We start from the raw sequence: 288358 nt of genomic DNA, 5'->3' as shown, positions 1-288358 counted from the left end.
CTATATTTAATCAGAGTGGGCTTCAGATTCATGTTTATGCTTTCAAATAAGTAGTCATGTATGGATGTGAGAGTTGGACTATAAAGAGCTGAGCACCAAAGAATTGATGCTTTTGAACTGTGGTGCTGGAGAAGACTCTTGAGAGTCCCTTGGACTGCAAGGAGATCCAACCAGTCCATCCTAAAAGAAATCAGTTCTGAATATTCTTTGGAAGGACTGATGCTGAAGCTGAAACTCCAATACTTTGGCCACCTGAAGCGAAGAACTGACTCATTTGAAAAGACCCTGATGCTAGAAAAGATTGAGGGCAGGAGGAGAAGGGGACGACAGAGGATGAGATGATTGGATGGCATCACCCACTCAATGGACATGAGTTTGAGTAAACTCTGGGAGTTGGTGATGGACAGGGAGGCCTGGCATGCTGCAGTCATACAGTTGCAAAGAGTCGGACACGACTGAGTGACTGAACTGAACTGATTCTTTACATACCTACCATGTCTTGGGCTCTCCCAAAGTCAGGTATGAACCAATTAATTATTTCTTCGCAAAGAGTCGGACATGACTGAGCGACTGAACTAAACTGAACTGAACCCTTTTATCTTTTCTTTCTTACAAGAATTCAAGAGTTCACTTTCTTTTTACCTTAATAAGTATCAGGCCGAGGGCAGGCCACACATAACAGATTATAACTAGGAAAGCACACCTCCATAATCATCCTGTGACAAATTATTCCATCAATATTTGGAGGCAAGTCTTTTCGTAGACAACTTCTCTCCTCAGCCATTTGTCTTACATCTTTTTATCTTATCACGTCTCTGCAAATCTGCTACAGTGAGCAATGAGAACATTTCTCTGGGTGTATGCTTTAAAGACACAGTCAGTATTTTCTTTCTATTATTATTAAGGAAAAGAGTTAACATTGTCTGTTACATTTTTAGTGCTTGTCACAAGCTTGTAGATACTAACAACAAGATTTTAAAAAGCTTTGAGCTATCTGGATAATTGTTTACCTCATGTAAGAATTGCATGGCAATGTATTAAATTACTTTATGACTGAAGCCTTGCTGAGTAGCTAAGAACATCAGCCATGCATATTCAATAAGAAATGGGAACCTTTGAGAGAAGTCCTAGCTGAATACCAACCAACTGAGCATCTATTGATCTGAGTGTTTTTCTACTTTTAATTAGAAATTGACTTTTGCAGTCATTTTACATTACTAACAGATTAAAACAAGTGGGAGATTTAGAGTATTTCGACGTTTACCTAAAAACCTGATATTATGTGTTGTTTCTACAAATCCAATATTACGTGGGGGATTGATGTAGTTATCTGGATAATTTAAAAACTCGTGATATGCTATTAAGGGGAAAGGATGGGAAGTAGGGAATGGAGACTCAAATTATCCATTAAAAAAATCATTGTCTCTCCATTTACCACCATTAGTTCCCAAATGAAATGCCTCATTTAGGAGACAAGAAGTTCCAAAGCAAAAAAAAAATTTCAATGCAATTATATCTAATTGTTTTTCAAAGCACTTGCAAAACAATTATTCACATCAGTAAAAAAGTGGGGAACTCTGTCAATGGCATCACAAGTAAAACTTTGTCTGAATTATTTAGGGTTTTCACACAATGTCAGCGCTGCCCGAATGCAAGCTCAAATGTGAAGCAACAAAGTCTTGGACGCGTTTGCAAAGCCAGTGAAGCAGCTTCCCTCCCCTTCTCCCTCCATTGTGATCATGGTGGGTAGAAGAGATACAGAGAAGTTAAGGCAACAAGACAATCTGAATTGGTTTGAAAGTGGCAGCGAAGTTAGGATCACTGATACCATCCATAAACTTTATTTTAGCCATGCCATTCACATTTACTAAAGCTTTCGCCCTAAAAGAAACCTGATAGATAGAAGCCAGAAATCCAAGTACAAACCTGTCTTTCTACCCTCCTATTTAGCTGCCTTCCCAGCAGCCTGGCTCCCTGGGACAAGAGGATGAAGTCCACACACTAGACAACAGACCAGTCTAAAACCAGGGTACTGCCTCACATGTATGTAAATCGCTCTCTTTAGGGGAGCCATGTATCAAGCTTTCTTTTGACAATTTAACATGAAAATTTGTGTCACACTGCTCAGTCCCTGAGTTCACACTCCTTGAACAGGTTGAATGAAGTAAAATAAACCTGCCATCTGTTCCTGACACTTGTTTAATTTTGGAGGGAATCTAAAATTTGACTAACTCTGTAAGAGAAGCTGAGAAAACGTAAACAAAGCCTCTTAATTTAAAATTGACTAAATGCGTGTTTTTCTCAGTTCCAGACAATCTGCTGTCTTCCAGCTGTGCTTGCTCAACTCTGCCTCATTCTGGGAGCCCTGGTGTCACCACAGTGAATAGGATGGGTTCAGTGGAGATGAGACTGCACCAAGCCAGCTTCGCCCACAGCATACCAATGAGTGCCCCGGGAAGGCATTAATAATGCAGAGCACACTAGGGTAGCCAGCCCGGCAAGGCCCTGTACGCACATCAACGGAGGCAGCCGGGACTCACACGACTGAATGTGTCTGCACAGGCTGACTGTCTGCAAGGCTGCCTGGTCTCCTAATCGCCAGTCTCCTTTCCCGTCACCCTCAAGGGCTTCATGAATAAAGATGAAGGACAAACACTTTCTGCCTCTCTGTAGTACCTCAGCAGGTGCACACTTAATAAACTTCCTTATCTCTTTGGGTACGAATGACCTCAGACATTCTGCAAACCCAAAACTGTCATTATTTTTTCTCCTTTTGTCCACAAAAGATATGCCTGAGCCACAGAGCAGAAGAAAATGCATGGGTGACAACAGTGAAAACAACAACAACAACAAAATCTCCAAGAGACGCATAATGTCCACACAGAAAATATCCACCCACAGTCACAAATGTGCCTCACTCCTTAGCAACCCACCTGCTCTACCCACCAAAGAAAAATCAACGAATTCAGTTTGTGTCTGTTAGCACATGAAAAGGAGCCCCGAATATTTCTAAGAAAGATTTCTGAACATCTTTGGAAAGAGAAATTGGGATTGTATTAATTTGGTCATCTGAACAGATAAGATCCGATGCATGCATGCTCAGTCATGTCTGACTCTGTGAGACTCTAGGGACTGTAGCCCATCAGGCTCCTCTGTCCATGGGATTTCCCAGGCAAGAATACTGGAGTGGGTTGCCATTTCTTCCTCCAGGGGATCTTCCCCACCCAGGGATCAAACCTGCATCTCCTGTACTGCAGACAGATTTTTTTTACTGCTGAGCCAGCCGGGAAGCCCCATCTGAACAGATAGCCAGCCTCAAACTCTAAAGCTGATGCAACAGCTACAGACTTTACATGTAGCCATCATGGAAAGCACAAAGGGGAAGAGTTGGTAGTACAAAGTGCTTTCACATTGTGGTTTACAATCAGATTACAACCTTTAACTGACCCATGGTAATATAAAGACACAGATGCATAGGCAACTCAGCCAGAAATTAAATACATTTTCAAAGTTACAATTGTCTACAAGTGACTTTGTTCTTATACATGGCAGCTTCTTTCATTCCACAGCGAGAGGCACATGATAGGTGTTTACTGGATGCTTTGAATGAATGGGTGGCAACAGTGTTAAATTGTGGATCTTGCCACTGGTCTCTCTTGCTTCCCTAAGCATTCAACGCCTCTTCCAACATGCAGTTGGTATCCTTATACGAACACACACACACACCTACATTGCGGTAAAATACTAAAAAGGACTAAGCATGAAAATCAGGGAAGTATGAACTAAGCTAGAACAAGGTGAGGATAACAATGAAAAAGCACTGTGTATAGGTCGTAACAGTCTGTTGAGTTACTTCCAAACTTCCTGAGAACCAAAAGAAAGAGAAAATCTGCCTGGTAACATACACGTTTGTGTCACCAGAAAGGATAAAAGATCTCAATTTCTTAGAAGAAGTCATATTCTAAGTTAGCATCAGTACTAAAACAATATGCTCATGTGCAAAACCCTGTTCTGCTATTACAAAAACATGCTAGTTTGGGGGGCAGGAGGTACAAGGAGCCAGATCCACTCAGGCCTCAGGCCTTTGTAGTCATTGTCTGCTCTTCAGAATGCTTTCCCCCTGTCAGTCACACAGCTCAGCCCCTCACTGCCTCAGGTCTTAACCTCAAGTGTCACAGTCTCAGTGAGGCCCCAACAGCTCTGCCTAAAATTGCAACTACCTCCTCCTCCCCAGCCCTGCCGTTCTCCGGTTTATTTTTCTACATAGTTTTTTAACATACCATAAAATATATCCATTTTGTTTATTGCCTTTAACTTCAGGCCCATAACCAACTAGAATATGAGTTTCATGGAACCAGATTTTCCTCTGCTTTGTTCACTACTGTATCCCAGGGCCTATAACAGTATCTGGCAAATTTACTGAATGAATGAATAAGTGGACAAATTCTCAACAATGTTATTATGACATGCTACAGTTTCCCATGGTGAAGTGATTCCAGTGGACAAGATAATTTAGTCCTATTATATGGGCATCTATCCCTGTGGCTTGATTCAGGGTCAGATAATTAAACCACCCACAGAGGCTCTTAACCATAGAAACAGACTCCTTTTATCATACTCCTTTGAGCCTCTCAAGAAAGAAATAGACCTTCTAATGCAATGTTCTCTGATAGAAATATAAGGTTAGCCACAGATATCATGTTAACTTTTTAAAAGCCACATTTAAAAAGTGAAATTGATTTCAATAAAGTGTTTTGCATACCCAAATTATTGTTTCAATACATAGTCAGTACAAAATATTTTCATACCACCCAGTTTGCAGTAATTTGTTACAGCAAGCCACAGGAAACTAATATAATGACAAAGAAATAAAAAAGAAATGAAAGAAGGAGCATTGCTACTGACCTTGCAAAAATTAAAAATATTACAAGGAAAATATTATAAATAACCTGATGCCACAAATCCAAAAACTTAGATGAATCTCACAAATTCCTAAAAAGACATAAATTATTAAACTGACTCAATACAATAGAAAATCCAAGGAGACTTATAACAAAAGAATAAGTTAATAATTAAAAATCGTCTCATACTGGGAATTCATGTTAAAACATAACATAAAACATAATTCCTCTTTTTCTCTCCTTTCCTTGTTTTATTTTCTTTAAGACAGCATCTTCTAACATTATGATCCATACACAAACTCATTTCCTCCATTTGGAGAGACTAACAGACAGTCAATATAGAAGTGAGTTGGAAAGTTTAAAGTACTATACAAGGGCTTCCCTGGTGATTCCATGGTAAAGAGTCTACCTGCCAATGCAGGGGACATGGGTTCAATCCCTGATCCAGGAAGATCCCACATACAGCGGAGCAACTAAGCCTGTGCACCATAAGTACTGAAGCCCACTCACCCTAGAGCCTGTGCTACCCAACAAGAGAAGCCACTGCAATGAGAAGGCCACGCACTGCAACTAGAGAGCAGCCCCACTCTCCACAGCTAGAGAGCAGCCCCGCTCCCCACAGCTAGAGAGCAGCCCCGCTCCCCACAGCTAGAGAGCAGCCCCGCTCCCCACAGCTAGAGAGCAGCCCCGCTCCCCACAGCTAGAGAGCAGCCCCACTCTCCACAACTAGGAGAGCAGCCCCACTCTCCACAGCTAGAGAGCAGCCCCACTCTCCACAACCAGAGAAATGCCTGCACAGCAGTGAAGACCTGGCACAGCCAAAAAAGTAGATAAAATGATTTTTTTAAATATATTAAGTACTATAAAATGTTAACCACTAATAGTAATTTTAAAAATTCCATACACCCTCATTTGACGAGAAATACATAGTTAAGGGAAACATACCAGACCCCAAAACAGAGTACCTTGTATTCCCCTCCCACGAATTAGGAGCACCCGTGACCTTTCTGTAGCATTGGCCTGAGATGTGAGACGGGGGATGCAAAGCTTCTTAAAGGGGTGGATTCTGTAGAAATGTCACAGAATGCCATCCCCAGGCAGGAGGGATATCTGAGGCACCTCACTTCCGGCAGCACAGTATTAAGGTGAGCAATGAAGCGCAAAATGAAACCAGAAATGGCTCCTTGTGTATTGTCTTGTCTCTTACCAGCCTTTAAAACTGTCATCTCCTCAGCTAACGAGTGAGGACTGAAACCCGAATCTGGCAAGAGCCTCATTCTTACTTCTCACGGACCTGTACTGGGGTCAGACTTAGGACCTGGTTTTCTTCCAGGCCTGAAAAAGCATAGCATTTGCCAGTCATCCGGAAGAGATGAACAATGAACATTAAGGAAAAGCTCCAACTCTCAAAATAGATTTTTTCCACAAAGGGCACTCATAGAATATTTACCTCAAAGTCTTCAAAATCCAGAACACCTGGAATGTCGCAGGGAGCCCTAACGAAGCAGTGGACCTCAGAGGACCTCACAGCTCTGTGCGTTTTGGGGACTAGAGCTCCTGCTGCCCCAGGAACACCCATGCTGGCTGATAACCAACATCCCACTGATCTTCTGACAGGATGGATGTTAAAATGCCAATTGCACCATGAAGACTTTAAGGTTCACAGACATTTGCAGCTTAATGTTAATGAGTGCCAGAGCCTTTTGTGGGCATGAGATAGCTTTTCAAGGAGGAAAAATATACATTGAATCAAAAAGTGGTGGATGTCAGCCACTTTACAATTTTACCTAGGTCAGGCCTGAAGCTGTGGCTACTGATTCAGCTGATTGAAAACTACCACTTCATAAAAATGGAACCGTTTTACTAACAAAAGCCTTCTATTTTATCTCCAACAGGAATGGCATTGTGGTTTAGAATGTGACTATCTGGACAGGAGGGAATGAAATACATCAATTTATTTGAAAATCATCCTTGGAGGAAAAAGAACTTGTGAGACTTTAGTGTTTCATCAAAAGGAAAGAAACTGTAATTCCTTGAAACACTGAGCAGATAAAACAAAATTAGAAAAACCTAGAAAGATCCATTTATTTCCTTAATTGAAGCAGAAGTACTGTCTTCCACAATCCGAAAAAATTGCAGGAGACAATGACATAGTCTGAGGTACACAAAGTAGTTCTCTGAGCAGGGAAAAAAAAAAAAGAAGCCATTAGGTTGGCCAAGAAGTTAACATGAGTTTTTAATGAAAATGAGCTAATTTTTTACCAAAGCTGAGAGCCACTAGTGAGTGTCTAGCTGCACTCCTCTTCTGAACAGGGCTTGATCTGGAAGCGGCTGTGTTGGGCTGCCCAGCACGTTGCAGAGCACTGGCTAGCCCAAGCCTGGCAGGAGTCTTGGTGATGATAGAGCCACAGTTCAGATCAGTCGCTCAGTCACATCTGACTCCTTATGACCCCATGGACTTCAGCACCCTAGGCCTCCCTGTCCATCACCATCTCCCAGAACTTGCTCAAACTCATGTCCATGGAGTCAGTGATACCATCCAACCATCTCATCCTCTGTTGTCCCCTTCTCCTTCTGCCGTCAATCTTTCCCAGCATCAGGGTCTTTTCAAATGAGTCAGTTCTTTGTATCAGGTGGCCAAAATGTGGTCCATTGGAGAAAGGAATAGTATGACACTGAAAGATGAACTCCCCAGGTTGGCAGGTGCCCAACATGCTACGGGAGATCAGTGGAGAAATAACTCCAGAAAGAATGAAGAGACAGAACCAAAGCAAAAACAACACCCAGCTGTGGGTATGACTGGTGATGGAAGTAAAGTTCGATGCCATAAAGAGCAATACTGCATAGGAACCTGGAATGTTAGGTCCATGAATCAGGGCAAATTGAAAGTGGTCAAATAGGAGATGGCAAGAGTGAACCTCAATATTCTAGGAATCAGCAAACTAAAATGGACTGGAATTGGTGGATTTAACTCAGATGACCATTATATCTACTACTGTGGGTAGGAATCCCTTAGAAGAAATGGAGTAGCCATCATAGTCAACAAAAGAGTCTAAAATGCAGTACTCGGATACAGTCTCAAAAACAACAGAATGATCTCTGTTAATTTCCAAGGCAAACCATTTAATATCCCAGTAATCCAAGTCTATGTCCAGACAAGTAATGCTGAAGAAGCTGAAGTTGAATGGTTCTATGAAGACCTACAAGACCTTCTAGAACTAACATGCAAAAAAAGATGTCCTTTTCATTATAGGCGACTGGAATGCAAAAGTAGGAAGTCAAGAAACAACACCTGGAGTAACAGGCAAATTTGGCCTTGGAGTACAGAATGAAGCAGGGCAAAGGCTAATAGAATTCTGCCAAGAGAACACACTGGTCATAGCAAACACCCTCTTCCAACAACACAAGAGAAGACTCTACACATGGAAAGAGTCACAGCACTAGAAAATAAAGCTAAAGCCTAAAGTTGTACCCACATGACAGGGGAAACATGAGCCTTGAGGACTCACACCTTGGAAGGCCACTTCTTAAGAAAACAAATATGACACAGAGTTCTTAGCAGCCTCAAGAAGCACAGAAGATGCCTGGGTCTGTAGCTCCCTCAGTTAAGGTGTCAGTGGAGACTTACCAAAGCCAGAATGGCCATGTGAGTTTTACATGACTGTTCAGGGCGCTCCCATACCCAGTATGAAGTAAAGTAAGCCTCCCATCCTCGGCACAGCAGACTGAGCCCTCAGAATCGGCAAGCTGGACTCCACCTCAGGACAAGTGGCCAAACAAGTGTCCAGGGGTTGTCATTCAAATAAAGCTTCTCAGCTCACAGGATCAAATTCTGTGTGGACTTTTCACTTTCAAGATCATAGCTTGTTTCCCTAAATGATATGTTTGGTACCTGCTATCTTGGGTTAAATTTCCCAAATCTGATCAGGCCGATTCCAATCAGGAGAGTCATAAGCTCCTTTTTAACTCTATTGTGAATTACTATAGAAAATGTCATGATTTAGGCTTTAGGAGTTAAGTATTCAAATGTTTTAAAGTATAGCTTTTTACATGGTAATTCCTTTCATCTCCTAGAATTATTGCTAAAAATATTGAATGACCTGAAGTTGTTAAGTTTGGTAGTGCTATCAACCACAATGTTTCCATCTTATAATTATTAGGATACTGCTGGTATTTCTGAGGCTGCAGTCCCACTCTGCTTATCCTATTGACTGCTTTTGTATGTGTTCCAGTTAGTGTGAACTCCTGTGTCTTCACATCCCCTCTCCCTGCCCATTACCCCAGCAAGGAGATCTTATCTGAGTTCCCACAAGTTTCATACATGTTTCTCAATGAACTTGTTTCTGAGTCAAATTTTTCTTCCCCTTTTTCTTTCTCTGCTACTCAATTCCATCAATGCTGTTGAATTACAAATTTGAAGCTTTAAAAAAATAATAATAAAATGGAAATTACATAGTCTACAGTAAATATTTCACTCCCCCCAACCATTACTTGAGGAGTAGGTCAGCTGAAAAATATGCTTTTGCCATCCATAAGGGGTCCCTTCTGCATATGTTATAATTTAGTTTACATCTGGCTTTCAACTCATACCTGCAATTCCACATGAAACTCCTGAACAGACAAATGAATGGTTTTATGAAATAAACAGGAACAAAAATAACCTAGCAAATCTTCAGGCATCCAACAGAATCCCCAAATATATAACTTTACTTCAGTGACAACTGTAGCCAAATATTAAATAAAGAATTAAAACACTAAGTACTAAAAAAAAGGTGCTCTAATTTGTTAGAGCTCATGTCCATAGAACATATATGAATCTTCAGGTGTCCTCTTAGCTTCCTGAGACTCCTAGATTCACAGATCTGGAATTTAAAAGCAGCTGGAGCTCACTGGCACCTCTGGCTTTATGTTCCTGAATCTACCTAATTCCCATGACTCTAAGAAGACAACTGCTCAAGGTGGGACCAAATGCCCTGTGTGATTCCTACAGCCAAATGCAGTTGTTTTCAGACAGGACTTTCAGAAGCGAAATGCCCAGTACAGTGGAGACGTATCTAACTCTTCTAAAATGTTAGATTCAGAATTTTAGTACCAGAGTGAAAGAAAAACCGTGTGTGCAACTGTCAGCCTATCAACTCTTAACAAATAAAAAGATTCCACTCATCTAAACCCTACTTTGATCTAATGACGGATAACTTGAACTGATGGTTCCTGTACATATCAAAATAGCATCTGTCTATCCTGGCAAGAAGATGAATTGCGTCTGTGTGTCCTCTTATAGAGCTAAAACTAATTATCAGGGTCTTAAAATCCTTTTGATGGATTAAGAGTTCCTGGTGAGCACAGTTAAACAAACCATTAGGTTGAGAACAAAATTTTTTTCACACTGCAATGATCTGCCAATGAGCTGACTGTTGCCACATTAATCAGTTAGGAATTTGAACAATAGAAAATCTGAACTATTTTTTTGTTTGTTTTCTTTTCCTTTTTTGAATTGAGATTATTTTTATAAATAACAAAACACATAGATTTTTAGGTGTATATTTGATAAGTTTTAATAAAAGTATATATCTGTGTAGGCATAGTGCTGGTTAAGATATAAAATACTTCCACCACCACAAAAAGTTCCCAGTGCTCATTCCAGTGAATCTCACCATCACCACGCAGAGGTAACCCTGGTTTAAACTAGAATAGTAATAGAAATTACTATTATTAATGTTAATTTGGTAATAGAAATTAATTAGCAATATAAATTACTATTACCATAGATCAGTCCTTCTAATTCTAGAGCGTCGTGTAAATGGAATCATACAGTATGTACTATTTTGCATCTGGCTTCTTTCACTCAGTGTTTTCGAAGTTCATCCATGTCTGTATTTTGTTGGTTATTATGTGAATATATCAGAGTTTGTTTTCTACCCTCCTGGTAATGGACAACTGAGCTGTTTCCAGTTTGAGGCTATGAAAAATAAGCTGCTCTGAACATATTGGTATAACTGCTTTGGTAAACATACGATTTATTTCTCCTAAGTAAGTACCTAGAAGCAGGCTTGCTGAGTTGTAGAGTAGTTACAGGATTTAACATTAAAAGCAATTGCTGAGCCTCTTTTTACATGAAAACTTCTACCTCCTCCAATTTCTTCCACTGATGACTACATGCCAGACCTCAACCACAGGCCCATTCTAATGTATAATTTAAGATGTTTTGCTTCTTTCTTGCTTTCTGCTCTAGCAAGTAACTTTGATTGTCATTGGGAAGACAGCTTTAAGAACTCAATACCAGCCACTGCCAGTAAAATTTTAAAAATAAACAACAAATAAAGAAAATATACGTATATGTATATATATAACTGAGTCACTTTGCTGTACACCAGAAACTCGCATAGCATTATAAATCAACTATACTTCAATAAAATAATTTTTTAAAAAAAGAATGCTCAAAAGATGAATTAGCTGCCTAGACCAGGTCTTCAGAGTCTCTGCCAAGAAGGAATGTTATCCTTTTTGTTACAAGGGCAGCATTCCTTGATTAGCCTCTGAGCTTAGACAGCTAGAAACATCTTTTTTTAAATACCACTTGGTTTAAGCAGTGAAATCACTGCTAAAAGAGATGGTATTATGTAAATCAATATTAAAATTAACTGCATGTTACTACAGTAATCTTGAACAGGTCTTTGCCTTTGTTTCTGCTTTGGAGCCTTGGGGTTCCCCAAATCCTCTTGGGTGGCATTCACCAGCACTAGGGGGAGGAAAGCAGTTGTTCGCATTTGCAGATGCAGTTTGGGCATGATCAGCAGCCGTGCTCTTCACAGGATTAAGATGCATCCTTTGGATTATATCAAAAAACAAGAAAACAAAAGGCACTGCTTGAAAATAATGATTTAGCACAGAACACATTTTGCTTTAGTCAAAGCTTTTTTTTTTCCTAAGGAAAAAGTGTGTGGGTTTATCTCTTGAAAATGCCAGCATGGCTGTGAACACTGGGGAAATTAAAAGACTGAATAGAATGGATTTCTTAGGAAAAATCAGTGTGAGTATGCAGAGGGTTGCATGGCTTATTTATGAAGTTGTGTGCTAGGGGAGGATTATCGGCCTCAGAGTTACCTATTACTTTGTTGCAGTGGATTTTAAATATAGAGGCTTTCTTGCATTGCGCAAAGCCAAGTTCAAATGGAATCTAAAACTAATAACTTTGGCAACTTTGGTTATGACATAGAAATCAGAAAATCAGAGGTATAAATACCATCTCTACCATCATCCCTTGCCCAGAAAAAGGAACAGCTTTGAAGAACATTCTGTAGCCTTTTGACATAGCACCAATTATTCTTTCTTAGAAACAGAGGTCAGTAGAATGTTAATGAAGGTGTCTAGAGTAATGAATGCTGCCTAATAAGGCTGACAGTCAGGACATCCCCATTTACCACTGTGGCCAAAAAGGACCAAGACTGAGATGCCTTTGTCATGTGAGGAAGAGATTCATAATCTGGAATTGCATGTTACACAAAGAGAACCACCAACAGGATTGTGAATGCAGATTCCAACACAGCGGCTGGATGCTTTGAGGTTACATGCTGCCAGTTAATAGCACTATTCTGCATCAATAATTTTTTTTGTTTTTAAGTTGAAAAGTGTTTTGTAGCTATTGGTCAATTTTCAGAATATTCTGAAAATAAAAATGCTGAGTCAATCCTTTTATTCTCAGATTTTATCTCAGAAGAAGATGACTAGGAATAAAAAAGTTACACAAAGAATAGACAAGCATTAGTCCCCAAGATTGCCTCTTCCCAGTCCTGACCAAGCTTAGTACTTTAATTAAAAATATGAGTCTCTACAAAGAGTCTATGAAATGCTTTTGATAGTTCTTCAAAATTAACATTATCCAATGAGCGCCCATGTTGAACAACAATATGGAACGTGGAACATTAAAAATACGATGGGCTTTGTCCTATTGTGGCCCCCACAGTTACTTCTGTGTATGGAGCATGACATTACTATTTCCCCCGAAGGTAGCACTTGAAATGTGAGTGTCTTTGAAAGCAAACATTTTGCCTCTTGGCAATAATCCAACTGGACTAAATATTAATTAAAATTTTGTCCTAAATGCATGGGCTACTTGCTATTAGAAAATACTAACTAGGGAGAAGTTTGCAATTTCCACCAAAGAAAATGAATGGCCCAACATTCCAAAGACACCACAGTCATATTTGTTTTCTTGCAAGAATCATAGTTCCAACCTAGCACTCTTACAAGCACTGTCATGAGTGACAGACAGAAATACAAAGTGTAACATGACTCATCCTACAACCAGACTCAGTATGAAGAGAGTCTGTGCTAGGGGAGACAGATGTGCTAGTCTCAGCCAAGCGGTTTGGCTCCTGTGACATGACAATTTCTTCATAAGGGAGTTTTACCTAAAAGGCATCAGGATGGCTCTCCAATGAGATTTACCAACAAGTGGCTCCTCTGCATGACTCCTTGAGTGGTACTCTCACTCACCTTGGGTCCTGGCTCCTTTCATTTCTCATTCATGTAATAGAAATCCTGCCTCCTCTGGGATGACCATGTATTTCCTGAAAGGGGATCATCTGACCAGAATCAGATCATTAGGCTTCTCCTGAAACCACACTTAATCCCTGGTTTTCATAATAGACAGGAAACAGAAGAACTACTCACTTGTGACAGGTTCATTGGTTAAAAGAAATCTGGTTTTTTGCTAATCTTCATGTTTAAAAAGTCTAAAAACAACACACTGATCTTCACAGAAAACTAATACAAGAAATAAAAAACCAAAGTCAAGAGTAGTTCAGAATCATTTGTTTTAACAGGCTTTTACTTAAGTTCCGTCCCAATTTAAGAGCCACATCAGCTTAGCTACTGTCATTCAGGACTTTCTGACAATCTGATTGGACAAGCCTCTATCTTCTTTGGGGTGAACAATTTGTCCTGGATTTCCTGGGACTTTTCTGAATTTTACACTTACTGAAAGCTCCACATCCCCAAAACTTTCTTAGTCCTGGGAAAACTTGTGTGGTTGGTCTCATTTATTTTAATAGCTAACAGCCTGGAATCTCATTCTGGAATCTCTTTTAAGATCTAACAAATCTTATTAAGATGAAGCTTCTTTTAGTATCTTTCCTACAAGTTCATGCTGTACTTCTAGAAGATGTAGAGCAATAGGTGTACTAGTTTCCTGGGGCTACCATAACAGATTACCACAAACTAGGTGCCTTGAAACTATGGGAGTATATTATCCCACAGTTCTGGAAGAGGTCAGAAGTTCTAAATCTTCCCTCCAAAGACCAGAAGGAACAAACCTTTCTTGTGTTTTCTAGCTTCTGGTGCTGGCCAGCAATCCTTGGTATTCCTCAGCTTATGGCAGCATAACTCCAGTTTCTGCCTCTGTCTTCCCATGGTCATCTTTCATGTGTATCTGTGTCTCTTTGTGTCTCTCCTCTTCTAATCATTCATATTGGATTTAGGGCCCTAATCCAGTGTGACCTCATTTTAAATTAACTAATATCTGCAGGATGGATAAAGAAGATGTGGTACATATATATAACGGAATTCTCTGCAGCCGTAAAAAAGAATGAAATAAGGCCATCTGCAGCAACATGGATGGGCCTAGAGCTTATTATACTAAATGAAGGAAGTCAGAAAGAGAAAGACAAATACCACATGATGTCACCACATGTGGATTCAAAAGTATGGCACAAATGAAATTATCTATGAAACAGCAGCAGACTCGCAGACATAAAGAACAAACTCGTGGTTGCCATGGGGGAGGGGAAGTAGAGGAGGGATGCATTGGGAGTTTGGGATTAGCAGATGTAACTATAACATATGGAGAAGGAAATGGCAACCCACTCCAGTACTCTTGCCTGGAAAATCCCATGAACAGAGGAGCCTGGTAGGCTACAGTCCATGGGTTGCAAAGAGTCGGACACGACTGAGCGACTTCATTTCACTCACTTCACTCACTTCATACTTTATCATCAGAGAAGGAAATGGCAACCCACTCCAGTATTCTTGCCTGGAGAATCCCCTGGACAAAGGAGCCTAGCGGGCCACAGCCCATGGGGTCACAGAGAGTCGGACACGACTGAAGTGACTAAGCACTATAATATATAGAATAGGTAAACAACAAGGTCTTACTATATAGAATAGGGAACTAGATTTAATATCCTATGATAAACCATAATGGAAAAGAATATGAAAAAGAAGAACCACTTTGCTATACAGCAGAAATTAACACAATATTGTAAATCAACTAAATTCATTAAAACATAAATATATACATATATGTGTGTGAGTATACATACACACACACACACACATTTATGTGGACTTCTCTAGTGGCTCAGCAGTGAAGAATCTGCCTGCCAGTGCAGGAGACACAGGTTCAATCTCTGGGTCAGGAAGAACTCCTGGAGAAGGAATTAGCAACCAAGTATTCTTGCCTGGGAAACCTCTTGTATAAAGGGGCCTGGAGGGCTACTGTCCACAGGGTTGCCAAAGAGCTGGACACAACTTGGCGACTAAACAACCTCAAAAACAACAACTAATGTGTGTGTGTGTGTGTGTGTGTGTATAAACCAATTAGATTTGTAAAGACCCTTTTTCTGAATAAGACTGTATTCACAAATAGAAGGGCTTCCCTTGTGGCTCAGCTGGTAAAGAATCCGTTTGCAATGTGGGAGACCTGGGTTCAATCCCTGGGTTGGGAAGACCCCCTGGAGAAGGAAGGCTACCCACTCCAGTATTCTGGCCTAGAGAATTGCATGGACTGCATAGTCCATAGGGTTGCAAAGAGTTGGACACAACTGAGTGAATTTCATTTTCACTTTCACAAATAAAAACCAGGAATTAGGACATCAACAAATTTTTTTTTCAGTCTCTTTTATTCTGCTTTTTTTAAAAAGTCATATTCCATTTGAGTCTTAAGCATGTAAGCAGGTACCATGGAATGTAAACAAGTAAGGAAACAGATGGACATCACTAGATGGTCAATACCAAAATCAGATCGGTTATATTCTTTGCAGCCAAAGATGGAGAAGCTCTATACAGTCAGCAAAAACAAGACCAGGAGCGAACTGTGGCTCAGATCATGAACTCCTTATCACCAAATTCAGACTCAAATTGAAGAAAGTAGGGAAAACCGCTAGACCATTCAGGTATGACCTAAATCAAATCCCTTATGACTATACAATGGAAGTGAGAAATAGATTTAAGGGTCTAGATCTGATAGATAGAGTGCCTGATGAACTATGGAATGAGGTTCGTGACATTGTACAGGAGACAGAGATCAAGACCATCCCTGTGGAAAAGAAATGCAAAAAAGCAAAATGGCTGTCTGAGGAGGCCTTACAAATACCTCTGAATAGAAGAGAAGCGAAAAGCAAAGGAGAAAAGGAAAGATATAAGCATTTGAATGCAGAGTTCCAAAGAATAGCAAGAAGAGATAAGAAAGCCTTCCTCAGTGATCAATGCAAAGAAATAGAAGAAAACAACAGAATGGGAAAGACTAGAGATCTCTTCAAGAAAATTAGAGATACCAAGGGAACATTTCATGCAAAGATGGGCTCGATAAAGGACAGACATGGTATGGACCTAACAGAAGCAGAAGATATTAAGAAGAGGTGGCAAGAATACACAGAAGAACTGTACAAAAACGATCTTCATGACCCAGATAATCATGATGATGTGATCACTAATCTAGAGCCAGACATCTTGGAATGTGAAGTCAAGTGAGCCTTAGAAAGCATCAATACGAACAAAGCTAGTGGAGGTGATGGAATTCCAGTAGAGCTGTTTCAAATCCTGAAAGATCATGCTGTGAAAGTGCTTCACTCAACATGCCAGCAAATTTGGAAAACTCAGCAGTGGCCTCAGGACTGGAAAAGGTCAGTTTTCATTCCAATCCAAAAGAAAGGCAATGCAAAAGAACGCTCAAACTACCGCACAATTGCACTCGTCTCACACGCTAGTAAAGTAATGCTCAAAATTCTCCAAGCCAGGCTTCAGCAATATGTGAACCGTGAACTCCCTGATGTTCAAGCTGGATTTAGAAAAGGCAGAAGAACCAGAGATCAAATTGCCAACATCTGCTGGATCATGGAAAAAGCAAGAGAGTTCTAGAAAAACATGTATTTCTGCTTTATTGACTAGGCCAAAGCCTTTGACTGTGTGGATCACAATCAACTGTGGACAATTCTGAAAGAGATGGGAATACCAGACCACCTGACCTACCTCTTGAGAAACCTGTATGCAGGTCAGGAAGCAACAGTTAGAACTGGACATGGAACAACAGACTGGTTCCAAATAGGAAAAGGAGTACGTCAAGGCTGTATATTGTCACCCTGCTTATATAACTTCTATGCAGAGTACATCATGAGAAATGCTGGACTGGAAGAAACACAAGCTGGAATCAAGATTGCCGGGAGAAATATCAATAACCTCAGATATGCAGATGACACCACCCTTATGGCAGAAAGTGAAGAGGAACTAAAAAGCCTCTTGATGAAAGTGAAAGAGGAGAGTGAAAAAGTTGGCTTAAAGGTCAACATTCAGAAAACGAAGATCATGGCATCTGGTCCCATCACTTCATGGCAAATAGATGGGGAAACAGTGGAAACAGTGTCAGACTTTATTTTTTGGGGCTCCAAAATCATTGCAGATGGTGACTGCAGCCATGAAATTAAAAGACGCTTACTCCTTGGAAGAAAAGTTATGACCAACCTAGATAGCATATTCAAAAGCAGAGACTACTCTGCCAACTAAGGTCCATCTAGTTAAGGCTATGGTTTTTCCAGTGGTCATGTATGGATGTGAGAGTTGGACTGTGAAGAAGGCTGAGCGCTGAAGAATTGATGCTTTTGAACTGTGGTGTTGGAGAAGACTCTTGAGAGTCCCTTGGACTGCAAGGAGATCCAACCAGTCCATTCTGAAGGAGATCAGCCCTGGGGTTTCTTTGGAAGGAATGATGCTAAAGCTGAAGCTCCAGTAGTTTGGCCACCTCATGCAAAGAGTTGACTCGTTGGAAAAGACTCTGATGCTGGGAGGGATTGGGGGCAGGAGGAGAAGGGGATGACAGAGGATGAGATGGCTGGATGGCATCACTGACTCAATGGACTTGAGTCTGAGTGAACACCGGGAGATGGTGATGGACAGGGAGGCCTGGCGTGCTGCGATTCATGGGGTCGCAAAGAGTCGGACACGACTGAGCAACTGAAGTGAACTGAACTGAAGGAAACAGAAATATATTGAGTGAATCATATGTGAAACAATGCTGTGACTTGTACAAATGAAATTGCTGCTTTGGCTACACAAAAGAATTAACACTAAAATGTTTAAAAAGAGACAACATAGGAATAAGCTATTTTAATAAAGCAAAACCAAATTTTTTTTAATTTATTTATTTCAATTGGAGGCTAATTACTTTACAATATTGTGGTGGTTTTTGCCATACATTGACATGTATCAGGCATAGGTATACATCTATTCCCCATCCTGAACCCCCCTCCTACCTCCCTCCCCATCCCATCCCTCAGGGTCATCCCAGTGCACCAGCCCTTAGCATCCTGTCTCATGCATTGAACCTGGACTGGCAATCTGTTTCACATATGATAATATACATGTTTCAATGCTATTTTCTCAAATCATCCCATCCTCGCCTTCTCCCACAGATTCCAAATGACTGTTCTATACATCTGTGTCTCTTTTGCTGTCTCACATATAGGGTCATTGTTACCATCTTTCTAAATTCCATATATACGTGTTAATATACTGTATTGGTGTTCTTTCTGACTTCATAGCCATTAGTTCTAAAAATAAAATTAGACTTTTCCAACCCTTAACATCTGCATTTAATAATATCTTCTAACCAAAATACAGATGCTAAAACAGCAAATTACAATATATCTTATACAGCATACAATATGTTTCACTGTTCACACTTACTTTAACTCTAGTTGGTCGTTATGTACTCAATGCATAAACATCACTTCAAATAACATTTTTACAATTAACAAAAAATGTGACAAGGCTGTCTTAAAATGGCTCTGTTATAAATTATATAGAGTATACAGAATTACAAAGTCAAGTATTTTTTATGAAAATATACACTTCTCCCTGAAACTAACACAAGCTTCAACATTTTAAAGAAATAATACTGCTGCTGCTGCTAAGTCACTTCAGTCGTATCCGACTCTGTGCGACCCCACAGACGGCAGGCAGCCCGGCAGGCAGCCCACCAGTCTCCCCCGTCCCTGGGATTCTCCAGGCAAGAACACTGGAGTGGGTTGCCATTTCCTTCTTCAATGCAGGAAAGTGAAAAGTGAAAGTGAAGTCGCTCAGTCGTGTCTGACTCTTAGCGACCCCATGGACTGCAGCCTACCAGTCTCCTCTGTCCATGGGATTTTCCAGGCAAGAGTACTGGAGTGGGGTAAGAAATAATACAATTATTAAAAATATTTGCAAAATTATTTTTTCATGTATAAAATTCCACCATATTTACTTTGGTCTAGAATACAAGTCCACTTAAAAAATATCCACATGGAAGGGCTGGGAGACATCATTACATGCAATCATTTTATACTTGGAGTTACTTCAAATCAAAATGACTGAAATACGTAGTAATTCTTGATTCATAATCCTGATTGAGACAAAACAAATTGGTAGATCACAGGATTGCTTATTCAATTTCTAATTATCAATTCAAAAATGTGTTTCATAAGCCCTTTGTGACATCTCTTTAACAAAACCCAAATAAACAGTTCAGGTGTACATAGATACAATATGGCAGAAAGTGAAGAAGAACCAGAGAGCCTCTTGATGAAAGTGAAAGAGGAGAGTGAAAAAGTTGGCTTAAAGCTCAACATTCAGAAGATGAAGATCATGGCATCTGGTCCATTACTTCATGGCAAATAGATGGGGAAACAGTGGAAACAGTGTCAGACTTTATTTTGGGGGGCTCAAAAATCACTGCAGATGGTGACTGCAGCCATGAAATTAAAAGACACTTACTCCTTGGAAGGAAAGTTATGACCAACCTAGATAGTATATTCAAAAGCAGAGACATTACTTTACCAACAAAGGTCCATCTAGTCAAGACTATGACTTTTCCAGTAGTCATGTATGGATGTTGAGTTGGACTACAAAGAAAGCTGAGCACCAAAAAATTGATGCTTTTCAGCTGTGGTGTTGGCGAAGACTCTTGAGAATCCCTTGGACTGCAAGGAGATCCAATCAGTCCATCCTAAAGGAAATTAGTCCTGGGTGTTCATTGGAAGGACTGATGTTGAAGCTGAAACTCCAATACTTTGGCCACCTGATGTGAAGAGCTGACTCATTTGAAAAGACCCTGATGCTGGGAAAGATTGAAGGCAGGAGGAGAAGGGGATGACAGAGGATGAGATGGTTGGATGGCATCACTGACTCAATGGGCATGAGTTTGGGTAGATTCCGGGAGCTGGTGATGGACAGGGAGGCCTGGCATGCTGCAGTTCATGGGGTCGCAATGAATCAGACACAACTGAGCGACTGAACTGAACTGAACTCATTTGCGTTTTCACCTTTTCCTCTATTACATAATACTATTGGTAAGTGAAAGCAGATGAACAAAATATAAATGCAAATATGTTATTGGGTTATTTAACAGCAAAATACTACAGTATAAAAAGATTAGCTTTGATTATGTCCTTTTTGGGTGTTTGGATGCTTTCTGGTCCACCCCAATCCATAAGAAGTCTTCTTTGTGGAGACATCACAACACCTGAAGAGAAAACCTGGAGTCCTTTGAGTCATTTCTTCACAATGGTAACCTTGCAGCCTTGGGTAACCTTGGATTTCCAGCTGTCAAATCCCGTGAACACGAATGGCTGCAGGTCATCCTTGAACTGGGTTCTGGATTTTGCTCATACTGGTAACCTAGTGATCAAATGGGTAAGAATGTTTTCTCTCTCCCTCCTATTCTGGCAGTTTAAAAGTTAAAAGAATCATGAGTTCCAGCTTCCCAGGAACCTAGTCCACATGATGGAATATCCTATAGTATGGTTAGATTTTGAGGGCAGCATTGATAGTGTGGGTCAGTGTTAAAGAACATTAAACCTGGAAGTGGGTTTTTAGCAAGGGGCTGAAAGTGGCTCAGTTGTGTCCAACTCTTTGCAACTCCATGGACTGTATAGGCCATAATACTGGAGTGGGTAGCCTTTCCCTTCTCCAGGGGATCTTCCCAACCCAGGGATCAAACCCAGGTCTCTTACACTGCAGGCAGATTCCTTACCAGCTGAGCCGCCAGGGAAGCCCAAGAATACTGGAGTGGGTAGCATATCCCTTCTCCAGTGGATCTTCCCAACCCAGAAATCGAGCCAGGGTCTCAGATGTCTGCAAACATGAAGACAAGGCATCTGGCTTGTGGATATATTCTATACATTTTTGAGGCATATAAGTCATGATGGAACCTTGTCACTCCACATTCTGTCTCCCCACCCTCAAAAGACAAAGCTCCCTTTGAGACAAGGAAGTCATCATTTCCTCTACCCACTCAAGTCATTATTGGGGCTGGGGGTGAGTATTTCTGTTGTCCTTTATTTTTTAAATAGTATATGCTTATGGGCTGCATGATTTCCAAGAAGGCTAACAGTTGTAGGGATTAGGCTTTCTTTCACTTTCGAGTCCCTGGGAATTCACCACCATACACGTGCCTTGCACTTAATTTCCAAGACACTCCTTCAGTGGCATAGAAGGTGCCAGGTTTTACCTGAACCCTTGAGAATGGTTAAATCTATCTGGAAAGACCTCCATGTCCATGGCTTTATGATGGATGGACATCAACAAATCTTTTAAGGAAATATAATTTAATCCACAATAGCAGGTCACCCCATCTTTATGATTCTAGAAGTTCTCAACTCTGAACGCACATTAGAATCACTTAAGGGAATGTTAAACACACACATATATATACACACACGCATACTCCAATGCTCCTTCCATTCTCCTCATTATAAATTAGAGTACCTATAGGAAGCCTGGGCATTAGTAAACTTTAAAGTAATTCTCATATGCATCCACTGCCCACAACACTTCATAACCCTGGAGAATAACTACTAAAGTGACATTAAGTATGACCTCCTCTCTCTGAAATATATCCCTTCCAAACCAGCGTACACTAATTTTAAGTGGTACCTCGAACTCTTATGTTTCTCTCAGTAAATTTTAAACCAAAAGTAAAATTGTCTATTTTAATAACATCAAGAAAGCACCCAACAATTTATCTCAGCCAAGAGATAAAGTATCTGGCAATTTAATCTCCCAAATTCAACATTTTTTAATGTTAAGTGAACCTAGATACATATGTGACTCTTTTTTTACTGACACAAATATCTTAGAGCAAAAGAGACAATTGTTCATTTCAGAGACACTGATAAATATTTCTGATCAGAGAAAACTGTGACCTGTCCAAGATGAGGGTCAACCAAGAACATAAAATTTTTTCAAAAAACGACTTGGGAGAAATTCTTGGTTTCAGATAAATGAGATTTTTTTCCTATGTACTTTCTTATATCTTTGTGGTTTTTTCCCTCCCCATTTAAACAAACTGGAATTAAGAAGCCACCTCTTGCTATCTGTTTGCCCACTCTCACCGCCAGTTTTTTTTTTTTTTCTAATTTACAAGAAACAACATTTTCTGAAGATTACTCATGCTGAGATGACCAGCAGTGAGCCTATTGAGATCCTATAGGATGCTAAATGAGTTAAAAGGACCAAGGAGGAATGAAATGAGTGTTCTTAATTTAAGCAGGTCAAAGCTACTGCATTGCACACTCATCTGACTTTTTTCTCTTCTCTGAATACTCACATGCCTGCAATGCATTTAAGGCACTTTTCTTTCCTGCCTGATCTGTAAGGGGAAAGACTCCCTTCTCCTTCCCAAGATGTCAGGCTTCGTTGTTATTGATGGCTACAAACCTGCAATTACTTGATGAAGCTAATGGGTAAAAGCACTTAAAAGGCTATGCTTTGTGGTTCCAGTGTCATAGTTGATGTAAAACAAACCAGACCCAACACAGCCTGACAAGCTTTCAGCCTGTTATTATTGGGGGCTTATTTAAATTACAGATTTTATTAAATTTATAATTTAGCCATTGTACTTAGCATGCTTTCCTTTGAAAACTAACCCCAAAGTGAAAGTGAAAGTCACTCAGTTGTGTCCGACTCTTTGCAACTTCATGGATTATACAGTCCATGGAATTCTTCAAGCCAGAATACTGGAGTGGGTAGCCTTTTCCTTCTCCAAGGAATCTTCCCAATCCAGGGATCAAACCCAGGTCTTCCACATAGTAGGAGGATTCTTTGCCAGCTGAGCCACAAAGGAAGCCCAAAAGAGACACTTAAAAATTTCCTACCTCCAAGCTGTAAAATGAGAAAAATGTCAAGTGGCTTGGATGGTCAGAGGGAGGGGTTGGAATGTACTTAAAATTAGTTCGGTTCAGTTCAATTGCTCAGTTGTGTCCAACTCTTTGTGACCCCATGGACTTCAGCATGCCAGGGCTCCCTGTCCATCACCAACTCCTGGAGCCTACTCAAACTCATATCCATTGTGTTGATGATGCCATCCAACCATCTCATCCTCTGTCGTCCCCTTCTCCTCCCACCTTCAATCTTTCCCAGCAGCAGGGTCTTTTCCAATGAGTGTGTTCTTCACATCAGGTGGCCAAAGTATTGGAGCTTCAGCTTCAGCATCAGTCCTTCCAATGAATATTCAGGACTAATTTCCTTTAGGATTGACTGGTTTGATCTCCTGGCAGTCCAAGAGACTCTCAAGAGTCTTCTCCAACACCACAGTTTGTTAGAACAGTAAACTTAAGTACAAATGGAATTTCACAGCTAACTACTTTTTACTGCTTTGTCAATGGATATAACATACATATTCACCCTTTTCTTTTTTAACTCCCCTATTAATTCTGCCATTGCATCGGAAAAAGAGCAGTATAAAAAAAAAAAAAAGTCCCCCATGTCATCTTCCCTTACTTATCCCTTCTTGATCAGATAAGCTCTTAACAAAGCATGAAGTGATTGCATTAAATTTTAATGTTTTAGCTCAGGAGTAAGGATACCACTTCAGATGTCTTCCTTTGAGAAAGAGCAGTATCACCTTGAAAGGCCAGCAACATATAAATATTCCTAGGACAAGTTAGTTATGTTTTAGACCATTGAAAATGGGCACCATAAAGTGATAACCGATGTCACATGCACAGAGATATTTTATTGCAACAAATGTGAAGGCATCTTGCGAGAAAACTAACTCCAACATAGGTGTAGTGCAGAATGAATTTGTTTATTCATCTATTCACACAATAGTCACTGAGCACTGACCCAGGGCCAAACATGGCACAGAGTACTAGGAACACACAAACAGGGCCTCAGTGTTGAGCAGGAAAGATGAGTATGCACACAATAATTACAAAAGACTCTGGTAAGTTCCTGTAAGAAGACTCTTCTTTGCTCAAAAATCCCAGAGACACAAGACACTATAGCTCTGCCCAGTTGGGAAGTGGCAGGGAGGTTATAAAGGACTTGAAACAGGAGATGGTTTTGATATGGATATTTAAGAATGAATTATACAGAATTAATTGGCCAGGGAAGGACATGCCAAGGAAAAGCCACATGCAAAAGTATAGGCCCAGGAAAGGGGAAAGTGCAAAGTGTAGCACTGAATGGCTGTGGTGCTTCTAGAGAGAAGTAAGAAAGCAAGCAAGAGATGATGTAGGTAGAACCATGAAGGTTATGAGTCAAGCTAAGTGGTCTGAGCTTCATCTTTTGAGCCAGACGGCATAATCTGGTGGCTCCCAGACTTTCATTCATTCTTTTTTTTTTTTTAATCCACACACTGTTTGTTTTTGAAAACACTGAACTAATATTTAAAATTGAGGAATTTCTGCATTCCCCCAAAAATAAAATATCTGAAGCTTTTTTTTAATATAGAACTTCTGGTGACAATAAGCCTGTATTCCCACATGGATTTAATCAGCTGGATATGAGTAGCTGAACAGCTTCCCTGCACAGGGCCTTCACTTTTCAGTTTGCCACAGTCTCTGAAATTCCCCTGAGTCTTTCTAGTACCAGGATGAGTCTCAGCTGCCTTTTATCATTGAACTTGACCTTGTTTTCCTCGCAATAGAGAGAAATGTTTCTCTGAACCCACGTGTCTATCACAGACAGGAAAACAAGAAATCTGGAGGAGACACACAACAGTCTACTTTGTCCGTTCACAGTACCTGCCTAGCTTCCAAAGTTATCAACTTAGATTGGCAAGCCCTCCCCTAAACAGAAAGAATCAACATGATAATAAGATGGTATAATAATAATACTTTGTAATACTAGCAATGGTAAGGGAGAAGGTAATGGCACTCCACTCCAGTACTCTTGCCTGGAAAATCCCATGGATGGAGGAGCCTGGAAGGCTGCAGTCCATGGGATTTCAAAGAGTCGGACACGACTGAGCGACTTCACTTTCACTTTTCACTTTCATGCATTGGAGAAGGAAATGGCAACCCACTCCAGTGTTCTTGCCTGGAGAATCCCAGGGACAGAGGAGCCTTGTGGGCTGCCATCTCTGGGGTCGCACAGAGTTGGACACGACTGAAGCAACTTAGCAGCAGCAGCAGCAATGATAATAAGTTGTAGGGTTTGGAATGGCTTAGAAGTATTATTAACTGCTGTTTGTGTAGAGGACTCAGGATACCTGAATTGTATCTTGGATTCTCTCCCCTGAGATGTTCTTGATGGAAATAAACTCCACGAGACAAGAGAACATGACCCATTTGATTAATATGAGGGAAACTTGTGTTCCTCATTCTACTGCAGAGATTTTCATTAAACTGGGCTAAAGCACATGGTTTAGACTTAACACAGGCAAGCCTTTCCTGGTCTCTTCTAGAAAGGCAGAGCTCAAGTGATACTGACAGCCTGACAGAGTCTTCAGAGGAAAAGAAAGAGTAAGGTGGACATGCCCAAAGAGGGAAGGCAGCTTCCTGCTCAGCTCACCACCCTGCACAGGACACAGGACCAGAGAGCATAATGGCAGGCATGGTCCTAGCTGTTGATAATGTGAGCCAACCCATGTGCAGGAATTTGAGCAGTCCTCTGCCAGATCCTTCATAAAGGCTTCCCTGGTTATAGTGTAAACAAGATGGTTTGGGAAGGGTGACAAGAACATCAGTGAGTAAGCAAAAGCAAATGTTTATGCAGAAAATGGCACCCAGCATCAAGGTGAAATGGAAATAATGTGTGTTTAACAAATGATGTAAATATAACAGCGGGACCCCAAACCCAGTGCCATCTCCCCATTACACCTCCTCTGCAGTGCAGGGGCTACCTCAGCTCAATGCCAGTGCCCAGACTATAAAACAGAAATGCTAACCAGACAAGGCAAAATGGTTCCCTGTGAGGATTATCACTCCTTAGTGAAACCAGACTTGGTAGAGGTCCCAGGGAGCCCACCGGGAGGTGAGACCCTGGGCAAGACACAGTTTAAGGACAAGAAACACACACTGTTGTTGGGGAAAGTTCTGTACTGCCTCTCGGTCATGACAGGGACGAGAGGCAGGCCCACCTTCAGGAGCTGACTGCAGCCCACACAGAGAATCAGTTAACAGAGGCCAGACTGCTCGTGTGCCCTGAGGGAGGGGAGACTCTAGTCAAACTCAATATGGAGTTTGAATCTGGCACAATTTCCCTGAAACAGGTGGCCAGAGGAGAACAAACACAATTGCCCCAGGGCCACTGGGGATGGCAGTGACAAGACTTACCTACGCAAATCCCCATCACAGTAAGGAGACTGCTCAGCCATCAGCAGCAGAAAATCCCGCTTTTTGGTGGCCTGAACAGTGATAGTTTATTTGCCTCACATCACAGGAAGTCCAGCACAGGCGGTCCTGGGACGATTCAGTGGCTGGATCAAGCTGCCAGGAACGCCAGCTCTCTGTTTTCCCTTCTCTGCCCTCCAGTCCTTGGCTTTATATTCATGCTTGTCACTTCCTAGTTGCCAGCAAGAGATTCTGGCTCCCACCTCATCATGGGGCTCAGGTTTACATTCAAAGCAGGAGGGAGTCTACAGAGGAGGGAGAATGGAACAGCTTCTCAAACACAAGCAGAGACAAGAAGAGGCACCTCCAGCACAGGCTCTCATCCTCCCAGATACTCAGTGACTAGATTTCTATTCATGCATTTCTGACAACAGCCAGTATCCTAATAATTGTTGCTATTTAGTCATTTCAGTCATGCCTGACCCTTTGTGACCCCATGGTCTATAGCCTGCCAGGCTCCTCTGTCCATGGGATTCTTCAGGCAAGAATACTGGTGTGGGTTCCAATTTCCTTCTCCAGGAGATCTTCCCGTCCCAGGGATTGAACCCATGACTTCTGCATTGGCAGGTGGATACTTTACCAGAGAAAACCATCCTTATAATAAATGTGACTAATTTTCTTTTATCTTGATTATATTGGCTCAAGTTTACTTCCGTCACTCGTGAAAAGAACAGTCTGATTGAATGTATTTATGAGGTCAGCTTCACCTTAGTCATACAAATATCTCAGAGTTTATGTGGCCTTTCAACTTTATGTTGGAGATCTGTTTCTAAACATTATGTTTAATGGCTTATGCAGTAATAATAGGGATGGCAGCCACTATTTATTGAGCACATGAAACACTGCAGGTACTGTTCGAGGCATTTTATGCTCATTCTTAACATCCTCACATCCTGACAAGTGTCCTTGTACATAAAGGTATTGACACTCAGAGAAGTAACTTTCCTGAGCCTGTTCAGCTAGTAATGATCCAAGGATAGACTGACCCCTCTGTCTCCAGAGCTCAGTCCACTCGGATACAGTTTTCTGAAGTTATGATCTGAGGGTTTTCTGGATTAAATTCACACTGGGTATTGCTAAATATTCAAACTTCTGAGTCCTTTTTTTTAAAAAGACTGATTTAAACTCTCTGGGGTTGGGGCTAGAGGTTGGAATTCAGGAATCTACAGTTTAGACAAGTTTCTTGCCTAACTCTTCTCCAGGGTGTTAATTCGAAACCATAGGAGCATCCCAGTGAAATCTGGAACTGGCTTCCATACACAGAGGGCAGGGAGATACCATGAAAAGAGACCCTAGACCACTCCAGGTTGGTAGGTGGCAGTTTTAATAAGCAAAGGAACACATACGCAAGGTTTGTCTTGGGTGGCCACAAGACAAGTATTCTGTATCTTTCTCTCCTTTTTAAAAACTGAAATGTAGTTGATGTACAATATTATAAAAGTTACAGGTGAACAATACAGTGATTCACAATTTTTTTAATTTATAGTTTTTATATATAAATTTTATATATTTTTTAAAAATTTTAAATTAAAAATTTTAAACTTTATATATAAATTTTTTCTATTTATAGTTGTTATAAAATACTGGCTATATCCCCTGTGTTGTGCAATATATCCTTGTTGCTTATTTTGTACATAATTGCTTGTACCTCTTAATCCCCTACCTCTTGCCTCTACTGACTTCCCTTTCCCTGTAGGTAACCACTAGTTTGTTCTCTATATCTGTGAATCAGCTTCTTTTTTGTTATATTCACTAGTTTGTTATATTGTTAAGATTCCATATATAAGTGATATCATATAGTATTTGTATTTTTCTGATGTATTTCACTTAGCATAATGCCTTCCGTGTTGCTGCAAATGGCAGAATTTCATGCTTTTTATGGTTTTGTAGTATTCCATTGTCTGCCTGATAAGGCAGGAGATGTGAGTTCAATCCCTGGGTTGGGAAGATACACCAGAGAAGGAAATGGCCACCCACTCCAGTATTCTCACCTGGAAAACCCCACGGACAGAGGAGCCTGGCAGGCTACTGTCCATGGAATCACAAGAGTCAGACAGGACTTAGCAACTGAGCACACACAGTGTTCCACTGTGTATACTGATACATACACCTCATCATTTTATCCATTCATCTGTTGATGGACCCTTGGGTTACTTCCATGTTTGGCCATTGTAAAGAACACTGTTATAAATATTGGAGTACACTTATCTTTTGAACTAGCATTTTTGTTTCTTTCAGATATATATCCAGGAGTAGAATTTCTAGGTCATGTGGTAGTTTTAATTTTAGCTTTTTGAGAAACCTCTGGACTGTTTTCCACAGTGGCTATACCAATGTACATTCCCACCAACAGTGCACGAGGGTTCCCTTCCTCTATATCCTCCCCAACATTTGTTATTTATATTCTTTTTGATGAGCCATTCTGACCGATGTGAGGTGAAATCTCATTGTGGTTTTGATTTGCATTTCCCTGATGATTATCAATGTTGAGCATCTTTTAATGTGCCTGTTGGCCACCCACATTTCCCCTTTGGAAAAAATGTCTATTCAGTTTTTCTGAATATTTTTTAATCAGAAAATGTTTCTTTTTGTTTTTTTGATGCTGAGTTCTATGAACCATTTATATATGTTGGATATTAACCCCTCATCAGTCATATTATTTGCAAATATTTTCTCCGATTCAGTAGGTTGTCTTCATTTTGTTGATAGCTTCCTTTGCAGTGCAAAAGCTTCTAAGTTTAATTAGGTCCCATTTGCTTATTTCTGTTTTTATCTCCTTTGCTTTAGGAGACAGAATCTTAGAAGAATGTATAGAGGCCTTAACTGAGTTTAGTCATGTATACCATGTATACCATCCAGATGGTCTCAGTATCACATTACTCTCTGAAGGGTGCATCCCTGCAATGACCCCAGCTATGAAAATGGTGGGCAGAACATATATTCCAAGAAGGAGGGAGTGAGAAGTCTCCAATTGCCTGGGTCCAGCTCACAGATCAACCAACAGGCAGTCAGGCCCTCCTGATGGAGGACCAAAGCATGCTAGAGCCTGGCAGGCACAGCTTCTCCTCCCGGAAGTTGTCCTGTGTTTAGTATGGTTAGCTCATCTGTGGCTAATGCTGAGGGCATTTTTTACTACAGTCAGTAGTAGTGTAAGGACAAAAATCTTTCTAATAAATGAGGCCTAATTCTTCCTGTAGAAAATAATAGAAGAGACTCTCCTACCTCCTTTTTTTAGAACAGTGACTTTGGAAAATTTATCATCAGTAAGTATTTTCTCCTTCCCTGGTGGCTCAGATGGTAAAAGCATCTGCCTGCAATGCGGGAGACCTGGGTTCGATCCCTGGGTTAGGAAGATCCCCTGGATAAAAAATGGCAACCCACTCCAGTACTCTTGCCTGGAAAATTCCATGGATGGAGGAGCCTGGTGGCTACAGTCCATGAGGTTGCAAAGAGTCAGGCAAGACTGAGTGACTTCACTTTCACTTTCTCCTTCTGAGATGTTTATAAATCCTTCTGAAAATGAGATAAGCCATCTGTCAGCTCCAGGACCCAGAAATGTCTTTCTCATAGGACCTGGGAGCCATCCCTTTGAAAGGCAAATATCTAGGGAGGTAGCACCCCTCCCTCCCAGTTTCTGTGGGAAGGTCTGAGCCTAACCTCATTGGGGCAGGGGGAGGGGGCAGAGAAGGGGGGCTTCTCCAATTTGCAAAGGTACTTTCTGTCATAAAGACATGAGGCCTGTTTCCTTCTGGATCAAGCCAAGACGCTAACACAGACGGTTGCCCCAGTTACCAGATAAAGTTGGGATGAACTATTTGTTACAACTGGCTCCATCAAATCCTCTTCCTTGATGACTAACTATTGTCTGTCTCAGAACATGTATGGAGTGGGTAGCATCTGCTGGGTTATGTAAGAACTGGAATGCCTTCCTGTCTTTGCAGTCTCTTAGTGGACTACCTGGTATATACATCACATCGTGGCTTAAGCTTATTCAATAATAAAAGTGTTTTATTTCTCTGCTACTTTTGTGAAGGGGTTTTTTGGGCCGAGAGATTTGTTTTTAATTATATTGACTACCTGACCTGCCTCTTGAGAAATCTGTATGCAGGTCAGGAAGCAATAGTTAGAATTGGACATGGAACAATAGACTGGTTCCAAATAGGAAAAGGAGTACGTCAAGGCTGTATATTGTCACCCTGCTTATTTAACTTATATGCAGAGTACATCATGAGAAAAACTGGGCTGGATGAAGCATAAGATTCAAGATTGGAATCAAAATTGCTGGGAGAAATATCAATAACCTCAGATATGCAGATGACACCACCCTTATGGCAGAAAGTGAAGAAGAACTAAAGAGCCTCTTGATGAAAGTGAAAGAGGAGAGTGAAAAAGTTGGCTAAAAGCTCAACATTCAGAAAACTAAGATCATGGCATCCAGTCTCATCACTTCATGGCAAATAGATGGAGAAACAATGGAAACAACAGAGATTTTATTTTTTTGTCTCCAAAATCACAGCAGATGGTGACTGCAGCCATGAAATGAAAAGACGCTTAATCCTTGGAAGAAGAGTTATGACCAACCTAGACAGCATATTAAAAAGCAGAGACATTACTTTGCCAACAAAGGTCCATCTAGTCAAGACTATGGTTTTTCCAGTAGTCATGTATGGATGTGAGAGTTGGACTATAAAGAAAGCTGAGCGCCGAAGAATTGATGCTTTTGAACTGTGGTGTTGGAGAAGACTCTTGAGAGTCCCTTGGGCTGCAAGGAGATCCAATCAGTCCATCCTAAAGGAAATCAGTCCTGGATGTTCATTGGAACGACTGATGTTGAAGCTGCAATTCCAATACTTTGGCCACCTGATGTGAAGAGCTGATTCCTTTGAAAAGACCCTGATGCTGGGAAAGATTGAGGGCAGGAGGAGAAGGGGATGATAGAGGATAAGATGGTTGGATGGCATCACCAACTCAATGGACATGGGTTTGGGTAGACTCCAGAAATTGGTGATGGACAGGAAGGCCTGCTGTACTGCAGTCCACGGGATTACAAAGAGTCAGACATGACTGAGCAACTGAACTGAACAGTACTAAACAGCAGCAATATTCTTACTCGACAAGATAAAAGAAAAATTATTTTGATTCTTCCTAAATCAACTCAATAGAATATATTCCTGAGAAAATGTTATTATTCATGACCATATTAAGAGTAAAGGTAACAAGCTCAAACACAAGAGGCATGGGTTATATTAAGCCTCATATCATACTTGCTGCATGTTCTCCCTTACAATGAAGGTAAATACCCACCAAAATACCACCTCAGACCACTTCGTCGTCTATGAACTGGGATGGCACAGCAACAAAACCACATGGCAATCTTAAGGCACTTCCTCACAGAAGGTTCCTGTGAAAGTGATTATCTGTGAAAAGGTCAAGTTAAAACAATTCTGGAAACCATACTTGTAAAACCTCAAATCGGGAAATAACATACAATAGAAATAAGATAATAGAGTCTAGAAAGGTTGAAGAAGTGAAGTGAAGTCAAGTCAAATCACTCAGTCGTGTCCGACTCTTTGCGACCCCATGGACTGTAGCCCACCAGGCTCCTCTGTCCACGGGATTCTCCAGGCAAGAATACTGGAGTCGGTTGCCATTTTCTTCTCCACTAGAAAGGTTAAAACTGACAATATCCACCCACAACATCCTTTCCCGCAAAGCTCCCAGGGCAGACTTTCCTATAAACACTGAACAGGCCAAAAGTCCCAGTATCATCATCTCAGGCGGTGGGTCAGGGCTGACAAACCTACCCAACAAGGAACTAGGGGATGCGGAGTCAGGGACACACAGGTTCCTGTGGGAAATAAGTCCATTCCATCAAGGATATAAACACTGGCTTTTTCTGGAATTACTGAAAGATGATTTCTTCCTTCTGCCATTCTAGGGTTTTCACCTGCAGGGCAGATAAGGGAAAACTTAAAGGAATCAAAAGAAATGGGAATCAAGAAGCTACTAGGCAATGGGACAGGATAGAAAACCCAGAAATATGCCCATGCACCTATAGCCAATTAATCCATGACAACGCAGGCAAGACTACATGATGCTGGGAAGACAGTCTCTTCAATAAATGGCATTGGGAAAACTGGACTGTCACATGTAAAAGAATGAAATGAGATCATCAACTAACTCCACACACACAAAAAAAACTCAAAATGGATTAAAGACCTAAATGTTACATCAGACACTATAAAACTCTTAGAGGAAAACATAGGCAGAATACTCTCAGACGTAAATCACAGCAAAATCTTTTTTAATCCATCTCCCAGAATAACGGATATAAAAGCAGAAATAAACAAATGGGACCTACTTAAATTCAAAAGCTTTTGCAAAGCAGAGGAAACAATAAACAAAGCAAAAAGACAACCCACAGATTGGGAGGAAATATTTGCAAATGATATGACTGATTAAGATATTAAACACCAAAATTTATAAACAGCTTATGACACTTAATAGCATCAAAATAAACAACCCACTCAAAAAATGGGCAGAAGACCTGATAGACAATTCTCTAAAGGGGATATACAGATGGCCAATAGGCACATGAAAAAATGTTCAAAATCTCTAGATATTAGAGAAATGCAAATCAAAACTACAATGAGATATCATCTCATACCAATCATAATGGCTATCATTAAAAAATCCACAAACAAATTCTGGAGAAGGTGTGGAGAGAAGGGAACCCTCCTGCTCTGTTGGTGGGAATGTAAATTGATACAGCCACTATGAAGAACAGTATGGACATTCCTTAAAAAACTAAAAATAGAGCTACCATATGACCCTGCAATCCCACTCCTGGGCATATATCCAGAGAATAACGTGGCACCAAAGGATACATGCATCTGAATGTTCAGCACAGCACTGTTCACAATGTCAAGACATGGAAACAACCTAAATGTCCATTGACAGAGGAATGGATAAAGATGTGTGTGTGGGTGTGTGGGTGTGGGTGTGGGTGTGTGTGGGTGTGTATTACTCAGCCATTAAAGAGTATGAAATAAGGCCATTTTCAGCAACATGGATGGACCTAGAGAGTGTCATACCAATTGAAGTAAGTCAGACAGAGAAAGAGAAATATCATTTGACATCTCTTATATGTGGAATTTAAAAAGAAATGATAAAAATGAACTTACTTACAAAACAGAAAGAGACTCACAGACTTAGAAAACAAACTCATGGTTGCTGGGGGGAAGGGATAGTTAAGAACTTCAGGAAGGTCATGTACATGCTGTTATATTTAAAATGGATAACCAACAAAACCTATTGTGTAGCATATGGAACTCCACTCAGTATTATATGCCATGCGGGATGGGACGGGGGTTTGGGGGAGCACACCATGAATGTGTTTCTATCCTGAGCAGAAGTGTGTCTCAGTTACATGTATATGGATACATGTATTATATGTATGGATACATGTATTATATGTATGGATACATGTATTATATGTATGACTGAGTCCCTTTACTGTTCACCTGAAACTATCACAACATTGTTAGTTAGCTATACCCCAATATAAAATGGTTTTGGTTTTAAAGAAAATAAAGAATAAAATTTTTTTTAAAGAAAAGAAAGAAAGGTACTAGGGTTTTATGTTTGCAGTTTTGTTTTTGTCTTTTTTGCCTTTTGGTCATTTTGTTTCAATTATTCTCCTCGTGGTAAGTTTAAAATTTTTACATTTATAAGCAAATTATGAAGGAAGGAAGAAAACAGCGCCAACCTCATTTTTTCATTTAAAATTACCTGCAGCCAAAAGTAGTGCTTAAGTTCCATGTTTCTTAGTGTTTTCTATTCAATGTGTAAAAGATATAACAATAATCAAAGCTCCTTTACTAAAAAGCCTGAATTTGTGTTTTCACTCAATTGCGAGTTAAACATAAATCCTGAAAGAAAACTTCACCTATGGTTTTAAACACAGGAATGGACCACTTGCCTGGGGAATTCTCCCCAATCCTTCTTTTATTTCTAGTAGAACACTGTAAGTCTGGGTCTTTGTCATCGAGGGTAAGGCTGACAGCTCACCGTAGATTTCCATTTAGATGAACGTGCTTCTATCCTGAGAAGAAGTGTACTGCCCCAGCTTCATTAACGTTTCTGGCTAGTCCTCAACAGCTCACAACTGACTAAGAGAAAAGCACAGTCAAACTGTCCAGCCCCCGCTCAGGACAACATCAGTAGTGGGGCCACTCTGGACATTTGGAATATAATTGCAAACTTCAGTCAGAAGCCAGTAGAAAATAGACCAGTTAGGAAAATAAAGAACTTGTTACACAGAACTCCTTCAGCTGAGTTCAACGTGGCTGCCCCCAAAGCAGGAGGGAGAAATTACTGTGAAAGGGGTCAAGATTAACACTCCTTCCTAAGTCATGAGAAGGCTTTTCTCATCCTGAATGCATGGCCAACCTCCACTCTGGAAAGGTAATGTAAATACCAATTTAAGCTTTTATAACTGTCAAACAGCCAAGCATGAGCAGCACACAGCAGATGGCAGCTCTCGCCTACACTGATGCAAGTGTGGTCCTGGTGAAGAGGTGGCCCTAGGAAGGACATGGTGACAAACTGTGTGTTCAGTACCCCCACTCTGTCTTACTCCCACCTCCTCACAACTACCTCCAGCTTTCAATTCCCCAAATATGAGGACAAACCAACTGGTCATAATTTTAATTTATTGCTACTGGGGAGGAAACATGCTAGAATATTAACATGCTAGAACATTAACATAAGATGAGGCTGAAATTAAAAGTTAGTGTGGAGACACTATACTTACTGAAGGAGTCTTTGGGCCTAGAAAAGAAAACAATGGTCTCAGTGGCCCTTGCTGAATCATCTAACTTGGGAGAAAACAAAACCGAACTTTAGGTCCTGCCCTGATGCTCCAGGCTAGTTGTATCCACCTGGGACTTATTACCCCCTGCCCAGAAACCTCCCACCCCCTACATCTGCCAGGGACTTATCACCCCCTGCTCAGGGGACATATCACCCCCTGCCCAAAAACCTCCCACCCTCTGTTCAACAACAAATGCCATCTCAACTAAAGGATACCCAAAACGTCCCGCCTGACTAAAGTTTCCCTTATCGCTTCCACAAACCTCCTTTTAAATATGAAGCCTCCCTGATCCCTCTCGTGCCCAGCCTGGTTGTTAGGCCTACTGTTGCCCTTCCTTGCCTGAATAAAGGTAACCTACCTCCGTTGAGGTCATCTCTCCTTCTTTTCTGCCTCGGCCCGAACTAAACCTTACACTTACCTGCTGCCAATGATGAAACCTGTGTTTCCTTTCTGCTGGGTAGAGGATATTAACTAAATTCTTTCATCAGACATTATCTCTGAATCTCTAATGTTGAGGGTTTAGAGATTTGCTTTGCTTTTTATTTTAAACACAAAGAGCATCTGTTGGCTGAAATAATCGCCTATTACTGACACCTCATTTTCCCTTCTATTATCAGCCCAAAAAGTTTTGTGTGGCTGCCACAGGCAGAAAGCCTCTGCTGTTTACTCTGCAGCCATCAAAAGGTTTTGGAACTGAGCTCAGAGGGAGGCTGGGAAATGAGGTAAGCCTGCTGGTCTCCACACAGGAGTGCACTGGAGGAGGAAGCACCCCTGAAGACAGGCATTGCAACATGAGAACATTTCCCCACTTACCAGGTGGGGTTCCTGGTTCCTGCTGTGCTTGGGATCACAGTGGGAATAAAGCTGGAAGAATTGGGCTCTGAAGTACTTCCCAACAGCCCATTCCCTGTGGCTTCTAATGGCAAAAATGACAGGAAAAATAAACTGTGGGCACACATGTCTAAGCAATGTGTATTTATCTTTCTGGCTAATAAAACCTTGATTTTGATTGGGGTGGAAATATGTCCTCATCCCATGGAATGAATTTTGATTGTAAATCAGTCATGACCACCCACTGTCCATTTTCCCAGACATTCTTGGGCCGAAGAGAATGTGTCTCAGTCATGGTAATGAGTTGTCAGGGGCCTTTGGGGAAAGCTTCACTTTTCTAGTGAGTGAGAAAAATGTGTTTGGCACTACCGTTTTCTCCCCCTTTTTTTCTTGCCTTGAACACAGATACGGCATCATAAGCTTGAACATTCTGCTACCATGAAAAAAAGAGGCCAAGAGAATCTTCGACATGCCAGCTCTAACACTGAGTCACTGAGCTAACAATGCCACCTTGTTACATGGGGGAAATGTGTCAATAGTCTGGATTTCCGTTGTTCACAGAAATAATTTCTGAGTTAAAAATATCTGCTCATCTTCTATGGCTTTGAGAATAGAGCAGTTTCTCTTGAAGAAAGCCAGTCCTTAAATTGTCTTCTTGTTTATTTGGGATTTTTCTTATAATCCATTATTTTTTCAGTTTTATAATACATCAGGTCCACAAGAACTTGTCCTCGTGAAAGACCAATCCATAAAGAGATGACAATGGTGTTTTACCCTCACAACTCAAAACAAGAGAAATTACATTGATCTACCTGCCTGGGTCCCCACTGGTCACACACAGAAAAATGGTTTTCACAACTGGTTAAAATTATGGTGTAGCAGGAGGCTCAGGTGCAAAAGGAAAAGTTGTTCTCCATAAAAACAGACTCAGAAAGATGCCAATAAGGAGGTGGATCTTAAAATCACAGTGTCACAACAGTAAAGTTTGTGCAAGAGTAGTCTCTCATAGAGGGAAGAAAAATTTGCCAAACTAAATGAAAGGCTGATATCTTTCAACAACTGAAATTGAGGAAAGACGGGCAGTCCTCCAGGGCCCAATGATCATTCACAGGCAAACGAGCTGCTCATCTGGTTACAAGCAGTCTTGCCTCAATCATACACAACTATCAAGCGGCCACCCAGATTCCACGGTCTGTCTGAGAGAGAGGCACCAGAAGAGTTAGACACTGTGTGCTCTAAAGAACATTGCCAGAGCACAGTAAGTGCTCAATAAATATTTGATCAATGTATACCACATTTTCTGACTTAAAAATAAAAGAGAAAGCCCCTGCAAAGTAACACTGGCCACACTGAAACTTATATAGAAGAAACAAATGAGCAGGTAGAAATGCCAATTCACATAAACCATGGTGAAATATCCTGGTTTCTGAACAAACTCCCAGCGGAGGGCTAACAGAGAGTCCACTTACTTTGTAAATCCAAGTGTCCTGGGCTGAAAGACTTACATCCCAGCAGAGAGAACTTTCCTCTGAGAGCACCAAATGACTTCCAGTAATCATTAGAGACTCCTTATAAGATCTAAGTGGATAAAGTCATTCATATTAAAATAGAACACTTCTTTTAAAAAATTTAAAAAGAGAGAGGGAGATTGTGAATTCCCCAAATGATGGTTGAGTTTGATGGGTGAGATAGTAGGTCAGATTCTGTCCCTGGGGGAAGCTGACAACAACAAAAGAGCTAAGACCTATTGCATGTTCACAATGTTTGGCATAGGTTAGTTCATTCAATCTTCAAAATGACCTTAGGCAGTTAATAAGCATTATTGTTGCTCATTGTATAGTTAGGAAACCAAGACTTAGCAAGATTAAGTTACTTTCTTAAAATCACACAGCTATAAAGGGGTTGGGGTTCAGATTCAGCCCAGACAGTCTAATTTCAGAGTCTATACTAATACTCCCTTAAAAGTATCCCTATTTTCCTATAAAATGCTAGGTCCTTCATGCAGACTAAGGTATAGTTGGACTCCCAGGCCAGGGAGTGCCACTAGGCTTGGTCTGTGCTCAAGACAGAGAAGTAACCTCACTACAAGCCCAAGAAACAGTCCAAAAAGAGGGCTTCTTAGGGCCCCCCAGCTCTTTCTCTGTAACCTTCCTCTCTCCACAATGTACACTCCACAGACTTTAATAATGCTGTTTAAGGAAGCACATTTATCTTACCATGTGTTTCCCTTGGTCTTTTTAGACTCTTTGGTATTTTTAATTCATTAGGAACTCTTTTGTCTATGAAAGACTCACTTCCAAGCTCTGTCACCAACTGACTATACAACCTGTACAGCAAGTCAATCATAGTTGAAATTACCTTGTTTCCCAATTTGCTTGCTTATTTTTGTCTCTTCTCTCTAGAATGTTAAATTCTATGAGAACAAGGATCATTTCAATCTTGGCCTAACATGGTACCTGACACACAAACATTGCTTAATTTATATTTGGTAAATGAATGAATAAATGAAGAAAGCCACAGAAAACAAAGCAGTTGTATATTATGTCTGCCAATTCAGAGTCGCACAGATAATTGAATTCTTTTTCTTCTTCATTATTGTTATTACCATAGAAACAGCTGTAGATTATTAAGTTGCCTATTAATTGCCAACACTACTGGGCATTTTAAATACATTATCCCATTTAATCTTCACAAGTAATATTACTCTTCCTGCTTTACAGATGAGGAAACTGGGGCTTAGAGAAACTAAGTTGTTTGCCAAAGGTTTCCAATCACCCTTGAGACAGGGCTTAGATTTCTTAACATGGTTTACAACCTCATCTTTTTTCTTAGCTCAAACTTCAAACTGATGCTACATTCTCTGTCAGTTAGAACTGTAGCATATGGTAGCTTACCATATTTATTTTTTCATCTAAGAAGTCCAGGTAGGAAATGCAGGGCTATCACAATAACTCTATGATATCAGCTCCTTCTGTTTTTCTTTTTCATGGTATTCCAATATGCTGTGTTGTTACTTCAGGATCATAAATGGTAGATGCTCTTGCAAGCATTTGATCAGCATTCAGAGGAAGGAGGAGAAACGGCAGAAGTCCATGGCAACAAAGTTTTCCTCCTTAATCCTAAAAACAAAAACTTTCCAGATTTTCCCCAACAAACTGGGCTAAGACCTTTTACCACATAGTCATCATTAGCTGTAAGAGAGGCTTCTATGAGAGAAGATGGGAAAGGAAATAGAAGACAGAAATGGCTCTCAGGTCAGCTAATCAGCACTGTCTGCCATCCAACCATCCAGACCTACTTCAGATGCACAGCATGTCAATACTCACTGTTGTTTCCAGATCTTTGTATCTGTTCTTCCTGCTCTGCTATTCAGCTCAGTGCAAATGTTTCCTTTTTTTTTTTTTTTTTTAATCCTTCCTGATTTGGAACTTCCCACCACCAAGAGTGGGTAAATGGTTCCTATTGGCACCTTGGACTGACCTGCCCTTTTTCTCGTCTGTATTCTCTTCTAGACTGAACTCTTTGAGAGTGCCACATCTTCTTTCTTGCCATATCCCTGGCATCCATCACAATGTCTGACTCAATAAACCTTTACTGAATGAGTAAAGTGATGAAGCAAGGCATCAAATTCCAGTCATTTCAGTTCCAAAGTCCATGCTCTGTTCACTAGATAACATTGACTCCTAGGATTAAACAACCTTTCAAAAATCCATTCAAGAGACTTCCCTGGTGGTCCAGTGGTTGGGAATTCACCTTGCAATTCAGGTGATTCTGGTTCAATCTCTGGTTGAGAAACTAAGACCTCACATGCCACAGAGCAAGTAAGCCTGTGTGCCACAACTACTGAGCCCATGCACCACAAGGAAAGCTCCTACATGATACATCAAGATCCTGCATGCCCCAGCTAAGACTGGACACAGCCAAATACATAAATAAATCCATTGAAAGTTCTCCAACCTTCACCTCCAGAGACACCATGGAGTTTTATTCTCAACATCATCATTATCATATTTCCCACATGCTGTTTAATAGAAGACCCAGAAACATTTAAAGTCACCAAGAGTTGAGCAGGAGGAAACCAGAATGTTAAAAATAGCCCAGTGAGGTGTCTAGTGCCCAGTACCAAAGAAAATTGAAAGCTGAATATAAATAATGAAAAACAGTTCAGAATTCAAGCAGGATGCTCTGGTCTACTCAACTGTAGCTTTAGCACTAACTGGCATTTGCTTTTCATATTTCCATGTGTGTTTAGTAATTACAGACCATAACTCATGTTCTGTGATTTAAACAAAAAAAATTGAATTCCAAATGCATTGTGATGACTCAGAGGTAATTGTTCATTTAGATGAAATGTACACCCAACAAACAGAGCTTTCAAGGCAGACAAGGTCCCTCAGAGGTGGCTAAGGAAATGTTATGCTTATCCTATGTAGTGTTATTAGAAAGAAAGGAAACTTCTTGCCATCTGCTGGCAAGACACCGTTCCTCTACCTATTCCTCTGGACCTTAATGAGGGGCAAACCAGCAATACCGCTGTCGCAGCCACCACAGGTACAGAAATCACTATCTTTCCCTGAGAGTACAGTCTGTTTTCTTTTGTCTTTTTAATTTTGTCACGATAGGTCACTTCCTCTTTTTGTTTTAATACTTCCCCTCACCCAACACATATATCTCATACATGTTAACACATAAACCTCATACATGTTAACTCAACACATATACCTCATACATGTTAAATGGGTCATCCACTTTTCCGTCTCAGCATACTGCTAATGAAAAGAAATCTAAATAACACTGGCAATCTAAAATATATTCACAAATGTTTTGACATGCCTCCTTCCAAAGAGTATAGCGTATTTCCCTTCCCTTTGAATGTGGGCTATACTTAGGGACCCACTTCTGACAAGTAGAATACAAAGGAAATGGCAGTAGAAGAATGGAAGGCCAGGTCTCAAAAGGCACTGCCCCTCCTCCTCCTCTGTCATCTTTCTTTCTTACTTACTTCCTTTCTCTTTTCCTTCCTTTCAGCTTTTCTTTCTCTGTCTCCTTTTTCTCTTATCACTCACTCTGGGAGAAGGTCCATGAGACACTCAAGAAACCTTGTAGAGAGACCCATGCAAACAAGGAAGTGCGGTCATATATGTGAGCTTGGAAGCAGATCTTCCAGCCTCAGCCAAGCCTCAAATGCCTGCAACCTTGTGAGGGACCATGAGCCAGCATCATCCCAGCTGCTTACAAATTTCTGATCACAGAAACTGAGAAATTAAAAATGCTTGCTAAGTCACTAATTTATTACAAAGGAATAGATGACTGAAACAGCTACAGTAAAAAAATATTTTGTACAATTAATATATACAAATAGCCCTTCCTCCCGATATGATTTTCATTTTTACATATTATCTTCTGTTTGCATATTATCTTCTATTGACTAAAAAATATTCACAGTCTGAAAATAGAGTTATTTTATTTGGTGGGAAATTTTTAGGACTTCAAGCCTGAGATACAGCATCTCAGGTAGCCCTAAGAGATTGCTCCAAGGAGGCGGAAGGGGGAATAAGGATATATACAAGCTTATAACAAAGGAAGGCAGGCAGTCTGAACATCAAAGATTACTATTAATTAAGGAAAATCAGATATGTCAAGTTAAGGAATTCAGCACTCTTCCAGTCCATGGGGTCTCAAAGAGTCAGACATGACTGAGTGACAAACACTTCCACTTTATGTATGGGAAGATGCAGGAGTCTGGGAATATTAAAGTCATCCCTTGCATGTGATCTCAGCTATCTGGGGCCAGCAACCTGATTTTTTTATTTCTCACATCCCCCTGATCTACTCAGCAATCACCTGGGATGGGGGTAGGCACATCTGCTGGATCACAGGCTTTCTTTTCCTTTTCGGTAGCCCTCATTCACACTTGGAGGCCCAAAGTTGCTGATGGCTGTTACATCCTTGTTTATTGATACAGCAGTAGGTATTCCATTTGATGGGCTTCCCAGGTGGCACTCCTGGTAAAATACCCACCTGCCAACGCAGGAGATGTAAGAGATGAGGGCTCGATTCCTGGGTCAGGAAGATCCCCTGGAGAAGGAAATGATAACACACTCCAGTATTTTTGCCTGAAGAATCCCATGGACAGAGGAGCCTGGCAGGCTACAATCCATAGGTCACAAAGAGTCGGACACAACTGAAGCGACTTAGCACAACACAGCATTCCATTTCACATTTCCATATGGAAATGCTTTATATAATTACCATAATGCAAATACAATTCTGACTTTTGCCATTTTCTCATATTTGGTCAGAAACATTTCCCTAGGAATTATCTTCAAAGTTACCATTTTAATATTTGATTAATATTTGATCATAGTTTATTAAACCATTTCCATGTATTGCACATTTCAGTTGTTTCCAGTTTTTCCTTCTAGAGCTTTTATTGCAGTGAATATCTTTGAATATACAGCTTCTTGCTTTTCTTGATTTATTTGGTCAAAATAAACTTTTTATATTTGAATTACAATAAAAAGATTGTGACCATCTTTGTGGCTATCATTACATATTGTCATATGTATTTTTTCAAAAAGATATATCAATTCCTCAGCAATGAACAGATATATCGGCTATACTACAATCATGATTGTATTATAATCTTTTAAAGTTTTGCTGGGAGGTACAATATTGCATTGCAAGTTTGCTTTCAGTTGAATTTCTTTGATTTCTAATGAGGTTGTAGGAGTTTTTTGCATATTTAATTATCACTTGTTTCCCCTCTTGTGAATTATCTCCTCCTGTATTTTATGCTTATTCTAGTCTTAATGAATATACTTTCTTATAAATTTGAATATAAAATTACAGATTACAAATATTCAGTTCAGTTTAGTCGCTCAGCTGGGTCCAACTCTTTGCAACCCCATGGACCGCGGCACGTCAGGCCTTCCTGTCCATCAACTCCCAGAGTTTACTCAAACTCATGTCCATTTAGTCGGTGATACCATCCAACCATCTCATCCTCTGTTATCCCCTTCTCCTCCTGACTTCAATCTTTCCCAGCATCAGGGTCTTTTCAAATGAGTCAGCTCTTCACATCAGGTGGCCAAAGTATTGGAATTGCAGCTTCAACATCAATCCTTCCAATGAACACTCAGGACTGATTTCCTTTAGGATGGACTGGTTGGATCTCCTTGCAGTCCAAGGGACTCTCAAGAGTCTTCTCTAACACCACAGTTCCAAAGCATCAATTCCTCGGTGCTCAGCTTTCTTTAGAGTCCAACTCTCACATCCATACATGACCACAGGAAAAACCATAGTCTTGACTAGACAGACCTTTGTTGGCGAAGTAATGTCTCTGCTTTTTAATATGCTGTCTAGGTTGGTCATAACTCTCCTTCCAAGGAGTAACCGTTTTATTTCATGGCTGCAGTCACCATCTGCAGTGAGTTTGGAACCCCCCCAAAATAAAGTCTGTCACCGTTTCCACTGTTTCCCCATCTATTTCCCATGAAGTGATGGGACCAGATGCCATGATCTTTGTTTTCTGAATGTTGAGCTTTAAGCCAACTTTTTCACTCTCCTCTTTCACTTTCTTAAGAGGCTCTTTAGTTCCTCTTCATTGTCTGCCATAAGAGTGGTGTCATCTGCATGTCTGAGGTTATCAGTATTTCTCCCAGCAGTCTTGATTCCAGCTTGTGCTTCAACCAGCCCACCATTTCTCATGATGTACTCTGCATAGAAGTTAAATAAGCAGGGTGACAATATACAGCCTTGATGTACTCCTTTTCCTATTTGGAACCAGTCTGTTGTTCCATGTCCAGTTCTAACTGTTGCTTCCTGACCTGCATACAGATTTCTAAAGGGGCAGGTCAGGTGGTCTGGTATTCCCATCTCTTTCAGAATTTTCCAGTTTATTGTGGTCCACACAGTCAAAGGCTTTGGCGTAGTCAATAAAGCAGAAATAGATGTTTTTCTGGAACTCTCTTGCTTTTTTGATGATCCAGCGGATGTTGGCAATTTGATCTCTGGTTCTTCTGCCTTTTCTAAAGCCAGCTTGAACATCTGGAAGTTCACAGATTGAACAGATGGTATTGTTGAATCCTGGCTTGGAGAATTTTGAGCATTACTTTACTAGCATGTGAGATGAGTGCAATTGTGCAGTAGTTTGAGCATTCTTTGGCATTGCCTTTCTTAGGGAGAAATATTAACCTTTTGCAAAAATATTTTATTAAAATGCTTTTCCAGCCACTTGTCTAGTTTTATTAGCTTTCTCATTATACAAAAATTCATAATTTTTTACATTCAAATATATCAATACTTTTATTTCTTCTATTACACTCTACTGCTCAAAAGCTAAGACAGTTCACATTTTTCCTCTGATATGAGCTTCTATTTTCTTCTAGTTTCTCTAGAACTTATGTAGAGGTGTTTTGTTTTGTTTCTTATATTTACCTCAAATCCATCTGGAGTTTGTTTGGGTATATACTGTAAATATAGATTTTTAAAAAATTGTTCTTTAGCTTATTCATGTTTAAATTAAAAATAGTTCACAGGAGATTCGCTTTAACTTTTTTACAACATTTCTAGGGCTCACTGGAGATCACTGAGTGTCCCTCCACAAATAAAATGGCAAAGGTAACAGATCTGGAACAGGTGGTAGATGCTACTGATTGAAATCTCTTCCTTTTCTTTCCTGATAACCACAGCAGAGACAAGTGCTTCTAGGGTTCCTGGGCTCTTCCCCAGCTCCAGGCGGTTAGTCATGACTGGCCAATGACAGAAGAAGACATTTCCATCAAAGTAGTTACCTGCATATGATGCCTGAAACATGTCGGTCCCTTTGTGATCACAAGAAGACAGATTAGAGAGAAAATACTAGGTAGGGATGGTGAAGCCTTGGGTTCTAGATGATGCTGAGCCACAGAATTAATCAAGTCCAGAACCATCCTCCCTAAGAACATGTTCTATGAGAGAATACACATTCCTACTTTTAAGTCACTTTTAGATGTCTTCTCTGTTATTTTCAGCTGAAGGCATTCTAAGTTTTAAAACCTCAAAGAGTCGGACACGACTGAGCGACTGAACTGAACTGAACTGATATTTTTCTCCTTGCTCACTTATTTCTCTCATACCACTTAGAAAATGTGGTTCAAGCTTAAGAAACTGATTTCTGAATTGTGAAAGTGTTCAATAGCCAGTGCACGTCTAGGAGAGGGTATTCCATGAACCTCCCTCAGTCTTCACCACACCAAGAGTTTACATAACTGTTTCTCTTCCACGTCCCAAATGCCTTTGTGCTCAGGATACTTATTTTCTTTCTCAGATACAAGTAGAGAACACTAGGGCCTTACAACCTCCAATTCAAAAGGATGAGTTAAAATGAATGACAAGTGGCATTTGCTACTGCCATTGAATGCAAATCTCTCGACATCTGTTTTTCTCCAACAATACATTGAAAACTGAGCACTTTGACAAGATTTTGATAGTAAGAGCACTAAACTGCCATATTCTACAGATCCTGTCACAAATGAACAATGGTTGCTCCTATTAATAACCGTCTGAATGATTGCAAATATCCAAACAACTTGAAGTTAAATAATAAGTTAAAATAAATTTGATGGTCTATATAAGTGGTTTTCATAGATTCTATGAGCTCCATGGGCTTCCCTGATAGTTCAGATGGTAAAGAATCTGCCTGCAATGCAGAAGACCTGGGTTTGATCTCTGGGTTGGAAAGATCCCCTGGAGGAGGGCATGGCAACCCACTCCAGTATTCTTGCCTGGAGAATCCCATGGACAGAGGAGGGTGGCAGGCTACAGTCCATAGGGTCATAAAGAGTCAGAAACGACTGAGTGACTAAGCACATGAGCTCCATAGAATGCTAAGGGTTCTGCAGAAATATCTCAGATGAGGATAGGAGGAATTGAGAAATCAGAGCTTGGTTCTGGCACCCTCTTCAAGTGTAAAGCTCTGCTTTTTTATCTGTATTACATACAGATTGGTCTTGTACAGAATATTCCACTTGGAGAAAAGATTTCTTTTTTAAATTTTGAAATACTAGTAACACTTGATGTTTGGAGCAATCCAGATGTTTGCAATCAGGCAAAAAACAATCAGATCATTTAGAAAAAGACCGGAAGAGACAGATCCTATCTCTATCTTCTTTTTATTTTTATTCTTGCTATTTTCAGCCAAATGATTTAATCAACACATAGGTATATTTCCCAAATGAGAACTGAAAAAGATGAGGCTTTCAGTATTGGATCCGTATTGTGTATCTGATCATCTCGACAAATGTTAGAGGGGCGGGCAGTAAGGGGAAGAAGGCAGGTTCTCATTGTTCCATTACAATATGATAACCTGACAGCACAAATTACTGGCATAGCTGTAGCATATTGGCATACACAGTCTATTTCTATTGATTCTTAAACTTAAAGAGTCCATGACCTCATCCAAAGTATGCTTTTTAATAATTCACTTCATTTAAGGGTCCATTAAAATGTCAGAACTGTCATAAAGCTTGTAAACACTTAGTTACCTCTAATGTCTTCAAAATAAAGATGCATTATTGATGAAATCTTGGTTTACAATCATTTTGCTTCCATTTGGCAAAGCCAATATAACACATGCTTTCTCCATATCCCATCACATGCTCCTCCCTCTTTAACTGCAACACTTTGTTCCTAGGTCTCCCATAGTTCTTTGAAAAAGAGCTCTTTGGCATACTTTCTTATTCTAAGCTAGGAAAATTGACTTATGGGCTAATTTGTTTCAAAAAAGATACCAGCATATTGGTCTGATTATAAAGTTGGCTGGATAAGCCACCAACCAGAGTATGCAAAAGTGAGAGGAAACTAGACAGTGTGAAATTTACTGCTAGCTGAAATGCTGATTTCTTTGAATATGCAAGGCTTTCTCCTGGAGAAATTTCTGGGAGAGTGTAAGCAGGAACCCTTGGTTTTATACACCTTCTCAATGGAACATGAGCACAAAGAACAGCATTAATTTGAGTATAAATCAAACAAGAAAAAGAAAAATACATTTTCTAAAATATAGGGATTCTCCCTAAAAATGTTTGCCAAATAAAATGCAAGATGCCTAGTTAAATAACAAATAATTTTTAGTGAAAATATGCCTTAAATATTGTGTGGGATATACTTATAATAAAAATTATTTGTCATTTATCTGAAATTCAAATTCAACTTGGTGTCTTGGACTTTTATTTGCTAAATCTGGCAGTCCTACCTTCTAAGGCAAATCTTAAGCTTCACCTAACATTAAAAACACTGATAGTCCTAGCTTAATAGTTTTAATCCTGGCTATATGTTAGAATTATCTGTGATTTCCTGAGCCCACCCTTTAGAGCAGCTAAATCAAAGTCTCTGGAGTGTGGAGTGGTGGGCCACAAACATTCTTTCAAGCTTCCCAAAGGTTCTAATGGGAAATCAGGTTTCAGAACCACTATGCTAGAGGATTTTACTCACTTCAGTGTAAAATCTCAGAGAGGAACATCAGATATGTCTTGGGTCTAGTGGTAGGGATATACATGTCTTTTTAAAAGCATATTCAATATTTTAATGTAACTTTATATTTGAAAAAATAAAGTCAATATTTTATCGACTCTTGGCAACCCTATGGACTGCAACCCACTAGGCTCCTCTGTCCATTGGATTCTCCAGGCAAGAATACTGGAGTGGGTAGCCTTTCCCTTCTCCAGAGGATCTTTCTGACCCAGGGACTGAACCCAAGTCTCCTGCATTGCAGGCAGCTTCTTTACCAGCTGCGCCACCAGGGAAGCTCTTTATATCATAAACTACTCCCCAAATTAAGAATAAAAGACTGATTTAGCCCTGGAGAGCTAAGGGACAATGAAGTACAGGGCTCGAGACCTGAGGCAGGTCCTAGATGAGTGGAGTGGCTGGGACAGAGAACAAGTGGCAGACAGGATTTGAAGGATGCACAGGTACCCCAGGTCAGAGGCTACCACAGACCAGAGCTCAAGAGGGTGAACAAGGAGTAGAAGCAGAGCCCAGGAGTTTACAAAGAGTCAACAGTCAGACCAGATGACGCACAACTGATCTTGTAGCCCTGCCGATTGTAGCACCTGGGGAGATGGGGGCATCAGTCCCAACACCTGGTAGACCCAAGACTCACAGCTGACACAGGGGTGAGCATTTGGCTAGAACAGGGGAAAGAGGTACAGAGAAGGGCGTCTGCTGAAGTCTTTTATCTCAGTCCAGGTGATCTGCACCTGCTGTGATCCAAAATGAGTTTTGCACTTAGAAGACACAGCTTTTTGTCCTGTGTACTTTAAGTAAGTTGAGTGACACCTCTCAATTCCAAAGGTCTTTTCTGAGAAACAGGGAGCCCATAACCTTTGCAGGCACTTGTAGGTAGCATTTTAAATCATAAGATTTATGTCAAAGTAGAATGTGGTCTACAGGTGTCTTCATGGAAGCCTGTCACTTTCTTGGTAACCATCTCTACCACCACGGGCCCCATGGCCTCCATGTGCAGGCCTCCCCTACTCCTCCTCAAGGTTCATTGCACTCTCACTCGTGTAGATGCCTTGTTTACAGGACAGCGGAGATCCAGTGCCTGTGTTGAAACCCAGCAGGGTGGATCCTCAATGAATGCCTTAATTGGACCAAGAAATCCAAACAGATGTTTCTACCTCTGAAACAATTCTTGGTATTCCAATCACTGAATATTTTCATTTTCTCCTCTATTTATATCAGTTTAAGCCTTGTATTTATTAGTTGTGTGACTTTGAACAAATGATTTAACTACTCAAAGCCTCAGTGTGCCAATCCTGTAAAATGAGAGAATTAGTACCTTGTTGACTTAAAAAACAGTCACAACCTAAAAGTTGAGGGTTATGTTTTATTCAGTGAAATTTTTAGGACTTAAGCCCAGGAAGCAGCAACTCAAGTAGCCTTGAGAGAACTACTCCAAGGAGGCAGGGGGAGGAACTAGGTTATATAGAAGTTTGCAACAAAAAAATCAGATATCCCAAGTTAAAGAATTTAGTGTTTTTCTATGTATGGGAAGATGCAAGAGTCTGGGCTCACTGAAATAATTTCTTTTATACGCATCTCAGGTATCAGGAGCCAGTATCCTGTGTTTTTCACATCCTAAGTTCCTCAGGACTCCCCAGAGGGAGTGGCTGAAGCCTAATGGCTGTCAATCACAGGAATTCTTCTCCTTCCTGAGTGCCCTGGAGGCCTGGAATTGCTGATGACTATAACATCTTTGTTTATTGATATGACAGGAAATATTCCAATTTTCAAACTTCAAGATTTGTGTTGAGACTTAATTTAGATATGTATGAAAATCTTTAGCCCAGTATCTGATACTGTATACTTCAAAGATATTAGCTATTACTAGAATTATCATCACTCAATTCAGCATTACTCCAGCAAGATTCTTGACGAGGACATACGCATTCCATGCCACCCTAAGGTTTGCACTTTATGCTACAGCCCCACAGTAGAAGCTGGGCATTCTGAAATCACCTACTGTTTCAGGAATCATGAAAATAAACCATAAATATTCCACAGTTCTCACTGACTACAAAAAAATAAAAGTCATCCTGCATTTGCTATATTCCCCTCCATCTTTATTTTCTGTCTTGGGTTTATATTTTATTGAGATTTCCACTCTACTAATAAAATAACATCATGCTTTTATGATCTTCTCTATGTAAAAAGCCTTAAACCATCTCTCCACCCCCCCAAAGACATAAACTTAAACCTAAAGCCATATGGCACTAGAATTAAAGTCAGCATATTGCTGCATTGTATAATCCACCATCATTATAAATGATTTCTTGGTGATGACATTGTATTAACCCACTCTGCTGTGTAGTGATTCATTATAGATCTAAGTTTTCCTTTGCAGCCCAGGCAGCTGTCTTTCAAATGGAGCTCAGCTGAATTTAGCGCACAGACATGTTGCGTTGCCAGCACCATTCCCCAGTCCCACCGGCTGCCTCGAGGAAGCTGCCTGCTTCAGATTATCTGCAGGGTTTCTGGTTTTTAGTAAGGAATGCTGCAACTCCATAGCCACAGGATCCCATTATAATGTATGGAGGTAATCAGTTCTATTCATCATTAAAGACACATGACCTTGTGGCTCAAATTACACTAGAAAACGTTTAAGTCAGGGGCACAGCTTTCTAATTTGTTAATTTGCAAGTTTAATGGTATGAATGAGATTCACAAGAGAGATGGGGAATTTCCTTTAATTAATGAGAGGATGTGAATGTCCCCTCCTTTCAAGGAGTGAGCTTAGTAGTTAACATGCATGACAACAACTACCTAGGCAACTATTATGTATATATAAAATACATTACATATTAAGCACACAAGTATATTTGTCACCTTGATGTCCCCAGTCTTAAAGCCTATCTTAATACTCAAGTAAAATGATTCAAACAATAATACTCTTGAGAAAGAGAAAAGCAGCCCTGAAATCCAGGAACTGGCCTGGCACACACAGTTGGGTGCTCTTCTGTTGAACATAAACAATTTTATGGAACATCAATATCAGACAAGGCCACACTGTGGCCATGATGGGTAAAGACAGAAACAGGACAACTCCATATGCAGAAACACAGATTAAACCATGAACACTGTCCAACCCACAAAACACCAAAACACCCCCATCCCTGGTAACAAAATTGACTGCTGTTTCTTTACCAATTACACCTTGAGCCTCTCCTTTAGTCTGGTTAAGATACCCAATCAGAGAATTACCCCTCCTTTGGACAGCATTCAATCAGAGCAAAGCTCTGTTTCCTTAAAACCTCCCCACGCATCACCAACACAAGCTCAAATCCTGTAACTGAATATCCTCTGCCTGGGATGCCACACAGTTTAACAAGCAATAGCCTCAGCTTGCTTCACTGCTTTTCTGTTCCTGGTGGTCTTTGGCTAGAGGACATCAACACCACAAGATATCAGTACTTATCCTTCCTGCCTTTTCAAATGGCACCTGGTGCCTTTGAGGGAAAGAGGTTTATCTGGCTTTCACACCTGGATCAATTCTGCAAGTTTTCTAGATGCTAACTGGTACTCTTAGTTCTACCTTAGGAGCTCTAGGACCATTATCTTTTGACTTCTTCCTGAAGAACACGATAAATGCAAGGCTGTGAGCAAAACAAGCTTTTGTGTGAGGATTTGAACGTAATGGAGTGCAGCACAGAACATGTAACTTAAAGCTGACTAATGTGCATCCATGTGCTAAAGTTTTTCAGGTACTCTCTCTCACCTCCTCCCCACTGCCACCCTCCTCAAACCCCATCCCTCCTTAAAATTTTGTATATAGATTCTCCTCGCTCTCTTACCTCCATGATACCAGCTTTGCTTACATGTTTATCTGTCCTTCCATCCATCTGTCCTTCTGTCCTCTGTACCCTCAAATCTCAGCCTCCAGCAATGTCTCCCATATGCCTCTCTTATTTATTTGCAGAGACCCCAAACCCTGGGCTTTCTTAACCATGGAAAGAGGTTAGGATAGTGGCAGTGGAGGTAGAAACTTTACTACACATGTCATTTCCTCTCTTGAATGCCTTCTTCTGAGCAGGTCATGTTGTGGTTGGGATGGAGCTGGGGGAAAGGGCACACAGAGGGATCACAATTTTTATGAAGCCATAATCCCAAGGAGGTATTTAATTTTCAAAACAAAAGAAAATATTCTTCCTGGTGAAATTCTGCTCTAATTCTACTAGCATTTGAACTCTTCTAGTTCAAACTTTCTTGGTTGGGAACCTCAGTGAGAAATACATTTACATGGCAACCCAGCATATATATACACACACAAACATGATAGACGATAGGAAGAGAAAGAGATGTAAAGACACTACATCCTCATTAAGATGCTCTCAGATATTTTTTTATTCTACTTTATTGTTTAATGAAAAACTTCTACCTGGCTTCAACCTATCATGTTGATTTCATGACCCACTAACGGATCACAGATTGTAACTTGATCACAATCTCCCAAAGCAACAGCATTTAAACTGACAAGAAATTTTTTTCCGCTGTATGTAGAGAGAGAACTCTTACACTGACATATACACACATGGCCTCCTGAGGCATCATCTGGCCCATGGAGTGGGTTCCGAAGCCAGAGGATTAATTCAAGAGAGAAAAAATAGTAAATGAACTCCTCTTAGCTCTAGGTTATATAAGCAACATGGACTCACCAGATTGTAGCGAGGCTCAAAACAGACCATCAGTTCACACGGTGACCAGTTCATGTGAAGGACTTCCTTGTAGGTAGAGGGAGTTGAAGCTTGGCCAAAGGTAGAGTAAGCTGATGGCCAGATCAGAGGTGACTCAGAATGTGAATGCAGTGGTCTCCAGGGACAGAAGTGAAGAATCCAGCGACCCAAGAAGTATACAACATAGAATGTGGGAGAATGCAATTAAGCAAAATCAAGAATAATGGGACCATAGCAACAAATAGGACAGCTCAAGGGAGTCAGTGTCAACACAGAGGAGGAAAGGTGGTTGATGGAAAGAACAGAGAGAGGAATGACCCCAGGAACAGAGACCAGCTGGGGATAGAGGGGCAGAAGCTCCACAGGTGTAGTGATAATTACTCTGTCTCCAGGATCAGAAACTGTGGGTCCTGTGGGAAATGGATGTGCTTTCTTTTAAAATATTTATTTATTTACTTGACTGCATCAGGTCTTAGTTGCAGCACTCGAGATCTTCAGTGCATCATGAGAGATCTTTCAGAGAGGTACACGGACTCTCTAGTTGTGACACGTGGTCCCCAGAGCACACAGGCTCAGTATTTGGGCTTAGTTGCTCTGTAGTATGTGGGATCTTAGTTCCCTGACCAGGGATTGAACCTGCATCCTGTGCACTGCAAGGTGAATTCATAACCACTGGAACACCAGGGAAGTCCCTGGCTGGAGTTACTTACAAACATCAACACACCTTTCAACTATTAGCAGTTCTTCTCTGAGCCAGAAAGTTCACTTGTGAATGTGAAGACCCCTGATATTTTTGCAGGGTGAGACCTCATTTCTATGAAAGGCAAAGCCAAATTATGATACATTATTCAGCCCAGCAAGAGCTTCCTCCATGGCTCAAGGGTAATGAATCTGCCTGCCAATGAAGGAAATGTGGGTTCAATCCCTAGGTCAGGAAGATCCCCTGGAGAAGGAAATGGCAACTCACTCCAGTATTCTTGCCTGGGAAACCCGATGGACATGAGTTAGTGACTTAACAACAACAACAAAAACCCAGGAAACTTATCAACAATGATGGTGATAACACACTGGTTTCCGCCAGAATTTGAGACAACATTTCATTTTGACTAGCTACTTCTCAGCACCTTTACCCTTAGAATTTATCTATTCTCAAAGAGAGGTTTGAGGTGTTCATTCATTATCTGTCCCTGAAATTAAATTTATTTTAACTGATTTTTAAACTCAAGACAGCCTTGCTGGTATGTTTACACTGTGGTGTTTATTTTCAGAGGTAGAACTGCAATAAATAAAAAATATTTTCCCTTCAGTAGAAAGGGAAATATTACACTTAGATATTTATAACTATGACTGGTTATTTTTTAAAACATGAATTCAAAATAACCATAATTATTATATATTGCTAGCAATAATTTTCTGAGTGTTTCTGGTATAAAGACTGAAAGTAATATTCATGACAGGAACTATACCTCAAACTGAATATGGAATAAAAATGGATTTAAATAACCAGAGTGAACTGCATATCTAAGTAGTACAAATCAGTTTAACTGTTTTATGTTAGAGTTACTATTATGGGAAATCACCACAATAAAAGTAATAAAGGTAAAATTTCTGAGTACTTATTTTATTCCAAGTACCATCATAGATATTTTACATATGTTCTCTTCTTTACAACAGCCCCAGGAAGTAGGTTCTATTAACCCTATTTTGTAGATGAGGAAACCAAAGTGCAGAACAATTAAGTGATCTGTCCAAGGTCACAGAGCCAGTAAGTGGCCAAATACGATTGAGACCCTTATTACCTGGCACAAGCCTATACATGTTTTGTGCTGTGACATGGTCTCCTCCATCTCAGGCTTTTGGGGGATAATATGCAGGTGCTTATTCTGGGTATACAAGGTTTTGTCCAGTAAGATGCCATCATCTTATTAATGGAACCTGTAATATACAGAAGTAGTGACTCTAGAGAGTTATGTTCGACTGTCAAGAAGTAACCACACTGTATACTCACTCATGTGGGTTGCAAGCTGAACTCAAGTGGGTTTCAGAGGGTTTCTTCTCAGAAAGCTGCATTCTTAGCAGGAGCCTTCTACACCACTGCAATATCTGGGGAATCTGGTTTAGCCTATGGTTTCAGATGGCTTTGGATGTTTCCCCCAGCAGACCGCATGCTCCTTAGCGAACATATTTAGGTAGCACAGAGTGGGCCACTCACTGAGGACATTTATAAATCATGATTATCTGCTTAGGGTCTGTAAGGGAGCAAGAAATTTTCCTCATTTCTTCTAGGTTCTTCTGGCTGATCCAGGAATTAAATTGACATGAGACAGATTAAGAGGAGAAAATCAAACAAGAGTTTAATAACATGTATATAGTGATCAATGCAAAGAAATAGAGGAAAACAATAGAATGGGAAATACTGGAGAGCTCTTCAAGAAAATTAGAGATACCAAGGGAACATTTCATGCAAAGATGGACACAATAAAGGACAGAAATGGTATGAAGCTAACAGAAGTAGAAGATATTAAGAACAGATCGTAAGAATACACAGAGGAACTATACAAAAAAGATCTTCATGACACAGATAACCATAATGGTATGATCACTCATGTAGAGCCAGACATTCTGGAGTCCAAAGTCAAGTGGGCCTTAGGAAGCATCACTATGAACAAAGCTACTGGAGGTGATGGAATTCCAGTTGAGCTATTTCAAATCCTAAAAGATAATGCTGTGAAAGTGCTGCACTCAATATGCCAGCAAATTTGGAAAACAGCAGTGGCCACAGGACTGGAAAAGGTCAGTTTTCATTCCAGTCCCAAAGAAAGGCAATGCCAAAGAATGCTCAAACTACCGCACAATTGCACTCATCTCACAAGCTAGCAAAGTAATGCTCAAAATTCTCCAAGCCAGGGTTCAACAGTACATGAACTGTGAACTTCCAGATGTTCAAGCTGGATTTAGAAAAGGCAGAGGAACCAGAGATCAAACTGCCAACATCTGTTGGATCATCTAAAAAGCAAGAGAATTGCAGAAAAATATCTACTTCTGCTTTATTGATTATGCCAAAGCCTTTGACTGTGTAGATCACAAGAAACTGTGGAAAATTCTTAAAACGATGGAAATACCAGACCACCTTATCTGCCTTCTGAGAAATCTGTATGCAGGTCAAGAAGCAACAGTTAAACCAGACATGGAACAGCAGACTGGTTCCAAATTGGGAAAGGAGTACGTCAAGGCTATATAGTGTCACCCTGCTTATTTAACTTAGATGCAGAGTACATCATAAAAAATGATGGGCAGGATGAATCACAAGCCTGAATCAAGATTGCTTGGAGGAATATAATAACCTCAGATAACACAGATGACACCATCCTTATGACAGAAAGCAAAGAACTAAAGAGCCTCTTGATGAAAGTGAAAGAGGAGAGTGAAAAAGCTGGCTTAAAATTCAACATTTAAAAAACAAAGATCATGGCATCTGGCCCCATCACTTCATGGACAATAGATGGGGAAACAATGGAAACAGTGACAGACTTTATGTTTTGGGGCTCTAAAATCACTGCAGATGGTGACTGCAGCAATGAAATGAAAAGACACTTGCTCTTTGGAAGAAAAGCTATGAGAAACATAGTCAGCATATTAAAAAGCAGAGACATTACTTTGCTGACAAAGGTCTGTCTATTCAAAGCTATGGTTTTTCCAGTAGTCATGTATGGATGTGAGAGTTGAAATATAAAGCAAGCTGAGCACTGAAGAACTGATACTTTTGAACTGAGGTGTTGGAGAAGACTCTTGGGAGTCCCTTGTACTGCAAGGAGATCAAACTGGTCAATCCTAAAGGAAATCAATCCTGAATATTCTTTGAAAGGACTAATGATAAAGCTGAAACTCCAATACTTTTGCCACCTGATGCAAAGAACTGACTCCTCCTTGGAAAAGACCCTGATGCTGGGAAAGATTGAAGACAAAAGTGGACGACAAAGGATGAGATGGTCGGATGGCACCACCAACGTGATGGATATGAGTTTGACCAAGCTCCGCGAGCTGGTGATAGACAGGGAAGCCTGGAGTGCTGCAGTCTATGGGGTCACAAACAGTTGGACACGACTGATTGACTGAACTGAACTGAACTGAATACATGGGAGAGTCATAGGAAAACTGAGTAATTTACCAAAATGGCTGAAAACCTCTCCTTAACTACCATCTTCAGCTTAAGACTAAAGAGGCTATTGGGGGTAGTGGTTTGGGAGTTGAAGAGAAGGAAAGCAATTGACATAGATGTGAAAAAGCAAGTGTTTGCTAAATAAATGTCTGCTGGGTCCTGCAGAGACAATGGGACACAGTGTGTGCTCGCTCAGTCGTGTCTGGGACACAGAGAGGAATTCGAACAGACTTTGCTGGGTTCTTTCTTGTCTATACACCTAGTTCATGGTGTAATGATCGCTCCCTTCCTGGAATAGGTCCTCTGTCTACATTCTTTAGACAACCAGGAGGAAGATCACAAGTTCTTCCCAAGTCTTTGAAACTTGATTGCTTTCAGCTAGGAATAACTGGCATGCCAAAGAGACATTTTGGGGTGACAATTTTTGATCCCCTGCAGGTCCCTCCCAGCAGAATACTTCAGAAGAGTTGCACCCTACAAAGATTTTCCCCCAATCCCTCATTTTCATAATTTCATTTTCCTAACCTCCCTTCAAGATTCCCTTAGAAATAAAAGCATCTCTCACTCTCTTCCCTAGACGTGCCTTCCAGGATTCAAATGCACATGTTCAAATGAGTATATCAAGGTGACAAACCTGAACTTCACTGTGCTCTTCCTTCATAGGAGGGGACTGAAGAATGTTCTCCATAACATCCTGCATACATCCCTCAGCAACAACCAAGCATTCCTCCATAGGGAAGCAAACTGGATATCTAAAATAGGCCAAGAAAGTATTAGGCCACTGACCAAGAAGACACTTGGCATCACAAAGCCATTAGCTTTAATTTGTTATTCAGTCAATAAGTTGTGACCAACTCTTTGTGACCCTGTGGACTGCAGCACACCAGGCTGTCTTCCATCATCTCCTGAAGTTTGCTCAAATTCATGTCCATTGATTCGGTGATGACATCCAACCATCTTAACCTCTATCTCCCCCTTCTCCTCCTGCCCTCAATCTTTACCATCTTCAGGGTTTTTTCCAATGAGTTGGCTGTTTGCATTAGGTGACCAAAATATTGAATCTTCAGCTTTAGCATCAATCCTTCCAATAAATATTCAGGGTTTATTTCCTTTAAGATTGACTGGTTTGATCTCCTTGCTGTCCAAGGGACTTGCAAGAGTCTTCTCCCTTCCCACAATTCAAAAGCATAGATTCTTGGGCGCTCAAACTGAATTTCAATTTTAATAAGCTAGTAAATCATGTTCCTTGAATTTGGAAACTATGTACATTTTTAATGGACATTGTTCTCTCTCAGAAGGAGCTATCTCTAGTTTTTTGCCATAATTATGGGATACATGAACTAATCATGATTTCTTATACAAGTGTAAGAGTATAAAATTTCAATAGGCAAGGGGCGGAGAAACAAAATGGAGAGCAGTCTTCTAAATTTAACATAAATGGGACAATAAACAGTCGTGAAAGGAATTTTGATGATACAATAACTTTTATTAGCTTGATATGCTGACTGAGAAAAGAAATAGCATGCATTTTTTATAAGTGACTTTTAAGGAAGAATAATTTGTTTGCATAAAATATGATTACTTACCCTCTAAAATGTTTATTTGAATTTATTACACTATAACCAAAGCCAACTGCATCAGCCACAGCGGGGAAACCCAATTCTGAATTGCAAAACAAACCAAAGGTGTGACTGGGAGCTCATCAGCACTTCATGCTGACTCGGAGAAATTTCAGCAGTTAAGATTCTGCTGATTTCCTAGGATAAGAGGCTCTAACGAGGCTGAAACCTTTAGAAACAGGAAAAAAAAAAAAAACAACTCAGACTGGGGCCCATCCCTCCCCAAAAGAACAATACCCAGAAGAGGCAGGTCAGCACCTTTCTCAGGTTCACCTGAGTTTCCAACCTGCCATTCCTACTGGATTCTGTCAACCAGCAGCCTGAAGCCAGTCCAGCAACAGATGCCATTTTTATTGGTTAGCATTTAAACAAGTTCAGAAGAATTTAGAGCAAAGGTTGCAAGTCCTATGCCCTCCAACTCATGAGTCTCCACCATTTCTGCTCTTCTTGGGCTCCTACCCTCCATCATTTACATATCCAACCACATGGGCTTGGGACCTCTAACCCACACACCTGCCTTTCAAGAACTCATGAAATACTACTCTCTTTCTATCATGAAGCTGAACACCAGAAGCCCTTTAAGGACATAGGCTCACAATGTTTCCCTCTAGAAGGAGAGAGTGCAAAACAGACTTTGACAGTGGCTTTTCTAATAATTATCTCATTGAAGCTGCCCAAGGAACCACAAGTCAGAGGGAGCCCCGAGACTTAGTATCCCCATTTCCTAGTGCCCAGGCCTTTCAAAGGTCCTAAAGTTACCTCTACTTCTAATCAACTGGATGTTCAATAAGCATTTATTGATGAAGGATGCAAGGAATGTCATGGAGGAAATGCAGAAGGACAGGCAAGGTGCTAAGGGTCAGAACAGAACATCTTGAAATCATGTGATTATGCAAAAAGTAAAATTATTTTTATTCTGGTTACTATCCATAATTGGATAGCTTATCTACTTGGTGTTATCAAGGAAAATCTCTTCAATACTGTGATTTTTGTTTTTAAGTAAACATGAAAGCATGACTTCTGATGTCACCTTGCTGCTTCTACTGTTTAACCTTGTCTCACAGAAAACAATATAAGAGGGACAGGAAAAGAGATGGAAATAAAAATGTAGAAATATTGAGCCTCCCAGTGTGCCAAGCCCTGGGCTTGGTAAGTGTGTGTCATGGGATCCTCACTGCTCCTCACTGCAGAAATCTGGAAACAGGACTCACAGAGGACCCTGACCAAGGTCACAGGGAAAGTAACAACATAGCTAGCCCATACTTGATCTTTTAGAGCTGTTAGCCAATTAACATTACAAGTCTTTGCTTCATTTTTTCAGATTATATTGCATGACTCAGGCTTTGGTCTTTAAGGCTGAAATAAAAATACAACATATTTACTGTGACATTTTCATTTACATGGGCAATTTCCATTTCCCCTTCACATACCTAGTTAAGGCCTTAGTGGTCCACAGTTCACTGAGTAACCAAAATTTTCAATCTGATTCCCAATGCTGTGACTTTAGAATGCAGTTGCAGAAGACAGAAGGGGCAGGTGTCAGTATTAATGCCACCGCATTGAGACAATTACAGGAAATGTAGCCTGAAGGAGGATTTTTCTGAACTCTACTGATAATGGTTTTAGTGCTGTTATTACCTTTGGCTATAGAGAAGCCCGATGTTAGTGAACAATTTCAGCTCCTCTAACGGAGACCTCGTTCCCCAGACCTCTCTCCACTGAGAGCACTATCAAAAAGCTTAAATATAAGGGCTTATAACTGTATTCCTAGACACCATGTTATGACTGTGTCCACCATAGGAAGCTGATACTGTCTTTTTTAAAAAATCATCATGAAGGTATCCTCACAGCATGAAATCTGAGAAAGAGCTGAATAGTGCACACAGTGTCAAGAGGAGAGTTCACCAAAAAATTGCAAATATTTCATTGCCACATTATTTCCCTAAGCCTCCTTGTTGTCCAGACTTTTCCAGCCTTTAAACCACAGGTAGCTCTGGTGAGGCTTGAGACAGATGGCAATGTAGAGCTCCTGGCAACAGAGATAAATGTGTGTAATATCCAGCACCCACCTTGCAGCTTCAGAGGCTCACAATATCCCAGCTCCTTCCCGAGGCTGCAGGAAGGGTTGCTTGCTAAAATCATTTTCTGGTTAACAAGAAATCTATGCAACATTTCATGCCCGATGTTTCAGAAGCCCCCTCTGAGGATCCATAGTCTGCATTTTAATTTAGGTCTACATGTTTCGTTTTTTAATAGAATGAACTGTGCATAACAACACACTTCACGATATGAAATGAAAAGCCCTTGATACAGTTCATCTACTGGAAGATTTTAACTCTAAATCCAGAACAAATAAAAGCAAAATAAACACAGCAGGACTCCAGCTTTCCTCTGCCAACATTTGGTAACTAGTTTGGGCACGAAATGAGGAAAGATTTGGGGCACGGAAGAAGTCGGGAAAGCAGTAAAGCACATGAATGTTCATGATCTGCTAAGAAATTCTTAATCTCATCTCTAGTCAATGACCTTTTATTGAGCATCACAGTATGTTAGACGTTGTCCTGAATCCCTCTTGGTCATTTTGCCACATTTGCTGGTAATCAATCCTTTTGCAGTCAGCTCAGATTTCAAATAACCTTTGAGAAGCTTTTTAACGTTGTAGCATGTAAATGAACATTTCAGATCCATTTGAGAGCCTAGCAGGAAGGTTAATCTAGAGATAATAAACATTTTCCCTTTTTTTGCATTCAAATCCATGAGATTTTATAGAATTCCAGGAACATGTTGGGAACACAAATTTTCTCACAAAAGCTCTGTCCAGGAGCTGGCAGTGGTCTTCAGGAACCTGTACTCCAATGTCTGACTGAAGAGGAGTAAGATCAGGAGTGCTTAGCCGATTTGCCCACAATTCCACAGTGGCCAGAGGAGGCTCCTCCAAACACATCTTCAGAAGGCATACTATGTTTGGCAACTGATTCTTTGTCTGCCCTACACAGTGTGTTAAAAAGCAGAGACATCACTTTGCTGACAAAGGTCATATCGTCGAAGCTATGGTTTCTCCAGTAGACATGTAAAGATGTGAGAGCTGGACCATAAAGAAAGCCGAGCACTGAAGAATTGATGCTTTTGAACTGGGGTGTTGGAGAAGACTCTTGAGAGTCCCTTGGACTGCAAAGAGATCAAACCAGTCAAGCCTAAAGGAAATCAACCTGAATATTCACTGAAAGGACTGATGCTGAGGCTGAAGCTCCAATACTTTCACCACCTGATGCAAAGAGCTGATTCACTGGAAAAGACCCTGAAGGTAGGAAAGATTGAGGGTAATAAAAGAGGGGGGCAACAGAGGATAAGATTGTTGGATGGCATCACCAACTCAACAGACAAGAGTTTGTGCAAACTCAGGAAGACAGTGAAGGACAGGAAAGCCTGGCAGGCTGCCATTCACAGGGTTGCAGAGTTGGCACAGCTTAGCAACTGAACAACAACAACAATAAATATTTTTAAGGCTTCCTTGGTGGCTCACATGGTAAAAAACCTGCCTGCAATACAGGAGGCCTGGGTTCAATCCCTGGGTTGGGAAGATGCCCCGGAAAAGGGAATGACTACCCACTCCCGTATTCTTGCCTCTAGTATTCCATGGACAGAGGAGTCTTAAGTTCCTCATGAAAGTAAATACAATGCTAGGTAAATAATGAGTATTTAATAACTATTTGTCTTTGAAAAGACTGACAGTAAGAACAGGGATTGTAGAAAGTTAACACTTCACACTTGTAAAAGAAACAACAAACAACTAAACCTTTGAAATTCTAATCTGCTTCATCAATATGTTGGCCAGTATGCATCTCTGTCCCACCTTAAAACTTCATGTACAAAAGACCTGACCTAAAGTCATGCAGCCTTCTTCTCTATTGTAAAAAAGGTTTAAAAAAAAAAAAAAAACACCTCTATTTCATTATTCAGAACACATTACCATCCAAAGACTTTGAGCATAACTTGGCATAAGTTCATTTTTCACACATTCGGGACCTCAATGTCTATTCCTCCTTAATGAAATATCTATAGAAAATATTGTAGGGTTCGTTTGAAAGAGAAAAAGAAATACATATCAAATTACAAGAAATAAGAGCTGGAAATAACTGCTTAAGGTACAAACACAGGTAGGATATACCTAAATTCCTCTAAGCTGGTTGATGAAAATCTAGCAGTTATGTCATAATAAGAATGAAGAAAGTTTATACTCTAAAGAAATGCCCTACGAGCATACCAAGCAAACTGTGGGTGTAAAGTTCCTAAGAGTTTACACACCATCTGCCTCGATATTAAAAAATGCAGTTCTAGGCATAAAGGGAAGCATAACAAATTAAAGAAACTTCTAAACTGGAATGTCCTGAAATTCAAGCTCTAAACGTTCCTCTAAATGGGAGCTGACAAGGTGAAGACTTTTTCTGAACAAACACATATTGCAAGAGCATTAGTGAAGCAGTCACACGTATATCAGTCTGTGTCCTTTCTCAGGAAGAGGTAATTTTTGAGTATTCTGGAGACAGAATACAGATGCCTACATTGATCCATACCAAACCAAGAGAGTATCTTCTCTGAGGGAAAATCTGCAATTCTTAACCACCATCAACCACAGACAATTGATTAAAACACACTGTTACTGCTTTATACCAACCACGCTGAGGTTCTGTCACCTCTAGTGGAACTTCTGAGGAACACCTACAAAAGTGGCCTTCTAGACCCTGACGCTGGGAAAGAATGAAGACAGGAGGAGAAGGGGACGACAGAGGATGAGATGGTTGGTAGGCATCACCAACTCAATGGACATGAGTCTGAGCAAGCTCTGGGAGATGGTGAAGGACAGGTAAGCCTGGCATGCTACTGTCCATGGGGTTGCAAAGAGTTGGACATGACTTAGCAACTGAACAACAACAATACGTTATCAAGTGCTCACTGGCAAGTCATCCTTAGGAGGTGATAAAATAGAAAGCATGGAAATACCTTCAGAGACTAGCTCCAAGAGAAGTCACCAAAGCCTACCCAAACCTTTCCAGTTGCTTTCTAAACCTCTCAAAAAATTATTCCTTTTACTAATGAAGTCATTTGTGTGTGTCAGTTACTCAGTCATGTCCAACTCTTTGCGACCCCATGGACTGAAGCCCACCGGGTTCCTCTGTCCATGGAATTCTCCAGGTAAGAAAACTAGCGTCGGTTGCCATTCTCTTCCTCAGAAGCTCTTCCCGACCCAGGGATAGAACCTGGGTCTCCTGCACTGCAGGCAGATACTTTACCATCTGAGCCACAAAGGAAGCTCGAAATCATTTAGTCACTTTATTTAATGGACACTTTTAGACACTTTTAGTATCTAAAGGATACCATAGTCCTTTTAGATACTTTCACTATCCCTATTGTGTAAATAAGGATACTGGACACAGAGAGATTAAGTAACTTGCCTAAGGTCACACAGCTCATAAGTGATTTGAATGCATATTGTTCAGGCTCTTAAGTACACACTGCTCTGCATAAGTGTGAATGACCAATAACCCTCTTTGGTCATGATCATCACCTACTTAACTCGGTGGTTAGGATTCAATATATGAACTTGGAAAGGACATAAATATTCAGCTCATAATGGTCACAGATTCACAAGTCTTGATTTTCATCACATTCAAACTATGAAGGAAAAAGAAAAACTGGTCTTAGAAACATGGGGGAGAGGGGACTCCCAGCAGCCAATAGTGTGGACCCATCTGAGCAGCATCCAGGGACCAGTGAAGCACTTGCTCAGTCCAATGTGAATGCTAATCCACCTGATGTGTTATCTCTTTTCTGGAAATATATGCACTGGAACATGCCAACAGAGCTAACAACATGAACTATTTGAGCCATATTAAGTGCCCTAGTCCTGCTTCCATGGTTGACAAGCGGCCTTTTGATAATTTTGTTTCCCATGCACATAATATGTCTCCAGGGAGAGCACACCTGTCAGGCCAACCAGGAATTTCTGGTCCCAAGGCAACTGCATTTGTCATAGTAAATTATTAAGCTGGTATCTGGACTTTGTATGGCAGCCTGTTGAGAGTTTTCATGAAGAGAATCTCCCATCAGCCCAAACAACTCAGGAATACCAACAAGATCTCTGAATTTTGGAGCCCAGAGGGCCAGACTCTGATTCCTCCAAGTATACGCCACCTTGTGGAATCTCCGAGTAAGCAATAATCTATTGTGCAGCACCCTGGATGGGTGCTGACAAAATGACTGACACACTTTGTGGCTGAGCAATAGGATCACACTTAAAGACCAAGTGAAGCATAGAGCTAAAAGAACTAACTTTGGAGTCAGACAAACTTGTGATTAAATCCCGGCCCTACAACTTACTAGCTTTGTTGTTTAACCTCTGACTGTCAATTTTCTCATTTGTAAAGCAGAAGAAATGCCTTTATTAAAAAATCAGTGGTTCTGAAAGTATAGACCCTGGATGCCTTAGTCTGCTCAGGCTTCTATAAAAGACTACTATGGACTGGGTGTCTTATAAACAACAGTATTTATTTATCACAGTTCTGGAGGCTGGGAAGTCCAAGATCAAGGCACTGGTAAATTTGGTGTCCTAGTTCACAGACAGCTGTCTTTCCACTGTGTTTTCACGAGGCAAAAGAGACAAGGTAATTCTCTTAGGCCTCTGTTATGAGGGCTATTCCTACTCATAGGGACACTGCCCTCATGATCTAATCATCTCTCAAAGGTCCCCCTCCTAGTACCATCATGCTGAGGATTCAGATTTTAACATACAAATATTAGGTGGACATTCAATTTCTTAAAAGATGGGACTACCAGAACACCTGACCTGTCTCCTGAGAAACCTGTAAGCAGGTCAAGAAGCAACAGTTAGAACCAGACATGGAACAGCAGACTGGCTCAAAATTGGAGTACGACAAGGCTGTATATTATCACCCTGCTTATTTTACTTATATGCAGAGTACATCATGAGAAGTGCTGGGCTGGATGAATCATAAGCTGGAATCAAGGTTGCTGGGAGAAATACCAACAACCTCAGATATGCAGATGATAACACCCTAATGGCAGAAAGTGGAGAAGAATTAAACAGCCTCTTGATGAAAGTGAAAGAGGAGAGTGAAAAAGCTGGCTTAAAATTAAAAATTCAAAAACTAAGATTATGGCATCCAGTTCAATCACTTCATGGCAAATAAATAGGAAAATAATGGAAACAGTGACAGATTTTATTTTCTTGGGCTCCAAAAATCACTGCAGATGGTGAGCGTAGCCATGAAATTACAAGACTTGCTCCTTGGAAGAAAAGCTATGGCAAACCTAGACAGCATATTAAAAAGCAGAGACATCACTTTGCCGACAAAGGTCCATATAATCAAAGCTATGGTTTTTCCAATAGTCATATAGAGCTGTGCGTGTTGTACTATAAACAGGGCTGAGTGCCAAAGAATTGATGCTTTTGAACTGTGGTGGTATTGGAGAAGACTCTTGAGAGTCCCTTGGACTGAAAGGAGATCAAACCAGTCAATCCTAAAGGAAATCAACCCTGAATATTCATTGGAAGGACTGATGCTGAAGCTTCAGCTTCAATATTTTGGCCATCTGATGCAAAGCCCAACTCATTGGTAAAAGACCCTGATGCTAGGAAAGATTGAGGGCAGGAGGAGACAGGGGTAACAAAGGATGAGATGGTTGGATGGCATCACCAACTCACTGGACATGAATTTGAGCAAACTCTAGGAGATAATGAAGGGAAGTCTGGCATGCTGCAGCACGCCACAAAGAGTGGGGTCACAAATAGTCAGACACGACTTAGTGACTGAACAATAACAACAACATAGCACTGGACATGTAGCACCAACATTTTAAAGAATTTATGATAAATGCAAATTCTTAAACCATAAAATAACCCTACTAAATTGGAAGTTCTGAAGATTGAGCCCAGCAACCTGTATTTTAACATGCCTTCCAGATTATTCTGATGCTCACTAAAGATTGAGAAATATTGACAGATTGTTGTGAAGTTAATAAATTATGTATACAATGTGTCTAGTATAGCACCGAGCACAAAAGCAGACACTCAAGATACATTTTCTATATAGGAAAAGGAGTATGTCAAGGCTGTATATTGTCACCCTGCTTATTTAACTTCTATGCAGAATACATCATGAGAAATGCTGGGCTGGAAGAAGCATAAGCTGGAATGAAGATTGCCAGGAGAAATATCAATCACCTCAGCTATGCAGATGACACCACCCTTATGGCAGAAAGTGAAGAGGAACTAAAAAGCCTCTTGATGAAAGTAAAAGAGGAGAGTGAAAAAGTTGGCTTAAAGCTCAACATGCAGAAAACTAAGATCATGGCATCTGGTCCCATCACTTCATGGGAAATAGATGGGGAAACAGTAGAAACAGTGTCAGACTTTATTTTTGGGGCTCCAAACTCACTGCAGATGGTGATTTCAGCCATGAAATTAAAAGACGCTTACTCCTTGGAAGGAAAGTTATGACCAACCTAGATAGCGTATTCAAAAGCAGAGACATTACTTTGCCAACAAAGGTCCACCTAGTCAAGGCTATGGTTTTTCCAGTGGTCATGTATGGATGTGAGAGTTGGACTATAAAGAAAGCTGAGCGCTGAAGAATTGATGCTTTTGAACTGTGGTGTTGGAGAAGACTCTTGAGAGTTCCTTGGACTGCAAGGAGATCCAACCAGTCCATTCTAAAGGATTGGTTGTTCTTTGGAAGGAATGATGCTAAAGCTGAAACTCCAGTACTTTGGCCACCTCATGCGAAGAGTTGGCTCATTGGAAAAGACTCTGATGCTGGGAGGGATTGGGGGCAGGAGAAGGGGATGAGTACGACAGAGGATGAGATGGCTGGATGGCATCACCAACTCGATGGACGTGAGTCTGAGTGAACTCCAGGAGTTGGTGATGGACAAGGAGGCCTGGCGTGCTGCGATTCATGGGGTCGCAAAGAATCGGACATGACTGAGCGACTGAACTGAACTGAATAGCTCAGTTGGTAAAGAAAGTGAAAGTGAAGTCACTCAGTCGTGTCTGACCTTTTGCGACCCCGTGGACTGTAGCCTACCAGGCTTCTCCATCCATGGGATTCTCTAGGCTAGGATACTGGAGTGGGTTACCATTTCCTTCTCCAGGGGATCTTCCCGACCCAGGGATTGAACCTAGGTCTCCCGCATTGGGGGCAGATGCTTTAACCTCTGAGCCACCAGGGAAGCCCAGTTGGTAAAGAACTCCCCCGCAATGCAGGAGACCCTGGTTCGATTCCTGGGTCAGGAAGATCCACTGGAGAAGAGATAGGCTACTCACTCCAGTATTCTTGGGCTTCCCTTTTTCACTTTCAATTTCATCACCACAAAAAATCTGAAGAATGAAGGAGTCTGCCAAGATTTTCTCACCTAGTAACAATTAAGAAATATGCTGTTTTAGACATATAGTCAAAATCTTGCAATTGTTCAGATTTGATAGATTTTCCTTCTTTACTCAGCAACACAGATGCTTTTTCACAAGCTGTACAGCATTCAAATTTCAATGGCTGCCCAGAATTTCATGAGGTGGACATGCCATAAATTAATTGTTTCCTTGGTTTTGACTAATTATGCTGCTTCTAATTTTTCAAGAGACATCTTTGGCATACAATGTATTCCTTTCCTTTGGAACATTTCAAACTCCTACATGGAAGAATATCGTGTCCCAGAGAATGACTCTGTGTGAGTGTTCTTATAAATGGCCTAGAAAAAAGTATTATGCTAGTGTTTTCACTGGACTATCCCCAACTAGAAATTATATCACTTGGCATTTTGTTAAGGAGAAAAATAATGAGTATTGTTAGAAATGTTTTTAAATTACTACCAAGTTTGAATATTTATGTTTACTAAAATGTTATATGACATATAATTTGTTATTTGAGTAACTCACAGAAATTCACAATTATTCTTCTCTGTAAATCTATACAAATGGGTGACCCTTTTAAATCTGAAGAACTGTAATTCTGATTTGGTTAAAAACTGATGGATTTCTGTATCCTTTTATGTGAGAGAATATGTAAATAAAGAAAATGGAAGATAGATTCCTTTTATAGACTTGTGTTTAAATATTTAGAAACCTGGTGAATTTTACTGTTGATAAATAATTCTAAATCTTGCCTTGCATCAAATTGATATATGCAATATATGAACAAAATTGAAAACAATATAACATTAGTATTCATATTATCAGTAAAGACAATTATGTATTGTGAATAAAAATAAAAATATGATGTTTAACTGTTGTGTAATTAAATGCATAAGGAATTGAGATATTCATATCTGCTTCTGCATTACTATGTTGAGAATATATATAAGCTGAAAGATTAGAATTGTTTTGTTACTGCTGTTATCACCACCCTCATAGTGTTCATGCTTGTGTTTTTAAAATGTGAACAACTTACATGAAATATACTATGTTTGGGAATGTGGTTTGGTGGAATATAATGGGATAAACACTTATTCCTCATTGCTATTTTGCTAAGATCCTAGAATTGTACGTAAGATTGAAGGCATGAAGAGAAGGTAACAACAGAGGATGAGATGGTTGGATGGCATCACTGACTCTATGGACATGAGTTTGAGTAGGGAGTCAGTGATGGACAAGGAAGCCTGGTGTGCTGCCGTCCATGTGTGTCCACACAACTGAATGACTGAACTGAACTGAGAATTGTACATCTTGTTTACGCTCATGAAAAGTAGGAATCTTTAATTTTTTATTTTTATTAAAATTAGAAATTCAATTTTCAGGCCAAGAACTATAAACTTCAGTTCCAAACTAATACATTACAGAAAATATGAAAACATAAGAAAATAAAGAGTTCTATTATGAACTCCAATAAGAAATCTAGACAAGGTTTCTAGAAACAAAATCAATTTACTAAAAACTCTTTACAAGAATATATTTATGAATTATCAACTTAAGAAAGAACATATAAGACCTTTAAAGAGAATATTTTAAGATTCTAATTATAGGTTATAAAAGATATGACTTATGTGTAGAATCTTAAAAAAAAGGGGTACTAATGAACTTTTTTATAAAACAGAAGTAGAGTCACTGATGTAGAAAAAAAATTTACGGTTACCAGGGGATAAGGCAGGAAGCGTTAAATTGGAAGATTGGGACTGACATATACATACTACTATACATAAAACAGATAACTCTTTTATGTCCTTTTAATAAGGACCTATTGTTAGCACAGGGAACTCTACTCAATACTTTGTAATGACCTAGATGGGGAAAGAATGTTAAAAAAAAGAGAGAGAGAGGGGATATATGTATAAATGATTCACCAGTCTGTACACCCAAAACTAACACAAGATTATAAATCAACTATACTTCAATAAAAACGTTTTAGAAGACATGAATAAATTGAGAAGCTCAGTCATGTTCATGGATGTGATAGCAGCATGCTAAAGATGCCAATTTTCTCCAAATTTACTTCCAGACTTAGTATAATCCCAAACAAAACCTGGTTTGAGGAACTTGATAAATTTATTACAAACATTTATAGCAAAATATAAGAACACAGACAGCTAAGTTAACTTTGAAAAAGAAGAGCAAAAAGGTAGTACTTACTCTACCAGATATTAACACATATCACAAAACCTTAGTATTAAAAATAATATGGTGCTCACCAAGAAATACATAAACTGAATAGAATAGAGCTTAGACATATACATACACATGCATACATATAACACACACACACACACACTCAGAGAGAGACATTTGATTTGTGATAAAGATGGGTACCACAAAGCACAGATTTAGTAGATGTTGTTGTATAGACCTCTCATCACCTCAATTGTTACCACTCTGTCAAGACCACCATAATCCTTCACCTTGATTCCCATAAGAACCTCCTCTCTGGTCTTCCTTTTTCCTTAGATACTCTTCAGTTTATTTAACAGTGATCCTGTTAAAACATAATCAAATCATGCTTGTGCTTTTCTTTTTTTTTTCCAGCTTTACTGGGATAAAATTTGATGTATAATATTATATAGGTTCAAGGTATATAGGGTTGATTCAATATACTTATATATTGCAAAATGATTACCCTCATAGTGTTCATGCTTGTGTTTTTAAAATGTGAACAACTTACATGAAGACACAAAAGTCTTTCTGGTCCAATCAGATTAGTCAGAGAATGAAGAGAAGTGTTAGTCACTCGGTCATATCCAACTCTTTGTGACTTCATGGGCTGTAGCTCACCAGGCTCCTTTGCCCAGGAGTTCTCCAGGCAAGAATACTGGAGTATTCTTTTCCAGGGGATCTTCCCAACCCAGGAACTGAACCTGGGTCTCTCCCACATTGCAGGCAGAGTATAATAGCTAATAATTATTGCATACTTTCTATTATTAGGGATTATATGATTTATATATAATCTTCATTTAAGGTTACACATATCACTTAAAATTATACATAATCAATTACTTAATCTTTACAACAAACCTGTGAAATAGACAGTATTTATTCCCTCTATTTTAAAGAGGCACAGAGATAAAACGATTTACCAAAGGTCACAAGTTAAATACTTACCTCTCTGTGCAGAGGCAGAGCTGGGATTTGAATTCTGGAATTTCAGCTCCAGAATATTTGAGCAAGGTTTGCAGCACAAAAAGATTTGTTTCCTAAGACTTTTAGATTCTCCATGTAGTTTCAATTAATTATAAAATTAAGTCATGATGTTCATAACTGACTTTACAGCTATTATTCAATTAAATAGTAGGAGGGAATTATTATAAAATTTATTACAAAATTCGGCGTGTTGCCTGACCCAGCTTTCTGATGTCTGCCTGGTTACTACTGCACTATTCTTTCTATTATTCGCCTCTGCAGCAGGCCTGGGGGATCTTTCCTTGGTTACTTGATTTTTCTATCCCTCCATGAGAGGTCAGACTGACAACAGGCCTGCACATTCCACGGCTGTCCTGACACCTGATTGTTGATGCAGTGGTGGACGCAGTTTTGCTGGTTTTCCAGCCGTTTTCCAGAGAAAGGAAGGAAAGGAAGGCTAGCATGGGCAACAGAGTGGCGTGGGCTAAGGGGATTCAGTTTGCACTAACCTGAAAGCCAATAAAAACTTAAAGCAAGAAGAGTAATGCAAGGGGCAGGATGAACTGCAAAGGGTGTGCATGTGGGTGAGAGAGAGAACATTTAATGTGTCAATACTCTCCTCTGAGTTGAACAAACCATGTATTTACATAGACCCTGCCCAGAGCACCTCAATTATCCAAACTAGCCAAGAAATCAGGGACATTAACCCAACTTTAAAGACAAATATTGACCAGTGTGGCCATGACCTAAAGAAAAGACATAATGAAACTCTAAACCTGAAAAACTGGATGCAACATTCACCTTTAGGATTGAGGGTTTGAGGAGTCTAGTGGGCAGAAAGGGAACTGATGATATATTTGTTACTGATAATTAATATCATTTTTCTTCCAGTTTTATTGCAAATATAACTGACACATAACATTGTATAGTTTAAGATGTACAACATAATTACTTATGATATATGCATATATTGCACAATGATCACCACAATAACTCCAATCAACATCCATCATCTCGCATGAGTACATTTTTTTTCTTATTATGAGAATTTTAAAGATCTATTCTCTTAAAACTTCCAAATATATATTTCTGTATTGTCAAGTATAGTTTCTATGGTAGATATTACATCCCTAGAACTTATTTATCTTATAACTGGAAGTTTGTACCTTTTGACCACCTTTACCCATTCCTCCCTCTCCTTGACCCCCTATAGCAACTGACATTATTTCATTTGAAATTTAACAAATGTATAAGAGTCTTCTAGGTTTATCACAGGTAGTATTAATTGAATATTCAATATATGTGCCAGATGCTGAGTTATCTTCCTGATTACATAACTCTGTGGAATATGGACTTACTATCTTCATTTTATTGATGGGGAAATTAAGATTCACCTTGATTCCCACAAAAGCTTCCTGTCTGGTCTTCCTGCTTTTTCTTTTGATGCTTTTCAGTCTATTTAACAGAGATCCTATTAAAACATAGTCAAGTCATGATATCAAAGAGAAGAATAAGGATTTTAATTCAAGTCCAAGTCCAATACCTGTGCCTTAAAAGTTATTTTAATAATGAAAGATTCGTTCATTTGAAAAAAATTAAGTACCAGAGATAATAGAGTAATTAAGAACAATAACGTGAACATCTATGTCCCCACTACTCAGATTAAGAATAAAACATTTCAAATACATTAGGCTCCTATGTTCATTTTGCTCCCTCTCTCACAGAGATGACCATAAACTTTAATTTGGTTTATCATTCATGAGCATCCCTTTATATTTTTTTCTGTATATGCTGGTGTACTTATTTAATATTTGATATTATTTTGCATGCTTATTTAAACTTTAAGTAAATGATACACTGAATCCTTTACAATTTATTTTTTACTCATGGTGAGTGTGTGAAATTTATCATGTTGATAAATTTACCTGTAGTTTATTTATATTATCTGCTATATAATATCCCACTTTATAAATCCATCATAATATATTATCTGTTCTTTTGGTGATGAGCATTTAAATCATCTTTGACTTTCATCATTGCAAATAATGCCAGAAAGAAAACACTTGTACTTTTCTTCTTGTGCAATATATATAACTAGAATTGTTGGATCGTAACACACTCACACCTCCATATTTACTTGCTGTTGTAGAATTACTCCAAAGTGACTGTTCTAGTTGCCACTCCCATCACCAGTGCATGGCAGGACCTGCTGCCACATCTTTGCAGATAAAAAAGGTTTTATCAGACTTTTTAATTTTTGTCACTCTGAAAAGTATGGAATGACATCTAACTGTGGGTTTAATTTAAACTTTTCCTCATCACTAGTGAGATTGAGCTGCTTTTAATAAGTTTATTAAACTACTCAGATTTCCTTTTCAGTGATTTGTCTGTTCATCAATTTGAGCCTAAAAGGTAGAAATACACGACTCTTCCTGAGGACACAAAACTGGAACTCAGGGCTCAGTTTTAAAGATCCTACTATCTAGAAAGACAGACAGACAAGGAAAAACATCAGTAACTCTGCAAGGTAAGTTAAAAGACAACAGGACTCAACGGGTAGGGGAAGGCTTTCTAAGGCTTTCCTTAGGCTAGTGACTTGAGAATTCATGACGGCCATGAACAGAGGGAAGAACATTCTACATGAGGAAACAGTACCGGCACCTGCAAAGCCATGGAGAAAAAGAAGAACCTGTTGTGTCCAAGAACATAACTGGTTGGAACAGAGCCTTCTTGAGTAGACGAGTGACTAAGAAGGGGAAGTGGCGACCAGATCTTGAAGGTCTTGTGTTCTGTACAAGATACTGGTAAGTATCCCCATTTTACAGATGCATAAACTAAAAGTGGCTCAGACAAGAACTCCTTATTGCCAAATTCAGACTGAAATTGAAGAAAGTAGGGAAAACCACTAGACCATTCAGGTATGACCTAAATCAAATCCCTTATGACTATACAGTGGAAGTAAGAAATAGATTTAAGGGCCTAGATCTGATTGATAGAGTGCCTGATGAATCATGGAATGAGGTTCGTGACATTGTACAGGAGACAGGGATCAAGACCATCCCCAGGGAAAAGAAATGCAAAAAAGCAAAATGGCTGTCTGGGGAGGCCTTACAAATAGCTGTGAAAAGAAGAGAAGCAAAAAGCAAAGGAGAAAAGGAAAGATATAAGCATCTGAATGCAGAGTTCCAAAGAATAGCAAGAAGAGATAAGAAAGTCTTCCTCAGTGATCAATGCAAAGAAATAGAGGAAAACAACAGAATGGGAAAGACTAGAGATCTCTTCAAGAAAATTAGAGATACCAAGGGAACACTTCATGCAAAGATGTGCTAGATAAAGGACAGAAATGGTATGGACCTAACAGAAGCAGAAGATATTAAGAAGAGGTGGCAAGAATACACAGAAGAACTGTACAAAAAAGATCTTCATGACCCGGATAATCACGATGGTGTGATTACTCATCTAGAGCCAGACATCCTGGAATGTGAAGTCACGTGGGCCTTAGAAAGCATCACTATGAACAAAGCTAATGGGGTTGATGGAATTCCAGTTGAGCTATTTCAAATCCTGCAAGATGATGCTCTTAAAGTGCTGCACTCAATATGCCAGCAAATTTGGAAAACTCAGCAGTAGCCACAGGACTGGAAAAGGTCAGTTTTCATTACAATCCCAAAGAAATGCAATGCCAAAGAATGCTCAAACTACTGCACAATTGTACTCATGTCACACGCTAATAAAGTAATGCTCAAAATTCTCCCAGCCAGGCTTCAGCAATACGTGAACCGTGAACTTCCAGATGTTCAAGCTGATTTTAGAAGACAGAGGAACCAGAGATCAAATTGCCAACATCCGCTGGATCATGGAAAAAGCAAGAGAGTTCCAGAAAAACATCTATTTCTGCTTTATTGACTATGCCAAAGCCTTTGACTGTGTGGATCACAATAAACTGTGGAAAATTCTGAGAGAGATGGGAATACCAGACCACCTGACCTGCCTCTTGAGAAGCCTATATGCAGGTCAGGAAGCAACAGTTAGGACTGGACATGGAACAACAGACTGGTTCCAAATAGGAAAAGGAGTACGTCAAGGCTGTATATTGTCACCCTGCTTATTTAACTTCTATGCAGAGTACATTATGAGAAATGCTGGGCTGGAAGAAGCACAAGCTGGAATCAAGATTGCCAGGAGAAATATCAATAACCTCAGATATGCAGATGACACCACCCTTATGGCAGAAAGTGAAGAGGAACTAAAAAGCCTCTTGATGAAAGTGAAAGAGGAGAGTGAAAAAGTTGGCTTAAAGCTCAACATTCAGAAAACGAAGATCACAACAACCGGTCCCATCACTTCATGGCAAATAGATGGGGAAACAGTGGAAACAGTGTCAGACTTTATCTTTTTGGGCTCCAAAATCACTGCAGATGGTGATTTCAGCCATGAAATTAAAAGACGCTTACTCCTTGGAAGGAAAGTTATGACCAACCTAGATAGCGAATTCAAAAGCAGAGACATTACTTTGCCAACAAAGGTCCATCTAGTCAAGGCTATGGTTTTTCCAGTGGTCATGTATGGATGTGAGAGTTGGACTGTGAAGAAGGCTGAGCGATGAAGAATTGATGCTTTTGAACTGTGGTGTTGGAGAAGAGTCCTGAGAGTCCCTTGGACTGCAAGGAGATCCAACCAGTCCATTTGTAGGAGATCAGCCCTGGGATTTCTTTGGAAGGAATGATGCTAAAGCTGAAACTCCAGTACTTTGGCCACCTCATGCAAAGAGTTGACTCATTGGAAAAGACTCTGATGCTGGGAGGGATTGGGGGCATGAGGAGAAGGGGACAACAGAGGATGAGATGGCTGGATGGCATCACTGTCTCAATGGACGTGAGTCTGAGTGAACTCCAGGAATTGGTGATGGACAGGGAGGCCTGGCGTGCTGCGATTCATGGGGTCACAAAGAGTCGGACATGACTGAGCAACTGAACTGAACTGAACTGAACTGAAACTAAAGAGTTTAAGCATTTTCTCAAGGTGATCAAAGTACATGGCAGGGCCTCAGCTTTAATCTTAGACTCTCTGACTCCAGAGATTTGTATTCAATCAGAATGTCTGTCAACAAATAAAAGTCCTGTATCAGTGCCTGGCATATTGTAAACACTTCATTTATGTTACTATTGCAATTCTATAGTGGTCAAATATTTACCGAAGAAAGGGTAGAGTCTTGAGGTATTGGTTAGAAATGTTTAATAAGTGCAAGAGAAGCAACATAATCCCAACCCATAATTTCAGAGGACAGCATACATCCACTTTGAATGTAAAGTAAACTGTGATTGTAGGTCTGCTGCTAGAGAAGTTTACATTAATCTATAAAGGAATAAAAATAGCACATTTGGGGAACAGAAAGAAAAATGGCTTGGCTGGCATAGACTATTTCCACTGGAGTATGGCAGGTAAAAGAAGTGTGTGTGAGTGTTAAGGGACCAACTGGGGAACACAGGTCACTCTATTACTCTATTATACGTTTAGTTTTATTTCCAAGAAGAAATGATCGACTTGGGACAAGAATTACTTCATGACTGAAACAGTGACTGGCCAGATATTTGTGCTTATAAGAACTTTTACTTTGGGTAAGGGGTGTGACTGTAGCCATGAAATTAAAAGATGCTTACCCTTGGAAGAAAAGTTATGACCAACCTAGATAGCATATTTAAAAGCAGAGACATTACTTTGCCAACAAAGGTCCATCTAATCCAGGCTTTGGTTTTTCCTGTGGTCATATATGGATGTGAGAGTTGGACTGTGAAGAAGGCTGAGCACCGAAGAATTGATGCTTTTGAACTGTGGTGTTGGAGAAGAGTCCTGAGAGTCCCTTGGACTGCAAGGAGATCCAACCAGTCCATTCTGTAGGAGATCAGCCCTGGGATTTCTTTGGAAGGAATGATGCTAAAGCTGAAACTCCAGTACTTTGGCCACCTCATGTGAAGAGTTGACTCATTGGAAAAGACTCTGATGCTGGGAGGGATTGGGGGCAGGAGGAGAAGGGGATGACCGAGGATGAGATGGCTGGATGGCATCACCGACTCGATGGACGTGAGTCTGAGTGAACTCCGGGAGATGGTGATGGACAGGGAGGCCTGGCGTGCTGCGATTCATGGGGTGGCAAAGAGTCGGACACGACTGAGCAACTGAACTGAACTGAAGGGGCGTAAAAGGTATTCACTCCCAAATCATGTGTGGTTTTACTATTAACTTGCAAAGGGATGAGTGGAATTAATGAACTGTGATTGGAACTGGTGCCAATCAGATAATAAGAATAATGTTTACAGCAGACACGGTTTCTCTCTGAAACAAGTCAGGGCCAGGTGAGGCAGGAAAGAGCCAAATGTTTTCTCAGCCCAGCAATGATGGGACTTACTCTTCTGAAAACTGCAAAGCCAAAGCCAAGCTGGATTTGGAAAACATTCCTTGTCCTATGAGACTGAACTGTGTGGTTTCTAAGAAAATGAATGCTTACTCTGGCGAGGGGGCTTACTTCTTAAGGAGGTAAGAAAATCAGCCATGGAAATGTCTTCCTAGCAAAACAGATCCTCATTCAGAGCTCCCACCCTGACCCCCACGTCACCACAGCCCTTGGCAAAAGCCTAAGACTCTGGTCACTGTTGCAGCTGCAGGAAGCCCCCAGCAGCAGAGCTGCTGCTGAATATCACAGAGTGTGGCTTGGGAGCAAGCCTGACTCAGGGTCTTGAAGAGAGATGTCCCACGGGAGTGAGATTGGAGATTAGGACAAAATGCCCTCCTAGCCAAGTTCTAAGCCTGAAAAGGCCTCCCCATTTGTGTGGTTCTGAGTAAGATAAGGCTCACACAGAACCACTCTTCTGAGACTCCCTTGTCCCTTCAATCAAAGTTTCATAAACTTGCCTAATAGTTCAGTGAGTTTTATCGAGCAGAGAGCAGAGCAGCAGGGAGACTCCAGAAAGAGGAGGGATTCATCCACTTCCACCATCCCACAGAACTCCACTAGGAGAAGCTGCAGGGCTTTCCCGCAATTTGTACAAATTCCCAGGGAATCAGGTTCACCTAGGCCCTCTGCCTCCAGGATCGTGCTGAAATTGATCTGTTCCCCACAACACTCATGAAGCATGAACTTAGTCCCTTTTTTAATCTGAACAACCTGAAATGTATATGGGTTAAATCTGATTTAGTGAAGATTTCAGTGAGGCAAAGACAGTTCACACCACAAGGACACAGGCCTTTTCAAATGGAACCATACGTGGCATCATTCACAACTGTCTGCAGCCACAGTAAGACCTGGGAGTGTTTCTGGCCCAGCTCCCCACCCAGCCTAGCTGCTCTTCACATCACTGGCTCTGAATCACCATCCTTCCTTCCTTCTCTCTCTCACCCTATTTCTTTCAGAGAAAGAAAACAAAATTGAATTCCCCTCCTTGGCCCTGTAGCTCAATTTAGCGGTCACTGTTGGTTGCTTCTGCCCTTGGGAGTCTCATCCCTCATTATCCCTTCAGCTAGGTTTAAAAAAAAAAAAAATGCAAAGACAGTTCTCTCCTTGAAATTTTATTCCACCTAAGCAGGGCCAAGATTCAGGTGAGATGTGTGAGGCTCTTATCTCAAGCACAAAAATTTGAAGGGACACCAAAAAACTCTATAATCGAGATATGTAATATTTTAATGTGGTACTTTTAAAAATCAAAATTAATACTGAAAAATTCCATGATGAGCAAAATATCACAATTTTAAATAAAGTAGGCTGCTGTTGTTTGTTTGCTTAGGACTCTTATTTTGCAACATAAACACTAGTTTCCAATTAGCCCAATGTTTCCAGGCAAAGGGGCCATTGTGTCCCCAACTCTGCATGTTTTTGACAGTTGACAATAGAGTGTTTCAAAATATAGGAAGATATTTTGATCAGTGTATCTGGAGATACACATTTGTGTTGTGCCTTAGGCCCCAATATGGCTTACAGGGTCTCCAGTAGGGCTGCAGCTAAGGCAGTACTGGTGCTTGCCTGGTGTTAAAGGTCACCATGATAATGTTCCAGAGAAGGGAGCAGCAGGGCATCCTAGGTAAGAACTTTGAGTCAAAGAGACCTGGGCTGAGGTACAGCTGCTCCTCAACCACAGGCTGTGAGGCTCCCGGTGACTCAGTTATCCATCTTCTCTCAGGTTCAGGGTCCTCCCTGGGAACACAGAGGAGGTAACAGTGCCTGCCTCCCAGAATAGTTGTGAGGATTAGATGACATATTAATCATCAAGCACCTGGAATATACAAAGTGACCCATAAATATTAGTTGTTATTCTTCTGTGTGTTGTATAATATTTAGCTGTGATGAGCAAATAAGTTGATTGTATTTGACGATGTATCTCCTAATCTAATGGTGTGCCTATTTCATTGATAGTTTTGCTTGAGGAGGATCTGCTCAGCATATAAAAACCAAATTTGTTTGATAGTAATAAATAAATAGTACCAATGCTTTTTCTTTCTCTCCATGAAATTCTTATTGGTCTTTTAAAGTCTGTTTTTTGAGGTACTGTGCAAACCCAATCCTAGGCTGCAAGTTAGCAGACACTAGGTGCAGAAGCATCAGCATATACACAACTTGCCTTCTTATCTAATATAAACAATCATACACTGTATACCTACTATGTGCTCTATGTGAGTCACTTAGCAAACTTTAACCTTGCACCAGCTCAATAAGATTCTATAACTGACAGAAGGAAGCTCAGAGAGGTGAAATAACTTACTTAATATAACACAACTAATAATGGTACAATGAAGACTTGCACATTGTCCTGTTCGCGCATCATGAATACTTCCTTTCTTTTTCTCATGGATTACCATAAAATAGAGATGAAAACAATGGTATGGTCGTAGTTCTGAGATTGGAATGTACCTGTGGCACTGCAGGTTAACATGTATTTCCAATCTGGTGAATTTCTCTGACTACAAGAGCCAAACTCAGGGCTGAACCTTTGAATAAAAGCAACTGATGAGCTGATAAGAGAGGTTAAGCACAACTTCTTTTGTTTTCATTAAGTAGGTTTCAAGGTAACAAAGTTCATAGCTTTTCAACAAGCCCTAAGAAGTTTAGGGCCTCTAATAGAAGCTCATCAGGAAGGAAAACACCAAGCTGGGAAAAAATGTATTTTATCATTGCCTCAAAACTAGGAACGAGGTTAGAGGGCACATTCAAATGAAAATATGTGAATAAACTCACTATAAATTCATTTGCGAACCAGGAGGTTTGAGCAGTAGGGGCTTTTGATGGCCCGGATGTTGTCTCATTCTTTTTTTGCCACTCAATCTACTTGGAGCTTTTCTTTTTTCCCCCTTCTAATGCTCTAACGCTGATGATGTTGTTTGAAATCAGCCTGGGACTGGAGACAAAAATGCAGATGCAGTTATAGAAGCATGAACAGCTGAAGCATGAAACTAATACGATCGAGAAAAGTAATAGAAAAATCCTAGAGGCTGGTTTTAAAAAAAAAGAGACAATGCTGAATCAGAATCTTTACTGCTGGGTAAATGAGCTGGAAGGACCATTACTGGAGGGAAAGTAATAATTATTCACACCAACATTAGCTGGAAACAGGGTAGCTGTGAGCAGTATACCTTCCCTTTAAGGCACTAGGCCAAAGCAAGAGCGGGCATCCTGCTTTGCCACGATATTCCTCATTTATTTTTTCTCGCCATCCTTGTGTCTCTGTGAGAAGGGATTGCTAGAACTTGGTTCCAATCCTGAGATCAGATTTGGAACAGAATTCTTCCCACCTTCTGAGATGTCACATACCCAGCTGGAAACCCTGAGCCTCCGTGACAGTGCCACATTCTGCTTGCTATGAGTTACATCCTCAACGCCTCCTGAGGCTGCTGGCCAAGGCTGTTCACAGAGAAGGGAGGCACATGTGCCAGGGTTGAGATGAGGATGTGTTAGAAAATGCAGAACAAAGTACACCATCCTTCCCTCCTACAGACTCACAAAAATAAGGCAGAACAAATATCAGCCAGCGGTTACTTTGCGTTCTGAGTGAATTCTGAAGATGTGAGACCATCAGGCAAAATGGGTCCTCCAGGTGCAAGTGAAATCATCAGTAAGATCAGAGGAGGAAGTACTAAGAGAAGTGAAGCAGAGACAGTTCCCATAGCTTTCTGTGCCGATTCCAAATGTTACTGCCAGAACATTGAGCCTAGAGGCACAGGTGAGTGCCCTGTGTCAATAAAGTCTCTCCATCCAGACTCTGCAGTCACCCACCCACAAGATCCCCTCCTATACAGTTCCTCCAAGATCTGCAATACCTTTGGCATCTAAGCTACTTCTTCCCTTTTTAGGCTGTACGAAGACCTTACTTTATCAGCTGGAGATTTACAACTGTGGGAGGGGCAGATCTTGAGAATGAGCATCTTCTTTCAAGGATCCGCCTCAGGTGAGGTCATTTTCACAGACTACGGGGGCTACTTCTGCCATCCTGGGGGCTTCAGGACAATCTGGGGATGTACTATTCTCAGACACATCTAACAAATGGGTCCATCTCAAGCTTTTGGGCCCTACTTGTTTCCAACCAGGGCCTTGACTCTGACAAAAAAAGACCTGCTGGGCTTACTCATTCAGCCTCATTTGTAGCTCTGCCACCCTTCTAATGAGATCCTTACAATTCCATGCAGCCTTCCTGAATCTGCAAGTGGCGACAGCCTCCTTCAGAGCTGTCATCAGAGGCCTTCTGGCTTCAAAGCATGTCATGCATTGGAAGTTGGTTATAATAGTCTACTACTGTCTGTTTTATTTGTTTTTAAGAGTAACGCAGATAAACATAAAAAGATGCAGAATATCGCTAACTACTAGAGAAACACATATTCAAACTTACAATTAGGTTCCACCTCACACCAGTCAGAATGGCCCTCATTAAAAAAAATCTACAAATGCTGGAGAGGGTATAGAGAAAAGGGGACTCTCCCACCCTGTTGGTGGGAATGTAAATTGGTACAACCATTGCGGAAAACAGTATGGAGATTCCTCAAAACACTAACAATAGAGTTGCCATGTGACCCTGAAATCCCACTCCTGGGCAATATCTAGACAAAATTAGGATTCAAAAGGATGCTTGCACCCCTGTGTTCATTGAAGCACTGTTTGCAATAGCCAAGACACAGAAGCAACCTAAATGTCTGCTGACAGAGGAATGGATAAAGATGAAGTGGTACATGCATATACCATGGAATACTACCCCACCAGAAGAGCTAATTAAATAACGTCACTTGTGGCAACATGGAAGGAAGATTATCGTACAAAGTAAGTCAGCAAGAGAGACACAAATACCACGTACCATCAGTTATATGTGGAATCTAAAATATGACATAAACTACCGTACCTACAAAACGGAAACAGGCTTCACAGACAGAGAGGACAGACCTGTGGTTACCAAGGGGGAAGGTGAGCAGGGGAGGGAAGGATTGGGAGTTTGGGATTAACAGACACAAACTATTATGAATAGAGAATGGATAAAGAACAAGGTCTTACTGTATAGTATAGGGTACTGCATTCAGTATCCTGAGATAAACCAAAATAGAAACGAATATAAAAACAAAGTGTGCGTGTATGTATATACACACACGTATATACATATATATAACTGAGTCACTTACTGTACATCAACTATACTTCAATAAAAGACATTTTTTAAAGACTTGCATAAAATAAGAGTAATGCAGTTAACAGAAGCCATAGCACTCTATCATCCTCATCATGCCCCACACTGCTCCATCAGTGTACTCACTACATTACCCAGGACCTCTTCTTCCACCTGCACAGCATCCCAGTGAACTAGGGTGAAAGAAGCGTGAATGATTGCAATACCACATGCCAGGGTGATCACCACCTCCCTTACAACAAACAACGGGATCCCGGAACTTCCCTAGTGGCCCAGTGATTAATAATCCACTTTCCAACACAGGAGACGCAGGTTCAATCCCTGGTCGGGGAACTAAGATCCCATACGTTGTGGGGCAATTAGGCCTGCATGCCACAACTACTGAGCCTGGGTGCCTCAACTAGAGAGCCTGCATGACACAAACTAGAGTCCATATACTGCAACTGGACAGAAACCCGTGTCACACAGCAAAGATCCTGCACACCTCAACAAAAATATATATATTTTTTAAATGGGATTGTTAGTGCCATCAAACTGCTGAATAATCCAGTTGAGGAGCCGCTTCCCCCAGGCTTATATTCTGCACCGGCATTTCTTCCCCACAAGATATCCACAAGATCTCCTGCATGTGTTCTCTTAGGTCTGGCAATTCCTTTGGTTTGTAAGCTGTTTTATTCCCAGAGCAGAGACCTTGCCTGGGTTCCCCAGAAAGCAGAGACTGAGCCAGAAGACTTGTGGCTAGTATTTAATTAAAAAGTAAGATCCCAGAAAACAGGAGGGAAGGACAAAAGAGTGCAGAAGGACCAAGAGCCAATACACCGATGCATCGCGGAACTGGCCACACCACTAAGTGTGACTGGTTGCTTGATTTGTTGGACTGCATCCCCGAGAAGTTGTATAAACAGCATTTCAGGATCATCCCACATAGGAGAGAAAGGTAAAGAATTTATCTGCTGGTTCCCATACCCATTTGTTGAAAGTTCACTATTCATGGATTGTGGTGTGGGCATGGGTGCCCACAGCAGTGTTCAATTAGAAAGCCCTGACTGGGGAGCAGGATGCTGTCAGGTCATACCTGGTGACATCACTCAGGGCTCTGTAGAACTAGAGCAAGAAACAGGCAAGACAGACTATATAAACAAATGCATAAGAGGGGTTGAATACAATGGGTTTTCTCACCTGTTAAAAAAAAAAAAAATAGAAAGGCAACCTAATACCTAATGGTCCCCATTGCAGCATCATAACCTAGGAGCAATGATAAAACCAGAGCTGGAAAGTCAATGGAACATGAACAAAGAAACCCAAGTATTCACAGCCATTCAAACAAACAAACAAACAACAGTCTTCTTTTGAGTACACCAAAAGAATAAAAAAGATAAATTTCTACCTGTTTATATGATCACCCACTATCCCATGATTAGCATTTATCCAGTCCATCAACAAATCTGATATTTGCCAACACACCCATAATGACTTCTGGCATTTCTTTTATTCACCTTGATGTGGTTGCAGTTCTTAAATAAATCAAGCTGCAAAGTTTGGAGGCTGCCATCATTTTCTGTTTTATTTGAAGGAAGACATCTAGAGGCAAACATGAAAAACTAGGTGGTGGGTGGGGGGTGTAATATAAGCCTGATAATGAAGTCATGTCCACCTTAAGCCACTTCTCTATTATATAGGTATCACCTAGACTAGCAGCCAGTAAACCGCAGCGCATAGGCCACACCTTGCCACCACCCATTTTATAAATACAGTTATTAGAGCACAGCCATGCTTATTCAGTCAGGTATAGTCTCTGGCTACTGTCCTCACTACAGTGGCAGAGTTGAGAATCCTGACAGAAGACTTTTTCAGCCTACAAAGGCTGAAATATCTACCTACCTAGCCTTTGACAGGACAAATTTGCCAAACCCTGGTCTAAAGATGCTAGAGATGAGCTTTCTCTGACAGGTGGGACCTCCAGATTAGCACTAAGCAAGGTTGTTAGCTGTTCCTTCAGTCAAGAACAAGAAATTTTTATTTCTTAATCACCATGCTTTTGTCAAAACTGGGCTATCCTCTCCCTTTCTTTCATGATTACTCCAGAAGCTGTAACTCTGGAACCACAAAAAACAGGGATTCATGGAGTGAAAACAAATGATGATGGCTTCCCCTTCCTGTTAGCTAAGAACACAATTATCAGATTCTTCCACCAAACTTGTGTTTATTTATTTATTTTTTTAATTTTTATTTTTACTTCATTTTACTTTACAATACTGTATTGGGTTTGCCATACATTGACATGAATCCACCACGGGTGTACATGCGATCCCAAACATGAAAAGCTACTTCACATACCTGGCTCTGACTAAACTCAGACCACACCCATGCAGTTCCAGGAATTGTGATTATGTCAGGTAGGTGCATGGTGGAAAAAGACATTTAACAGGCTAAGCAAAGAACAATTCTCACAGTGCATCTGACCAAAGCCAGGGAACCTGTATGTTTATTACCCTCTGTGAAGGTGAGCCCAATCCTAAGTTCCTCCCTAGTTACATCTTACATGCTATGATGGATCAGGCAACTACTTTGATGTATGAGGGGGCCATCTCATTAGTGCTTCTCCAGTAAATAATGCTGTTATATTTTTATGTGATTCCAACTCAACTTCTACAAGTATAAAAGCAATATAACCAAAAACATGCCTTTGGCAAAGAATAAAATATAAGGAGATGCAATTCCACCAGATGGCAAAATCCCAGACTAACAATTTGTCGATTGATTGATGGACATAACTAACCCCCTAACTTACTAAACTATAATGGAAATATAGAAGAATTCTGCCATTTTGTAGATTTAGCTGCATCATTGACCAAATTGCATCCCCCACAACATGACATCAGATAGAAAATTTCTGAAAAATCAACTTTACCCCAAAGCACTGGTCTCCTGGGCATGCTAATAGGATTCTTACTGATTTCTCTGCTTTCCATGTTTTCCTTCTCCAATTCCATGTACATTTCAACCATGTTATGATTCTAAAATATACACGAGAGGATTACAGTTACCCTCTTTAAAATTTTGCAATGGCTCCCTCCAGTGGAGATAGTCCAAGCTCCGAAGTAAATAAAGCTTTTCATGGTTAAGACTCAAACCTGACCTACCAGCTTTATCTCTATTACTTCAAGCATGGCCTTGGCCCTGGGATGGCACCATCTGGTTCTTTGTTTGGTGCGCAAACATGGTAAATAACATTTCCGGACAGGTCACTGAGCCACAGAGCCATAGCTTTAACCATAAAACATGGAAGGAAGCCTAACATTGTAAAGGGGCTGTTTTAAAGCCGTTATAAGGTTTCATCTCTAGTAGATCCTCCAAAAGCCCCAGGGAACTAGACCAGAGAACCAACCTCATGTAGCCCTCAAGCTGCTGATCACACAGTCCTACAAATGACCATTTCTCTCTCCCTCATTCATTCAGTTCTCACTGATTTTCCTTGAGGACACAGTCTGATGGGTCTTGGTCTTAGTCTACCTCAATCTCTCTCAAGAAAGATAGGTAAGTAGATACAAACATACATACGTACACACAGATAGCTCATCCAGTAAGGCAGCCAAGAGGTCCAGAGGATGTGCAGAATATTCAACAACATTCACTTATTCATTCAACAGATGTTGTAAAGCACTTACTATGTGCCAGATGCTGTAACAATGAGTGTGTGTAAAAGACATGTATTCGTCACTACTGCATATATACTATGGATGAGCATAGTGAAATGGATTTGTGCCCTGAGGGAATTCAGTCCTCTGACATGAAGTCCTTGCCTAATTTTCAACATTTATGCTATTTTCCCAGCTTTCCTATGTACCCTGGAGCTTTGGGTTATTGTTATTCAGTCACTAAGTTGTATTCTTTGTGAGCCCATGGACTCTTTGTGATCCCATGGACTGCAGAACATCCGGCTTCCCTGTCCTCCACTATCTCCTGGAGCTTGCTCAAGTTCACGTCCATTGAGTTGGTGATGCTATCTAATCATCTAATCCTCTGTCACCATCCTCTCCTTTTTCCTTCAATCTTTTCCAACATCAAGGTCTTTTCCAATGATTTAGCTCTTCAAAAATACTGAGCTTCAGCTTTAGCATCAGTCATTCCAATGAATATTTAAGGTTGATTTCCTTTAGGATTGACTTGTTTGATCTCCTTGCAGTCCAAGGGACCTTCAAGAGTCTTCTCCAGCACCACTATTCAAAAGCATCAATTCTTCAGTGCTCAGCCTTTTTTATAGTTCAATTCTCACATCTGTACATGACTACAGGAAAAACCGTAGCTTTGACTATACAGACCTTTGTCAGCAAAGTGATGTCTTTGCTTTTTAATATGCTGTCTAGGTTTGTCATAGCTTTCCTTCCAAGGAGCAAGCGTCCCGAGGAGCTTTGGGACAAAACCCCCAAATAGCAGTGTCTGGGGATCTCAGGCCATCTTGTGGATACATGGTCTGGTCAAAGATAAGGAAAGCTCACAAGACTATGCACTCCATGTTCCAACATGCCACAGGAGCAAGTGCAAAGTCACAGGGCAATTATGATCAGTTCTAAAGTAACACTGTCCAGGTTTCTGCCATAAATGCTATCCTGCCATTTATATTTCAGGAGAAATGCTGCAAGGAGCCTCACCTGCTGCTCTAAATGGCTCTTTATTTTGGAGGTTGAGGAAATGGGGCCCATCACTGGAATTCATAAGGAGAAATTCATAAGGAGAATTTCCCTACATGTGTGGTCATGTAACTAACCCTAAAGTCAAGTGCACTGGCCGACAATCTTAGAACCCCACCTGGAGTTCTTTCTTTATCAACTAACTTCATATCCTGCTACTAACCCTGTTTCCTAAATACCAGCTGGATATGTTGTCCCTACCCAAAAGACTTCAAAAGTTCACTACTGCCTTCAGTCCAAATGCCTCACTCCAGCATTCAAAGGCTCTATAATCTGGGCCCAAATGTATATCCTTGGTATAGACCTCCTGTGCATGCCAAACTGATATCCCCACTATTACTTAACAAGTCATGTCCATTCCCATCACAAGCCTTTTACAATGCCATCTCCTTTCTAACTGTTCATCCAAATTCCCTGATTCACTGAAAACCTACCCAAGTACCATTGCCAAACGTCTTCCCTCTACACAATCCTACCAATAAAATGCTCTTCCTAGAAGCATCAGTTCTGCCACTTCACAGACTACTGTCCTGCTGGTCAACTTCTCATGCAAGAATAATGGATCATTTTCATACTTAGCACCTACACTGATCTGCTGTTAGCATACTTGAGACAAAGGAAAAGATCTATATTTCTCATGGAAGGAAGACTGAAAAATCCAAGCTGCCCTTACTAGAAGAAATAGATAGTGGAGTCACAGTCCACACAGAGCGTCCTTGGGCAAGACTGCTGGCTGCTTCTCTAGGACTCCTGACTCAGAGCACAGTCAGAAGACAAATTCCCAAGGGCCAAGTTCATCCTAATGGTTCATATGGCAAAGAATTCGAGCTTTGGGATGCAATGCTTAATTCTAGACTCCTCCCAGTCAGTGAAGTCAGGCCTCTTGCTCTATTTACATAAGAAAGGAGATGCAGGTTAAAACAAATATATTGAATTAAGTGTGTATAAAAGTATACATCCCTCTGCAGAAAGTGACATGGTTCCATACCGACCCCCAGCCCCGGATTCCTTTACTGGAATCTCCACAGCACTTGAATTTTGGCACAGAAGACAGCTTCTTAGGATCTTTTCCTTTAATGAAAAAAAAAAAGTTAACCTTTCCATATCAACTAAAAATTTCCCAAAGCCTAGAACCTGATTATTCCTAAATTTCATGAATTATTCATGCTGCTTCAACTGAGATAGATCATATTTAATGTTCTGAGGAGGCATCTTCCCTGGTATTGGATGGAAAACATTGTCATCTGTCTACTGAGCTGTTTGAAGAACAGGTTGCCATGGGTTTTCTACAGAACTCTATATGCCGAGAAACAAAACAGGGTTCACTGGATTGGCATAAGGGAAATAAATACAAAACCAGAGAGTCTTTTCCATATCCATGTGGATCCTGTTTCTATTAAACCCAGGCAAGAATGACAGCAATACCAACACATGCAAACCCTAATAAATTAGCTGCACCCAATTATTAAGAAGGCAGCCTTAGGTCATAAAAATGATTCTGTGAAATTGATCTTAAATGAAAAATGTGTAATTACACTTAAAGCAGTTACAGGCTGCTAGTCAATGAAAAATTTATATTTCCTGTGGAGTTGTACCACTTTCTGTGCATATAAAATTAGTTGGACTGGTAGAGCTTACATTACATTCGGAAGTGGTTCAAGAGACAGAAACATTTTTCATTATACTTTTCAAAATGATCCCACAAACTGGCCAGCTATGCACCCGATGTGCATGTTATAATTTTACTGCCTTTGGCCAACATCCACTGTAAGACCAAGTAAGTGTTCAGAATTCTAAGCAAGTACTTCACAGTATTTTTAAAGCCAAGAATGCATTTGTTTCTCTATTCATTTTGTTAGTCTTTCTTTAAGATCTGAAAGGCTTATATTTAGTAAAAGCAAAAACGACTGGGGAAGTAAGCATGCATATAGGTGAAAAGTCATGGTATTCATCCCTTATCTCACCTGCCATATCCCATCTACCACCAATTTCTGTGGGTTCCCTTTCCAAATTTACCTCAAAACCATATACTTGAAAGGAAAAAAAGAAAACGAAACTATACACTGCTCTTCATCTCCACTGCTGACACCCTGGCCCAAGCCACCATGGCACCAATCACTTGACAGGCCTTTTTCCTTCTGCTCATGATCCCTCCAATTCATTCTTCCCATAATAGGCTGAGAGATCATTTTCAAAACTCAATCAGATCATATCACTGCTCTGCCTCAGACCATTCAAAGGCTTCCAATTGCCCTTTAAATAAAACCCAAACTCCTCTTGTGGCCCATGAGGCCTTGCTTGATCCAGCCTTTGGCCCCTTCCTCAACTTTGCTTCTTCTTCTTTTCACCCTGCCTCACAGCGGACCATCACAGTGATTTTCTTTCCATTCCTGAAGTTCTTCTACCTCCAGAACTTTATGCTTACTATTCCTTTCCTCTGGAGTGCTCTTCCCTTGACTCACGATATCTAAGTTCCTCTGCTTATTTCCTGTAATAATCACTTTATTAATGTGTTTACTTGTTGTGGCCTGTTTTAACCTTCAGTGAATGCGAAACTACTGAGTGAATGAAATACCATATTTAAGAAATGGTCAAGTTATGAAGAAATACTTAAATAAAGAAGCAAATAGCTTAAGGGAAATTCAGGTTTAAGCATATAATTGTCTGCCAAAAGAACTAGCCAATTTCAGGGTTAAATTCTACTTTTTAGTTGCACTAAAAATTACATACGGCTAGAAATTAAAGACTTCACTGAAGTGAGGGGAGATAAATTAGGAGTTTGAGATTAACATGAACAAAAGACTTCACTAAAGAAATTGATGCTACTAATAAACACAAGCAATTTTGTGGCCTCTTTTATATTGAGCATTTCAAATTTTAAAAGTATACATTAATTTCACCAGTGATATTTATCTTTTGTTCATCCTTTGGTAACCTTATATGACTTATCTGAAATAGTCTCATTGGCTTAGAGAATAAACTTAATGGTTGCTTGGAGGAGAAGATAGGGAATTTGGGATGGACATGTACATGCTGCAATATTTAAAATGGATAAGCAACAAAGACCTACTACGTATAGTACTTGGAACTCTATTATGTCATATGTATGGCTGAGTCTCTTTGCTTTTCACTTGAAACTATCATAACACTGTTAATTGCTATACCACAGTACAAAATAACAAGCTTAAAGTTTTAAAATATGAAATAGTCTCATTGGGGAAATATTAAACATTATTCCCAATACTAGTGGGTGGAATCAAATAGTGTATCCACAACACCCACCAACTAATCATACTTAGGTTTGCAAAACTTAGAAATTAAGGAGATTCAAAGAAGTATAAATAGAGTTGCATTCATAATGGATCTTCCAATCCATTCTTGAGACAAAACAAAGATGGGAGAAAGATGGATGAAGGAACAAGTAGATAGATACTCAAAGGAGGGAGAATGCATCCTACAGGGAAGAGATCAGGGTAGCCATAAGCTGTGCTTTGCAAAATGGGTAAGTCTCAGATAAGAAAGGAGAGCAAGGCAACATTCCAAGGAGGGGCAAGAATGACCACATGTGTCAAACATGCATGGAGAGCAGTGAGCAGAGAAAGCAGTTAAAACTGGAAAGAAAAAGGTAGTCATGAAAGCTTACGAGTAATTGGGGCTGAAAATTCAGATTATCATGCAGCAGCTTACCATGTTTTGGCCTTGCAATACTAAAGAATAACAGAAGATATTAGCAAAAGAACAAATTAATGGGAGATAAATGCTCCCATTGTGAGAAACTCAGCATTTGAGAACCTGCATTCATGTAGTGTAAAAATGGGCTTCCTCGGTGGTCCAGTGGTAAAGAATCTGCCTGCCAATGCAGGGAGCACGGGTTCAATCCCAGATCTGGGAAGATCCTGACCCAGATGCTATGGGTCAACTAAGACCTTCTGCCATAACTATTGAGCCAGCACTCTGAAGTCCGCAAGCCACAACTACTGAGTCCATGAGCCTCAACTACTGACACCTGCGGGCCTAGAGCTTGTACTCTGCAACAAGAGAAGCCATCACACTGAGAAACCCACACACTACAACTAGAGAGTAGCCCCTGCTCACCACAAGAGAAAGCCTGTGTGCAGCAATGAAGACCCAGTGCAGTCAAAATAAATAAATTAATCTTTTTAATAACAAATAAATCTTATTAAACCAATACTTTGAATAAATACATACCTTTTTAAATCCTCAGAGCAATTACAGTACTCCAGTGTACACTCTTTACAAAATCTTTAGTTACAGGAAATAAGGATTTCAGAAACCACACATAACTTTGTTCAGAGGAAGGAAAAGAGCAACCCAGAGAAAACTGTAAAATCATGTTGTATAGAAATAAGCACATAAGACCAAGTTCTACAATAAACATACATATATGTGTGCTTCATCACCTATCTAATGGTTCGCTTTTTTGATAATTTACAATAATCAAGTCTTCAAAAAACCCCTTGTGCAGTACAGTTTCTGGTTTTTCAAATAAGAATGAAGAATTAGGTGACAAGTTCAAGGTTACAAAGCAATTTAAACAAATAGCAAGTAAAAGAACTCTGTGAATTCTTGCAACTTGCTTTTTACCAACAGTTGCAAAACTCAGTGGTAAATGTTGTATATATATAGCACATATAGCAGTAGATATTAATGACCCAAACAACCACGACAGTGTGATCACTCACCTAGAGTCAGACATCCTTGATTGTGAAGTCAAGTGGGCCTTAGGAAGTGTTATTACAAACAAAGCTAGTGGATGTGATGGAATTTCAGCTGAACTATTTCAAATCCTAAAAGCTGTGAAAGTGCTGCACTCAGTATGCCAGCAGATTTGGAAAATTCAGCAGTGGCCACAGTACTGGAAAGGTCAGTTTGCATTCCAATCCCAAAGAAGGACAATGGCAAAGAATGCTCAAACTACCCAAAATTGTACTCATTTCACATGCTAGCAAGGTAATGCTCAAAATCTTCCAAGCTAGGGTTTAATAGTACATGAACCAAGAATTTCCAGATGTACAAGCTGGATTTAGAAAATGCAGAGAAACCAGAGATCAAATTGTCAACATTCATTGGATCATAGAAAAGGCAAAGGAATTCCAGAAAAACATCTGCTTCTGCTTCATTGACTACAGTAAAGCCTTTGACTGTATGGATCCCAACAAACAGTGGAAAATTCTTAAAGTGATGGGAATACCAGATTACCTTGCCTGCCTCCTGGGAAACCTGCATGCAGGTCAAGAAGCAAGAGTTAGAACCAGACATGGAACAATGGACTAGTTCAAAATTGGGAAAGAGGTACATCAAGGCTGTATATCATCACCCTGCTTATTTAATATATGCAGAGTACATCATGCAAAATGCCAATCTGGGTGAAACACAAGCTGGAATTGAGATTGCCAGGAGAAATATAAATAATCTCATATATGTAGATGACAAAACTATTTTATGGCAGAAAGCAAAGAGGAACTAAAGAGCCTCTTGATGAAGGTTAAAGAGATGAATGGAAAAGCTGATTTAAAACTCAACATTCAGAAAAAAAAGATCATGGCAGCTGGCCCCATCAATTCATGGACAATAGATGGGGAAACAATGGAAACAGTGACAGCCTTCTTGGGGGCTCCAAAATCACTGCAGATGGTGACTGCAGCCATGAAATTAAAAGATGCTTGCTCCTTGGAAGAAAAACTATGACCAACCTACATAGCATATTAAAAAGCAGAGACATTACTTTGCCAACAAAGTTCTGTATAGTCAAAGCTATGGTTTTTCCAGTAGTCTTGTATAGATGTGAGAGCTAGATCATAAAGAAGGCTGAGTGTGAAGAATTAATGCTTTCTAATTGTGGTGTTGGAGAAGACTCTTGAGAGTCCTTTGGACTACAAGGAGATCAAACCAGTCAATCCTAAATCAACTCTGAATATTCATTCGAAGGACTGATGCTGAAGCTGAAGCTCCAACTCTAATGTTACCTACTTTGGAATGTAATCATTAACTTCATATAGTTATCACGGGAAACTATTCAACCTGGTGTCCATAATGCCATAGAAAATTCCTTCATTCCTTGGTTGAAGAAAGACCTCAAGTCTCTATGTCTTACTCATTTTCTTTCAGGCCTGATTTGAATGAAATAAAATAGTGGCTCTAATGTATTATTTTTTAATCTATTTTTATTTGAAATGTAACAGACAAAATATTATATTACTTTTAGGTATAAAACTGATCAACATTTTTATACATTACAAAATAACCTTGAAAAGTATAGTTATCATGTCACCATATGGAGTTGTTGTAATATTGGCTTTGTGCCCTACGCTGTACATTATATCCCCATGATTTATTTATTTAATAACTGCAAGTTTGTACCTCTAAATCTTCCTCACCTATTTCACTCATCCCCCCCATTCTCTTCCCTCTGGAAACCATGTGTTTGTTCTCTGTGGTTTCTGTTTTATTATTTGTTTTTTAGTCCATACATAAGTGAAATCACATGGTATTTGTCTTCTCTGACTTAATTCTCTTAAAATTACACTCCTTAGAATATACTCTTGGTCTGCTGGTATTTTGATTGGGATTGCATTGAATCTGTAGATAACCTTGGGTAATATGTTCATTTTAACAATGTTAGTTCCTCAAATTCAAGAGTACAAAATGTCTTTCCATTTATTTGCATTGTCTTCAATTTCTTTCATCAATGTCTTATAGTTTTCCGAGTACAGGTCTTTTATTTCTCAGTTTGATTTACTCCCAGGTATTTTATTCTTTTTCATGTGGTTATAAGTGTGATTGTTCTCTTAATTTCTCTGATAGTTTATTGTTAGTACAGAAACACAACAGATTTTTACAAATTTTGTGTCCTGCTAATTTATTGAATTCATTTACTATTTCAACAGTTTTTTGCTGGTGTCCTTAGGATTTTATACATATAGTATTAGGACATCTGCAAACACCTGCAAAACAGTGATAATTTTACTTCTTTCCAATTTGGATTCCTTTTTTTTTTTTTTTTTTGGTCTGATTGCTGTGGCTATGACTATGGCTAGGACTACAGGCCAATATTATGATGTGTAAAAATAGCAAGAGTAGGAATTCTTGCCTTGTTCCTGGTATTAGAGGAAATACTTTGTTTTTCACCATTCAGTATGATGTTTGTTTTGGGTTTGTACTTTGTATGGCCTTTATTTTATTGAGGTATATTCCTTCTATAACCACTTTGTTGAAAGTTCTTATACTAAATCATTGTTGAATTTTGTCAAAATACTTTTCTGCATAATTTTTTCATAATGATCATATGATTATTATTCTTTAATCTGTTAATATGGAGTATCACAAATTGATTTGCAGATATTAAACCATCCTTGCATCCCTGGTATAAATCCCATGTGACCATGGTTGCATGAGTGTGAGTTCAATCACTAACCCCATGGACTGTAGCCTGCCAGTCTCTCTGTCCATGGGATCCTCCAGGCAAGAATATTGGAGTGGGCTGCCATTTCCTCCTAGGAGATCTTCCTGACCCAGGGATCAAACCAGTGTCTCCTGCATTGGCAGGTGAATTCTTTACCACTGAGCCATCTGGGAAGCCCTCAATCACAGTCCTTTTAATATACTGTTGAATTTGGTTTGCTAATATTTTATTGAGAATTTTTGCATTAATGTTCATATGCAATATTGGCCTGTATTTTTCTTTTTTTGTGGTATCTTTGGTTTTGGTGTCAGTGATGCTGATCTCATATCACTAGTTCAGAAGCACTTTCTTTTAAACAATTTGGCAGTTTATTTTTTATTTTTGGTGTGGTTCTTTGTTGTGGCCCATGAGCTTTTTGTTGCTGTGCAGGCTTTCGCTAGTTGTGGTGTATGGGCTTCTCATTGTGGTGGCTTCTCTTGTGGAGCATGGGCTCTAGGGCATTCAGTAGTTTTGGCTCAGGGGTTCTAGACTGCAAGCTGAGCAACTGTGAGGCATGTGCTTAGCAGCCCCATGGCATGTGGGATATTAGTTCCTGGACCACAGATCAAACACATGTCCCTGCATTGCCAGGTGATTCTTAACCACTGGACCATCAAGGCAGTCCCTCAGTAGCCCTTCTTATTTTTCAATTTTTTGGAAAAGATAGGTGCAAACTCTTCTTTAAATGCATGGTAGAATTCACTTGTGATGGCATCTGGTCCTGGCCTTTTGTTTATTGGGAGTTTGTTCGCTTTACCACTGATTCACATTCATATAAAGTAATGAATTTGTTACCTGATTCAGTCTTTGGAGATTGTATATTTATAGGAATTTATCCATTTCTTTTAGGCTGTCCATTTTATTGGTATACAATGTTTATCATAAACTTTTTTAATTAAATTTTTTTTCATTTTACTTTTTACATTTTTTTTAATTTTTATTTTTACTTTATTTTACTTTACAATACTGTATTGGTTTGAGGATTGGGAACTCATGTATACCCGTGGCAGATTCATGTCAATGTATGGCATAAACTCTTATTATCCTTAGTATTACTGTGGTGTCTGTTGCAAATTCTCTTTAATTTCTGATTTTATTGATTTGTGCTCTCTCTTCATGAGTGTGACTAAATGCTCACTGACTGTTTTTCTTTTCAAAGAGTCAGCTCTTTCATAGATCTTTTCTACTCTCTTTTCAGCCTCTATTTCATCCATTTCAACTCTGAATTTATAATTTCTTTCCTTCTAATTTTGGCTTTGTTCTTTTTCTAGTTCCTTAGGTGTAAGGCTTCAGATTTTTCTTGTTTCTTGAGATATGCTGATATCACCATAAACTCTTTTAGAGAAGTGCTTTATGTGCTTTGTAACATACATTCTGGATCATTGTGTTTTCGTCTCCATGGAATTTTATTAAATTCTTCTTTGATTTCTCCAGTGATTCATTGGTTGTTTAATAGCATATTGTTTAGCCTCCACGTGTTTGTATTTTTTACAGGTTTCTTTTACATTTTTTTCCCTTTTTCTTTTATTATTATTTTTTTTTAGTTGATTTCTAATCTCATATCACAGTGGTCAAAAAGGTGCTTGATATGATTCCAATACTCTTAAATTTAGTGAGCCTTCCTTTGTGGCCTAGCATATGATCTATTCTGGAGAACATTCCCTGTGCACTTGAAAAGAATGTATATTGTTTTTAGATTGAATGTCCTCTATATATCTATTAAGCCCATCAAATATAATGTGTCATTTAAGATCAATGTTTTCTGATTTTCTGTCTGGATAAGCTATTGGTGAAACTGGAGTGATAAGACCCCTTACTATAATTGTGTTGCTGTCAATCTCTTGTATGTTTGTTAATGTCTTCTTTATGTATTTAGATACTCCTATGCTGGGTTTTGAGGGATTCCTGCCCACAGTAGTATATATAATGGTCATCTGAGTTAAATTCACCCATTCCAGTCCATTTTAGTTCACTGATTCCTAGAATGTCGACGTTCACCCTTGCCATCTCTTGTGTGACCACTTCCAATTTGCCTTGATTCATGGACCTGACATTCCAGGTTCCTACACAATACTGCTCTTTACAGCATCAGACCTTGCTTCTATCACCAGTCACATCCACAACTGGGTACTGTTTTTGCTTTGGCTCCATTCCTTCATTCTTTCTGGAGTTATTTCTCCACTGATCTCCAGTAGCATACTGGGCACCTAATGACCTGGAGAGTTCCTCTTTTGGTATCCTATCATTTTGTCTTTTCATACTGTTCATGGGATTCTCAAGGCAAGAATACTGAAGTGGCTTGCCATTCCCTTTTCCAGTGGACCACTTTCTGTCAGGCCTCTCCACCATGACCCGCCCGTCTTGGGTTGCCCCACAGGCATGGCTTGGTTTCATTGAGTTAGACAAGGCTGTGGTCCTAGTGTGATTAGATTGACTAGTTTTCTGTGAGTATGGTTTCAGTGTGTCTGCCCTCTGATGCCCTCTGGAAACACCTACCATCTTACTTGGGTTTCTCTTACTTTGGGCGTGGGGTATCTCTTCACGGCTGCTCCAGCAAATAACAGCCACTGCTCCTTACCTTGAACAAGGGGTATCTCCTTACCGCCGCCGTTCTTGACCTTCAAAGTGGGATAGCTCCTCTAGGCCCTCCTGTGCCTCTGCAGCCACCGCTCCTCAAGATACCAAGGGAATATTTCATGTAAAGATGGGCTCAATAAAGGACAGAAATGGTATGGACCTAACAGAAGCAGAAGATATTAAGAAGAGGTGGCAAGAATACACAAAAAAGAACTGTACAAAAAAGATCTTCACAACCCGGATAATCACAATGGTGTGATCACTAATCTAGAGCCAGACATCCTGGAATGTGAAGTCAAGTGGGCCTTAGAAAGCATCACTATGAACAAAGCTAGTGGAGGTGATGGAATTCCAGTTGAGCTATTTCAAATCCTGAAAGATGATGCTGTGAAAGTGCTTCACTCAATATGCCAGCAACTCAGCAGTGGCCACAGGACTGAAAAGGTCAGTTTTCATTCCAATCCCAAAGAAAGGCAATGCCAAAGAATGCTCAGACTACCACACAATTGCACTCTTCTCACATGCTAGTAAAGTAATGCTCAAAATTCTCCAAGCCAGGCTTTAGCAATACGTGAACCATGAACTCCCTGATGTTCAAGCTGGTTTTAGAAAAGGCAGAGGAACCAGAGATCAAATTGTCAAAATCTGCTGGATCATGGAAAAAGCAAGAGAGTTCCAGAAAAACATCTATTTCTGCTTTATTGACTATGCCAAAGCCTTTGACTGTGTGGACCACAAAAACTGTGGAAAATTCTGAAAGAGATGGGAATACCAGACCACCTAACCTACCTCTTGAGAAATCTGTATGCAGGTCAGGAAGCAACAGTTAGAACTGGACATGGAACAACAGACTGGTTCCAAATAGGAAAAGGAGTACATCAAGGCTGTATATTGTCACCCTGCTTATTTAACTTCTATGCAGTGTACATCATGAGAAACGCTGGACTGGAAGAAACACAGGCTGGAATCAAGATTGCTGGGAGAAATATCAGTCACCTCAGATATGCAGATGACACCACTCTTATGGCAGAAAGTGAAGAGGAGCTAAAAAGCCTCTTGATGAAAGTGAAAGAGGAGAGTGAAAAAGTTGCCTTAAAGCTCAACATTCAGAAAACGAAGATCACGGCATCCAGTCCCATCACTTCATGGGAAATAGATGGGGAAACAGTGGAAACAGTGTCAGACTTTATTTTGGGGGGCTCCAAAATCACTGCAGATGGTGACTGCAGCCATGAAATTAAAAGACGCTTACTCCTAGGAAGAAAAGTTATGACCAACCTAGATAGCATATTCAAAAGCAAGACATTACTTTGCCGACTAAGGTCCGTCTAGTCAAGGCTATGGTTTTTCCTGTGGTCGTGTATGGATGTGAGAGTCGGACTGTGAAGAAGGCTGAGCACCGAAGAATTGATGCGTTTGAACTTTGGTGTTGGAGAAGACTCTTGAGAGTCACTTGGACTGCAAGGAGATCCAACCAGTCCATTCTGAAGGAGATCAGCCCTGGGATTTCTTTGGAAGGAATGATGCTAAAGCTGAAGCTCCAGTACTTTGGCCACCTCATGCGAAGAGTTGACTCATTGGAAAAGACTGATGCTGGGAGGGATTGGGGGCAGGAGGAGAAGGGGACGACAGAGGATGAGATGGCTGGATGGCATCACGGACTCGATGGACATGAGTCTGAGTGAACTCCGGGAGATGGTGATGGACAGGGAGGCCTCACGTGCTGCGATTCACAGGGTCGCAAAGAATAGGACACGACTGAGTGACTGAACTGAACTGAACTGATGCTGGGTTCATACCTACAATTGTTATATCTTATTGATTCAATCTCTTTGTCATTATGTAATGTCCTAGAGCCAGACATCCTGGAATGTGAAGTCAAGTGGGCCTTAGGAAGCATCACTACAAGCAAAGCTAGTGGAGGTGATGGAATACCAGTTGAGCTATTTCAAATCCTGAAAGATCATGCTGTGAAAGTGCTGCACTTAATATGCCAGCAAATTTGGAAAACTCAGCAGTGGCCACGGGACTGGAAAAGGTCAGTTTTCATTACAATCCTAAAGAAAGGCAATGCCAAAGAATGCTCAAACTACCACACAATTGCACTCTTCTCACATGCTACTAAAGTAATGCTCAAAATTCTCCAAGCCAAGCTTCAGTAATACGTGAACCGTGAATTTCCAGATGTTCATGCTGGTTTTAGAAAAAACAGAGGAAGCAGAGATCAAATTGTCAAAATCTGCTGGATCATGGAAAAAGCAAGAGAGTTCCAGAAAAACATCTATTTCTGCTTTATTGACTATGCCAAAGCCTTTGACTGTGTGAACCACAATAAACTGTGGAAAATTCTGAAAAAGAGATAGGAGTACCACACCACATGACCTATCTCTTGAGAAACCTGTATGCAGGTCAGGAAGCAACAGTTAGAACTGGACATGGAACAACAGACTGATTCCAAATAGGAAAAGGAGTATGTCAAGGCTGTATATTGTCACCCTGCTTATTTAACTTATATGCAGAGTACATCATGAGAATCACTGAGCTGGATAAAGCACAAGCTGGAATCAAGATTGCCAGGAGAAATATCAATAACCTCAGATATGCAGATGATACCACCCTTATGGCAGAAAGTGAAGAGGAACTAAAGAGCCTCTTGATGAAAGTGAAAGAGGAGAGTGGAAAAAGTTGGCTTAAAGTTCAACATGCAGAAAACTAAGATCATGGCATCTGGTCCCATTACTTCATGGGAAATAGATGCGGAAACAGTGGAAACAGTGGCTGGCTTTATTTTGGGGGCTCCAAAATACTGCAGATGGTGATTGCAGCCATGAAATTAAAAGACGCTTACTTCTTGGAAGGAAAGTTATGACCAACCTAGATAGCATATTCAAAAGCAGAGATATTACTTTGCCAACAAAAGTCCATCTAGTCAAGGTTATGGTTTTTCCAGTGCTAATGTATGGATGTGAGAGTTGAACTCTAAAGAAAGCTGAGCGTCAAAGAATTGATGCTTTTGAACTGTGGTGTTGGAGAAGACTCTTGGATTACAAGGAGATCCAACCAGTCCATCCTAAAGGAGATCAGCCCTGGGTGTTCATTGCAAGGATTGATGTTGAAGCTGAAACTCTAATACTATAGCCACTTGATGCGAAGAGCTGATTCATTTGAAAAGACCCTGATGTTGGGAAAGATTGAGGGCAGGAGGAGAAGGGGACAACAGAGGATGAGATGGTTGGATGGCATCACTAACTCAACGGACATGGGTTTGGGGAGATTCCAGGAGTTGGTGATGGACAGAGAGGCCTGGCGTGCTGCGGTTCATGGAGCACAAAGAGTCAGACATGACTGAGCAACTGAACCGGAACTGGAACTGAAATGTCCTTCTTTGTGTCTTATAGACTTTGTTTCAATGTCTGTTTAGTCAGAAATAAATATAGCTACTCTGGGTTTCTTTTCATATCCATTTGCATGGAAGATCTTTTTTCATTTCCTCACTTTCAGTCTGTATTTAGATCTGAAGTGAGTATCTTCATATATATGTAGGCAGCATATATATGAGTCTTGTTTTGGAATCAATTCAATTATTCTGTCTTGTCAGGAGCATCTAGTCTGTACTAGTACTTACTGTCATTTTGTTGTTTTCAGGTTATTTCTGTAGCTCTTTTCTATTTCTTCTTCTTTTGCTTTCTTCCCTTGATTCTGAGGACTATTTTATTTTTGTGGTTGGATTCATTTCTTTTTGTCTATTTTATCTATTACAAGATTTTGAGATTGTTTTACCATGAATATATGCACACACACAGCCCATGGGGGGACAAAGAGTTGGACATGCCTTGGCAACTGGACAAACACACACACACACACACACACACACACACACACACACACAATTATTTCAAGTTGATCTCATAAGTTTGAACACATTTTAATAGCCTTGCGTTTTTACTCCCCCACTATGCTTAGTGTTTTTGACATTTTATATACTTGTTTTGTGTACCCCTTAACTACATTTTATGAATATAGAGTTGACCCTGGAACAAATCATGTTTAAACTCCACAGGTACATTTCTATGTGGATCTTTTTGAGTAGTAATACTACACAGTCAGTGGTTGGTTAGATCCAAAGATGTGGAACCTCAAATATGAAGGAACTGTGGACATGGAAGCTTATATATGAGGGATAACTATAAGTTACATGTGTATTTTCAACTGCTCAAAGCATGTGCATCCCTAATCCCCATACTATTTAAGGGTCAATCCAAGTAGACTTTTCTACTTTTGTCTTTTAATCTATTAAATTTATAAGTGGTTGATTTGCTACCTTTACTTTTACCATTACTAACAATATTGTTCCTTTCAGAATTTTCCTATTTCTAATTGTGGTCTTCTATCTTCCAATTAGACTGGTGCTGAAATATTTTATCCTTTGTTCATCTGTAAAATTCTTTTATATCTCCTTCAATCTGATTAATAGCTTTGCCAGGTAAAATATTCTCAGTCATGGGCTTTTTTCTTTCCATCACTTTGAATATATCAAGTCACTCCCTTCTGGCTTGTGAAGTTTATCCTGAAAAGTCAGCTGCTAGTCTTATGCATGTTCCCTTGAACATATTTTAGTTGTTTTTCCATTGTTGCTTTTAAAATTCTCTCTGTATCTTTTTTTCATCTTAATTATAATGCATTTTGGTGTAGTCCTCTTGGGGTTGATTCTGTTTAGAACACTCTGCTTTTTGAACTTGGCTGTCAGTTTCCTTTCCCAGGTTAAGTAAGTTTTCAGCTAGTATTTCCTCAAATAAATTCCCTGCCCCTTTCACTCTCTTCTCCTTCTGTGTTCCTATAAGACAAATATTAGTATATTTAATATTGTCCCAGAGGTCTCTTAAACTATCCTCATATTTTTACATTCTTTTTTATTATGTCTATTCAGCATTAGTAATTTCCACTACTAATTGGTTCTGTCCTCCAGTTTGTTAATCTGTTGCTTTGTATCATCTAAGCTAGTGTTGACTCCTTCTAGTGTGTTTTATCTGTTACTGTATATATAGTTTTATTTGGTTCTTCATTATATTTTCCAACAGTTTCCAACTGTTTTCCAAACTTCTCATTGTGATTATTCTTCTCCCAATTTCATTGAGCATCTTTATGATTATTACCTTGATATCTTTATTGGGTAGATTCTTTATCTCCACTTTGCTTGGTTCTTTTTCTGGGGTTTAGTTTTGTTCCTTCATTTGAAACATATTCCTCTATGTACTCATTTTGTCTAATTCTGTTTTATTTCTATGCATTAGGTAGGTCAGTTAAATTTCCTGACCTTGGAGAAGTAACCTTATATAGGATATCCTGAGATCCAGATGCACACTCCCTTCTGGTGTGCCCCCAATGGCCTGCATGGGCTCTTTCATTGTAGAGCTGACAACTGTGGGCACACTGCAGCCTGGTTGACTTCCAAGCCCTGGCTCATGCAGTAGCTGTTAACCAGGTCCTGGGACAGCTGGTTGCCTGTCCCAAGTGGACCCAGGGCTTGTGCCAGATCACTAGTGGGTGGAGCCTTGTACTGGCACAACTGACTGTGGTCCAGGGGGTCACGGGGCTGGTGCTGACCAGCTCCTATGTGGGGCTAGGTCCTGGAGCAGCTGGTTGTATGGGGTTATGACAGTCTGGGGCTGGTGCCAGCCTACTGGTAGGAGGAACAGCTCTAGGTCACGGAGGGCCCAAGGCTGGTGTCAGTTCACTGGCAGATAATTAAGGCTTTAGCTTTAATAGGTTAGAGGGAGGACTCTAAAATGGTGCTTGCCAGCACCAGTGTCTTCATGATAAAACAAGCTCCAAAAATGGCTGCCACCAATGTCTATATGTTTCCAGAGAAAATCTCAGCCACTTTCTGCCTCTCCAGGAGGCCCTCTGAGTCTGACCTAGGCTCCTTTCAAATTACTGCCTCTTCACTGGAAGTCAGAGCATGTGGAATACTGTGTGCACCTTTGAAGTGCAGAGGCTGCATTTCCTATATTTCTGGCTCTCCTATATGGAAGCCCCGTACTGGTTTTCAAAACCAGACATTCTGGTGGCTTGCCTCTCTGGTACAGGATTCCTGGGTTGTGGACCTTGATGTGAGTCTCAGATGCCTCACTCCTTGGAGAGAACCTCTACAATTGTGATTATTCTGCCTACGGGTCACCCACTTGCAAGTGTGGGTCTTCACTATACTGCATTTCCACCCCTCCTACTTGTCTTGTTTCTTTTTTTATATCTTTAGTTGTAGAAAAGCTTTTCTGTTAGTCTTCAGGTTGTTCTCATAGATAGTTGCTCTGCAAATAGTTGTAATATTGGTGTGCCTATGGGTTGCCTTGGTGGCTCAGACAGTAAAGAAACCACCTGCAATGGGGGAGACATGCATTCAATCCCTGGGTTGGGAAGATCCCCTGAAGAAGGGAATGGCTACCCATTCCAGTATCCTTGCCTGGAGAATTTCATGGACAGAGGAGCCTGGCAGGCTACAGTCCATGGGGTCACAGAGTCGGACGTGACTGAGCAACTTCCACTTTCACGGAAGGAGATAAGCTCAGGGTCATCCTATTCTGCTGTCTAGGGTATACCAATATTTCCATTATTTTAAAAAGCAGCATTAGAAAGATTTTATTTTTGACAATATACTTACCCATGGCTTAACATTTATTTCTCATAGGCTGGAGGCTAAGTCCAAAATCAAGATGCCAGAAGACTCAGTTCTTGGTAAGAGTTCTTTTACTGAACTTTTAGTTCAGTAAATCCACATGATAGAGAAAGAGGGGACTTCTAATATCTCCCTTTTCTTATAAAGGGCACTAATACCATCAAAGGAGCACCAATTTCATGACATATCTAAACCTAATTATCTCCCAAGGACCCAACCTCCATTAGGAATTAAGACTTCAACATATGACTTTAGAGGGGATACAAATAAATATTCAACCCATATCAGCAAGCCAATCTCAGATAAAATCACTTGCACTCTTCTAGCTCCTTCTGTGACTGTCAAGCAGATTACTTCGAATAAGTTTACAAATTCCAGGGCAGGACTCTACACACTTCGGCCTGTTGCATTTTAGTATCACCTTAGTCAAGAAGAATACAATGCACTCAAGCCCTGGATGAAAGAATTCTTTACACATAGAGAAAAGACAATGCAAGATTAGCTTCAATAGTGGGTGTCAATCCCCCACAGCCTGTGGGTCTCTACCAGAAACATATTCAGGGCAATTTTCCTATGCTGCACCCCTCAGGTACCACGGTAGAAAGATCCTGTTCACTCTTCTGGAGGACAAGTGCTATATGAATCATACTTCTAAATGAGACAAAAGAGCATTCACTGAGCCTGAAAAGGGAAAGATGTTCCCATACAAGTTGGTAAATCCAGCACAAGCTATGTGGGTTCCTTGTCTCTTCGTGAGGAAGTGTTCTAAGCCCAAGGCTCATTCTTATGCCACCAAGCAGGGGCCAAAAGACTGCATCTATGAGGCTGCCTTTCCTAACACAGACCTTCACCAGTCCAGATGTACACATGTATGACATACACCACACAGAAATCTCCTTGACGAAAGACATTCAAGTGCTTTCAACATTTGTTGTTGTTTAGTTGCTAAGTCATGCCTGACTCTTTGCAACCCCATGGACTGCCGCACACCAGGCTTCCCTGTCCTTCACTATCTCCTGCAGTTTGTTCAAACTCATATCCATTGAGTTGGTGATGCTATCTAGCCATCTCATCCTCTGCTGCCCTCTACTCCTCTTGCCTTCAATCTTTCCCAGCATCAGGGTCTTTTCCAATGAGTCAGCTCTCTGCATCAGGTGGCCAAAGCACTGGCACTTCAGCTTCAGTATCAGTCCTTCTAATGAATATTCAGGTATTGATTTCCTTTAGGACTGATTGGCACACATATTTTAAAATACTCTGAAGTAGTATTACAAGGGGAAAATCGCTTCGTTTATGAAAATACATTTTATTTCATACTAGAGTACCAAATTTGAGAGGGGAAATGGGTATAAAATAGCAAAATAAATCTATCAGAATCAGCAAACACTAGTACATGGTCAGAGTTGTATTAGAAAAACATTTGTTTTTCTGTGTGGGCAGGAAAGAGCAACCCATGGGAAGTCTGATCTTCCTCTCCATATCTCAATTTCTGAAACTTTAAAACATGTCACATTTCACACAAAACATTTAATGACCAAGGCTCCAGGACACTTTAAGTACTACACTACTTTCCAAGATGGCTGTGAACTTAAGAAACACATGGAGTAACTTTAGTCCCTGAACATAATTCCATCTTAGCATCTAAACTGCTAAGTGAAGATGTTCGTAACAGGAGAACCAAAATAAAATTATATCCTTGCCAAGAAATTAACTTGTAATTTTTCCCTTCTTTCTGGAATGTTTTTCTTCATTAGGCTATTCAATTCTCAGTACAGTTCTTCCTCCCACTACCCTTGCACTTAAGCTCTTCACATTCTGCTTAGTTGGATCCTTACCTTATTTCTTTGGCACACTGAAAACTCTCAGTAACAGTTATACTCTCCAGGCAATCTGAAGGGCCTACTGTGCACCTTGGCAGCTGGGCCAGGTGCTTTATATATACCTTGAATATACATATACACTGAATAATTTATATTCAATGTATAATTTAATATACTATCCAATACCATATTCACCATAAATCCACTTGTATCTGGGTAATGCATTTATATTCCAATGTGTCTACAAGCCTCATCTGAGGCTCTCCTGAGGTTACTAGGTAAGCCCACAATGTGCATTCTGAATAATTCAAAATTAAAGCATATTCAGTATTATGTAATTTGTCTAATAAAACAAACCAAAAAACCCACAAATGCTTAATTTTTTCCATTAGATATACTGAAACATGAAATTTCAAAACTAAATAAAAAACATAAGTATGACTTTTAATTAAGCACATTCTAATCAATTTCACTAAAATAAATATACCTCATATAATATATACTAAGCCAATATAAAAATATTAACAGGACATATTCTCTCTCACCTATAGCCAGTACAACACAGCTAAAAAACTAAAAAATACTGTGAGCGTAGATACACAGTAAATACTTGCTGAATCATCTTCATAGCTATCCTATAATGTCCTATGAATCATATTATTTAAATCATAAATTATCTTTCAAGTGCACCATTCATCTATCCTTCCTGACTATAACTTCCGGAGAGTAGGAAACATTACCTGCTAATTTTTTATATTCCCCTCAAGCACCTCTTCCCTCAGTACCTTCAACACTGCCTTGAATTCAGTGCCCTCTTTCCAGGGAAGTGGGAGCCCAGTGGCTGTAGTCTGGGCCAGGTGGGAGATATCCAGAGCCTGGGCACAGAGAGGTCTATAACTTACCCATAGGTGAGCTGCAACATCTTGAGAAGAGTCAAACTGAAACCCAGGCAGACCATCCCCCTGAATCACTATACAAAGAGGCTAGAAGTGAAGACCAAGCATCCAGTAAAGCCAATAGAACCTAGCAAGACCTAAGATGCTAAGAGGCCAATGAGAAGAGATGCACCTGGAACAATCTTCTGCTTGTGAAAAGGCTGTTGCTCTGCCTTTCTTTACACAGCTTTCCAGTAGATTCAACTATAGAGCGAGTCAAGAAAGTCACCAACCTCACATGGGTACTTTTCTCTCAGTAAATGGAAGGAAAAGGAGGCAGGGAAAAACTTGGGATCCATTTTTTCCTTCTATAGGCCTGGAGTGCTGCAGTCCATGGGATTGCAAAGAGTCGGACACGACTGGGCAAATGAACACCAACAAGAATATTTTATGACAAAGGATAATGAATGAACCATACACTTTGCATACTTTGGGTAGTGAAAAACTAAACACTATCATAGTTCCTTTGCAAATTTTCTTGATAAGTAAAATTTCAAATAATGTTCCTCTATGAGCCTCCTGATGTAGAATCCAATGTGAGAAAATGACTGAAAGGGATAAAGTCCCTTCAGCAATTCCTTATAAAGGAATGTCTATTTGAGTGATGGGAAGGGGAGTCAGGAACCAGCAATGCCCTAGGACTGTTTACCTTAGGGCTTTCTAAGAAGCCTCAGGTTTATATGCATAGAATGACTCTTTAGATGCCAAGAATTGCCACTGGCAACACTGTACACTACGCAGTACTGGCATCTTCAGCAGAGCTCATAGTTATTTCATATACAACAGCAGGGAGAGAGGAACCCCAGCAATTTGTATAGTCATATTATCCTCCCTAATAAATTTAGGCATTTCTTCAGCTTCCAAATCATTTCCTCTAAACCAGAGGGAGGAAAAGTTATTGAGAAGGGAGATGTTCCTTCAATCTCTTTTGGACAGGGTGGAATGATTTTGGCTTATTGCTTAAATCATTAATCCCCCATCATTTTCCAATGAGACTGTCATTTCATTAAAAGTAATAATTGACAATCTATTACTGTCCCTCAGGCCCCAAATTATTATTGCTGCATTTTATCATGGAGTATAAAAATAAAACATGTAACTGCCAAAGATCATCAATTCAAAACAAACCACTCAAGAATTTTATTATCCAGTGAAATATTCTTTGGGTTCTCTGTTTCCCATCTTGGGCATTCTGCTGTGTTCCATGTGTCCAGAAGAGGGAAAATAGCATATTGTTCCAAAGTTCATCGCCATCACTGTTATTTGAAATAATTTGCGGAACCAAATGGAACTCTAAGTTCTTCAAGGCAGAGGGGAGAAAACATCTTTTCTCTGAGACCCTGCTGGACTCTGCTAGACAGGACAGTCAACTGAGAACCTTACATTACCAAAGAATAAATATATTTTACTATTTTAGGGTAGTGAGGCCAGGTGGGAGAGAAAATTCTAATTCTACTTAGCATTTGATCTTGGGAAAGCTACTTACAGTCACTAAACCTATTTTCCCATCTTTAAAATAGTAAAAGTAATATCTACCTCAAAGCACTTACCCTAATATCTGGTTTATCATTTAACCTTCATAAATGTTACTTGATATTATTTTCAGTATTACTTCCTATAGAAAAGCAGCAGTATATGAAATTTAAAAAGACTGAAACGGTTCTTATTTAATCTTCAATATTATACTAAAGAGTCTAGATTTCATAGCAAAAAATGAATCAGGAAAAAAATAACAGAAGTGACATGAATACATCTGAGTTTTAAGAAGAAAACAGAATCAAGCCATGAAAGATACAGTAGATATAAATATAGATACGGATTTAAATTTTTGAAATTTACATTTTTTTTACTCACCAAAATGGCCCAAAGCTATTGGCATATTTCCTTCTTTGGTATAATTAACATATTATCTTAAAGACTATAAAATGTCTATATTGCCAACTTACTTATTTTCCCTCTGGTGATATAATGTCAATGGCTCAAACAGGGAAAGATTTTACCAGTCAGTGTTGTAATCAATAATCTCCTGTACCAAGCATAAGCAGAATAGTACTGACTCTTAATAGCTAAGTGGCTCTCAGTCATTTGCATGTCATTTCAACTGAGAAAGTTATCTTAGGACATCCAGATCTACAGTGAGGAAGAAAAAAAACCACAGATCTGAAATAAATTTTCAAATGTTAATTTAAAATATAATCTAAGCTATTTGTGAAAAGGGAAATTCTTTGACATTTTTTAACCTATCAAATTGGCAAAGATTCCTAAAAAGACAATACCCAGTGGTAGAGAAGACAGATATATTTTGGTAGGAGTATGAACTTTACACTACCTTTGTAGAGGATAACTTACCAATTATGTACAAAGTTAGGAACTTCCCTGGTGGTCCAGTGGCTGAAACTTCCTGCTTCTCATACAGGAGGCCTGGGTTCAATCCTCACTTAGGGAACTAGATCTCACATACTGCAACTAAAAGATCCCAAGTGCTGCAGAAATGATCAAAGATCCTGTGTGCTGCCAACTAAGACCCAGCACAGCAAAGAGAGAAATAATAAAAAATTTTTAAAGTTGTATGTGCCTAACTTTTGGCCCAGTAATTACACTTTCAGAAATGCATCCTCAGGGAGTCCTCAAGATGACAGAGTAGAAAGACCTTAAGCTTATATCCTCTCATAGGCACACCAAAATTACAACTATTTGCAGAAGTACTGATGACAAAGATTGGAACCTACCAGAAAAGACAACTGAAGATATGAAGAAGGAATCACAAGACAGGTAAGAGGGGTGTAGCTGCAGTATACTCAAGACTCATAGCCCCAGGTGAGGGCCCACAAAAGAGATAATAATTACCATTGCAGAGTTTCGGCCCAAGAAGCAAGGAATCTGAGTTCCACATCAAGTTCCACAGATTTCCCAGCCAGGGAACCTGTACTGGGAGACAAGCCCCCAGAAGGTTTGGTTTTCAAGTCCAGTGGAGTTTACTTTCAGGATATCCAGAGGACTGTGGAAAATAGACACTCCAGCCTTAAAGAGCACACAACAGAATCATATGCATTCTAGGATGCAGGGTGGAAGCAGTAATTTAAAAGGAGTCAGGGTCAGACCTACTTGCTAATTTTGGAGAGTCCCAGGAGAGGTAGGAAGCAAACAGAGCTCATCATGGGGACACAGATACTGTAAGCAGCCATTTCGGGGAGCTCATTCTACCATGTGGACACTGGTGATAGCAAGGGCCCATTTTGGAATCCTTCGTCTAGTCTATTAGGCTTGAGACCAGCCCCACCCACCAGCCTGTAGGTACCAGTACTATGATGCCTCACACCAAGCAATTAACTGCGCAGGTACACACACCCCCAACCACCAGCAGACAGGCTGTCTTAAGATACCCTGAACCTACAGCCAGTAGAGGGTTTAGGATATGACCCCACACACCACTGTGTAGGCACTAAAACCAAAACCCCCAGAGCCCTGCAACCAGACAGCAGGACCCGGCTCTGCCCAACAGTGGGGTAGGCACAAGCCCCAGAATGCCCTGGACCCAGGCACCACCCTCCATCAAGTCTGCTCTAGCCTCAGGACCAGCTTCACACACAAGTGGGTGGAAACAAGCCCTAGGACAACCTCAGCCCCACGGCCTGCCATGGTAGGACCCAGTTCACCCACCAGCAGGCCAACACAAGCTTTAGAAATCACCATCCAGACAACCAATTGTATCAGGAATTGGCCACACCCACCAGTGCTCCAAAACCAGCCCTAGGACCTCTATTTATATGAAAAGATAAACAAAATTGATAAGCCTTTAGCCAGACTCATTAAGAAAAAAAAAAAAAAGAGAGAGAGAGAGAAAGGGCACAAATCTGAAATGAAAAAAGAGAAGCTACAAATGGTAACACAAAAATATGAAGAAAAAGAGACCACTATAAACAACAACATGGCAATAAAACAGACAGCCTGGAAGAAATGGATCAACTACTAGAAATGTACAATCTCCTAAAACTGAACCAGAGAGAAATAGAAAATATTAACAGACCAATATCAATAATGAAATTGAATCAGGAATAATAAGAAAAAACCTCCCAAAAAACAAAACTCCAGGACCAGACAGTTTCATAGGTAATTCTACCAAACATTTATGGAGACTCTTGAGAGTCCCTTGCACTGCAAGGAAATCCAACCAGTCCATTCTGTAGGAGATCAGCCCTGGGATTTCTCTGGAGGGAATGATGCTGAAGCTGAAACTCCAGTACTTTGGCCACCTCATGCGAAGAGTTGACTCATTGGAAAAAGACTCTGATCCTGGGAGGGATTGGGGGCAGGAGGAAAAGGGGATGACAGAGGATGAGATGGCTGGATGGCATCACTGACTCAATGGACGTGAGTCTGAGTGAACTCCGGGAGTTGGTGATGGACAGGGAGGCCTGGCGTGCTGTGATTCATGGGGTGGCAAAGAGTCAGACACGACTGAGCGACTGAACTGAACTGAACTGAATGTCTATCTTTGCCAAACTATTCCAAAAAACTGCAGAAAAAGGAATGCTCATGAACTCATTCTATGAGCCTAGCATCACTCCAATAACAAAATCAGACAGATACCACATAAAAAGAAAATCAGAAGCCAATATCCCTGATGAACACCGGGACAAAAATCCTCTACAAAATATCAGCAAACTGAATTCAACAATACATTTAAAGGATCATGCACCATGTTCAAGTAGGATTTATCCACAGGATACACAGATATTTCAATATCTACAAATCAATCAATGCAATACAGCACATTAACAAACTGAAGAACACAAACCATATGGTCATATAAGCAGATGCAGAAAAAGCTTTTGCCAAAATTCGATGTCCATTTATAATTTTTTAAAAAATTCTCCAGAAAGTAGTTATAGAAAGAACAAAGCTCAACATAACTAAAGGGCATATATAATAAGCCGCAGTTTATATTATACAACAAAAAGCTGAAAGCATATTCTCCAAAATAAGGAACAAGACAAGAAGGCCTGCTCATTATCACAACTTTTATTCAGCATAATATTGGCTTAAAACTCAACATTAAAAAAACTAAGATCGTGGCATCTGGTCCCATCACTTCATGGCAAATAGGTGGGGAGAAAAGGAAACAGTGACAGACTTTTTGTTCTTGGGCTCCAAAATCACTGCACACAGTGACTGCAGCCATGAAATTAAAGGATGCTTGCTCCTTGGAAGAAAAGCTGACAAACCTAGAAAGCATATTAAAAAAGCAGAGACATCACTTTGCTGATGAAGGTCCATTTAGTCAAAGTTATCATTAGTCATGTACGGATGTTGAGAGCTAGACCACAAAGAAGGCTGAGCACTGAAAATTTGATGCTTTCGAACTGTGGTGTTGGAGGAGAGAAGACTCCTAAGAGTTCCTTGGACTGCAAGGAGATCAAACCAGTCAAGTCTAAAGGAAATCACCCCTGAATATTCATTGGAGGACTGATGCTGAAGCTCCAATATTTTTGGCCACCTGATGCAAAGAGCTGACTCATTGGAAAAGGCCCTGATGCTGGAAAAGGTTGAGGGCAGGAGGAGATGGGCGCGACAGACGATGAGATGGTTGGATGGCATTATCAACTCAATGGACATGAGTTTGAACACACTCAGGGAGATAGTGAAGGACAGGGAAGCCTGGTGTGCTGCAGTCCATGGGATCACAAAGAGTCAGACAGGTATTAGTGACTGAATAATAACAACAAGCATCAGCTATCAGACCAAGAGAGAAATAAAGAAATTCAAGCTGGAAAGGAAGAGGTGAAACTGTCACTCTTTCTAGATAATATGGTACTATACATAGAATATCCTAAAAATGCCACCAAAAAGCTATTAGAATTCATCAATTAACTTGATAAAGTTACAGGATATAAAATTAATACACAGAAATCTGTTGCATTTCTATATACTAACAACAAAATATCAGAAAGAGAAACTAAGGAAATAATCTCATTTACAACTGAATTAAGAAAAATAAAATATTAAGCAATAAACATACTTAAGGAGATAAAAGACCTATATTCAGAAAACTATAAGACAATTAAAAAAAAAAGAAACTGAAGATTACACAAACAAATGGAAAGAGATATTGCATTCATGGATTGGAAGATTCATGTTGTTTAAATGACCATACTACCCAAGGCAATGAAGACCTGCAAGAACTTTTAGAACTAACACCCAAAAAAGATGTCCTTTTCATTATAGGGGACTGGAATGCAAAAGTAGGAAGTCAAGAAACACCTGGAGTAACAGGCAAATTTGCCTTGGAATACAGAATGAAGCAGGGCAAAGACTAATAGTGTCTCGCCAATAAAATGCACTGGTCATAACAAACACCCTCTTCCAACAACACAAGAGAAGACTCTACACATGGACATCACCACATGGTCAACACTAAAATCAGATTGATTATATCTTTGCAGCCAAATATGGAGAAGCTCTATACAGTCAGCAAAAACACGACTGGGAGCTGACTGTGGCTCAGATCATGAACTCCTTATTGCCAAATTCAGACTGAAATTGAAGAAAGTAGGGAAAACCACTAGACCATTCAGGTATGACCTAAATCAAATCCCTTATGATTATACAGTGGAAGTGAGAAAAAGGGACTAGATCTGATAGATAGAGTGCCTGATGAACTATGGATGGAGATTCATGACATTGTACAGGAGACAGGGAATCAAGACCATCCCCATGGAAAAGAAATGCAAAAAAGCAAAATGGCTGTCTGAGGAGGCCTTACAAACAGCTGTGAAAAGAAGAGAAGTGAAAAGCAAAGGAGATAATGAAAGATATAAGCATATGAATGCAGAGTTCCAAAGAATAGCAAGAAGAAATAAGAAAGCCTTCTTCAGCAATCAGTGCAAAGAAATAGAGGAAAAAAACAGAATGGGAAAGACTAGAGATCTCTTCAAGAAAATTAGAGATACCAAGGGAACGTTTCAGGCAAAGATGGGCTCGATAAAGGACAGAAATGGTATGGACCTAACAGAAGCAGAAGATATTAAAAAGAGGTGGCAAGAATACACAGAAGAACTGTACAAAAAAGATCTTCACAACCCAGATAATCACAATGGTGTGATCACTCACCTAGAGCCAGACATCCTGGAATGTGAAGTCAAGTGGGCCTTAGAAAGCATCACAATGAACAAAGCTAGTGGAGGTGATGGAATTCCAGTTGAGCTGTTTCAAATCCTGAAAGATGATGCTGTGAAAGTGCTGCACTCAACATGCCAGCAAATTTGGAAAACTCAGCAGTGGCCACAGGACTGGAAAAGGTCAGTTTTCATTCCAATCCCAAAGAGAGGCAATGCCAGAGAATGCTCAAACTACCGCACTATTGCACTCATCTCACATGTAGTAAAGTAATGCTCAAAATTCTCCAAGCCAGGCTTCAGCAATACGTGAACCGTGAAATCCCTGATGTTCAAGCTGGTTTTAGAAGACAGAGGAACCAGAGATCAAATTGCCAACATCTGCTGGATCATGGTAAAAGCAAGAGAGTTCCAGAAGAACATGTATTTCTGCTTTATTGACTATGCCAAAGCCTTTGACTGTGTGGATCACAATAAACTTTGGAAAATTCTGAAAGAGATGGGAATACCAGACCACCTGACCTGCCTCTTGAGAAACCTATATGCAGGTCAGGAAGCAACAGTTAGTACTGGACATGGAACAACAGACTGGTTCCAAATAGGAAAAGGAGTACGTCAAGGCTGTATATTGTCACCATGGTTATTTAACTTCTATGCAGAGTACATCATGAGAAACGCTGGACTGGAGGAAGCACAAGCTGGAATCAAGATTGCCAGGAGAAATATCAATAACCTCAGATATGCAGGTGACACCACCCTTATGGCAGAAAGTGAAGAAGAACTAAAAAGCCTCTTGATGAAAGTGAAAGTGGAGAGTGAAAAGGTTGGCTTAAAGCTCAACATTCAGAAAATGAAGATCATGGCATCCAGTCCCATCACTTCACGAGAAATCAATGGGAAACAGTGGAAGCAGTGTCAGACTTTATCTTTTTGGGCTCCAAAATCACTGCAGATGGTGAGTGCAGCCATGAGATTAAAAGATGCTTACTCCTTGGTGAAAAGTTATGACCAACCTAGACAGCATATTCAAAAGCAGATATATTACTTTGCCGACTAAGGTCCATCTAATCAAGACTATGGTTTTTCCAGTAGTCATGTATGGACGTGAGAGTTGGACTGTGAAGAAGGCTGAGCGTCGAAGAATTGATGCTTTTGAACTATGGTGTTGGAGAAGACTCTTGAGAGAGTCCCTTGGACTGCAAGGAGATCCAACCAGTCCATTCTGAAGGAGATCAGCCCTGGGATTTCTTTGGAGGGAATGATGCTGAAGCTAAAAGTCCAGTATTTTTGCCACCTCATGCGAAGAGTTGACTCATTGGAAAAGACTCTGATGCTGGGAGGGATTGGGGGCAGGAGGAGAAGGGGACGACAGAGGATGAGATGGCTGGATGGCATCACGGACTTGATGGACGTGAGTCTGAGTGAACTCCAGGAGATGGTGATGGACAGGGAGGCCTGGCGTGCTGCGATTCATGGGGTGGCAAAGAGTCGGACACGACTGAGCGACTCTGCTGAACTGAACTGATGCTTAGTGAAATAAGTCAGACAGAGAAAGACAAATACTGTATATTATCACTCACAATCTAAAAAATAAAACAAACTAGTGAATATAACAATAAAGAAACAGAGCCACAAGTATAGAGAACAAACTAGTGGTTACCAATGAGGAGAGAAGTGGTTAGTAGGAGGGGCAAGATAGGAGTAGAGGATAAAGAGGTTCAAATTTACAATGTATAAAATAGTAAGATACAAGGATATTTTGTACAGCCCAGGGAACATAGCCAACATTTTATAATAACCATGTTATTGGAGTGTAATCCAATTATAAAAGTTTGAGTCACTATGTTGTATACCAGAAACTACTATATTAAAATGAACTATAATGCTTTTTCAGATGGCTCAATGGTAAAGAATCTGCCTACCAATGCAGGAGCTATAGGAGATGTGGGTTTGATCCCTGGGTGGGGAAAATTCCTTGGAATAGGAAATAGCAACCCACTCCATTATTCTTGCTTGGAAAATTCCATGGACACAGGAGCCTGGTGGGTTGCAGTCTATGGGGTTGCAAAGAGTTGGACACGACTGAGAAAGCACGCATACCTCAACAATAAATACATAAAAAGTGGAAGCAGAATTTGTCCTCAGTAAGTAATCATAAATAGGCTTATAGATTTAGCTAACAAGATGTTAATCCAAGTACTAATTATAGTACCAAAAATACAGAACTCTTAGAATATCTATCTACAAGTAATAGGATAAACCAAACTATGACTCACAGGCCAATTCCAACTTGCCAGTTTTTCATCCAGTCTATGCCAAAGAATAGTTTTGACATCTTAATGATAAAATAAATCAAAAGAAGGATAATATTTTATGACATATGGAAATTATGAGTTGGGTAGTTGCCAAAGGCTGTATGGCCCTCAAAGCCTAAAATATTTATCTTTCTCTTTACATAAAAAGTTTGTAACCCTTGGTTAAGTAAACTAAGTGTAAATCATGGCATAAATACATGCTGCCATTTAAAATGGTATCAGAGTTTATTTAGTATCTTACAAGAATCTTTAAGGAATTAAATGATAGACTATCCAAAAGTGTATTACATTATGACTATATTTTTGTTCATTTTAATATACAAAATAGAAAAAAGGCTGGAAGAATATGTACCAAAATATTAGTGGTTTTGTCTCTGGATAGTGGGATTGCAGGATTCTTTTTAAATTTATCCATACTGCTTATATTTTCTAAAATAACATATCTTTTAGTATTAATAAAATAATATATGTGGTAGCCCAACTCTGAAATAGCTCACAATTGTCAATACCTCCTGGTGTTCACACCTTATGTAATCCATTTAGTGTGGATGTGACCTGTGACTTGCATTTAAAAACAGAAGATGTCAAAGATTCGTCACTCTCATCATTAAGTTACACAGTAGTGACTTTTACCTTGCCAGCAGATTCTCTTTATTGCCTTTTTGCCTTGCATGCTTTGACAAAGCAGGCATCCATGTCAGGGAGATTCATGAGGCAAGGAACTGGGTGTGGCCTCTGGTCAACAAGTAACTAAGATTTAAGTTGATCTCTGGTCAATAGTCAGCAAGAAACCAGGCTGCAAAGATCTAAATCCTCCCAACAACAACATGAACCTAGAAGCAGATGCTTCTCTAGTAAAGCTATTAGATGAGACCTTAACCCTAGACGACACCTTGATCGAAAATCATGAGAGGAATTCCCTGGTAGTCCAATGGTCAAGAATCCACCTTGCAATGCAGGGGACACTGGTTCCATCCCTGGTCTGGAAAGATCCAACATGCCATGGGGCAACTGAGCCCATGTGCCACAGCTACTGAACCTGCACTCTGGAGTCCTCAAGCTGCAACTACTTAAGCCCATGCGCCCTAGGGTCAGTGCTGTGAAACAAGAAAAAACACCTCAACGAGAAGCCCTTGTACTGCAACTAGCAAGTAGCCCCTGCTCACAACTAGAGAAAGCTCGCACACAGCAGTGAGGATGCAACACAGCCAATAAATAAATAAATTTTAAAAAGAGAAAAAAAGAAAATCATGAGAGACCCTGAAGCAAAAGACTCCGCTGTGTCCAGATTCCTGATCTGCAGAAACTGTAAGATAATAAATGTGTGCTGTTATAAGGCACTATATTTGTGGTTATTTGTTATGTAGCAATAGATAGCTAGTACAAAGATAATGGCTACTTATATTAGACAATAAAGAAGAAAACAGCAACTTTTGGGTAGCTAAGCAATCTCAGGTTTTTTTTTTTTTTTTGGATGGTTGATATAGTTACTGGGTCTTTCCAATTCTGACCTCTAGATAAAATTAAGGTGTCACCCAGTAACTGTGGGAGCTGCCCCCAATCCTGTAGCTATTCGTGTTTGGACTCAAAAGATCCTGAGAAGAAGTTCTGACTACCCAAATCATCCTAAGCCTGAACATGGTACTGTCTAAGCTCAACAAAAAGTTCATTTGATTGCCAGCGCTCTCTAGAGTTCTACACCCATCTCCTCCCCTCCAAAACCCAATCTATTTAAATGATATGAAGTCTTATTGCCATAGGATTATTGCTCTGAAACTGCAGCTACTACCAATATCTTCCCAAGGCCGTAATAAATAAAGAAAAGAAAATAAGCATGCTCTCTTATGTTTTTCACTAAAACCAAGTTATTCTTTTTCACCTTGATCAACAAGATAATTACATGTGTAACTCTCCCATTCTGACCCCAAAATTGTCTTTAAATAAAATTCATGCAATTTTTATGTCTAACAAACCATTACATTTTTATTACTCTAGTAGTAACAGTAGTTTATTAAATTTTAAAAATGCCCTATGGATGATCACTGAAGGTCTTTCTTCTTCCTCAAGTAGCTCTTAAGTGACAAAAGTCATTGTTCATCACAATTACTAGGTATTAGTCACAGATCATAAATAGCCCCTATTTCTTGCAGTGGGTCTTTAGGGGATTAAAAAAGGACAAAATGAATAAACTGCCCTCTGAACCACTTAAAAATCATCCCATTTAGATTTAGAAATATTCGGGAGAGAGAGAGTCAAAGCACTGTCAAGACCACTATTATCTGCATTTTTTGTAAACAGGAACAACTGATCTTGCACAGCCCATAAACTGTACCACCAACATTGAATAAGCAAAAAAATCCCTTCTGCTGAGGTGTCCCCCTCTCTGTCTGAATCACACTTGAAATATTTATGGTGACTCTTGTTACAGTAAAACTGCTCTCACATCTATCTTCCCCCAGAGTAAAATCTCAATTTTAAAGGGCTCCTCAGTAATTCTGTGAGTTTGTGATTCAAATTATCTTAGAAGCTTTGGCAGATGAAGAACTATAAAGACTTGAGAATGAAAGCTCAAACTGGCTGCAAGGATCAATAGTCTCAAATGGAGTTGTTCTAAGGGAAATAATGAAAAAACAGATATTTTACTCCTTTGGCTCATTACACTTGACATCTGTGGTCTTTTGGGACATGGTGAAAGTTTCCACTCTTTATTTTTGTCTTTTTTCTGCCTTGCATAGGTCTCTGAATACCACAGCCCCTACAGTCTGAAGATAATAAAGGTATTTTTTTTCTTTCTTCAAATCTTTCAACACTATATTCATCCAATTTCTGTCATCATATTCTCTGTTTCATAGTCTTTGCATATCTCTATTGTACTAAGTAATTTAAGGCTATCTATAAAAGCAGAGACATTACTTTGCCAACAAAGGTCCGTCTAGTCAAGGCTATAGTTTTTCCACTGGTCATGTATGGATGTGAGAGTTGGACTGTGAAGAAAGCTGAGCACTGAAGAATTGATGCTTTTGAACTGTGGTGTTGGAGAAGACTCTTGAGAGTCCCTTGGACTGCAAGGAGATCCAACCAGTCCATCCTAAAGGAGATCAGTCCTGGGTGTTCATTGGAAGGACTGATGTTGAAGCTGAAACTCCAATACTTTGGCCACCTCATGCGAAGAGTTGACTCATTGGAAAAGACCCTGATGCTGGGAGGGATTGGGGGCAGGAGGAGAAGAGGACAGAGGATGAGATGGCTGGATAGCATCACCGACTCGATGGACATGTTTGGGTAAACACCGGGAGTTGGTAATGGACAGGGAGGCCTGGCGTGCTGCGATTCATGGGGTTACAAAGAGTCGGACATGACTGAGCAACTGAACTGAACTGAACTGATCTTAGTGTACAAACATCCTAAAACCTTGTACAAGGGAGGTCCTTTAAAATGTTGGGGAAACCTACAGACTTTTAAGAGATTAAAAGACACACTAACTGATTATAGAATGTGGGATTTAACTGTATCCTGATTCAAACAAATAATGTGTTAAAAAAAACTGTGAGTAGGGAAACTCAAACATTGGCTATTTGACAACATTAAGTAACTGCTAGATGTGATTTTAAAAGCATTGTTGTTTGAAGAAAAAAGAGAAAAAGAAAAAAAATAAAAAGAGTATTTGTGTGTGTATATATACCTATAAATACATACATACATCTGTGGAAGAAATGATATGAAGTTCGGAATCTGCTTCAAACTAGTTGGGAAAATGGGTGGGAGTATAAATGAAACAATGTTAACTGTGACTTTAATTGGGTGGTGGGTATCTGGTAGCTCAGCCGGTAAAGAATCTGCCTGCAATGCAGGAGACTCCGGGTTGATTCCTGGGACGAGAAGATCTGCTGGAGAAGGGATAGGCCATCCATTCCAGTATTCTTGGGCTTCCCTGATGGCTCAGCTGGTAAAGAATCCACCTGCAATGTGGGAGACCTGGGTTTGATCCCTGGGTTGGGAAGATCCCCTGGAGAAGGGAATGGCTACCCAGTCCAGTATTCTGGCCTGGAGAATTCCATGGACTGTATAGTTCAGGGGATCACAAACAGTTGGCCACGACTGAGTGACATTCACACATACTTGGAGGTAAGTAATGATGCTTTAAAAAGCACCCCAAGTAGTGGATTGAAACATGTATTTTGCTCACAAATCTGCAATTGGAGCAGCGACTGGTGGAGACAGCTCAAAGATCTTCCACTTAGTGTCTACTGATGATCGTGCTTAGTTGCTTAGTCGTGCTCAACGCTTTGCCACCCCAGAGTCTGTGGGCATTTTCAGGCAAGATACTGGAGTGGGTTGCCATTTTTCTCTTCCAGGGGAATCTTCCCCAGCTGGGATCAAACCTGCATCTGTGTCCCTGGCATTGCAGGTAGATTCTTTACCCACTGAGCCATCAGGTAGGCCCAGTGACAATTGGGGAAGCTCAAAGTTGGAGTGGGATCACCTGAAAACCTATTAGCTTATGTCTGGTGGTTGATACTGACTGTTGGTGGGAACTTTTGCTGAGGCTGTTGGCCAGAGCACCTAGGCAGCTAAGTTTCAACGGTGACGTGAGAGGGAGAATGCAAATAAGCACAGGACAAACCCTCTAGTGTCTTATGACCTAGCCTCTTATCACTTCTAACACATTATATTGGCTAGAAGCAAGTCACTAAAGCTAAAGCCAATTCAAATCCAAAACTGTTTCGATGGGAGGCCTGTCAATTTAGAGTTCACTCTGTAAACCAAAATTTATTTACATCCCCCCACATGCAAATTATACTCAATCCTCTCTCAAAGCCCAACCCCCAGACTTGTTTATCATAACAATAGGCTCAGAACTAAGGACAAGTATGAATCAAGCCAAACAGCAGGTGAGTTTACTCAGATTAGTTTCTCAAGTTAAGTTTTTAAATTCAGTTTTTGGTCTAAAGTCTTATCAATTAAAGACAAAAGGTATCTGGCCTCCATAAATTCTAGCAATGGTTAGGAAGGAATACACACACAATACATAAAGATTTAATTGAATGACAATAACAGCACAAAGGAGGGGGAAATAGAGCTATACAGAAGCAAAGTTTCTGAATATTGAACTTGAACTGATATTAACCTGAGCTAGATTGTTACAGACTGTGATGTTAAGTGCCAGGGCAACCACTAAGAAAATAACTCAAAAATACATAGTAAAAGGAATGACAAGGGAATTAAACTCGCATACTAGAAAGTATCTATTCAATACAAAAAAAGCAATGGAACAGGGTAGAATTCCATTAAAAGCAAATACAAAGATAAAAGAGAATGACAAGAATAGCACCATACAGATGATATAAGCATGCCAGAGAGACATGCCCATAAATGATGGGAAGTATAACCTTGCATTTCAAAATGAAAATTAAAGAAGAAATTAAGAAGATGATAAGAGATTTAACCAGAATTAGAAAAACTCAAATGAGAGGATTGGAGATTTGACAAAAGAAGAAAAAATTTAGAAAACAATTTAAAGTTAAAAAAAAAAAAAAAATTTCCTAAGTAAATACTAAACCAGAAGGAACACACAGCAAATATTCACAATATCTCTTCCAGTAATGCTGGAAGAGAAATAAAAGATGAAAAGGAAAAAAAACAACTTAATTCAAAAGCAAATGAAAAAAATAATAATTTGAAGGAAAGCAATGGGTTCAGAAGGTAGACAAAGTAGATTTCAAAATGTATACAACAGAGAGTCACTGAAGAAGAGAACTAAAGAAATGGAATTCAGAAAACACTAAAAATTTAAGAATTTAAAAAAATTTTTACCTATATGTTGAAATGACATTCACCTGGGAAAATGAATCCAGAACAGCCAACACTAAGTAATAGAGGAGGAAAAAAAAACATTTCCTTCCACTCCACTATGTACAACACTTATTTTTCTCACTACTCTTAATATTTATTTCACTTTTGACACCAAATGTATGTTTTTTTCCCCCTACACTGACTAATTCTCTGGCACCAGTTGGGTGTCCTACAACTTTATTCAATTCTGAAACTATCTACCAGGAGTTAGTGTCAGGTCCCACAAGTTATGGGCTCAGTATCCCTATTTCAGACCCAGTCACAAGTCCAAGCCTATCATACTTCTAACCAACTGGCTATAAACTAGGGGTTCTCACAACCCTCTCCCCAGGTTCAATAATTTCCTAGGATGGCTCAAAGAACTCAGGAAAGCACTTTGCTTACTGTTACTCATTTATTACAAAGAATATGGCTCAGGAGAGGCCAAATGAAAGAGCTGCACGCTGCAAGGAAGGTGACAAGAGGCATGGAACTTCCATACCTCTCTAGGTGCACCACTGTCCCAGCACCTCAAGGTGTTCACCTATCCAGAAGCACTCCAAAAGAGGGAAGCGTTAATCAGTATGATTCAATAAGAGGAAGTACTTGAGGTCTAAGAACTGAAAGGAAGATGGAAACATCTGTGTTTTTAGATGGCATAATGATAGGTTTGTAGAAACAATAATAGTAATTCAATGGAAATCAACGGGAAAACTTAAAAACAAAGAGACATCAGTAAAGTGGTAGATGACAAAATTAACACCAAATCAACAGCTTTCATATTTATAAATAAAAACCCAGTTAAAAAGCATAAATGAAGAAGACTATGAAATACTTCTGAAAGACATAAAAGTAGATTTGAACAACAGGTAAAACAAACTGTGTTCTTGCATACCACATCATCAGAAGACACATCATTCAGAAGTCACTTTTCTCTAAACTAATTAATAAATTTAGCCTGAAAGAACAAACAAGGGAAAACAGTCACAAAGAAAAGAAAATACCAATGAGGAGTTGGTCTTCTCTGGTTTTTAAGATGTACTACAAGTCCTCTATTATTAAAACAGGTCAGTACAGGTGCATAATCAGAAGACACGAGAGTGGAAAACAAAAAAGTATACTGATATGTAGTGTCAATTAATACTGATATGTATCTCAATAAAAGGGGAAAAGATGAATTTTCTAATAAATGTTCTTAGGATAACCATATACATTTTAAAGAAATCATTAATATTGGATCCATTCCTACCACCCATGTGAAAAGATATTCCATTAGAGAAATACAAACTGAAATCATACTGATACATATTTGTCACCTATCAGGTTGGTAAGTAGCTAAGAGTTTTACAATTTTCTCTAGTAACACTCTCCTACATTACAGGTATACACTATTTGCCTCTGAAGGGGAATTTAGCAGTATCCAGCAAATTAATGTATGCATTTTACCTTTTGACACAGCAATCCCAATTTTAGGAATCTTCCAGAGCAAAACTGGCCAAAAAAAAAGGGGGGGGGGCACAAAACTATTCACTGTAGCACAAGTTTTAATAGCAAAAGACTGGAAATAATTCAAATGTCCATCAATAGGGGAAACGCTGAATAAATCATGGTATATCAGCATTGCTGCTGTTAAGAGAAATCAAGACTATCTACTACTACAGAATTATTTCCAGGATACATTATTAAATGAAATAGATGGAGAAAACTGTATATACTACCCCTAAATAAGGAAGGGGTTTGACAATATATGCTTTTGTTTAAAGCAAATTTTAAAAAATTATAAAATATACAAAAAAAAAACAAACTTCCCTTGAAAGAGTCAGAAAAGAGGATGAACAGGAAACAGAAGCCAGATTTATTTGAATATACTTTTTTTCTTTACATTTAACTTTGAAGCCTATAAATACTTCTTACAATTATGAAGCAACATTAAATTTTAAAAATCCTTATAAGATTGAAAATCAAACATATAATCCTGTGTATTCAAGTAACTAAAACAACAATTTGACCATACAACCCTAAGTGCGTGCAGGCATACTAAGTTGCTGTGGACATGTCCAACTCTTTGCAACCCTACGGACTGTAGCTCACCAAGTTCCTCTGTCCACGGGATTCACCTGGCAGGAATTCTGGAGTGGGGTGCTATTCCCTTCTCTGGGGGATCTTCTGACCCAGGGATCGAATCCATGTCTCCTGTGGCTTCTGCACTGCAGATGGGTTCTTTACCGCTGAGCCACTAGGGAAGCCCCATAACCCTAGTGAGATACACTTAAATAACAAAAAGAACCTGAGAGGGAGGAAATTTTTAAACAATATTATAATATTATTGATGGTAGTGCAGAAAATGTTATTGAGACTACTGTGTGTGAATCTTGTATAAAACAAATGGGTTATTGTTATCATCACCGAGAAGTAGGATTTTCAACATAAAACAAACGAAATGTGCAGATGTAAAATCACTGAAGTTATAGTTCAAAAATGTACTTCTGGATTTGAAGAATCAATTTGCAGAATATGAACAGAATTAACATATACTTATTTCTTAGTTCTGTTCACTGAACAATGATGAAACTAGAAGTGAACATCCCTAATGCTGAGATTACTCTCTATGTGTATTATAGTCTATAAATAGCATTTCTGAAAAAAGTAAACAAAGCTTTTTAGAAAAGTAGCTAATTCCAGTTCTGAGGAAGGAAACAGACACAATAAACAGAATTTATCATCAGAAAACAAAATTATCAAAGCCGACTTAAATGTTAGCTTAAAATGGGACAATCTGACTATCAATAAGGGTAATAACTACAATGGATTACAATATACTAAAAAAATCCATGTTCATGTTAATAATAAAAAATTATCAATCATCTTTTAGAAGATATTAGAGAATCAATTCATTGTTCAAAAGAACCAAGCATTGTACCATTTTTCCTATATGTATTAGATGTCAGGATAACCAAATAATTAAGGGAAGTTCTTTTTTTAAAGTATTACAGCCAGTAGAAAAATGAATTTATAATTAATTAATAGATCTAGCTAAGAATCACTAGTGGCTGCCAACATCACAGAAATAAAGTTCTCTTCACCTATGAAGCAGTAGTGTAAGGGAAAAAAGCATGTAAGAATCATATGTCAATCTAATCAAGTCTCTAAATCCAGGGTTGATTTTACCATCTGTGCCATCACACAGGCCTCTGTGTTCTAGAATGGCTCCATGTTGGGCTCAATATTCTGTTGTTCCCATCCTGAAATTTGAACAAAGAGCCCCATATTCTCATTTTGCACTGGGCTCTATAAACTATGTAACCTTTGACTATGGAAATAAGATTAGTGGATTAACAAGATAGCTGCACTAAATGTAAGACCAAAAACTGAAACTCCTAGGAGAAAAAGTTGGTAGAACACTCATTGGAATACACGGTAGCAATATTCAGGGGGACCAGACTCCTAAGGAAAAGGAAACAAAAGCAAAAATAAACTATTGGGACCTAAATAAAGGAAACCATTGACAAAACAAAAAGCCTAGGAAATGAGAGAAATTTGCAAATTATATACATGAAAAGAGATTGGAATCCAAAATATAAGACAGTTCATACAATTCAATATCAAAAACCAAAGAACTTAAGTTGTTGGCAGAAGACCAGTACAGACATTTTTATGAAGATGCTGTAACAATGGCCAACAGGTATATAAAAAGATACCCAATATCACTAATTATGAGAGAAATGCATCTCAAAACAACAATAAGCTATTATTACCTCACACTTGTCAAAATGGCTATCAACAAAAATACCACAAATAACAAATGTTGGAGAGGATGTGGAAAAAAGGAAACCTCTAGTACATTATTGGAAGGAAAGCAAATTGGTTTAGCCTGGTTGGAAAACAACATGGAAGTCTCTAAAAAACTGAAAACAGAACTACTGTATGATCAAGCAACTCTATTCTTGGGTACCTATCTAAAGAAAATGAAAACACTACTTCAAAAAGATATATGCACCCCAAAGTACTGCTCAGCAATTTTTACAATAAGCAAGATATGGAAAAAAATCAACAGTGAATAAATAAAGAAATCACACACACACACATACGAATACTATTCAGCCAAAAAAAGAAATTTTCAGTTCAGTTGCTCAGTCGTGTCTGACTCTTTGCAACCCAATGGACTGCAGCACACCATGCCTCGCTGTCCATCACCAACTCACGGAGCTTGCTCAAACTCATGTCCATCGAGTTAGTGCTGCCATCCTACCATCTCATCCTCTGTTGTCCCCTTCTCCTCCTGCCTTCAATCTTTCCCAGCATCAGGGTCTTTTCCAGTGAGTCAGTTCTTTGCATCAGGTGGCCTAAGTATTGGAGCTTCAAATTCAGCACCAGTCCTTCCAAAGAATATTCAGGATTTCCTTTAGGATGGACTGGTTGGATCTCCTTGCAGTCCAAGGGACTCTCAAGAATCTCCTCCAGCACTGTAGTTCAAAAGCATCAGTTCTTCCATGTTCAGCTTTATGGTCCAACTCTCACAACCATACATGACTACTGGAAAAACCACAGCTTTGACTAAACAGACCCTTGTCAGCAAAGTAATGTCTCTGCTTTTTAATATGCTGTCTAGGTTTGCCATAGCTTTTCTTCCAAGAAGTGAGCCTCTTTTAATTTCATGGCTGCAGGCAACATCTGCAGTGATTTTGGAGGCCAAGAAAATGAAGTATGTCACTGTTTCCACTGTTTCCCCATCTATTTGCTATGAAGAGATGGGACTGGATGCCATGATCTTAGTTTTCTGAATGCTGAGTTTTAAGCCAGTTTTTTCACTCTCTTCTTTTACCTTCATTCAAGAGGCTCTTTATTTCCTCTTCACTTCCTGCCATAAGGATGGTGTCATCTGCATAGCTGAGGTTATTGATATTTCTCCTGGAAATCTTGATTCCAGCTTGTGCTTCATCCAGCCTGGCATTTTGCATGATGTACTCTGCATAGAAGTTAAATCAGCTGGGTGACAATATACAGCCTTGATATACGCCTTTCCCAATTTGGTACAGTCTGTTGTTCCATGTCAGATTCCAACTGTTGCCTCAGATTTCTCAGGAGACAGGTAAGGCGGGCTAGTACTCCCATCTCCAAAAATTTTGCCCCGTTTGTCATGATCCACACAAAGGCTTTAGTATAGCCAATGAAGCAGATGTTTTTCTGGAATTCTCCTGCTTTTTCTATGATCCAATGGATGTTGGCAATCTGATCTCTGGTTCCTCTGCCTTATCTAAATTCACCTTGAACATCTAGGAGTTCATAGTTGTTGAAGCCTGGCTAGGAGAATTTTGAGCATTACTTTACTACCATGTGAGATGAGTGCAACTGTGCAGCAGTTTGAACATTCTTTGGCATTGCCTTTGGGACTGAAATGAAAACTGACCTTTACCAGTCTGTGACCACTGCTGAGTTTTCTAAATTTGCTGGCATATCAAGTGCAGCACTTTAACACATCGTCTTTTAGGATTTGAAATAGCTCAGTTGGAATTCTATCACATCCAATAGCTTTGTTCATAGTAATGTTTCTTAAAGCCCACCTGACTTCACATTCCAGGATGTCTGGCTCTAGCTGAGTGATCATACCATCGTGGTTATCTGGTTCATTAAAATCCTTTTTGTATAATTCTGTGTATTCTTGCCACCTCTTCTTAATATCTTTTGCTTCTGTTAAGTCCATACCATTTCTGTCCTTTATTGAGCCCATCTTTGCATGAAATGTTCCCTTGGTATCTCTAATTTTCTTCAAGAGATCTCTAGTCTTTCCCACTCTATTGTTTTCCTCTATTTCTTTACACTGATTACTGAGAAATCTTTTTCTCTCCTTGCTATTCTTTACAACTCTGCATTCAGATGGATATCTCTTTCCTTTTCTCCTTTGCCTTTCACTATTCTTCTTTCCTCAGCTATTTGTAAGGCCTCCTCAGACAACCATTTTGCCTTTCTGCATTTCTCTTTCTTGGGGATGGTTTTGATCACTCCCTCCTGTACAGCGTTACAAAGCTCCGTCCACAGTTCTTCAGGCACTCTATCTAATCCCTTGAATCTATTTGTCACTTTCACTGTATAATCATAAGGGATTTGATGTAGGTCATATGTGGATGGTCTAGGGGTTTTCTCTACTTTCTTCAATTTAAGTCTGAATTTGGCAATGAGGAGTTCATGATTGAACTATAGTCAGCTCCTGGTCTTGTTTCTGCTGATTGCATAGAACTTCTCCATCGTTGGCTGCAGAGAAAATAATCAATCTGATTTCGGTATTGACCTTCTGGTGATGTCCATGTGTAGAGTCATCGCTTATGTTGTGGGAAGCGGCTATCTGCTATGACCAGTGAGTTCTCTTGGCAAAACTCTGCTACCCTTTACCCTACTTCATTTATTGTGTACTCCAAAGCCAAATTTGCCTGTCACTCTGGGTATCTCTTGACTTCCTACTTTTGCATTCCAGTCCCCTATGATGAAAAAGACATCTTTTGGGGGGTGTTAGTTCTTTCTAGGTTTGGTAGGTATTCATAGAACCATTCAACTTCAGCTTCTTCAGCATAAGTGGTTGGGGCACAGACTTGGATTATTGTGATACTGAATGGTTTGCCTTGGAAATGAACAGAGATCATTCTGTCATTTTTGAGGATGCACCCAAGTACTGCATTTCAGACTCTTTTGTTGACTATGAGGGCTACACCATTTCTTCTAACGGATTCTTCCCCACAGTAGTAGACAGAGGGTCATCTGAATTAAATTTGCCCATTCCCATCCATTTTATTTCATGGATTTCTAAAATGTCAATGTTCATTCTTGCCATCTCCTGTTTGACCACTTCCAATTTATCCTGATTCATGGACCTAACATTCCATGTTCCTATTCAATATCGTTCTTTACAGCATTGGTTCCATCGCCAGTCACATCCACAACTGGGCATTGTTTTCACTTTGGCTCAGCCTCTTCATTCTTTCTGGAGCTATTTCTCCACCCTTCTCCAGTAGCAATATTGAGAACTTAATGACCTGGGGAGTTCATCTTTTAGTGTCCTAATTTTTTGCCTTTTCATTCTGTTCGTGAGGTTCTCAAGGCAAGAATACTGAAGCAGTTTGCCATCTCCTTCTCCAGTGGACCACATTTTATCAGAACTCTCCACCATGACCCGTCCATCTTGGGTTGCCCTACAATGGCATGGCTCATGGTTTCATTGAGTTAGACAAGGCCCTGATTCATGTGATCAGTTTGGTTAGTTTTCTGTAATTGTGGTTTTCATTCTCATCTGCCCAATGATGGATAAGTGCAAGAGGTTTGTGGAAGCTTCCTGATGGGAGGGACTGGCTGTGGGGAAATCTGGTCTTGCTCTGATGGGCGGGGCCATGCTGAGTAAATCTTTAATCCAATTTTCTATTGATGGGTGGGGCTGTTTCCTCCCAGCATTTAGCCTCAGGCCAAACTATGGTAGGGGTAATGGCGGTAATGGTGGCCCCCTTCAAAAGGACATGCCAGCATGCTGTGGCTCCAGGACTGTTGTATTCAGTACCACAGCCCCACAGCAGGCCACAGTCTACCCAGGCTTTGGACAGAGACTCTGAACACTCACAGACAAGCCTGGCTCAGTCTCTTTTGGGGTCACTGCTCCTTTCTCCGGGTCATGGTGTGCCCAAGATTTTCTTTGTGCCCTCCAACATTCTGTTTCCCCAGTCCCATGGAAGTTCTGTAATCATATCCCACTGGATTTCAAAGTCAAATTCCCTAGGGGTTCTCAGCTCCTTTGCCAGATCCCCAGGTTTGGAAACCTGCTACAGGCCCTATAACTTTCCCAACAATGTGAGAACTTCTTTGGTATAATTGTTTTCCAGTTTGTGGGTACTCTGCTCAGTGGCTCTATGGTGGGATAATGGTGACCTCCTCCAAGAGGACTGATGCCACATGCCACGCCTTTGTTCTGATCTGCTGCACCCAGAGCCCCTATCCCTGTGGCAGGCCACTGCTGACCTGTGCCTCTGCAGGAGACACTCAAACACTCAAAGGCAAGTCTGGCTCACTCTCTTGTGGGATCCTTGGTTCCTGGTGCACACAAGGTTTTGTTTTGCCATTTGCAATAACATAGATGGACCTGGACTGTATTATGCTTAGTGAAGTCAGACAAATACTGTATGTTATCACTTATATGCAGAATCTAAAAAAATGAATGAATATAACAGAGAGACTTACAGATACAGTGAACAAACCACTACTGAACAAACTAGTGGTTACAGGTTGGAAGAGGGAAGAGGGAAGAGGGGAAGGGCAGGATAGTGGCAGGGGATAAAAAGGTAGAAACTACTATGTATAAAATAAGTTACAAAGTTAATTATTATTTTAGTTGCTAAATTTGAGGCAATTTATTACACAGGAATATATAACTAAGACAAGAAAAAAAAAACAGAGAATATGTTAAATGACAGTATGAGTATGCAATCAGCAAAATTTTCAACTATGGGAAACTCTGTAAGAAAATAACCTAGTATCTTCAACCAAAAAATTTCAAAGGAAAAAAAAAATCACATCACAGTGATATTTTTGGATCTGGATTTAAGAAAACCATTTAAAAAGCTACTGATCAATTAAAAACACATAAATACTAACTGGATATTTGATATTAAGAAATTATTCATTTTTAAGTTGGTATAATGAGGGTATTATCATTATGCTTTTTAGAAGGGAATCTGACTTCTAAGGATATATACTATTTACCAACGTTATGTCTGCAATTCATTTCAAAATGGATATGGAAGAAAGGGAACTGGTGGGGGAAAGGAAAGAGTAGCCATGAGGTGATAATCATGAAAACTGGGCGATGGGAACATGGAAGCTCACTATATAATTCTTATTTTTTTCAAATGCTTTGAACTTTTCATAATAAATAAAAAGGTATGTACTTACATCAGCACACATAAACAAACACGACACTAAGACATTCAAGAGTGGGCTGAATAAAATGAAATAATTATAAGCTAGATGAGCATAAGGATTTGAATGTTTCATTGTCTAAAATAAATAATTTTGACGAGTCAAAATCTAAATTTAGATTGCACATTACTAACAAATGCATCTATTTATGGAACTACTCTGGCATGCAATTGATATCTTTGGCACATATTATTTGATCCAATATTTCAAAATAACCTCAAAAGTATTAAGACTTCTGTTTAATGGTTTGATTCAAATCATAGTCATATTTAGAGACCAGACGGACTTTCTTCTGCACCTATTCCATCATGTTAGAAAAAGAGTGGTAATTAGCACCTTATAATGACTCATGATAAGACTTTTATCATCCACATAGAAAAGTAGTGAAGAGAAGGTTATGCTAACCATTTGATGGTAAAAGAGACATAAACAGATGCTATTCACAAGTCACAGTGCACCAATGGCAATTACCACCTGTTCTGCTTTATCTATTAGTGATATGCATGAGAAAGAAGCCAAGAGACAGAAAAATCATGCAGACACTAATTTTTACTGCAACAATGGTATTTTAAATTCTGTCCTTAACACACACTGTACCTAGTTATAACAGAGTAATGCAAAGGATATGTAATTACATAACTATCCTGGGCTGAGACCAGATGACAAGCACAGTTCACATAGCTCTCACTTCCATTCTTTTTCTTCTCATACAAAGAGGAAAGGATTGTCTGCTTTATGCAGCTGTCTTAAGAAAGGAATCAAGTCAGAAATGCCTCATTATTTTTCTTTCCTACCAACTCAGAATTTGTAATAAGTCATGGCTTGAGCCTGGCTACAGGTATCAGTAACACAATATAGAAAATGGTACAAGATTGTAAGGGGAGACTGATTTTAACTATGAAAAAACAAAAACTGTCCTCAAAGTTGTATACAATTTTTATAAATGTAAGGGAAAGAAAATATTACAACATATAAGTAAACAGAAATACTAAGTTTGGATTATAGGACTACAGCTCCATTTCCCTTCTTCCCTTTTCTTTCTGAATTTTAAGAATTTTTTCCTTTTAAAATGAACACTTAAAATGCTATTATTCTTATGGCTACATGAGAAATTTTAAAAGACACATTAGCAAAGGGACAGGTTAACAGATACCCTTTACTCAAAATGTTTTATTCACTAAAGCAACTGCAGAAAATACATACCTAAAATGTGTGCCTAAAGTATATGTTTCCATAAAAAATATAATTCAGACTGGCCTCCTCTCAGTGTAAACACTGACATGTCGTTACAAACAAGGCTATACATTTTCCTACCAACAGGTTAACAAAAATACTAAGCATAATCAGTTCCCTGTCTCATGAAAGCCACAGGTTTTTATTAACTCCAACAAAAAAGAAAACAAGTTTACTTATTTCCAGGTGTTATGATTCAATGACCACTTGTCATTTAATTAACAATAATAATAATATACAGATGAAGAGTGGCCTCAAAAAGAAATGAGGCTTTCTCTTCCACCTCTAAATGGAAGAGAAAGCAAAAAAAAAAAAAAAAAACTCAAAAGTTGCACACAGGAATATTAAATTTTCCTTAGATGTTTTATTAAAAAATGAAAAAGGACAAAGAGAAAAATACCAAGTATGTTCATATACTATTATGATAGTCTCTAAGCCTTCAAACATGGGCCATATTTACCTGAAGTCATAAACACCACTTTCTAGGGAGAATACGTAGGTGTAAACTCAGAGATCTAGTATTAGCTCTATATAGCTCTAGTTCACTGTACTTAGCACTCCTTTCCTGATGCAGGGACACTCACTCTAGGTTATCTTTCAAATAACTATCCAGGTCACACAGAGTAATGGGTAATGCAATTTATTGGTTTGGACTCTCACTTACACATAATCTTGACACCTCAGTTATGTAGCTGCTTGGGATAAGACAGAAAGGAGAAGGCAAGTGCTCTGGCACAGGAAATTCAGGGGAATTAACAGCACCAAAGGGTCAAAGGTAAAGTTTTAGAGATCCCTTTGGCTTAGAGATCCTTTTTAAATTGAGTTATTTGGATAAGTGAGCAGGGTGAGGTTCCATTTGCTTTAACTGAAGATGAAGCAATGAAAATGGAAGCCAGTGTGACATTTTACCAGTTAATCCACCCTGCTACTGCTAAGTCACTTCAGTCGTGTCCGACTCTGTGCGACCCCATAGATGGCAGCCCACCAGGCTCTCCCGTCCCTGGGATTCTCCAGGCAAGAACACTGGAGTGGGTTGCCATTTCCTTCTCCAATGCATAAAAGTGAAAAGTCAAAGTGAAGTCGCTCAGTCGTGTCCGACCCTCAGCAACCCCATGGACTACAGCCTACCAGGCTCCTCTGTCCATGGGATTTTCCAAGCAGGAGTACTGGAGTGGGGTGCCATTGCCATCTCCTGTTATTCTCCCTAAGAGATCTAAAACATTCGATCACACAACTGAAAATGGCTATATTACTAGAAACTTGACACTAGCCTTTTACCTAACCATTCACATCATTTAAAATCTTTCCACAACAGTACTATAGACCTGCTAGTACTAAGATAACAATCAAACTGAAAGTGCTTCTTCAAACAAATTTTTCTATGACCAAACAAGAAATATAATTAGGGCAATATACCTCCAACAATATAGTTGTTGCTGTTCAGTTGCTAAGTAGTGTCTGACCCTTGGCAACCCCATGGACTGCAGCATGCCAGGCTCCTCTGTGCTCCACTATTATCTCCTGGAGCGTGCTCAAATTCATATCCATTGACTCAGTGATGCTATCTAACCATCTCATCCTCTCCCACTCCCCTCTCCTGTTGCCTACAATTCTTTCTAGCATCAGGGTCTTCCAGTGAGTTGGCTCATCCCATCGGGTGGCCACAGTATTGAAGCTTCAGCCTTAGCTACAGTTCTTCCAAGGAATATTCAGGGTTGACTTCCTTTGGAATAGACTGGTTTGATCTCTCTCCTGTCCAAGGGACCTTCAAGAGTTTTCTCCAGCACCATAGTTCAAAAGCACCAATTCTTTGGCGCTCAGCCTTCTTGATGGTCCAATTCTCACATCCATATATGACTACTGGAAAAACCACAGCTTTCACTATGTGAATCTCGGTCAGCACAGAGATGTCTCTGCTTTTTAATATGCGGTCTAGGTTTCTCATAGCTTTCTTTCCAAGGAGCAAGGATCTTTTAATTTCGTGGCTGTAGTCACTGTCTGCAGTGATTTTGAAGCTGAAGAAAATAAAATATGTCACTGCTTCCACTTTTTAACCTTCTATTTTCCATGAAGTGATGGAACCCAACGTCATGATCTTAGTTTTTTAACTACTGAGTTTCAAGCTAGCTTTTTCACTCTCCTCTTTCACCCTCATCAAGAAGCTCTTTAGTTCCTCTTTGCTATGCTGTGCTTAGTTGCTCAGTCATGTCCAACTCTTTGCAACCCCACAGACTGTAGCTCGTCATGCTCAGTGTCCGTAGGGATTCTGCAGGCAAGAATACTAAAGTGGGTTGCCATGCCCTCCTCCAAAGGATCTTCCCAACCCAGGGATCGAACTTAGGTCTCCCACACTGCAGGCGGATTCTTTACTGTCTGAACCAACAGGGAAGCCCTAGTTCCTTGTTAGTTTTACCATTAGAGTGATACCATCTACATATCTGAGGTTATTGATATTTCTCACAGAAACCTTAATTCTAGCTTGGGATGCATCCAACTCAGCTTTTCACATGATGTACTCTGCATATGAGTTAAATAAGCAGGATGACAATATACAGCCTTGTCATAGTCCTTTCCCAGTTTTGAACCAGTGCATTGTTCCATGTTCAATTCTAACTGTTGCTTTCAGACCTGCATACAAGTTTCTCAGGAGACAGGTTAGGTGGTCTAGTACTCCCATCTCTTTAAGAACTTTCCAGTTTGTTGTGATCCACTTGGGCTTCCCTTGTGGCTTAGCTGGTAAAGAATTCACCTGCAATGTGGGAGATTTGAGTTCAATCCCTGGGTTGAGAAAACCCCCGGGTGGAAAGGCTACCCACTCCAGTATTCTGGCCTAGAGAATTCCACAGACTGTATAGTCCATGGGGTGGCAAGAGTCAGACACAGCTGAGCAACTTTCACTTCACTTGAACATTCGTTGGCTTCGCCCTTTGGTGGGGCATTGCCCTTCCTTGGGATTGGAATGAAAACTGACCTTTTCCAGTCCTGTGGCCACTGCTGAGTTTTCCAAATTTGTTGGCATATTGAGCGCGGCACTTTAACAGCATCATCTTTTAGGATTTGAAAGAGTTCAGCAGGAATTCCATCAGTTTCACTAGCTTTGTCCGAAGTAATGCTTCCTGAGGCCAACTTGACTTCACACTTCAAGATGTCTGGCTCTAGATAAGTGACCACACCATCTTGGTTATCTGAGTCATTAAGACCTTTATTGTATAGTTCTTCTATTATTGCCACCTTTTCTTAATCTCTTCTGTCTCTGTTACATCCTTACCATTTCTGTCCTTTATCACACCCATCCTTGCATGAAATGTTCCCTTGGTATCTCCAATTTTCTTGAAGAGAGCTCTAGTCTTTGCCCATTCAGTAGTTTTCCTCTATTTCTTTGCATTGCTCATTTAATGTAAATGATATAGAATTTTTAAAAAAGAATTTTTTTATCCTGCTCAGCCGATTATGATGGCTACTCCATTTCTTCTAAGGGATTCTTGCCCACAGAAGTATATATAATGGTCATCTGAGTTAAATTCACCTATTCCAGTCCATTTTAGTTCACTGATTTCTAAAACATTGATGATCACTCTTGCCATCTCCTGTTTGACCACTTCCAATTTGCCTTGATTCATGGACCTAACATTCCAAGTTTCTATGCAATATTGCTCTTTACAGCATCAGACTTTACTTCCATCACCTGTCACATCCACAAATGGGTGTTGTTTTTGCTTTGGTTCCATCTCTTCATTCTTTCTGGAGTTATTTCTCCACTGATTTCCGGTAGCATATTGGGGAGTTCATCTTTCAGTGTCATACCTTTTTGCCTTTTCAAACTGTTCATGGGATTCTCAAAGCAAGAAACCAAAGCGGTTTGCCATTCCCTTCTCCAGTGAACCACGTTTTGTCAGAACTCTCTGCCATGACCCATCCATCTTGGGTGGCCCTACATGGCATGGCTCATAGTTTCATTGAACTAGACAAGGCTGTGGTCCATGTCATCAGTTTGGTTAGTTTTCTGTGATTGTGGCTTTCATTCTGTCTGCCCTCTGATGGAGAAGGATAAGAGGCTTATGGAAACTTCCTGATGGGACACACTATCTTGAGGGGGGAAACTGGGTCTTGTTCTGATGGGCGGGACCATGTTCAATAAATCTTTCATCCAATTTTCTTTGATGGGTGGGGCTGTGTTCCCTCCCTGTTGCTTCTCAGTGTCCAACTCTTTGTGACCCCATGGACTGCAGCACACCAGGCCTCCCTGTCTATCACCAACTCATGGAGCCTACTCAAACTCATGTCCACTGAGTCAGTGATGAAACCCAACTATCTCATCCTCTGTCGTCCCCTTCTGCTCTGCCCTCAGTCTTTCCCAGCATCAGGGTCTTTTCAAATGAGTCAGCTCTTTGCATCAGGTGGCCAAAGTATCGGAGTTTCAGCTTCAACATCAGTCCTTCCAATGAATACCCAGGACTGATCTCCTTTAGGATGGACCGGTTAGATCTCCTTGCAGTCCAAGGGACTCTCAAGGGTTTTCTTCAACACCACAGTTCAAAAGCATCAATTCTTCGGCACTCAGCTTTCTTTATAGTCCAACTCTCACATCCATACATGACTACTGGAAAAAACCATAGCCTTGACTAGACAGACCTTTATTGGCAAAGTAATGTCTCTGCTTTTTAATATGTCTATGTTGGTCAGAACTTTCCTTTCAAGGAGTAAGCATCTTTTAATTTCATGGCTGCAGCCACCATCTGCAGTGATTTCAGAGCCCCCAAAAATAGTCTGCTGCTGTTTCCATGTCTATTTGCCATGAATTGATGGGACCAGATGCCATTATCTTGGTTTTCTGAATGTTGAGCTGTAAGCCCACTTTTTCACTCTCCTCTTTCACTTTCATCAAGAGGCTCTTTAGTTCTTCACTTTCTGCCATAAGGCTGGTGTCATCTGCATATCTGAGGTTATTAATATTTCCCCAGCAATCTTGATTCCAGCTTGTGCTTCATCCAGCCCAGGGTTTCTCATGATGTACTCTGCAGAGAAATTAAATAAGCAAGGTGACAATATACAGCCTTCACGTACTTCTTTTCCTATTTGGAACCAGTCTGTTGTTCCATGTCCAGTTCTAACTGTTGCTTCCTGAACTGCATACAGATTTCTCAAGAGGCAGGTCAGGTGGTCTGGTATTTCCATCTCTTTCAGAATTTTCCACAGTTTATTGTGATCAACACAATCAAAAGGCTTTGGCATAGTCAATAAAACAGGAATAGATGTTTTTCTGGAACTCTCTTGCTTTTTCCATGATCCAATAGATGTTGGCAATTTGATCTCTGGTTCCTGTTGCTTGACCTGAGCCCAAGCTATGGTGGAGGTAAGGAAGATAATGGCAACTTAAAAAACTCAACATTCAGAAAACTAAGATCATGGTACCCAATCCCATCAGTTCAGTTCAGTCGCTCAGTCATGTCCAACTCTTGTGACCCCATGGACTACACAGCACACCAAGCCTCCCTTGTCCATCACCAACTCCCAGAATTTACTCAAACTCAGGTCCATTGAGTCGGTGATGCCATCCAACTGTCTCATCCTCATCGTCCCCTTCTTCTCCCGCCTTCAATCATTCCTAGCATCAGGGTCTTATTTTTCAAATGAGTCAGTTGCAAAGAACACAATCAATATAATTTCAGTATTGACCATTTAGAAATGTCCATGTATAGAGTCATCTCTTGGGTTTCTGGAAAAGGGTGTTTGCTATTACCAATGTGTTCTCTTGACAAAACTCTGTTAGCCTTTGCCCTGCTTCACTTTGTACTGCAAGGCCAAACTTGCCTGTTATTCAGTTATCTCTTTGACTTCCTACTTTTGCATTCCAATCCCCTTTGATGAAAAGGGCATCTTTTTTGGGTTTTACTTCTAGAACATGTTGTAGGTCCTCACAGAACTGGCCAACTTCAGCTTCTTCAGCATTAGTGGCTGGGGCACAGACTTGTATTACTATGATGTTGAATGCTTTGCCTTGGAAACAAACTGAGATCATTCTGTCATTCTTGAGGCTACACCCAAGTTCTGCATTTCAGGCTCTTTCGTTGACCGTGAGGACTACTCCATTTCTTCTAAGGGATTCTTGCCCACAGTAGTAGATATAATGGTCATCTAAATTTTTAAACTCATCCATTTCCATCCATTTTAGTTCACTGATCCTAAGATGATGATGTTCAATCTTGTCATTTCCTGCTTGACCATGTCTAATTTACCTTGATTCATTCCACGTTCCTTTGCGAAATTCTTCTTTACAGCACTGGGGACTTTACTTTCACCACCAGACAGATCCACAATTGAAAGTCATTTCCACTTTGGCCCAGTTGCTACATTCTTTCCGGAGCTATGTGCAATTGCCCTCCACTCTTCCCCAGGAGCATACTAGCCATGCTCTGACCTGAGGGGCCTTATCTTCCAGTATCACAGGTCTTTTTGCCTTTTTGTACTGTTCATGGGGTTCTCCAGGCAGGAATACTGCAGTGGACTGCCGCGCTCTCCTCCTGTGGATCACATTTTGTCAGAATTCTCCACTATGACCCATCTGTTTTGGGTGGTCCTACAAAGCATGGCTCATAGCCTCATTGAGTTACAAAAGCCCCTTCGCCAAGACAAGGCTGTGATCCATGAAGGTCTCCAAGAATAGAGAGGAGCATAAAAAATGAAAGGCAAACTTTTAGACAGATTTTCTCAACTTCTTGCTATACCTCATGCTGATGGAACCAAGTCCACTGTTTCAAAAGACACAGTTATTTACATTCTTATCACAGTTATTACTTATAAGTTTTTGAGGCCCAAACACAATTATAGCAGAATTTTAGAATAACCAATCAAATATACTCAGAGGTCTTGAAACTGTACCTGAGACTATACTTGAAGATCTATGAAGTATTACAATTTTCATACAGGTTTACAGAAAAACTTAGGTGAGAACAGATCCAAAGTTTGAGATATCAACTGATCATGTGACATATTATCAATGTCACAAGTGGTCGTGGGACATGGAGGTAGGTAACTGATCTGGGATGCAGGACCACCAGAAAGCTGCATATCAAGATACTTGCTACATGGCCAAAAGGGAGAGAGAAACAAAGAAATGATGTACAATGACTATTATTACACATGATAACATAAATGAATCTGAAAATGCACACAGAAGTAGGAGGAAACTAAAGAGGGCATAGTGGATGATTCCAGGAAAAACAGATTGTTGGTGCTAAAACCCAGAAGAGTGGTTACCCTTCTGTCAAGAACACAGAGACTAGAAGGGCCACAAAAGGAACTTCCAGCATGCTAATAATGTTCTGTTTCTTGAACTACATGCTGATTACACAGACATTTTCATTTTGTAAAAATATAGTCGACCCTTCAACATGTTTGAGCTGGTGCAGGTTTACTTACATATAGACTTTTTTCAACAGTAACACTACAATACTACACAATCTGCAATCCAAACTACCATACTTGATTAGATCCATAATTGGTTGAATTCAGAGATATAGACAGTGACTGTAAGTCATAACCAGATTTTCAATTCTCTAGAGGGTAGGAGTCCATTAACTCCCATGTTGTTCAAGGGTCAACTATAATCAGTTTGTATAGTTATAATATGAATACTTTTCTTATATGTGTTAAATGTCAATAAAACATTTACTTAAGAAAATGTGATGTCCAGATTACCATTATTATATGAAATCATCACAGAAAGATGTCCTGTGACAGGAATGTTGAGCAGGAAATGCATTTAAAGGACAACATCAAATCAAGGTAGGATAAACTCTTGACAACTGTTATTAAAACCAATTTATGTCCTGCTCTGATACTATATACCACCATTAGAAAACCACTGTATGGAGTTCTTCATCGGGCTCATTGAGACTTTAAGAATACTAAAGCACCATGGTACATGTAGGGCAGAGGTTCAAGTTCACACTACCTGGATGTATCATTTTGATCAGAAGTTGTTAGTGTAATTTACTTACCTTTAGATACTTCTGGATTGGATTTCTTACTGAGTCCTTGCTATTAGTCATAAAAATAATATTTATGTATTATAAAATAGCCTAAAAGAAAGATATTGCATACAGTAAGTAAAATCATTTATGCTTTAAATACTAAGGGTCTTAATGTATCTGAAATATTTTTAAGTTTTTAAGAATAAGAGCTCAATGATAAGTTATGAATAGTTGAATTTATTATATATTTAAACATAAACAAAAACACATGAAATGATTTACCCTAAAAGGTAAACATTCTATGTACACTGGACCCTAACAAAAAAACTGATTATGTTAAAAGCAGAGACTTATTAGGGTTTAAAAAAATAAAGATACAGACATTTAAAAAATACTACACAGTACACACTTTTTAAAGAATTTATTAACTATTAGAATTTCCACCTATTTTTTCCCTATACACCCTTACTTCTGCATGTATACCCACTTCAAACTCTTATCTCCACCCCACAGGCAGCAACTGTAGCTCCAATCTAAGCTGAATTTAGTTATCCTTTTGGACCTTAATGTCTCCATCATTTGGTATGCCATCATCACTGCTGTTATCAAACAGCAAAAGTCTATCAGCGATGAATCTGATTGACCCACTCCCATCTATATTAAGTCACAGAATCCAAATAGGATAGAATACTTTCCTTCCCTTGGACCCCATCTCTAGTTGTCTAACATGACAGTATGCTTTCCTAACCTTTATCTCAAGACAAATGCCCACAGCCTCTTATCATAGCTCACTTGATACAATATTCAGTCCTCTCTGACTCTAGATTCCTAGCAAACAAGTGTAAAACCAATGAGGCAGTATCTCATTAACCTAAGTCTCTAAGGTTTAAATTTCATGGACTATTTGATAACTTATCCAGATAGTAAAAAGGAAATATATTATAACATTAACAAAACTAGCAACCACTGCTTCATAAGATTGAAGCTACCCTCTGATCTGGAGACTGAATGGACCTGCAATGTTTCATCTGATCGTGAGCAACTCAGAAATACATACCTTTCTTTCTTTAAAAATGATACCACAGAAATGTCCCTCCCAGTCTCCTAGTACTAAGTAAATGTGGTAAAATGCACATTTATCTCAATATTGATCTAATTTTTTTTTTCAACTTGTCTTTGAATTTAAGTCTCTTCTTGCCTTTGCAGAAACAGGAATCTTTTTTTTTTTTAAGCCAAAAAGAGTATCAAAGAACTGAGAAAAAAAAAAACAGCAAAATGATTTATTTTCTATAGTCTTTAAAAAGAGAATTCTCCCCTGAGTTTACCTGTGAAAAGCCAATGAATTTCAAATGAATTAAGAGATGAGAACAGAATATAATACAGTTCTTTTATAAACATAAGAGATACTCAACTTCACTGTGTGTATACTTCCAGTGAAGACTTATGCCTTTTCTTCTAAGCTCTAGCCCTAAGTAAACACAGAATCATAGGTGGAAACAGGCCATGTTTAGCACTAGAAGCAGCATTCACAGTTCATTCACAGAATAAAGCAGAAAATGGTTAGGTAAATGAATATTACAACATAAAGTGTACTGATGATAAAACTGCAATAAAGTAACTTACATGATGTTTACAACACTTTTTTTTTACCAGGTAGCCTAGTTGTAAACATTTCCATTAAACCACTGCCCTCTAAAGCCTAACCAACCACACAAACAAAAATCATCTTTTGTGACAATAAAATTGTGAAGAACTTGTACTCCACGGCTTCTTATCTTGGTGGTTTTCAGAGTAAGACAAATACTGTGTTAAGAGGTTTCACTGATTTCTCCATCTTGAATAACTTCCAGTTCTGGAACCTCATTCATCCTCAAAACCTCTGCATAGAGCAAATAATCATGTAGGATTCTGGGAAGAGGCAACTGACGGATAAAACCATCAGACTGTAGGTGTTCTAGTTTTAGACGGTACCAAATTTCCAAACGACAAAGGTGGGTCAGGGATGGAACAGAGGCTGGAGAAACAAACATAAAAAGAAAGATAAAAATGTTGAACCAGAAAGTATAACAGTCCATTAAGGCAAATGCCCTTTTTCCCCCTCATCTCTGTTAGTAAAAACAAGTGGTATGTTACTTAGACTTACTTTTGAAAGATTACTTGGGCCAGGATGACCAAAATAAACTCCATTTATTTATTCATTTTACAACTTTCCTGGTTCTTCTTCCTCCAATTTCTGGCCACACATTCCAAAGTCAGTACCCAGCACCATACAGAACTAATGTTCAAATCCTAAATATCTGGCAATACCAGTTGGGACTTAAGAAATGGGTGATCTAACTTTAGAAATGATAGAAAAGCACAGCAGCAAACGTTACTTCCCACTCCCTCTCGCTGCAAATGGTCTCCAGACCCACCACATCAAGTGAATAAATATGTAGCTTATATTCGTTTTGCTCTTTTTATCCATGAAATAGAATGAAATTTTAAAACTGACACAGAGAGAAAAGGAACCTTTACTGAAAGCCTACTAAGCCATCTGCCCACATACATTCCATTTTTATCTTCCTTTACTCTGTGAGGTACACATTATCATGCTCTCATAGGGACAAGAAAACAAGAGATTTAAGTAACTTTTCAAAGGCCAAACATCTAATACATCGTAGACCATGATTCAAATTCAAGTGCCTATGACCCCAAAACATGCATGTATATGTACACATGCTAAAACCACTGCTGCTAAAAGCTAATAACCAATTAAAAGGATAACCGACATATGCTTAATTAGCAATCATATGACAGTGGTTTTACTAAGATGAAAAGTGTTAATTAAAGAAGTTAATGTTCATGACGAGGGGTACCTCCTCACCACCGCCCTTCCTGACCTTCAATGTGGCATAGCTCCTCTATGCCCTCCTGCGCTCCTGCAGCGACTGCTCCTTGGACATCGGGTTGCTCCTCCCGGACGCCGCCCCTGACCTCGGACTTGGGTAGTTCCTCTCGGCTGTTCCTGCGCTGACGCAGCCTGGCACTCTTGGCTGCTGCCCCTGACCTCGGACGTGGGGTAACTCCTCTTGGCCACCACCCTTCGGGCATGGGGTCCTCCCGGCTTCTGCCCCTGACCTCGGACGTGGGGTAGCTCCTCTCGGCTGCGCTTCGTGCGCCGGGCGCAGCCAGTCAGTTTTCATTCCAATCCCAAGGAAAGGCAATGCCAAACAATGCTCAAACTACCGCACAATTGCACTCATCTCACATGCTAGTAAAGTAATGCTCAAAATTCTCCAAGCCAGGCTTCAGCAATACATGAACGGTGAACTTCCTGTTCAAGCTGGTTTCAGAAAAGGCAGAAGAACCAGAGATCAAATTGCCAACATCCGCTGGATCATGGAAAAAGCAAGAGAGTTCCAGAAAAACATCTATTTCTGCTTTATTGACTATGCCAAAGCCTTTGACTGTGTGGATCACAATAAACTGTGGACAATTCTGAAAGAGATGGGAATACCAGACCACCTGACCTGCCTCTTGAGAAATCTGTATGCAGGTCAGGAAGCAACAGTTAGAACTGGACATGGAACAACAGACTGGTTCCAAATAGGAAAAGGACTGCGTCAAGGCTGTATATTGTCACCCTGCTTATATAACTTCTATGCAGAGTACATCATGAGAAACGCTGGACTGGAAGAAACACAAGCTGGAATCAAGATTGCCGGGAGAAATATGAATAACCTCAGATATGCAGATGACACCACCCTTATGGCAGAAAGTGAAGAGCTAAAAAGCCTCTTGATGAAAGAGAAAGAGGAGAGTAAAAAAGTTGGCTTAAAGCTCAACATTCAGAAAACGAAGATCATGGCAACTGGTCCCATCACCTCATGGGAAACAGATGGGGAAACAGTGGAAACACTGTCAGACTTTATCTTTTTGGGCTCCAAAATCACTGCAGATGGTGACTGCAGCCATGAAATTAAAAGACGCTTACTTCTTGGAAGAAAAGTTATGACCAACCTAGATAGAATATTCAAAAGCAGAGACATTACTTTGCTGACTAAGGTCCATCTAGTCAAGGCTATGGTTTTTCCTGTGGTCATGTATGGACATGACAGTTGGACTGTGAAGGAGGCTGAGCGCCAAAGAATTGATGCTTTTGAACCGTGGTGGAGAAGACTCTTGAGTCCCTTGGACTGCAAGGAGATCCAATCAATCCATTCTGAAGGAGATCAGCCCTGGGATTTCTTTGGAAGGAATGATGCTAAAGCTGAAACTCCAGTACTTTGGCCACCTCATATGAAGAGTTGACTCACTGGAAAAGACTCTGATGCTGGGAGGGACTGGGGGCAGGAGGAGAAGGGGACGACAGAGGATGAGATGGCTGGATGGCATTACTGACTGGATGGACATGAGTCTGAGTGAACTCCGGGAGATGGTGATGGACAGGGAGGCCTGGCATGCTGCGATTCATGAGGTCGCAAAGAGTCGGAGACGACTGAGCAACTGAACTGAACTGAATGTTCATGAAAACTAGGAGTACAAAAAACAGATACTGGTTTTATGTGAATCAAATCTAATGCCTTTTGTTAAGTGCAAGAAATCCTTCATAAATCCCTGTGAAATTAACCAAAGATTACCAGACCAGGATCAGAGCAGCAAAGACAAGCACAATCAAGAGCCCAACTGACATCAGACCTGCTGGTCTGACTTCAAGTCTAGGGTTCTTTATTAATAACCCACAGGGCCTGAGACATGCTAGTTCTCTACCATCAGTAATATCTTCCAAACCACTGAAGTGAGTCCATCATCTTAGATTTTAATTTAAGCTTACTAGTTTAAGTTTAGTTCATTCAGAATTTGGGTAACTCCTCAAGTCACAGTGTTTCAAAATGCCAAATTAGAAAAGCAACAGAGTTAGTTTATTTTGTAAATAAAACCAAAGTCTAAGAAGAGTATTCCCTTAAACTGTGAGTCACATAGATTCCCCACTATAAAAATAAGACTACAGCAACGACAATATAGAGAACATTTACTTCCACTGTTTCCATATTTAATACTGTTTAAAATTTTACGCTTATCTGTAAACTTAAGGAAGAATCATTCTCACTTCAAAGATGAGAAAACACAGATAAAGGGAACACTGGAATGATCAGCAGGAAACCATATGGAAAAAAAGCTCAAACTGCAAACCCCAACAGTTTTCCAAAGGAGTACTAAGTAGGTTCAACTTCAACAAGCAGGTGGCCCATGTTCAACTGTTACACATAAGGAAGCCCTCTCTTCCTCTGAGATCATGAACAATAGTTGGCCCTAATGTCACTGGATATGCACAAATGTAATAAACGTTTCAGAAATGAGCATAACTGATTCTTGGTAAGCACACAACTCGGCTGGTAGAGATAAAATGTCCTAACCGCTGCAAACACTGATTATGCCATGGGCACAGCCAGAAGGAACTGATAGAGAAAATGATAAGACTACAGAGCATGTACGAAGATCATGGCATCTGGTCCCATCACTTCATGGGAAATAGATGGGGAAACAGTAGAAACAGTGTCAGACTTTATTTTGGGGGGCTCCAAAATCACTGCAGATGGTGACTGCAGCCATGAAATTAATAGACGCTTACTCCTTGGAAGAAAAGTTATGACCAACCTAGATAGTATATTCAAAAGTAGAGACTACTCTGCCGACTAAGGTCCATCTAGTCAAGGCTATGGTTTTTCCTGTGGTCATGTATGCATCCAAGAGTTGGACTGTGAAGAAGGCTGAGCGCCGAAGAATTGATGCGTTTGAACTGTGGTGTTGGAGAAGGCTCTTGAGAGTCCCTTGGACTGCAAGGAGATCCAACCAGTCCATTCTGAAGGAGATCAGCCCTGGGATTTCTTTGGAAGGAATGATGCTAAAGCTGAAGCTCCAGTACTTTGGCCACCTCATGCGAAGAGCTGACTCATTGGAAAAGACTCTGATGCTGGGAGGGATTGGGGGCAGGAGGAGAAGGGGACAACCCAGGATGAGATGGCTGGATGGCATCACGGACTCGATGGATGTGAGTCTGAGTGAACTCCGGGAGATGGTGATGGACAGGGAGGCCTGGCGTGCTGCGATTCATGGGGTCGCAAGGAGTCAGACATGACTGAGCGACTGAACTGAACTGAACAGAGCATGTGAGTTAAAGTGAGACTGGTTAAGAGAATTTTTACTCATATTATATTACAGTTTAGTATGCACCTGGTTAAACTGAAACCTTTCATTCTGCACATTGTTAATGTAGATAGCTATTAAAAATCCAAAAGGAAGATAAAGGATGGCTGTGCAACCTGGAGGAGAGCGGCTGGCTCAGAGCTAAGGAATCCTTAATACTTCTCCAGCTTCACCAATTTGACAGACTACACTGACATACAAACTTCTCAGTCTGACCAGGGAGTGTGCCTCTAGCTGTCCCACAGTTTCCTATAGTGCAGACAAGCCTTTCAGAGCCATCTGACTACACCACAGGAGCCCTATTGCTCTATCTTTCAAAACCAAATAAACCATTCATCTGCTTATGCGGATATGTGTGTAGAAAGCTTAATCATCTGTGATCAAGCCAAACTGGACCAGTAGACATTTATTAGGGACTTTCCTGCTGGCTCAGATGGTAAAGAATCTGCCTACAATGCAGGAGATCCACGTTCCATCCCTGGTTTGGGAAGATCCCCTGGAGAAGGGAATGGCTACCCACTCCAGTATTCTTGCCTAGAGAAGTCCATAGACAGAGGAGCCTGGTGGGCTACAGTTCATGGGGTCACAAAGAGTTGGACATGACTGAGTACCTAACATGTTTATTATGGGAAGCTTATATGACTTGCCCATGTTGACACTGTAGAGAAACAACGGAGCTGATACTAGATCCAAATGATTGGACCCCATGTCTAGGGTTTTCTAAACCGGTGATAAACCCAAAATAATTCTCTTAACATCTTCTAAACCACTGAAACTATCATAAATTTCAAGAGAGCTCTCCATTCAATAATTTTAAAAAGGATAATTATTCCAGTTACTGATTCTACTTTCAACGCACTATTTTGATTTTCCTCCAGTGAGCACAAGATATCACTGGCCTGATGAACAGTTAGAGGTAAGAACTATATTAACGTAGACAATAATATATTCATCAGTGCCATCTTAGTTTAATATGCCAGTGAATACTAAGGGAATTGTATAATGATATATGTAATATTTCAAGGCATGCAAAATTCCTATGAAAGTTTTAGTGATGCATAGTATTTCCAGATGTGTTGCCACTAGACTGAGAGAAGATCAAGACAAGCCTTGAATTTATAATATGGAAAAGCTCAGAAACTGTATGTAAAACATAACGTTCATAAAAACCTGTTAAAACCAGATTTAAATAAATCTCTCTTTTCCAACATTATGGCACTGATCATAGTCTAGAAAATGATGTATAAAACCACAGTATAAATGATGTACAAATTTGTAAATGATGTATAAAACCACACTATATTTGGGTCACTTTTCTGACCCAATCATTTTCAAGTTAATATGTTAAACCCAGTTTACCTCCAGACCTATAAGCAGACAAGCAACCTTTACCTATTCATTTCTACATAGAAGTTTTCAATTTTGTTAACTTTGTCGTATGTACAAAGAACAATCAAAACAGAAGGTCACATGTTATATGAAATTGTACTAAAATTAAAATAATGATCAAAATAAACCCCAAAATTCTTAACTATGCTTGTTAATGCTAAGTTTACTATAGTACAGCAATACATATACATCATAAAAACCCATTACCTATATTTTCCAGAACCATTTCATCACTAGCCTGCCTTCATGCCAATATTCAAATGATATATCTGCCTTGACTTTATTTCTATGGTTCCTCTGCAGGGTTTTCCGCATCAAATGCATCCATCTGACTTCTGGGATATCTACTACAATATGTATTTTCATCACTAATATAATGTCTTTATGGTTCCATCCTTTTGTTCACAGTCTTCCTTAACTTACTTGTACAGTCTCTCTCTCTCTTCCACTGAAAACGTCCACTAAAAACTCAACAAATATAAAAAGAAACTACCTAAAGACGCTGGAGTATAAATAACAGATAGATTAGGACAGGAAATGAAAACTTAAAGAATGACCAGCAGAACAGCAATGAATAGAATGAATGGAAAGGGCACCACCGAGTAACAAGCCCTGAGCTATAGTTGTGAGGCAAAAGTGAAAGTCACTCAGTCGTGTCCACCTCTTTGCGACCCCATGGACTATACAGTCCGTGGAATTTTCCAGGCCAGAATACTGGAGTGGGTAGCCTTTCCTTCTGCAGGGGACATTCCCAACCCAGGAATTGAACCCAGGTATACCACATTGCAGACAGATTCTTTACCAGTTGAGTCACAAGGGAAGCCAAAAATACTGGAGTGAGTAGCCTATCCCTTCTCCAGCAGATTGATTCCCCAGGAATCAAACGGGGTCTCCTGTACTGCAGGAAGATTCTTTACCAACTGAGCTATCAGAGAAGCTGAGCTGGAGTTGAGGAGTCATTATTAACCAGTTGTATGACCTTCAACAAGTCATTTAGGTGCTTCAACCTTCAGCTCCTCTTCTATGAATCGAGCATAATGCCTCATCTATACTATGAACATAACTGACACCTCTCTGAATCTAAATGTTATAAACTGTACAATATATCATACAAATCCTAACCATCTTCTAATCTAGTGAAATTGAAATGTTTTGGCTGCACACTCAATTAGTGAAAAGTCTTTTGAGTACTTCACTCCAATGTATGGACATTTCAGTTTAGTTCAGTTGCTCAGTCGTGTCCAACTCATTGTGACCCAATGGACTGCAACACACCAGGCATCCCTGTCCATCACCACCTCCCAGAGTTTACTCAAACTCATGTCCACTGAGTCAGTGATGCCATCCAACCATCTCATCCTCTGTTGTTTCCTTCTCCTTCTGCCTTTAATGCTTCCCAGTATCAGGGTCTTTTCAAATGAGTCAGCTCTTCACAACGGGTGGCCACAGTATTGAAGTTTCAACTTCAGCATCACTCCCTCCAATGAATATTCAGGACTGATTTCTTTTAGAATGAACTGGTTAGATCTCCTTTCAGTCCAAGGAACTCTCAAGAGTCTTCTCCAACACCACAGTTCAAAAGCATCAATTCTTTGGCACTCAGCTTTCTTTATGGTCCAACTCTCATATCCATACATGACTGATACTGGAAAACCATAGCTTTGACTAGAAGGACCTTTGTTGGCAAAGTAATGTTTCTGCTTTTTAATATGCTATGAAAAGGCAAAATAATAGGATACTGAAAGAGGAACTCCCCGGGTCACTAGGTGCCCAATATGGTACTGGAGATCAGTGGAGAAATAACTCCAGAAAGAATGAAGGGATGGAGCCAAAGCAAAAACAATACCCAGTTGTGGATGTGACTGGTGATAGAAGCAAGGTCAGATGCTGTAAAGAGCAATAATACATTGGAACCTGGAATGTCAGGTTCATGAATCAAGGCAAATTGGAAGTGGTCAAACAAGAGATGGCAAGAGTGAACTTCGACATTCTAGGAATCAGTGAACTAAAATGGACTGGAATGGGTGAATTTAACTCAGATGACCATTATATCTACTACTGTGGGCAGGAATCCCTCAGAAGAAATGGAGTAGCCATCATGGTCAACAAAAGAGTTCGAAATGCAGTACTTGGATGCAATCTCAAAAACGACAGAATGATCTCTGTTTGTCTCCAAAGCAAACCATTCAATATCACAGTAATCCAAGTCTATGCCCCAACCAGTAACGCTGAAGAAGCTGAAGTTGAACGGTTCTATGAAGACCTACAAGACCTTTTAGAACTAACACCAAAAAAGATGTCCCTTTCATTATAGGGGACTGGAATGCAAAAGTAGGAAGTCAAGAAACACCTGGGGTAACAGACAAATCTGGCCTTGGAATATGGAATGAAGCAGGGCAAACGCTAATAGAGTTTTGCCAACAGAACGCACTAGTCATAGCAAACACCCTCTTCCAACAACACAAGAGAAGATTCTACACATGGACATCACCAGATGGTCAACACCAAAATCAGATTGATTCCATTCTTTGCAGCCAAAGATGGAAAAGCTCTATACAGTAAACAAAATAAAGACCAGGAGCTGACTGTGGCTCAGATCATGAACTCCTTATTGCCAAATTCAGACTGAAATTGAAGAAAGTAGGGAAAACCACTAGACGATTCAGGTATGACCTAAATCAAATCCCTTATGATTATCCCTTAAATAGATTTAAGGGACTAGATCTGATAGATAAGAGTGCCTGATGAACTATGGATGGAGATTCATGACACTGTACTGGAGACAGGGATCAAGACCATCCACATGGAAAAGAAATGCAAAAAAGCAAAATGGCTGTCTGGGGAGGCCTTACAAATAGCTGTGAAAGGAAGAGAAGCAAAAAGCAAAGGAGTAAAGGAAAGATATAAGCATCTGAATGCAGAGTTCCAAAGAATAGCAAGAAGAGATGAGAAAGCCTTCCTCAGCGATCAATACAAAGAAATAGAGGAAAAGAACAGAATGGGAAAGACTAGAGCTCTCTTCAAGAAAATTAGAGATACCAAGGGAACATTTCATGCAAAGATGGGCTCGATAAGGGACAGAAATGGTCTGGACCTAACAGAAGCAGAAGATATTAAGAAGAGGTGGCAAGAATACACAGAAGAACTGTACAGAAAAGATCTTCACGACCCAGATAATCACGATGGTGTGATCACTCACCTAGAGCCAGACATCCTGGAATGCGAAGTCAAGTGGGTCTTAGAAAGCATCACTATGAACAAAGCTAGTGGAGGTGATGGAATTCCAGTTGAGCTATTTCAAATCCTGAAAGATGATGCTGTGAAAGTGCTGCACTCAATATACCAGCAAATTTGGAAAACTCAGCAGTGGCCACAGGACTGGAAAAGGTCAGTTTTCATTCCAATCCCAAGGAAAGGCAATGCCAAAAAATGTTCAAACTACCGCACAATTGCACTCATCTCACATGCTAGTAAAGTAATGCTCAAAATTCTCCAAGCCAGGCTTCAGCAATACGTGAACCGTGAACTCCCTGATGTTCAAGCTGGTTTTAGAAAAGGCAGAGGAACCAGAGATCAAATTGCCAACATCCGCTGGATCATGGAAAAAGCAAGAGAGTTCCAGAAAAACATCTATTTCTGCTTTATTGACTATGCCAAAGCCTTTGACTGTGTGGATCATAATAAACTGTAGAAAATTCTGAGAGAGATGGGAATACCAGACCACCTAACCTGCCTCTTGAAAAATCTGTATGCAGGTTTAGAAGCAACAGTTAGAACTGGACATGGAACAACAGACTGGTTCCAAATAGGAAAAGGAGTACGTCAAGGCTGTATATTGTCACCCTGCTTATTTAACTTATATGTAGAGTACATCATGAGAAACACTGGACTGGAAGAAACACAAGCTGGAATCAAGATTGCCGGGAGAAATATCAAGAACCTCAGATATGCAGATGACACCACCCTTATGGCAGAAAGTGAAGAGGAGCTAAAAAGCCTCTTGATGAAAGAGAAAGAGGAGAGTGAAAAAGTTGGCTTAAAGCTCAACATTCAGAAAATGAAGATCATGGCCTCTGGTCCCATCACTTCATGGCAAATAGATGGGGAAACAGTGGAAACAGTATCAGACTTTATCTTTTTGGGCTCCAAAATCACTGCAGATGGTGACTGCAGCCATGAAATTAAAAGATGCTTACTCCTTGGAAGAAAAGTTATGACCAACCTAGATAGCATATTCAAAAGCAGAGACTACTCTGCCGACTAAGGTCCGTCCAGTCAAGGCTATGGTTTTTCCTGTGGTCATGTATGCATGCGAGAGTTGGACTGTGAAGAAGGCTGAGCACCGAAGAATTGATGCGTTTGAACTGTGGTGTTGGAGAAGACTCTTGAGAGTCCCTTGGACTGCAAGGAGATCCAACCAGTCCATTCTGAAGGACATCAACCCTGGGATTTCTTTGGAAGGAATGATGCTATAGCTGAAACTCCAGTATTTTGGCCACCTCAATCGAAGAGTTGACTCATTGGAAAAGACGCTGATGCTGGGAGGGATTGGGGGCAGGAGGAGAAGGGGACGACCGAGGATGAGATGGCTGGATGGCATCATGGACTCGATGGACGTGAGTCTGAGTGAACTCCGGGAGATGGTGATGGACAGGGAGGCCTGGCGTGCTGTGATTCATGGGGTCGCAAAGAGTTAGACACGACTGAGCGACTGAACTGAACTGAACTGAAGTAGAGATGTCCAAAAGTCAGTTGGATACATGGGACTGGAACCAATAGAGGTTGTGCCAAGAGAAACCGACTAGAAAAGCATTAGCTACATTAATACCTCTGAGAAAGGCTTTTATAAATCTTCAGCGGAAATAAAATCCTCTTAAGAGATGATGATTATTGCCCTAGCAAGCTCTACCTAGCGCCTAATTAAATAAGCAGCCCTAGATGGATTCAGTCTACCACGTGATAATGCATTCACCTTCAATTCCTGTCTTCATCTGGACAGACGTGCCATATGTTAAAGTCTTCAGAGTGAACTCTTACATATACTAATTGATAGGCTGATTTTCCCACTTGGCATATGCTCCTTTTTGCCTTTCTGTTCCCAAATAGATATTTCATTATCATTAAAGAAATTTTATACTGGAAGGTTTAGAGACTCCAAAGAGATTACACTTTGTTTTCAAAGAGAAACCTAAGAGTTTGAATATACCTCAGTTCAAGAATATATTTTCCTGAATGTCTGTTTTCGACTGAGAAAATTTACTTCAATGTAATTTTCTAAGAAATTAGAAGATATTTCTACATATGCTAAGTTCACTTGTTAAAAACCTATTCAACATGTTTTATGAAGAGTGACATTTCATGCAAAAATAGTAATGAAGAAATAATTTTCCTAATTTAAGACATAATCTGGTGAACAATATAGATCAATATAAATCTACATAAGTAAATAGAAATACTTTGCCTATGTTATATTTAGTTTAATTCGGCTTCCTTGTATATAATCTTATATTGCATCCTCTTTCTTTTTTAACTAGCTTAAAAGCTTTTTTTTTAAAGTGAGAGTAAGTTCATAATTTGTTTTAAAATAGTCATTTAAAATATCAATCAATTCACAAAATTTCTACCCAGCTCACTTGCATAGTTATATCTTACCAACACATTGGCATACATTCAATAAGAAAAGTTAACAATAAAGAATGGTGATACTTCCTTTTAGAGACAATAAAATATTAAAGAGAGCACACACATCAACACACACTCCGAAGAGGAAAATTACATTTAGCATTTTTCTGACCACAAACTAAATACTGACCAACAAAATTTTTAGGATTCACTTTTGCTTGCATAACCCTTACTAAAAACAAAAGGGTATCATTAAAATATCACTAAATACCTGTTATTCTTTACATGCTCCTTAAGCTAAACTTACAAAATCCGATATGATTTATGTTGAAGGAAATTACTATGATCTCCCTCACCGTCCCATCCTCTCCCCATATAAAGAAAATGCAAATGATGCCCAGTTTAATTATATTCTCCAGTGACTCTTATCACTTAAAATTACAACACAGCTAGTGAAGACAGAGGAAAAAAAAGTAGTGACGTGTATTGAAAAATTGTATTTTCTTACCAATACGTTGCTGTAGAGCCCAAGAGGAGTTTGAGGCACGAGCAGAGAGCATCTTTTCAACAGCTGGAGGAAGTCTCCTCCAATTAGTAAACTCCAAAGTGAAGATAAGAATGTCATCACTGACTGAGTCAATCCTACATTGACAAGATATTAATACACATTTAGACACAAAATTCACCAAGGGTTCACTGTGAAAACAAATACCATATACCAATTCTTACAACATCCTGATGTGGAGGCAGAAAGACAACTGCAGCAAAGAAAATATTCATGAAACAAAAGGCAAGTTCAGTGTATATGGAAAAATCATCAAACCAGGTTCCTACATGAAACTCAAGTGACTGTGCAAGTAGCTGTCCAGTAGATGACAAGAGGAGTTTCTACTCTAGCAGAGGTAGAATGCCTTGCCATCCCCAGCAGCAGTGGTGAGAAAAGGCAGATTTAGTGTTACTGTCATTAGTGGATATGCCATTATCATCCTCCCAAGTGGACCATCCTGCGAAATCCAGATTGGTCATCCTTACAGACACTTAACAGTGAAAGGAGAAAGCCTAAACACCCCAAAGTCAAAGTCACTCAGTCATGTCCGACTCTCTGTGACCACATGGACTATACAGTGCTTGGAATTCTCCAGGCCAGAATACTGGAGTGGGTAGCCTTTCCCATCTCCAGGGGATCTTCTCAACCCAGGGATCGAACCCAGGTCTCCTGCATTGCAGGCAGATTCTTTACCAGCTGAGCTACAAGGAAAGCCCAAGAATACTGCAGTGGGTAACCTATCCCTTCTCCAGTGGATCTTCCTGACCCAGGAATCGAACCGGGGTCTCCTGCATTGCAGGCAGATTCTTTACCAGCTAAGCTATGAGGGAAGCCAAAGCTGTCCCTAAACTGGTATATGGGAGAGACAGCCTATTTCTGACCAACCCTGAGATTTACTACAACAGTTCTTGTCAAGAACCTTCCCTGTTATAGGTATGACTCTAGAGGATGTACCAGAATAAGTTTTGTCTTTAAGGACTGAAAGAAGTGACGACAAACAGTTCTACTTCTCTTTTTTCAAAATAAGGTCAGATTTCCTACCAACGCACCCAAAAGAGACTTCCCAAATTGTGTAAGTACTTGAATCCTAATGGAAACGGCAATGACCTAAGAAAAGTTCTGATTTCTAACAACACTTCTACTACTTACAAACACACTGCCTAAATTCTTTAAGCCCTAGATACTGGTCTCTAAAATGAGAATAACACTTACCCTGTGTCTTTCAGGAGACTGTTCATAAAAACAGCTGAGGCAATCCAGTGAACAGACTTTTAAAACTATAAAATACTATATAAATGTTTCATATAACTAGGGCCCGCTTGGAATTTTCAGTATTATATTCTCAGTGGGCCTTATAACATTGTACACATGAAATTTAGTCAAAGCATAAAGACAACTCTAAATTCTAACAAGATTACTCATCTTGTACTTAATTAGATACTCCCCTAACATCACACTGTTTGAAGAAAAATAAAATCATTAGGGTCTCTGGTGACTACTTCAAAACCAGAAATTCTTTTCAAGGTCGCTTTTTTGGAGACATTACTGAGCAAGGACAAAAGAAAGGGAAAAATAAAAGAAAAAGAAAGAAACTGAGTAACTCTAAACTTGTCATCTCAAGAACAACTTATTTCATGTAATTCAGGATCCAAAGTATCCTTGAAATGACTGATTAGAGTATGAAAATTATTTCCCAAATTTTTAATTATCTAACATGCAAATTCATATAAGGAAAAACAAACTACAGCTCAAACACTCTGGGAAACATTTTACTTCTCAAGAAGTTCTCAGTCACAATTTATCAGAAAATACTGAGAATAAATGAAATGATAAAATAAATTCAAAGGCAAACAATCTCCTTCACTTTCTAGGAACCCACACCAAAGCTTTCTCAGTTCCAGTTCCTTATTTCTTTTTTAATGGTTTCATTTTTCTACCTTAATGTGCTTTAAGTCTCACTGTGATCAAACAGTCATTTTTATGCAGTTATCTAAACACACACATAATAAATCTGTTTACACAGCTTTAGTTAATGTTGAGTATTTTACCAACGCTGACAGTGCCACTAAAAATGTATTGTTACTATACTACATTGACCATTACATTGTACAAAGCAGTTGTACAATCATAAACGACTGACAGTTAATCAATTAAATGCACAGATGACATTCACTTTCTATTATTTGTCTATTGCACTGAGGGTGTGAGGGAAACCTAGTCTTGCATTAAAATATTTCAACTCTGCAGCTCATATTGTGACAGGCAATTATTTAGTCAGATACATTTTTAAAGACTATTTAAGACAAGCAATATCTAGGAAAGACATAATTCACATGACAAAGATTAAGCAACAGACTTACATGTGACATAAATAAAATACAACCAAAATCCACTTAAACAGCATATTGGAATTTTTATGGGATAATTTTTTATAACATTCTTTGAATGTAAACTGATCAAAGAAAGCAAAACATTCATCACATTCAGCATAAACACTGGCTTTATCCATTCAATAAAAGATAAGCAAACAAAAATGTGACCATGTTATGCATTTTTACTGCTAAAGTGAAATTTTATATCGTGTTTTTTCTAATAAATATAAAGTAACTAAAGTTATTCCTTCAGAGTAAAATATATGCAATTTTTGTTCTCAATTCAAATAGCTGAAAGTTTTACAATTTACTAAAAATAATATGTAGTTTACTGTTTATTAACTTTTTTCTATCCAAACACATCCAATAAACAAAGCACAAACCCAGTGGCTTATTACCACAAAAAATTCTCAAATAGGCAAGTTTTCACATGAGGGGCAGAGAACCCCATGGGGATATAAGACTATTTTAGGAGCCTTTTAGGAGGATAAAAGCCTTTTAGGAGCCTTTTAGGATAAGCTAAATAATTCCCTTTTCTTCCAATAATCTGTGTAGTTGTCCGAGGAGGAAAAGAAAAGAGGATGCATTTAACTTTTTCCTTAAATAGGTTATTCCTAATTTACGAATAGGAATGAGATAAGTTGCCCCAGATTCCTCCAGTTTAGGCAATGGATTAAAGTATCCTTGTCACTCCAATGGTAAAGACTCTGTCTCCAATCCAAGTGACCCGGGAGCGATCCCTGGGTTAGGAAGATCCCCTGGAGAAGGGAATGGATACCTACTCCAGTATTCTTGCCTGGAGAATTTCATGGACAGAGGAGCCTGGTGAGCTATATAGTCCATGGGGTTGCAAACAGTCAGACACAACTGAGAGACTAACAAGGTACCTGAAACTAAGTAACAAAATTACCACAACCCTGGGGATACACAGGACTAAGGCAGAATAGCATAGGGGCTACAAAGACAGACTTGAGCCATACTACTGGACAGCCTGAGTCCAAATCTTAAACTCTAGCACTAAATAGCTGTGTGAACTTTGGCAAGTATGTAGTACACTCTGTGCCTCAATCCCCTTCTCCATAAATTAATGATAACAGTATCTACTATATTTTATATTAAATGAGTTAACAGTAAATAATCAATCATAGTAGCTACTGTATATCAGGCAACATTTTAAGTGTTGGTTAAAGAAATAAACAAACTAAAAACCAGAATGGAGCATGAAGGCTGAAAGTTACAGGAAGTAAGATGGAGCCAAGTAAGTAGCTTCAGTAGTAAAACACAAGGAGTATGGTTGAGAAAAATGTGGGTGCCTTGTCAGACTTCATTTTTTTGGGCTCCAAAATCACTGCAGATGGTGACTGCAGCCATGAAATTAAAAGACGCTTACTCCTTGGAAGAAAAGTTATGACCAACCTAGATAGTATATTCAAAAGCAGAGACATTACTTTGACGACTAAAGTCCGTCTAGTCAAGGCTATGGTTTCTCCTGTGGTCATGTATGGATGTGAGAGTTGGACTGTGAAGAAGGCTGAGCGCCGAAGAATTGATGCGTTTGAACTGTGGTGTTGGAGAAGACTCTTGAGAGTCCCTTGGACTGCAAGGAGATCCAACCAGTCCATTCTGAAGGAGATCAGCCCTGGGATTTCTTTGGAAGGAATGATGCTAAAGCTGAAACTCCAGTACTTTGGCCACCTCATGCGAAGAGTTGACTCATTGGAAAAAACTCTGATGCTGGGAGGGATTGGGGGCAGGAGGAGAAGGGGACGACCGAGGATGAGATGGCTGGATGGCATCACGGACTCGATGGACGGGAGTCTGAGTGAACTCCGGGAGATGGTGGTGGACAGGGAGGCCTGGCGTGCTGCGATTCATGGGGTCGCAGAGTCGGACACGACTGAGCGACTGAACTGAACTGAACTGGGAGTAAGAACAAAATGGAGTGACAGAGGAAAGGGAACACCCTGCCAGGACTGCCCACAGTATCTCTATGAGCTGGATTTACAGAAGCATTTTGGGGAGGGAATGGTGAGGGGCAACTGCTACAAGCTGTCAGAAGCCCAGACACAGCAGTAAAATCCACCAAGTAAAAAGTTAAAGGCATTTAAATAGCTCTGTTAATAGCTGGATATCGCATTCAGGAGAGAGTGTTCATATCTCAGCAGCGAGCATATATGTGCATGCACATGTGCACACGTAAGGGGGGTTTGTTAGGACAAGGAAACACATACAAATAACTTCTAAAAATTATATTTCTCAATTAATTGTCAATAATTTTATATCTCAGTTATCAAAAAAATACTATGAATTTTTGTGAAATTTTATTAAAATGGTATACAGAGAATTACAACAGTGAGTACTTGACAGATAACGATGTATTAATCAATCAACTGCTGGAGAAAGAAGTAAATACAATCAGGGACTCAAACCACTGTAAATTATAAACAAAAAGTAAAGTGGAGACTAGAGCATGTATCTAAATTTTGCTTTACTTCTATATTCCTCAAACCGCCTATCAGATAGATGGCAGTTTTTCCTCACAAGCCACCAAACTGAAACATTCAGTATCAGAAAGACATGATAGTCCTAAACCTAAAACTTTAAATCTCTGCTTAGAGAAAATTGTTGAATTCTATATTATGGTAGACATAATAAAAAGGTGAGATACTGGGATCCTGCCAAATAAAGATCTTTTCTTTACAATATAGATGGAGAGGCCACCAGGTGGAAAATGGAGTCACAGAAATGCAAATTAAATTTACAAGTAGGAAGCACCAGTGTTGCCTGCATGAATCCCAGAGAGGACCTCTTTGAAAAGCAAAATTTAAATAATAAGATATCAAAGCACTTTTCTGCTGAAATCCAAAATTTCAGTACCTACCCAAACATTATTTTATTAAATGGTAGTTCAGAAGAACAAAAATGAAATCTTCCAAATATTTCATTGAAATTTTATAAAATACCCCATATTCTCTATATTCCTAGAGACTTTTATTCTATTTTCTCACTTGACTCAAATTATCAGGCCAAAAGAGTTCTCTCACTGCTACAATTATCAATAATTTCTCAGTCCATCTAGACACGTAATTCCTGCAAAGGCTTGTAGAACAGTTTTTATCCTTTTGCCCGAGAAAAATTCTGACTCAACTTTTATATAATCACTCATAGGCAATGCCCTTCTGGGAAACCACTTGAGGTAAACAGCTGTATCCTCAGCTGCTTCAGAAATCAGTATTTATTGAGAGAGACAGTTCAAACAGACAAGACGCTACAGGATAGGAGTATTCAATCTAGTTGACTAAGGGATGCTAGAAATCGCCAAAGCTGCTACAACCATTCTGTTGCAGGCATTTTAAAAGCAGCATGACGGATGGCCCAAGTAGAAGAAATAGCCCTTCCGAAAGGATTCACTGGCACCCATTCCTTTCCGTTCCCTTCTAGCCGCCTCTGACCTTTTTCTAGGATTCTATCCTTACATTCAGGGCTTCCCAGGGGCTCAGTGGTAAAGAATCCGCCTGCCAAGCAGGAGACGCAGGTTCAATCCCTGAGTTGGGAAGATCCCTGGTGAAGGAAATGGTAACCCATTCCAGTATTCTTGCCTAAAAAATCCCAAGGATGGGGGGCTTGGTGGGCTACAGTCCATGGGGTCACAAAAGAATCAGACACGACTTAGCAATAAACAAAAACAATCCCTACATTCCATCTCACTATTAGCAGGTCCCCAATTCCTTCATCCCAACACAGCCATCACAATCAAGACACACACAATAACAACCTCTTCCCAACACAGGGATTTCAAGAGACTGGGGAAAATGAAAAGAGTAAGGCCCACAGTGGTAGGATTTCTTACCAGGAACTGCACAGTAGGTTCAGTGGGTCAAATCCAGCAAGCAGCAGAGATGGCAACCACTCTTTGTAGTTCGTCTGTGCTTTAACTGCATGGTTTATAAATTCAGACATATGGTCCCATGGTGTCGATGGGCAACATTTCTTCAAAAAGTAGCGAAATACTGAAAACCTCTCATACTTCAGGCAGTATGCCAAATGAAGTTCATTCAGCTGAGCTCCATATTTCAAAAGAATATTTACAATTCCAAAGAAGTCACAGCTCCATCAGCAAAAAGAAAGGAAGGTAGGGGAAGGGGGGGGAAGGGGAAGGGAAGAGAAGATTTTCACATTAAAAAAAATTCTTACAAATAGTTAATGGTAGTTATGACTGGAAAATAAGAATAGCAGATGCTCAAGAGGGAGGGGACATACATATACCTATGGCTAATCTGTGTTGATGTACTGCAGGAATCAACACAACATTGTAATTAGATATACAGCAGAAACCAACACAATATTGTAATTATCCTTCAATTAAAAATAATTTAAAAAAAGAATGGCAGACGTGATAGTGGATGGTTTTACATGTCCAGTGGGTTGAGACTAGAAGACATTTAATTTACAACACATTGCATGGTTTTTAATTTTCAACTATGAACAAGTCATGCCCTTAGAATTTAAAATACTTACCTTAAATAAAATTATCACTGACAAGTAAAACTCTTTTCAAATTGTGATTTTTTATACACAATGAATTATCTATACTATAAAATACTTGCTAAACAAAGTTAATAAACAACATGATCAGTCAAAAAAGACAGGATCAATTTCCCCCTTTCTTTTAAATTTCTAGTGGTAGAAAGCAATCAAGTAGAAAGCCTTTTTTATGAACAAAAACTTAATCTACAGCTTTAAATTTTTTAAAATTAATCTTTATCAAGTGTTTTACTGAATGAAAGTGTATTATTTTATACCTGCTGAATTGGTTACATGTTTTAAAAATGATCATCCTGCTAAGTTGTGCTTAAAATGACTAAAAGTAAGTTTAACTCTTTTATGAGAGAGCTAATTGGCAAAAGGTGTCAAAAGAGGTATTATAGCAAAGATGTAAAGAGCACAGACTGGAGCCAGACTGCTCAGCCACTTACTAGCTGTGTGACTTTGAGCAAGTTACTTAACCATCCTGGCACACAGAACTAGCATTATATGAGTATTTGTAAAATAAAATGATATTCAAAGTAAAATACCACAAATTTAAATATAATAAACATAAATCCTGGGAATTTATCTATGAGACAAAACTAAATTATACGCTATTTGCACAAATATATTAACCACAGTATTGTCTATAACAGATTTTTTTTTAAATAAATTAACTGTTTAACAGAGGAGGAGATATGTGCAAAATATGACAGTCATTAAAAACTAAAATTACAATGGTTATGTGATCATATTTAAAAAACTGTTAATGATATAAGTTTAACTTTAACAAAGTTCAATAAACATGTATGTTCACTACACAGACAACTGTGAAAGAAAATATGCAGGAATAAAATAAGTCTCCTGAAATTGGCATTAATGCTATTATAAATAACAAGAAATTTTTAAAAACTTCATTATTCATAGTATTAAAGAATCTAAATAATTAAGAATCATAAAAAGAATATAAAAAACAAATATAAAACATTTAAACCATTGTCATGTGAGACCAACTACTTCTGAGAACTTGAATGCAAGGTTTCAAAGCAGTTAAATACCATATATATAAATATCACTTATGTAAATTTTTGTAAATCTGTTTTATTTGCTCTCCAATTTGTGCTTCTTTTCTTCAGTTAAAAGATTAAATAAAAATTCTCTTCATTATCAATAATATACATAGCAATTAGAAAAGAAAAACTATAATCCTAAAATTTTCTTTATAAAAATTAACTTTGTTGTCTGTCTAGTATATATTGATATTTGTTCCTGGAAACACCATCATTCTTATCACTGTTCTTGAAAAGAGCCCTGTATATACTTTTTCCTATGGCTATTTTCAGATACAGTAAAGCTAAAAGAATTTATTGCCAACAGTCCTGCACTACAAGAAATGCTAAAAGATATACTTTTTTTTTTGGTATTGGGGTTTAGCCGATTAACAATGCTGTGACAGTTTCAGGTAACAGTGTAGGGACTCAACCATGCCTATGTATTTGTATCCACTCTTAGAGGATATACCTCTGACTGATGGTTTTAAACAGTTATAAGCAATTTCTTTCAACCACTCTGACCTCATTTAACTAGGCCCTCATTATGCTGCCTGCAGTTATTACTTGCTGATTCCACTACAGAACAGATGAGCAACATATGACATGGACTTTTGCACACATTCCAACAAACTTATAGCAAAGTGGGAAAAGCTCGAGACACTGCCTCATTACGAATGTGATACACAATTCTCAAGAACACTTAATTTTCAAGGCATGTATGTTTACATGTACACTTCAGAAACTGGCTGAACTCTTCCCTTAAGCAACGTGAAAGCATCAATGGCCTAACCACAGATGCTTTAGCTCTCAGAGAGGATGACGTATTTTTGCTATAGAATACAAAGGTAAATGAGAGCCCTAAATGCACCCTGTTATATTAAGTGCCACAGATAGCTAGAGAATCTATTTTCTGTTTAGGAAAAAAACTATAAAACCAAGAGGCTTTCCTATTCAAGTTTCAAATATAGCATCTAGCCATGTGACTCACGTAAGGAAAAACTTAGGGACAAGGCCATTGATAAACCAACCACCCATCTCTAAATGTTAGAGGAATATGTGCACATATAACTCTCCATAATAACAACCTTTATCTATTCTACACCAGGAAACTATGATAAATGTGTTACATGGAAGATTTGCCTTAATATTCACAATAACCCTAAAAAGTAACTTTTATTACCATCTCCACTCTAGATGCAAAAACTGAAGCTTAATCACAAAATTAGGAATTTGTAAAACTGGGATAATAATAGCAAATCAAAATCCAACAGTGAATATGATATAGCAAATATCAGAAATATCTCTCCTATAAAAAAAAAAAAATCTCAGGAAATAGTCACATCAGGAATTATTTTAAGGCCAGACCTATGTTTCTTGAAGTATGTTCCATGGAACACTAGTCCCTGCAAATGATCTATGTTAAAAAATCCTCCATAATTAAAATATTCAAGAAGACCTTTATAGTATGTGAAGAAAGTGAAGTCGCTCAGTCGTGTCCGACTCTTTGCAACCCCATGGACTGTAGCCTACCAGGCTTCTCTGTCCAAGGGATTCTCCAGGCAAGAATACTGGAGTGGGTTACCATTTCCTTCTCCAGGGGATCTTCCTGACCTAGGGATCGAACCCAGGTCTCCCGCACTGGAGGCAGATGCTTTAACCTCTGAGCCACCAGGGAATATACACTAGTCCACATAAGAGAGAAATATAGGATGAACTTAATTTTAAACAGTATGCTAGTTACATTTTTTAAATATATGCTCAAATATTTTTCTTCAAACTCCAGATACCCTTCAGAGGAAGTACCTTTAGAATTAAAGCAATAGATCCAATCATTAATCAGAAAAAAGCATAATAAAGAGGATATAAAATGCCCCAAAAGTCTGTAAATACAGGAACAATCGTGTATTTATTGTAAAGTTCATCCTATGTTTCCAAATTTTTAAAACTTTGGTAGACTCATCCCTCCTTAGGAATTCATAAAACACACCACCATAAAAAAAATTCTTAGAAGCCTTTCAGGAAACAAATCTAATTGCCACTGCTTAACCCTGTGTTTTCCAAACTTAATTAACTAAAGAACCCTTTTTATCCTATGTATTATCTATTAACAATGTATAGAAACAGTATTCTACAAAACACAGCTACAACTCCTTCCAATTATCACACTGCCTTGTATTAGAAAGAATAAGAGCACACACCTAAAAGGCTTTTATAAACTACCTACTGCTACATTATAAACTCTTTTTCAACAGAACTACCATTTACATGGTCAATAATAAACACAAAATAAAACTGGAGGATCATAAAACTTTTTCAGCATGCCCTGAGCTTCTGTTACATTATACATCTCAAATATACATAACAAGCTCCAGCAACTCAAGTAGCTTCAGTGCTCTACAATGACCTTGATTATTACATGTCAATGAGCAAGATAAAGGCTTAGATAAAACTTTGGTTAAAATATAAATTACATGGGAATATGTATGTGTTTCTCTTAACACTTAATACAGATTCCCTTTCAAGCCCTGATGGTGAATCAGAAAAACTCTTCAAGTCCTAGAGTAGTCCTTATTTAACACAAATAGCAAGAACTACTTATGACACATTAAGAGACTTCATATTATGTAACAGTGAAAACCATAAGGCACAGAGAAAGAGAAGTTTAAAAACCAAAAATGCAATGCCTAAACCTTACTTGGGGGCTTGTACATTTTCCATCATACTGCCCTTTTAAGTTCAAAACTGTGCACAGAAACAGGATCAGATAAAAAATAAGCACAGTAAAAGGAAATTCAACATGTTAGTAAGGTTTCTTTTAAACAAATGGAAATGGACAAATATCTTAATAACCCAACAAAACTTACAACTGACTTTTTAGCTGAATTATTAAAAGGCCATATAGGAAGTTTTACTGAATGGCTTTTAACCATCAGCTGCAAATAAAATAAAGACATTACATTGTATCAGATGTATCCATGTGTGATATAATGATAAGAATGGACACAATTATTTTTATAAAATTAACAGGATAACAATGATCAATATTGATTAGAAAGACAGACGTAATCAGGTCAGTTAAACCAGGAGCCCTTTCTATAGTCACATATAAAAGGCATTAATATTTGTTTAAATTTCCTGTAATTTCTCAACTTCCCATCTCTTTCACCCATTCCAGTTAAAGAAGTCATTTTCTTATATTTTCTCATTTGAGTTGAATTACTCAGCTATGCCCCTGAAAGACTGGCTTCATGTCACTGGAGCTGTTAACTTGTTAGCCCCAAAGGACAAAGAATTCTTTTGTACAGTAGTGGAGGAGACAAGACAACTTTCCATCATGCTTTGGAGTATGAGAAGAGCTAAAGGTCAGTACTTCAAATAGAAGCCTATTCTCTCCAAGGGATACTCAGTAAAAATGTTTCAGAATGCTAATCCTGAGCTAAAAAGTTAAATTGGCTGAATAAAACAAAAAAGAAAGGAAAACTCAAAACCCAGAGCCACTATTTATTATCTTCATCACTTTTTGATATTAATTATACTGCTTGTAAAAGCTGATAACTTTACCATAATGTAACAGGCCAACAGTGCAAAGAGCATCAGAAATGTTAAATTTCTAGATCTCAGGAGAAATGCCAGAAAACATACAAATAAGAAAACAAAAGTTTTTGGAAACTATAAGCAAGGTGAAAAGGCAGCCTTCAGAACAGGAGAAAATAATAGCAAAGGAAACAACTGACAAAGAATTAATCTCCAAAATATACAAGCAGTTCATACAACTCAATACCAGAAAAATGAACAACCCAATCAAAAAGTGAGCCAAAGAACTAAACTAACATTTCTCCAAAGAAGACATACAAGTGGCTAATAAATCATGAAATGATGCTCAACATCACTCATTATCAGAGAAATGCAAATCAAAACCACAATGAGCTACCATCTCACACTGGTCAGAATGGCTGCCACCAAAAAGTTTACAAACAATAAATGCTGGAGAGGGTGTGGAGAAAAGGGAACCCTCTAACACTGTTGGTGGGAATGCAAACTGATACAGCCACTATGGAGAACAGTGTGGAGATTCCTTAAAAAACTGGAAATAGAACTCCCATATGACCCAACAATCCACTGCTGGACATATACACTGAGGAAATCAGAACTGAAAGAGACACAGGTACCCCAATGTTCACTGCAGCACTGTTTACAATAGCTAAGACATGGAATCAACCTCGATGTCCATCAGCAGAAAAACAGGTAAGGTACATAAACACAATGGAGTTTTACTCAGCCAAGAAAAAGAACACATTTGAGTCAGTTCTAATGAAGTGGGTGAAACTGGAGCCTATGATACAGAGTGAAATGAATCAGAAACACCAATACAGTATATTAACACATATATACGGAATTTAGAAGGACATTAATGACGATCCTATATGCAAGACAGCAAAAGAGACACAGATGTAAAGAACAGACTTTTGGACTGTGTGGAAGAAGGCGAGGGTGGGATGATTCGAGAGAATAGCATTGAAACACGTATATTACCATATATAAAATAGATGACTATTGCAAGTTCAATACATGAAGCAGGGTACCCCAAACTGGTGCTCTGGGACAATCCAGAGAGATGCGGTGGGGAGGGAGGAGGGTGGGAGGTTCAGGATGCAGGGATACATGTGTACTCATGGCTGATTCATGTCGATGTATGGCAAAAACCACCACAATATTGTAAAGTAATTATCCTCCAATTAAAATAACTTAAAAAAAGTTTTTGACTCATTAATAACTAAAGTCAGGTGAGTGTTGATTAAATCTTTTATACAATGATCTTATACCAAACCAACATTACTATAATAACACACTGTCACTATAAAAATAAAATTTCAAAACTCATACCACAGACTTCCCTGATGGATCAGTGGTAAAGAAATCTGCCTGCCAATGCAGATGCGGGTTCAATCCCTGGTCCAGGAAGATCTCACATACCATGAAGCAACTAAGCCCATGCACCACAACTATTGAGCTCTAGAGCTCAGGAACTGCAACGACTGAACCCACGTGCCACAACTACTGAAGCCCTGTGCCCTGGAGCCCATGCTCCACAACAACAAAAGATACCAAAAGGAGAAGACCACGTACCACAAAGAGGAGTAGCCTCGCTCCCTGTAACTAGAGAAATGACCACTCAGCAGCAAAGACTCAGCATAGCCAAAATAAAACAAAACAACACCAGAGATCAATTCCAGATAGCAGAGCACTGAAACTGCAACTAGCTGTTGAGCAACTACTGACAGGACACTGGAACTCACCAAAAAAAGATACCCCATGTCCAAAGACAAAGGAGAAACCACAACAAGACACCTCATCCACCAGAAGGCAGACAGAAGAAGCAAGAAAATCCCACAGTCACCAGAACGAAAACCATATCACAGAAAGTTAAGCAAAATGAAAAGGCAGAGATCATGTCCCAGATGAAGGAATAAGATAAAATCTCAGAAAAGCAATTAAATAAAACAGAGATAAGCAACCTTCCAGGAAAAGAATTCAGAATAATGACAGTGAAGATGACCCAGGATCTTGGAAACAGAATGAAGAAGATGCAAGAAATGCTTACCAAAGACCTAGAAGAACTAAAGAACAAACAGATGAACAATACCCTGGAAGGAATCAAGAGTAGAACTGAGGCAGAAGAACAGATAAGTGACTGGGAAGACAGAATGGTGGAAATCACTGCCACAAAACAGAATATTTAAAAAAGGATGAAAAAATATATATATGAGGACAACCTAAGAGACCTCTAAGACAACACTAAAGGCACCGACATTTGCATTATAGGGTCCCAGAAGGAGAAGAGAGAGAGAGGATCTGAGAAAATATTTGAAGAGATAATAGCTGAAAACTTGCCTAATTGGGGAAAGGAAATAGTCAACCATGTTCAAGAAGCACAAAGAGTCCCAGGCAGAATAAACCCAAGGAGGAACACACAAGACACATAGTAATCAAACTGGTGAAAATTAAAGACAAAAATATTAAAAACAACAAGGGACAAACGACAAATAACATATAAGGGAACTCCCATAGGTTATCAGCTGATTTCTCAACAGAAACTCTACAAGCCAGTAGGGAATGGCACAATATATTTTAAAGTGATGAGGAAAGAACCTGCAACCAACAATATTCTACCCAGCAAGACTCTAGTTCAGATTTGATGGAGAAATCAAAAGCTTTACAGACAAGCTTTTGTTAAGAGACAAGCAAAGTTAAGAGAATTCAGTACCACCAAACCAGCTTTACAGCAAATGCTAAAGGAACTTCTCTAGGCAGGAAACACAAAAGGAGGAAAAGATCTACACAAAATAAACTTGAAACAAATTAGAAAACCATAAAAGGATCATGCTGCTGCTGATGCTAAGTCACTTCAGTAGTGTCCGACTGTGTGCAACCCCATAGACAGCAGCCCACCAGGCTCCCCCGCCCCTGGGATTCTCCAGACAAGAACACTAGAGTGGATTGCCATTTCCTTCTCCAATGCATGAAAGTGAAAAGTAAAAGTGAAGTCGCACAGTCGTATCCAACTCTTAGTGACCCCATGGACTGCAGCCTACCAGGCTGCTCTATCCACAGGCTTTTCCAGGCAAGAGTACTGGAGTGGGTTGCCACTGCCTTCTCCGAATAGGATCATATGTATTGATAATTATTTTAAATGTAAATGGATTAAATGCACCAATGAAAAACACAGACTGGCTGCGGGTGGGGGGATGAAAACATGTGCATGTATGCACTTCCACTTACCATATCACTCTACTTAATTCCCCAAACTGTATGTAATTATTTTATATTGTTAGGTTAATCATGTTTCCATTATGGCTTGCAATTTAATTATTTTTTATTTTTGGTCTGGTTATTGATTGTGAAAACTGATAAACATTTTTTACTATTGTGATCATGTTAGAAAAAAATTTATACCACTCAACATATTATCTATTACCAAATATCTGAAAATTCAAATATCTAATAACTAATTTTGGAAAACAGTTTTCCAAGTTCCCTGGTATTATTTTTGTGACCAAAACTCAAATTCTTATTCATAATCAGTAAATGTAATACAGGAAATTCATAAATGTCTTAAGAAGAAACGGAACAAAAGCTATTTTTAAACAAAATTAGTCAACTGTCCTTTAGAAAGGTAATTCTAAGTTAAATAATTTTAAGTATGTAACCCAGAGAACTCAAATTTTCAGATGCATATTGAAAGATTTAAAAATTAACAAAATTTTTCCATTTCTTTCCCCAGGCACTGTCTATGTTACCCTCTTGAAATACTAAAACAAAATCTACTGGGAGAATTGACAGTTTTCTTGCTTGATCAGCTTTACACTGAATATCAAAATAATCAAATGATTTTCCCATTATATGTACAGTGATTACATGCCAACTAAGAACCTGACATTAGCTTATGTAAATGTATTACAAAGACTAAAAATTTAATTGATGCTATTTTTAGATAAACAGAGAATGGCAAAAGATATGTCTTCTCCAGAAATGAAGAAGAGAATTAATCTTGATGTTTTTTTCTGATGTGCCAGACACTGTGCAGTGCACTATATGTATATACAAATATTAAATGTGAGCATATGTGATAATAAAGCTACCATCTTAGCCTTAGTCTCTTGGGAAATGTTTCCCTTTCAATTAAATTTCCCACTGGGTGGGTAAATAATGGCAAAGATGTTTCAAAATTAAGTCTACTGCCATGGCTCTGGCAAACAAATAAAAAATAAACTGTAAAGACTGAGAGAATGTACCCTCATCAAAGAGATATTCTGATGTTTTTGGCTTTTTCCCTATGGACTAATGAATAGCATTTTCCAGCGAGTTTTATTACTAAAAACCTACCTTACTAGTTAAAAATACATTTGGGCCAATTATAAGTTCCCACATGGAAGAAAACACATGACAAGTCCTTTTAAAGTCACTAGAAAAAGATTTCAGTTATGATACATAGGGCCACTTCACATAGCAACATTGCCAAGAAAAGTAAAAAACAAAGTCTAAAATAGCTCATGTCTGTGACCAAAGACCACCATAAACCACACTGTTACTTCTTTAAGTTTCCAACAGTTTGATTATTTTGTAAGCATGCTTTTCTTTGAGCTTCTCCTATTTGGTTTACTTAGCTTCTTAAATCTATAAACTTGTGTCCTTATCTAATGTTGGGATGTGTTTGTCCATTATTGGTCACACTCTCCTTCTCCTCTCTCTGGATCCTAATGACATGAATGTCAACACTGATGATATTGTCCCTCAGGTCTCTGAGGCTCTGTTCTTTTCTGTCCCCCCAGTCTTCTTTTTCTCTGTTCTTCTGTTTGGATAATTTATATTGGTCTATCTGCAAGGTAACTGACTCTTTCCTCTGTCAATTCCATTCCACTATGAAGCTCATACAGCTAACTTTTCATTTCAGATATTACACTTTTCAGTCCATTTGGTTCTAATTTTAACTTCTAAGCTGAAAATATCTACCTTTCCATTTATTTCAAGTATGTTTACCTCATAACAACAGTTATTTACAATTATTTGATATTTCCAACATCTGTATCATCTCAGGGTTGACACATGTTAATTGTCTTTTCCCTCTAAAATCGGTCATATTTTTCTGTTTCTGTCAAGTAATTTTAGACTGTATCCTGGATATTATGAATAGTAATGCTATGTGTAGACTCTGGGCCCTGGGTCCTGCTATAATTCTTTGACCATAATACTGATTTTGTTTGTTTGCTTTAGCAGGTATATAACCTAGCTAGGTTTAGACTACAATTTCTTTTTCCCCCTCTACAGATAGTTATTCCAATGCAAATTCAGTTCTCAAGCCTTTGCTATGCCGCTTTGAGTCTGGCCCCATGAAATGTGCCACTCAGACCTGAGACTTGAGTGATAGTTCAAATCTTGTTGTCAATAATTTCCATCCCGCGCATTCAAAGGCTGGATGGGTTCTGGACATATGTAGGTTTGTACACAGAATTAAAAAAACCTTTTCTCCAGCTCTCTTTCTCCAGGATTTCCCTCATACCATGTCCCAGAGGGTTCTATTCTACCTAATTCTTCAGGTCAGAAAAACATTCATTTTAAGGTATTTTGGTGTTAATAGGAGCACTGCTATGGTTTAACATGTTTAATTCAAACTACACTTATAAGACGCTGAGCTATGAGGTAAGGTGCTATGACAGAAGAACCAAAAATATCGTTCCTCCAAAAGCTAAGATGAAGGCTAAAACAGATTATTGATATGCTGGACACAAAGACATACAACTATACAAAACTATTATGTTCTTATCAAATAAAAAAATGTTCAATTCTGATCTAATAATAAAAAAAAATGGAGACATATATATAATGACAACTGAATCAACTAAAGTCAACAGTACAGCCCTAGTGAGGCAAACTAAAGTAACTAGGCCTCCTGTTTAGAAAGATAAAACCAAAGAAACTATATAGTGAACTATGAAATCATGAAAGTTATACAGAGTGGATCCCAGATACTCAGATTAACCAAAACTACAATACTCAGAGTACAGTGTGTACCCAGAGGCTTAAGTTCAGAACAAATAAAAATGAACCACTATTTTACACAGCAAATGTTAAGAGATGGTAGAGAAAGAAAAGTTTAGCAAATAAGTTCTCGATAAATTTTTAAGTCATAGCTAGCAATCCATAATGGTGAATTTAGGAAAGCCAATGAAATTTGAGATCACCCCACAAACCTCTTTTGCATTATTAAAAATAACAGCTTCTAGCTGCACAACTTATTTTACTATTGGTTGGACCACAGATTTTACTCAATATGGCTTTTCTTACATATAGCCTTTTTTAATTTATTCTATTTTAAAACCTTATGAGTCTGATAGACAAATCTTGTCTAGTTTGGCCAGAAGCTAATCAATAATCTATCAATAATTCTTCATTTATTCTACTCACAGGATCATGGTAGATTAGCAAAAGAAACATTAACATTTTTAAATTTAATTAGTGTAACCTACAGAAATAAATGCTATATACCAAATACATTAAAAGTGCTATAATATCAATAAAACTACAGTTTTATTTTAGATTCATAACAAGTCTTATAAATATAAATTTCAAATGACAAATAACCTGAAACACAGTCAATACAATACTTGACAAATTTTAAAATCTTTTTTATCTTTTTATCTTAGTTTTACTGAGGTATAATTGACAAATAAATTGCAAGATATTTAAAGTATAAAATGTGATGATTTGATACACATATACATCATGGAAACATTCATCACCTCATATAATTATCTTTTTGAGAGCATTTAAGTTCTACTCTCAGCAAATTTCAATTCTATAATTCAGTGTTGTCCGTTATAAGTCACCATGTTAAACATTAAATCCTCAGGCCTTAATCACTGTATAACTTAAAGTTTGTTTTAATTCTTGAAGTATTTTGAAGATCAAAGACATCAGAGAATTCCTGCATTTACTTTAATACATTAAATATATCCCCTAAAACTGCTACACCAAAAAATATTATCCAGCTCCTAAGAGGAAAGGAAAAAAACCTGACATCATCACCTTGTTTTTGTTATAGTTTGATTAGTGAAACGATCAAAGGTACATCATAGAGGCTTTTGTTTTTGTCTGTTTTTCTGTTTTTAAGTTCCCAATTTAGCTCTAAGACATGCTATTTTATCACAAAAGAAAGTCATTTGGAAACATATCTCCATACACCCAAAAGAATGAAAGTAAAGTAGATATACATACTCCTTTTGGAAAGCCATACACAAGGGAGAACTGAATCCAAAAACGAGGCACATCTGGGCATCTGGGCTGTAGCCAGACTGGAGCAACATTTCCAGGCACTCCTCGTGCCCTCCAAACACTGCTGAGTACACAGGACTCACTTTGTTTGGCCCAGTGTCACAAACCCGGTTGGTGAGTGGTATTAACAAGTCCAAGATTCTGCAGATACACAAGTTCAGGAGTATGTTTCTATTTGTACATAATTGTAGACATTTCTACAAGACATATTTTGAGGCACCCACTGATTGAATTTAAGGTCTGTCTGTCTTCAGTGTACTTTCTACGTACAATAAATTATTACAAGCTACATACTCCAAAATGCTTATTACTGTTGTTTAATAAGCAGGCCCTTAAACGTATTTGAAGCAACTAAATAATGTTCCGATAAAAGTAAATAGGTAACATATTGTCCTTTTTTATTTTTTTACTAATTATTTACCACTACTCAAGTCCCCAAAATTCAAATTTTATATGAGATGTTTTAGGATATAATAAATTATTTAAAACTCCATTACACTAAATACAAACTTATATCAAGACAATAAATTATTTTCCTTTGTAAAGTAGCAACCAAAGTTTTATCTTTCTAATTAGTAAGAATTTTTTAGGATGATGAGAGACATGAAATGAACAGTATTTACATCAGGAAGAAATCAGAATTTCTGCTAAAATAGTCTATTCTCAGAAAAGAAGATGAGCTCTTTTATGTGTTATGGCAGATTTATTTAAAAGACTGGTTGCTAACTAGAGAAAGTTCTAAACAAAAATCATTAAAAAGTTCTTAGATTATTTGTAGACTTACCTCTGGCACTCAGCTGGAGAGAAAGGACTATCCTACACTATAAGGATAATATAAGCCAGAAATTCTCCTCTTTCTGGGAAAAGAAAGGCAGAGCTACACCAAAGTATATTTATAACATTCTTTCTCCTTGCCACTTTTCCTTAGGTAAAATAGGACTAAGATAGCAATTTTAGAGAGAACCTATATTTACTAAGAAGAAAATCATCAGTGACCAACAGAAATCTCAAAATTGAAAACAAATAAGAGCAAATTCTCAAGAGGGTTCTGATATCAATTTAAAGCTCAGCGTATAACTGTAGATTTATGATTAAATAAAATATCAAGAGTTAAGAGAAACATCACATTTTTAAACCTAAGTATTTTGCTAAAATAAAGAACCTGTCAAGTGTCTCTTACACGTAATAAATGGGTTAAAAAATTTTAAGTGAGTTCGAAAAAATATACTCTTAAGTTCAGTTCAGTTCAGTCGCTCAGTTGTGTCCAACTCTTTGCAACCCCATGGATTGCAGCATGCCAGGCCTTCCTGTCCATGACCAAACTCTTCAACAAGGCACAAACAAGATTACAAATATGTTTAAGAAAACAGTAAAATACCATGACACCTAGTGGCATAATAACCCAATTACAACATCTGCTTTTCTACTATACAAACATATTAAATACTAAAGACAAGACCATTTCACTATTACTAATTAAATAATACTCACAATAGCTATAAAAATTACTACTGCAGTAATAAGACTCTAAAAACTTTAAATATATATTTTTAAAAACTGTTTGGTACCAATCTATATTAAGATAGGCAGCCATATTCTCAAGGTAAAACCAGGTTCTGAACTGAACTGAAGATTCTTAGAACTCCCAATTTCAGGGAGTTTCAACTTTCTTTAAGTCTCTCTCTCTCCAAAAATTTCATTTGAATTTCTGGCTAGGGAAGAAGAGTAACAGAGGCAGGATAAAGTACCAGGTTGAATTTGAAATCAGACAAAGAGAAGTCCAGTCAAAGAGTTCAAGATGTGGAGGACTGCCTAGACCCAACGAAAAAGAACTCCAACAGAGATCACAAATCCAAAACCTTTCTGGGGTCAGCGAGGTAATATAAGTACGTTGAAAAAAGTCACCAGATCAGTACCTCAAGATGTCTAGGATAAAACTGGAACGGAGTGGAATAGTCGCTTAAGCAAGTCAGAGGGAAGATTTAACACCCTGAGAAGGTCTCCTGGGCCACTCTGCCTCACTCTAAGGAACTGCAAGACTAAGAACTGCAGGGAATGGCATGGCAGACAGATGTGGGGTGGACCTAACCATTGAGCACATCAGTAGAGAAGGGAACACCAAAGATTATGCCTGGAGGTAAAGGGGCTGGTCCAGAAGATCTAATTTCTTACTACCTCTGAATTATGAGACCATTTTTACTTTTCATTTTTAGCACTTACTTTGTATGGCCCATCTGTGCAGCTGCATGTATAGGTAGCTGCCAATTGTCCTCATTACAGTAAAGATCAGGATCTGCCCCACTGGAGAGCAAAAGCTCCACACATTCTGTGTGGCCCTCTTGAGCAGCAATGAACAAGGGAGTAGCTTTGTCCAAGGCTTGACAATTGACATCTGCACCTAAAATAAAACATTTAACATATAACCCTCTTTAATGCAAAAATTAAAAAGATGATCAACAAACAATTCAAAGCAGCTGCCTTAAAAGGGCTATCATAGTACAACAGATTTTCCTCCTTAATGGATACTGTTGTTGAAACATTAATTTTCAATTTCCTATTGGTAATCATTTAAATTGTTTTTGCTTAAAGATTAATATTTTAGAATTCATTTTTAAGCTAAATATGAATTTTACTCTATGAAGGATTCATTTCATTCCAACCCTTCCTCCAACAAACACTCTGAGGGTCTAATAAGCAATCATTTTTTAAAAACTGCAAATCATCAAATATGGATAATATTTCTGATCATTATTGAAAGAATAAGAAAAAAATCTAAATTATGAGACTTTATAGATGCCACTAATTGATTCAGGCTGAGTGGTGAAAAAAATTCCAGCAGATATGATATACACAGGGGCTATGATTTTAAACTAATGTTGACTATACTCTCCATTACATCCCTTTTCATCATGACCAGTGTGTGATGAACAGAGCCCACAATAAAAGGAAAAAGCTCTATTTAAATGGGTTTCTAAGCTGAATTTTTAAGCATAAATCTAATCAATTATTTAGAAGCAAATGTATAAAGATGTGAAAAAGTTTAGTGACCTCAATTTCTGTGAAGGTTTCATAAATAGCAGACTTCCTCAAACTTTTCTCATTGACAAATAATGTACTAAGTATGCTAACTATGGGTGTGTTAATACATGACCACGAAAATTTTTAAATTTCTGGAACACACCTCAGTGGAAAAATCATCATCCTCAAGGGGGAAGACAATTTTTTATTCAAAAGGATGTTTCATAAATATACCTTGAATAAACCAAAGCCCTGAAATGGGTAAGAACAATGCAAAATACAAACGGTAAGTCAGAATTCACTGAACGGTCAGAAATTCCAACTGGGTATTCAACACGTCTAGATACATTGAATCTTCTTGACTTGCACAAGGTGGATGCTTCACCTACTGTCAGCATTAGAAAGAAATGAACACTATAGCTGAGGAAAGATTATGTCAAAAAAGAAACCTACTTAACTTTCTTTTTTAAGCAATGTTTTGTTTTGATTGACAATTTTACTGTGTGAGAGATGTATAATAATGTTGTTGTATTAAGAATCCCAGACTCCGAGCTGTTTAAGTGACGTGCCAAAGATCTATAATAGACACTAGTCACTGGTGGAATGTATAAGGAATCAATCTTCGTAAAATTTCAGGTAAAGAAAATTGGGGAAATGAGGAAGAATTCACTGAAAGTCATTTTAAAGAGTTAGAAACATGTATAGTTACATTATAAACATACCTATATACCTTTTCAACTTGCTGTTCATAACTATTCAGACAGAAGGAAAAAAACAAACAGGTGCTTAGTGTTCCAGGAGACAGGCCCAGCATGAGGAGAGAGTCACTAAGCTGCAATTCAACCTATTTCATTCTAAGTATTAGTTACACACTAACAATTGGACCTTTGCGGACTGGAAGTCATAAAATGCATCGTGACAGTCTGTGGGAAGGTACAGCACAGAAGGAGGAAGATGAGAAATCAGAGTCCCGTGTCTGAGTCCCGACTCCACCAGTGAATAGTGTCTATTCTAGATCTTTGGCACGTCACTTAAACAGCTCGGAGTCTGGGATTCTTAATACAACAACAAAGCACATGCTTGAATAAATGATTTTAGGGATTATTTCAATTCTAAAGATTTACTGACCTGAAATTTGTAACATATCTTAATTTTACACTTAACGAATGCTTGTTTCTGTTGTTTACTATGTCAACTTGAGTATTTCAAGGTTTATAAGGAGAAAGCAGAAATAAGAAAATATGTGCCCTAAATAAACTCTGTTTTGGTAATTTATTAAAAGTTTAGATATTATAGAAGATATGTGAAAAGCCTAGGTATTAAAAAAAAAATTGTGTGGTGGCAAATCTGGTGTCTCTCCCATCTGCTCTGGACTATCCATGTTTTGTCAGGTTAGCACTGTGCGCACAGCAATGGTGTCAGAAGAACTGAAAAGCCCTTATATAACAAATGTTTCTGGTCACAGAAATGTCACACAGAGTAATAAGCATCCCACCTCAATACCATCTTCTCCGACAATGCTGAATATGTAATGGCTGTCACTGAAAAGCTTTTAAGCAGGTTTATGTTGCTATTTATTAAAATAATAGTATAAACAGGCTTTGAAATAAACCCATTTAAATATCACACAATTAACCAAAATACACAAGTCAGAGGGTTAATGTACAAAATAGCTATCTAAAAGATTAATTAAGATTATATTAGTCATGTACCTGAGAAAGTTGGAACAGTTCAGGTAGCTATAATGAAGGACAGCCCCATCATTCAACTTGCCAATAAACCTGCTTTAGCAATAGATCATTAAAGTTCTGCTGAGGTAAGTTAGTAGTTGTGCATTGTATTATGTTAGTTAATAGAGACTTAGTAACCAGGCTTACAAATTAACTTGTACGTACTCTTATTTACCACTAACTTAAGACAATAAATTTCAGAACCTGATTTATATTTAGTTAAGAATTACTCTTCCTAGGAAGATACAGCATTAAACTCATGATCTTAATAGTGCAAAGGCTAACAGATTAGTCTTACCCGATGATATAAGTACGCTCAAGCTTTCTAGCTTGCCATACTGAGCAGCCACAAATAAAGGTGTGATTCCAAAGTCATCCTGGCATTCCTTGTTTGCTCCTTTTTTAAGAAGCAATTTTATGATCTCAGCATTTTCCTAAGGCACAGATTCATATTTTAAATAAGAGAAAACAAAGAAAATAGAAGATATCTCTCTTTTTATTGTTGTGTGTGTATATGCTTTTTATCCTCACTAAAGGAAAACTCTTTTTTAAAAGTGTTTTGGGTGATGGGAAGAAAGTGTTAATCATTATTCTGTACCTTAAGCTAACCCATTAAACATAAACAGATAAAACAATGATCTCTAGGACTTAGAATCCTTATAAAATCCTGCATAATTAGTCTGCAAGCCCAAGCACTAAGGTATTATCACAGTTATCTAAACAAAGTGCTATAAATATAATAAGCCATTGCTCACTATCAATTTATATATCCCAAATATTCTGATGGCCTCTAACCTCTGCTACCAACATTTGAAAAACTTACCTAATCCCTGCAGCCCAAAGCTTCTAGAACTACTAGAGCAGCAGGCTTATTCAGAACGATCATTACCATTTAGACTGCCTTTCTGTACTGCACTAACCACCATAAATCACAGGCGAGTAGGAAGCAAAGACTGTATAGAATTATCATTTTAAAAGGGTAAAACACACAATTTACATGGAAATGAAATAATAAATGCAGAGTTTACCTGAAAAGTAGCCTGGTGCAAGGCGTTCCATCCACACATAGAGTGGGATCCATTAACATTTGCTCCATATCGAAGCAACAGCCTTAACACATCTATCTGTCCATTTTCAACAGCTGCAATACAGCAGTTAAAAAAATTATCATCAATAAAAAGGCATGTTTGTACAACTGGGCACTTTGGTGATGTTTCCATCATTTATCCAGCCCAGCTCACAATACTGCGACCATTCCTATCAACAAATCAAAACATATGTGTACACCTTGTTCAAGAGTAAAACATTTATCACAATTATCTCAACCCAAATCCATTAATATATATACTCTTTGGGGACACCCACAAAATTATTTTTAATTGTATCTTAAAAGATATAGAGGAAATGGAAGCAAAGAGCCAAACATTTATTCTGATAATGGAGACAATATGTTTCTATTTTGTTAAAATGCAACTGGAAGGGGCATGGGATGAACAAGTAAGAAGAAACAGCATCAGTCTGGAGAAACAGACTCAAAAGAATTGGAACGTTGGCTACTATTACCGTTTCATCAAAAATGACAACAGTAACTGACAAGCAAACTGAAAGCATAATACTCTAAGTCTGTACTTAAGATATTTTTAGCATAATAAACAACAATCTTTGTTACAATGATGTTCTTTTATCAACCAATGAAAATTTAGTAGAACCCTGCTTATTTGAACTAAAAGGGGACTCCAGACAAACTTAGGAGGGTTGTTAAAGAAATGCATATTATTTCACTACAGTAAATGAAACGAATGACTCCCAAGTTGCCACTACAATAGATTATTTGAAGGAAGAGTTTGCATGCCTATAGAGACCTAAAAATTATGTGCCCTTTTACTAATTACATTATGCTACTTTTTTCCACATATCTAACTTAATATTAGCACAGGATATGTGTAGTCTAATATCATGCACATGTGACAGTTTATGAACCGTACCTAATGAGGATGGACACAGGTATAATGCTATTAACTTGATACAACAAACAGTGGGGCTGAACTTTCTACAGTATTATCCACCAAAAAATTTTGTTATGAAGGTGGGCAATTCTAAAGGAGTTAATGAAAAAATAGAATGCCAGAGATAGTTAGACATTAACAAAATAAGTACACACATACACCATTAGCAAATTATATACACTGTGAATGCTGTGGTATTAGGCTATTACACTAACTTTTTAGAACTGTAACTGTGAAGAAATATCAGTACCTACAAGGACAGCAGAGATGTATATAGGAAGCTCTGATCTGTGTGCCTGATGACGTGAAAGGAGTTTTGAAAACGAAGATTTTTAATTTCATTTCAAGCATACAGTTATTCTATATCTTCTACTGTTGTAGGAGGCAGGAAGTTAGAATCAACAAGTCTCAGTGAAAAGTTAAAAAGGCACTAGACATTCGGACAAAGGACCACACTTGAAAAATGGTAATATACATGAAACAATGGGAAGATGAAATCCTTAAATTTCCCTCATAAGGATAAAGAAGTTCTTTAATCAAGAATTCTCTTATACTGGAAGGTTTCAGATAGTCAAACACCTTGGTTGAGATAGTATCACTGAAGTAGTTTAACCTAACTTCTCTTATTTCTAAGTTAATATTCAAGGACATTTTATCAGGCAAAGAAAGTTTTTCAAGCTAAGTTATTTTTCTATAATCAATTAAAATCAACCTGTTTGGGGGTGGAGGTCAGGACAGAAAAGGAAATAAATTTGTTTCATATCCAATTCATACATCATTATCAGTGACTGCTGGCAAAAATCACTCTACAGTCAAGACCTTAAGTTGAAGATTATCAGGTTGTCAGTGGTGATATATGAAACAGAGTGAAAATAAGATTGTTTCCATGAATTAGGCTGACCTTCTAAAAATGAAAGTCAAAAAAAATTTTATTATTAAATACAGTACAGAAGTCAGAGAGAAAAATTTTAGTATCATAAATACACTAAGATATCTGATTTCTGCATGTCTAGTGAAAAAAATTCTCAGTGGCAAAGTAGTATTTTTATACCTTTTGCTAATTATTTCAAAACAAAGCAACTGGTTGACTAATGGGTAATAATTAAGAAATAGTGGTTTAGAAAAGTGTACTTAGAGCTTATACCCTACTAAGTCAGGCTGAGACCTGAGACCTGCTACCATGCTTGTACCTGGACAAACATCTCCTCGATCAACAAAATAGCAAGAAATTGTATGGTACTAAAAAGAACTGTATGCATGCACAGATGGACAAATCCTAGACAAGAGACTAAAAAACCTAAATGCCACTTCTGAAGTGCCTAGAGCAAACGGGGGTCGGGGGCCTGCACACAACACCACATAAAACGCTGGCAAGCCACCTAAGCCATTCCTCTGGCCCAAACTCTCCTGACACTCCTACCCTCACCCCACATAAGGAACACGCTCACCCCAACTCGGGAAATGAGCAAGGGAACCTGTTGTTTGTTCTCACTCCCACTGCTATAGCAGGGTTCCAATAAAGCCTTGCTTGAATTTCTAGTCTGGCCTCTGATCAACTTCTATTGGTTAAGGAGGCCAAGAACCCTGGCTGGTAACACTACCATCAACGCCTCTCCTTTGGAAGAATTGAGTAACTTCTTATCCTTATATAACAACTTAACAAGCTGGAGGGGCAGTGGGAACCATTCCATGACCAAGTGTATTATGCTTCAATAAAAGTTAATTTTAAAAAAAATACCCAAACTTGAACTTAATATTTGTTCCTCCTTATCATAAGGAAACTACGCTTCTTGAGGAGAGAAACTGGGTCCCCTTCCCCTTACGTGCTCAAGGCCAATAGCAGACAGAAGACAGACAACAAATAACCATTGACTAGGTGAATGAAAAATAAATATCTAAAATAAAATGAGATTTTCTCTTTTTAAGAATTCATTCCTCTCCAAACAGAACAGGTTACAGAATTGTATTTCTTGATATGACAATATAACGGCACTAAACTAGCCAGTGTAACAGTAGAAAACAGATAGAGAACAACTTTTCCTAGTATTAAACCATGGGCAAAAGACTATGACTCCTAAAGAAAGGGGAGGAAATCATGAGTGGAGACCCATGATGACCCCAGCCATCTGCCTGGGGACATTTCTGGATTACGGGGCAGTGAGCTAAAGTCCAGGCATAAAAAGAGAAAGGTTGAAGAAAGAATACTCCAAGAAGAGGAAACCGCCCAGGAGACTGCAGCAGTCTGCTGAGCTGAGGAAGAGATCAGAGTTTAAGCAGTTGAAATTGGTGGGGCAAAGCCCAAGAGAAAAGAGAACTGTGCAGGGGGGAATCCCACTGTGGAAGTTTGCCAAGAATCCTTGCCTAAGGTCCAGGTTACACATGTGCAAGGAAGATGAATCTTACCAGAGAACTGCTAAAGAGTTAAGAATGCAACAGACAACCAGAAGACAAACAGTGCTGAGGGGCAACGCAACTCCTAGGAGTTCTGGCCCAGTCAGAGCGGTGAAACCACATGGCTTGCTACCTCAATACCTCATTAACACTCCAGGCATCTATCTAAGAAATCCAAAAGGCAGAGCCCTCGGAATAGAGACCACATCTAAGACTAAGGACTACTCTAGACCTTCTCTAACAAAGCCTAAAATAAGCTCTGATCAGAATGGAGGCAGAGGATGAGAGTTGAGTCCTCTGGGAAGTTAGACTGGAAAATATGATCTCAATAGAGCATAAAATCAAACCTAAACATATTTAAGGTGATAAGCCAGTAAATAATCTATTATTTTAAAAAAGAAAATAAATAATTATTCCTCAGAGAATAACAAAATTCAAGTCTCTATGAAATACTATCCACAATGTCCAGTATACAAGTCAGAAAGTAGTAAGGAGAAACTAACCCCAAAACGGTCCAGATTCTGGATTGAACAGATTAACTAAAGCAGGTACTATAAACATAGGTTAATATCTATGGTATACAGAGAGCCTAGAGAGAGAATCTGAGCAGAGGAAAAAAAACTTAAAAAAAGAAAAAGAAGAACCAAATGGAAATTCTAGAACTGAAAAAAGAAATGGATGTGCTTAAAAGATCAGAGATAGTAGAAGAGTTGATGACCTTGAAGACATTAATATAAATCATCTAATCTAAAGAAATGAAAGAGGAAAAAAAACACTAAAGGAAAATCAACTGTATATCAGGGCCCTGTGGACAACATCAAACAGTGCACCATACATTAACTGGAGTCCCAGAAGGAGGAAAGAATAAGAATCAGGCAGCAAAAAAATATATTTGAAGAAATAATGCCTGAAATTTTACAAAATTTGATTTTAAAAACAAAAACAAAAGCCATATTCACTTACAGATCCCAGAAAATCAGCAAACTACAGTGTTTTGGAAATAGTCACTACCCTTAAGACTTCACAGTATATGTAAGTTAAGGATGATTATATAAACATACTTGACAGCTCTGTGGAAGAACTTAAATGATTATAAAAGGGGGTGCAAACAACAAGCCACTGAAATCAACTTAGCTATAATAATAGTTTAATTTTTTTCCAGGGCTCTTCAGTTCAGTTCAGTTACTCAGTCATGTCCGACTCTTTGCGACTCCATGAACCGCAGCATGCCAGGCCTCCCTGTCTATCACCAACTCCTGGAGTTTACCCAAAATCATGTCCATTGAGTCGGTGATGCCATCCAACCATCTCATCCTCTGTCGTCCAGCATCAGGGTCTTTTCAAATGAGTCAGTTCTTGGCATCAGGTAACCAAAGTATTGAAATTTCAGCTTCAGCAACAGTCCTTCCAATGAATGTTCAGGACTGATTTCCTTTAGGATGGACTGGTTAGATCTCCTTGCAGTCCAAGGGACTTGCAAGAGTCTTCTCCAACACCACAGTTCAAAAGCATCAATTCTTCGGTGCTCAGCTTTCTTCACAGTCCAACTCTCACATCCATACATGACCACTGGAAAAACCATAGCCTTGACTAGACAGACCTTTGTTGACAAACTAATGTCTCTGCTTTTTAATATGCTGTCTAGGTTGGTCATAACTTTTCTTCCAAGGAGTCTTAATTTCATGGCTGCAATCACCATCTGCAGTGATTTTGGAGTCCCCCAAAATAAAGTCTGACACTGTTTCCACTGTTTCCCCATCTATTTCCCATGAAGTGATGGAACCAGATGCCATGATATTAGTTTTCTGAATGCTGAGCTTTAAGCCAACTTTTTCACTCTCCTCTTTCACTTTCATCAAGAGGCTCTTTAGTTCTTCTTCACTTTCTGCCATAAGGGTGGTGTCATCTGCATATCTGAGGTGATTGATATTTCTCCCGGCAATCGTGATTCCAGCTTGTGCTTCATCTAGCCCAGCCGTTTCTCATGATGTACTCTGCATATAAGTTAAATAAGCAGGGTGACAATATATAGCCTTGACGTACTCCTTTTCCTATTTGGAACCAGTCTGTTTTTCCATGTCCAGTTCTAACTGTTGCTTTCTGACCTGCATACAGGTTTCTTAAGAGGCAGGTCAGGTGGTCTGGTATTCTCATCTCTTTCGGAATTTTCCAGTTTATTGTGATCCACACAGTCAAAGGCTTTGGCATAGTCAATAAAGTAGAAATAGATGTTTTTCTGGAACTCTCTTGCTTTTTCAATAATCCTACGGATATTGGCAATTTGATCTCTCATTCCTTTACCTTTTCTAAATCCAGCTTGAACATCTGGAAGTTCACGGTTCACATATTGCTGAAGCCTGGAGAATTTTGAGCATTACTTTACTAGCATGTGAGATGAATGCAACTGTGTGGTAGTTTGAGCATTCTTTGGCATTGCCTTTCTTTGGGATTGGAATGAAAACTGACCTATTCCAGTCCAGGGCTCTTATTTGCATTCAAAAGAAAACTGGCCATTTTACCATGTCCTTTAAGACTCAGCAATAGTAAATAATTAATCCAATCATTCAACCGTGCCAAAGACAGTACTAAGCACGAGAGGCATAGAAAGCAACCAACCTACAAAGTAGTTGCCTTCATGGAACTTCTATTCAGTGGGACTGATAATAAGTTAGCACACTGATAAAATAAGTTCTGACAAAAGTAATTGTGAAATTACTTTTTGTGGGGAAAAACAAGTGAAACTTACTAGGTAAAGTAACAGGCAGTAACTGAGTTTGAGAATGCTATGGTCTGATCTTGGAAGCTAAGCAGGTTCGGATCTGGTTGGTACTTGGTTGGGAGAATGCCACGGTAGAAAATGGGACAGACATCATCTCTTTGATACAGAAACTTCTGAACAGAGAAATGAGAGACAAGAAGCAGTAAGCACGCAAAAAAGTGGAAGATGAGTATTCCAAACAGGAAACAGGAAGTATAAAGGCAGTGAGGTAGAAGAGCTGAGTATATGTAAGGAATAATAAGATTGTCAGGAGAGGAAATAAAGCAACAAAGGTAGAAAGACGTGAAATTTTATAAGCCTTGACAAAAAGTTAGGTGTTTTTGCCTTTTTTTTTTTTTTTTAAGGAAAAATGAATTTGTAGCAATTTTTAGGAGCACAGCTCATCACCTGCTTGTTCGGAACATAAATCTTGAGGAGTTGAGTGATCTGCCCAATGTCACAGAGCTAATGCCTATTAGACTGGAGACCAGGCTTCCCAGCTATTAGTTAGGACTCCCTCAACTAGTCTCGGTAATATTAAAAAGAATAGGAGTCAGCAAACTTTCTGTAAAGAGCCAGAAAATACAGTCCCCAACTTAAGATGGTTCAACAATTTTTTGACTTTACGATGATGTAAAAGGGAGACACGTTCAGAAGAAACTGCACTTTGAATTTTGATATTTTCCTGGGCTAGCAATATGTGTATAACCATCTCTCACAACACTGGACAGCGGCAGCGAGCTGCAGCTCCCCATCAGCCAGCCACCAAATCACGAGGATAAACAAATGACACACTCGCAACCATTCTGTTTTTCACTTTCAGTATAGTTTCAATAAATTACATGAGACATTTAACACTTTATTATAACATAAGCTTTGTGTAAGATGTTTGTGCCTAATGAAAGGCACAATGTAGGCTAATGAACATGTTATGAGCACATTTAAGGTAGGCTAGACTGGGCAATGACGTCTGGTAGGCTAGATGTATTAAGCGGATTTTTAACTTAAAACATTTTCAGCTTACAGTGGGTTTACTGGGATGTAACCCTTTCCTAAGTTGAGGAAGATCTGAACTCTATTATATCTAGTTTCTCTGGTTCAACATTATATTTATAAGGTTTTTCAATATTATTGCCTCCAGTTGCCGATCACTCCTTTTTGTTGCTGTGTACCATTTCCTTGTGTAAACAGAACACTATTTACCCGTTCTATTGCTGGTAGATGCTATTTGGATAGCTTTCTGTCTGGGGCTGTTAAAGAGTGTGCAACAATAAGAATATTCTAGTACATGTCACTTTTAGTGAACACTGATACACATTACTTTTGGATATATTCCTAAGGACGGAACTGTTGGGACAGAAGATATGTACATATTTAGCTTTAGTAAATTCTTCCAAACAGTTTCTCAAAGTGGCTGAAACAAATTCACACTCCCACCAGTAATCTATCTTTCGGTTGCTCCACATCCTCATAAACACTCGGCATTTTCAATCTTTCCTTTTTTACCCATTCTGGTAGATGTGTAATGTTTACTCTTACCTTAAGCATCAGTTACCTCAAATTCTCTTTGAAAGTAGTCGAGATATGAATAAATAAACAAAATGTAACACTGTCTTTGTTCTGAGTTCCTTTGGGACTCATTAACTTGGGTACAAGTCAAGTCATGTTAACTGTAAACTAAAATTTCAAATCTCGACATTGGGGTTACAGAAGAAACAAGTTGATAACAGCTATAACTGGCTGACATTACACAGGAGTTCACTATATTCTCTTTTCAAATATATTTTAAATGCTTCACAATAAAAGTTTTTAGTATTTTTCACCAGCTCATGGCCCCACCTGCATAGTATGGAAACTGCATTACCTAACAAATTCTACCCCCACAAAGACTTCTAGTCTCCTAAACCTGTCATCTGCTCTGAGACACCTTCCTGGTGGTTCACAGTTGTAAAGGCCATTTGAAGTTTATAACTGGCATAGTGCCAATGAGAATGTCACCTAGGCCATAGGCTTATCTCCCAATTCTGAATATGCGAGATGCCAAAGTACTGCTGGTTTCCCTGCAGTCCCACTGTAGAGGCAACATGCTGTATGTCTGAGCACCCTTGGAGAAGACGCCCTGTACCCTAACCTTCAACATATTCTGTCCCTAAGTCTCCTACAGAGTAGGGCCACTAATAACCCTGTGCCTCTCAGAGCCGCTCACAGAAACAGATCCTTCACCTTCCGCTTTCAGCTCCTCTCACTACAGGGCTCAAATATGAATTCCAGGCTGTTCTTCAATACCCATGTTTCCCAAAAGCCCCCCTACCTCCCAGTCACGCAAATAAAAATCTCCACCTGAAAACCATTAATTCTACCCCCAAATTTGCCATGTACTGGTTCATGCTCACAAAAATGCTCAGATGTCTCAAACACATCTGAATTATAATTTAGGATCATAATGGTGTCCTAACTGTAATGGAAAGAACACAGACTGTGTAGTCAGGCACTCTGTCCAGCTATGAGCGAGTTATTCCCTCACTCACATTTATAAAATAAGAATAATCTACTTACCTAGGGGTTTTTATTTTGACTAAATAATTAATATAAGTAAATACAGTAAGTGCTCAATAAATGTCCCTTCCTTCCCTCCCTCAGTCCCCTTACCCCCTTCCTGATAAACTACTGGTCAACTTCTCTTCTTAACAAACTATACATACAGGATACTCAGAAGGTTATTAGCTTTTCAATCATGAGGAATTAGGCCATAATTAAAATTACCTCAATTATTCAGACCTCTGATTAAACTTCTCTTACCAACACTCCATGTGCCCTAAGGTGAGTCTGTCCCCTATGCAGAATCAATCCTTCTGACCAACAACCCAATTAACTGCAACAACCATCACCAGCACTATGAGAACTGCATATTCAGGTCCCCTTCAAAATGAGAGTGCAAACTCTCAGGTTTCCCCAATTTACTGTCCGAATTATTTCCTCCATGATAATCATCCACAAATCCGCTTTATTAGTTTAATAAACGCTTATGTTTAACTTTCCTCCTCCACAGCCATAACTGATCTGTCTTACAAACATATACACTATTTCCCATTCAAAAAAGGAATTCAAAGCTCATAATCCTCTTTCTTTGCATGGTCAGCTCCTCTATGAACAGTCATTCACTTGCCCAATTTTTCTTTCTTCCAAAAAACAGAATTGGGTCTATAGGTAGGCAGATGCTTATTAACACAGAACCTTTACGCTTTTTTTTTTTTTTTGTCCTTCCACTTCCTGTCAAAGTTTTTACAGACCTAAAGACACTTCTTTAGATGGTTTGGAGCATAAGTCTGATAATCACCTAATCAACTGAGAGTAATGAGGGAAATTCAGTTGCAATTTCTACCATCCCACTGATAAGCAAAGGACAGGATAAGTTGGTGTTTTCTTTGTTCCCTCACCTCTCTACATGGGATCCACCTAGTACTACATACTATTGCAAAGAGGACCAACATTTCAAAGACAGAAGAGGACCATAGCTCATTTAAGGATGTACAAAGAGCTGCACTCTCCAATGCAGAAGCCAGCAGCCATACGTGGCTATTTAAATCTGATTAATTAAAATTAAATGAAAATTTGAGTACCTCAATCAAACTAGCCTCATGGAAAGAGTTCAAGATCCACACTAGGCTAGTGATTGGACAGTACAAATTTAGGACACTTTCAAGAGTTACTGTACTGTCAAACTCAGCACATTTTTTAGCCTTAAGAATCGCTGCAAGCTCACTGAGCATTTTCTGTTGTTCGGAAGAAAGTCCACTGCCTTTAAGTGCAAGAGGCCCATCCCGATGCTGACCAGTGTTTACTACTGAGCAATGGCTAGTTGATGATGATTCCTTCTTCTCCGGTAGCAGCAACAGCGATTTCATATTTTTACTGTCTGCATAATCCACCCGCTGCAGACCAAATATGTTGACTGCCTCCCTGGAGGCTCCAAAGGCGAGTAACAGCTTGACAATGTCCACATGCCCATTCTTCAGTGGTGTTCACCAACGCCTTGTGCTGGAGCAGCAATTCCACCACCTTCAGGTGCCCGTGATTGCAGGCTTCATGCAAAGGTGTCCACTCAGCATGATCTTTAACATTTGGGTCACTTCCACTTTGTAAGAGGTATTCAACGGAAGGGATGTCGCCCTTAATTGAAGCAATATGGAGCAAAGTCTCTCCTCGATGATTTCTCTTCACAGCTGTAAGGCTAACAGGCCACAGCTTTGTTGCTGAGGGACTACACATCATTCATCTGTAACTTGGACTGTTCAGTGTAGAAGGCGGAGTACCTGGTGAAAGGCTAATGGATTCAACCAATATAGTATGGCTTTTCTTCCTTAATGTGTCACCAACTTTAAGTTTGTTCGAAGGTGGTAAAGAACAACCAGGCAATGGCATGTTTTCTGAGAGCACTGTTTGCTTAACAGAGTTTCCACCAGTGCTCTGACTGCTGCTTCTGCATCTCTTAGAAACAGGACTGAAAAGTCTATCGTGATGCCCAAGCTTCCCATTACAACCTGATGGCAAGGATTTCTTGGACGGAAGATAGTTTGCAGAGACTGTCTTTTCAGGAGTCACTACTCCATTCTTGCTCTCAATTTCTGGAGATTGCAATGATTCTTAAGGCTAAAAAATCCGCTGAGTGTGACAGTACAGTAACTCATATCATTGTTCCTGGTGATACAGTTCAAAGCACCCTGAAATGTATGCTTGGAATTCTCACTGGATACTGGATCCTAAAATTTGAATGGGTGAAAGTATGTCTATAAAGCAAAGAATGTGAACAGGAAAGAAAGTATGAAATTCCTGAAGGACCACAGAAAAGCAGGCTCAACAGAGAACAGCTGTTGCCAAAGCTGTCTGATGGATGCTACTTATATTTTGGGGGAACTTTCAAACACCATCCAAAGGACAACCTTATTAAGCTTGTTGCAGCCGGTGGGGGCCAGATCCTTATTAGAAAGCCCAAGCCAGACAGTGATGTGACTCAAACCATCAATACAGTCGCATACCATGCCAAACCTGATTCTGATCAGCACTTCTGCACACAGTATATCATCTATGAGAACCTGTCTAATCATCGCCCAGAAATGGTTCGGCAGGGCAAAGTCTGGATGGCTCCTTCCCGCTGGTTTATAGATTGTGTGATGTCCTTTGAGTTGCTTCCTCTTGACAACTGAATTCACACAGTGTAATAACCTAGTGATTGCACTGTTTTCATTAGTCACATTTTTACAAATAGGTAGACTCATTCATCAGAGAAGGTGATGGCACCCCACTCTAGTACTCTTGCCTGGAGAGTCCCATGGACAGAGGAGCCTGGTGTGCTGCAGTTCATGGGGTCATGAAGAGTCAGACACGACTGAGCGACCTCACCTTCACTTTTCACTTTCATGCATTGGAGAAGGAATTGGCAACCCACTCCAGTGTTCTTGTCTGGACAATCCTAGGGACGGGGGAGCCTGGTGGGCTGCTGTCTATGGGGTCACACAGAGTCGGACATGACTGAAATGACTTAGCAACAGCAGCAGCAGCAAGTTCCAGAGGACAGCTTTGGTCTAGAGTTTAGAATTTAACTGAACTGGAATTTAACCTAGAATACTAGGCATCTCTACCTCCAAGATACATGCCTGGCAATGAAGACAGGGAGCCAGGCCATTAGTTGTGGTTCCTATGGTTTGAGACAGGTGTTCAAGGAGAGAAAGGAAATGAGTAATTCTGGAACCTGGAAAAGTACTGTGGATTCTCAAAGAGAAAAAGAAAGTAGAATCAGAGGATCTGATATTACACTGTCATCCAACAAGGACTAGAGTTCAAGGATAAAGAATAAAGATGAAATAAAACATCTCATTTTGAAGACAGAGCTCAGAGTGCCTGAGGTACACAGAGAAAGGGGAGAAAGGGTTTCCTTTTTTCGATCCAAACAGATTTTGTCTATAAGACTCTAGCTGAGACAGCAGAAAAGAAAATCCAGAAGCTCTGAGGACAGGGACACTACTCCTCCCACAACAGGTCAGACTACTATGCTGAAGAAAGTGTACAAACTGAAGTCTAAGAAAGCAAAAATGATATGATAACATCATTTCCTGCAATAATTTCTAGGGAGACATTTATACTGTTGAAGAAACACAGTTTTTCCATTTCCTGTATTTAAGAGGGAAAAAGAAGTAATCTGAGATAACATAACCTGAATATCAAATATTGTTGAAAAGAAGAAATCAAGGAAATGGAAGCAGCCGTGCATAAAACTTCTAACCAAAATCAAAACTCAGTTGAGGCATGGAGCACACTGAGTGCAGTCACAAGGCCCACACACAGACTTCATGAACACGAGGACTCAACACAGGATTCTCATCTGGGAGAAACAGGATAAGAAATAAAGAGCAACACAAAATGTAAGTAATACATCTAGGAATAAGAAACTCAAACTAAAAATAGTAAGCAATGATCATCCTTCAATGCAGCATTCATCAAAGAGTAAATTTCTAAAGGAAGGACTTTTAAAAATGTGACTATCCTACTGAATGCGCTTTTGGAAAAATGCCTAACGTGACACTGTGTTCTAAGGAACTCCTATAGACAAGTTCTGTACCGAATGCAAAAATCGTAGTGAGTTGAGTTTTATATCTACAAGCTAGAAATATACCCTTTCATCTTGAGGCTCGGATTTTGACCACAATTCTACTGAGAAATATCATGATCAGTAAGGCTGTATAGAACATTTTAACCACAGGCTGGCCATCTCCTCCACTTATAGCAACAGGTTGGTGATTTCTGAGGAGTCTCAGAGATTACCTATATATCATATTAGTACTTTGATTTGTATATGAATTTTTAACTGCATCTACACTCTAAAGTTCTGCATCTATTCTCCATTTTGCACTTCCAATTTCTATATAATTCAACAATAAAATAATTTCCTTTGATTATCTAATTTGAGTAAACTTTTTCCCTATCTCTTTCACAAAGCAAAAAAGAGTATTTGCAACAATTTTATCTACTGTGTATTTCTCTGGTCCTGTGATTACACTGACATCTGGTGGCACTAGAAAAGAATCTAGACAGCAAAGAAAAATAAATTTTTTTCCACTGTTGTGAATCCATCCTACGAATTCTATGACCTCAGATTTTGTTTTTCTAAGATTACCTATTCCTAGGACAGCAAAGTACTATACTAACTCCACTGACGGCACATTAATTTCAAACTTTCACTTTAATAAAGTGACTGGCAAAGATGGAAAATTATTTCAAAAATGTCACTGGGTAAGCTGGACTACCCACAGGTATTTATCTCATAATTAAATTTTATAATCAGAACAGGATAACCAACAAAACCTTATTGTATAGCACATGGAACTCTGTTCAATGTTATGTGCCAGCCTGGATGGGGGTGGGGGTTTGAAGGAGAATGGAATCATATATATGCATGGCTGAGTCCCTTCACCATTCATAAAACTATCACAACATTGTTAATTGGCTATACTTCAAAACAAAATGTTTGTAGTGTTAAAAAAAATTAAATTCAAATATAAAAAATAAAGTTGGAGAAGCAAAAAAATAAATTTTATAATCAGAACAGTTATAAAGTAAGTTTTTCCCATTAAAGATATATACATAGTTTCAAGCACTTTCCCTATATATTCAAATATACTTCGATAATGTGTCTTGGCCATGAATCTTTAGTCTGAGAAGTGAAAGGGAAAGTCACACAGTCGTGTCCAACTTCTCTCTGACCCCATGGACTACAGTCCATGGAATTCTCCAGGCTAGAATACTGGAGTGGGTAGTGTTTCCCTTCTCCAGGGGATCTCCCCAACCCAGGGATTGAACCTAGGTCTCCCGCATTGCAGGCGGATTCTTTACCAGCTGAGCCACCAGGGAAGCCCATTAATCTCTCACTGGGCCTAATTTATCATAGGTATACATTTATAGGAAAAAACAGTACGCACATGGTTTGGTATAATCTGAGGTTTCCAGCATCCCCTGGTGATCTTGGAACAACATATGCTCCACAGATAAGGGAGAACTACTAAATTGACATAAAATTTAAAAACAAACAAAACTAACCCAGGGTTCAAACCCAGATCTCCCACATTGCAGGCGGATTCTTTACCAGCTGAGCCACAGGAGGAGCCAATCTTTAGCCTAAAAGGTAGTATTTTGTTGCCTAGAAAATTTTTTTCTGAAGTTCTAATCGAAAGTTCACTTCTTATAAAGGACCTGGTGTCTCCCAAGTCTTTAACAATCTTAAAAATGTATACTGATGGGAAAAACCATGACCTCGTGGACAAAGTTTATTATGTTAGGAATATATTAATAACAAAGCTTATGAGAAGTACCTGATTCCATGATATGTCTCTATTTCTGATATAGAGAAGTCAAATGGGCAATTAGACAACAGAGACCATAACCAGAAAAGCACATCTTTCAATCACATGGAAGTCTTAGGAGACAAAAAACTAAAATTCTATTATTTTATTATTTCTCCACATGTCTCCCCACCAACAGAGCTGAGAGAAACATTTTAGACAGCACGTCTTTAAATTTACATATTCATCCAGAATTATAACAGTGAATTCTACAACTCTTTATAATGATCCAATTCATATTCCTGAAATTCTCATAAAGCAGTATCCTCCTTACAGGAGCTACCTCTGCATGATCTCCACAGTATGGCTTACAGAAATAAATCACTACACTGAGGAGTCCTTAGCAGAGAAAAAGTATATGGCAAAACATACCTCATCCCAAGGACTCCTAATTATAGAGAAGCAACACTTTTATTTCAGCCATGCTAACCAGTGACGTTCATTACACAACTGGCCAGTGGCAATCTAATCATAAATAAAGGAACGACTGCATTAACTACGTAACGATTCCACCTGACAGCCACACATCCATACTGTACAGCACTGCTACTCAGTACTGTTCACAGCCTGTTGATCTACCAACTGTTATCAGTCCTCAACAAAATGAGAAATTTTTACCAGGATGTACATCAGTTATGTCCTTAAAACATATTGTTTAGTTCAGCTGACATTTTTCTTGAAAGAAAACTATTTTGATAAAGGAAGTTGTACAAATGTAAATCACTGATTTACATTATGGCTCAAGCCCCTTATCAACAGACTGACATTTCTGAGTAGCACTGGTCTATGGTATCTAAAGAGAACAGAGATTGCACTGTATGACCAGGATGCGGTGAGGAATGCCTCATTTAAGTCTATTTCTACCATACACTAGAATATTAAACTATACAAAATACTGACATCAAGAATTTTTGTCTTACTTTAAAAATCTGGACTTCCAATTTTAATATTGTGAATAAAGTAGTTGCCCTTACTCTTCTTAGAAAGCATTAAAGAGCAATTAATCCAAAATCAGCAAAGAAAATAAATAAAAACACATCCTGCATTTGTAGCAAAACTACAAATCCCACTAAAACTTCAGATCAAAAACAGGTAGGAGCTTTCAAAACAGAGGTTAATTGAAGGCACCTGTGGGAGGAAGGGGAGAAAGTGTCAACCGCACATCTCACAAGTAGCAGGCAAAGTAAACTTCTCAGAGGTGGGACGGAGGCTCCCTCTGAGGGATTAAACATAAATGTCTAACAGAGGGATAAGATTCATTAACTAGAAGGAAGAATACCTATGGACAGAGTTGAAATCTCAAAGTCACAAGAGCTGGGTCTAAATAAGGAATAACACAAACATGCTACATTTGTAGGAGTAGTCTGTCTGGGCTAGCATGGAAGTGAAGCTTCCCACAACTGCCTATACCAACCAAACAGTGAAAGATAATGACTAAATGAATTCACTCACTGGAAAAGTTCAGTTCAGTTCAGTTCACTTCAGTCACTCAGTCATGTCCGACTCTCTACAACCCCATGGACTTCAGCACACCAGGCTTTCCTGTCCATCATCAACTCCCGGAGTTTACCCAAAATCATGTCCATTGAGTCGGTGAAGCCATCTAACCATCTCATCCTCAGTCGTCTCCTTCTCCACCCGCCTTCAATCTTTCCCAGCATCAGGGTCCTTTCAAATGAGTCAGCTCTTTGCATCAGGTGGCCAAAGTACTGGAGTTTCAGCTTCAACATCAGTCCTTCCAATGAACACCCAAGGCTGATCTCCTTTAGGATGGACTGGTTGGATATCCTTGCAGTCCAAGAGACTCTCAAGAGTCTTCTCTAACACCACAGTTCAAAAGCATCAGTTCTTCAGTGCTCACCTTTCTTTATAGTCCAACTCTCACATCCATACATGACCACTGGAAAAACCATAGCCTTGACTAGACGGACCTTTGTTGGCAAAGTAATGTCTCTGCTTTCTAATATGCTGTCTAGGTTGGTCATAACTTTTCTTCCAAGGAAGAAGCATCTTTTAATTTCATGGCTGCAGTCACCATCTGCAGTGATTTTGGAGCCCAAAAAAATAAAGTCTGTCATTGTTTCCACTGTTTTCCCATCTATTTGTCATGAAGTGATGAGACCAGATGCCATTATCTTAAGTTTTCTGAATGTTGAGGTTTAAGCCAACTTTTCACTCTCCTCCTTCACTTTCATCAACAGGCTCTTTAGTTCTTCTTTGTGGATGGTGTCATTTGCATATCTGAGGTGATTGATATTTCTCCCAGGATTCTTGATTCCAGCTTGTGCTTCATCCAGCCCAGTGTTTCTGATGATACATTCTGCATGTAAGTTAAATAAACAGGGTGACAATATACAGCCTTGGCCTACTCCTTTCCCAATTCGGAACCAGCCGGTTGTTCCATGTCCAGTTCTAATTGTTGCTTCCTGACCTGCATACAGGTTTCTCAAGAGGCAGGTCAGGTGGTCCGGTATTCCCATCTCTTTAAGAATTTTCCACAGTTTTTCGTGATCCACATGATCAAAGGCATTGGAGTAGCCAATAAAGCAAAAATAGATGTTTTTCTGAAACTCTCTAGCTTTTCCCATGATCCACTGGATGTTGGCAATATGATCTCTGGTTCCTCTGCCTTTTCTAAAATGACCATGATGCTTTTGGGAAAGCATTGAGGGCAGTAGGAGACGGAGACAAACAAGGATGAGAACGATGGATGGTATCACTGTCTCAATGGACATGAGTCTGAGCAAACTCTGGGAGACAGTGAAGGACAGGAAAGCCTGGTGTGCTACAGTCCATGGGATCACAAAGAATCAAACATAACTGAGGAACTGAACAACAAATGAATTCACACCCAAAAACCATACTGCTGCTGCTGCTAAGTTGCATCAGTCATGTCTGACTCTGTGCGACCCCACAGATGGCAAGCCACCAGGTCCCTGGGATTCTCCAGGCAAGAACACTGAAGTGGGTTGCCATTTCCTTCTCCAATGCATGAAAGTGGAAAGTGAAAAGTGAAAATGAAGTCGCTCAGTCGTGTCCAATTTTTAGTGACCCCACAGACTGCTGCCTACCAGGCTCCTCCGTCCATGGGATTTTCCAGGTAAGAGTACTGGAGTGGGTCGCCAGCGCCTTCTCTGAAAACCATGAGTCAAAAGGAAAATTAGCCAGTGTGGAATGTGGCTCAAGCTCCATCCTATTGAAAAATCTCCTGAAACAAAGGTGAAACCTGAGCAAAATCTCACATTTCCGATAAGTTATCAAAAAGGAACAAGCACACATCTATTAAAGACACCAAAAAGGGGGAAGAAAGTTATGGGGAAAACTACTGGTAGACCAAAACAACAACAAAAACACAAAACTCTTATTATAAAAATACTGCCAGAAAATGAATGAAAACTGTGGCTAAACCTTTTGTTGTAAATTTTAAAAGGAAAAAAATGAAGCTGGTGTAAAAACGCACAACTGGAGATCAGTAGAGAAATAACTCCAGAAAGAAAGAAGAGACGGGGCCAGAGGAAAAACAACACCGAGCTGTGAATGAGACTGGTGACGAAAGCAAGGTCTGATGCTGTAAAGAGCAATATTGCATAGGAACCTGGAATGTTACGTCCATGAATCAAGGCAAATTGGAAATGGTCAAACAGGAGACGGAAAGAGTGAACGTTGACATTTTAGGAATCAGGGAACTAAACTGGACTGGAATGGGTGAATTTAACTCAGATGACTATTATGACCATTGCTACTGTGGGCAAGAATCCCTTAGAAGAAATGCAGTAGCCATCACAGTCAACAAAAGAGCCCAAAATGCAGTACTTGGATGCAATCTCAAAAACTAGAGAATAATCTGTCAGTTTCCAAGGCAAATCATTCAACCTCACAGTGATCCAAGTCTATGCCCCAACCAGTAATGCTGAAGAAGCTGAAGTTGAATGGTTCTATGAAGACCTAGAACTAACACCCAAAAAAGATGTCCTTTTCATTATAGGGGACTGGAATGAGAAAGTAGGAAGTGATAAAACACCTGGAGTAACAGGCAAATTTGGCCTTGGGGTACAGAATGAAGCAGGGCAAAGGCTAATAGAGTTTTGCAACTGGTCATAGCAAACACCCTCTTCCAACAACACAAGAGAAGACTCTACACATGGACTATCAGATGGTCAACACCAAAATCAGACTGATTATATTTTTTGCAGCCAAAGATGGAGAAGCTCTATACAGTCAGCAAAAACGAGACCAGAAGCTGACTATGGCTCAGAACATGAACTCCTTATTACCAAATTCAGACTTAAATTGAAGAAAGTAGGGAAAACCACTAGACCATTCAGGTATGACCCAAATCAAATTCCTTACAATTATACAGTAGAAGTGAGAAATAGATTTAAGGGACTAGATCTGATAGAGTACCTGATGAACTACAGATGGAGGTTCGTGACACAGTACAGGAGACAGGGATCAAGATCATCCCCAAGAAAAGGAAATCCAAAGAAAGCAAAATGGCTGTCTGAGAAGGCCTTACAAATAGCTGTGAAAAGAAGAGAAGCGAAAAGCAAAGGAGATAATGAAAGATATACCCATTTGAATGCAGAGTTCCAAAGAACAGCAAGGAGAGATAAAAAAAGCCTTCCTCAGTGATCAGTGCAAAGAAATAGAGGAAAATAATAGAATGGGAAAGACTAGAGATCACTTTAAGAAAATCAGAGATACCAAGGGGACATTTCATGCAAAGATGGGTTCAATAAGGACAGAAATGGTAATGGACTTAACAGAAGCAGAAGATATTAAGAGGTGGCAAGAATACACAGAAGAACTGTACAAAAAAGATCTTCACAACCCAGATAATCACAATGGTATGATCACTCAGCTAGAGCCAGACATCCTGGAATGTGAAGTCAAGTGGGCCTTAGAAACCATCACTATGAACAAAGCTAGCAGAGGTGATTGGAATTCAGGCTGAGCTACTTCAAATCCTAAAAGATGATGCTGTGAAAGTGCTGCACACAATATGCCAGCAAATCTGGAAGACTCAGCAGTGGCCACGGAACTGGAAAAGGTTAGTTTTCATTCCAATCCCAAAGAAAGGCAATACCAAAGAAGGCTCAAACTACTGCACAACTGCACTCATCTCACACGCTAGTAAAGTAATGCTCAAAATTCTCCAAGACAGGCTTCAATAATACGTGAACTGTGAATTTCCAGATGTTCAAGCTGGTTTTAGATAAGGCAAAGGAACCAGAGATCAAATTGCCAACATCCACTGGATCATCGAAAGCAAGAGAGTTCCAGAAAAACATCTATTTCTGCTTTATTGACTATGCCAAAGCCTTAGACTGTGTGGATCACAATAAACTGTGGAAAATTCTGAAAGAGATGGGAATACCAGACCACCTGACCTGCCTCTTGAGAAATCTGTATGCAGGTCAGGAAGCAATAGTTAGAACTGGACATGGAACAACAGACTGATTCTAAATTGGAAAAGGAGTACATCAAGGCTGAATATTGTCACCCTGCTTATTTAACTGCAGAGTACATCATGAGAAATGCTGGGCTAGATGAAGCACAAGCTGGAATCAAGATTGCCAGGAGAAATATCAATAACTCAGATATGCAGATGACACCACCCTTATGGCAGAAAGTGAAGAAGAACTAAAGAGCCTCTTGATGAAAGTTAAGGAGAGTGAAAAAGTTGGCTGAAAAACTCAACATTCAGAAAACTAAGATCATGGCATTTGAAAAGACCCTGATGCTGGGAAAGATTGAAGACGGATGGAGAAGGGGACAACACAAGATGAGATTTTGGTGCCATCACCGACTCAAAGGACATGAGTTTGAGTAAACTCCATGAGTTGGTGATGGACACAGAGGCCTGGCATCCTGCAGTCCATGAGGTCGCAGAGAGTCAGACATGACTGAGCAACTGAACTGAAATGAACTGAGACATAAGTGCTCAGGTAAAAGGTAACTAGATAATAGCTGATGTAATATAAACCTGGACAATTTAGAAAAGACCTGGGAAAAATTAAGTTATCATAGAAATGCAATTGAAGCTGTAAAAAATACTAGAGAAAACAGACATTTCTGAAAAGGAACAAACAGGAAAAGTAAAAACAAACAAAACAGGTTTAGATTAAATGATAGATATGAAAAAGGACAAACAATAAACAAATAACTGGAGCCCAAGAAGACCATCATAATAACAGAATAAATATTTAAAGATATAATTACAGAAAGACTTACTAAAATAAATATTGAAACAGCATTTCATGTCTCAGAAAACTCTGAAAGAAACAAAATACTGCCACTAAAAACAGAAGAAAATCAGAGGCCTCCAACTTCAACTCTAGAACATAATAAATATCCACTACAAAGTTTCTCAAAAAAATGTGTCCCAAATTTACCTAATTAAACTGCTATACAAATATAAAATCATTTAATTCTCTGGTGGTCCAGCAGTTAGGACTCCACACTTCACTGCTGAGGGCCCATTTCAATCACTAGTTGGGGAACTAAGATCCCACAAGTCGAGCCACACAGCCAAAAATAACTTAAAAATAAATAAAATCATTATTCAATTATGAATATGAAAGAATTAGAGGAACATTATCTTCATGGGTCCTTTTAGATGACTCATTTAAAGAAAAGAATTTAGTTAACCAAGCAAGACTGGAAAAATCATGGCAAAATAACTGCTGATAAACTTCTAAGCTATTTAATCATTGAACTATAAGAAAAAATAAAATGAAAGTATTAAGATGGCAGTATGCTTACTTTATGGAACAAAAAGATATAGTCTTAAAACATAAAAGAGTATGATATTTTACATCAAGAAAGTAAACAGAACAAGAAATTAACATTTTAAAAATGTAACCTTTTAGTGAACAGCCACACTTCAAACCTGAGAAAACTCAAACTTCTCTTTTCAAGAACATGCCCTCAAATAAAAATGCTAAGGTTACAATCCTTGAGAAAGATGATTAATCATTCTATTTAAAGATCTAAAAATAACTCCAAAGATTAAGTTTAATTAATATTAAATATATGAATGCTAAACCTCAAAATTCATAGCACCTCAAAAAATAACTCTATGAATGATCACTGATCCACGAAAACATAAGTGAAAAATGAAATCTAGGTTGGTTTGTTCAACTCTAGAATATACCAACACAATCAAAGGACAGGCCACATGAGCTTAAGTATGACATATTTTATATATTTAATATTGAAATAGGCACCTCTTCCCAGGAGGCTCAGTGATAAAGAACCCTCTTGCCAATGCAGGAGACACAGAAGAGGCAGGTTCAATCCCTGGATCAAGAAGAAACTCTGGAGGAGAAAATGGCAACCCATTCCAATAATCTTTCCTGGGGAATTCCATGGACAGAGGCGCCTGGCGGGCTACAGTCCATGGGGTTGTAACAGCTGCATGACTGAGCAAACATACACATTGAAATAGGCAGCCTCACATAACACTGTTTATAAAGCACTTTACTAATAAATATGTTGAAGGGTATGTTTAACGTTGAAGGTTACACAGACTAAGCAGACTCTGAAGAACAAAAAATGAAAAATGGTCCATCAAAAGCCAAAACAGCATGCTGTGCAGTTATCACAGAAAACTGTCCTATGAAGTCACAGTAGGTTGGATTTTAGCTTTCCAATTTATCAGTGTTGTTTTAAATTTAGCAAAATAAAGAGAAAACCTATTTCCTTCAAAATCAGCTATATTTTCACTTAGAATCTTCTATATTTATAAATAAAGGTATTCTTATTTCCAAAGCAGTTTAGAATACTTACTGTGAATGCATTTATGAAGCAAGGGAAAAGTAGCTGGGAAAGAAGGCAAAAAAAGAAATAAAGGGCAGACTCCTTGTTAAACATAAACTTTAAGTTGCATGTAGCAAATGATGTTCTATAAGAACAATTTTCATGTGGAAAGATACAGAGATGTTTGGTAAATTTCCCCTTTCTTGTGGGGTTTTCTCAATTTAAGTCTTACTGCCATCAAACTGAAAATCTGCCTTCCAAACTCAATTTTATGAAAATCTTGGTGAGTTCTGTACAGGAAGATATTCCCATTACAAACAGTGGAGTAATAAATTTTCTAACTCTCTGCGTTCAGCCTTCAGTTCAACAATAGTGACACACCATTGATGCTGATGACTTTTCCAGCTACCTGCAGTTTTCATAATTCTGTATTAAATTTCTATCCATTGATCTTCCAGTTTAAGTTCACTTTGAGCCACAGGATAGGTACAATGACATGCAAGGGGAATATAGCTTCCCTTGGGGGAAGAGGCAACATACTCCAAAGTTTCAGCAATGAACAACTTTGGAAGATAACTCTACAGATGGGGAAAGAAGCTATACTACATGGGCAGTTCCTCTTTCTCACTTTACGTCCAGGTGATCCAACCACTCTTCCTCATCTAGAAATTATCATCTATAGTTTGGTTCAAACCTTGAAGTGTTCTGGATTTTCTATTAATTTTTTTAAAAAAAGACTCTTCCATTATAGAGTGAAACACAGATCACTACAGTTATTTAAAAGAGGGAGAAAGATACAGGCAAGCAAAGCAGATTACTAAAATTTGTCTTATTATTTACAGTGCAGAGCAGACACTAGAGCCCAGATCACCTAACTTAAGAAACGCCTAATGCAACAAAAGGAGTAAAATACCAAGGGATTAATCTACCTAAGGAGACAAAAGACCTGTATGCAGAAAACTACAAGACACTGGTGAAATAAATTCCAGATGACACAAACAGATGGAAAGACGTACCATATTCTTGGATCAGAAGAATCAATACTGTGAAAATGACTACACTACCCAAAGTAATCTACAGATTCAATGAAATCCCTATCAAGCTACCAATCGTATTTTTCACAGAAATAGAACAAAAAATTTCACAATTTGTATGGAAACACAAAAGAAACCTGAATAGCCAAAGCAATCTTGAGAAAGAAGAATGAAGCTGGAGAAATCAACCTTCCTGACTTTAAACTCTACTACAAAGCTACAGTCATTAAGACAGTATGGTACCAGCACAAAAACAGAAATACAAACCAATGGAAAAAGACAGAAACCCCAGAGATCAATCCACGCACCTATGGGTACCTTATTTTTGACAAAGGAGGCAAGATTATACAATGGAAAAAAGCCTCTTCAATAAATGGTGCTGGGAAAACTGGACAGCTACATGTAAAAAAAATAAAACAAGGCCATTTTTTAACACAAAATACAAAAATAAACTCAAAATGGATTAAAGATTTAAATGTAAGGCCAAAAACTATAAAGCACTTAGAGGAAAATATATGCAGTACACTCTTTGACATACTAACAGCAAGATCCTCTTTGACCCACCTCCTAGAGTAACTGAAATAAAAACAAAAGTAAACAAACGGAACTTGATTAAACTTAAAAGTTTTTGCACAGCAAAGGAAAAAATAAACAAGATTAAAAAACAATCCTCAGAACAGGAGAAAACAATTGCAAACAAAACAAATGACAAAGGATTATCTCCAAAATATACAAGCAGTTCATGCAGCTCAATACCAGAAAAACAACCCAATCAAAAAATGGACAGAAGACCTAAACAGATATTTCTCCAAAGAAGACATACAACTGGCGAGTAAACACATTAAAAGATGCTCAACATTGCTCATTATTGGAGAAATGTAAATCAAAACTACAACAAGGTATCACCTCACATCTGTCAGAATGGGCATCATTTAAAAATCTACAAACGATAAATACTGGAGAGGATGTGGAGAAAAGGAAACACTCTTACACTGTTGGTAAGAATGTAAACTGATACAACCACTATGGAGAACAGTAAGGAGATTCCTTAAAAAAAAAAAAAAACTAGGAATAGAACTACCACGCATGTGTGTGTGTGCATGCTAAGTCACTTCCGTCATGTCTGACTCTTTGCAACCATATGAACTGTAGCCCTCCAGGCTCTTCTGTTCATGGGATTCTCCAGAGAAGAATACTGGAGTGGGCTGCCAGGTCCTCCTCCAGGGGATCTTTCTGACTCAGGGATCAAATCCACATCTCTTACGTCTCCTGCACTGGCAAGCAGGTTCTTTACAACCAGTGCCACCTGAGAAGCCAGAATTACCGTACGACCCAACAATCCCACTGCTCAGCATATACCCTGAGAAAACCATAACTGAAAGAGACACAAGTACCCCAAGGTTCCTTGTAGCATTTTTTACAAAAGCTAGGACATAGAAACAACCTAGATGTCCATCGACAGATGAATGGATACAGAAATTGTGGTACATATATACAATGGAACGTTGTTGTTCTTCAGTTGCCAAGTAATGTCCAACTCTTCACAATCCCATGGACTTCAGCATGCCAAGCTTCCCTGTCCCTCATCATCTCCCAGAGTTTGTCCAAGTTATGTCCAATTCATTGGTGATGCCATCCAATCATCCATGAGGATATATAATGGCACATTCAGTTGAGTTCAGTCACTCAGTCGTGTCCGACTCTTTGCGACCCCAAGAGTCGCAACACGCCAGGCCTCCCTGTCCATCACCATCTCCCAGAGTTTACACAAAATCATGTCCATCGAGTCGGTGATGCTATCCAGCCATTTCATCCTCTGTCACTCTCTTCTCCTCTTGCCCCCAATCCCTCCCAGCATCAGGGTCTTTTCCAATGAGTCAACTCTTCGCATGAGGTGGCCAAAGTATTAGAGTTTCAGCTTCAGCATCAGTCCTTCTAGTGAACACCCAGGACTGATTTCCTTTAGGATGGACTGGTTGGATCTCCTTGCAGTCCAAGGGACTCTCAAGAGTCTTCTCCAACACCACAGTTCAAAAGCATCAATTCTTCGGCACTCAGCTTTCTTCACAGTCCAACTCTCACATCCATACATGACCACTGCAAAAACCATAGCCTTGACTAGATGGACCTTTGTTTGCAAAGTAATGTCTCTGCTTTTTAACATGCTATCTAGGTTGGTCATAACTTTCCTTTCAAGGAGTGAGCATCTTTTAATTTCATGGCTGCAATCACCATCTGCAGTGATTTTGGAGCCCAAAAAGATAAAGTCTGACACTGTTTCCACTGTTTCCCCATCTATTTCCCATGAAGTGATGGGACCAGATCCCATGATCTTCATTTTTTGAATGTTGACCTTTAAGCCAACTTTTTCACTCTCCCCTTTCACTTTCATCAAGAGGCTTTTTAGCTCCTCTTCACTTTCTGCCATAAGGGTGGTGTCATCTGCATATCTGAGGTTATTGATATTTCTCCCGGCAATCTTGATTCCAGCTTGTGTTTCTTCCAGTCCAGCGTTTCTCATGATGTATTCTGCATATAAGTTAAATAAGCAAGGTGACAATATACAACCTTGAGGTACTCCTTTTCCTATTTGGAACCAGTCTGTTGTTCCATGTCCAGTTCTAACTGTTGCACATTACTTAGCTATAAAAAAAGTATGCATTCCCGTCAGTCCTAATGAGGTGGATAAACCTAGAGCCTATTGTACAGAGTGAAGTAAGTCAGAAAGAGACAAATATCTTAATTATTAACACATATACATGGAATCTAGAAAGACGATACTGACGATCCTACATGCAGGGAAGAAAAGGAGACACAGACATGAAGAACAGACTTTTGAACTCAGTGGGAGAAGGAGAGGGCAGGATGATTTGAGAGAATAGCATTGAAACATATATATTACCATATGTAAAACAGATAGTGAGGATTTGCTCAATGACACAAGGAGTATACCCAGCGCTCTGTGACAACCTAGAGGGGTGGGATGGGGTGGGAGATGGGAGGGAGGTGCAAGAGGGAGGAGATATATGAATACCTGTGGCTGATTTATGTTGATACATGACAGAAACCAGTACAATATTGTAAAGCAATTATCCTCCAATAAAAAATTTAAAAAAAAAAAAAACCTAACTGGAGAGTCATATATCCATTTACATCACTATGTTTTTGCAAAAGCTCAGGCTTGTACTTTTCCTTTTCTCTTCCTTTTTAAAAAATACTCTACTTCCCTACTTCCAAACAAGAATCTAAAACAACTGATGCAGTACTTGAGCATGTAGAAGTACTCTATGTACGACATCTCCTTGGTTTAAAATCTCTGCTTAAGTCAAAATATTTTTTTATTACCCAATACAAAACATAATTAGGGTGGAAAATTTGCTGTCCAAGAAACTAAGTAAATCCTATTTAGCAATATAGAATTTATAGGATTTATTTGAAGTAAATAAATCCTAATAAATTACTGAAAGTAAGTGATTAAAAGTTATTCACTGGTTTGAATTATCTTGATCACTCTTCCTCTATTAACATAAAAATTGCAAGTTAACTATATCCTGAAATATAAATCACTAAATATTTATATTTAGCAGGAGCTTCCCTGGTGGCTCAGATGGTAAAGAACTTGTTTGCAATGCAGGAGACCTGGGTTCGACCCCTGGGTTGGGAAGATCCCCTGGAGAAAAGAAAGGCTATCCACTCCAGTATTCTGGCCTAGAGAATTCCATGGACTGTATAGTTGATGGGCTTGCAAAGAGTAGGACACGACTGAGCAACTTTCACTTTCACTTTATGGCATCCCAGCCTCTGATCTAAGTTTGGGAGTTAGGAGAGTGAACAAGATAAAACCCCTGCTCTCATGGAACATTCTTTCTAAGGAGGGGAGTCAATAAACAAAGTAGCAAGTAAGTAACCGTAGCCAGTGATAAGAACTATGACGATACTAAAATAGGACAACATGGAGCACAGTGCATACAGACTAGGTAGACACAGAACTACATGGCTACTGTTTTCTGTTTTTCTGCCTTGGGGAATACAAGACATAGCATTTCTCAAATGTATGTTGATCTGGAATCCTTCTGTCAATGAACATGTATTAGCTCACTGAATCAATTCGGGAAACGCTATTCTAACCAATACAGAAGCAACAGCAAGATCAAAACTTATACACAGCACTCCTGATTCTAAAATACAGTGTTTTTACATCGCCTCATCTGTGAGAGTTGAAATAATAATAGTACATATTTCATAGAATCACAGTGTAAAATAAAGGCAATTCATCTAAAACACCTGATACAGGGCTTAGTACACTTTTCTGATAAATACGTATTACTGTTACTATTAATACAGTACTCTACACATGGTATCTTCCCCTGTCATCCCAGGGTGACTTCTGTTTCCCTCTTTTAATACTCTGAACTCTTTATCTCTGACAGGCCTTAATTCATTTTGTTCACGTTTCTATGTTAGATTTTTTTAAGATAACAACGGGAATAAAGATTGCACACAGCACAGCCTCAATGAAAGCTTAAGCTTTGTATGCAGTTGTACAGAATATTCAAGGTGGCTCAAATGTGAATGTGGGGAAAAAAGAAAAAAGAAACTTTATATAAAAGTAATCTCCCCCTCAGGAAATGCAAATCGTACTACAGCAAAGCTTCCACGAAACATCATCATAACAGTATATATCACATATTGAAAACACTCTTATAAATTAATATCATCAGTAATAGATCATTTTCTTCCTGATAAAATGCACTATCATTTCACTTCTGTGGTATTCCTGGAGAAATACATTACCTGCACTTTATCAAGAAAAAACATGAGAGAAACCCAAACTGAAAGACATTTCACAAAACAAATTGCCTGAACTCTTCAAAAATGTTAAAATCATAAAAGATAAGGACTGAAAAACTGTTACAGGAGGCTAAAGAGACATAACATCTAAATATAAAAAATAATCCTGGACTGACCCTGAACCAATAAAAAAAAATTATTTGTGGAAAAGGAGAGTAGTGGAACAACTGGCAAAACTGAGAAATCTGCAAATTACATACAATCTGTAGATTAAATAAAGTACTGCATCAATGTTAACTTCCTAATCTTGATTATTTTATGGCAGATATATAAAAGAATTTCATTGCCTCTAGGAAGTTCACACAAAAGTAGGTAAAGAAGCTTTCTGTGTATAATTTAATCTAAAAATGCTTCCAATAAATGACACATGGGTATACAGTGAGAAAAAATGATACAGTGAACAAAGACAATAGAACAAACTTTGGGTGAAAGGTATATAAGAATCTTTGTAATGTTATTTCCACAAATCTGAAATTATTTCAAAACGAAACACACTTTTATCTAATAAAAGAATAGAAAAAAAAAGGAAAATGACAAATAGTCACAAGAAAAGATGTTCAATGTCATTAGCAATCAGGAAAAACACAAATTAAAATCACAGCAAGATACCACTAATTCCTATTAAAATGACCAAAATGTAAAAAAAGCAAAAGAAAAAGCTGTCAGTTCCAAATGACATGGTAAGGATATGGGGCAACTGAAACTCAAACGTTACTGGAGAGAATGCAAAATGGTAGAGTCACTTTGCAAGAAATTTCCAAACTTTTCCAAAATTAAATATATACTTGGACTTCCCTGGTGGCTCAGACAGTAAAGCGTGTGCCTACAGTGCAGGAGACCTGGGTTCAATCCCTGGGTCGGGAAAATCTCTTGGAGAAGGAAATTGCAGTCCACTCCAGTATTCTTGCCTGAAAAATCCCATGGATGGAGGAGCCTGGTAGGCTACAGTCCATGGGGTCGCAAAGAGTTGGACACAACTGAGTGACTTCACTTCACTTCCAAACTTTTCCGAAGTTAAATATATACTTACCACATGACCTAACAATCCTAAATATTAATTTAAGAGAAATGAAACCTTATATTTAAAACAAAACCTACATGCAAAAGTTTGTAGCAATTTATTCATAATCACTGAACACTGAACATCACAATTCAAATGTCCATCAATTGGTAAATGGATACACTGTGGTGCACTCATACAATGGAATACTACTTAGCAATAAATGAAAGAATTATACAATGGAATACTACTTAGCAATAAATGAAAGAATTATTGATACGTGCAACAATATGTATGAATCTCAAAAGCAGTATGCTAAGTGAAAGAAGTCAGTCTCAAAAGTCCCATGTTGTATTATTTCATATATATTTATGTGCTTAGTCACTCAGTCGTGTTTCACTCTTTGTGACCCCACAGACTACAGTCCACCAGGCTAGAATAGCTTGCCATGCCCTCCTCCAAGGGATCCTCCCAACCACGGGACTGAACCCAGGTCTCCCACATTGCAGGTGGATTCTTTACCATCTGAGTTACCAGGGAAGCCCATATATTTACGACATTCTGTTAAAGAGCAAACTACAGGGGAGTTCCCTGGTAGTCTTAGGACTCTGGGCTTCCACTGCCATGGCCCAGGTTCAATCCTTTGGCCATACAGCAGGGCCAAAAAAAAGAGCAAAATACAGGGATGAAATCAGAAAACAGATCAGTGGTTGTAGGCATGAAGTTAGGAGGGAACGCTGATAAAAATACGAAACATGATGAAATTCTGGAACGTGATGAACTCTTCTGTGTCTTGATTATCACTGTCATTACACATTTTTATACATACATCAAAACTCACACAACTGTTCACTAAAAAGAATGAATTCTACTGTACACAATTTTAAGAATATGTATTTTTAAACTCAGAAGGAAAAATTACTTTCATAGACATTTTATTTGCAGCCTAATAAAGACTAGGTAGGTACTATTACTCTCATTTTGTAAGTGAGGAAACTGAATCATACAGTAAATAAGCGAACTTACAAATAACATGTGGCAGAACCAAACTATAGTCCAAATACTTGGATTCTATATAAATAATTTATTCTCTTAATTTTCTCATGTTCCACTAAACTTTATGGACCACAGTGTGCTTGAAGACAAATATGATGAAAGATAAGGAGGGAAGAATAAAGACAGGTAATGGAAGTATGCCCTTTAGAATTTGGCCTCTGTTCTTAATGAATTAAAAAATAGAACATAAAGGAATAAGTCTGAATAGTGATCCATATAGGCAACAGATTAACTGGCGTTAAAGATTTAACCTGTTAATTTCTTCCATAAAACTTTAAGTTTTTAATGCTAAGAAAACACAGAAGCAAACATAAAACATTCCCAGGTAACCTTGTAACTACTGCTATAATTCAAACTCTACCTGGTCTTCAGAGCAACACTGAAAACAATGATGGTGACTACAATTTACAAAAGATTTTACAACTTTAAACAGACATTTAAAGATATCCTCCCCCCCAAAAAAAGATTATTCCCAGATGCTATCAACCAAGGGTAGAAAATGAAGAAGAATCTTTAAAAACACCTTTCTGGTTTCAAAATCAAAGAAATGGCAATATAATATTTGCCATAAATACAACAGCTTGAGGGAAAACCTGGCTTAGTTTCTTAAGCAAAATATAAAATTAAAAAAATAAAAATTGTTATCTGTACCACAAATAACATACTTCACCTAAAAACAGTGGTGTGGTCTCCTCTAAAGTAGTTGCATTCGGATCTGCCCCAGCTTCTAAAAGAATCTGTATGATCTTCCAATGTCCCTGACTTGCAGCAAGATGTAACGCACAGAAGCCCTCAAATGTCTTTGTCTTGATGTAGTTTTCAGATGAATCTATGAAAGAATAAACTATCAATTAGAAGATATCACTTCTATTTCTTGGGATTAAAAAGCAAAGATTCTATGAATAATTTAATAAAATACTAAAAGATAAGTATAAATGGGAGCTCTTATAGTTTAAAACTCTAGAAAACCAAGAAAAAGTTCTATACGGGTCACAGTGTAAACAGCTCTCCAGTAGTCTTAACACAGATTCTGCCCACATACTCATTTTCTCCTCTGTTTTTTGGTAATTGGGGGAAAGAGAGTGGCAGGAATTAAAAGGAAACATAAGAGCAAGCTTAGAGATTTACTGAAATATTAACAAACTTGATTTTTTGAATTTCTAATTTCCATAAGGAAAATGGTCTCATCTGTAGCATTATTTCTTTGCATTCAACTAATAAAATGAAGGCAGTTTAAAATACACCTTTTCTAAGCTAAAACTACATTCTAATCATTATTGAAGACTGCATTTCTAAATAATAAAATGCACTCCAAGAAATTGAATTGTAACAAACAATTTATAAGGAACTTATAAATTAACTGACTTTAAGTTTTCTGGGGTTTGTTAGGAAAATCTCTAAGTTTTGGTAGCATTCAAATTATGGAAATAATGTCCACATTAAATTTTCTGAAACTCCACAACAAAAGGTAACTCTCTTACTTGGCTTCCAAAACAATCACATTCTAAACCCAGAACAGAGGGATGGGCTGTAAGGTGACTAGGGAAGTCATTTCTGAGAGTACAAAAAGTAGGCAAATTTTAAAAGCTTTAAGTAATATCTTTCTTGAAATATCAGAATTAAAACTAATGCTCCTGACTAAAATAATCATCAGTTTTAAGTAATTCTTATAACTCACTACTGAAACTGGGGGTCTAAGCTGTAACATAAATTAAAAAAAACCAGCCTACAACTTTATAAGATACACAACTAAATGGCAAGATAGAGTAGTTATATTTTTAAAAGTTCCTATCACAAAGAAAGCGTTCCCCAGATTAGTCAGAAACGGAATTTATTCAGCTATCCACAAAACTATCACGTTAAGGGACTTCCTGGTGAGCCAGTGGCTAAAATTCCATACTCCCAATGCAGGGGGCCTGGTTTCAATCCCTAGTCAGGGACCTAGGTCCCATATGCTCTAACTAAGACTTTGCATGCCACAACTAAAACCTGGTACAGCCAAATAAATTAAAAAAAAAAAAAAACACAACTATAATCTATTTCTATATATGTTGAAATTTTCTATAGAACATTTATACAGAGATATAGGTTCGATACGGATACATAAATAGCTTCCAAAAAGAAAATTTCAAAATGATAGAGATGTTGATTCTTCCCAAAATAATAAATTTATTATAATTCTAAGCAAAATGTCAACAGAACTGAATGTTACTTGATTGACTGGTTTTATACTAATAAAGTGACTCATGTTGATAGGGGTTGGAGAGAGTAAATAAGAATAACAAAGAATTTAGAAAAATAAAACAAGGAAAATATTGAGGGGAGCCTAGATTTTAAAAATTAAACTATGTGTTAAACTTAGAATAATATAATAATGTGATCCATCTGAAGATAAATCTTTTTTTTCTCCTTAAACTTAATTGTATTACTTGTTATTAACAAAAACAATCTACAAAACATGAGGGAATCCACCCATGAGTACTTTTTAAATTAATGCAGATATTGACATAGCTGTAGAGCTTGATACAGAACTAAGAGTTCAAAGCAACATATTAACTTGGTTTTGAATCTTATAATTTTTCACTCTTATCTTCAAATTGCAAAATAGTGTAACAAGCAATTTTCATTAACTTAACACTTTTAAACAAACACCCAAGTAGTTTCCCAGTCATCTGTATTCATGCTCTGCTCACAGAACCTCCAGTCGTGGTGATGCCTTTGTGACAATAGGCTGAGATTGTAATACAGAGTCCCCATCCTAAACTCTGTTAATGCAGGAGATACTCTAACAGTTTCTGCATGATCTTTAGTTAGGAAGACCCAGCTTGAGGTCTGTGAGATCCACGGAGACTTCCGAGGGCAGGAGACCCCTGAGCTGACATCTCAGTGATGAGCAGGTGCCAGGGAAGGGGAGGCAGTGAAGAGTCCTCCTTATGTGAAAGGAGAACAGAGAGCAGGAGGACCTGAAGGGAGGCTGGTCAGGAGGCTGGGGAGTGATGACGACCCTCTCCTTGACAAAACTTTAGCCAGTCTCTCCTAAGCCTTCTTGAATAAGCCTAGACCTTGTCCCAGGCCCCACACTCCCGAGTCGTATCTTTGGCCTCCCTAGCCCAGTTCCAGAAAAAATCCTACTGAGTCAGTTTAGCAAGAATCCCCCTACCCTGATATCCCCTCTTACTGGTTTTCCATTCATGAATATCCTCACTCTGTTCCTTGACTATAAATTCTCACTATCATTATGTTCAAAGTTTAGCCAGCTCTCTTCCTCTGTCATGATAGCCTTGACAGTGATTGCAATAACCCTGAATACACATTCTTATTCACTAAGCTAAATTGCCTTATTTATTTATCTAAGGATTTCTAATATCTGTTATCATACCCAGTATAACAGCATAATATTTTCTTAATATGAACTAATATAAAGCACTATGAGTTAGATCATTTATTGGCCACATAAAAGCACTTGTTCATAAGATTATAATTAATTACAAAAGTTTAAGTAACCTTTAGTCAGCAAATGGTTTAATATAGAACGGCATGATTAACTGTCAATACCAATTACACCAAACTTCCAATACAAGAAAGAAGAAAAGCAAATCTGTGATTTGTGCTAAAACTTTATACAGAAAGCTAAAGTTAAATATATTTTTATATATATAATACATATATATATGCATATTAAACTTCTAAGTAATCTATACTACACTTGAGTGTTCTCCAACTTGAATGAGAAGGCCATGTATGACTGATTTCTAGGCTAGATTCTGGATCCAAAATAATGGTAAGCCAAAGCCTTTCTCACCATTTAAGACTCTTCCATTAGGCCTGAGCACCTTCATACTTAAGTGTACTAATAGACTGCTTTAGGGATCTCTGATAGTTCACTAATATTAGATGAAGTTCAAAAACGCAGAAATTCTATAATAAAAGACAATATAATGTAAGTGCTGAGCCACAAAGGGCAAGAGAATTATGAATCATATAAAACAAGGGTATAGCAAGCATAAAGAATGACAGAAATGTCAAACCTGCTTGGGAAACTTTTTAAGATTAACCTACAATACCAGGTTAACTGGTACAGATATGAAGATGCCACTGTCATCAGTAGCAGAAGAAACCTCACTTCACTCTTCAAGACTAGAAACGTTCATAGGTCACCATCACTTTAAAAATACCTCCTTATGTGAAACTGTATGCTAGCTAGACTTTTACAACGTAGTCAGTTATGTTGTACGTTGACCAGTCTCCACTGCTCTTTTTTTTTAATTTGAATCACTCAGAAAACCCCAATGTTCATCGCAGCACTGTTTATAATAGCCAGGACATGGAAACAACCTAGATGTCCATCAGCAGATGAATGGATAAGAAAGCTGTGGTACATATACACAATGGAGTATTACTCAGCCGTTAAAAAGAATTCATTTGAATCAGTTCTGATGAGATGGATGAAACTGGAGCCGATTATACAGAGTGAAGTAAGCCAGAAAGAAAAACACCAATACAGTATACTAACACATATATATGGAATTTAGAAAGATGGCAATGACGACCCTGTATGCAAGACAGGAAAAAAGACACAGCTGTGTATAACAGACTTTTGGACTCAGAGGGAGAGGGAGAGGGTGGGATGATTTGGGAGAATGGCATTCTATCATGTATACTATCATGTAAGAATTGAATCACCAGTCTATGTCTGACGCAGGATACAGCATGCTTGGGGCTGGTGCATGGGGATGACCCACAGAGATGTTATGGGGAGGGAGGTGGGAGGGGGGTTCATGTTTGGGAACACATGTAAGAATTAAAGATTTTAAAATTAAAAAAAAAAAAAAAGAAAAGTTCTATTTATAATCTTTCTTTAAAAGGCAGAGGACCTGAATAAAGTACAAACTTTAAGAGATGAGCCAGGGGAATTCAGAAAACATTTCTGGAAATGACTTCTAGGTTATATAGACCTTTTGCTTCATTTTAGTTGGATTTCTCTAGTTAGTGAATCAGAACCATACAGAACAACCAAACTCAAAGAAGGCTAAGACCGAAAATGTCACCACCTGCTAGAACAAGTCATATACATGCTTCTTACCCTCTGAAAATCCTATTTCTTCTCTCCATCAGTTAGTCAGTCAGTTCAGTTGCTCAGTCATGTCCAACTCTTTGCGATCCCATGGACTGCAGCAGACCAGGGACAGGTCTGCTGTCCATCATCAACTCCCAGAGTTTACTAAAACTCATGTCCATTGAGTCGGTGATGCCATCCAACCATCTCATCCTCTGTCGTCCCCTTCTCCACCCGCCTCCAATCTTTCCCAGCATCAGGGTCTTTTCAAACGAGTTAACTCTTCACATCAGGTGGCCAAAATATTGGAGTTTCAGCTTCAGCATCAGTCCTTCCAATGATTTCCTTCCGGATGGACTGGTTGGATCTCCGTGCAGTCCAAGGGACTCTCAAGAGTCTTCTCCAACACCACAGTTCAAAAACATCAGTTCTTTGGCTCTCAGCTTTCTTTATGGTTCAGCTCTCACATCCATACATGACTATTGGAAAAACAATAGGTTTGACTAGATGGACCTTTGTTGGGAAAGCAATATTTCTGCTTTTTAATATGCTGTCTAGGTTGGTCATAACTTTTCTTCCAAGGAGCAAACATCTTTTAATTTCATGGCTGCAGTCACCGTCTGCAGTGATTTGGGCCTCTGAAAAAAATAAAGTCTGTCACTGTTTCCACTGTTGGCCCATATTTGCCATTCAGTGATTGGACCAGATGCCATGATCTTCATTTTCTGTATGGTGAGTTTTAACCCAAGTTTTGCACTCTCCTCTTTCACTTCCATCAAGAGGCTCTTTAGTTCTTCTTCACTTTCTGCCATAAGGGTGGTGTCATCTGTGTATCTGAGGTTATTGATATTTCTCCCAGCAAATTTGATTCTAGCTTGTGCTTCATCCAGCCCAGTTTTTCTCATGATGTACTCTGCATATAAGTTAAATAAGCAGGGTGACAATATACAGCCTTGACATACTCCCTTCCCAATCTGGACCCAGTTTGTTGTTCCATGTCAAGTTCCAACTCTTGCTTCTTGACCAGCATACAGGTTTCTCAAGAGGCAGGTCAGGTGGTCTGGTATTCCCATCCCTTTCAGAATTTTCCACAGTTTGTTGTGGTCCACACAGTCAAAGCCTTTGGCATAGTCAATAAAGCAGAAATAGATGTTTTTCTGGAACTCTCTTGCTTTCGATGATCCAGTGGATGTTGGCAATCTGATCTCTGGTTCCTCTGCCTTTTCTAAATCCAGCTTGAACATCTAGAAGTTCACAGTTCACATACTGCTGAAATTCTTCTCTTCATCAGTTCAGTTCAATTGCTCAGTCATGTCCGACTCTTTGCGACTCCATGAACCGCAGCATGCCAGGCCTTCCTGTTCGTCACCAACTCCCAGAGTTTACCCAAACTAATGCTCACTGAGTCGGTGATGCCGTCTAACCATCTCATCCTCTGTCATCCCCTTCTCCTCCTGCCTTCAATCTTTCCCAACATCTGGGTCTTTTCAAATGAGCCCACCCTAATCCTTGTGTATATACTGCAAATAAATCAGATTTATCCAAAATTTATTTTATAATAGTGAACTCTAATAAAAATAGCAAGAAATTTTATTTGACCTTTATATCAACTATGTTAACTATGGGTGGCCATCTCATCCTCTAAAAACATCAAGTCTAAAAAAAACAGTCATTAACAATGAAGATGGTATTTTTCATTTCTAAAAGAAAACACAAATGATTTACATAGCCAGTTCAAACATATTAAGTCAAAAGCATGCCTAATTTTATTCAGCAGCTAAAAGGAAAAAAAATTATAACATAAAACTGATGTGGGGGTACTTCCCTGTGCTCCAATAGTTAAGACTCCTTGTTCCCAATGCAGAGGGTGTGGGTTCAATCCCTGATCCAGGAACTAAGATCCCACATTCTAAGTGGCCAAAAAGAGAAAAAAAAAAACAAAAACTGATGTACAAAGAGATAACAGTGTATCTAGAAAGAGCTTTTTAACCAGAAACAAATATTCAAATTCATGCCTTTGTCACCAGAGATAGTTTGGGAATTCAAGCTATAGAATTAACTTTAAACAAATTCTGAACACACGTATTTTAAAATTTGAGTCATAAATCTTATTTTTTTAGTATCTTTAAACATTCAACTATAACAGATTCTAGAACATGTGATTTTAAAAGCAGCCATGACAAACTGCCTGCATCATGATTATTAGAGACTTTAGCCTTGCTATCACTCATCCCTTAAAACACAACAAACAAAAAGCCAAGCCAAAAACACTGTAAGGATTATTTTTCTAATCCATGAGGAAATCAGTAATTTTGATGAGCTATAGCCCCAAAAGACTACCTTCTCAATAGCTATGCCTGGTGATGGTAAGTACAAAGAGAAGAAAAATCTGAGTTTCCATGATTAATGAAACGTAAACAGTGCACCAAATGTCATAACATGGAGTGTTATATTCAATCTCAGTTTAAATTAACTGAATGCTAAAAATGTTTATTTTGCTTAAACACTGGAAGCATGCTATAGTGGGAAAACATGAGTCAGAGAAAAGGATTCAAGTCAAATTTCCTAGTTCATTATATAAATTTTGACAAGTCAATTTCTCTTGAAAGAAAGATCAAGCCTTGCTTGATCTTTTCAACAATAAAATGGGTATAACAATGCCTCAATAGCAGCTTTGTATTTATTAGATAAATAATGTAAATCAAGCATCTAGTACAATGATTGCCACAAAGCAGGGCTCAATCACCATTAGTTCTCTTTCCATGCCCTGTTCCCTAAGTGTCAAACTCTTTGCTTAGTCTCATTTACTGAGCTCTTCACTCAGCAGTGTGCTGGCAAATGTGTAACTGGCTCAGAGGGAGAGGGAAAAAAAGTTTATGCAATTGGTTTGTAGCACTGGCTGAGTTCTGGGGTAAAAACATTTCCATATAGCTGACCTCAACCTATGAGCATGATCTCAACTTATGAGCATGAAGTCAATCAAATACAGAGTTGGAAAAAGATGTACGTGATTACTCTCTGTCCCATTACTCTGTTTTGTTTTTTGCACAACACTTTCACCTTTTGAAATTATCTTGTTTAACTGTTTCAGTATTTACTGTCTGTTTCCACCCTCACAGGATTAAAAACACCATAAAAGCAGAGATCTTGTCCGTCCCACTCTCTTCTGTATCTTCATTAAATATAAAAGCAAACTAATTGCAGAGAGTCCCAAAATTAAGGAAACCATAAAGTATTTCTAAAAAAGACTAATATACTCACATCCTCAATTTCAGCAGCACTGCTCTTTTTCTTTGGAGAAAGAATAAAAAACAAACATAACCAGTAACTACCAAATGCTTAAATTAAAACAGCAGATACTTTTGCCACATCACCTAGCTTAGCAAGAAAAATCAGCCAGGCACAAGCACTTCCATATAAAGGACAACATTTATAGATGTCTAGCTGGAACACCACACTTACATAATTCAAGGTGGGCAATCTAACCATTCTTAATAACACAGAGGCAGTCACTGTATGACTACAGAAAGGTAAACAAGCATTACTGTTAGTAAGTCATGTATTATCACTTTTTTTATTAATCCAACTTGCAAGTCCAGCCTTTCATACCGTGAATTAACTTTACCTGCACGAATTAACATCCGCAAACATTCTACAGAGTTGTGATAAGCAGCTTCGTGAATTGGCATCCATCCCCTGTTATCAGCAACATCAATGCTACGCCCCTTTTTGAGCAGTTTTCTTAATACTTTAACATTGCCTTCTCTGGCAGCAAGTCCAACCGTGGAGCATGTATCAGCATATGCCTCTGTAAAATCCATTCTTTTGACCAATCTACAAAACAAGGTAGAAAGAAAACACTATCATCAATAAATACTGTACTCCTAGATATTAGAAGAGCACAGCTGATCTGTGGCATCTTTTACGTAATTGCTGAGGAAGAGCCTGAGGTAGAGATAGCAACCTGTCATGCCATCACCTCTGCTAGACTAAACCAGGAAGTCTCTCTGCTTGGGGTAGGATTCCATAGAATGCTCATATTAAAGGTATCAGGGGAGTTTAAAGTGTTCCATCACTCCTTGTCTGAGCAACTTCTTCCGGCAGCCTTCCTCTTCCATTCAGACTCCAACAAAATACACTCATTGGAATGCTGTTGACGAGAGAGCGTAAGGCCCTCAGTTAACCCCAAATGTATACTCTATTGTGTAGAGATGGCCATTTAACTACCAGCAACATTCAGCCTCAAGAATTAATTTCATAGCCCTTTACAGGAAAAAGCTAAACCCAAAAAAGCCAGAAAGGAGTGAAAGACTTTTTTTAAAGAACAAAAATAAGCAGTAATTCTAGTTTTTCTGCACCTGCAAGTCCTTTCCAGAAGGAGTGAAACTCTCAGGTTCTCTTTCCTTGATCAAACAGCCCCATTGACTGAATATGCTAAAATGAACAAAGAGCATGATAAAGAGATGGGTTCAGCTTTTCTACACTAGCCCAGAAAGTTTTTCACAGAATTACTGCCCTCTTCCTCACAATCTCCCTTCAAAGTTCATCTCAAGTTCCCCTGGAGTCAGTGTCCTGTATAGCTCAGAATGTGACTCTTACAAACACAATTTCTTGTTAGTCAAGCTATGAGGCAGATTGGGCTAAGACCCAGGATTTCAGGGCAATGGTTATCTCCCAAGGGGTAGCCCTTTCTCATTAACACTTCAGTTTCATCCTTCCTTCAGTTTTTCTAAAGATCTTAGGAGGTAGTTCAGGAAATGCTAACAACATGTCTAGTCCAGTATGGGTAAAAAGGTTTCTAGAGCCATATTCTAAATAATTTAATCAGAAAGGTGGGTTTGAGGAAAGAGGTTAAAAGTAAGCACACACAGTATTTCTTGTAGTGCTGGAAAAATTTAAATGTATCTATGGTCATATTTTGGAGAAGGCAATGGCAACCCACTCCAGTACTCTTGCCTGGGAAATCCCATGGACAGAGGAGCCTAGTAGGCTACAGTCCATGGGGTCGCCAAGAGTCGGACACAACTGAGTGACTTCACTTTCACTTTTCACTTTCATGCACTGGAGAAGGAAATGGCAACCCACTCCATATTCTTGCCTGGAGAATCCCAGGAATGGGAGCCTAGTGGACTGCCGTCTACAGGGTCACACAGAGTCGGACACAACTGACGTGACTCAGCAGTAGCAGCATAGTCATATCTGGGGCTTCCAAGGTGGCATGGCACAGAGGTAAAGAAACCGCCTGCAAATGCAGGATTCACATGCAGGAGACTCAGCTCAATCCCTGGGTTGGGAAGATTCTTTTAAGCAGGTAATGGCAACTCACTCTAGTATTTTTGCCTGGAAAATTCCATGGACAGAGGATCTTGGCAGGCTACAGTCAATGGGGTCGTGAAAAGTCAGATGTGACTGAGCACACACACAATGGTCATATTTAAATATTAAAACTGTATCTGCAGGAACTGATTCCATAGAGAGTTAATGTCAGCTATGATTTAATCTGATTGAATTAACTGGTCCATTACTAAGAAAGTGAAGATATTTACTACTACAGAACATTTAATTATTCAGTTAATAATTATTTACTGAACACCAATTAAATGATCAGCAATAAGGAGAATATAAGATCACAAAGACATAGATTCTATCTCAAGTTATGTACCATCTCACAGAAACAATAAATATATGTGATTCAAAATAGAAAGCAGAAAGTGCCGTAAGAGAAGTATAGATAGAGTCATGAGTAGTCAAAGCAGGGGAAAACTACTTCAAGCTGTGCCTAAAAGATAAGGGAGGCTGTGACACTGAGATAACATGCAAAAGAGCATTTCTAGACAGAAGGAAAAAAAAAATAACCAAAATTATGGAAATGAACAAGCAAGGGTGAGTAAGGTCCAGTGAGTAATGGAAGCAATCAATTCACTTTGGAAGGATTAGGTACACAGTAGAAAACTGAGATTACAAAGGCAGGAAAATTATGGAGAATCTTGAATGCTAAACTGTACATTTCTGAACCACACTACTTGTAGCAAGGGCCATTACATCCAAGTTTCACAAAAAAGGACAAATCACACATTTTAGGACAATTTATAAACATATTCATCTAAGAGAAGAAAACTTTTTTTTCTACACAGAAAAATCACAAACACACACACATGCAAGAATACTATTCCAAAGACATTAAAAAACAGCATTCAAGTAAAAACAGGTAAGCATCCCTTCTGGCTTTTCTCACAGTTATAAATACTGTTAATAGATCTAGATTAATATGGGATAATCTGAAAAAATTAACAGAACTGGATATCTTTGCACTTAAGAGAAAGAGAATCCAAAAGAAATGTACTATAATAGCAAGATCATTCTCTTCAACCCTTAATACAACAAGTTAACACGAATAAACTGTTTATCTTACTTAGGAACTTCCCTGCTGGTTCAGTAGCTAAAATCCCAAGTTCCCAATGCAGGGTGCCAGAGTTCAATCCCCACTCAGGAAACCAGATTCAACATGCTGTGACTAATATTTTTCATGTCTCAGCAAAACTGAAGAGTCCATGTGTGCAACCAAGACCCAGCAAGGCAAATAAATAAAGATCTCTTTTAATAAAACCTATGTTCTAGACTAAAAGAGAATACAAAAATATATATAATGTATTAACAAATATGTATGATAAATATACCTCAGCTGGACCTGAACTGGTAAAATATCAGCTACAAAAATAAATTTTGAGGCAATTAAGGAAATCTGAACACAGAATAAATATTTGATGATGTAATTATTGTTTATTTTCTTGATGTTTATATTGGCACTCTGGTTATTAGGAGAATGTCCTTATTCTTAGAATTATTTAGCAGTTAAGCCACAGCACAAGCAGCTTCAAACAATAGAGCGTCTGTCTGCAATGCAGGAGACCCGGGTTCAAGCCCTGGTTTGGGAAGACCCCTGGAGAAGGAAATGGCAGCCCACTCCAGTATTCTTGCCTGGAAAATCCCATGGACAGCGGAGCCCAGCAGGCTACCGTCCATGGGGTCGCAAAGAGTCGGACACGACTGGGCTACTTCACTTTCACTTTCGCTTTCTAAAGAGAAATAAAAGATAAAGCAACTGTGGCAAAATGTTAATTATTGGATCCATGTGGAAGACATAAATGGTCACCATACTCTATATTTCTAACTTTTCTGTATGTCTGAAATTTTTCAGAAAAATTGGGAGGGGGAAACTAACCATTCCCGGCAATGTGAAATCACAACTTGAAGAAAGTTAAGACCTTGTTACTCTTAAACTAAGTTTTTCTTTGTGACATTTTTCTGCTGACTTCTTAAGAGTATAAATAATAGTCTTTGAACCCGGATGTTCTAGTATTCTTTTACATGGTTGAAGACTATAAAACATAAATTTTCAAGAAAGAACAAGCATTTCTTTAGGCTTCTGTTCTCACATACATAAACATGGCCTTGACGGCCCAAGTGAGCTTCCTGAACAGTAATTCCAAGCAGCATCTCTAACCTGCAGATCAAAACGTTTTTTAGGATACCTGACCTGCTGGATAAATTCATGAAATCTGTTCAATTCTTCAACAGAAAAACGTACACAAATCCCAAATCCTGTATAAAATTTCAGGAGGTCCACATATGGCTTCCAAAGCCTATGCGCAAGCTAAAAACATTTACCTACATTTTTCTGAGTGAGTTTCTGAAAGATGACTAAGATCGTTTCACAGAGAAAATTTTAATATATACGCAGCTTTTGTTGAAATAATGATAGCTCTTCCATAGGCACAAAACTTCTGTAGAAAACTTTGTTTTTGAAAGGTAAAAAAGACTTTTTTAAATGTAAATAAAGTCAAATACAGATTACAATCCCTGTTTGCATTCCCCTAGCTCTTGTTAAATGGGCAGAAATCCAGTTTTTAAAGCATAAGAAATGTCCTTCTACGTGCCACATAAGGTGCCCATAAACAGTTCGTCTCCGTGTATCTAGACCACGCCACCCAAGATTCCCACCCTCTCTCTTCTCCTCCCATTTGAAAAAAGTAAACACACCTAACCTTAAAGCTACACTAAAAGGATTGTGGGTACTGTAGTCTTCTGACCACAAGCACCTCGGGAAAAGTAGGGTGATAAACAGAAGCTGCTGAAAAATCCATTGCTTAGCAGAGAGGAAATCAATGCTTCCAAATACCCTAAGCAAGCAGACAAAATAATAACGTTGACTGAGACAGACTAGGAAGCCGTTCCGCGAACTGCAAGTCCCAGTGTGCTTTGCGCCCCCAAGAAAGGAGTACAGGCTTTGCGCCTACGCAGCCGGTTTCTTGCGTCCGGAAAGTCGTAGACTCTTGCCGGCAGCAGCTCCAAGACAGCAGCTCAGAGACCACGAAGAGGGGACGGCCACTGCCGCCGCCACCGCCACCACCGCCAGCCACCACGGAGGAAAAGCAAGGGAAGGATGTGGGTTTTTGGTTACGGGTCTCTCATTTGGAAGGTGGACTTCCCCTACGAGGACAAGCTGGTTGGCTATATCTCAGGCTACAGCAGGCGCTTCTGGCAGGGCAGCACCGACCACCGCGGAGTTCCTGGCAAGGTGAGGCGCAACCAGTCCCCCACACTTAATGTCCCCGGAGCACTGTTCCTCAACTCCTTGTCCAGCTCTGCGGGACTCACACCCCACCGCCGAAGGTCAGTAGGTTAGGAATACTGCTGCTGCCTCTGTGCACTTTCCTCGGCCACCTGCCCCCGACTCTGGGATCCTAATCCAAGGGCAGTCCTTTTGAAGCTGCTAGAGATGCTGGTGGCAGTTACTTCTTGAGGAGGCAAGAAACGTGGGCACAAGCTCCCACAAGGCGACGTGCTGAGAGGGGATCCCATTTCTTGGCAACCACCCTCCCTCCCCACTCCACCCTCGGCACAAAAAGGTGGGAAGATAAACCTTCCTGTCACCACGGAGTTGAAATACTAAAATCAACTAGTAAATTCAGCTTTTTAGCAATTAAGTTTATTGGCATTTCTGCATTCTGCCAGATTTTCATTGGTCTGAGTTTAAACGTGCATGTTATTTCTGGGATTTCTTTATATCTTTCCAAAGGTTTTATTTTGTAACACCTATGGTCACAGAAAAACTAGTTTCCAAAATTATCTCTGGTTATAAAGGAACTTATGTTGATCACCTTGGTTGTCAGGTACTTCAGAAGTTGAGTCCGGCTTTGTTACCTAAGTAGCACCGTACCAATACTATATCCAACATTATTTTAATGTATTTTTCTTCAGTGGTTCTCCTCTAAATTGTAAATGTGAAATTAAGTTCTCTGACTGCATTCTTCAGTCAGTTATGCAGGGACATTTATCTTAATACACTGTAAATACAGAGAATTAACAGCTCACTGCTTATGCAAATCAGCCTTGTTTTTGACTGCAAGACAATCCATAAGGAAAACTAAATTTTGAGTAATAATTTGGATAAGTTGAACACTTATTATAGCTAACTTTTAGAAGAGTACAGAATGTTTAATTGCTTATATGTTGTCTAAAATACTGATAATTATATGAGTTTACCACTTTCTTTAAAAAAAAATTAATACTGGCTCAGAAGCAGGAAATCTAGAACGCTAGAAATCAGATGTAAAAAGAGATTGAGGTTAATTCCAAAGAAATACCTGTAGTCTTGCATCATGGAAAAGGGAAGAGAAGAAGGCTGTAGTTTGCACCTGCTCATAAATGAGACACAGGATTAAAATCATTTTTAAAAAAGCCATTCTACCTCAACTAGAGCTGGTAAATTAAGAGTCTGGCTTTAAGGTAGCAATGACTTGAAAAAAGAGGCGTGATTTACCACAAATGCACATTTACAGGCCAAAAGAAATTTCATGGCCAAACTATCTCCAAGAATATTGTAAAATAACATTTCAGACTTTAAAGAACTAAGTTAAATAAATTGCCTTTTGAGGTGTCAGGTATGAGCGCTTAAAATTGCCATCTGCAAAGGAATGCCTTACTAGGCTTCAGTTTAAAAAACCAAGTGTTAAATACTTATGAACATGGTTAGAATAGCATATTTCAGTACTCTACTCTCAACCAAAATGTTTGTTACACAGCACACTGAGTTATGTACACTGTCAAAACAAACTGATGATAAGAAATCACCAAGTCGATACAATTCATGAGTCTTTAATAAAATATTAAAGAAGGTAGCTATAAAAGTCAATATCTCTCTTTACTTAAATATACTAAAATATAAGATAGGAAAGTTGGGGGCGGGGGCACTGCAATGGCTAACAGTTTGATACCAATTTTTAAGAATCCATCCTATCATATTCAAGGAAAACCTAAAGCATTAAACATTTTCTAAGTATACTGTTCTGCTAAAAAAAAAAAAAACTGGAAAGAACATTATTTTACTTCACATTTTCTATTATAATGGAGCAAAAGCCTTATATAAATATTAACTGTCTTACAAACAGAAATACAAAAGGCTACAGAAATACCTAGCAAATTAGAAGAATAATGTAGATTCTACATAGCCCTATGTTTTTTATAGCAACATATGCTCCTAGTGAGCTAGTCATCAGTACATATGAAATGTGATGTTACTAAACAAATGTTGGACTCATTTCTACATAATATAATGTGACATTTGTAGGAAAAATGCCAAACCTACTTCCTTTCCTAATTATGCTTTCTTTTTAACTTCATTAAACTTTAATATCTTCCTAAGTTTAATTAAGCATCTTATTTATTTCTAACAAAACTAGCAATTTCTTATCAAATTAAGGATTTATTTTAAATGTGAAAAAATGTTCACATCAGAAAGAATATATTTCAATTTCAAAAAGAGAAAACATTTTAACAAGAGATGATCGTGAATATTTACATTTCTAGATGGTGATCAGAAAGGATTTATTTTAAATTTACATTTCTAGATGGTGATCAAAAGGATTTATTTTAAGTGTGAAAAAGTGTTCACATCAGAAAGAATATATTTCAATTTCAAAAAGAGAAAACATTTTAACACAAGAGATGATCGTGAATATTTACATTTCTAGATGGTGATCAGAAACATTACTCATTACCCAATGAAAGGAACCAACATGGCTCATATTTCACATCCTCCAATCCTATTCACCTTTCAGGACCCCTTCAGTTTCAATGCCCTTCCCAAAAAATTTAAGTGCACTTACCAATTTACATTGTTTCCCCAATAATAATAGGAACAAGCAGCTTAAGTTTTATAAAATATTTCTGGGTAAATATATCAGTAGTGTCAACAGTGCATGTGTATTTCATCCATAAGCAGTCAAAAGGACCCATCTATTTTCCCTTAATGATTCCCTACATATGCTCTTTGTTTTCTGTTTCAATTGTCACCACCTACATCAAGGACTTTACTACCTCTCCCCTTTTCAACAGTTACTACTGAGCACTCACATATAAGTGGAAAACACCTATGCAAACAACAATACCTAATAAGTGCTATAAGGGAAAAGATGCAATTAGAGTTTAGAAGGAGCTGCTGCAAAGTTGCCTGAAAAGACAGCCAAGCCTTTACGAAAAGAGTGGCAGGAGGATATCCAAGGGATTCTAAAGAAGGGCATTCCACTCTGCTGTGCAATGCTGTGCTGTGCCTAGTCACTCAGTCATGTCCGACTCTGCGACCTCATGGACTATAGCTCTCCAGGCTCCTCTCTCCATGGGGATTCTCCAGGCAAGAATACTGGAGTGGGTTGCCATGCCCTCCTCCAGGGCATCTTCCCAACCCAGGGACTGAACCCAGGTCTCCGTATTGCAGGTGGACTCTTTTACATTTGAGCCACCAGGGAAGCCCATTCCACTCTGGGCACTGGTATATTCAAAGATATGAATGTTTGTAAAGGTCCCATCACTTCATAGCAAATAGATGGGAAAACAATGGAAACAGTGACAGACTTTATTTTCTTAGGCTCCGAAATCCCTGCAGATGGTGACTGCAGCCATGAAATTAAAAGTCGCTTGCTCCTTGGAAGAAAAGCTATGACCAAGCTAGACAGCACATTAAAAAGCAGAGACATTATTTTGCCAACAAAGGTCCATCCAGTCAAAGCTATGGTTTTTCCAATAGTCATGTATGGATATGAGAGTTGGACTATAAAGAAAGCTGAGTGCCAAAGAACTGATGCTTTTGAACTGTGGTGTTAGAGAAGACTCTTGAGAGTCCCTTGGACTGCAAGGAGATCCAACCAGTCAATCCTAAAGGAAATCAGTCCTGAATATTCATTGGAAGGACTGATGCTGAAGCTGAAACTCCAATACTTTGGCCACCTGATGTGAAGAACTGACTCATTTGAAAAGACCCTGATGCTGGGAAAGATTGAAGGCGGAAGGAGAAGAGGTCGACAGAGGATGAGATGGTTGGATGGCAGCACTGACTGGATGGACATGAGTTTACGCAAGCTCTGAGAGTTGGTAATCGACAGGGAGGCTTGGCGTGCTGCAGTCCGTGGGTCGCAAAGAGCTGGACACGACTGAGCGACTGAACTGAAAAATTATAAATAATTTGTTACAGCTTGAGAGGGAAAGTGGTAAGAAGTGATGTTTGTAGTTAACTCATGCAAAGGAATTTTTATTTTATGCTGTAGAATATTATAACCCTGAAAAATTTAAAGCACAGGAAAACTCAAAACCCAATTTTTGCAACAAAAAGTCAACCCAGAGCCATGTAAAACAAACTGGAGGCAGAAAGCGAAAGCCCTGAGGAAACTAAAGGATGATGAGAAAACAAATTTAGAAAATAATCAGAAGAAACAGCTACCAAGAATTAGTGACTAGGCTGGTGAAAGGGGAAGCAAGGAAAGATGGAGAACAGAGCTTGTCCCGCAGTCCACTAACATTTCTTGCTCACAGTCTACCTCCTTCCCACTTAAATGTGCATACTATATACTTTACCACCATGAACATCCTTGTATTGATGCTGGGAAAGGCTGAAGGAGAAGGGAACAACAGAGGACGAGATAGTTGGATGGCATCACTGACTCAGTGGACCTGAGTTTGAGCAAGCTCCGGGAGATGGTGAAGGACAGGGAAGCCTGGCATGCTGCAGTCTATGGGGTCACAAAGGGTCAGACACAGCTGAGCGACTGAACAGCAAGTATACTTTAACACACCGATCTTCCCAAAGCATCTGCTTTTATCATGCCAGTCACCTACTAACTTGAGTGCTACAGTAGCGCCTCGTTTCCTGTTTCTCCCAAATTTCAGTGTCTTGTTTTTTCCATTGTCCCTCAATTTCAACTCCAATCTTTAGCTTTTCAGATTTGACTCTATCCTATTTCTCCAGTTATACTTCTGAATCATCTTCCATACATGGAGAAGCTTCTGCTAAAGTCAGACACTTTGGCCTGGTTTAATTCTGCTTCTAGACCCTTACTCAGAATTGTCTTTTTTCTGACCACCCAAGACTCAGAATTATTACTTCACTTAATAAACAGCATACATCACAGCCCTTAAGTATTCTCTACCTATTTCATATGTTAGTAAGTTCATATTCCAGACTTACAATATAAGCTTTTAAAAACCAGAATCAGTTTTATCATCTCTACAACAAAGAATAGGTATTCAATAAGTAGTTCCAAATTCACTTTGAAATCAAAGGTAATACGGCAATTCCTACATGACCCCCATCAATATATGTATCCTCACTAGCATTATCTTAAATAGAAAAAAGCTAACTATAAATGTCCAACAGTTCAAAGATGTTTAAATTATAGCTCACTGATGGTAGAGTATCATGCACCTATTAAAAAGTATCAGAAGACTAACAAGAAAATTAAATTAAAAAACATAATCCAAAATTCCATGTGTTGCATGATTACGAATTATCTATACAAATGGACAAAGACTAGAGGGAAACAGAAACAAGGATAGCACAAATATCTGAATGATGTAGGTTCACTATGTGTCTCACAGCAGGCATACAAGTAGGTAAAGTTGTGGCTTACAACTTTCTCACTAATGTCAATAAATACACAACCTTTGACACGAGATAGGACTTGTATTAAAAAAAAAAAAAAAAAGGCAAATTCTCAGACTGTTCCAGACTTACAGAATCAGAAACTACCTCCAAGTAAGTTTTATCTACACTTGAGAACCACTTCTCTATAGGAAAGCACCCTGGAATGTCATGTTTTGTTCCTCAGTGGAACACTATAGCAATCTTTATTCCCTGAAGAAAAAAAAAAGTGATCAGAATATTTATTATCATTGCTTCTTCCTTTTGCTTTTGATTTCAGTCACAGGTGTGTTTTTTAATATATCCATTCTAAGTGAATACAATATACCTATTATACACAAATGTAAGAGAATTTTTTTAAAAGGCCAAGATAGTTTGGATAAGATAGATTCTTTTAATTCACTTTAAAATTTATCACAAAAAGTAAGTACTTTTTAAAGTGCTCAGTATAAACAAATGAAGTTAAAATATTCCATGTCAACATTAAGTTGCTAATGCTCAGTTAATGAACTTTAATTCAGGAAAAAAAATTTTTTTTTTTTTTTTTTTTTTTACTTTTCTTAAAACAGCCTGGAAGAGTTGTGACTCTTGTTGAAGACCCTGCGGTATGGTATAATAATTCTTTTTTGTATAGTCTTTAATCGTAAAGTGTTAACATGTTTCATAGTTTTAATAATCAGTGAAATCTTATTAGCAGTCATCACAGATAATTTGAACTACACTGAGCCTAGAAATTCCTCTCTGTATTAGTTGTATTTCTTCTTATGTGCTGGGAAAAGTTGGGATGCAGAATTCAAGGTAGACAATGAAAAGCCAATGGCATGTAGTCTCATTTTTCCCTTCTTGATGAGTTTGTTGACTGAGAATTTTGTGGTCTCCTTTGACATTAATTGGAGAAGGAAATGGCAACCCGCTCCAGTATTCTTGCCTGGAGAATCCCATGGACTGAGGAGCCTGCTGGGTTACAGTCCACAGGGTCGCAAAGAGTCGGACACGACTGAGCGACTTCACTTTGACATTAATGGAGCCAACCCTCAGACAGCCAGATGAACACAAAGAATTAAATGAAAGCCTTAAGGCTTTCCTCACACTTGCTAGGAGTCTAATATTTCAGCAAAAATCTCAGTCATGAATTATCACTTTCTTTACTGCCTAATCTTATCGATAGCACAACAGGTTTTTTTTAAAGTATGGAGTACTAGAAAACTTGTTTATTTGATAGTTCTCTGTTTCTTAAATATTTTCAATCATTTTATTGAGATCCAAATTTTACATTGTGAAGTTAAATATTTAACTTTAGAAAGGACTTTGCTATATAAAAATCAAAGCAGCAAAAATAATAAAAATCAAGCAGCTAGCAATAGCAGATGAATGATGAAATTATGAAATGCTTTCATAACTTACATTAGGAAAAACATCCATAAAAAATGGCTCCGAACTGGTAACTAAAACTCCTAATTAGAGGTAATAAAAGGTACTTTTTTCCTATAGAATGTTAATTTATTCAAGATACTTAGCAACCTGAAGTTTAACAATTAAAAGTTGTCAAGAAACTAAAAAATCTGTGTTGCAAACTATAAATCTTGCTTGTATCACAAATATTTTATTGATACTACAAAAAATCTTTGCAGCTAAAGTACATTGCTTTTACTGACACTGTTCATAGGCTCTCTAGACAAAGAGTTTGCCATTTACTATTCTGGATGGAGTAATTTACTAAGGATATTTGAAAGTTTACTCAGTGAAGAAATGAGCAAATAAATGAACCTATTGCCTTAATAGTTGATTACTTTATTACAGAGCTTTTAAAATACAGAACTCTTTTTGCAAACAAGGGAACAACTAATATATGATAAGGGCTTCCCTAGTGGCTCAGCAGTAAAGAATCCACCTATCAATGCAGATGTTGGTTTGATCCCTGGGTCAGGAAGAGTCAATGGAGAAGGAAATGGCAACCCACTCCAGTGGGTTTCAGCATACTATCAGTGAAATGCTTACGGATTAAAGATTTAGAACTATATTTTTAATGACTAAATGAAGATCTGATATTTTTCATTTCAATCCCATTAGTTAAAAGACATAATTTTAAAAATTTAAACAAAGATAAATATGCTACTATACAAGGAAATTAATTATTCAGATTGAAGAATTTAAAATGCTTATTTCCTTTATTATTTAGTATTACCTCTTCATTGCACATTAAGGAAAGCAAAACTGCACTGATTTCTAAGAATATACAAGATACTTTCTTAGCTCATCATCTATCTTCACCTATTTTAGCCTTGTAAATACTAAATAATACTTTCTTTTCATTTTTCAACAGGGTTGTGTATGGGGTGTTGCTTACAGACTGCCAGTAGGAAAGGAAGAAGAAGTAAAAGCATACCTTGATTTCAGAGAGAAAGGAGGCTACAGGACCACAAAAGTCATTTTTTATCCAAAAGATTCCATAACAGAACCATTCAGTGTGTTGCTATATATTGGAACATGTGATAATCCTAATTATCTTGGTCCTGCACCTCTGGAAGACATCGCTGAACAAATTTTTAATGCAGCTGGTCCAAGTGGAAAAAATACAGAATATCTTTTTGAACTTGCAAATTCTATGAGAAGCCTTGTGCCAGAAGATGCAGATGAGCATCTTTTCTCTTTAGAAAAATTAGTAAAGGAACGTTTAGAAGGAAAGCAGAACTTCAACAGCATAAAAAGACCTAACTGATTTTTCCAAACAAGCAGAACTTTTAATCTTCAGAGAATGGCTTCACTGCACAATAACAATATGATTTGTAAACGTGTTTACTTCAAAATCTTAGTTGTGTTTAATGTTGTAGTCAAGATAATATCTAAATTCACAGTTTAATTGCAACTGGCCTGGAACTCATACATACTCAAAATATTGGGATACAGATAAAGAAAAAATTCATTTCAATAATATAATGAATGATTCTCCAGCTATGATATTGACTACTTGCTCATGACAAGTTCTTTAGAAAAATACAATGAAGGACTCAGTTCAGATCTTGTTTTTACCTAAATAAATACAATTCTGTTGTTTCATATTGCAATTTTAAAGTGGTAGAGAATTAGACCAAAAGTCCAATAATTATAATAAGGCTATGCCTTTAATATATTCCCATATGTTAACTCTGTAATCATGGTTTAAGATAAATAAGCTTGAAATAACATATAATCAGATATATATGGTAATATAGACAAGATTTTGGCCTTGATCGTGAACTTCTTTGTTTAGATTTTAAATGAAACTCCAATTTAAGCCAAAAAGTTAGCATTCTAATATAAAAACTTCATTGGAATTATCTATCCTTTTTTGAATAAATGTATTTTACTATACAGTAAAAACCCTTTGAGCTAGAAAAGCACAAATTATACAAATTACGTCTAACAATTTATCACTCAATTTGTATTAATCTTATACTGAAACTTTAAAAAAAAAGGCTTTTTGATATTACAGATTAACAGAAACACATATAATGAAAGTTTGCTGTTTGAAATGGCATTTAGAATTGTAATTTTTTAAAGTAAGAAGTGGCGTTACCTGATCATTTGCTACAGTTTTTTTTTTCCTTCTTACATCTTGTCACTTAACAAAGGTATCCACTAAATAGTGTGATGATGCTGCCCACCTAGGAACCATGTATAATTAACGCATGCAAAAGTAACCTTGATTCAGACTAATCAGATCAGTTCTTATTAGAAGGGATTTCCTTCTCAACAGGACATGCAGTCTCTCTAAAGTCTTTCAACATGAAAAGAATTTCAGTACCACATCAGATTTAATGTGAAACTAATAATTAGTACCGAAGTTGTTCATGTAAAATAAAGCTGTCCTTTAGTACCGAAGTTGTTCATGTAAAATAAAGCTGTCCTTTACATGTTTTTTTTTAAATTTGTTATAAACACCTTACTTGGTAATTTAGTCAGCTATATAAAATTTAAAATATTTTCCAACATTTTCAGTATTAGCTTTCTGGAAGGCATTTCTCTTGTCCTATACAATAAGAAAAGCACTAACATTCATTAATGAATATTTCATAAGGATGTACTAGGCACTTTACACACAGGAGCATCCTCTCAGCTTGTTTTCATAGTAACTTGTATACAAGTACACATCCAGTAAGTAGCAGAAGTCTGTGTCTCTGTTAAAGCGCAAGAGTCTACAATATATTTAAAAATCCACATCTTTACTAACCTACATCTTTTTTGTGTATGTAATGAAATAATATGTGGCTTGTTAGATAGAGATATTAATTTTGATATATACAGATTCCCACAAACATAATTAGCCTGTCCAAGAGTCACATGCCATAGCTCAGAATCACATAGATGTATTCAGAGATTCAGTCTTTCATGTTACAAATAAACCTAAGTCCAAAGAAATTTGTAACTCCCAAAGTGATTCTTCTACCATTTAATACATGTTACATATCAAGAGAGAGGGATTACTTTGTGATCGGGCCACATTTGTATCCTTCTAGACTTTCAGTTATTAATAGAAGTTAACTTGAAAATACACATATTGGTATACCATCCACATTTATAGGGAAGCCATGATCCAAAAAGCCCAGGAACAGGAACATTCATTTCCACTGCGATGGGGAGAAACATAACTAAATGGATAAGATAAACAATACTAAATTGGCAGCTAGGGTCTGGAGCCCACAAGTGACTAAGAATCTATCATAAAGGTAATAAGCTATCTAGAGCAAAAGTTTGGAGAAGGCAACAGCATCCCACTCCAGTACTCTTGCCTGGAAAATCCCATGGACAGAGGAGCCTGGTGGGCTGCAGTCCATGGGGTCGCTGAGGGTCGGACACGACTGAGCGACTTCACTTTCCCTTTTCACTTTCAGGCATTGGAGAAGGAAATGGCAACCCACTCCAGTGTTCTTGCCTGGAGAATCCCAGGGACGGGGGAGCCTGGTGGGCTGCTGTCTATGGGGTCGCACAGAGTCGGACACGACTGAAGTGACTTAGCAGTAGTAGCAGAGCAAAAGTTATTTTTGTTAGCAAAAGTTTCCATTGTTTCCCCATCTATTTGCCATGAGGTGATGGGACTGGATGCCATGATCTTAGTTTTCTGAAAGTTGAGTTTTAAGCCAACTTTCACTCTCCTCTTTCACTTTCATCAAGGGGCTCTTTAGTTCTTCTTCACTTTCTGCCATAAGGGTGGTGTCATTTGCATATCTGAGGTTATTGATATTTCTCCTGACAATCTTGATTCCAGCTTGTCCTTCATCCAGCCCGGCATTTCACATGATGTACTCTGTATATAAGTCAAATAAGCAGGATGACAATATACAGCCTTGACATACTCCTTTCCTAATTTGGAACCAGTTTGTTGTTTCAAATGGCAATCCACTCCAGCACTCTTGCCTGGAAAATCCCATGGACGGAGGAGCCTGATAGGCTACAGTCCATGGGGTCGCAAAGAGTCGGACACGACTGACAGACTTGACTTTTCTAACTGTTGCTTCCTGACCTGCATACAGATCTCTCAGGAGGCAGGTAAGGTAGCCTGGTATTCCCATCTCTTTCAGAATATTCTACAGTTTGTTGTGATCCACAGTCAAAGGCTTTGGTGTAGTCAATAAAGCAGAAGTGGATGTTTTTCTGGAACTCTCTTGCCTTTTCAATGATCCAACGAATATGGCAATTTGATCTCTGGTTCCTCTGCTCTTTCTAAATCCAGCTTGAACATGTGGAAGTTCACAGTTTACCTACTGTTGAAGCCTGGCTTGGAGAATTTTGAACATTATACTGCCAGCACGTGAGATGAGTGCAATTGAGCAGCAGTTTGAACATTCTTTGGCATTGCCTTTCTTAGGGATTGGAATGAAAACTGACCTTTTCCAGTCCTGTGGCCACTGCTGAGTTTTCCAAATTTGCTGGCATATTGAGTACAGCACTTTCACTGTTGTAGTTGTGTGCCTTGTTTCTATTAAATTTTAGCATTATTAAAACTTAAATATAGTATTTCTTAATAAGAACTCAAAGCAAAGTTAGCAAGGAAGCCCTGAAGTTATCTGAGATGTGACTTTGAAGGTTTTGTATTGGTTAAGACCTATCGTTCAAGCATGAGCTGTAAGATTTCTTAAACTAAAATAAGAACCTTATAATACAGCAACAGCAAGAGTTTCTTACATCTTCTTGCCTCTAATCTTATGTCTTCTCTCCACTGCATTCTGTACTCTGCACTCACAATTATTTTTCTAAAATATGGAACTAATCTAGTCAGTAATGAAAATGCCTCCCAGAGCATACAAAGTAAAGCTCAAATTCTTTAATCTGGTATTCAACTACTTACAATCTAGTGTCAACATATTTGTCACATTTCACTTCCTACTAATACACACTCTCCATGCTCCAGTCACACCACCCTCCTCAATCATTAAGACCCAGCAAAAAAGAGGGAATAATGATATGTGGCAAACAATAACTTACATACCAACACCACCTGGATAAATAATATAGCTCAGGACTTCCCTGGTAGTACCATGGTTAAGAATTACCCTGCCAATTCAGGGGACACAGGTGAGGTCCCTGGTCCTGGAAGATCCCACATGCCATGGGCAACTCAGCTCATGTGCCACAACTATTGAGCCCTCGAGCTGCAACGACTGAGCCCGAGAACCACAACTGCCGAAGTCTGTGCACCTAGAGTCCGTGCTCCACAATAAGAGAAGCCACCTCAATGAGAAGCCCTCGCACTGAAACAAACAGTAGTCCCCAGATGTTGGCCTCAACTAGAAAAAAACCCTTGCCGAGCAACCAAGACCCAGCACAGCCAAAAATAAAAAGTAAATTAATACAAAAAGAAAAAGATAGCTCCCAGCTATCAAGAAGCACATTTGCTAGAGAGATGCACAAGCAAGCAAATCAATGTTACTCACCATAAAGACTGGGACATAAAATATAAGCAAAATAGAGACAGATAAACTGTTAACTCAAACTAACAAGATCAGAGAAAGAAGAAAAAAAAAAGATCAGAGAAAGCTTCACAGAAAAAAAAAAAAAAAAGCTGTTCATGTATCAAAGAATAGTAGCTAACACTTATGGAACACTTACTGCAAATGCCAAAATCTACTCTAAGTACTTTACACATGTTAATCCCCAATGGGAGATAAAAAGAGTTTAAGTTAAAAGAACATATTAACTGTCACTGATTACTAGAACATGCTAAGCACTGTGCTGAGCACTAAAAAGGAACAAAATGGAATTAAGCCCTTTAATTCTGGTAGGGGGAAAAAGTGAGTTCCTTTTTTTTTACCCCCCTGGAAAGTTTTAACCCCAATGAGATTCTTTCCTGAAACAGGATTAAGTTAAAAGAATTAAAAGGATTTATTTGGGGCTTCCCTGGTGGTCTAGTGGCTAAGACTCCAAGCTCCCAATGCAGGGGTCCAGGTTCGATCCCTGGTCAAGGAACTAGATTCCATATGATGCAAAAAGAGTCAGCACACCACAATAAAAGATCTCACATGCCAAAAGGAAGATCAAAGATCCTACTTGCCGAAACTAAGACCGGGCACAGCCAAATAAATAAATAAGGATTCATTTAAGTACCTGTATTCTAAGGTCGTAAGTCTTCTTTTAATCTAAAAAGAAGTATGTTTTGCCCAATTTTTCTCAGTAACACTGATTGATTTATTCAACAAATACCTATCAATTACCTACTTTATATAAGACAAACTAAGCATATGTGCATTTTCTTTCACTTCCTATCAAAGTCCCACTGAAGTGCATGCAAGCATTCCGGAAACAGAAAAGCAGGTGGGATTACATTGAGGGTGAAGCAAGAACAGAGAAAACCGCAGTCTAGAACCAATGTGCAGCTGCACAGGTATGCACGCACACGCATGAGAAAGCTGCAGCCACTCAGAAGCCTTTCCTTCCAATAGAGTCTTAGGAAGAGCCAAACCTAGAGACAGCAGAAGGGGGCTGCAGGACGAAACTCAGGATAATTCAAATACCCATATGAGATAGACACACCAAACCTTGTATCTCTTTCCTTTACACACAGAAGCTAGCAGCAACAAAGCTAGTGTCAGGCTTAAAACACAACTTTTCTTTTTTTTTTAAACCATGTTCTGAAAGCATCAGAACACCTTCATGTTCCACAATAAAGCCTTCTTCATTTGGGCACAGGGAGGAGGAAGAAGAGCTTTTTTTCTTCATTTCACCATAAAGTGAGGCCCAACAGTTGATACTCTGCACACTTACAAAGAGCTCAAAAATCCTTTTTTGTTTTTTTTTATTTTTGAGGAATGGCAAAAGCACAAAAGGATAATAACAATCAACTCACCTTAAGGAAGCAGAGCTTTTAAACTTATAAATGTTTAAAATTTGTAAGTGTTATCCTCAAAGAAATTCATGAAGATGCTGCATCTATTAAAAATGAGCAATTGGAAAGAAACTATGGAAACACGAAAAAAAAAAAACACTGACAAAAGATATTCAAAGAAGAGAACTGACAGTCAAAGGAAACTGATCTCTTGAACTGATCTTCCATATTATCTCATTTTTTTTCTTTGTCTTTTTTCTACTTGGAAGAATCTATCCAAATGGTATTCTGAATAAAAAAGAGAAAATGGAAAGTGAAAGTGAAAGTCACTCAGTCCTGTCCGACTCTTTGCTACCCCATGGAACCTTCCTCTGTCCATGGGATTCTCAGGCCAGAATACCGGAGTGGTTAGTCTTTCCCTTCTCCAGGGGATCTTCCCAACCCAGGGATAGAACCCAGGTCTTCTGCATTGCAGGCTGATTCTTTACCTGCTGAGCTAGCAGGGAAGCCCAAGGAAAACATAATTGAAGAAATAATATAAAAAATTTCCCAGAAGTGAACAAATAAGACTCAAGGGGTGCAATGAAGGATAAGTGAAAAAAGATCCACAGCTAGAAAGAAATACTCTCATAAAACATCATAAAACCAATGATAAAAAGAGTTCAATAAAATATTCCAGAGGAAAAGGAATATTAGTTGCAAAGAAGGAGAATCAGACTACCTTTGAGATTCTCATCAGATATATTAGATAGTAAACTGCAAAGGAATGATGTCTTCAAAGTTTCAAGCAAAACAAAATGATTGAACTATGAATTCTATTCCCAAACTATTAACTGAGAAGGCAAGACGAATGCATTTTCAGATATACCTGTGAAAATTAAAATATCTCTTTATATCATTTCCTTGAAAAAATTACTTGTAATTATTTATACCCCAACAAGGTGGGAGAGAAATGTGAAATAAGGATGACATGGAATAACATAAAACAGTAGATTTAATCCAGGAGAGTTACAGGAAAAAATACAGATAGAGAGATAGATAGGTAATAGATAAATATGCATCAGATTTGAAAAGCAACTAGTATAATTAGGACAAAAGTGTTTCAGAGCTCAAAATATATCTTGAAGAACAAAATGGACTCACTTAGCAAAGATGGTACTAATTTTAGAGAGCTAACATGACATTTTAAAAGGTAGAGGACTGACACAATTACATTTCCTTCTCTACAGTACAAATGACACCTCTGGATTTTATAGTGAATGGTACTTGCATAAACAATATTGTGAAGTTTGAGAATCAATCTATAAACAAAGCACAGAAAAACTGAATAAAGTCACAGAATGCAAATGTTATAAACATATAGTAGTAGCAAACTGGGAAGTACTGAAAATGATATTAAAAGCTACACACATTACATACTTAATATGTAATGAAGGCACTGCACTAAAAAAAGCCTCACATGCAGTAACTCACTAAAAACAAAATGGCAGCACTGAGAAATGGCCAAAAGAACAGATTCAGGAGCAAGACTGCTTGGCTTCGAGATCCAGTTCCACTGCTTACCAGTGCTATGACTTTGGGCAAGTTGCCACATTGTGTTAATATATTTATTTCACTTTCAGACTTCTGACACCGAGATGAGTCTTACAATAGATGGCAAGTCATAACTTTAATTGGCAGCAGTTATTTCACTAATAATACAAAAAACTTAAGAGAGCTCTAAAAGCAGTGGCAAAGGGGAACTGTTATAGTTTAAAACATTTTAAATTGGGTCTGACATACACACTACTATATATAAAATAGATAATTACTAAGGACTTACTACTGTACAGCACAGGGAACTCTAGCTAATACTCTGTAATAGCCTATATGGGAAAAGATCATAAAAAAGTGTGTGGTGTGTGTGTGTGTGTGTGTATATATATATATATATATAATAGACTCACTTTGTTGTACATCTGAAAGTAACACAAAGTTGTAAATCAACTATACTCCAATAAAACCTCTAAAAATAAAACAGATTTTAAGACAATTAAATGCAAGGCATAACCTTTGATTGGATCCTAAATGGCGGGGGGGGGGGGGGGGGGGGGGGGGAGGAGGGGATCCAATAAATGGTGCAAGTTGAAACCAGGGTTATTTTTCTAAGATGTGATAACAGTATACATCTTAGTATACAGATAATAGATAATAATACACATATTTTAGAAGAGTCTTTTTTTATTCCTGGTCATTGAGTTTTTTTCAATGTTTAGGCCAGCTGTCTTGTAGAATGTGCCACATTTTCTGTTTGATAAGTTTCTTATACCTAGGCTTGGCAAGAATGCTACACAAGTATTTATACACAGGTGTTGTATACACTATGTTTTAAAAATTCATTCTAACAGAAAATCCTTAAAAAAAAACATAAACAAAAGTATAAGGTATGGGATTGAAAAAAAGAAACATTCTAGCTTGGTATGAAATCAAATTTCCAGTCTCCCTTTTTTCCTTGTACCTAAAAAATGAGTGCATCCAATATTCATATTCCCATCTGTATATTTGCTGGCATTCTGTCACCTGTATACATGCTGCATTTTAACCAAAAATGTCTGAAGGCCAAAGCTTTTCTCTTCATTTATTTTTCCCAAAATGTGTATCCCAGTCTTCTGAAGTCTTATTACCACAGAGTAAATTATATATAAAGGAGGAATTGGGAGGGAAAAAAGATCATTATTGGAAAGTAACAGAAAAGGGTAATTACTGTCTCACAGTCTCTGGAGTAATTACTGATAAACAACCTCAGACCACATGCCAGCTGTTAAAGTTGAGCAAATGTCTTTATTTTTATCGATTTTCCCCTTTATATTTCTACATGAGAAACAATATAGAGATCTGGGATAACTTTTAACTCAAAGCCCATCTGGTTAGTTCTCATTTCTTTCTCATAAAAATTTCAACTGGAAAAAAAAATTTACAATTTTATTCAGCCATATTTTATAATATGGCAGAGATATATAATTTTATACCTGTGTGTGAATTGTATTAGAACATACTAACCTCTCTTGTGATTCAGTTTCCTCATCAGTAAAATGAGAAAACAATAGAATCTAACTTTGGGGGTTGTTATGAGGAATAAGTCAATTATAAATTTATATCCATAAAGTGCTTAAAAAAGTGCCTGGGCACAACATCTATTAAATTCATAGAATACATAGTAAACATGAATCTTCATAATAGTTCTTACATCTTACATTTCTTATTTTCTCCATTTTAAAGGTAAGAAAACTGAGCTCTGAAGAGGTTAAGTAATGTACCCAAGGTCACACATACAGTAGGTAGGATCAGAATTTCACTGGCCTAACTCTTGAGCCCCTGCTCCTAATCACCTCACTTAATTCAGCTGTATAGAGTTTACATATAATTATTCAGCCATGCCTTATTATTAGAAAATAAGATATGCAAAGGTAATTTCTGTCATTACAGCTAATGCCACAATGAATTATCTTTATACATACATCCTTATGTGTCAGGATTTTTGTTTCTAAATGAGAGAATCCAAAAAATAAAATCACTACCCCAAAAGGTTTGCACATTTTTAATTTTAAAAATTACTAATTTTACAAAGTTTTTTATAGCAGGTCTATCTTTCCTTTTACAGCACCTAGAGTTCCTATCTTACTAAAAACCATCATCCCTACTTCAACTGAAAAACCAATGCTGTCCAAACTTAAACATGAACGTGCAGCTGCTTTCACCAGCAAACTTAAAGGAATGTTTAAAGGTATGGAACTTTCTAAAGACATCATGATTCAGTTCAAACAGTATATGCAGAACCAGAATGTACCTGGGAATACTGAATTAACTGTGAATATCCTGACAATGGGTTACTGGCCAACATATGTGCCCATGGAAGTTCATTTACCACCAGAGATGGTAAAACTTCAGGAGATTTTTAAGACATTTTACCTTGGCAAAAACATAGTGGCAAGAAACTTCAATGGCAATCAACTCCAGGACACTGCGTGCTAAAGGCAGAGTTTAAAGAGGGTAAAAAAGAACTCCAGGCCTCTCTTTTTCAAACACTGGTGCTGCTAATGTTTAATGAGGGAGAGTAGTTCAGTTTAGAAGAGATGATGGAGAGTTAAGGAGAACATTGCAGTCATTGGCCTGTGGCAAAGCCAGAGTTCTGGCGAAAAATCCAAAGGGTAAAGACATCGAAGATGGTGACAACTTCATTTGTAATGATGATTTCAACCACAAACTTTTCAGGATAAAGATCAATCAAATTCAGATGAAAGAAACGGCTAAAGAATAAGCTAGTACCACAGAAAGAGAATTTCAAGATAGACAATATCAAATTGATGCCACAACTGTTTGAATTATGAAGATGAGAAAGACACTTAGCCACAATCTCCTTGTTTCAGAAGTGTACAACCAGTTGAAATTTCCAGTCAAGCCTGCTGATCTTAAGAGAAGAGAATCCCTAATTGACTGGGACTACATGGAGAGAGACAAAGAAACTCCAAACCAGTACAATTACATTACATAAAATGTTTTTGGCCTTGAAGCAGTTGCTGTCATATACAATACCCAGTGGATAAACTAACCTGCTGTTGTTTAACCTGTAGTTCTTTTATACTACCAATGACCAAATGAAGCAGTGTAATCAGAATAGTTGAGTGACTTTTCAGTGGTTAACATGCCCATTTAAAGAGTAATACTTACCTTTAAGAAGAATGTTGTTGAACTCTTTGCATGTTATTTAGTATGATATGCAGAAAACTCTTTAAGAAAGTACCCGGTTTTCATGATTCCTATTTGGAACTGGGGAAGAGGTCCTTATGGCTATTAAAGAAAGAGGAGGGGGTTCTTATACACCATTTAATTATGAAGCAAAAAGCTTATTTGCTTAAAATGTCACGTAAAGATACTTAAACTGCATGCAAACTTTATTTACTATACAGAGTTCTGGACGTATTTATCAAATAGAATAACCACCCTGGACTTGATTGTTCACCTGTTTTGCGATTTCCCATGAAGAGAAAAATACATTGTCATAGCTCTTGACATTTTACTAAGTAATGTTCTGTTACACTGAAAGGGATGTTTTTAAAATTTTTATTTGGAAACAAGTTTTCAAGTAGAGGGACAGTTGCTTACATATTGTCTTGAATACACACATCCTAAAATGTTCCTTTTATGAGATGTGTGTATATGCTTCAGCCCTGAGTTTACTGTGCTGATAAACAGGTACTTATAAAAATAGCTGAAATAGAAAATTGCTGATCAGTTTTGTGCTAGAAGAACATGGTAGGAGAGAAAAACCCAACTATTTCTGCATATTAAAAATGAATATAATATGAACACTGCAAAGGAGACCAAACCCCATTTTATAACTTTTTACAACAGCAAAAATTCACAAACTAGTTTTCAACTTCCTTTAGACTTCAAAATTGTTTGGATAGTTTTGTCTTTAACTTGGACCAATTGTAGATTGTTACAGGCTTCCTGGGATTTAGCATTCCTATTTTCTCTACCAAAGTTTCTTTTGGAAGCACCTCAACTCTCCTTTGGAGAAGGCAATGGCAACCCACTCCAGAACCCTTGCCTAGCAAATCCCACGGACGGAGGAGCCCGGTAGGCTGCAGTCCATGGGGTCGCTAGGAGTCGGACACGACTGAGCAATTTCACTTTCACTTTTCACTTTCATGCACTGGAAAAGGAAATGGCAGCCCACTCCAGTGTTCTTGCCTGGAGAATCCCAGGGACGGGGGAGCCTGGTGGGCTGCCGTCTCTGGGGTTGCACAGAGTCGGACACGACTGAAGCGACTTAGCAGCAGCTACTTCAATTACACAAATATTCTCCTAATTCCTTCATATGAATATGTATCTTTAACACATTTACAATTTACTTTTTTATTTTTTACTTTTTTGGCTGTGCCACGCAGCTTGTGGGATCTTAATTCCGTGAACAAGGATGGAAGCCAGGCCTTTGGGAGTGACGCTGAGTCCTAACCGCTACACTGCTGAGGAATTCCCACTGCACTTCCAAGGAATTCCCACAATTTACTTTTTACATATTTTATGATGAGAGGATCTGGTTGGTTTTCCTATAGGTGAATTACATCAGCAGAATCTATTAAAACATCCTTTTCCCACCAACATGAAATGACCCCCTTGTCACATATTAAAACAGACTATTTAATTGGTTTCCACACTTCATTCACACCATCTCTCACTAAAAGTAATCACCTCCTCCTTTGAATGTTTGCAACATTTTATCTGTATAGTACCTCTATGGAGGAGACTAATGGGCTATAGTCCATGGGGTCACAAGAGTCAGACACAACTTAGCAGCTGAACAACAGCATTTTTATAACACCCTTTGAACCGAGGACAGTGCCTCCAAACCATATTTATTAGATAAATAACTGCACAACTTTCTTGCTCTCTCTCCAGATCTATAATTCTGCGGCTAACTGAATATTGCCATATTAAGACTAATTCCCTTACAGGCAGAAAAAGGTAGCCTTGTCAGATTAAGGGGCATTATCCTGGAATCCATGAAGCAGAAAGTTAAATAAAATTTAAGACTGTGTTTTCTGTACCATACTTATATGAAAAAAGTCAAGACTATTAATTGAAGCAATATTGACTATTTTTTCAAAATAATTTCTAGGCAATGATCGGGTTAATACAGATTCACGACAATCTTCTACATATTTATATTCAAAATCCTCTATGGTAACCAATATGCATAATAATGACATCAATATAAGGTAAGAGTAAGTGTCTTATGGAATCATCAAAGATATAATGCAAACAGGACACTTGCCTTACAGGCAAAGTAGGTATTCACTACATTGCAAAATTTTTAGAGTGCTAGACAGGTCCTCTGCTTGACACTAAATATCTTCTCACTCAGTAAGCTACTGCCTAAAGCTTTACCATTAATATTCAAGCTTTTCATTTTAAAGCCTAAACCAGAACTATATTCTCAACCATGGGCCATTTTGCCTGCCAAGGGACATCTGGCAATGTCTGCAGACATTTTTGATTGTCACAACTTGGCTGGCAAAGAGGGAGGGGAGTAAGGCTGCTACTACCATCTAGTGGACACAAGCCAGGGATACTACTAAACATCATACAATAAGCAAGACAGCCCCTCACAACCAAGGATTATCCAGCCCAAAATGTCAACAGCACCAAGGCTTTCAGAAACTGCCATATACTCTGCTGAAATGCAAAAGCATAATGTTTTTAACTTAATGTACATATAAACAAGCCCTCCACTTTAGTCCAATCAAGCCTTTTTTCCCCTCTACCCCTCCACCATGCTGCCAAATACACTGGTTACTTACTTATCCTCATCATCTACAACTCCTCAAAGCATTTACTTAACTGGAACAGCTCTTTCTCTTGACTTCTTTGATATCTCAGTTTTCTGACTTTCTTTCTTTACTGGGTATGCCTCCCCAGTCCATTTTGTTAATTATTCAATGCTGTTCAGTATCTAATGTTGCAATGACTCCTCTTCTTTTGTTATCCTCATTTTTTCCCTGAAGGATTGCAACCAGCACTATGGCTTTAAATATACCTACGTGCATATAGGGCTCCCCAGGTCACGCTAGAGGTAAAGAACCCTCTTGCCAATGCAGGAGACAAAAGAGATACATATTCAATCCTTGGGTCAGGCAGATCCCCTGGGAAAAGGAATGGCAACCCACTCCAGTATTCTTGTCTGGGAAATTCCAAGGATAGAGGAGTCTGGTGGGCTACAGTCCATACAGTCACAAAGAGTCAGACATGACTGAAGCAACTTAGCACACAGGCACACGCAAATAACATCAAAATTTATAACTCCAGCTCTGACCTCCCCATCCTGTGCCTCAGGTTTAATCAACATGTTAGCTCTACCTGGATGTCTAACTGATGACATCTAAAACTTAACATGTCCAGTAAATCAATTATACTCCAACTGGAGAATCTAGGTTTGATTCTTGCAAGTAAATTTTATGTAAGTCTGAAATCATTTCAAAATAAAAAAGTAAAACAAACAAAACACATGATTCCCATCAGTCCACATTATTTTCTTCCCTGTTTCAGTAAACTTCACCACTAGTTCCTCATAAAACATAGTTGTTAATAGTCACTCAGTCAAATCCGACCCTTTGCAGCCTCGTGGACTGCAGCACACCAGGCTTCCCTGTCCTTCACTATCTCCCAGTTTGCTCAAACTCATGCCCATTGAGTCAGTGACGCCATCCAACCATCTCATCCTCTGTCATCTCCTTCTCCTCCTGCCCTCTATCTTTCCCAGCATCAGGGTCTTTTCCAATGAGTTGGGTCTTCACAACAGATGGCCAAAGTATTGGCACTTCAGCTTTAGCATCAGTCCTTCCAATGAATATTCAGGGTTGATTTAGGATTGACTGGTTTGATCTCCTTGCTATCCAAGGGACCCTCAAGAGTCTGCTCCAGCACCACAGTTCAAAAGCATCAATTCTTCGGCACTCAGCCATCTCTATGGTACAACTCTCACATCCATACATGACTACTGGAAAAACTATAGCTTTGACTATATGGACCTTTGTCAGCAAAGCATCATTAATTCATCTCTGTAAGAACATGCCACATCTAATCCACCAGGAAATTCAAGGTGTTCTACTCAAAAAATACATTCCAAACTAGACTATTTCTCCCCATTTCCACAGCTTCCTAACTGGTCTCCCTGTCGCCACACTTAGCCCCTACATTAGCTTCCTAGGACTGTCATACAAACTACCACAAAGCTGGTAGCTTAAAACAACAGAAAGGTACTGCTTCACAGTTCTAGGAGTTAGAAGTCTGAAATCGAGCTGTCAGCAGAGCCAAAATCTCCCTGAAACCTCTAGGGGAGGATTTGTCCCTATCTCCTCCTAACTACTGGTGGTTGCTGGCAAATTTTAGTTGGTTTGTAGACACATCACTCCAATCTCTGCCTCCATCCTCTCTGTCCAAATTTCCTTCTTCTTATAAAGACATTAGACATTGTATCGGGGCCCACTCTCGCTCAGTATGACCTTAACTTTACATCTGCAAAGATCCGATTTCCAAGTTAAGTTCACACTTGCAGGTTCCAGGTGTTAAGACTTCAGCATATCCTTTTGGGGAATACAATTCAGCCAACAACATCCCCTACAGTCCATTTTCCACACAGCAATCATAATGGTCTTCATGAATGTACATCAGGCCACATCGCTCTCCTACTTAAGAGATCTGTGCCCAGCTGGCCTCTTCCAGCCTCTCAAACTTCATCTACTAAGTGCCCTCTTATACTCCAGCAACACCAGCCTTCTTTCAATCCCTCCAATACAAGCTTTTCCTGCTAGAAACTGCTGTGTGGCTTCCACTTCCTCATTTCAAATCATAGCTCAGGTGTCACTTCCTCACCCAAGTCTGACCATCTACTTCAGTAGCATATTTCAGAGTCATTTTCTTTTACATATACCCTAGTTTCTAAGCAGCAATAACCTTTACCAGAAATCATCTTGAGTTTTTTGTTGCTGTTAGAGTTTCCATTACTACAGTCCCAGAGACTAAATCTGGGTAGACAAATACTTTTCATTTCTATTTAGTCAAATATAGCTTTTTTCCTCCATAATTTCAGAGTTTCTTCTCTTACAGATCAGGCTTCCCTAGTGGCTCAGTTGGTAAAGAACCTGACTGCAATACAGAAGACCTGGCTTCAATTCCTGGGTCAGGAAAATCCCCTGGAGTAGGAAATGGCAACCCACTCCAGTATTCTTGCCTGGGAAATCCCATGGACAGAGGACAGAGGAGCCTGGCAGGCTACAATCCATGCAGTTTCAAGAGTTGGACACAACTCAGTGACTAAACCACCACCAATATAACAAGATCACTAAATTATTCCCTAGTTTTTTCCTATTGTCTTCTTTTTTTATGTGTGTGACAACTGACTAAATTTTTATTAAGGAAGGAAAATCTTAATTCCTATTGTTTTTGTTATTCATTTAAGTATCTAATCCATTTGGAATTAATCTTGAACTGAATTAATTGGAACTGTCGCCATTGCTCTAAGACAGCATTAATCTCCTCTGACTCCACTCTGCCCTATACTCTGACTACACTGAAAAGCCCTAAGGGACCACCTAGAAGGATGGTCCTGCCTGATAAACTCCTATAAATCCTTAAAATCCCAATCCTAATGTCACATCTCCTGGCAAGACTTTCTCACCCAATTGCTGCCCTTCCTTATATCCAACATCTACTCTATTATATAATTTAACATCCCTCTACTCTCAGCATGTCTGACTCTTTGAGACCCCATGGACTGTAGGCCACCAGGCTCCTCCACCCATAGGATTTTCCAGGCAAGAATACTGGAGTGGATTGCCATCTCCTTCTCCATTGGATCTTCCCCACGCAGCAGTGGAACCCTCATCTCCTGCACTGGCAGGCAGGTTCTTTACCACTGAGCCACCAGAGAAGCCCATAGTCTATAGTACTTGGCTCATAATAAAGTCGAAGAAGGCGATGGCACCCGACTCCAGTACTCTAGCCTGGAAAATCTCATGGATGGAGGATCCTGGAAGGCTGCAGTCCATGGGGTCACTAAGAGTCGGACATGACGGAGCGACTTCATTTTCACTTTTCACTTTCATGCACTGGAGAAGAAAATGGCAACCCACTTCAGTGTTCTTGCCTGGAGAATCCCAGGGACAGAGGAGCCTGGTGGGCTGCCATCTATGGAGTCGCAAAGAGTCGGACAGGACTGAAGCGACTTAGCAGCAGCAGCAGCAGAATAAAGTACTTAGATGAGTGCACAGAAGAAATGTGAGGTAAGTGTTAACTATTTTATCATTACCATAATAGGCTACCATTATTTGTCTGTGTAATTTACCTTGCTAGAGGCATGAGACAGAGGACAGATTCATTTATTTGCCATTTACCAACCCCACTGTTCACATACACACTAAACATCAATAGGTAAATCAATGAACAGCATCTCAATTCTGGAAAAAATTAATTTTCTCTGATGCCGTGGATTCCTTATGTTAAAAAAGGAATAGAGAACTTTCAAAAAAAAAAAAACAGAAAAAGGCTGTTCTTCCTGCTATTTGACTTGGAGCAAACTGCAGGGGCAGAGAGAACACACGACGGGCGACAGTCTTAAGCAAATCTAGCACGAAGGTCTAGCTTTTCTCACCTCCAGAATGACAACGAGAAATGCTCTATATTTGACGCTGTATAACCCATTCATTTCATTTCAGTTCAGTTCAATCGCTCAGTCGTGTCCGACTCAGCGACCCCATGGACCACAGCACGCCAGGCCTCCCTGTCCATCATCAACTCCAGGAGTGTACCCAAACCCATTATATTAGAGATTAAAACAATGGCATTTCTTTTAAAGACGGGGAGAATGCAAAACTTTTTGTGTTATTTTGAATGCGGTGAGAGGTGTCTGAATCTTACGTAAATTCATAATCTTAGGGTCGCCTGGCCTTGAACCTTACTTAAAGAAACGTATCGGCTTCCTACATAAAACAGCGACGCAGCACTTCAACTCTGGGATGAAGGGAGAGCCCCATGTCGGGTAAAAAAGTAGGGATAATCTAGCTGCCCTCCCCAAGCGGAGAGTCTCCATCTGGGCCACCCTCGGAGAAGCGTAGAATTCTAATACGGAGGGACGACAGGTATTCTCGGCTCAGTATCCCCGAACCCACAGCTGCAGAAACTTAGCCATCCACCCTGTGTTAGTCAGTAGCTGAAAGTACTCAGGTGACCACAGCCCACAGTAAAAGGCGGAGAGAAACTTCCAGCGGGAAAGATAAAAGTGTACAGACGCTACGCGCGGAGAAAAAGGAAAACAGAAGGAGCGAGAGGGAAGAGCAGTCAGAACACCGACACTTCTCACTTCTCGTCGCCACCTCGAATTTTCTCATCTGAATACCTGCACCAGCCCCGCTCTCCGGTAGCTGCTCCATGAGGGCCAAGCCACCGCCCACTCTTGTGGTGAGAGCCGCCCGCCTCCATGACTCACCAGCTCTCCGTGCTGCTACTTGGCCGCCGCGGAAACGGCTGGTCCAAGGCCCAGTCTTTGGGCGTCCACTCCTGGCAACCCACTGCGTTCGCTCCCCGCGCCGGACTGCGGTTGTGGTCAATACGAGAAGCACTACCGCCGTCCCGGCTTCCGTAGGCAGACGGTTCGGCGGCCCCGGATGTTGATAGCCACCTGCCCCGGAAACGGTGGCGGGAAGCCCAAGGGGGCGGGGGCGGCGTTGCCGGGCTCTCCGGAAGGAGACGTGGCGGCGGTTGGGTCCCGGGCTGCCTGGACGCTTGGTAGTCCCGCCGCCGCCTCCTCCTCCTCCCCCTCCTCTCCTCTGTGGGCCGAGGAGGCTGTGGCGGCGGCTGGAGAACTGGCGGCGGAGGATGGAGGAAGGAGGCGGCGGCGCGCGGAGTCTGGTCCCAGGCGGGCCGGTGTTATTGGTCCTCTGCGGTCTCCTGGAGGCGTCCGGAGGTGGCCGAGCGCTACCCCAGCTCAGCGATGACATACCTTTCCGAGTCAACTGGCCCGGCACCGAGTTCTCTCTGGTCAGTGCCCTTGCGAACCCGGTAGCCATCTCTCTTCTTCCTGGCACTTAAGAGTTCGGCCCCTTCTCTCGGTATTCTACGCTTTTTTCCCCTAGAACCTCCTCTGCAGGTGCATGCTTCATTCCTAGTCCAAAGCTTCATTAACCCCGCGTTCGTTCATTCATACAGCAAGTGCTTATCAAACACGTTCTGTGGATGTGCCTCCATGCCTACACATTCAGGATCCAGCGGTCACCTGTTCTCCCTTCTAAAGAAATCTGTCTCTCCAGTTTAGCAGCACTCCCCTCCGGTGGAAGCAGCTTTTCTAGAACCACGTCAGGCGCATCTGTTTTCTCTCTGGCGAGTCACCTGCAGCTCTTCCTCCACCAGCAACCTTGTCTCCTTCAAGGAGTATTACACACACTCTTCCTACACAATCAGTTGTACTGTGGATATGAGTTCCCTCTCATACTCGTTTTCTCTCTCGTATATGCACAGTATACATATACCGCACAGCTCTTTTACCTTCCAAGTTGTCTCTGAGAAAGGGCTGTTTGGCCAGTGAGATGTTAACGACACTTTGCAGAATGTCCTTTACAGTTTTGATGTATTATAACCGTTACTTAAGACTCCAGAACATGAGATTTTATGGTCAGTTTTCCTACACTGAAAAACGTATTTATAACCTCGAAGTAATGAATATTTGCAGTCCTTTCTTTGGGACGTGGACTTCCGAGAAGTCTTCCTATCCGTTGTCGGCCAATAAAAAATAGGCTCTTGTGATACTTACCGTATGGTAATTAATTCATTTATTTAAAATGGAAATCAGGGAAAATGTAACAGCCCACCTGCCCCTGAAGAGTTTGTTTTTTTTTAATTCTTATTCCAATTATCAGCAGTCGTTCTACTTGGAAGACTATTTTACTATATTGTTCTGTTACTCTATCGCTAAAACATGAATATGTGATACTGTCAGGTCAGCACAGAATGTCCCAGGATAAGGGGTGTCGTCATTTCCACAACCCAGATTTCTATTTGCTGGTGTTGGTTTTAGCTAATATTTCACACCTGGTTTGTTTCTCCTTTCTGTTTTCAGTTCTTCCATTCTGATAGTTCAGTGATTCTTAAATTTAAGTAGATATTTCTCTGGGAAGCCAGTTTGTCTTTGCATTAATGCCAGAAGATATTTTTAATTAATTTTTATTGAAGTATAGTTGATTTACAACGTTGTGTTAGTTTCTGCTGTACAACAAACTGAATCAGTTAACACATATACGCTATATACACATACATATATCCACTCTTTTTTAGATTCTGTTCCACTATAGGTCATTACACAGCATTACGGAGAGTTCCCAGTTCTATACAGTAGGTTTCTTATTCAGAAAATACTAATATATTAAAATATTTATATAAAAGTTTGTTATAAGTCATCTACAACTTGAGAGATGAGAATATTTTAGCCCAACCTTGTGATTATTTCTGAAGAGCACACTAGGCATGAATTCGGCAGATGTTTAAAGAATGTGGTCATTAAAATTTTTTACTCTACATCAGTGTGTTTTTTTTTAATTAAAAAAGGCATGCTAATATGTGGCCCTAAAAATTTACTGACCTATATACAGATGACTAAAACTAGCCTTTTTAGAAGTTATTACCTAAACCATTCCATTTTCTTTCTGGCACTGTTGTTTGCTGGCTGCAAAAGGTTATGGAAAAGGATCTCAATGTATGGTAGACCAACCTTTCCTATATCTTAATTTTATTTTGAAATTTTGTTTTTAATTATTTTTATTTGACAATAAAGCATAATCTAAGATGAGCTTGCTTGAAAATTTGGGAAGAATTTTTATCCTTTTTTTTAAGTTTGAGTTATTTTGGGGAAAACCTAGAGACATTTTCCTATTCCTTAGCAAAAGGCCTATGGCCCTCCCGCAAAAATAAGCCTCAAGAACCATTATCATTGATCTGATTTTTTTTAATATTTTCTTAATCTCAAGGCTTCGCTTCCCTACTTTGTGTAATTGAAACTACAACCCTCCACACCTGGCACTGTCATTTTGTTTTATAGGCCAGTTGGATGGACATTTATGTGTAACTAAGCAGCTGAATGAACTAGGATAAAGATCCTTTATCTCTCTACCACCTGAAATTGAGAGGGACTGGATTAAAAGATCTCAGGTTTTTTCAATCTTTAAAACTCTTCTGTGCTTTATATTCTCTTGCCATTCAGATATATCAAAATGATACATCATCTTTCAAATTTACTTAGAAAAATTATCAAATGCCAAAAATATATACACTTTTTAATGTTTCCAATAATTAATGATTATGATATTCTTTCTTTACTGGTTTTTAGCAGTCAGTTTTGGTTTCCTTCTGAAACATCATCTCTGTGTCTTTAAAATGTTCAATTATTCATTACTTCACACAGAATTCGTGAACATCTCCAAAGGAAAACCACAAAATAAGTCTAATTTTCTTTCAACTTCTTTTGCTAATACAGAAATGTATTCCCATTTGAAAACAAATGTTACATTTGGGGGAAATGGTGACCATCTCCGTGGTTTGAATCATGTCCTATATGTTAACAAGTTGTGCCATTGAGTTTATTTTACAGATTCTCCAGGATAGCTTTCTTTCTCATCCTCTGTCTTAATTCCTCCAGACTTGTGTCAAGCATTAGAAATTTCACCCTTGCCAAGATACTTTTCAAGTTCCTTAATCTTGAAGACTACACCCCTCCTTAATTAGTCTCATTATATTAAAATTGATTTTTATCATATCGCTAATATTGCCTCTTACACTGGAAATACTTTAAGGTGTCAAGTTATATAAAACAAGTTTTTTTAAACACTGTGATTATGTGCATTCAGAATTCATTTTTTTAAGTAAAAACCTATTTTACAAAATCAAAAGGAAGCATTTTAGTTGGTCAGGAATTTTTTTAAGTTAAAAAATCACAAAAAGTTAACTTTTCTCCTCTAATTTCCATTATTAAAAAGTTGGATAAAATTTGTTAAAAATGTTTGTGATCCCAATAAATTATACACTATTTCAGCAAAGAGTTTTCAGATACAAGAAATGTTATTTGGTCTGTTCTATTGAAGAGGAAAGTAGCCTTTCCTATGGAGAAGGCAGTGGCAGCCCACTCCAGTACTCTTGGCTGGAGAATCCCAGGGACAGAGGAGCCTGATGGGCTGCCATCTATGGGGTCGCACAGAGTCGGACATGACTGACGCCACTTAGCAGCAGCAGCAGCAGCAGCAGCAGCCTTTCCTAAACTCATGAAAAACAAATCTTTGCAGCAACAACAAATCTTCAAATAAGAATAGGGATGGTTTCTAGTTCTGTTACCTTTTACCTAAACCTTAAAAACAAGGAATAAATTTCATCATATAGGCATAAAACGCAAGATTATAGTTTTAATTACAAAGAAAGAATTGTCTTTCTTTGCTGTGGTTCCAAACAAGCAGTTTCTTTTTCCATTGTTAGTTAGCACTGTTCTGAACGTTTTAGTAAATGAGTCAGTATTGCTATGTAATCCAGTTGTGAACATTAGATTGCAGGTACTTCACAAATAGAGAGGAATGCATTTAAGTCATATGCTACTGTCCACCTTCACTGCCGCACAGGAATGATTTGACAAAACTTCAAGCCATCTATTGCTAGCGAAATGAATGTGAGTCATTCTTTGCACAACTCACCATCATATATTCTGACCATATCTGAAAAATACCAAAAGATACGAATGTTATGTCTTAACAGCAGTTTGTTGGCTAAACTGAATAAATGTTTCTAAGTATCCCTTTATCATAAATTTGGCTTTGCAACTCTCACTTTCAAATCTCTTTGATTCCTGTCTTCACTTACAATGTTCTTTTAAATAAGGATCCTTGGTTATACTCCAGGACACGACTGAAGCAACTTAACATGCAGGCACACACTGTATAGTAATCTAAGAAAATGTTAACCAAATTGATTCAAATATGTTAAAACCAAATTGATTCAAATATGTTAAAACAGTTAAGAGCGCACAGAATATGGAACCAGTCTGCTAGGTTTCTTCTCTGGGCTGTGCTGTTTACTGTATTACCTTGGACAGATTATTTAAGCCCTGGGCTTCAGTTTCCTTTTCAGTGAAATGGGTACAATGCTTGTTTTGAGCATTGATGAGATAATAATGTAAAGGGCTCAAATGGTACTGTCATATAGCTAATACAGTCAGTATTTACTGCTGTTTTTTGTTTTGCTTTATTATCTTGGGAAAACATCGCCCTGATTTCTATTTGTGTTTAAGGTTTCAAGTACTTGAAGTTTCAAGTACTACTGGTTTTATTATAGTTAAAGGTTGTTTTGTTAAATTGAGGAAAGAGTAGAGGCCTGTAATAAGGGTGGTTCTTTCATTACTAGGGATTGCCAATAGTTTAGTGATTTTATCTACTGTCAGAAGAGAAAAGAGGGAGCTGAATTGCCACAGAATACTGCTCATAGACTTTGAAAACTTCTGCCTTAGTGGTGGTGGTGGTGATTTAGTCGCTAAGTCGTGTCCGACTCTGGCGACTCGGTGGACTGTAGCCCACCAGGCTCCTCTGTCCGTGGAATTCTCCAGGCAAGAATACTGGAGTGGGTTGCCATTTCCTTCTCCATCTGCCTTAGTAATTAGTGACATATTTTCTGTCACAAAGCAGAGATTTATTTTTTGTAAAATAATACCAGTTATAGTAATTGAAATGTTCATTTGAATTGTGTTGGTTCTTTTTGATTTGTGAATTTGTTTGGTTTATACTGTAGAACACTTTAACGATAGTCTTGCTGATATATACCATGAGTCAGCAAATTACACCTTTAGGCTGGCCCACTCCAAACTTGATTTCTATAAGGTTTTTTGGTTTGTTTTTTTCTCAGAATACATCCATGCTTATTCATTTACCTAATAATGCCTGTCTACTCACTTCCTACAATGGCATATCTGAATAGCTGCGATAGAGACCATATGACCCACAAAGCCTAAAATATTTACTATCTGGCCCTTTACAGGAAAAATTTGCTGACCCTTATACATACTAAAAAAGTTAAATTAGCACAGAAGATTCATAGTAATTTATCCATATGTTACCCAACTATGAAAATTACTGCACTATCTTAGGTTCAGATGTCCCATCAAAAAGAATTGAGAGTACGTTTGTAAGGTGCTGTAGGCTCTCATGTATAGGTGGTAATAAGTATTCAGCGATGGTGTATCCGTGACCATTCACTGCCTCTAAATGCTTTTTAATCCATATTATAACTTCAGTCTGTTGCATTACTACTTTTTTTCCTTCTTTCCTTTATACTCCAAACTATATTTTTGTTCCTTCTTTTTCTGTTACATTGTAACACCAAGAAAAAATCTGTTGTCCTCATTTTATCATTAAAAAATATGTAGACTTTTTTTCCTGCCTTTGGAAGTAAATATGTTTGAAAATCCTCTGTTGAAATGATAAATTATAGTTTAGTTTAATCAGATAAAATAATGTACATTTTTTGTTCTATTTCTAGCCTACAACTGGAGTTTTGTATAAGGAAGATAATTATGTCATCATGACAACTACACATAAAGAAAAATATAAATGCATTCTTCCCCTAGTGGCAGGTGGGGACGAGGTAAGTTTTTGTAAATACATTGATAATTCCTGTTACCAAACATTTATTTAAAACATTGCAACTGCATACTTTAAAATAAAATTGAGTGACAGGTTTCTCAGTAATGCTGTCTTACCATAAAAATAGTAATCACATTATTCCTGAATTCTTAGATTATGTATATGTGACATTTTTTATAAAGAACTGCTAGTAAATAAATCTGTAGGTACCTTGTACTTTCTCATTACCTTAGCTCTTGCCCGTTTCTTCCTCCTAAAATGCGCTAACTGCCTCTTATCCATCCTTTAAGGCAATGACTTCTTTCAAGATGAAACAGAGGCAGCATGGTAAAATGGAAAGGACACCAGCCTAGGAGCCAGGAGGCTGAGGTATAGGCTATAGTTAGCTGTGGAACCTTGAACAAATTTGAAACTCAATTCCTCCACTCAATAAATTTTTTGAGCTAATTACAGAATATTTTCACAATCTCTAAAATGGCAGTATTAAACTCAGTGAGTGCTTTCTTAAGAAGTTTTGTTCAGATTTAAGATCTGTGAAAGACAGCTATCTATTTCATTTTATTTTAAACCTTAAGACACAAATATACACATACACAATTATACATATTTATGGCATTCAAGTCTGAAATGTAAAATTAGAAAACTGAGAAGTATCTTAAAACTTTCCAGTGTATTATGTAAGATTCAACTATTCGAGGCTTTTATAGCTAGAAATTCTCAAGTAGGTGTATAAGAATTGTTCAGGAAACTGATACTCAGAAACTTTTTTCTAAGAGAAGGAAGAATTGAAGATTTTTCTATGGCTCTGTGTTTTATACTTCAATTCTTTTCTTTTAATTGGAGTATAGTTGGTTTACAGTGTTGTGTTAGTTTCAGGTATAATAGCAAAGTGAAGCAGTTATACATTACATATATCCATTCTTCTTTAGATTCTTTTCCCATGTAGTCCATTACAGAGTATTGAGTAGAGTTCTCTGTGCTATACAGTAGGTCCTTACTATTAACAGTTATCTATTTTATATATAATAGTTTGTATATGTCAATTTTGATCCCCCAGTTTAGCTCCCTCCCCCACCTTTCCCTCTGGTAGCCATAAGTTTGTTTTCTACATCTGTGACTCTCTTTTTGGTTAATAAGTTCATTTGTACCATTTTTTTAGATTCCACATGCAAGCAATACCATATGATAGTTATCTTTCTCTGTGTAACTTCACTCAATATAGAAATCTCTAGGTCCATCCATGTTGCTGCATATATTTCAGTTCTTTTGAAAGAAATGGCATACCATAGGATCTTATTAAATCTTTTGACTTTTTCCCCTTTTATTTCCAAGCATTTGTGATTTGACCAATGAGTTAATAGCTAAACAGCAGAGTTGAAGAAAATTCCCAAATAATGATATTAAACTCTTAATTCTTTCATAGGAAGAAGAAAAAGATTATAAAGGCCCAAATCCAAGAGAGCTGTTGGAGCCCCTATTTAAACAAAGCAGTTGCTCCTACAGAGTATGTATTTTATGTTCACTTGATAATTAGAAAATAAATTTCCAGCAGCCAATAAACCCTTGAAAATGTAAATTCCTGCATAGTATTGTATATGCAGCAAACACCCAGTAATATCACTTATCAAATATATCACTTACTAAACTGAATGTTTAAAAAGAAAATTTCCTTATATACAATTTTAATAAAAAGTTATCTTTTAGGCTGTGTAGAAAATGGTCCCTTGGCTGGATGTTTATTACAGACCCCAGGTGTAGACGTATTTGCTTCACAGAATTTTTACATTTATCTAATTAGTGAAAACAGTGAATAGGCTTCAGAAATTTTATATTTTCTGAGGCATAGTAATAACTTTCATTTAATGAAAGTTTATTCTAAATCTTGGGAGAAATCTACTCGGTTGCTTAAAATATCAAAAAGTAATTCAGTTGAGTTATGTGGCTTTTGTATACATCCATCTCTCTTAGATTGAGTCTTACTGGACTTATGAAGTATGTCATGGAAAACACATTCGGCAGTACCATGAAGAGAAAGAAAGTGGTCAGGTATTTTTTCTTCAAACTATGAAATATGGAACATTATAAAATGAAAACTGTAATAATGAGATTTTTTAAAATTTGTGTTCTTTAAAAATGTATTTGCAAAATACTTACTACATCATTATTTTTTTTAATATAGAAAGTAAATATTCACGAGTACTACCTTGGAAATATGTTGGCTAAGAACCTTCTATCCGAAAAAGGTTTGTTTCTACAGAGTGATTTAGTAATAATGTTAGTATTTGGTTTAAAGTATATATTCAAATTGGAATTTAAAAGATCTTGTGGGAAGGACTTCTCTGATAGTCTAGAGGTTACAGACTCCATGCTTCCAGTGCAGGGGGCACAGGTTCAATCCCTGGTCAGGAAACTTGAGATATCACATGCCACATGGTGCAGCCAGTCGATTAAGAAAAAAAGATCTTGTTGGAATGAATTGTAAAACACTTAAATAAATTTCTAAACAATACCTTAGAAAACTTTTTCAAAGAGATCTTTTCATTATTTTTTGCTTTAACAAACATTGTTGCTTTTTTTCTACCTATTAATAAATTTTTATGTCTGGTGAGATATACATGTCATTGTTATATTTATATAGTGTTAGCTTTTGCTTGGTTTAAACAAAGTCTTTATATATGGAAATAGACATGTAGATATATCCCTCAAATTATGAAATGTTTTTATTAATCTCTATTATTCAAATTGGCCAACTCTTTTAAGAGTAAACCTTTCACTGAGAAAAACATTTTAGAAGAAAACTTGTGACCAGTTTTTATGCCTCAAGTAGACTATTTCCTAGATAAAGATAAAATAATTAAATGACTATTCTTTCAAAAGAAACCATTTCAAGAAAATTAGCTTAAACTGGTAAGCTAAAAATTATGTGTATGCTTTGAGTCTTCTTTAGAAAGAAGTTTAAGGTTACAAATTGAAAACTTAGTCATTTTATGTCTTGTATATAAGTCGCCACTCATTATTTATACTTACTTTTGTATTAATCCACAGAACAAGAAGCAGAAGAAGAGGAAAAATCAAAAGAGGCAAGTGATAATTGGTGATTTTTTTACTCAGAACAGCTAAACACAAATTTATGTAACTTAATTGACAGAATATAGCCAGGTGTTCTTTAACTGTCTATCAAATACCTCAAAGGATTTGGTCAAAGAAAATTTGCAATCTGTTAGGTTTTTCTGCAAAAGTTATCCTATATTGTTCTTATTTACTTTTAAGATTATACAAAAATAAATGAATTTATCAAAGATGTGTCTGGGAAAGTTTCAGGTAATAGCCTTATATCACTTCTGTGCTTAGCAGTGGTTCTTCCCCTCTATTTAACATTGCAAACAATTACAATAGGAGCTTTTACATTTTTTTTTCTTTTGTTTGAACCGTCTCTTGTGGGTGAAACAGATAAACTGTATATGTAAATAACAAGCTACAAGACTGCAAGCTTCTTAAAAGCAGGGACTGTCTTTTATCTCTTTACTCTGCAGTGCAAAGTAGAATGCTAGATATAATATAGGCCTTTCATGAATGTTTATTGAATCTGAATGCATAATTGATGACTGAAAAGTAGGATTGTTTAAAAAACAACAATTCCTTAGGGTGACTAATTACAATTTTAAGTGCCCTTGTGGTTTAAGGAATGACTTCTGAATCCTTAAAATTTCCATAAAGTTAAATACTTACTGTTGGAGAATATTCCTACAAATGGTTTCATATCGTAATGATACTTCTATTAGAAGTAAAGTAAAATGGCAAAAAGTCTTACAAATTACTTAAAAGGGGTACCTGTAATTTAAAAAGGTGGCTTTGGAGAAATTGATTAGCTCCGCATAGACAACATAGCATTGCTATTTTAAAAGGTTTTAATTTTACAGACCACCTTTGAGATAAAATATTTATCTCAAAATATTTTGGCTCTGGAGGATAGCAAGATGGAATTCAAAGTGTGAAATGATAAAGGAAGAGGAAGAAAACGTAAGGGAAGAAAACTCACATTTTTGAGCCCCAGTAGAGTAATGCTCAATTCTCCCTATAGCCTTTGGTTATGTATTATTATTCTGGTTTTACAAATGACAAGAACTGAAATTGGGTCAAAGTCATAAGGCTGGTGAATTCAGAGCTGAGATTTGAACCCAGGATTTTCTAATTCCAGACATTAGCATGAAAACAACATACAAGAAACCTCAAAATATTTTTCTCTAGAATCTTTTACTTATTGCCTGTTTTAGATATAGCACTGACAGGGTACCAAAGTGATACAAGATAAGCTCCCTGCCTCCAAAGAGCTTGCTTGGAGATATTATTAACAACATCTTTTTAAAGCCCGTCCATGTAATTTTTCTTGTGTTTGTTGATAAAAGTGTGGGAGCTAACTCCTTAGTAATCGTTGTCTTCTGATATGATCTCCTTTATTCTCCCATTCCGTAAAAATGTCTTCATTTGTCTTTTGTTGGTCTTGAATAGATTTACTTAAAAGTTTATATGCTGAGAAGGGTGTCTGTTAATAACAGGAAAGAAGAATAACCAGATTGATGAATCAGTGTAATATTTAGATTTCTGTTTTAGAAGATAGTATTAACTGTGTGGCCCCACTTTTTGACAAATCAAACTTCAGACTTATACTAGAATCTGAATTCTAACACAGGCATCCACTGAGGGTTTAGTGAAGAAAGCTTTGACCAGCCCAGTATAGGAAGTTTCTGTATTTTATCCTGGTCTCTTTCTTTATAACTATTGAAGATAATTCATATTAATTATGTCTTTGTAATCCTTTATATAAATGTACAACTTAATTTTAGCACCAAGTAAAAATTTCCTTTTATGCTGTATTAAATTAGCTCTGAAAATATGTATATATTCAAGTAAGAATATGAACCAAAAGAGCATTAGGAGAGTTTATAGAAAATACAGAAGCGTTACCATTATATTAAATAAATGTTAGTTTATAAATAAAATGTAGTGTTCTTCCTTTCAGAATAAGTGCTTCTCCCATCCTCACCCCACCTCTATTTCTAATGAAAAGTCTGTCTTATACTCTTTTTTTAAGATTCCCACTAAAAATATCGAAGGTCAGATGACACCCTACTATCCAGTGGGAATGGGAAATGGTACACCTTGTAGTTTGAAACAGAACCGGCCCAGATCAAGTACTGTGATGTACATATGTCATCCTGAATCTAAGCATGAAATTCTTTCAGTAGCTGAAGTTACAACTTGTGAATATGAAGTTGTCATTTTGACACCACTCTTGTGCAATCATCCTAAATATAGGTAGGATGTGGATTTAATATTTTAAACATGAAATGCACACGATTTAAAATGTTGTATGCTTAGCTTTAACACTTTGTTCTCACTGAACAGATTCAGAGCATCTCCTGTGAATGACATATTTTGCCAGTCACTACCAGGATCGCCGTTTAAACCCCTCACCCTGAGACAGTTGGAACAACAGGAAGAAATACTAAGGGTGCCTTTTAGGAGAAACAAAGAGGTGTGAGAATTATCTAACAGTATTTTCTCAGTGCTTCCATTTCCAAAAATCATAGCATATATCAGTATTTTAATGATTTCTGTGGTACGGTAATAGTAATTTATTTTCCTGACTCAAAATTGTCAATTCCAATTCTTTTGATTTTAATTTTCCTTATTCTAGTACTTCCCAGAAACTGTTTTAGCATTTTCTTACACTCATGATTCCATAATATTTTAAAGTTTGGCATCCTGTTCATTTCAGTTAAATTTTTCAGCTAGTTAACTGAACTTCCCAGCTAAGCCTCTTGAAAAAATAGACTACAGCCCATCTCCTAATACTTTATTTATTCTTCAACTCATTGCTATTTATTATCAAACCATCATTCTGTCATTCTCCTTAAATGGTTCTTACTAAGATCAACAACTGTCTTTGGTTCTAAATTTGCTAGACATGTACATAACTTGATCTTAGCTGAACATTTGAAGCTTGAACTTTTTCTCTTTTCTTTGCTTCAGGTCATTATCTTACTGGTTCTCTTCTCCTGTGTACTAGCTCTTTCTCTAATTCCTGCTTCTTAAAATGTTACAGTTCCCTTGGTTCTGTTCACAGGTCCTTTCTCTCCTTTTTGTACATTGTCTCCTTAAGTAAGCTCATCCATGACCATTCTTTCAACTCACATTTTCATGCCTGTGTATTATAAATATACATCTACAACCCTGACCTTTCTCCTGAACTCAAATCACAATCACAATTATTAACATGTATTGAATCTTTACTGAAGAAGGGAGTGGCTACCCACTCCAGTATTCTTGCCTGGGAAATCGCATGGACAGACAAGCCTGGTGGGCTACAGTACATGGGGTCTCAAAAGAGTCAGACTTAGCAACTAAACAACAATTGAGTCCTTACAGGTATTATCTAATCCTTACAACAGCATATAAGATATATTATTGCCCACCTTAACAGGTTAGGGAACTAAGGTTCAGAGGGGAAGTGACAAGTGATGGGTTAGAGATTACAATCAAAGTAGTCTGATTCTAGAATCTGTCCCTCTTAACCACTTGTCTCTACTGCTTCTCCCTATTGATACGCCATCTTCCCTTTTCATCTGCCTATTGGACATATATGGGGCTTCCCTGGTGGCTCAGAGGTTAAAGCGTCTGTCTCCAATGCGGGAGACCCAGGTTCCATCCCTGGATCGAGAAGATCCCCTGGAGAAGGAAATGGCAACCCACTCCAGTACTCTTGCCTGGAGAATTCTATGGACGGAGAAGCCTGGTAGACTACAATCCATGGGGTTACAAAGAGTCGGACACGACTGAGCGACTTCACTTTCTTTTCTATTGGACATATATACATTTTCAGTTATCTCAGACGTATCTTTTTTTTCCTCTTTCACAGTGACACTTTTCTTGTCTTTGCCATTCCTTTTAAAGCTGTGTGCTCCACCCAGTTGTCCAAGTCAGAAACCTGAGTCATTCTGCTTGTCTCTCAGTGCTGTCAATGTTATCCTCTGACTGCTTTTCAAACCTGTCTTTAGTTCAGAACCTCATCATTTCTTAAGACCTAAAACCAATGTCACACATCTTCCTTCTAATCCTTCCCAAACAGCTGATAAAATGTTCTGTCTGAAATGAATATTTGGTAATTTATTTAACTGTTTGGTATTTAATGTGATCTATAAGTCCATCCTAAAGGAGATCAGTCCTGGGTGTTCACTGTGAAGACTGATGTTGAAGTTGAAATACCAGTACTTTGGCCACCTAATGCAAAGAGGTGACTCATTTGAGAAGACCCTGATGCTGGGAAAGATTGAGGGTAGGAGGAGAAGGGGACGACAGAGGATGAGATGGTTGGATGGCATCACCGACTCAATGGACAAGGGTTTGGGTAGACTCCGACAGTTGGTGATGGATAGGGAGGCCTGGCATGCTGCAGTTCATGGGGTCGCAGAGTTGGACACGGCTGAGTGACTGAACTGATACCTCAAGATGAAATTGTTGTTCATACAATCATTTTATCAAAGAATAATAGAAGACCATTCATGATATGGCTTCAGCCTCATCTCTCATTTCCATTCCTTTGATGCCAGCTATTTTAAACAACTTAAGCATTTCCTAAAAGTACCACATTCTTTCCAACCTCCTTGCCTGTGGAGATACTGTTTTCCCTCTTCTGTTGTCTTCTCCCCTCCCTCCCTACACCTGATGAACTAATAGAAATTTGTCAGGGGTAAGCTTGAAGATCTGCTTTCAGTGTCACTTTGTTTGCAAATGAGCCAGGATTTCTAATGGATTACCTGCATATGAGATCAATGTTTCCTCTTCTGTGAGCTTGTATTTTATTCAGCCCTCGGGTATAGCACTTACATGGTTAAAATCGGTTGTTTTTCCTATGGTTCTTCATTAAAAGGGAGGGAAGATTTTTAAAATTTTCACTACTTGGAGTTTCCAGCTTCTTGTGTGATACCTAGTATGCTGTTAATATTTAACAGTGGGTTAATTATAACTACAAGGTCTTTATCGCCCCTTCCTCTTGAATACTTATTGTGAAAATATTACCAGACTCTTTGTGGATGTTATGAACCCTCCCATTATGATAAGGAGGAAACATTGTCTTAACCGTAATCTGCATTTGATTTGAAGTGCTGTATTGAAAGATTGGAAATGGAATTATTTTCTCATCTTCTTGATAATGATTTCAGTACTAACAAGTACTTAAAAGTCAGCCCCATCAAAATTCTTCACAAACCCAACTTTAATTATTCTTCAAGGAAGAAATGCCAGTTTATTTTTCTTTTATGTGTTAAATCTGCAAATTGAAAAAAAAATTTTTTAAGCTATAGATGATAGCTATAATGCTTTCAAAATACCTAGCATCTTGATAGTACATGGTGATGTAATACTGTGAGTAATTACTTAGAACTAGTCATCTTTATCTCAGAATAATTTTTTTAGAAATTCAATTTATTACACATAACTTTTTTTTTAATATTTGGCATATGGTTTGCCTTTCAAGTTTGAACTAAGCTTTACCATAAAGAATTTTTTTTAAACAAAATATGTATTTGGCTCTCCGATTGTTGTATCCAATTCTTTCCGACCCCTTGGCTATAGCCTGCCAGGCTCCTCTGTCCGTGGGATTTCCCAGGCAAGAATACTGGAGTGGGTTGCCATTTCCTTCTCAGGGGAATCTTCCCAATCCAGGGATCGAACCCACCTCTCCTGCATTGGCAAGCAGATTCGTTACCACTGAGCCACGGGGGAAGCCCTACGTTATTATACCACATTAATTTGGAAATTACTGGATTTATTAAGAATCTATTTTCTAAATTTCCAAACCCTGATTCAAAAACTACTATCATCTTGCTTTTATTGGGGTAATTTTCCTTAAAATGGAAGTAGATGTTCAAAAGAAACAATAATAAACGGTCATGTTTCTTTTTACCTCTTCCCCTTTTCTCAGCTACAGGTTTCACTGTGCAGTATTCTTCACTGACCTTGCTATAGGTCTCATGTATTCTAAGTAATTGTTTTACTCTATTAGACCTTATCTTCTTAGGAGTAGTAACTATGTCTCCTTCATTTTTAATACTCAGTATTTAAAATAGTGCCAAGAGCATAGTATAGGCTCTGGATGTAGAAAGAGCCTACATTCTATAAATGTAGAAAGAGCCATGTAAAAGTCAAGGTTTTTTAAAAAAAAAATGAGAAGGCATCTTGGCAGTCTTTGTTCTTAACACTGAAGAAGAGAGAGGATAAGGCATTGGTTTCCAACATAACCATCCAGTGACTCCTGTTATACAAGATGAAAACAAGAAAAGAACGAAAACTGGCCAGTGGCAACTGCATACATTTTACTGTTCAGTTTCTTTATTGTTATTTTACTCAGTTCATTGGTACACTTATTCCCTCAGTTGTGGTCGAGATTCATTTCCTCTCTGCTCACTGTCAGTACCCAGATAACGTCCAGATTCTAAACCATTGACTTCTTTCACAACTGTCCTCTTCTCTCCACCCCAGTTGTCACTCCCTTAGGTTTGAGTCTCTTCATCTCTGGCCTGGGTTACTGAGCTCCTAACTTGACTCTCCACCTCCAGATTTGTTACTATCCCTTCATCCCTGTGACTGCTAAAGTAATTACTTAAAGATCTGATCATACCATATCTTTGCCTAAAACCTAAAAGTTAATGTTCAGACTTAGCATTACATAGTTTTCCACCGTGTGGTGCCTGCTTCTGTCTTTTGTTTTAACTATCATACCATACCACACATCTTTCCTCTTACCTCTTTCTCAGGTTCGTGTGCACATACCCACAACACATAGCAGACTTTCACATAAGTCACAAATTATTAATGCTCCATAAATTAAGCAAGGGCTTTCTCTTTGTGGAGTCTTTCTGTTTCAGGTCTTCATCAGTCTGTTTGAATCACCCATACCTCTGTGAATCTGCTGTTCCCTGCACCCTTGCTTTATTACACTGCACTTAGCTCCAGGGCAGCAACCAGGTCCTGCTACATTTGAATAATTACAACTAACATTCATGTTCGTTCCCACTTAGCCCTTTATTAGCCTGCTTATTATCCTTTCTTTATAGATAGTAACCACATTTTTTTAAACTAAATATAAAATCTAACAGATAGTGAAGTACTTAATAAGAATAATGAGACAAACCATCGAAGTAGAAATTATCTCTGTATTGTTAAGAATGGTCACCATACCCCTAACTGGTACATGGAACTAACACTTGACTAGAGCTTTCTCTACTCTATTAAGTGTTGCAAAATTCATTTTCTTAAAGCACATTAAAAATGAGTAGGCAACTTTTACTTTCCAAATTTTCCAAAGTTAAAAAATAATAATTTAAGTCATATTGAAGCCTATAAATATGTGTTTGTTTAATTTTAGGAAGATTTGCAATCAACGAAGGAAGAGAGATTTCCAGCAATCCACAAACCCATTGCTGTTGGTTCTCAGCCAATGCTCACTGTTGGAACAACCCACATATCCAAATTGACAGATGACCAACTCATAAAGGAGTTCCTTAGTGGTTCCTATTGCTTTCACGGGGTGAGAAATAAACCTTCAGTTTAAGTATTTATCTTCCAGCTTTCACTTTGTATGTTATTTATCAAGAGACATTAGCAGCACTGAAGAAGATATTTTGTCTATAGAGAAATGGCAGGATTCTGGAAGCTTTCCAACAGACATATCTCTACATCTCACTTAAGGCATAGTCATTATAATTTCTCTTTATTCACAGGCTAAAACTTGACCTTTACTTGATAAAATATATATATATAAGAATTGCTTATTTAAATAAGTAATTCATGTGTGATTCTGGCTAACTGCTAGAATGGGCACCAATGATTGTATAGCCTGTATTTTGGTTATGAGCCTACATTAGCTCATTTAAAACTTGAGCTAATATCTGCTAAGGTGGAATTTTGCCTCTGACTCAGAGCTTCAATTGAAAATATGGTTATAAGTAGAATTTTCATTTTGCTTTATTTTACCAAGAAAGTTATTCTCTGTATGTCCATTTTTTAAGTTTATTAATAATTTTTAATTGTGATTTTCAACCATATTATTGCTAGTACAATTTTTTTAGTTACATATATGTCCATTACTATCATGTGGCAATATTGAGACAAACCCTGGTACCCCTTTCTCTGTACTGAAACTTGATCTGTTTCCTTTCCTGTAGGGTGTTGGTTGGTGGAAATATGAATTCTGCTATGGCAAACACGTACATCAATACCATGAGGTATGGCACAGCATTTATATCATTCTATCACTAAATGGTTTAAAGTTTCAAAAATCTTTTGTGGAAAAATAGAGTGGGGTTGGTGTTACTTTTAAATATGACATGATTTTAATATTCAACAAAACATCTCTAAATTCTGGGAAATGGAAAGCTTATTGTTAAGACTACATCAGTCATCTTAAAGTAACTTTGTTTATTAACTACTCAGATTCTTGCATTACTGTCAGTCTGGAAGAATAATACACTACTATGACTAACCTCTTCAGCTTTGGCTAAGAAATTAGTCATTTTATAACTCATATTTAGGAACATGAATGGTAAGATAGAATGTTGTCACTAGTGTCAGTAAAATAGGATAAATACAGCAAGTTTCTCAGCTGAGAGAAGGTACCATAAGGTCCAAGTTTAAGTTTTAAGATTAAATGCTCTTTATGCTTTCATACTGTCATAAATCAGCATTCTCTCACACTTGAATCTCACACTTTAAAGCTGCTTCAATTCTGAAGTTCAGGCCCAAATAGTTTTATTTGTACTTCATTTAGTAAGGTAAACTACTAGACCCTGAAGACAAACATTAATATTAATAAATATTGATTTGGTTGTTTTAAAAGGCTCTTTATTCCCCAAAATAAATAACAACTGGTAATTAGGAAATACCATATTTGCCCTCCTGAGATGTTTTGAGCTGATCTTAAATTTCATGATGGATCATATCAGGAAAGATGAACTCACTTTCCACATTTAAATCATTCTAAAAAAATGTATGTGGCATCTGTAAACTAGGACTTTTTCTTTCTTCCATTAAACCTGAGCTGTCCCATTTCATCATGCTTTCCTCTTATTCTTGCTGCTTTGTCAATGTTTTATGTATTTTTAATAACATTTATTAATACAAAAAAGATAAAGTACCATCTAAGTACAGTCCAGATAATACCCACTGGTTGTTTTTTGTTTTTTTTTTAAATTAAAGGAATATGTGCCAGAAATATAGAATGGAATGAAAAGTAAAATTCTCCTCCACTATTGTCCCATTTTTCAAAAGTAACATTTTCTTAGTTAACAACCAAAAGGGAAAAAAATAAACCATATACATAAATTTTGATATAACCTTTTTATTTATACAGACAGGATATACTGAATGCACTTGTTCTTTTCACCTAGTATGTTGGAGATCTTTCCATGTCAGCAACAACTGATTTCATTTTTTTCAGCAGGTACAGAGAATTATGCCTATACACACAGTGTATTAATTAGATCTCTACTTTTCTGCTGAGATAGCATCTTAGTGAACGTTTTTAAATAGTTGCATTTGTAAACTTTTGCAAGTACGTTCATAGTACACACATCTAGAAATGTACTTGGTGGGTCAAAATATATGCCTACTGAACAGTTGCCTCCAAAGGTTGGATCGTTTACCTTTCCATTAATAATAAGTGTTTTCCTATACACTTGCCAACGCTAGGTTTTATCAAACTTACTTTAGCTAAGGTAGTATTACCTAGAACTTTTCGAGGAACTCTGGTAGGAACTTTGGGGTATACAAAAATAATAGTAGCTAACAAACATAGTACTCACTGTGTACCAGGCACTATTCTAAGTACTTTACACATAACATATTAACTCATGTAATGCTCATAAGAGATGAGTATTGTTATTCTAAGATAAGGAAACTGAAGCAAAGGTTTAGTAACTTGGCTAAAATCACATAGGTAGTAAATGGTGAAACCAGAATTCAAACCCAGACAATCTCTATAGCCACCCTCTTATTAAACAGTTTACTATGCCAGGCTAATACCTGTCTGTCTAGGAATTTGCGGTGTGGTTGCTAAAAGAATGTTTAATGGCTCTGTCTCTTCCACTAGGCAGTAAGCTCCACTATACAGTGGCTATGCCTTTTTGCCTCTGTAAGGGTTTTTAATTCTACTCATCAGATGTATACTAGTACCCAACATGGTCCTTGGCATAAAATACAAAGAAAAACAGGAAGACAGGAAAGAAAGAAAAATGAGAGAGAAGGAAGAAGTCCACGTAAAGGGCAGTATAGGGTGCATCATGTCAAATGAATAATATGGAAACTTGTATATAACGAGTAAGAGAGAGAGAGGCCAGAGATTTAAGTAGGAATCACAGTAGTATGTAGTTATAGTATCTAGATATGAGAGAGTAAACTCTAGTTGAGGGGTGAGATGCTAGCAATAGACCAATAGAAGAGTGAAGCCAAGACCATCTCCAGGAAAGTGACAGGACTGATGAATGTAGAGTGAAGGGCAGCAGAGTCAAAAATAACTACATCTGGACCTACTGACTAGAAAGTGCCAGTTTCATAATGCAGAGAACAAGAAATAAACAATAATGAGCTCAAATTTCTCCTCCTCAAGTTTGACTAACATTGTTACATCTAAACGTAGATATCCAGTGTGCAGGTGAAGATAAGTTCTGTAGCTTATAGCCCATCAGCATAAATGTCTCCTTGATGTCAAACATTTATTGTCACAAATATTTTTTCATATATTAGGACAAGGATAGTGGGAAAACCTCTGTGGTTGTGGGAACATGGAACCAAGAAGAACATATTGAATGGGCTAAAAAGAATACCGCTAGAGCCTATCACCTTCAAGATGATGGTACCCAGACAGTCAGGTAAATACTAACTTTATTCGTCTCTGGATCTTAGAATATTTAAAACTCAGAATATTGGAAAATGTTAATTTAAAATAAAATCTTTTTGTTTGTTTTTTTTTCTGGGACATTTTTTAGGTTAGTTTTTTTTAAAGAGGAAGCAACACAGTGTAATAGTTAAAGAGGAGTTTCTGAAGTCAGATACCTTGGATTCAAACACTGGTGACTCACCTACTACCCTGGTCAAATTACATAGTCTTTGCAAGCCTCAATTTTCATGTCTAGTAGTATTTGCCTCAGATAATTGTTATAACATTTAAATGAGGTAATTGGTGTAAAGTGTAGTGCCTGGCAATTGCATGCAATGAACTGACTACTTCCTTTGACAGTGTTGGTGTTAGTAACACTGCTGCAATTCCAGGTATTAGGTCTAACCCTGTTATAAAGCATTTTACCCCTTCATGTATAATCTTTACCTCTTTAAGTTACTTAATTCTCTTTAAATGTACTCTAGCATTCTCCTTTGTTATTTAACCATTGCGCAGTAGTGGTTGAAAATAGTTAAACAATGTCTTTTTGAAAAACTACTTCAACATTTCTTTGGGCTATTAGGTATATCTTGTTGTAGCAGAAGGAAATTAATCTCTTCTTACCCAAGAATAACTAAGCTTTAGCTTTTCTTATAGTCCATTACCCAGTGATATTAAATCATTCATTCTTTTTCCTTCTCAGATGTTAACTTTGTCCTTCCTAGCACAGATGGTATTGAGAGATCTGTTTTTAGAATGTACTGACCTCTTGGACTGACCAAAATCAAAATTAGCAAAGTTAAGAGATAGGTATTTAAGTGTTAATATACTCAACAGATCAATTTTTTAAATGTTTATATTTTTCAAGTGAAAGTAGCTCATGGTATCATGTGCAACAAGTATTGAAGCACACAAGTATGAGGCTAACAAAATTAAACTTTTGTTTAGTTCCTGCTCTTTGGAATTTATAGCTTAGCATAGGCTTTACCTTCTTACTCCTGCATTACATTATTTTAAGGAGTGCAGCTAAATGGAGGGTAGGAAGAAGGGAAAACTGACAGAGGAAACAATATTCAGGGTAGGGGAAAAGAAGAGCTGGGGAAGTGCTTAACTTTAAAAGAAAACTTTTTAAAAAGCAGTTTAACCTTAATTATTTGTATACAAGTAAATAATATGCAAGTTATTAATAAGATCATTCTTATTAATTAAACCACTAAGAAGTATCTCAATTTGATATTCTATAGAACCTGAAAGACTTTCTCTGTGACATAACCTTAAAATATGTATTTTTAAGGAATATAGTTGGATTTTTTTACTTAATACAAAATTGAGCCCTCTAACCATCTTCTCACCCTACCCGTTAAAGTTACTCTGAATGAATGAAGTTCTAGTTTAATAAAACTTGTTTGTTTTTCTGACTCAGGATGGTGTCACATTTTTATGGAAATGGAGATATTTGTGATATTACTGACAAACCAAGACAGGTGACTGTAAAACTAAAGTAAGTTTTAGTTTTCATGCTTTATGCCCTTCTCTTTAATTTGCTTCCTATGGGCAAAAGTTTATATAAGATATAATTACAGATAATTATATTTATTTATAATACAATTTTTCACCAAATAGTTTTATTGTAAGATAGTAAAATCATAATTGTAATTGTTATTATTTTAATAGTTATTGTCGAATTAGGCTATTTCAATTATTAATTGTACAGAACTACTTACAAGAGATTTTTATCCTTGAAAAGAAAAAGAATAATTTTGTGTGGTTTGGGCAATAGCTTAAAGTACTCTCTGTTTTAGGTGTAAAGAATCAGATTCTCCTCATGCTGTCACTGTATATATGCTAGAGCCTCACTCTTGTCAGTATATCCTTGGGGTAAGTGGAAAACTAATACTCAGGAATTCAGTTTGGGGCCACATTTAATGTTTAGCATTAAGTCTAGAAAGGATGTTCAGTAGTCTCCAGAATTTAATATAGCCCTCATATCACCTCTGTAAAAATTGAAATCTTTTTTATTGAGGTATAATTCATAAAATTTTTTAAAATGCCAAGTTCCTAAGTGTTGAGTCTGAGTTTTGGAAAAATTTTGCCCGTCATCTATTTCTGGGACTCTGATTAAAACATGCTAATTTCAAGTTGTCCCTAAATCTTCTTTTATCTTATTCTTACCTTTTTCTTGTGTCAATTTGGGCCACATCTTTTCTGTTGAATCATCTTCAAGTTCATTGATTCTTTCCTCTGCTGTGTCCTGTCCACCTCTGAATGAATTTATCTCTGCTATATTTTTCATTTCTAACACTCCTCTTCAGTTTTTCTTTTTATGGTTTTATTTTCTCTGTTAAAATCCCCCATCTATTCACACATGTTGTCTATGTTTTCCACTTATTTCCTCTAATTTCCTCCATTATATTTATTATCATTGTCTTAAATTTGATAATTTTAACACCTGGCCCATCTTTGGCCATTTTTCTTTACCCTTTTCTTGAATGGTGCAACTGATTATTTTGCCATATTATTCTACATTTTGTTATGTAAGACCTAGCTATGTATTTCTCTCTTATTCTTGCCCTTTACTCCTTTCCTTTCTTATATGTTTTACTTAAAGATAAAAATAACTATTTACCTATCTAGCATTTTATATGGATGACTAAAAATTGTTTTCTAAAAAATTCACTTTGTAGAAATAACATTGGATGACTTATCCAAGAGGAGGACTCATATAAATTTACCAAATTTATATGTTTTCATTCAGCAGAATAACTGAATAAAGTATTCAGCTTAGCAACTTTAAAATGGTTTTATTATCGTTCTTTAGGTTGAATCTCCAGTGATCTGTAAAATCTTAGATACAGCAGATGAAAATGGACTTCTTTCTCTCCCCAACTAAAGGATAACAAAGTTCAGGGGGAAAAAACCATTGGAAGTCACGATGATTATCTGACCATTGTCCTGTTACAGAGCTCTCAGTCACTGGACCTCATATAAAGGATTGTATAAAAGGACTCTCAACCACTTTGTGAATATATATGTGTATATAAGAAGTTATTGATAAACTTCTAAGGCAGATATTTGTCTCACCTTTTTCATTTTTGTTGTGTCTTAGGAAATGATTGTGTGTCTTTCTTTGCTTGGATGATGTGATTCCAAAGTAAATCTTGTCCAAGCAATTTAGAGTTCATCCTAATGAAATGTCATATAATTGTTGTACCTATTGAAAGTTTTTAAATAATAGATTTATTATGTAAATTATATATAGCTAGTAGATAATGAAGAAAGAAATTGATAGGTTGTTTAAATGAGAGACTGTTAAATATGTAAATTCTAGTGCCTGAAATCTTTTCAGCAAATTTTTATTTAGCAACTGCTCTCTGCCAGGTATTAAACCAGAAACTGGGCACACTGTGAAGCCTCATGTGTAAATTTTCTTTTCCTCCATTAACTTCAAGAGACTCTTATTGCCATAGGTTGCTTCTCTTTCAGAACTTTTACCTGTTTCTATCTATATCGTATCTCCTTGACATGAGTGTGTTTTCCCCCAAGATATGTACCTGGTATAGACAGTAAATCATTCTTACCTTTTGATTTAGAATGATTAATCTTAACAAAGCACACTGTGCTGGCTGTCCTTTGTACTTGCCTACTATATACTACAGATTGTAGTTCTGGACAACTTTACATCACAGTATCTATTTTAAAGTGAATAAACTGTCCACAAGCCGTGTTGTCATGTAGTCAATGGCAGGTTATTCAGTTTCTTTATTTTCTCCATTACTCTGCTTCACACATTCATCCTGTTGTATTTTGGGCATACATGTCTAAATAAGGACAGAAAAGCAGACATCAAATTTTTTACTTTTCTTCCTTTTCAGCAGTCTGGTCAAGGATAGTTTGAGAAAAGGTGAATACAGTTGATTATTGGAAGGCTTTCTGTACGTTTTAGTAGTAGGAAGCAGCACACACCGTAATAGCATGTACTTTGAATCCTTAGGCCCAGATACTCTCTTTGACTTACTAACTGTGTGATCCTGGACAGAGCAGTTAACCATTTCCAGCCTCGCTTCCTCTTTTGTAGAGAGACTGCTTATTACTTGATAAGGTGGTTGTATCAGTGTATTAAATTTCTCTATTTTTAAAAAGCCTAGCCCCAGTACTAAACACCAGGTTCCCTATAAGTATTAGTTTATTTTCCTAATACTTCCCTTATCTCCTATTTCCTCTTGCTACCTCGATTGTGCAGCCATTCTTCCATGTAAGTGGGCTGAATTCCTAATAGGAAGGAAAACAGGCTCACCTGCAATATGCCTAATGGACTTTGAGAAGTCTTTCTCAAAGTGGAATCTCTGTTAACCGAAGTGAAAGTTGCTTAGTTTTGTCCAACTCTTTGCGACCCCATGGACTATATACAGTCCATGGAATTCTCCAGACCAGAACACTGGAGTGGGTAGCCATTCCCTTCTCCGTGGGATCTTCCCAACTCAGGGGTTGAACCCAGGTCTCCCACATTGCAGGCGGACTCTTTACCAGGTGAGCCACAGGGAAGTCCAATCTCTATTAAGGTGGGTGCTAAATCAGATTCTTTATGCCAGAGCCTAATTATATGCATTTTGAATGTTTCTGAGTGGTACTCTTTTATTTTCAATAATTTCTCCTCTGCTTGAGGATTACTGACTTAGGCACTTAAAACAATTTCACACATCCTAGCCTTCCTGATTAGGGTGTCTGGAAAATAACTAGCACCTCATCTTTACAGGAAGGTTGAATAATAATAATACCCAAGTAAGACGGTAGGTGTTGCAAGAGGGCATCAGAGGGCAGACACACTGACAATATAATCACAGAAAACTAGTCAATCTAATCAAACGGACCATAGCCTTGTCTAACTCAATGAAACTAAGGCATGCCTTGTGGGGCCACCCAAGATCAGCGGGTCACGGTGGAGAGATCTGACAGAATGTGGTCCACTGGAGAAGGGAATGGCAAACCACTTCAGTATTCTTGCCTTGAGAACCTCATGAACAGTATGAAAAGGCAAAATGATAGGATACTGAAACAGGAACTCCCCAGGTCAGTAGGTGCCCAATATGCTACTGGAGATCAGTGGAGAAATAACTCCAGAAAGAATGAAGGGATGGAGCCAAAGCAAAAACAATACCCAGCTATAGATGTGACTGGTGATAGAAGCAAGGTCCGATGCTGTAAAGAGCAATATTGCATAGGAACCTGGAATGTCAGGTCCATGAATCAAGGCAAATTGGAAGAGGTCAAACGAGATGGCAAGGGTGAACGTTGACATTCTAGGAGTCAGCGTCTAAAATGGACTGAAATGGGTGAATTTACCTCAGATGACCATTATATCTACTACTGCGGGCAGGAATCCCTTAGAAGAAATGGAGTAGCCATCATAGTCAACAAAAGAGTCCGAAATGCAGTATTTGGATGCAGTCTCAAAAACGACAGAATGATCTCTGTTCATCTCCAAGGAAAACCATTCAAATTCACGGTTACCCAAGTCTATGCCCCAACCAGTAATGCTGAAGAAGCTGAAGCTGAACGGTTTTATGAAGACCTACAAGACCTTTTAGAACTAACACCAAAAAAGATGTCCTTTTCATTATAGGGAACTGGAATGCAAAAGTAGAAAGTCAAGAAACACCTGGAGTAACAGGCAAATTTGCCCTTGGAATACAGAATGAAGCAGGAGTAAGTCGCTCAGTCGTGTCCGACTCTGCGACCCCATGGACTGTAGCCCACCAGGCTCCTCTGTCCATGGGATTTTCCAGGCAAGAGTGCTGGAGTGGATTGCCATTTCCTTCTCCAGAGGATCTTCCCGAACCAGAGGTCGAACCCGGGTCTTCCGCATTGCAGGCAGACGCTTTACCGTCTGAGCCACCAGGGAATGAAGCAGGGCAAAGGCTAATGGAGTTTTTCCAAGACAACACTGGTCATAGCAAAACCCTCTTCCAACAACACAAGAGAAGACTCTACACATGGACATCACCAGATAGTCAACACCAAAATCAGATTGATTATATTCTTTGCAGCCAAAGATGGAGAAGCTCTATACAGTCAGCAAAAACAAGACTTGGAGCTGACTGTGGCTCAGATCATGACCTACTTATTGCCAAATGCAGACTTAAATTGAAGAAAGTAGGGAAAACCGCTAGACCATTCAGGTATGACCTAAATTAAATTCCTTATGATTATACAGTGGAAGTGAGAAATAGATTTAAGGGCTTAGATCTGATAGAGTGCTTGAACTATGGACGGAGGTTCGTGACATTGTACAGGAGACAGATCAAGACCATCCCCATGGAAAAGAAATGCAAAACAGCAAAATGGCTGTCTGGGGAGGCCTTACAAATAGCTGTGAAAAGAAGAGAAGCAAAAAGCAAAGCAGAAAAGGAAAGATATAAGCATCTGAATGCAGAGTTCCAAAGAAGAGCAAGAAGAGAGAAAAGCCTTCTTCAGCAATCAATGCAAAGAAATAGAGGAAAACAACAGAATGGGAAAGACTAGAGATCTCTTCAAGAAAATTAGAGATATCAAGGGAACATTTCATGCAAAGATGATCTCAATAAAGGACAGAAATGGTATGGACCTAACAGAAGCAGAAGATATTAAGAAGAGGTGGCAAGAATACACAGAAGTTCAGTTCAGTTCAGTCGCTCAGTTGTGTCCGACTTTGCAACCCCATGAATCTCAGCACACCAGGCCTCCCTGTCCATCACCATCTCCCGGAGTTCACTCAGACTCACGTCCATCGAGTCTGTGATGCCATCCAGCCATCTCATCCTCTGTCGTCCCCTTCTCCTGCCCCCAATCCCTCCCAGCATCAGAGTCTTTTCCAATGAGTCAACTCTTCACATGAGGTGGCCAAAGTACTGGAGCTTCAGCTTTAGCATCATTCCTTCCAAAGAAATCCCAGGGTTGATCTCCTTCAGAATGGACTGGTTGGATCTCCTTGCAGTCCAAGCGACTCTCGAGACTCTTCTCCAACACCACAGTTCAAAAGCATCAATTCTTCGACGCTCAGCCTTCATAGTCCAACTCTCACATCCATACATGACCACAGGAAAATCCATAGCCTTGACTAGACGGACCTTAGTCGGCCAAGTGATGTCTCTGCTTTTGAATATACTATTAGGTTGGTCATAACCTTTCTTCCAACGAGTAAGCGTCTTTTAATTTCATGGCTGCAGTCACCATCTGCAGTGATTTTGGAGCCCAAAAAAATAAAGTCTGACTCTGTTTCCACTGTTTCCCCATCTGTTTCCCATGATCTTCGTTTTCTGAATGTTGAGCTTTAAGCCAACTTTTTCACTCTCCTCTTTCACTTTCATCAAGAGGCTTTTTAGCTCCTCTTCACTTTCTGCCATAAGGGTGGTGTCATCTGCATATCTGAGGTTATTAATATTTCTCCTGGCAGTCTTGATTCCAGCTTGTGTTTCTTCCAGTCCAGTGTTTCTCATGATGTACTCTGCATATAAGTTAAATAAGCAGGGTGACAATATACAGCCTTGACGTACTCCTTTTCCTATTTGGAACCAGTCTGTTGTTCCATGTCCAGTTCTAACTGTTGCTTCCTGACCTGCATATAGGTTTCTCAAGAGGCAGGTCAGGTGGCCTGGTATTCCCATCTCTTTCAGAATTCTCCACAGTTTATTGTGATCCACACAGTCAAAGGCTTTGGCATAGTCAATAAAACAGAAGTAGATGTTTTTCTGGGACTCTCTTGCTTTTTGCATGATCCAGCGGATGTTGGCAATTTGATCTCTGGTTCCTCTGCCTTTTCTAAAACAAGCTTGAACATCAGGAAGTTCATGGTTCACATATTGCTGAAGCCTGGCTGGGAGAATTTTGAGGATTACTTTACTAGCATGTGAGATGAGTGCAATTGTGCAGTAGTTTGAGCATTCTTTGGCATTGCCTGTCTTTGGGATTGGAATGAAAACTGACCTTTTCCAGTCCTGTGGCCACTGCTGAGTTTTCCAAATTTGCTGGCATATTGAGTGCAGCACTTTCACAGCATCATGTTTCAGAATGTGGTACACTGGAAAAGGTAATGGCAAGCCACTTCAGTATTCTTGCCTTGAGAACCCCATGAACAGTATGAAAAGACAAAATGATAGGATACCAAAAGAAGAACTCCCCAGGTCATTAGGTGCCCAATATGCTACTAGAGATCACTGGAGAAGTAACTCCAGAAAGAATGGAGTGATGGAGCCAAAGCAAAAACAATACCCAGTTGTGGATGTGACTGGTGATAGAAGCAAGATCTGATGCTGTAAAGAGCAATATTGCATAGGAACCTGGAATGTCAGGTCCATGAATCAAGGCAAATTGGAAGTGATCAAACAAGAGATGGCAAGGGTGAACGTTGACCTTCTAGGAATCAGCAAACTAAAATGGACTGGAATGGGTGAATTTAACTCAGATGACCATTATATCTACTACTACGGGCAGGAATCCCTCAGAAGAAATGGAGTATCCATCATGGTCAACAAAAGAGTCTGAAATGCAGTACTTAGATGCCATCTCAAAAACGACAGAATGATCTCTGTTCATCTCCAAGGAAAACCATTCAATATCACATTTGTCCAAGTCTATGCCCCAACCAGTAATGCTGAAGAAGCTGAAGTTGAACGGTTTTATGAAGACCTACAAGACCTTTTAGAATTAACACCAAAAAAGATGTCCTTTTCATTATAGGGAACTGGAATGCAAAAGTAGAAAGTCAAGAAACACCTGGAGTAACAGGCAAATTTGGCCTTGGAATGCAGAATGAAGCAGGGCCATGAGTAATAGAGTTTTGCCAAGAGAATGCACTGGTCATAGCAAACACCCTCTTCCAACAATACAAGAAGACTCTACACAAGGACATCACCAGATGGTCACACCGAAATCAGATTGATTATATTCTTTGCAGCCAAAGATGGAGAAGCTCTATACAACCAACAAAAACAAGACCAGGAGCTGACTGTGGCTCAGATCATGAACTCCTTACTACCAAATTCAGACTCAAATTGAAGAAAATAGGGAAAACCTCTAGACCATTCAGGTATGACATAAATCAAATCCCTTTTGATTATACAGTGGAAGTGAGAAATAGATTTAAGGGCCTAGATCTGATAGATAGAGTGCCTGATGAACTATGGAATGAAGTTCATGACATTGTACAGGAGACAGGGAGCAAGCCCATCCCCATGGAAAAGGAATGCAAAAAAGCAAAATGGCTGTCTGGGGAGGCCTTACAAATAGCTGTGAAAAGAAGAGATGCAAAAAGCAAGCAGAAAAGGAAAGATATAAGCATCTGAATGCAGAGTTCCAAAGAATAGCAAGAAGAGATAAGAAAGCCTTCTTCAGCGATCAATGCAAAGAAATAGAGGAAAACAACAGAATGGGAAAGACTAGAGATCTCTTTAAGAAAATTAGTGATACCAAGGGAACATTTCATGCAAAGATGGGCTCGTTAAAGGACAGAAATGATATGGACCTAACAGAAGCAGAAGATATTAAGAAGAGGTGGTAAGAATACATGGAAGAATTGTACAAAAAAGATCTTCATGACCCAGATAATCATGATGATGTGATCACTAATTTAGAGCCAGACATCTTGGAATGCGAAGTCAAGTGGGCCTTAGAAAGCATCACTACGAACAAAGCTAGTGGAGGTGATGGAATACAAAGAAGAACTATACAAAAAAGATCTTCATGACCAACATAATCATGAGGTGTCATCACTCACCTAGAGCCAGACATCCTGGAATGTGAAGTCAAGTGGGCCTTAGAAAGCATCACTAAGAACAAAGCTAATGGAGGTGATGGAATTCCAGTTGAGCTGTTTCAAATCCTGAAAGATGATGCTGTGAAAGTGCTGCACTCTCTATGTCAGCAAATTTGGAAAACTCAGCAGTGGCCACAGGCCAGGAAAAGGTCAGTTTTCATTCCAATTCCAAAGAAAGGCAATGCCAAAGAATGCTCAAACTACTGCACAATTGCACTCATCTCACATGCTAGTAAAGTAATGCCCAAAATTCTCCAAGCCAGGCTTCAGCAGTATGTGAACCATGAAATTCCAGATGTTCAAGCTTGTTTTAGAAAAGGCAGAGGAACCAGAGATCAAATTGCCAACATCCGCTGGATCATGGAAAAAAGCAAGAGAGTTCCAGAAAAACATCTATTTCTGCTTTATTGACTATGCCAAAGCCTTTGACTGTGTGGATCACAATAAACTGTGGAGAATTCTGAAAGAGATGGGAATACCAGACCACCTGACCTGCCTCTTGAGAAACCTGTATGCCGGTCAGGAAGCAACAGTTAGAACTGGACATGGAACAACAGACTGGTTTCAAATAGGAAAAGGAGTACATCAAGGCTGTATATTGTCACCCTGCTTATTTAATTTGTATGCAGAGTACATCATGAGAAACACTGGACTGGAAGAAACACAAGCTGGAATCAAGACTGCCAGGAGAAATACCAATAACCTCAGATATGCAGATGACACCACCCTTATGGCAGAAAGTGAAGAGGAGCTAAAAAGCCTCTTGATGAAAGTGAAAGAGGAGAGTGAAAAAGTTGGCTTAAAGCTCAACATTCAGAAAACGAAGATCATGGCATCTGGTCCCATCACTTCATGGGAAACAGATGGGGAAACAGTGGAAACAGTGTCAGACTTTATTTTTGGGGGCTCCAAAATCACTGCAGATGGTGATTGCAGCCATGAGATTAAAAGACACTTACTCCTTGGAAGGAAAGTTATGACCAACTCAGATAGCATATTCAAAAGTAGAGACATTACTTTGCCAACAAAGGTCCATCTAGTCAAGGTTATGGTTTTTCCTGTGGTCATGTATGGATGTGAGAGTTGGACTGTGAAGAAGGCTGAGTGTCGAAGAATTGATGCTTTTGAACTGTGGTGTTGGAGAAGAGTCTTGAGAGTCACTTGGACTGCAAGGAGATCCAACCAGTCTATTCTGAAGGAGATCAGTCCTGGGTGTTCTTTGGAAGGAATGATGCTGAAGCTGAAACTCCAGTACTTTGGCCACCTCATGTGAAGAGTTGACTCATTGGAAAAGACTCTGATGCTGGGAGGGATTGGGGGCAGGAGGAGAAGGGGACGACAGAGGATGAGATGGCTGGATGGCATCACTGACTCGATGGACATGAGTCTGAGTGAACTCCGGGAGATGGTGATGGACAGGGAGGCCTGGCGTGCTGCAATTCATGGGGTGGCAAATAGTCGGACATGACTGAGCGACTGAACTGAACTGAACTGAATAATAATAATAGTAAGTTCAGATGTGTCCAACTCTGCGACCCCATGGACTTCAGCATGCCAGGCTTCTGTGTCCATCACCAACTCCGAAACCTACTCAAACTCATTTCCATAGAGTTGGTGATGCCATCCAACCATCTCATCCTCTGTTGTCCCCTTTTCCTACCTTCATTCTTTCCCAGCATCAGCGTCTTTTCCAATAGTCATTTCTTCGCATCAGGTGGCCAAAGTATTGGAGTTTCAGCTTCAGCATCGGTCCTTCCAGTGAATATTCAGGACTGATTTCCTTTAGAATTGACAGGTTGGATCTCCTTGCTGTCCAAGGGACAGGTTTTGACACAGACTTTTTTCCAACTTTTTTCAGCTTTACCTGCTTTTCTTCAAAATACCACTAGATGGGGCCTTGTTTATATACTCATACCCCTATATCCTTGATTAAAAAGACTGGCAACAAAGGCAACAAATTATCTTGGCTAAACTGAATAGTAAACTTTGCGTATAGTTCTTGGTGAACTATCCTTTTCAGTTAGTCTGATATACAAAAAAGGCCTGACATGATTTTTGACAAAGCTTAAACTTGGTAGTACATAATCAGGCCAAATTACTAACCCAGTTGCACAAAATAGCTAACACAACCCTAACCCAAAGCAAATAAAGGCTGGCCTGACAATCTCAGAACTTAACAAAATGGGGAAAAAAAAGAAAAGAACATACAAAATGGAAAGGAGAAAGGCAAAATTACTAACAAATGGAATATAGGGCTTGTGGTGTTTTGAATCCACACAATTTGTAAACTTTCAAGAATTTTAGAACTTTTCATATGTGAAACAAAAAGTTCATCAAAAGCAAGTAAATCAAGAGAAATTTCTAGAAATGTTAATCATCTCAACTATGGAAGAAATTTGTGAGATTATGAAATAAACCTCTCACATCTGATCATATACTACATTATATATTTCAAATATGTTAAATTGCTTTCCAGCACCTTTCAATAGACTAAATTATGCTTTGCCTTAAATTTAAGACAAAATATAGCTTGTTGTATATTTGCCTGAATCACAAAGATAATTTTCATTATGTAAAGAAAGAATGCAAAAAATCAAACTTCATTGAAAGTACAGCAAACTAGATTATACAACCCAGTGAGTCAAATCTGTTTTACTATCTAAATTTACTGAGTAACACAGCCAAAAATAAATGAACTTTGATAGATTCTAAAAGCTTCCCCTTCCTCAATAAATCAGTAGTTTGCAAATTAGTCTCCAGTCGTCTTTAATGGCAATAAAAGCCACTTACTCATTTAAGAATTCTATCCAAGGACTTCCCTGTGGTACAGTGGTTGAGAATTCCACCTGCCAGTGTGGGGGACCTGGGTTCAATACCCGGTTCAGGAAGATTGCATATGCCGCAGGGCAACTAAGTCCGTGCGCTGAAACCACTGGGTGCCAGCACTCCGCGACAGGAGAAGCCACTGCAGTAAGAAGCCCACACACCACGACTAGAGAGCGCGCACGTGCAGCAGCGAGGGCCCACCCAGCACAGCCAAAACTAGACAGTGAATAATGTTTAAAAGATTGTGTACACTTAAAAATTCTATCAGAGCTCCAAACATTATCCCATAGATTAGAAAATATTAATAATTGGTCAAGGAAATTGGAAGACATTTTTTTTCCTGGATTAGTTTTTCATACTTACAGTTATTAATGTTCTTAAGCCATCTTAATGAATCATTGGTTGGAAAAACTTTCATTAACCACCTTCAAGAAAGTGTTTCACTCCCCAAAGGAGCCAGCTGTGAACAATCTTGAGTCATTATTTGAATTTCGGATAACAGGGTATCCCAGACCCTGCTTTTTTTTTTTTTTTTTTTGCCTCTGGCCTCACGGTGTCATGCGGGTCCTAGTTCCCTGACCCAGGGATTGACCCCATGCCCCTGCGGTAGAAACGCAGACTCTGCTTTTATAATAATAAAAGTAACTGTCATTCTTGAACATTTTTTGAATAGTAGGCACTAGGCTAAACCCATAGATATGCTATGTTCACAACCCTGTGAGTTAGGATTACTATCTTTAACTCACAGGTAAGGAAAATGAGGCTACAAGAATTGCCCTAAACTGTAACTGGCTGAGCCAGCATTTGAATCCGTTTAGATTCCAGAGTCCATGTTTGTACATAATATGCCATAGTGCTTTCTAGTCACAGAGCATCTGGCCAGTTAACCATTCTCAATTATCATCTTCCACCTGAGAGGGACTCAGAAAATGTCCTGCAAAAAGCAGGAAATGACTGATTTTGTCCTGGTAATATATGACACCGTTTTTTTTTCCCCCCCCACTAACCTTTCTTAAGCTAATGCAACCCACAAATCTGGCGAATGACAGTTCACTAACAAGATTAATTGGAAATTATGGCTTGGTCAAATGCCATCAAATCCTACCTTCTTTGATAATCCTCTTGTGATAGTAAACAATCCAAGTGCAACTAGATCCTCTAGATCCAGATTGTATTTATGATTTAAATGATAAAAATCCCTTTATCTTGTATCTATCAGAGTAAAGAATATGTCTGTTTCCCCTCAGACCTTGCATAAAACTGACACTCTCCAATTATTCGCTGAGTAAATGATTGACACTTCATCTTTTTTGTTTTTTAGTCACTAAGTTGTGTCCAACTCTTTTTGTTTCTTAACTGTCTGAGCCTAAGTGTGAGTGTGCGTGTGTTAGTTGCTCAGTCGTTTCGACGTTGTGACCTTATGGACTGCGGCTCACCAGGATCCTCTGTTCATGGGATTTTCCGGGCAAGAGTACTGGAGTAAGTTGCCATTCCCTTCTTCAAGGGATCTTCCCGACCCAGGGATTGAACCTGCACTGTGTCTCCTGCATTGGCAGGCCAAATCCTTACCCCCGAGCCACCAGGGAAGCCCTCATTCTCTCTTACCCACACCTTATAAAATCTAACTCAGCTATTCCAATTCCCATGGGTCTCCTGACAGTCCTTATTTTTCAGTGTTTGGTGCTTGGAGGAAAAACATATTTAACTTAATTTTACAATGGTTGAGAAAGAAAGGAGTAGAATTATCCAGTTTTTCTGCCTGTATTCCTTTTCACTCAAGTGTCCCCCACACTCACAGATTATTTAATTTGTTGATGCCTTACACTGCTTTCCTATGGTTCCATTTGAGGCTTCTCCTTCCTAGCAGGAGTACAATGTGTCTCCTTACAGGGTTTCATTTCCCCCACTTGTGGGCAATGACTCAGTAAAGCCCCTGACCTCAAAGTTAAGAAAATTATTTTTTCTCTTTTCTTGGCCTTGCCACCCAGCTTGTGGGATCTTAGTTCCCTGACCAGGGATTGAACCAGCAGTGATAACGCCAAGTCCTAAGCTAACCACTGGACCACCAGGGAATTCCCAAGAAAATTAAACTTTTAATCTCCACCCCATGAACTAAAAACATGCTAGTTCTGAGGTAGTTTGAACTCCTCAAAGAAAATGTCTAACATTATGGTTCTCTGTGAAGAATACAATTCCCAGTCATACCTTTCCTCAGAGTAATACTAATAAAATCAGTTCTTACATTTCTTTGACATACACTGTTACTAAACCCAGTCAAATGAGCAAGAAGCTTTTGTGAATTCTTGTTAATGTCAGATATGAAATGTACTGAATCTGAAGCATTTACACAGTTTACAAAACCTATCCTAGTTCCACGGCCCCAGAAGACAAGCATAAAGCCCTCTTTGTGAACTGCTCTACTTTTTAAGGCCTTTCTGGCATCTGAACAAGGTACATTTTGCAAAACATCATTCTTTGCATGAGAATCAAGGTTCCCATTTGAAAGATCTCCACTCATCAGCATGCTACAAGCAGCTGAAGGTTCTAGAAAGTGTCAAAAGGGCAAACTGTCACAGAAATGGAACTCAAAGAAACAAACTGAACGTATCTTGGCACCAGATAAGTGTATTTATTTTTTTTAATCAGAATTAATTCTTTATTGGAGTAAAGGAAGGAAAATTCACTATTTTGTCCATAAACAATAAAGTGATATTTTTACTTTGGTAAAATTAATCTAAAGGCATTGGACCTAAATAGATTACCTGTTAACTCTCTCTTATTAAAAGTAAAATCTCTCTGAATCTGCACCTTTATTCAAATTGTCACCTACTTTAAAGTAATTTGTATCCTCTCTTTTGTCCCTCCAAGAACCAATTACTCCTTTTCTCCTTAACTCCTTTGTGGTTGCTGAAGTTTTCTTTCATCCTCAGCGTCCTCAGGCTGCATTATGAGCCAAGAAATTCAAATGAGAATGAATGCAGGTTGTCTGGCATCTCCAGGGCATCCAGGATGGTCCCTTGAGAAAAGATGCCTTTAGAGCTGGTCTCCTAACTGAGTAAACAGAGAAACAATGTGCTTTGTATTCCTTCTAAATCAAGACCTATATCCCCTTTCATCAGTGACCTGCTGATAATCATCCTGGGAATACAGAGAGAGATACAAAAGTAACAACCATGGGGAAATTGTAAGCCAGTCAGAGACTTGGGTTGATATCACTCACAGGCTTTATCCATTCAATCATGTATTATATGTTTCATTTAGTCAACAGTCATCACTGGAAGCCCACCAGGGCCAAGAACTAATAAGTATTAGGAATACCGTGCTGATCAAAATAGACAGTCTTTGCCTTATTAGAGTTTTTTCTAATGGCAAGACAGTAAACAATCAAGTGTAACTATTATGAACTGAAGGGCGCCCTCCCACACCCCTAAATTCTTCTTTGAAGCTCTTAACCCACATTGTGACTGTATATGGAGATAAGGCCTTTAAGGACGGAATTAATGTTACATTAGGTCACAAGGGGGCCCTAAATCTGATAAGATTAGTGTCCTTATAAGAAGAGGAAGAAACACCAGCGACCCCCTAAACCTCTCCCTCCATGCACACACAGAGAACAGGCCATGTGAGGACATGCTGAGAAGGCAGCCTTCCACAAGCCAGGAAAAAAAGACATCACGAGAAACCAGTCCTGAGGGCATCTTGACCTTGAAATTCTAGCCTCCCGAATTTTGAGAAAATTAATTTCTGTCATTTAAGCCACTTAGTCTGTGGTTTGGTTATGGAAGTCCGAGCAGACTAATACAGTAACATAATGTTGGGGAATAAGAATCGTGGAGAAAATAAAATATAGCAGGTGGATATATAGTGTTGGGGGGGTGAGCTGTGTTGGATGTGCAAACGAGGAAAGGCCCTGGGGGAAGACCATTCCAGACTGAAGTATTCTTGGGGAAACTAATTCCCCGACATGGAAACAAAGTAGAAGCATGTGAGAAAGAGCCAGGAAGCCTGTGTGGCCCCAGCATATCACCTGAAGCCCATGCCATGGCCGCATTATGGGGAGGAAGGGGGTGAGAAATAGTTGGATTCAGAGTATATTTTCACGATAATTCAGGATTTCTCTATCAATTAGACATGGCATGCAAGAAAAAGAAGAGTCAAGGCCTCTGACGAAGTTATGCACAGGTCATTTCTGTGCTGTTTGCTGAGCTGATAAAACAGCAGGAGGCGCAAGTTTGGTGGGGAGTGGGTTCTAATCACGAATTCAGCTTGGTACACATTGAAATTTGAGACAAGAGACTTCCCTTATGGTCCAGTGGTTAAGAATCTTCCTTCCAATGCAGGGGACATGTATTCGATCCCTGATTGGGGAATTAAGATCCCACGTGCTGTGGGGCAACTAAGCCTATGCACCGCGACAGCTTGAGCCCCCACACTGTAACAAGAGGACCCAGCAGAGTAAAAAAAAAAGAAAAGAAAAAAGAATCTAATTTAATAAAATAAAATTTGAGGCATCTTTTAGACATCCAATTGGAGTTGTTGAATAGGCTGCTCGATAGACCAGCATGGAGCTCAGGGAGAGGTTAGGATTAGAGAGATAAAATGATTCTTATTAGCATTTACGTGGTATTGAAGCACTGATATTCACAATCACTGCCAGCACCTGCTTCTCAATCAACAAATCCATATTTAATTGTTGGCGAGGAAGTAGGGGCCTAGTTTCCTATCTTTCTGCGTCTCCTGTCCCTTCTCCATCCCCTCAAAAATTACCACATTTGGCTTCAAGCCCTCACTTCAATAAGACGTCACCCTGGGGCCAATGCTGCTGGCTCGTCCACGCTGAAGCGCATTCCCCAGTCACCTGTTAAGGCCAAGTCCTCCCCGTGGTGGAGTTTGGCTGCTTTGCCTGTGGTTGTAAACCCAGTCTAGACCTGGATCCCTGGAGGAGGTGAGCATTTTACCTAACCACCTGCCTGCCTCTCCTCTCACCATGCCACAGACCTGATGTCTTCACTGATTTTTTTTTAATGGAGGAAAATTGCTTTGCAATGTTGTATTGGTTTCTGCTATACAACAATGCAAATCAGTCATAATTATACACATATCACCTCCCTCTTGAGCCTCCCTCCCCTCCCCCCAACCCACCCCTCTAGGCCATCACAGAGCACCAGGCTGGGCTCCCTGTGTCGTACAGCAACTTCTCACCAGCTATCGCTTTTATACATGGTAGTGTATATACGTCGTGCTACTTTCTCCATTCATCTCACTCTTTCTTTCCCCTACTGTGTCTACAAGTCCATTCTCTACACTGGAGTCTCCATTCCTTCCCTGAAAATAGGTTCATCAATTCCATTTTTCTAGATTCCATATATACATGTTAATAGATGATATTTGTTTTTCTCTTTCTGACTTACTGCACTCTGCATAATAGGCTCTAGATTCATCCACCTCACTAGAACTGACTCAAACTCATTCTTTTTATGGCTGAGTAATATTCCATTGAATGTATGTACCATATCTTTTTTCATCTGATAGTGGACATCTAGGTTGCGTCCACGTCCTAGCTATTGTAAACAGTCTTCACTGACTCTTGGCCTTTCTTCTTGAACTCCAGTAGGAAGGCAGTGAGAACAAATCTCTCTTATGAGACCACAGACCTCTTTCATTAATGGAGAAGAAAAACAACTGCTTTAAGTGAATAAAACCTACCTCTGAGAATCAAAATGTCCCACTGTAGTCTCCATGTATTATTGCCAATAAACAGAATGAAGAGGATGACTTTGAAAGGGGAGACTCCACAACCTGGCTTGGCTGAGTTATGGAGAAATTACTTAAGAATAAGCCACAGTCCAAAGTCAAATCTAGTGGGAATCTTAACCTGCTGCCACCCTGAACTGCTTGGTGGCCTAGGGGAGAGATCTTCAAACTGGGGTGCAAGTATCTGGAGCAGGACAAAGGGAGCCAGTTAGTAGATGCTCATTTTCAGGCCCCTACAACTGAGCTGTTTAAGGCTATTTATGACCTCATTCTGCTATTTCTTTGAAAGACCACTGCCCTTTCATTACTGCCCGTTCTCACTTTGGAAAAGAATTCCTATCTGGAATCTTACGAAGGCATTGCTTTTGGATGTAAAGAGTGGCTGCCCAAGGAATTCAATATCTTAGTGTCAAAGAAAGATCCTTAAAGTTATTTATGAAGACCATAATTCTGTGTTTTCCCTTAGCTTATACTGAACGTTCTATATTACCACTTCTAAGGTAAGCATTTTTTCACACCACAACCTCTGAAATTGGTGAATCTCCTGGGTTAGGAAGATCCCCTGGAGAAGGAAATGGCTATGCACTCCAGTATTCTTGCCTGGAGAATCCCGTGGATAGAGGAGCCTGGCAGGCTATAGTCCGTGGGGTCACAAAGAGTTGGACATGACAGAGCGACTAACACAGTAACAGCGACACACTATCCTGTAGCCCAAAGGCTATTGTTATCACCTGCTCTTACGCATTTTCACAATCAGAACTTGCAGAATGCATATTGGTGGTACAGTGGAGCATTTTTATCACTTAAGTAGCAGGGCTGTAGTGAGAAAGTGGACAGGGGTGGTGAATCAGATGAGGTTAACAATGTTACTAAAACAGGAGACAAATTCTTTTGTCTAGAATAACTCTTAGATCAACAAGTGTTCATGCTCAGACTCTGGTCATGTCTGACTCTTTGTGACCCCATGGTCTACAGCCCATCAGGCTCCTCTGTCCATGGGATTCTCCTGGCAAGAATACAAGAGTGGGGTGCCATTTCCTCCTCCAGGGGATCTTCCCCGCTCAAGGATCGAACCCATGTCTCTTACATCTCCTGCATTGACAGGCAGATTCTTTACCATTAGCCCCACCTGGAGTTTCTAAACTTAAACCTTCCACCAAGACATACACTCCTTGTTGCCAACACAGTTTTGATGCCTTAAAAAAGTTCTATAAGGGCAGTCTATAAGGAAATACTCAATTCCCAATACTCTTTCTTATTTGCTAGGTTGCCTGCAGGCAATTTTCCTCCACCTTACTTTCCTTGAACAGACATAGGTTTGGGAGTAATTTCAACAGTATTCAGCAATGAATCTGCTCTTCAAAAGTTTGATAATGTGATCACTTCAACAGGAAAAAACAGAAGATATACATTCTGATTATAACTTTGTACAAATGCATGTTTATATAGTAATAAGGTTCAGAAGTGAATTTTGAGTAATACCTACAATCTTATTTTCTGAATTTTTTAAAGTAACACTCCCATAGCAACTCCCCTCACTGACCTCCACTGTAACAACCCAGCAAGTAACCAGTTCTCTCTCCTCTCTCTAAACTATTCTGCAGGGTCCCCATGCATACCAACCACATACTAGTAGTCTACCTTCTGTGTATAAGCACTTTTGTTGCCATCTCTCTTTGGATCAAGCAAACAAAA

General features: G+C 38.8%; 3 protein-coding genes and 2 pseudogenes across 7 annotated transcripts; 4 read left to right on the top strand and 1 right to left on the bottom strand.

The window, feature by feature from the left end:
• Positions 1-140702: 140702 nt before the first annotated feature.
• ASB3 (ankyrin repeat and SOCS box containing 3) lies at positions 140703-248282 on the bottom strand. Its single transcript, XM_068975964.1, has 10 exons — positions 248189-248282; positions 217518-217726; positions 209507-209665; positions 178615-178727; positions 177885-178020; positions 175059-175236; positions 172782-172979; positions 160280-160537; positions 154019-154152; positions 140703-142324 (listed from the first exon to the last, which is right to left on the bottom strand). The coding sequence occupies exons 2-10, from the start codon at positions 217711-217713 to the stop codon at positions 142119-142121; spliced, it is 1578 nt and encodes a 525-aa protein (XP_068832065.1). The 5' UTR covers positions 217714-217726; positions 248189-248282; the 3' UTR covers positions 140703-142118.
• LOC138090557 (BRCA1-associated RING domain protein 1 pseudogene) lies at positions 189286-189945 on the top strand (annotated as a pseudogene).
• CHAC2 (ChaC glutathione specific gamma-glutamylcyclotransferase 2) lies at positions 222322-231490 on the top strand. 2 transcript variants are annotated; one of them, XM_068982410.1, is made up of 3 exons: positions 222322-222470; positions 228434-228469; positions 230188-231490. In XM_068982410.1, exons 1-3 carry the CDS (start codon positions 222336-222338, stop codon positions 230581-230583), a joined length of 567 nt encoding a protein of 188 aa, XP_068838511.1. In that variant the 5' UTR covers positions 222322-222335; the 3' UTR covers positions 230584-231490. The 2 variants fall into 2 exon arrangements, with proteins under 2 accessions (XP_068838511.1, XP_068838521.1); XM_068982420.1 differs by lacking the exon at positions 228434-228469.
• On the top strand, positions 239860-240694 carry LOC138075255 (cullin-4B pseudogene; annotated as a pseudogene).
• Positions 248283-248454: 172 nt separating the features above from the next.
• On the top strand, positions 248455-272004 carry ERLEC1 (endoplasmic reticulum lectin 1). 4 transcript variants are annotated; one of them, XM_068964979.1, is made up of 14 exons: positions 248455-248739; positions 254260-254364; positions 255787-255867; positions 256332-256409; positions 256543-256606; positions 257409-257443; positions 259456-259679; positions 259770-259899; positions 264790-264951; positions 265589-265648; positions 268164-268288; positions 269720-269797; positions 270099-270174; positions 271115-272004. In XM_068964979.1, exons 1-14 carry the CDS (start codon positions 248578-248580, stop codon positions 271184-271186), a joined length of 1452 nt encoding a protein of 483 aa, XP_068821080.1. In that variant the 5' UTR covers positions 248455-248577; the 3' UTR covers positions 271187-272004. The 4 variants fall into 4 exon arrangements, with proteins under 4 accessions (XP_068821080.1, XP_068821089.1, XP_068821105.1 ...); XM_068964988.1 differs by lacking the exon at positions 255787-255867; XM_068965004.1 differs by lacking the exon at positions 264790-264951.
• Positions 272005-288358: the final 16354 nt, after the last annotated feature.

Source organism: Capricornis sumatraensis, chromosome 1 (genome assembly GCF_032405125.1).
Source record: "Capricornis sumatraensis isolate serow.1 chromosome 1, serow.2, whole genome shotgun sequence".
Lineage (NCBI taxonomy): Eukaryota > Metazoa > Chordata > Mammalia > Artiodactyla > Bovidae > Capricornis > Capricornis sumatraensis.
This window is presented reverse-complemented; position numbering and strand designations above follow the sequence as displayed.

What these genes read in the sequence shown, in the direction of transcription:
- ASB3 (XM_068975964.1), bottom strand. Translation starts at nt 217,713, where the DNA reads ATGGATTTTACAGAGGCATATGCTGATACATGCTCCACGGTTGGACTT. An exon ending in GCGGATGTTAATTCGTGCAG is followed by an intron (nt 209,666 to 217,517) that starts GTAAAGTTAATT and finishes ATTCTTTCATAG; the next exon opens with ATTCATCTGAAAACTACATC. An exon ending in GAGCGTACTTATATCATCGG is followed by an intron (nt 175,237 to 177,884) that starts GTAAGACTAATC and finishes GTTTTATTTTAG; the next exon opens with GTGCAGATGTCAATTGTCAA.
- CHAC2 (XM_068982410.1), top strand. Translation starts at nt 222,336, where the DNA reads ATGTGGGTTTTTGGTTACGGGTCTCTCATTTGGAAGGTGGACTTCCCC. An exon ending in ACCGCGGAGTTCCTGGCAAG is followed by an intron (nt 222,471 to 228,433) that starts GTGAGGCGCAAC and finishes TTCTTAAAACAG; the next exon opens with CCTGGAAGAGTTGTGACTCT. An exon ending in CTCTTGTTGAAGACCCTGCG is followed by an intron (nt 228,470 to 230,187) that starts GTATGGTATAAT and finishes ATTTTTCAACAG; the next exon opens with GGTTGTGTATGGGGTGTTGC.
- ERLEC1 (XM_068964979.1), top strand. Translation starts at nt 248,578, where the DNA reads ATGGAGGAAGGAGGCGGCGGCGCGCGGAGTCTGGTCCCAGGCGGGCCG. An exon ending in CCGGCACCGAGTTCTCTCTG is followed by an intron (nt 248,740 to 254,259) that starts GTCAGTGCCCTT and finishes TTCTATTTCTAG; the next exon opens with CCTACAACTGGAGTTTTGTA. An exon ending in CTTTTAGGAGAAACAAAGAG is followed by an intron (nt 259,900 to 264,789) that starts GTGTGAGAATTA and finishes GTTTAATTTTAG; the next exon opens with GAAGATTTGCAATCAACGAA.